The sequence below is a fragment of the Lissotriton helveticus genome, chromosome 10 (genome assembly GCF_964261635.1).
Source record: "Lissotriton helveticus chromosome 10, aLisHel1.1, whole genome shotgun sequence".
NCBI classification, from domain to species: domain Eukaryota; kingdom Metazoa; phylum Chordata; class Amphibia; order Caudata; family Salamandridae; genus Lissotriton; species Lissotriton helveticus.
Window position 1 is genome coordinate 333,418,849 of NC_136071.1, and position 288,358 is coordinate 333,707,206.

General features: G+C 43.0%; 1 pseudogene; it reads left to right on the forward strand.

The window, feature by feature from the left end:
* Positions 1-60,009: 60,009 nt before the first annotated feature.
* Positions 60,010-216,243, forward strand: LOC144784009 (uncharacterized; annotated as a pseudogene).
* The last annotated feature ends 72,115 nt before the right edge of the window (positions 216,244-288,358 follow it).

Below are 288,358 nucleotides of genomic sequence, written 5' to 3' on the forward strand. Positions count from 1 at the left end.
TTTGCCAAGTTTCGTGCAAATCCATTCAGCCGTTCGATTATTATTATTTTTTTTTTTTTTTGCCCCGCGGAGCCCTTTTAAAACCTCCACATCAAACGTAGGGGGTCAGCGAGGATCTACTATTCCCCCTTATGGTCATTTGCCCCTTCGCTTTGGCCTCCTCTTGTCTCTCGATCCTACCGAGAGACAAGATGGCGGCCGCTACGGACTGTTTGGAATGTTGACAGACGCCGGAGAACCAATCAGCTTTGCTTCACAAAGCTCCGTTGCGCGAAAAGTACGCGTAGCGGAGCGCTGCCCGGTCCGCTGTTACAGATATATATCTTTTTTTAAACGTTAATTTCTCAAAATCCACTGTAGCACATATATTGAGACCTACAAAAGGCACATCGGGCTACCAGTCCCTACAATTTTGCCAAGTTTCGTGCAAATCCATTCAGCCGTTCGGGCTAAAAGTGAGGCCAACCGCCCTATGGAAAACTCAATGTTAAAAACACGTTTAGGGACCCCCCTTTTTTCTCAGCCCCCCCTTGACGAACCCCCCCCAAATTTTCAAGGGCTGCTCAGAAACAAAATGTGCCATTTTCCTGAAAATTTCAGCCAATTCCGTCCACAAACGCCAAAGTTATTAGACATAGAATTTTCAAAAAACCCATAGAGAAAAAATCCTAACTATATATACCTACTGGCGACCGCCAGTAGGTAATATATATATATATATATATATATATATATATATATATATATATATATATATATATATATATTTCTCTCAAAGTGCCCAAAGCTGTGAGAGGGCACACTCAATGCTCCGCCATCCAACAGTGCAATGCAACTTGCTTTTCAGCTTCCAACTTTGTATTTAAGATTGCCAACGCGTTTCGCGGCTTCAAGCCGCTTCTTCCTGGGCTGCTCCACACAAACACTGGGACACACACCGGCATTTCATTCTTGATTTTATTGACATGCTCGCCCAAAGGGGCGGGTGTTAAAGAGCTTTTACTTCTGATGCATGATGGACTACATAGTCCTCCAGTGTGCGCAATGAGAGTCCAGCGCCTGTAAATATCAAGCAAATGTTTTTAGTCCTTGTAGTAAGGGTTGGAGCATATTAGCAAGCTAATTTCGCATATTGAGCATTGTACTTCCGCAATCTCGAACAGTTCGAATTTGCAAGCCTCAATCAGCAGAATTCCATTTCGTTTTATGCTGATGATGGTGCTCCTCTCCACGGCAGGACGGCCGTGTTTAGTATTTCTCTCAAAGTGCCCAAAGCTGTGAGAGGGCACACTCAATGCTCCGCCATCCAACAGTGCAATGCAACTTGCTTTTCAGCTTCCAACTTTGTATTTAAGATTGCCAACGCGTTTCGCGGCTTCAAGCCGCTTCTTCCTGGGCTGCTCCACACAAACACTGGGACACACACCGGCATTTCATTCTTGATTTTATTGACATGCTCGCCCAAAGGGGCGGGTGTTAAAGAGCTTTTACTTCTGATGCATGATGGACTACATAGTCCTCCAGTGTGCGCAATGAGAGTCCAGCGCCTGTAAATATCAAGCAAATGTTTTTAGTCCTTGTAGTAAGGGTTGGAGCATATTAGCAAGCTAATTTCGCATATTGAGCATTGTACTTCCGCAATCTCGAACAGTTCGAATTTGCAAGCCTCAATCAGCAGAATTCCATTTCGTTTTATGCTGATGATGGTGCTCCTCTCCACGGCAGGACGGCCGTGTTTAGTATTTCTCTCAAAGTGCCCAAAGCTGTGAGAGGGCACACTCAATGCTCCGCCATCCAACAGTGCAATGCAACTTGCTTTTCAGCTTCCAACTTTGTATTTAAGATTGCCAACGCGTTTCGCGGCTTCAAGCCGCTTCTTTCTGGGCTGCTCCACACAAACACTGGGACACACACCGGCATTTCATTCTTGATTTTATTGACATGCTCGCCCAAAGGGGCGGGTGTTAAAGAGCTTTTACTTCTGATGCATGATGGACTACATAGTCCTCCAGTGTGCGCAATGAGAGTCCAGCGCCTGTAAATATCAAGCAAATGTTTTTAGTCCTTGTAGTAAGGGTTGGAGCATATTAGCAAGCTAATTTCGCATATTGAGCATTGTACTTCCGCAATCTCGAACAGTTCGAATTTGCAAGCCTCAATCAGCAGAATTCCATTTCGTTTTATGCTGATGATGGTGCTCCTCTCCACGGCAGGACGGCCGTGTTTAGTATTTCTCTCAAAGTGCCCAAAGCTGTGAGAGGGCACACTCAATGCTCCGCCATCCAACAGTGCAATGCAACTTGCTTTTCAGCTTCCAACTTTGTATTTAAGATTGCCAACGCGTTTCGCGGCTTCAAGCCGCTTCTTCCTGGGCTGCTCCACACAAACACTGGGACACACACCGGCATTTCATTCTTGATTTTATTGACATGCTCGCCCAAAGGGGCGGGTGTTAAAGAGCTTTTACTTCTGATGCATGATGGACTACATAGTCCTCCAGTGTGCGCAATGAGAGTCCAGCGCCTGTAAATATCAAGCAAATGTTTTTAGTCCTTGTAGTAAGGGTTGGAGCATATTAGCAAGCTAATTTCGCATATTGAGCATTGTACTTCCGCAATCTCGAACAGTTCGAATTTGCAAGCCTCAATCAGCAGAATTCCATTTCGTTTTATGCTGATGATGGTGCTCCTCTCCACGGCAGGACGGCCGTGTTTAGTATTTCTCTCAAAGTGCCCAAAGCTGTGAGAGGGCACACTCAATGCTCCGCCATCCAACAGTGCAATGCAACTTGCTTTTCAGCTTCCAACTTTGTATTTAAGATTGCCAACGCGTTTCGCGGCTTCAAGCCGCTTCTTCCTGGGCTGCTCCACACAAACACTGGGACACACACCGGCATTTCATTCTTGATTTTATTGACATGCTCGCCCAAAGGGGCGGGTGTTAAAGAGCTTTTACTTCTGATGCATGATGGACTACATAGTCCTCCAGTGTGCGCAATGAGAGTCCAGCGCCTGTAAATATCAAGCAAATGTTTTTAGTCCTTGTAGTAAGGGTTGGAGCATATTAGCAAGCTAATTTCGCATATTGAGCATTGTACTTCCGCAATCTCGAACAGTTCGAATTTGCAAGCCTCAATCAGCAGAATTCCATTTCGTTTTATGCTGATGATGGTGCTCCTCTCCACGGCAGGACGGCCGTGTTTAGTATTTCTCTCAAAGTGCCCAAAGCTGTGAGAGGGCACACTCAATGCTCCGCCATCCAACAGTGCAATGCAACTTGCTTTTCAGCTTCCAACTTTGTATTTAAGATTGCCAACGCGTTTCGCGGCTTCAAGCCGCTTCTTCCTGGGCTGCTCCACACAAACACTGGGACACACACCGGCATTTCATTCTTGATTTTATTGACATGCTCGCCCAAAGGGGCGGGTGTTAAAGAGCTTTTACTTCTGATGCATGATGGACTACATAGTCCTCCAGTGTGCGCAATGAGAGTCCAGCGCCTGTAAATATCAAGCAAATGTTTTTAGTCCTTGTAGTAAGGGTTGGAGCATATTAGCAAGCTAATTTCGCATATTGAGCATTGTACTTCCGCAATCTCGAACAGTTCGAATTTGCAAGCCTCAATCAGCAGAATTCCATTTCGTTTTATGCTGATGATGGTGCTCCTCTCCACGGCAGGACGGCCGTGTTTAGTATTTCTCTCAAAGTGCCCAAAGCTGTGAGAGGGCACACTCAATGCTCCGCCATCCAACAGTGCAATGCAACTTGCTTTTCAGCTTCCAACTTTGTATTTAAGATTGCCAACGCGTTTCGCGGCTTCAAGCCGCTTCTTCCTGGGCTGCTCCACACAAACACTGGGACACACACCGGCATTTCATTCTTGATTTTATTGACATGCTCGCCCAAAGGGGCGGGTGTTAAACAGCTTTTACTTCTGATGCATGATGGACTACATAGTCCTCCAGTGTGCGCAATGAGAGTCCAGCGCCTGTAAATATCAAGCAAATGTTTTTAGTCCTTGTAGTAAGGGTTGGAGCATATTAGCAAGCTAATTTCGCATATTGAGCATTGTACTTCCGCAATCTCGAACAGTTCGAATTTGCAAGCCTCAATCAGCAGAATTCCATTTCGTTTTATGCTGATGATGGTGCTCCTCTCCACGGCAGGACGGCCGTGTTTAGTATTTCTCTCAAAGTGCCCAAAGCTGTGAGAGGGCACACTCAATGCTCCGCCATCCAACAGTGCAATGCAACTTGCTTTTCAGCTTCCAACTTTGTATTTAAGATTGCCAACGCGTTTCGCGGCTTCAAGCCGCTTCTTCCTGGGCTGCTCCACACAAACACTGGGACACACACCGGCATTTCATTCTTGATTTTATTGACATGCTCGCCCAAAGGGGCGGGTGTTAAAGAGCTTTTACTTCTGATGCATGATGGACTACATAGGTTGGCTGTTGAAATAAATGCTGATTAACAAGACATGCTGGCCTCAATTGTGCTTTTTTCAGCCCAGGAAGAAGGGGCGTCAAGCCCTGAAACGCGTTGGCAGCAAGTAACACGAACGGAGGTAATCACGAGGCTGCATTTCATTGCCGGATGGTCGAGAGCAGCAGTGTGCGATCCTAAAGCTGGGACGTTTTGAGAGAACATTACAACACGGCAGTCCTGCCGTGGGGGTCAGCACCACCATCAGTTGGGGAAAACAAGACTCCGCAGCTGAGAGAGGCCGCGCTCGGAACTGTGTCTGGGTAATACGGCGCTGCTTTCCATTGCTCAAAAACAAGCCTTGTGAATACCAAACGTGACTCACTCAGAGAAAAATAATTGATAATGGAGAAAAAACACAAATGAACTTACTAAAAGGAGATTACCAGCCGCATGCAGCACTCCACCTCCCAGAATGCACTAGTGGAGATTGGATGTAAACACGCCCTCTGGGGGAGGTTGGCTGTTGAAATAAATGCTGATTAACAAGACATGCTGGCCTCAATTGTGCTTTTTTCAGCCCAGGAAGAAGGGGCGTCAAGCCCTGAAACGCGTTGGCAGCAAGTAACACGAACGGAGGTAATCACGAGGCTGCATTTCATTGCCGGATGGTCGAGAGCAGCAGTGTGCGATCCTAAAGCTGGGACGTTTTGAGAGAACATTACAACACGGCAGTCCTGCCGTGGGGGTCAGCACCACCATCAGTTGGGGAAAACAAGACTCCGCAGCTGAGAGAGGCCGCGCTCGGAACTGTGTCTGGGTAATACGGCGCTGCTTTCCATTGCTCAAAAACAAGCCTTGTGAATACCAAACGTGACTCACTCAGAGAAAAATAATTGATAATGGAGAAAAAACACAAATGAACTTACTAAAAGGAGATTACCAGCCGCATGCAGCACTCCACCTCCCAGAATGCACTAGTGGAGATTGGATGTAAACACGCCCTCTGGGGGAGGTTGGCTGTTGAAATAAATGCTGATTAACAAGACATGCTGGCCTCAATTGTGCTTTTTTCAGCCCAGGAAGAAGGGGCGTCAAGCCCTGAAACGCGTTGGCAGCAAGTAACACGAACGGAGGTAATCACGAGGCTGCATTTCATTGCCGGATGGTCGAGAGCAGCAGTGTGCGATCCTAAAGCTGGGACGTTTTGAGAGAACATATATATATATATATATATATATATATATATTACCTACTGGTGGTCGCCAGTAGGTAGTTATAGTTAGGATTGATTTCCATAGGGAAATCGCAACATTCTATTGGGAATAACTTTGGCGCCGGTTGAGGAATCTGCTTGAATTTTTCAGCAACTTTGCCTCGCGGCGCTCCGCTCCTTCCCTGAAAGTTTGGGGGGGATTCGTCAAGTGGGGGCCGAGGTAAACGGGGGGTCCCCAAACGTGTTTTCCCCATGTTAATTTCCATAGGGCGGTCGGTCGCACTTTTAGCTCGAACGGCTGAATGGATTTTCACCAAACTTGGCAAAATTGTAGGGACTGGTAGCCCGATGTGCCTTTGCTATGTCTCAAGATATGTGCTCCAGAGGATTTTGAGTAATTTAGGTTAAAAAAAAATTATATATCTATGGCAGTGCCCCGGTACGCGCACCGGGGAGCGCTCCGGGCGCGCCACGCGACTTGCGCACGGAAAGCTGATTGGCTCTCGGGTTTCTGTAAACATTCGAAACAGTCGCAGCGGCCGCCATCTTGTGTCTCGGTAGGATCGAGACACAAGAGGTGGCAAAAAACAAAGGGGGAAATGACCAAAAGGGAGCAGGGTACATCCCCCCCTGACCCACTAGGTTTGATGTGGGGGCTATAAAAGGGTCCCGAGGGACAAAACATTTTTTAAATTTTTTTTTCGATTTTCGCGGGGGGAGCGCCCAGTACGCGCACCGGGGAGCGTACCGGGGCGCGTACCATGGGGAAAAACAGTGAACAAAATTATATAATCATAATAATAAATAATAAAATAATCATTTTGAGTGATCAGAGGTAGGGTAGCTCTGAAAAGAGCTTTTGGGTTCTGTGGCTGTTTTAGGTACCTACAAGTATGTTCCACACACACCCACACGCACACAACCCCCCACCCCCACACCCACACACTCCCCTCACACACCTCACACACGCACACTTCCACACACACCCAAACACCCCACACCGACACCTTACACATCCACAACCACACCCACACATCCCACACACACACACTCACACACACACCTCACCCCCCAACACACACACACGCACACACAGATACCTCACAGACACACCTCACACATCCCACACACACACCTCCCCCCACACACACATACACACACGCACACCTCACTGACACACCCACACATCCCACACATACACACACATCCTACACACATACCCCCCACACCCATACACACCCCACACACACCTCACACACCCACACCCCCACCTACACCCAAACACCCCACACACCCACACCCACACACACACCTTACACACCCACATCCCCACCCACACCCACATACCCCACATACCTACACACACCTATACATCTCATCCTCCCTCAGAAATACACACACACACACACCTCACAGACACACCCCACACATCCCCCACACACACCTCCCCGCCCCATACATGGGGAAAACTCAGTGAAACACTAAAATAATAATTTAAAGTGCTTAGAGGTAGGGTAGCTCTGAATAGAGTTGTTGTGTTGTTTGGGTGTTTTAAGTACCAACATGTAGGTACCAATGCAGAGTCTTAAATTCAATGTACACCTTTTTTTCTGTAGATATCTTGCATGTACTGTTTCTTTTACTCTCTTTGTCCTCTCTCTTTGTCACTCCCCCTGTGTTATCCTAATTCAATTTTTCTCCCTCTTTCACCCCTCTTTACTTATACTGCCTGGTCTTTTCTCACTTTCCCTCATCGTTCTTCATTTATCGTGGTTCCGCCACTACCCTTCATTCTCCATTTTTTACTGTCCTTTCTTTTTCTTTTAACAGCCAATCACAGTCTCACACTATCTCTACTTTAGTGTTCCTCCTCTCTCTTCCTTTCTTTCGCTCCTTTAGTTGTTTTACTTTTCTCACTTTCATCCAATTACACCTTCTCTATTTTTTACTATGTAATAAACAATCCCTCTGTGGTCATCTTGTAGCTCTTTTTCTCTTAACATAACTCTCTTTGTGTCCTTCCCTCATGCTAACTGCTTCATTACATTTTTTTTTCTTTTTTTGGGGGCGCGCCCCGGTACGCGTACCCTAAGGACAAAAAATTGACAGAGATCCTTTAAAAATATAGCTTTCATTTTATAAATAAAAGGTAGTTCTAAAAAGAACTCTTTTTTTAATTCTTTTTGTTGTTTTATATTTTTTTTAATGTTTTTTTGAACATTTTGTACTTTTTTTGGCTTTTCAAAACAGTTTTATATATTTTTTTATTTTTTATGGGAAGAAACAAAGAGAAAGGGAATTGAAAATGGCTCGACTGGAGCAAAAAACAAAAAACGGAAAAAATTACTTCTTTTGTTTGGGGCAAATGTGATTCTCACCAGCAAGGACGATCAGCTTTACGCTCTTTTCACCATAGGCGATGAGCTTCCCACATTCAGTACAAGTGACTCTAAAAGTACCAAATCGTTCTTGGATACAAGACATCACCTCTGATGTTTCTGGTCCCGATTGAGTGGATTGCTTTCTTTTGGAGCTGGTCCTTGAACACTGGGGGAGGTGACTGGCCAGTTCCCTGATCTCTGCACGAGAATAGTTAGCAGGATGCTTCCGGGTCATATGCCGAATCATGGTATTATTACCAAATGAATATTTTTCATCTGGATTGCCCCTTGAGAGTTCTGCACCACAGATTCGACATGTTACCTTAGCCGCATTCACTTTTTTCTTGCCCTCTGGAAGTGAAAAAAACTCCCATACAATGTGTCCTTTTGGCTTGTATGGGGTATTTTCTTCAGGCAGCCATCTGCTCCCCTCCTCCTCTTCCTCTTCCTCCTCCTCCTCTTCTCCACCAGCAATGTATTGTTGTGGTGGTCCTCTTGGTGGTTGTGGTGGTGCAGATGCTCCAGCTGTTGCTGCTACAGTAGCCATTTCAAAGTACAAAAGAATTGTCTCTGTAGATGAAACAGGTCTTCCTCAGTCAAAGGACAAAGTCAGAGTGAGGAAGAAAGGTGGGGTTTTTTATCATTTGGAAAAAAAACTGTGCTGAACCAATCAGAAGTGTTATTTTCAGGTCACAAGACCAAGGCTTTACTCATATGGAAACCAAAACTGTTCTGCACCAATAGAAAGTGTTCTTTTCAGGTCACAAGACCCAGGCTGGTCACAAGACCCAGGCATTACTCATTTAGAAACCAAACCTGTTCTGCACCAATAGAAAGTGTTATTTTCAAGTCACATGACCCGACGCGCTTACGCTACGCGCCCCGAGGCGCACCCGTAGTTGCGATCCGGGGCGCGGGCGCGTAGCGTAAGCGCGTCAGGACGTTTCGCGATCGTATGCGATCGCGTGCTTTCGGTTGCGATTACGCTGTGCGTCATATGACGCATCACGCCTGTACGCGATACGTCACAATGTTGTTTTCGTTCGCGGCAATAGCACTCCCGGGACGCTCCCCGGTACGCGCCCCAGGGCGCGCCCCAAGTTAAATATAAAAAATAAAATAATAGAAATTTGACATTATTATACAATATAAAATTCGTTTTAAAATGTATTATTTTTTATACCTATAAAGATTTGCTATTAAAAAACCATTGAAATTCACTGAAAAAACCATAGGTTTCACACCAGTTATAGTTAGGAATTAGCATTTAAAAAACCTATTAAATTCACTGAAAAAAACCATAGGTTTTACTCCAGTTATAGTTAGCTGGAAATTTTATTCGCATAAAACCATTGAAATTCCCACGTTATAGTTAGTTGGACTCACTATAACTTGCGCGTGCAATGCACTGCTGATGACGTCACATATTACATCACTCATGACATGGTCAGTGACATCACTCATGACATCACTGAGGACACCATCCTTGTGACAGAGTGACAGACCTCCTTTCACTGTAATGTAACCCTTGAAACACATATTCAAAAATAGAAACTACAATTTTCAAAAAAATGGAGATACCCATACCAGTTACAACAACCAATTCAGTAATTCCACCATCTATATACACATCCACTCATTCACCAACAGTTCTATGTAGTCACTCATACATATACTCACTCATCATATGTAGTGATGCACCTATACATCCTGTTACACACCGACAGTCATCCAAAAGATACTGTCACACATACTCACACATGCAAATAAACTATTAAACATCCATTTATTTGCATATACAGTTATACACACACTACCACTTTACTTTTAAGGAAACTTACACATACTTACTCTCTTAAACAATCACTTATAGAAACACATACTAATTTAAAAAGGAACTCTTACAATCCCTCACTCTCACATATACTCACTTATATACATCAATATTCACATATACTACATTAAAACATATGTAGTTACTGATAAAGACACTAGTGAGACAGTCATTCACTCACTAACATACACATATACACACTCATCCACCCATACAGTCCTGCACATGTGCTGTATTCAAAACACATACAGAGAGTCAGTCATTCATGCATCTATGTGCTAAGTAATACCCCCACCAAACCATACAAACACTTATACTGATACTAAGAAAAACATCTAATAACCCATATACCTACACATGTAGCTACACACCAACCCATGCAGCCACTTATACACAAAGTGTTACATTAATACATATATTTAAATATTTAAACATTACTCACTATTATTTATTTTTCAGAAAGACACACATTCACTGGATGGTGTCATCAGTGATGTCATGAGTGATGTCACTGACCATGTCATGAGTGATGTAATATGTGACGTCATCAGCAGTGCATTGCACGCGCAAGTTATAGTGAGTCCAACTAACTATAACGTGGGAATTTCAATGGTTTTATGCAAGTAAAATTTCCAGCTAACTATAACTGGTGTAAAACCTATGGTTTTTTCAGTGAATTTAATAGGTTTTTTAAATGCTAATTCCTAACTATAACTGGTGTGAAACCTATGGTTTTTTCAGTGAATATATATATATATATATATATATATATATATATATATAGAGAGAGAGAGAGAGAGAGAGAGAGAGAGAGAGAGAGAGAGAGAGATAAATACATAAAACTATACCCTCCTGTTGGTCGCCAGCAGGTAGTTATAGTTAGGACTTAGGGCCAGATGTACGACCATCTTTCGCAGTCGTAAATGGGAAATCAGCCCATTTGCGACTGCCCAAAAGGGCCCTGGCATGTAAAAAAAGCTATTTTTTGAGTCAGTGATTCGCAAAATAGCGACTCGCTGTTAGGAAGGGGAGTCCCTTCCTAACAGGATTCACAATGGAATGCACCATTGTTTTGCGACCGCATTTGCAGACGCAAAACACTCGCAGTTTACCACCTACTTCAAGTAGGTGGTAAGCCACTGCCTTCTCTTAAAAATGAAACAGAAACGTTTAATTTTTCTTTCTTAAATGCATGCCTTTTTCCTTTCAGGAAAACGGGCGGAATAAAAAAAAAATGCTTTCTTAAAAAGAGCAGTCACAGACATGGTGGTCTGCTGACCCCAGCAGGTCACCATCCCTGGGAGTGCTAGCCATTACAAATGGGGTTCCAAATTGCACCTGCCTCATGAATATTATTAAGGGAGGTGATTTGCGGCCTCATTAGGAATCGCTAACAGTGTCTGAGACACTGTTGTAACTTACATTTTGCAAGTCACAAAGCAACGCAATTCGCGACTCGCAAATTGTAAGGGTTGTACATCCGACCCTTCATTTATATTAAAATGCTGTTTTTCCAGTTGCCTATATTTTTGGCACCAGTTGACGAATCTTCATGAAATTATTTCAAACAAGTTTAAAACTCACTTCAGCTTCTGCTTGGAAAGTTTTGGGGTGGCTCATCAAGCGGGAGCAAAGTAAAAGGGGGATCTCAAAATGCATTTTCCACATGTTGATTCCCATTGGAGTTTTGAACAGGACTACAGCCCAAACTGCTGGAAGGAATTATACTGAATTTGGCAGAAAGGTAGCTTTTGTTCCACAGATCACACGTTTTGTGATTTGGTGTAAATCCATTAAGCAGTTTTAGAGATATTATCTGAAATCCAAATTTGTATCTATAGGGACGTGAATCCAACAGTCCCCGTGCTGTAATCCTATTGGCTGCCAATCAATCAATCAATCAAGGACATTTATAGAGCGCACTACTTACCCGGAGGGTCTCAAGGCGCTAGGGGGGGGGGTTGCTGCTACTTCTCGAACAGCCAGGTCTTGAGCTTCTTCCTGAAGGAGAGGTGGTCTTGGGTCAGGCGCAGGTCGGTCGGGAGGGAGTTCCAGGTCTTGGCTGCCAGGTGGGAGAAGGACCTTCCTCCTGTTGTCGTTCTTCGGATGCGGGGGACGGCGGCGAGGGCGTGACTGGCTGATCGGAGGTGGCGTTTGGGAGCGTAGAAGTTGATGCGGTTGTTGAGGTAGCTCGGGCCTAGATCGTGTAGGGCTTTGTGTGCGTGGGTGAGGAGACGGAAGGTGATTCTCTTGTTGACGGGGAGCCAGTGCAGGTCTCTCAGATGTCCGGAGATGTGGCTGCGTCGGGGGATGTCGAGGATGAGTCTGGCTGAGGCGTTCTGGATCCGCTGGAGTCTCTTCTGGAGCTTGGCGGTGGTTCCGGCGTAGAGGGCGTTGCCGTAGTCCAGTCTGCTGGTGACGAGGGCCTGGGTGACCGTCTTCCTGGTCTCGGTGGGGATCCACCGGAAGATCTTCCGTAGCATGCGCAGGATGTTGAAGCATGACGAGGAGACGGCGTTGACTTGTCTGGTCATGGAGAGGGAGGAGTCCAGGATGAAGCCCAGGTTGCGTGCGTGGTCTGTCGGTTTGGGTGCGGTGCCCAGGGCGGGGGGCCACCAGGAGTTGTCCCAGGCGGAGGGCGAGGAGCCCAGGATGAGGACTTCCGTCTTGTCTGAGTTCAGTTTCAGGCGGCTGGTCGTCATCCACTCGGCTACATCTTTCATCCCTTCGTGAAGGTTGGCTCTGGAAGCGGCGGGGTTGTTGGTCAGGGAGAGGATCAGCTGGGTGTCATCGGCGTAGGAGATGATGTTCAGGTTGTGTTGGCGTGCGATGGGCGCGAGGGGGCTCATGTAGACGTTGAAGAGGGTGGGGCTCAGCGAGGATCCTTGAGGGACGCCGCAGATGACTTCGGTGGCCTCTGACTTGTACGGTGGTAGACGGACTCTCTGTGTTCTTCCGTCGAGGAAGGAGACGATCCATTCCAGTGCCTTCTCCTGAATTCCGACGTTGCTGAGGCGCTGCACTAGGGTGCGGTGGCAGACAGTGTCGAATGCCGCGGAGAGGTCTAGGAGGATGAGGGCCGCTGTTTCTCCGTTGTCCATCAGGGCTCGGATGTCATCGGTGGCAGCGATGAGGGCGGTCTCGGTGCTGTGGTTGGCTCGGAAGCCAGACTGTGAGGGGTCGAGGGATCCATTTGTCTCGAGGAAGGCGGCCAGCTGTTTGTTGACGGTCTTCTCGATGACTTTGGCTGGAAACGGGAGGAGCGAGATGGGGCGGTAGTTCTTGAGTTCCGTGGGGTCCGCTGTTGGTTTCTTTAGTAGAGCGCTGAGTTCGGCGTGCTTCCAGCTCTCCGGGAAGGTGGCGGTGTCGAAGGAGGTGCTGATTATGTCCCGCAGGTGGGGTGCGATGACAGCGTCGGCCTTGTTGAAGACGTGGTGAGGGCAGGGGTCGGTCGGAGATCCGGAGTGGATGGAGTTCATCATGCGGACGGTGTCATCGGTGCTGATCGGAGTCCAGGCGCGGAGGGTGGTGGTGGGCGGCGTTGCAGCGGTCGTTGTGTGCGATGGTTGAATGCTGAAGCTGTTGTGTATGTCCGCGATCTTGTTGTGGAAGTAGGAGGCGAGGGAATTGCAGAGGTCTTGCGATGGGGTGATGTCGTTGTTTCCGGCGTTGGGGTTGGAGAGCTCTTTCACGATGTTAAAGAGTTCCTTGCAGTTGTGTGAGTTGTTGTCCAGTCGGTCCTTGAATGCAGTTTTCTTGGTGGCGCGGATCAGTTGGTGGTGCTTCCGGGTGGCAAGCTTGAGGGTGGTCATGTTGTCCGGTGTTTGTTCCCTTCTCCAGACTTTCTCGAGGGCTCGGCAGTTCTTCTTGGAGCTCTTGAGTTCGTCGGTGAACCATGGGGCTTTCTTGCTGCCGGGTCTGCTGGGCGGGGTCCTCAGAGGGGCGAGTTCGTCCGCGCAGTTGCTGATCCACTTCGTGAGGTTGTCGGCGGCCTGGCTGGGGTTCGCTGAGCTGGCGGGAGGGTGCTGACTCAGGGAAGCGGCGAGCTGGTCGGCTGTGATCTTGTTCCAGCTTCTTCGGGCAACCTGTTGCTGGTGGTGGTGGGTCGTCGTTCTTCTGAAGGTGAAGTGGACGCAGCTGTGGTCCGTCCAGTGGAGTCCTGTGGCGTGGCTGAAGGCGATGTCTATGCTGGCTGAGAAGACGGCGTTGAGTGTGTGTCCGGCGAGGTGGGTGGGGGTGGTCACCAGCTGCTTGAGTCCCAGGTTTGCGAGGTTTTCCAGCAGGGTGGTGGTGTTGCGGTCGTCGTTGTTCTCCAGGTGGAAGTTGAGGTCCCCGAGGAGGATGTAGTCGGCTGAGGGGAGGGCGAGCGGGCTGATGAAGTCGGCGATGTCCTCGCTGAATTGTGTGCGTGGTCCCGGGGGTCTGTAGATGAGGGTGCCTCTGAGGGTGGTCTTGGGGTTGACGTGGATCTGGAAGTGCAGGTGTTCGGCGGGTGCGATGGTGTCGTCGGTGTTGGTCGTGATGCGGATGGTGTTCCTGTGAATGATGGCGATGCCTCCTCCTGTCTGGTTGACGCGGTCTCTCCGGATGATCTTGTAGCCGTCCGGGATGGCGATGGCGATGTCGGGCGCTGAGGAGGCGTTCATCCAGGTTTCCGTGAGGAAGGCGACGTCTGGGGTTGTGGTGTCGAGCAGGTTCCAGAGCTCGACGGCGTGTCTGTGGACGGAGCGGGTGTTGAGTACCAATGCTTCAATCAAGAAGGGCTGGCAGCTATCTTGGGACTCAGCTTTAGCAAAGTCCCATAAAAAACTTTTAAAATTAAAAAAAGGAGGCAGGTAGGACTACCCTGACCCCCTAGAGGTGGTGGTGTCTCCAGTGCTTGATCTGAAATGAACCCCTGAGTGGGCCAGGTTCCTGGGGCAAGAGGAATTATAAGAAGGGGCACACAGGCCCCACTCTTAGGGCTTATAAAAGCCACAAGGACCACCATCTCTCCGGAGCACTGCTTTTAATGTATGCAGATGGTGCCCATGTGGCACCCATGCCTTGGGGACTGCTACTTTCGTAGGGCAAAGCAGTATGCCCCCCACAGCCAATGGACCTCCACCTCCCCGGGGCACTTAAAAGTATGTATTCAGGCAGGCATTCCAACTCATAAACAAAAAATGTGGTTTCACAAGTTATCCATTCCTTGATCTCATAAGTACTTCCATGTTGAGTTAAAATTTCAGTTGTGTTCCAGTCATGGTTGCCCTCCTTACATTTAAAACATCTCCAGAACCCCTATATACATATTCACTGAAACACAGAAAGGTTACAGGGACATTATGGTTAGGAAATTGAATTAAACAAAACTTTAGAGAGTCACTGAAAAATATAGTTTACAGGGATGTTATAGTTAGGCTCAGATTTCACTCATACAAAACCAGTAAAAATTCAGCAGTTGTAGTTAGCTTTAACGTATGCCCCGCAATGCACTGCTTATGCCCTCACATATTACATCACTCATGACATTACTAATGAAATCTCAAATGACATCACAGATGACATCTCAATTGACATCAGTGATGACATCATCCAGTGACTGTGAGTGTTTTCTAATAGTTTATGAGTGTTAAGCATATATACTAAGGTACTATAAAGTTAAAATACTATACTTTGTGTACTACTACTAAATGATACTTTTTCTAACATATATTATGTCAGTGGCTGTGTGACTGTGTTTATCCGTGTGTAAGTGGATGTCTGTGTGGTTGTATAGATGCGTGAGTGGGAGTGTAAATGACAGGGTGAATAAGTGGGTGTGTGAGTACCTGTATGGGTGTATAAGTGGGTGTTTGAGTAACTGTATGGGTGTTGGAGTGGCTGTGTGACTGGCTGTATTGGCGAATGAGTGGGTGTGTGAGTAGCTGTGTGAGTGGCTGCATGAGTGGGTGTGTGAGCAACTCTATTGTTGAGTGAGTGGGTGTGTGAGTATCTGTATTGGTGTGTGAGTATCTGTATTGGTGAGTGAGTGGGTGTATGGGTTTGGGAATGGCTGTATGTGTGGCTGTATGGATCTGTGAGTGGCTGTATTAGTGACTAAGTGGCTGTGTGAGTGGCTGTTTGGGTGAGTGACTATGTGTGTAAGTGGCTGTTTGAGTGGGTGTTTGGTTAACTGACTGGTTGTGTGAGTGGCTGTATTGGAGAGTGAATGTCTATGGGAGTGGCTGTATGGGTGAGTGAGTGAATGTGGAGAGGCTGTATGGGTAAGTGACTGGGTGTTTGAGTGGGTGTATGGGTGAATATGTGGGTGATGGAGCTGTATGGGTAAGTGACCATCTGTGTGAGTGGCTGTATGGGTGAGAGAGAGAGTGGGTGTGTGAGTGGCTCTATAGATCAGTGAGTAGGTATGTGAGTGGGACTATGAGGGGTTGAGTGGGTATGTGAGTGGATGTGTGAGTGGTTCTGTCATGATGATGTCACTGACATGTTATGAGTGAGGTAAAATGGGAGGTCCTAAGCAGTACATTTCAGGGATGTAAGTTATAGTTAGCTCGGGTAACTGTAACTACTGAAATGCACTGGTTTTGTGTGAGTGAATTCTGAGTCTAACTATAACAAACTTAAAACCTGTTTTTTCTTTGAATTTCTAAGGTGTTTTAAATTGGATTTCCTAATTATCATACCCCTGAAATCTTTGGCTTTTTTAGTGAATTTCTAGTTTTTGTTTTAATGGTAATTAAGATGCCCATTGCAATGAATGGTGGGTGGATGGACGTAGAATCTAGCCTGTCATTGTGCTTCCCCCACCCAAGCTTGTTGCTCCTGCCCACCCCCACTTTGCCATCTATTCTCAAAGTCCATGCCCCTGCTCCCTTAGTACAAGCATGTGTGGACATTGTTCTGCCACTGCCCTTCCCATCTGCCCTAAATAGTTTGCTTGCTGCCCCATCTGCCTCTTCCCTACCCTCTATTGTCCAAGTCCATGAACCAACCCCCTCCCTCCTGCCATGCATGATCCAATGTGCTGCCACTGCCCTCCATCATTTAGCTTGATATCCCTGTCCATTCCTCCGGCTCTCTGTTGTCCAATCATATGCCCCATCATTGTCCTCCTGCTAAGCTTCTGTGCTTATCTTGCTGCCCCTACTCTCCTTCACCCTGCTCTCCAATGTTAGGGTGAATGCCCCTGCTCCCTCCTTTTTTCCCCACCATGTTCCATGGACCTGCCACTGCCCCTCCTATGTACTCTTAGTGTTCTTTTGAGCTGCCATGGCCCCTCCCACCTACCTAGCACAGTCAGATGCATGCCACCTATCCCTGTCACTTCCAGCCTGCCCGTCCGATTTCCATGCCCCAATCCCCTCCTTCCTGTCCTCGATGGTCCATTTTGCTGCCACTCCCTTCTGCCCTCCATGGTCTGTTGTGCTGCAACTGCTCCTCCTGCCTGCCCTGCATGGTCTGCTGTGAAGCCCCTTTCCCTGCACCCTCTTGTATGTGTCCAGCCCCTACACATCCCTTCTGTCTTCTATGGTCCTTTATGCATGCCCGTGCCTCTACCTTCTTGCTCACCATGGCCATTATGCTGCCACTAACCCTCCTGCTTGCTATGCATGGACTTCTGTTCAGCCACAGCCTCTCCCACCTGCCCTGTGTGGTCAGCTTGCTGCCCCTGACCCCCTCCCACCTTCTCTCCATTGTCCGTGTGTTTGCCATTACAGTCTTGCTATTGACCACCATGGTGTGTTGTGCTTCCAGTGCCCACCCTGCCTTCCCTCCATGGTCAACTTGCTGCTCCTGCCCCCTGCCCTCGGTTTTCCATGTACAGATCCCTGTCCTCTCCCTCCTGCCTTGTCTAGTTCATTGTGGTGCCCAGCCTCCTCCCTCCTGCCCTTCATGGTCTGTTTTGCTGCAACTGTCCCTCCTGCCTTTTCCGTATGGTCAGCTTGCTTCCCTCTGCTCTCTACGCCTGTCCCCTCCCTATTGCTTTCCGTGGTCTGTTGTGCTGCACTGCCATACAGCTTGCTCTCTGTTTTGTATTGTGCCGCTGCAACCCGTGATGCCTGCCCTGTAAGGGCAGTTTGGTGCCCCTGCTCATCCCCCTCAGCCCTCTGTCTTCTGTGTCCATGTCCCTATCCCATTCCTTGATCCAGTGTAACATACTTGTCAACATTTTGAACTTTGTAAGAGGGAGATTTTGAAAAAAGCCTGGGGAATTGATTTTCTCCATAGACTTACATTGAAAAGGAGGAGATGTTAGGCAGGAGACAGAGAAAGTAAAAGCCCTTTTGGGTGTAAAAACATAAGGAGTCTCCTCCCTGAATTGGGTCTGTTGGCATGCATGGTTGGACTGCCACTGCCTCTTCCTTCTGCTCTCAGTGATCTGTTATATTGCCACAGCCTCTATTGCCTGTCCTGCACTCTTGGTTTGTTGACCCTGCCCCCCTTTCCTCCGCCCTCCATGGTCTGTGGTTCTTCCACTTCCCCTCCTGCCTGCCCAGCATGGTCAACTTGTTGCCTCTGAACCTTTCTCCATGCCCTCAATCATCAGAGTTCGAGCCCCTGAGCTCTGCCTCCCAAAAGTATTCTAATGAACAACTAGATTGCTAACATTCTATATTTATTACAAATGTGTGACACACCTGACGTCATCTTCTTTATGTTTTTCTATCCAGTTTATCACTGGATTATATGTTACACTTATGGGAGAGGATGTGGCATTAAAGCTAGAGCTGCAGACATTTCAACTTGGGAACCAGGTTTGAGTTTCGACGTCAGCTCGATATCCTGTGATTCTGGGCAAATCACTTAATCTCCCTGATGAAATTAATCCAAGATTCAAGTAAGATTTGATTGAAGTTTATTCTCAGCACAGCATTGTAGGTCTCTCACTTGGTAGTCCAGATGCAACTGGCTCCAGTTACCTGACCTAGCTCCAGAACACAGAATCCAATTGGAATCAAAACATTGTCATGCTCAAGCTGGCGGGGAATAATATGATGTAATACAAGGCAGGGGTAATAGACATAAAAGAGGTCTGCAGTAAATGTAACACATCCCCCTTATTAATGATATTTAAGATACAACACTAATGATACTCAAATAAAATCATTGAACTTATTTGGGAACCTGAGTCTACCATTAACAATATTTCCACACCAAAAATTTGAAACACACAATTTGGTGATTTCCTAATGTGACCCAGAACACCATCAATAATTGAAACCACAAAACCCCTGTCCACATTGTCTTGCTCTACCATATTTGAGATGGTTCCCTCATTGCTTGTGATGTAAGACACCGCTCCACATGTATGTGTAGTATTACGTCCAATGTCTCTACATACATTGGTGAAATGCCCAATTCTGCCACAGTTTTTACATTCTTTGTTAATTGCAGGGCAACCTGTAAACGAGGATAAATGGGATCTATTGCTGTTGTATGGCGTTTTAGGATCCGAGCAAATTTTCCCCAATTTATGCTCTTATATAGGTACAATTCACATTGCCCTGATATAGGCATAGAAATCATACCCATATTTAGACATAGCCCATGCAGTCCAAATACAGGCATGGCTACTTCCACCCGTACCAAAACGTCACAACGATTTCTTGGAAAATCGGCTTAAGCAGTCAGGGACCTCCCCTTGCTTAAATATTGATTTGTCCAAGAACTCATGGCGTTTACAAAGAACTACTATTCCCTTGGGGTTCTTAACTGATGTTATCATGCCCCTACTTTAGGTCAAACTAAGCACCTTCAAGGCATAAATATGCCTTCACTTGCTCTAGCAAGAAACAGTGGTTCGGAGCAGTTCGACTATCTACTTGCCCAACGCAGATCGCTACAGCAAGTGCCGAAGGAAGCTGACCCTCCAGCTTACGCACTGATCGAGAAGCTGTCCTTTCTCTCACTGAGAATCCAGCTCCAGTGTTTCCAAGCCCCCCTTGCGGGGTGTTGAGAAATCGAGTCCCGAGACAGAGATACCAGACCTCCTTCATTCCAAACCATGGTATGGAGCTGATTAGACCCTAAGAGAAATCTTGGATAGATTCTTGGCAAAGAAAACCAAACCTATGCTACACAAATACTTACTCCCTCCCGCGTACTAGACTTAGGTTAGGTACATTGGGGTAGGCGTATTGTAGAAGCACCAGTTGAGTACTTTTAGCCATTGTTATTTATGTATGTATTTATATATGGTTTAAAAACCATACAATGCTTTTACAGTATTATTTTATAATTCTATTCTCGCTGTACGCATTACACTTTGCAGCCTGCATTACGATTGTAGCAGTTCACTTTACTTCCATGAGAAAGAAGACTGTTCAATAAATCCTTTTATTGAAAACGCTCATCTCTCACCCTGTTGCACCCCTGATTCAGGCTTGTGTGCCATGTGACACACATACATGCCCTTAGGGCATGTATGTGTGCCACATGGCACAGGGGTACATGCACAGATGTGCATGTACACAGGAATTCGTTATTTACCATCAAATAGTATTTGATGGTAAATACCTAATTCCTAAGGGCCTGTGGCACTGTTTTTAGTGCCACCTACATCCCATATTACCGATTCTGTAAATTTACCGATTCGGTAATTTACAGAATCTGTAAATTTACAGATTCAGTAATTTTCTGGCCCCCTACATCTGAAACTACAAATACCGGTCGGTAACGGCCAAAATCGGCCGCTACCGACCGGTATTTGGCCACCTACATATGGCCCTAAGTTTAGTATATTCGATAGAGACCTAGTCGACATAAGTCCTTCGTCAAATCTATAGGATACAATATTTCAATGCGCTGAGCCTATTGGGAATATAGGAACTACACTACATGGCGCCCAACGTTTGGTAAGGCACTAATGTAACACTAGATACTAGAGTAACTCAGTCGTGCTTTTCACAGAGACCCCTTTTTTCCCATAAAATACTCCAATAGACGTCTGGAGTGGGTAAAAGGATAAAATATCCACCATAACTGAGTAGGACGAACATCCTATGTATTAGTTTTTGGTGTGTTCAACGTTGAAGGGTACAGTGTTCCAAAATATTATGCACCTTATCTTTGTTTCCTTGAAACTTGCTCTGCAAACTTTCATTAAACAATGTCTGATAATGACGGCAATAACGCAACCGGTGGAGCTGCAGCAACTGCAACCCAACCAGGCTTAGACGTTACAGGTTTCCAACAAGACGACCCGGATGCCATAATCCTCTGGGAAAACTTAAGGAAAACCTACACTATAAAGCTTGTAACAAATGGCCTATCACCAAGAGGTGGTAGGGTAATTTTTGGCATGGAGGCACATGAATATCGGCAAACAGAGGTATTCTATTCATGGAGTTTCTTCCCTAAAGCAAATGCAGTATCACATGTGTTTCACTTCTACAAAGCAGAGGAACAATCAACAGAATACACTCCTTTCGAGGATGTTGAAATTCGACTAACATACCAAGAGCATGCGCTCTGGTTTAAAGGCACCCTACAACATCAAAATCACATTACCAGGCTCGGTACACTAGGTAGACCAGGAGCAACATGGCCGGTACTAGCCAGCTATACACCACATCCTGACATTGAAGAAATTATGGATGCGGAACTATTAGTTCAACTAAAACAACTAATCAAAATTCATTGACAATTGGTTCAGTATGTCATGCGGATTCCAACAGTCCAGCCTCCTATAAGGATTCCACAACAAACCCCTTACCAGGTGAACACAAATAAAAACTCCACAGACTATACAATCAGTCATTGGAAAACTGCCCGCAAAAAGGGAACACATTAAATTCTGGATAGCTCAAACAATTACTCAAATAGAGGCAGTATTTCCCGATACTACCCCTCATGAGAAACACAGGATTCTAACAATCTGTTTACCAATGGGGATCGCACCACACCTGGAGGACTGTGATACTTAGGGTACAGTCTTTGCTGCAATCTACACAAAAACACATGGTGCTCCATCTATGGTGGTAATACCAGATGCCCTGAAACAGATTCAAAATGAATAGGGGGCAGAGCCTGCTTTAAATCTGGGTTTGAAACTACTGAGAGATTTCAAACAGGTCTCAGCTATAATATTGGCTAATATTAAAGGTGAGACAGCATCTGTGGCAATCCGTCAAAATTTAAGAGAATTTGATGTAACTGAGCAACCATATGAACTGGCCAGAATAATTGAAAAATCCTATGAAGAACTAGGTAGAGATAGTTTGGGTGGGAAACCAGTTAAACCCCAACTAAGTGAAAGTCCTGAAAAGGTCTTTATTAAAAACACTCTCACTGTTCCTAAAAAACAGTGGGAGAACGCTAAACAAACTTCTAAAGAGAAGCGTTCTCAATCCCGAGGAAGGCTCCTCAAAAGGAGCCCTCTGAAAATAAATATAACCTCAGGAACAGGGATAATTTGAAAAAAATCTGATAGATATCAAGATACTGATACACGTTCCTCTCGTACCTTTCAGACTTCGTCACAGAAATGGGAAAGAAGAGGACGGTCAGAACACAAAGAAGAACGTGTGAAGCCCAAAGACGATGAACACGTTCCAAAAAATAAGAAAAGCCAATTCACCAAAAAGAAGGTAGCAGGTCTAAAAATCAGACATGCCGAGGATCTTGAGGACACAACTCAAGAACGGGGAGTGGGCCCAGACAATGCTGGAGAGTGCAGCAGAAGTCACCATAGCTCACAAGATCTTGAAGGATCATCTGGAGACAGTGAAACAGCTGATACCAGGGTTAGTGTACCCCATAAGTTATATGAAGTAACGCTCCGGATGGAGGGGGACATAACTAGGAAAATAAGAGCACTCTTTTGGGAGAAGCTCTCTAAGGGCTATGATATTCTTCTAGCTGAAAAAGACTGGCCACCAAAATTTGTCAGGGAGTGCTCACATGGCGATGACATCATTATGCCAGCCTTCTCCAATCACATTCAAATTCATATAAAATACACCTATGCCAGAAAATGGGCTGTAGCCCAGGCTCCAGCATTATATAAAAATCATGTAGGATGGGATGAGGATTCTCCTCACCATAAAATCCAGTTAAAAACTCAACCAACTACAAAGAGGCAGTATCCAGTGAAGCACGAAGCTAAAAAACAGGTCAGGGAGATATTAGATCAACTTGAATACCAAGAGGTGATTGAAACATGCACCTCGTCAATGAACAATCCTTTGTTTCCTGTCTCCAAACCAGACAATACATATCGTCTAGTTTTGGATTACAGACATTTAAACTCTTGTTGCAAAACCTTTGCAGTACAAAATGCACAGTGCAGCACTAATGAATAACACTGTACGTAAAAAATATAGAACCACATTAGATATTTCAAACGGTTTCTTCTGTCAAAACATTGCACCTGAAAGCAGGTACTTGACCGCTTTCTCAAGCATGGGGACACAGGGTCAATTTTGTCGTCTCCCCCAGGGTTTCAAGAATAGTCCAGGGTTATTTTCAGCTAGAGTAACAGAGTTACTACAAACGTATGATGATGAGGCATTATCTTATGTTGATGACATCTATCTAAGAGACGATGACTTGGACAGGCACTTGAACAGAGTGAATACCATTATACTTGGATTCACCTCTGAAGGGTATAAATTCAATTGAAAAAAAATCGAGAATTGCCCACCTCAACATCCTTTTTCTAGGATACGAGTTATCAAGTGTAGGTAAAAGCCTGGCAGCCAACTTTTTAGAAAAGTGTGCACTGCTCCAACCTCCAAAAACGCTAAAAAACTTACAGTGAATTCTAGGTTTCCTAAATTTTGGAAGAACATACATTCTAAATTACGCATAAAGGGTTAAACCTCTTTACGAATTAATCACACCTGATTTCAAAACAACAAATTGGACGCAGAAATATACAGAAATTTTGCGTTCCGTGCAAGCAGACAACACATTTATAGACACAATCTGGTAATCCGAATCATCCCAGGAAGATGCGGATTCATGTAATTAACCTTCAGTGAAGGGGAAAAAGTATCAATTGCTTATAAATTACACTTGTACACACAAGCTGAAATGAAATTCACCTCTACAGAAAGAATTCTGACAGTGGTTCAAACTGCAGTAGCAAAAGAGAGAGCCCTCTCACAGGGTAAGCGCATAATGGTTGTTACTCCTGTACCTGCCTTAGAGGCAGTGACTAAAGCAAGCATTCCGCATACAAAGGCTTTACATCCAAGATGGATACAATGGGTTTATTCTCCTGCTGCAACAGACGTTGAATACGTTTTTGACCCTTATTTGAAAACACAAGAATTTCTACAATACGAACAAGAATGTCCTCTGCCCACTGAGATTCTGCCTCTAGAGCAGTAAGAATGTATAATTTATACAGACGGATCAGCACAACCCGCAAATGGGGGTAAACACGCTTATAGTGCTGCATGTACGATCGTTAAAGGTCGCTGGTGCAATGGTAAATTCCGACCTATGGTCACAAAAACTCAATCTCTCGGAGATTGTACAGCTCAGCGAGCTGAACTACAAGCATTCAAGATGGCGCTTGAAAATACTGATCGTGAATTCCCTACACTCATAGTGTGCGATTCCTATTACTGCATTCAATCTTACAATGAATACTTGTAAAACTGGATTCAAAATGGTTTCAAAGATGCAAAATGTGGCACAATCAAGCATAAGTTGCTTTGGGTACAAGTAGTTCAATTACAGACAGAATAACAAAAGACTCACGTGATCCATACACTGAGTCCTCAACGTGATGGCGTTCACGTTGCAGGGAATTCATTGGCTGATGAAGCTGCGAAGGCAGCTGTGCAAACGGCTTCCGTAGCTGCAATCACTCATTCAAAAACGAAAATAGATAGCGAGATAATGCAAGCTGTCACCGCTTCCAACAAAGACAGCGGTAAAACATTACCTAAGACTTTCCACTCAAATACTCGTATATAACTGATGCAAATAATGTTCCTTTTGCTCGAATCCCTGGAGTGGGGGATAGAGTAATTCTAAACATGGAACATAGATTGGGACTAATCTTAGCAGCGCACGAAGGGCTCGCCTCTGCACAAGCAGGTGTTTCCGCCAAAGTATCATTATTAAAACTGAGATACTGGTGGCCGCGCATGAGGACACAGACCAGAAACTATGTTTTGGTATGTGAAATCTGCCAAAAGATGAAGGTATCTACAGTGAAACAACAGGCGCAGACGCCCCTGCTAATTTCAGATAAACCATTAGCTTGCGTTTACCTGGATCACTGCGGTCCCTTACAGAGGGATGGTAACTATAAATATATCATGGCCGCAGCGGATTCATGCTCAAGATTCATTTGGATGTGGCCTTAGCGCTCGGCTGACGCCCGAACTGTTATAAAAGATTTGCAAGTCTTTATCGGCACATACACAGTCTGTACGCTACATTCTGACCAGGGTCCTGCGTTTAGCTCAAAGGCTTACAAGGAGGCCATGGCCAATCTGGGCGTTGCATTGCGGTATTCTAGTCCATTCCATCCTGAGGGAAATTTGGTTTTGGAGAGAAAAAAACGGGACATAAAGCAATCTATAACAGCTAGGGTATTAGGCTCAGGTGACGGGTGGGTCAAACATCTAATAAGTGTCCAACGTTGTCTAAATAATCTGTCAAGAAATTCTCTGGGTGGAATCAATCCATATGAAATCCTTTTTGGCACTAGAATGATTGTCCAGGACCTTGATCATTACACTTCAGTGGTAGAGCAAAAACCTTTTGATATCAAAGACCGTTTGGCTGTTGCAGGACTTAAATGAAACAAGGAGAAGTCAAAGCAACACATTGCAGAAGCCAACGACCACTGAAAGGGAATCACCCATCCAAGCAAGGCCTGTCTGGATTCCAAAGATTGGGGATCTAGTAAGAGAAAAGATTGCGGATAAGAAGGAATTTGGGCCTTCCTACAGACAACCAGTACCTGTGCTAGCAATCCACGGATCAAGAACAGTGTTACTGCCGCCCCTTGCTGTCAGAAAGGAGAACAGGTTCATATCTATCGACGTGGTAAAACCACATCATGTGGCCAATTATAAGTAGTAGGCAAAGTGGACTCCAAAGATGTAGCAGATGACCGAATCTGGCTACTATCCAAGAGGTTCAAACTGAGAGACTCATCACCTTTGAAGAATCTGCAGTGCAAAGAGAAGAACTAAGGAATAAAGCCATGGAACTTGTGCCTCTTGAGACCCAAATAACAGTTCGTCAAGAAACACCTGTCTACAATGATATAGTGTAAAAAAAGGTCACGGCCAACCAATATTTGCCCGGCGGTATCGCCTCTTTAACCCACAAAATATTAATCAATGAAGAGGCAGGCGCTGGAGACTGGAAGGCAGGAAACAAGGTTTATTCTCTCCGGAGGAGAACACATCAGTTCGGACAGCCAGTATCGTCACGAGGTGCTCTAACCGCATCTCCGAGGCCTGGCCTCTTATACACAAGTTTATGATCTTTATTGCAGGTAACACATTCTTGCTATGCTTTGAAGTATGAAAGGACATCCTCGGAGTCCCCCCCTCAGGCCCGTTCCCACACACATTTACAGTTGAAGTCCCCACCCCGGTCACAACAGGTGATGATTATCGCGCAGCTGGACATTCCGCCGATTCACGGAATGTGTGGGGTTGATCGGATCTCATAGGGTGGGGGCTTTGATCAATTCGAGGGTCCTTTAATGGGGGGGGAGCTTCCTACTGTACGGGAGGGGGGGCAATAAACAATATCCGCAGGGCCAGGTGGCGGCCTGGGAACGAGGAAGACAAACGGGCCCACAGGAAAAGAGGGCTTGTATCAAAGGACCTGGGACCATGAAAGGAATGGAGGGAGGTGTCGCGCTGGGAACAGGATGGGATTCTGAGGCAGGGCTGCGCTGAAGAGGGGTTTATGACCCAGGGCATGTGAGAGCAGGGGTGGCCAGTGAGTGGGGGGGTCAGTGGCATGCAGAGGGTGGTTCTGATCGAGGCACCTAAAATGGCGGGTGCGCACGACAAAAAGTGCAGCATCAGGGGAAAAGGCAAGATGGCGCAGATAATGTTCACCAAACCGTACTAATTTTCCACAGTCCTCCCTTTAACATTCCCAAGACATCTTGCTGGTCTATTTCCTATCCATGTCTACTGAAAGTCATAGTAATGCAATATCGGACAAAAACGATTCTGTAGTGAGAGCATTGGGTACATTTCATAGATGCTTATAGTCATTCGGAATATGGACTGATAGGTTATTACATATGTAAGTTCATTTCGTATTCGGTTGGAGCATAATCAATACAATGGTGGCTGGGAGAGAAATAAGACGTAGTAAAAACGATAATTAGGGGTGTCATTGTTCGAGGGGGAAGTCTTATCGTCGTGGACCATCATTAGTGAGTTCTCAGCATTCTTTGTCGTCTTCTGTTGGCACTGTTGAGCACCGGCGGTGGAGCTATGTGTCCAGCTCTATTCTAGGTCCTGCGTTGCAGGGCATGACCTTTTCCTCGTTTTCCTGGTCAAAAAAGGTCCTTTTTCGCCCTGTGTCGAGTCGATTGTCAAAGAGTTCAGGTGGAAGAAGGGGGGTGTGTGAGCAGTCCTTAGGGTAGGTCGGAGGAAAAGGGGATGGAGCAGGGCCAGGTCGGGAACAGACCAGGGGGACGGAAAATTTCAGGTAGGCGGGCCCATGACCGAGTTCAGAGGGCAGGGACTTTTCGGCACATGTTGATCATCGAGCAGGGGCATCAGGTCAGCCCTTTCCTCTCATTTTGTCGAAAACAGTGCCTCGTCCTGTGACTCCTTACTGTTGCGGTCTCGCCTTGGCCAATGTCGCAGATGTTCCACGATCTGCAGTCAGGCCGCGTGCTCCCACATCCGGTCTTTCTCTCCTCCGACAGGGGTACCCTTAAATGAGTTTGAAAAGACAGTCTTTAGAGAATTGACAAAGGAAGGTAATCACATAAGTCTATTTCTCTCCCAACTCCAAGCAACTGGGGAATATTCGTTACATTGAGGTTTACAACCAACATTTAAATAATTGATGATGGGTTTGCTGGATTTCCTATGACTTTCCTTCGTAACTATTTCTTTGGTGTTTGTTGGTATTACATTCATTGTCGTGGTACGAGATCTGATACCTATTCATTGCATTTGTTTATTACAGTCATGTCAGTTCTTCTGACAGAGACCCACTTTCCTAGTGCGAGCCTTACGAAGCTATACCGTTCTACAGGGCTTTGTATTTTATTTAAAAAGTGCAACGTGCTATCACCATGGTCTGATAGGTATCTTTCTGAGGAATGAACATAGGCTAAACAATTTTCCATTATATCAATGCATCTTATCTTTCAGCTAAACATTCTACTTTCAACAGGGTTTACTGCAACAATTTCTTCATTTTGGTCTAATCTTAACTTCGCAAACATCATTCTAATTTCTATATAGTCTCTTATAACCTGACTACTTCATTAAAAAACCGGGGGGCTTGCGATAACTATTCGACTCATCCTTGGGGTGACCGGGGTCTTATGGGAAACAACTAGGAACATAGCAAACTGGGGTGGGGGACTATCGTCTTGCTTGGTGTCATGAGGGCGTTATCTAGCAGAAGGCCACAGTTCAGTTGGTAAGCGTTCAGTGACATTTCTAGAATTCTAAATTCTGTAGTTTGTTCATCAACAAATCATTTTCTAGGAACAACGGCTGGCCTGTGTTAGTTGTAAGTCGACCCATCTCTTACAACTGGGGGTGAGGGACATTTTTTAAAACTCTCGTCCGGGGCTGCTGATACGAAACTGGGGGCGTTCTGGGAAGACGGGGATGCTTCGATCACTTTTACTGTTTGGGCATCGAGACAGTTCGGGGCGGGGAAGGTCGTGTTACCTGAGGCATTTTTATCATAGTAGCCACTGACATGTAGTTCCCTTATTTCGGGTCAGATTAGGGAACCTCAGTCGTCTTACCTGTCCTTTCCTTTTCGGCCAATTTTAGGTTTTATCAATATTTAGTAGAAAGGAGAGGTAGTAACATGGCATCAAAGTGATTTTATCTAAGACAAATTTGTGCAAATACCTGCGGTATTTGGAGCCAATTGGGTGGTGGTTTGCCAATTTGGAGTCAGTCGTTAGGGAGAGTGAGAGTGTGGAGGAGAAAGAGAGTGTGAGAGAGAGAGAGAGAGAGAGAGAGAGAGAGAGAGAGAGAGAGAGAGAGAGAGAGAGAGAGATGTGCAACAATAGGCTAAATAGTACACGTGCGACATAGGGAGTGGTCGTGTATTAAGATAGGCTATTCAGCGCATTAAACAACATGAGACATTACGGGTCTGTGTTAGAACTTTGAAAGCATGCAGTTTGGGACGGATGAGCATTAGGCCGGGTACAAAGGGACATGCATTGAGTAAAAGGCATCATTGTGTCGCACTTCTCGCACTCTCGGTCCTTTGACTAGTTAAGTCAATGCTTTAGTTGCATAAAAACATTTTCTCATCGTTTCAGACATACGTGACATGTGCTCATTCACGCAACACGGATTAGGGGTGATCGTGTTTCATCATGTCATACAACTTATTGGCTCTTTCGTTACAAGAGTAGTTTGTGGGTGTCCTTAGGTGCCACCTCGCAGCGTTAGGTCGTTTCACGTATCAGACATGGCGAGGCTTCAGATCTTCACCATACCTCAGTCGTGATTCCAATGTAACCTGTAGAGGGAGGAAAAGAGGGGAAGGGAGGGGGACAACATTCGAGCATATCAAATGTACGGGCACGAAAATCCTTTACTTACCACATACTCGTCTTATCTCCTCGGGATATAATCCCTGGGGTCTTGGTTTCTGTAGCCGGGGGGGGGTAGTGTGGCAAGGACAGCGAGCGATAGGTTGCTCATGAGGGAGACGGTCCGAGTGTGACATTATAGGCCGTGTGCAGGAAAACGTTAAAGAAAATCAGAAGCGCTTAGTGCGAGGTATCTAGTCTGTAGATGTATCTAGCTATCGGGGTCCTTAAATCTTTTCCAAGGCTGTGATTGTCCTAAGGCATATCAGCTCTTCGGCCAACCCTGTTCCCTAGTACCTTTGAGTACCATACCTTTATAACATTCTATCATTTACACCACTTCACTTTACCCGCCCTCGGAAGTCGAGGTCCTTCTCCATGCATTAGTTCCTGAGCCAGTCGCATATTCGGGGGCAGAGTATCGTGCCTTAGATTCGATCCTCAATCCGGGGCTGAGCAACCGTCTTCTAATAACCTTAAAAAGAGAACAAAGCAGAGCGCACAAAAACTCTCCCGCTGATCCCACATTTTACAAAAGCATGCGATACCTGTTCATAGTTTGGAAAACCTTTATTTGCACAATCGTTCAGCATGCAGATATGAGAGTGCAATCGTATTTGGCCGGACACGGCGATGGCTAAAGTGCGTACAGTAGGGGGGCTATTTTGCAGCATTAAAAACATGTAATAAAAAAGGGTTTATTCATTCATTTGCAGGAAACTAAAAACGTCTATCAATAGTTGAGGGATCAAGGGGCATTCATTTCATAATTGGAAGCACAGTCGGACTAGTTGCAATCAAATTTCCTATATGCATACCGTGGGCGTGTGTCATAAGCGAGGTTACGTATCAGTTACAATAATATCATAATAAATCGTACATTGAAATCAACATTCTAACGGGATCCTTTTACATGTTCGCCAAGTGAAGTGTACAAAAGAGCATATACATATCTCAGAACATCAAGTTTTATTAGCTAAAAACACCACAAGGTGTTCGTAAGTTCCTATTGATACCGGCGCCATTTTGGGCGAGGCCGGGTTAGTCCGGAAGTAGCATCAGGAAAAATGTTTTCCACAACCGGCGGTTGGACCAGAGTCCCTTTCGGCAGTTCAAAAAGACTTGTGCTAACAGAAGGAGTGGCTATGTCATGCTTATTTCGTTAGCGATCAAGGCAGTTGTTCCTCACCGGAAGCCTGTAGGGGCCGAGGGCTCCTGGGACTTTTTGCAGAATCTTCGAGGCTGTGGGGATGCTGTCGGAGGTGGGGGCTCGTGCCCCGGTGGGCAAGTGTCCGAGTTACATCGCTGGTCAAAGTTACTCTAGCGGCCTAGACCCGCCTTCCAGGGGGACCAGACGCCATTTTGAGATTCCGCAGCAGCCGCCCTTCGTCGTGTCTGCAAGAGTGGAAGAGACTTCTTGGGGCGAAAAAATGGAGCACCATGCCGTAGGAGCAGGACATTCGGCTCAAGGCGCTAGGGTGCAACTGTGGCGCCTCCACCTGGGGAGGCGAGGGAGACTCGTTCGCGCCGTCTCCCTCTCCTGGTGCACTCCACGCTGCCCTCTTTCATGGGCATGCATGATGGCCACCCCATATCCCGTACTCCACAAGTGCACTTGAGGGCCATCGTATGTCTTGTGCTGCGCAAGTATGGTCGTCGCCATTGTAAGGCCTGTGCTGCGCAAGTATGGCCGCCGCGGTGCATGTCCTGTGCTGCGGAAGTATGGGCGCCGCTGTTCTATGGCCTGTGCTGCGGAAGTATGGGCGCCGCCCGGCTGGAGGATTTCGGCGCCGGGCCGGGGCTGGGAAACCTCCTACCCGGGGAGGTGGGAGAGGCCCGTCCGCGTCGCCTCTCCTTCCCAGCCCACCCTGCACCAATTCTTCGGCGGAGGTATTTGTGATGGCCGGACCAGGAGATCCGAGGGAGGGGGTCATCTGCATCCGCCCCCTCCCTACTCGTGGCCCGGGGGACGCCGCCCCAGGAAGAAGAGGACGGGAAGGCCATTTCATGCCGGGCCCGTGGTGCCTCCTGGACATCCCACTGGCGATCTTTTCGATCGATGGCTGTCAGCAGGCCCCGCCCCACACGTGCTGTGTGTTTCTCCTTCCGGATGGGCGTGACCAGTGACCTGCGGCATTTCGGGAACTTCCGGAGTGGGGGTAGGTATTTTGTTTGGACAGGCATGTCTGGGTAATGGGGGGTTGTCTATGCAGGCCTGTAATTGCTTTTTCTTTTTACAGAGTGGGGGGGCGGCAGAGAGTAATCAGTCCCATTGCACTCGAAGTTTGAGTTCATTAATGGAATGTATACTAATCTGTCCGAGACTACTCTGTGTATTGTTTCTGTATGTTATCCGAAAAGGGTGGCTTTTTGTGTTAGGGAACAGTAGCGGTAGTACGGGGTTCGTCACCGGGTAACTTAGAGCTAGACTGGGTTTCCCGTCTTAGCGTTGTTCGATCTATGAGGACTCAAACATGTCGCTGAAATCGGTCTGGCGAAATCTGTGCCATCGGGCATAATCAAACGTGGTGGTTCTATCTGGCCTGTCCGTGTCAGTCTGATTCATCTTTGTCTCACGCCTTTTCCCTTTCTGCCGGCCTGTTATTTCTGTCGGCCCTCTGCTCTTACCCTCATTCAGTAGGGTCGGGCATTGGGCTTTCCAGTGCCCGGAAAATTTACAAAAAGCACATTGGTTTTGCCCTAAGTCTGGTCGTCCTACGCGTAGTGTCGGGGGATTACTTTCGGGTCGTTGTGTCTTGGGGTTGTCCTGTTGATATATTTCCTTTACACCGTTCCCTTCCTGCGTTTACTCCTTGGAACCGTGTTGCCGCTATCCCTTCCTTTTGCCTACCAGATGCTTGGAAGGTTGTCTGTCGCGTTTCTTTACCTACTCTGACTTCGTCTCTTTTCTGTCGTTGCATTGCTTCTTTGCGCCACATACCGAGACTGTCGAGCATAATAGGTGTTGTTTTACTATTACAAAGGGCTATTTCTAACGTTTCTATTTTATCAAGATCGAAGGATCCTATCAGTGGCCACTGTTTCTCTTGATTTTCTTTGGTATACTTGTGCCACAGCTTACTATAGGCTATGGTAACTAATCCATACTTTGTGAACATGTCTTTATTAGGGGTGCCTTCTAGCGGAGCTAGATGGCCCACCTCTAATAAACGGTCCGGGCTGAACCAACTATCAATCAGTGGGGAGAAGACATGACGGCTCACAACGAGGACAAAAAGTCAGCACTGCCTATCTTATCACTGCGTGCAAAGACTAGACAGAATATTTCTATTCTACGTTGTTTGCAGGCAGTGAATACCTCATGAACCAATATCGAACAGTCAATACTCGGTCAATCAAAACAATCAGTGGGGAGAATAAGTAGGCCCGCAAAAGGTCTGCGTCCTCTACCCTTTCACTATCTGCAAAGAGGAACCTGTTCTTTTTCCTGTTTGCAGACAGAGAATCTCCAGAAAACAATCCGCGAACAGTAGTTCGGGGTCAAAAACAATTAATCAGTGTGGGTTCAAAACAATCAATCAGTGGGGGAGAAAGATAGGCACGCTGGCTGCGTTACCTATCCTTCACTGCTTGCAAAGAGAGAGAGAGCTTGTCGTTTCTCCGTTTGCAGACAGCGAATCTCCAAACAAATCGACAAAGAGTAATACTAGTATTTTCCAATCAATAAAACAATCATTTCGCAATTCGTCGTGTTTACACGACCTTACCCGGACCGTATGGACAGTTTCTTGTCTTCCGAATCCAGCGCCCGATCGTCCTCTTTTCCTCGTATTCTTCGCGGCACTCCTGATGGTTCCCAGTCAGGACCGTAGATCACTCGAGAGAGGTCTGTTCGGAACCAGTGAAGTTCGGATGATCGGCTGCCAGACGAGGGTCTATTGGGCAGGAGCTCTCCCGATCGTTGCAGTCGTTCACTCTGTCGTCAGGACCTCTCCCACTGGATCCACGAGTCACTGATGGGCCCCACGTATGGGACGCCAATTGTAAAAAAAGGTCACGGCCAACCAATATTTGCCCGGCGGTATCGCCTCTTTAACCCACAAAATATTAATCAATGAAGAGGCAGGCGCTGGAGACTGGAAGGCAGGAAACAAGGTTTATTCTCTCCGGAGGAGAACACATCAGTTCGGACAGCCAGTATCGTCACGAGGTGCTCTAACCGCATCTCCGAGGCCTGGCCTCTTATACACAAGTTTATGATCTTTATTGCAGGTAACACATTCTTGCTATGCTTTGAAGTATGAAAGGACATCCTCGGAATCCCCCCCTCAGGCCCGTTCCCACACACATTTACAGTTGAAGTCCCCACTCCGGTCACAACAGGTGATGATTATCGCGCAGCTGGACATTCCGCCGATTCACGGAATGTGTGGGGTTGATCGGATCTCATAGGGTGGGGGCTTTGATCAATTCGAGGGTCCTTTAATGGGGGGGGAGCTTCCTACTGTACGGGAGGGGGGGCAATAAACAATATCCGCAGGGCCAGGTGGCGGCCTGGGAACGAGGAAGACAAACGGGCCCACAGGAAAAGAGGGCTTGTATCAAAGGACCTGGGACCATGAAAGGAATGGAGGGAGGTGTCGCGCTGGGAACAGGATGGGATTCTGAGGCAGGGCTGCGCTGAAGAGGGGTTTATGACCCAGGGCATGTGAGAGCGGGGGTGGCCAGTGAGTGGGGGGGTCAGTGGCATGCAGAGGGTGGTTCTGATCGAGGCACCTAAAATGGCGGGTGCGCACGACAAAAAGTGTGGCATCAGGGGAAAAGGCAAGATGGCGCAGATAATGTTCACCAAACCGTACTAATTTTCCACAATAGCATCTGACTACACTAATATGACAAGGGATCCAGTAGCTCCAGTGATTTCAAGTAATCCTGATGCAATACCTACAATTGACAGAACTGCATCAGGCTGTTTCATTAACTTTGATACGTTCTCCAAGGATCCCGGTGAGCCTGAAACGACTCCAGTAAATAAAACTTTTAAAGAACAAGCAACAGAACTTTTTCATCAACTTGAAAAAACTTATCTGGTTTCACCATGGGATGAACTTTGGATTTTGCTAGGCGCACTTTTTCTCCTACTTTGGCTAATTCTTGTATTAAGTTTGGGGATGCTGATAAATGGAAAATATAGTAAAATGGACACAGCAAGTAAAAACATCAACTTACTGCTCAAGCCACACAAATCATCTCATCATGAACAAAGAGACTTGACATCAATGAACATCACAGCCGTTCCTATACCTGGTGGTATAGCTTGGGACAGAACTGATTATGACATCTTTGGCCCTGCAGAGCTGTTGAAGATTCTACACCAATTCAAGGTTTCCTTGAGTGACTTTGTTTCACCTAGCACATTTTCTGATGATTGGGACTTTGAGACTGTTAATAATATGATGTCAGACTTAGAGATGTCTTGAAAATTCACAAAACACGAATACTTAGAAGGTTCATCATATTATGAACAAATGTACTGTTATAATCACTATGGTCATCATTATTTGCACACATCTTCAAACCCTAGAAATGTGTATACTTTTAATCAATGGGAACATTGTCCAACACTACCAAAGGGTAGCTCAAAAACATTCTATGAAAAATGTCCATACTTCTCAGGTTTTTATGTCTCAAATCCATCCTGTCTTGGCCTAGCTAAGATAAAAGATTTGTACAAACCGTCCATACCTACACCTAGGCCTGATAGTAAAAACACTACAGAGGGGGTAGTCGACGTAAAAACAACTTTACTTAAAAACAGAACTGATCCTGATTGGAAGAAATGGTTAATCTGGCCCACAGACATGAACAACTGTCAAGATAGATTCCTGAATAAGACACAAGGATTTACATTCACTAGGCCAGATCAAAGATATGTCCAGAGACAACATCCAGGGATAGTAACAACATACAGTGTAGGAAAACTGTGCCTTGATTGGCTATGAAAGTCCACACTAACAGAGGTAAAACAATACTTATCTTTACTTAAAGATGGCGTTGATTTAAGGGACTTCTTACAAGGACCAACTAAACCGCGTCAAAAACGTTTTATATACGCTGGTATATATGCAATTTATAATGAAGCTTGGAAAGCGATACAAGCAGAGACTGCAGAACGAATACGATAAATTGATTGTATTAATTTAGAGAAATCTCTCTCTGTAGTTGACAATGGGTTAACGACTCTGTCATCCAGACTTTATTCTTTGGACAGCATAGTATCCTTTGCCTTAGACATAATGGAACAGGACTTGCTCATGCTACAGCATGGACAGTAACAATTACATTCTATAATGCTTTTAGGCTGGACGTTACATAATCTTCATTCTGGATATGTGCGATGGCGTCTAATCAACACCACGTCATTGTTTTCTGTATTTAACCTTACAGATAAACAAATCACTTTGGCACAAAGAGGAGTAGACTATACGGTGCTGAGCATTGAGAAACTGGAAAGATTACCATTAACTGTTTCAGAAAAACCTGCAACAGAATGGCTAATACACGGGACAAGCACTCTGCCTGTCACAATTTTCCATTTTCAGTATTGTTTGAAACATATACCAGCTGGCGTGTATGAAAGGTTGGGTAAAGAATACATCAAGTCAACCTGGGAATTACCATATACACACAGATGTTGGAGTGGGGGAAAAGAAGTATTTCTTATTGGTACAAACTGCAAAAGCGCACTAAGCGGTACACTTTTATGTCAGGGTATTAACTTACACGGAGCCTGTGACGGTTCTTCGACCAACTTATCCTGCCACCTGCAAGGTTCTCCAGCTGCAGTGATAGATCCAATTTTTAGGCAGCTTTCTAATGGAAGCTATATTATGTTGAATGATCACAGCTACTGTGGAATGTTGTCAGAAATAGCCTATCTCGAAACTGTGTCAGCCTGGGTCACTTGCTGTATGCAAGTATTGGTTCCTAAAACTAAGACAGGCGGGGAGTCGTTATTATGGACTTCACTGAACATCTCTTCTATATGAATTGATACTTTAAGCAGAATGAAAGCCATTCTTTTACAAAAAACTGTGCCACTGTCCTTGTCCAAAGAGACATATGAACTACAAGTTGCAAGGTCCTCTGCGGAGATACATGCCCTTTTATCGACACACTGCCCTATACGTTTCATAGAAATGTTGGGACGTATTTTAAACATGTCTGATACCAGTGGTATTGTACATGTACCGTATTTTCCGGCGTATAAGACGACCCGGCGTATAAGACGACCCCCTACTTTTCTTGATAAAATGTAGGTTTCGTGCTATACTCGCCGTATAAGACTACCCCCACTTCCAACGCGAATTCACTCGGAATAAGTGCATGTACTGGAAAGAGTGTACCATGGAAATGCATAGTGGTGGTTGAAACACCTGTCGGGGAGACCCCACAACCCTTCAGTGGGACCCTCGAGGCCTCCTTGTAAGTATTTCCTCTGTAAGTGTAAGCCCGGTCTGCTTTTGGCAGGAGCAATTGCAAACCCTTACCCCAGTAATGTGCTTACTGAGATACTACGTGCAGTTCTAGATACATGGCTCTGGTACCTATTTCATGCTGATTCATTTAAGTTACCGTATGTGTATTAAAGTTCCCTAAGCTGCACCATTTCCAAATGAGAAGCGGTCTGACACCTTCGGGTGAAGTCTGCGCTATGTAAAAAGGCATGAAAACATACCTTCAACTTTGGCACCCGGCGTATAAGACGACCCCCGACTTTCCAGAACATTTTAAGGGGTTAAAAAGTCGTCTTATACGCCGGAAAATACGGTATTTAAGACAGCTTTTTCGGGACTGTTAGCACCATTTGAAGCAGTCCTCGGCATATTTCCAAACTTCGTGCACTCTGTGTTCGGCGGCCTGCCTCTCATTTTGGGACTCGTAGCAGGAATTCTATTCTTGTTCCTTCTACTCTGATATGGCAAGTCCAGCAGGGCAGGACTGGGAGCTGAAAGCAGCACTGGCAAATTTTTCCAGACCAGCGCCCGGCCAGCGCGTAGCAAGCGAGCGAGCCTGACAGCTATTAGGGGGGTTTGGGGGGGTTCTCCCCCCATGAAAATTTTGGAAAACGACAGACCAAAAGAGTGAATTTTACAGCACATTTTTCATTACATATTCAATTGTATCAACTTTCAAAGCACAATAATAGTAGATGATGACCTTAAAGAGCACCAGGTTACCCACCCAGTCATATGTACCCATAGACATTCTTTCAGAGAAAACCGAAAATAGACACAAGTAGTGCATCAGAGAGAACAAAGTAAAAGTGAGACCAGCCCCCACGTGGTGTGTAGCGAGCAAGCACAGTGAGCAACCACTACTAGGGGGAGTTTGGTGGGTTGATCTTGTCCCCCCCAAAGAAAATTTGGAAGACAGAAAGGCCAAAACAAACCATTTTTCAACAAATTTTACATTACATACTAGATTGTATTCACTTTTAAAGCATAGTAAATGATTAGCTAATTCAGCCTCGACTATACCGGGACACATAAAACTTAAAAGCATATGCCAAACCATTTAAATACTCTGCATACTGCACCCTGCCTTATGGAAAGGGCATGCGCTAGTGTTGAAATCCTGCTGACATATGTAGTAAAAGGGCATATTTTTAGGCCTGGCAAAAGGTTCCTTTTGCCAGGTCAAAATGGAAGTTTTACAACTGCACAGGCAGACTGCAATGACAGGCCCTGGCCTTGACACGTGTTCGAATAGGCTACTTAAATAGGTGGCACAATAAGTGTTGCAGGCCCACTAACAGCATTTAATTTACAGTCCCTGGGTACACGTAGACCACATTTTTAGGGACTTACAAGTAAATCAAATTTGCCAATTTGACCATGTTTAAAAAAGAGCGCAAGCACTTTAGCACTGGTTAGCGGTGGTAAAGTGCACTGAGCCCTAAGAGCTAACAAAAATGGATTTTGATGAAATAAAGCAGAATAAAACCTGCATTTAATTTGGAGAAATCTTAGGCCAACAAGGACTTGTCCAACCATGTCTCAGCAGTCAGTATGAACAATAATATATCTAAAAAACAATTCACAAGGGAGGCCTGTGGAAGACTAGTTCTACAGCTCACCATCCTTGAAGAGTATCTCCCCATGAAGTCCCAGTATCATTTTGAATGTTTAACACAGGAGAGAGTTTACGGATGCATATTCTTTAAAGTTATTTTCAATTATTCTGAATGTTATGTGAAGCTTAGCAGATCCGTATGTCCATTTACTTTGAGGAGTTAATAATGGGCATATCCCACTTCCATTGTATCAGCAGCAAATAGTTACAGACCCCACCAACCATTTAGCTTAACCGTGAACGTGAAGCATAGGTTGTCCTCAAGGGCACGACACTTATGTGACAATTCACTTGTGTGACAACTTGTAGGACACTTTGTGAAAGGCATGTGCTTTACATGTGCATCGCATGTGCGCAGCCTTTTGAGTCTCAAAAGAACCTGGAGGGGACTACGGAGAGTAATCGCACGGCCTATGCACACATTTGTGCCAAGCAAGGAAAATCCTCCATGTTCATCACACCATCAGTGAGCTCATTATCAGACGTGGAAAGGCCGCGCTGTGCTCATTCAGTTCGCACTGTGAGGGTTTCGAGCTGGGGCCATGCAAAACCCCTACTAACCACAGACCATCAAACCAACCAATGGTAGAACAGGTCTGGTTGGCAATAGGGGATTGCTTGTTTTACAGTCTAGGAAAAACCATGTCCTCCGTTGTGCTCCTTGTGAAGATAATGACTGTTGCCAAGGATATCAGAAAAAGCTATGGGCTCGGTAGAAACGTGGACAGGCTTCAAACACCACAGGCCCATCTGTGTTTCTTATTTAAGTCTGGCCTAGAGACAGCTTTAATTGACTCTGTGTTAAGATATGGAAAGGAAAGAGGCACATCAAGGACAGGCAAGAATGCACTTGCACAGGGCAGTAGGCTGAGATGGCCTTGGGTAGCCACAAAGGTCATGTACAACTGTACAGTCAGCAAGCCACGATGCATACTAGTAAGTAGTGGGGTGAACCACCAAACAGCTGGCATGCTGCAGGTCGGAAGGAACTCGTGCTGTATTACAGGTATGATACAGTAGAGACTGCTTCTATTTGGAAGACAGTATGCACAGGCCGTAAGTACCAAGTGAGGTAAATCTGGTGCATGCATGCATTGGGAAGAAAGAGGTATTCTACTAAATGCTGAGCAAGAAAAACACTTCACGAATAAATAAAAGAATAAACCGTCCTAACAAGATACATTGATATTTTTAATTTGGAACACAATATGTGATAAATAGATGGAAAGAGTAACTTTTCCAAATTGAGAGAAAGAGCCCAGAGAAAGCGGTTTTTCACTTTTGCGAAACATGTTTTGGCTGTTGTTTTAAATGTCATGAACTTGTACAATGAGAATTTCATAGTATGAATTTGACATTTTTGAACAATTTCATTACTATTATTCTGATTACCATGCGTTAGAAAGTATACATCTTATTTTCTGTTTGCATTTTAATAAATACACTGGAGGTGGCATCCACTGTCTCAATGAGGAGCACCAGTTAAAACAAGACCACCATTTCCCTCAACTGCAAGTTTAGCTCAGATATAATAGGATGTTCTGACTTCACTACTTTAGCTATTAAACACCTTTCCTATATAGGAGATGCCCCTGGCTTCTTCACATTCACTCCTGTTCAAGTACATTCAGCCAGATTCATTAATCGTTCATCTAGCTGTTTATCATGTTTTTTTAAACGTGTTCTTCCCCAGAAGGAAGGGCATTCTCCCAGTTACCTTTCTTTCCCTTGCTACTCTTTTTCCTAATCCTGCCTTCTACACTTTTTACTCAGATGTCAAATTCTCCATTCTTAAACCTTTTTTGCCATTTGATTTTCCTCTCTTTTACCTCTGCTCTCTTATCCTTTCAGTTCTTATCCTCATTGTCTCTCCTTTTTTCTAAACCATGTTCTAAATATAATCTCCCTTCTCATTCCATTGTGTACCATGCTTTTCCCTACCATTTCTCCATGATCACCTAAGATTATTTACTTCATTCCTATCCTGGTTAATGCTCTCTCATTCCTCCCTCCTTTACCCTTGTTCCTCCTTCCTTTCACTCTATTACTTGATTCCATTCCTTCTCTCACTTATTCCTCTTGTCTCCTCTTCCTTCTACTCTCTTTTCAAATTCCCATCCTTAATGACCCACTGTTGTAGGGTAGACTGCGACACAACTACAGAACATGCAAATGTTCACGGGCGTCAGCGCAAACTTAGCCATCACCCCTCCGAGGCCTAGGCCCTTGCACCTTAGGCCCCTTTTACTTTCCCAGGTTCAGTAATTCAGGAGGATAGGTCATAAAACGAGGAGTGCCACATCCGTGTGAAATGTGTTTCTAGTAAAGGGAATATCTACATGCTAATTCCAATAGTGTTGTTTAATTAGATGGATGCAAAATGGAGGCGGCGATTAAAAACTTTGCTTTGCTGGGCCTGACAAACATGTCCACTCTCTCACAATGGAAGAACTGAAGGCAGAATGCTGAAGCAAATTAATCATGTTTTTGCATTTAATCAGTAAGCTTTAATTCATCTATTTTGTAGATTTATATCTATTTTGGAGATTTTTTTTAATTTAATTTAGATCTATTTTGGAGATTTTTTTAAATGGTAATTTAGGTTTTCCCAGAACTGTCTAAAACAAAGTCCATAGATGTTTAACCACAGTGCACTATATTTTCACAGGCTCGTCTCCCCTCCCCGCCACCAACGCAAATTTTCTGCTGATGCAGGCGGAATCAAGAAGGAACACCCGCACATTAAATACAGATCACCTGTTCGCTGATTAGTATATAAAATTTAGAGTAAAAATAAAGACAATGTGGTACTCTGCTTACATTGTTTCAGCAAAGTCAGCAGCATGACCCAAACCGGATAGTTAAAACATCATCAACTTGGGGCTGTCTTTCAGCCCCAAAACCAGTGGCACAGCTCATATCGCATTTGCAAGTATTCTCAATGTTTTCAATGTTATATACTCCAATAAATTCCAAGTTTTTTCTCTCCATTTTCATTTACACTTTAAACCTTTCTGGTCCACAAGCAGGGACATGCAATTTTCAAAGTTTCTCATGTTTTAAGTGGGCCATCCGAACCTCTTCTTCAAAAAACACGATAAAGGCAAAATTCATCAAGAGCAGTTTATTAGCACCAATGCATTTCGGGCCACTGGGGGCCCTTCGTCAGGGTGTAACTGGAAATAATTAAAAAACATACATTAAAAAACATCCGGTTTGTATACATAATATATGGTACAAATTTCACTCCGCTAAATGTAACATCTCGTTCCTTCTATGATGTTCTGCTTTTGTTACTCCCAATTTTATTGCAACATTGTTCCCTCTTACTTAATAAATAACTGCCCTCCTCTAACCCAATCAACCAAACCTCCCCCCCCTTTATCCTCCCTTACTTCCATCTTATTAGTGCAGGCCCTCCAGTTCCGCTCTTTACTCGTCTCCTCCCCCGCTTAACAACCATCAGTCAAGTCTACTCCTTCCCCCACCATCTACGCATTTACCGCTAAATCTTCAGTTCACACATTTCCTGAGCATGAATTCATACTCCGCTTTAACCACACTAGTTAAAACACCCCTCTCCCTCCAACAATCTATCCGATTTAACTTCCGCGTACCTGCTCAGTTTATATTCATCTTCCTCAATTCCTGCACCAAAACGATTAAGCTTTGTGTTACCCGTCCTTCAACTCTTTATACAATCATTCTCCCCTCCCCCTCTACCACGTGACATTCTACTCCCGACCAATGTTCATCGATGACACCTTGTCAAAACACTACAACTCCCATAATGCTTTAAAAATATAATCGAATATACGAAGTTCAAAACTGATGACTTATGTTACAAATCCGTACCACTTTTACATATAAATAATCAACTATATAATGTCCAAAATTTTCCAGTGTTCGTCTGATTTCCCAGAAACAAATAATAAGCATGCTCAGTGAATTGTGTTGTTCCGCCCTGCTTGGGACAAACGACAATGTTTTTTTCTCTTTTTCAACTCTTCGTTTTTATGATGGGTGCTGACCCGTTAGGGCATAAACCATTGAAACATCATGTATAGATGGGAAGCACACCGTTTTTTAAACCAATTTTCCTCTTGTTTTCAACGTCCAGATCCATTTTTTCCATGTTTTGCGTGCTTTAACACCGGTGACGTGCCTAGCCCAAACGCACGTGTAAACTAAAACATCATCAACTTGGGGCTGTCTTTCAGCCCCAAAACCAGTGGCACAGCTCATATCGCATTTGCAAGTATTCTCAATGTTTTCAATGTTATATACTCCAATAAATTCCAAGTTTTTTCTCTCCATTTTCATTTACACTTTAAACCTTTCTGGTCCACAAGCAGGGACATGCAATTTTCAAAGTTTCTCATGTTTTAAGTGGGCCATCCGAACCTCTTCTTCAAAAAACACGATAAAGGCAAAATTCATCAAGAGCAGTTTATTAGCACCAATGCATTTCGGGCCACTGGGGGCCCTTCGTCAGGGTGTAACTGGAAATAATTAAAAAACATACATTAAAAAACATCCGGTTTGTATACATAATATATGGTACAAATTTCACTCCGCTAAATGTAACATCTCGTTCCTTCTATGATGTTCTGCTTTTGTTACTCCCAATTTTATTGCAACATTGTTCCCTCTTACTTAATAAATAACTGCCCTCCTCTAACCCAATCAACCAAACCTCCCCCACCTTTATCCTCCCTTACTTCCATCTTATTAGTGCAGGCCCTCCAGTTCCGCTCTTTACTCGTCTCCTCCCCCGCTTAACAACCATCAGTCAAGTCTACTCCTTCCCCCACCATCTACGCATTTACCGCTAAATCTTCAGTTCACACATTTCCTGAGCATGAATTCATACTCCGCTTTAACCACACTAGTTAAAACACCCCTCTCCCTCCAACAATCTATCCGATTTAACTTCCGCGTACCTGCTCAGTTTATATTCATCTTCCTCAATTCCTGCACCAAAACGATTAAGCTTTGTGTTACCCGTCCTTCAACTCTTTATACAATCATTCTCCCCTCCCCCTCTACCATGTGACATTCTACTCCCGACCAATGTTCATCGATGACACCTTGTCAAAACACTACAACTCCCATAATGCTTTAAAAATATAATCGAATATACGAAGTTCAAAACTGATGACTTATGTTACAAATCCGTACCACTTTTACATATAAATAATCAACTATATAATGTCCAAAATTTTCCAGTGTTCGTCTGATTTCCCAGAAACAAATAATAAGCATGCTCAGTGAATTGTGTTGTTCCGCCCTGCTTGGGACAAACGACAATGTTTTTTCTCTTTTTCAACTCTTCGTTTTTATGATGGGTGCTGACCCGTTAGGGCATAAACCATTGAAACATCATGTATAGATGGGAAGCACACCGTTTTTTAAACCAATTTTCCTCTTGTTTTCAACGTCCAGATCCATTTTTTCCATGTTTTGCATTTTGTTTAATCTTAACTCTGACCTGCGAGCCTTTCAAAAAGCAGCGTCATTCATGTCTATCTCCACAAATTAACTTTCATCCCAATCTACTCTGGTAACAGTAAATCATGTGCAAATGAGCATCATTAGAGAGAGGTCAAGAGGAACAGCAATTTTCAATGTTAGCGATGTCAAGTGCAAGTGCTGCTGGTATTGAAAGACGGGGTTAATTCTATGTAACGCCGAGGCTGACACCGTGAAGGACACGTACAGCATTACCAGCTCCATACACGGACAACCCAAACTAAGGCTATTACACCAGAATTAGGGGCACTTCAGGCGGTCCTGCCAACAGAACCAACAGGCCTGATAACCCTCCTTTTGCCAAAGCTCCAATCACTCACGTCACAACAATGCCCCTGCACAATGCACCCTTACTTCGACAGGAAAACAGAGCCAGCACGCGGTGTTTCAACATGAAAGCAGCCATGATAATTCAACTTCTGGCCCGCCCACCCCGGTCGCAACAGCTAGTGTCAATGTGGCACCCACTGTCTGTTGAGACTCGCAGCAGCCAGTGCCACAGAACTTGCAACTGGGCCAGGCCCAGTAAGAATAAAAAAAAAGCCTATGGGGCAAGGGCCTAGGCCCGGCATCCATTGATGATCAGGCCAGAAGCAGGAGGATTATTGCATTAAATTTCAACGACTGGACGGCGTCTGGTCCAGTCTCAAATAGACTCACCTGCGGGCGCTAGACAGGGGGAATAAAATTATGGGGTGCCGACTTTCCCAGTCCCTGGCCTGGCCTCTGAGATGCGTAAGATGCTGCATAACGTCCTTTCACCTTGGCTGCTGGATATGCAGCAGTTGTTGTCATGACATCACATCTCTTAAAAGATGACGTCACGAAGACTGCACTTTGGGACAGTGATATTTTAGAACCAAGGCACTATTTTCTGAGAGTATTTGCCAAACCAATTATGGAAAATGATATTGTGGTTTAAAGAAATCGAAGGCAGCCCACCCTACTATCACTTTCCAAGTTAAATGTCTAAACTTCGCTGAAACAGATGCGGAGCTCTGAGCTGTAGGATTCTGAAGACACACCTGCCAACTGATAGTGAAAGTTACTGATTGTCAACTGCATGTAGTTTCATGTATTTCAGCTTCCTTTGATCCGCAGGGATTCCTTTCCTAAGACTAGTGAAAAACACGCTTTCCTTTCAGTATAAGGTGCCATGGCTTAAAGTTTAGTTGCTTGAGCTCTTCACAAATTCAGAATCCGCCGAAAAATGCGTATTTGCCTCGCGGGGTGGGTGCTCAAACACAGCGAAGGTGTAAGATGGGCGGCGAATACCCTCTCTGCCAGACACACATACAAAGACAGACTGACATACATGAACGGCAAGCTTTATTTACCGTGTCGAGTGCAGGGTCCATGGCGAGAGAAAAGCAGCAGGTCCCCTCAGTGACAACTGTCGACTAACTGGGAATAGGTAGAGGGACCGTCAAGCCCCCAGCCGGACATTTACTGCCGGTAAAACAGTTCCTCTGGCTTTTTAATCTGGTCGGTTCCTTCGGCATCTTACTTTCACTTTTTGGGAAGTCTTGGGGTTCAGTCCTAGGCGCTATGCAGCGCTTGGTTTAGAAGCTTGCACAGAGTGAAACAATTTACCATACATGTCAATAATTTAAAATGGAAAGTGAGAAATGTGTAAATAAACTTCAGGGGTATGGACTTTTCACATTAATTTATATTGAATCACAGACATTTTTAGACGGAAGAGATTTAAAATATAACAATATTTCATTTTTAAAAATCGTGAATCTCCCGCCTGAATCAGTATGATTGGCATGTACGTGACTATCACTTTGACTTGGCATGACAAAGTCCACAATTTTGTAAATGTAAACTTGGACAAAGCGATTTGGGTTGTCTGCACTAACACAACTTTATTACTCCCCAAAGGAACTCTTCTTTACAACAATAAGGATCTAAATCCACGACTGCAGGTTGCATGCAGCTCCTCGATGCTGGTTTATAGCTCACTGTGCTATATTAAAAGGCTTGTGTGTGTGTTTACTGGAAGTTACAAACGGATCTGTATCAAAAGCAGTAGCCCACACACATACCTAATTAAACTCCAAATCTGCACAGGCATGTTAAACGATGGGATTTGCAACAGGCGCATTAGCCCACTGTGCTACTTTATGAATCAAACCTATCACTGGACAAAACACAGAACTCTCCCAGAACTGTGTTAACCACTAAAGTTGTTTTAACACTAATGTAATTCATTCAAAACTGCTGTTCAGACAATGATCTCTGCAGCAGGTGTCTAAACCCTGTAGAATATTTTTTTTAAATGCAGCCACTTTGTGACCAATCAAGAACATATTTACTGGACTATATGTCCTTTTTGCCAACTGATATTTAAAAAAATGTATATGTAGTCTGTTAGACTTTACTTTTCAAACTTGGCCCCTTATGACTACACTCCCTTCCCTCTGCCACATCTTCACCCACAATTTATGGGTTTCCGGAGAAAACAGTTTCAAATTCCTTGTATTTTTCGACCCTGATATTTTAGAAACAAAGCACCATTTTTCTGAGGCCATGTGTCAAACCAAAGTTGAAAAATTATATTTTGGTTTAAAGAAATCGAAGGCAGACCACTCTACTATCACTTTCCAAGTTAAATGCCTAAAGGTCGCTGAAAAAGGTGCGGAGCTCTGTGCTGTGTGATTCGGAAGACGCACCTGCCAACCAAAAGTGAAAGTGATCTGGTTGGTTGTCCAATGTCCACTGCAGTATTACTTCTTGTGTCATATATCTGGGTGAATAGACAGAAGCAGCAAAATATCAGTGGGGCAGCACACTACGCTATGCACAGATGTTTAACTTGTGCTTTAAGCCACACCCTTAATCACATCGGCCACGCCCCTATGAGAGACCCTGTAGTTTTTTCACCCCACTTAAAACCCTGCTAAAATCCACAATATTGACATAAGTTCTGAATCAGACACTATTCAGGTTCTCTGCCCGTGGATATAGGATTTGAACCAGGCGCTACCAATGACTTCTGCTGTAAGTACTGGGACTATTAGCAACCTTCTTCTGCAGGCTTAGCCTGAATCAGAATTCCAGACTGTGTACACCATTGGACGACGGGTGCATTCTGGATAAGAACTGCGGACTGTCTAAGGTCTACAGCTGGCATTTATTTTATTTATTTATTTATTTTATTTATAAAGTTTTATATAGCGCGAACAAGATCCCGAGGTATATCAGAGCACTTTAGAATATGATGGAAGGAAGGACATAAATGCAATATCCTCATCAAGTAAGAAAGAAAAGAAAAAAAAAGACACACAAATATTTGCAGATTATTAAAAATTTTCTCAGCTCTTGCTTTAGCAGTAGTACTCAATCAAAGACATCTGGCCCAGCAAGGCTAATGTTCTCAAAGCAACGTAGGATCGCCATCACTGAACCAAAGCACTGCAACTCGTCCTATTACAATCCAATTCTTTGATCAACTTGCCTTCAGAAAAAAAGCTAAAAATGCAGTTGTTCCATCTACACCTCCTTAAAAACTCTGCCTCATAAACACGTCAATTCCATTCCCATCTAGACCCTTTTCCATCAGCTTCAGGACAAAGAAAAACCCTGATACTATACAGTTTCTTTTCTCACCACGCATGATGCAGAACTGTAGGCTTTTGTGGTACCAAGAGTGCACAATACATTCGATGAAATAGTTTCTGGAAGGACATCTTTCTTTACTGTTTGCACAAAATATGTACATGGCAGACTCACTACTGATTTTACACTGCTTTTGGCCACCTTCTACCACGAATATCACTCAGCGTCTCTTTACTGTGGTCCAAAGTATGACCGCTCCAACGCTTTGGCTTAGTCCACCTACCTTCCAGAAGCATTCAAAGCGTGCCTCATCTTATTTTATCATGTCCAAATCCCAAATTTGCAAATACTTGTGTTTTGCAACCTTCATCTGGTTGCAACTAACAGACCATACAATATATTTAACAGCAAATTGGAGCCAACCATGTGACCTATGCATAGCTAGTGAGAACTAAGTTTTGTCCACTGAAGTACAACTGCTTGTATTTATGGATCAGACCTGACCTAAAACAAGTGGGTAATTCTTGCTACCTCAGATAGCCTGTGCACAAGATCTAATACTAGTATATTTTAAAATAAACAGCTACAGAACTATATGCAGCTACAAATAAACGTGGCTCAATAAAACATATTTGCAATATGTGTACTAATATATGTACATTCGGAATCAGAGACAGTCTTTTTCTAAAGTAAATCGAAAGGGCTAACTACCATTCTGTTTAACATCAATGGAAAAAACATACACACAGAACTAGTATTAAAACGCTATGTGTGCAAAAGGCAGGTTCTAGAACATGAGACATAAATCATTCTGGTGTCTATCCAAGATTTCTCTTAGGGTCTAATCAGCTTCATACCTTAGTTTGGAATGAAGGAGGTCTGGTATCTCTGTCTCGGGACTCGATTTCCCAACACCCCACAAGGGGAGCTTGGAAACACTGGAGCTGGATTCTCAGCGAGAGAAAGGACAGCTTCTTGATCAGTGCGTCAGCTGGAGGGTCGGCTTCCTTCGGCACTTGCTGTAGCGAGCTGCGTGGGGCAAGTAGATAGTCAAACTGTTCCGAACCACTGTGTCTTGCTAGTGCAAGTGAAGGCATATTTATACCTTGAAGGTGCCTAGTTTGACGTAAAGTCAGGCATGATAACGTCAGTAAAGAAGCCCAAGGGAATGGTAGTTCTTTGTAAACTCCATGAGTTCTTGGACAAATCAAAGTTTAAGCAAGGGGAGTTCTCTGACTGCTTAAGCCAATTTTCCAAGAGACCGGTGTGACGTTTTGGTACGGGTGGAAGTAGCCATGCCTGTATTTGGACTGCATGAGTTATGTCTAAACATGAGTATGATTTCTATGCCTATATTAGGGCAATGTGAATTGTACCTATATAAGGGCATAAATCGTGGAAAATTTGCTCGGATCCTAAAACGCCATGCAACACCCACTCCACTTTATTATTACTAAATTCTAAGCACATAAAACATATCTAAAGCATGATGTGTTAATAACACCACCCAAATACAATCAAATGCATCCAAAATGGTTGTACACGAAAAGAGTGTTTGTGCTGTACGCATTTTAAAAGCAATGTTTTCATTTAAAGCATATAGTATGACATTGGAAATGCTATCTGAATGAATCAAGACAATACATTTATGAAATGGCTCTTAAATACAGAAGAAAAAAGGTCGAGACCATTCCATGACATAATTTATAATTCGTTTGGTTGTGGACAAGGTCAAATATTGTCTCTTGGAAGTATTCAAAGAATTCTTGTTCTCTAGGAATAGGTCTACTTTAAGCAGAGTACTTTGTGCCAAAAAGTTCAAATTTTGGAAAAAAATCAAATTGTAGAAAAACAGAGTTCTAAAGTTAGAAACTTGTTTAGAAAAGTGAAGGTCGAATACAGAGTCCCATAGAACACTGTGTTCTAACTTCAAAAGTCAGTCTCGTTGTTTGGAGAAAACATCAAATCTTCTAAGCTGGTAAAGAATTCGTCTACCACAGTAGGTGAAAGTTGGACCCCTTCGTTAAGTAGGTCGATTGCACAAAAATGTGAAGCATCGCTGTCAGCGTTTACCGCATTAGCAATGTTCGAAGAAGATGGAGATGGTACCTGTGTGCCTGTCGATCCGCGTATCTCACCATCAGCAGTTTGCATCTGTGAGACCTCAATGAATGCCGTCATCAGGATTGGTAGCCGCTGTGGACAACACAATGCATGATCCATTACCGATCCAAGGAAAGTATTAACATCCGTTGGCACGACTGATGGGAGTGTCAGACAGATGTCCAACACGCATTCTTCTCCACATAGCAGGCATCGTAGAACAGGTAAGATGCTATCTTGCCAGATTGGTAGGAATGATAGAAACCACGTGGTATTCAGATCTATTAATTGAGCCAAGGCCAGAATCTGTATCATGCGCTCATGTCACTTCATTGCCAGGAAAGTGTTCTCTGAGGTAATCTGGGTGTTGCTGGTGACTGGACTTCAGGGCCGGACTGGCATTTCCGGGCACCGGGCAATCCCCCGGCAGGCTGGATGGGGTGGGGCCGGTTTTATGACAGGAGGCCGGTTCTGCTGCTGGGGGCCGATTTGGCCGTGTCGGACCGACCGTGCAATGTAAAGTCAAACATAACATTGCATTAAGCATAACCAGGCCTCGTTGTGCTTAATGCAATGTTATGTTCGACTTTACATTGCATGGTCAGTCAGACACGGCCAAATCGGCCCCCAGCAAGGCCGTCTGAGCACAAGGATTCTCTCCTAATTCTCTCCAGGCCGCATAAAATGCTAGTGCTCGGTAAACGGGTCAGGTGACGTGAGATGATGTCACCTCCTGCGAGTCTGTGCGCATGGTTAGGGGGCCGGAGGGTCGTCTCTGCTGCCTGGTGAAGCTCATGTGCATTTGGCTTGCGCATTAAAAAGTGTGCCTGAAAGATCTCTGAGGCGAGGTCAAGGAGGCGAGGTAGGCATCTGAGGCAATTGAAGTACATGAAACTACGTGACACATTTTTTTTTGATTTTGTGATTTAATATCGAAACTCTTTTAACTTTCAGCACAAGTGCAATTTTTCCAGTAACAGGTTTTCCTGCGGGTTCATTTTTTGTTCCACTTAGTTGATATATACTGAGCAACTTGTGGAGTGGCACACGAAGAGACAGGTACAAACTCTGTGGTTTCATTAACATAATAGAGGCTAATAGTAAGATAAGGGTTATGGTGATAAATGTTATTCATTTCTTTCAGGCTCTCTGGCAGTATCACGTTTTGTTCAGCTTAGTTGATACACATGGACATATTTGACAGATGATATAAGGAACGTTTGGTAAGGGATATTGCAAACATTCGTTTTTTTGCATAATAACTGGGTGAGGCAATACCTGAGCACGAGCACGAGCGGTATATTTCACATATACACCTTATATATTAAATAAGAGGTTGACTCTCGAGTGTGACATTGATCACTTGAGTAAGAAGTGTAGTGTGTCCAGCGCATGACCTTTAATGACTTAATAAATGGTGTAGCTCTTCAAGTCTCTTCCTATGGAACTCAAACATCACACACAAGGTGTTTTCATTCTATCGAGTACTACCAGTTTCTTGTGTACTTTTATTTTCTCTTCTTCTCCTTAAGTTTTTGGTGACAGCAGTGGCATTCCCCAGCTTTAACTGATACTAGCGTAATGCAGGTTAAGTCTGCATGTTAAGAAACGTGAATTGACGATAAACGTTTTGCTGTTTTGCTTGTGTTACAGATCTGAACTGGAATCTACATCATTCTGACAAGAAATTGAGTATTATAATAATTCTGTTGTTACATTTAACCCCTGACGAAGGGTTCGATTCAGAACCCGACATGCATTGGGTATCTCTTTAATTTTTAATGATTCAAATTGCTTCTCAATTGAATGTAATGTAATGAGTGAACAAGAAACTCATTAACTGAATCTACAATTGTGTTTAGATGGATTGAATACTAAGGATATTCAGAGAAATTGTAAATGTATGATTGATTATATTTCACTGTGTTAGAATAAACTAGAATCCGAGAAATGGAATATGTACATCTGAATCTTTGATAAACGAACCTTTGATTTGTGAATAATAGTGAGGCCTTCTGCCCATAGTTGTGCGACAGGTAGCGTAGGGCTCTCCTTACGCTCTTCTAAGATTGATTTGACATTTGAGGGCTTCAGGCACAGGTCCCCACACTTGTCAGCACGCTGAACAAATACATATAGTTGTAAATTTGGATTGAATAATAACAGAACTAGGTGTGCAGGTTCACCACACTATACACTCATGTTTATGCGGTTGTCAGAAACGAATTCCTTTTTGTGAATTCGAGAAAGTTTCTAGTGACCTCTGAGCTATCTGGCACTCACAATTAAGTTTAGTGTATTCAAAAGAAACCTAGTCAACATAAGTTCTACGTCAAATCTATAGGATATATAATTCCAATGCGCAGAGCCTATTGGGAATATAGGAACTACACTACATTGCCACATCTATTACAAGCACCAAAATTGCGAACTTGATTTTGAATAATTCTACTGGTGTTAACTTTATAATTGTGTGGAAAGCGTGTCTGGTTTTGTGTCTGGTGTTGTTCATTTTTTGGTTTAATGTAACATATTTCTTCTTCTACAGTATTTTTATTTGTATTCTGTTTAACTACTTCCATCCATTTTTCAGACTGTTCTAATGCGTTTGCCTCAGAAATGGCTTCAGACAAGCTAGGACCACACAACACCCATAATCTCTCTTGTATCTTCTTATTCTTGACATGTACTATTATCTGGTCTCTTATCATTTCATCAGTCAATAAACCAAAATTGCTATATATGGATAACGTTCTCATACTTGTGAGGAAATCATCAAATGTTTCATCATCTTTCTGTACTCTAGTGTAAAATTTAAATTCTGTTCAAGGCAATACTGATAACAGGCTTAAATCTTTTCTCTATTCTTAATAATGCTTCAGTGTATACATTAATGTTATCTCCACTACCATCACTTGGAGATGTGATCTGTGGTAAAGCTCTAAAAATCACCTGTTCTTCCGAACCGAGACAGTGTAAAAAAATACTCTTTTTTAGGGCTCGGCCTACATCCCACGAAGTGGGTGTGGCTTCAGAGTCCTTTAGAGAGGACTTCGAAAGTCTAACCTACGCATTCCAGAGAAGCGAGTGAATTCTGTTCGTTATTTATGGCAGCTGCATGTCAATTGGCCATCGCATGGCTATGTTTTTACAAGGCAGCACGCAATAGGCCATAGTCTGTAGAGTTTCTCCACTTCCTGCTTATTCCGTGCGGGGACGCGCAGCAGAAGGCTATAATTCATCAATTACCAGCTGTCAGGGGGCGCGGTAATTGAATCCAGATGCTGGGCTCGCGTGCACCATTTTATGCTGTCTGCTCTCGGAAGCCTCAGAACTGTATTTGGCATTCCTGGAGCGTGTGCATTTAGTGTCAGGACTGGATGATGCTGGGCGCGTGCACTCCAGCCTCTCCTCCTGGGCCTCGGCTCGGCAGAGGTGCGTGCCTTGAAGGCTGCTCGGGAGTCTGCCGGGTCAGGCACAATATGTTTTTTGTTGAAACCGTCAAGTTATGCAACAGGTTGCGGTTTGCGTGCAAGTACATTAACGGAATGCGCCACTGGCGTGGAAGCACAAAACAATGATGTGTCCATGAACATAAGTGAAAACAGAGCAGTAAATAATGAGGCAGTGACGTGGTTGCTAGAAAGCAAAATCACTTGTTAGCAGTGCTTAATTTGTGCCATAATAAGTGCCAGGGCCCAAGATATTTCTGAGGCGGCCACTGCTGCTTGCCCTACTTCAGGCCACTGCCAGTGATGCCAAATACGAGAACCAACAGCACCTACTATCCAGTGTAGGACTTAAAAAAACAAGTGTGTATACCCAGTCATGCATCTGCTCAGAGAGTGAGTGCAGAGTGTGAGTGCAGGGTAGTGAGTGCAGAGTAGTGAGTGCAGAGTCGTGAGTGCAGAGTTGTGAGTGCAGAGTCGTGAGTGCAGAGTGTGAGTGCAGAGTAGTGAGTGTGAGTGCAGAGTGTGAGTGCAGAGTGTGAGTGCAGAGTAGTGAGTGCAGAGTGCAGAGTAGTGAGTGCAGAGTGCAGAGTAGTGAGTGCAGAGTGCAGAGTGTGAGTGAAGAGTGTGAGTGCAGAGTAGTGAGTGCAGAGTAGTGAGTGCAGAGTAGTGAGTGCAGAGTAGTGAGTGCAGAGTGCAGTAGTGAGTGCAGAGTGCAGAGTAGTGAGTGCAGAGTAGTGAGTGCAGAGTAGTGAGTGCAGAGTGTGAGTGCAGAGTGTGAGTGCAGAGTGGGAGTGCAGAGTGGGAGTGCAAAGTGCAGAGTAGTGAGTGCAGAGTAGTGAGTGCACAGTAGTGAGTAGAGCAGTGAGTGCAGAGTGAGTGTGCAGAGTGAGTGTGCAGAGTAGTGAGTGCAGAGTAGTGAGTGCAGAGTAGTGAGTGCAGAGTAGTGAGTGCAGAGTGTGAGTGCAGTGTGAGTGCAGAGTGTGAGTGCAGAGTAGTGAGTGCAGAGTAGGGAGTGCAGAGCAGTGAGTGCAGAGTGCAGAGTGCAGAGTGTGAGTGCAGAGTGAGTGTGCAGAGTGCAGAGTTGTGAGTGCAGAGTGCAGAGTGAGTGTGTAGAGTGAGTGTGCAGAGTGCAGAGTGAGTGTGTAGATGAGTGTGCAGAGTGCAGAGTGCAGAGTGAATGTGTACAGTTGCGAGTGCAGAGTTGTGAGTGCAGAGTGGTGAGTGCAGAGTGGTGAGTGCAGAGTTGTGAGTGCAGAGTGGTGAGTGCAGAGTGGTGAGTGCAGAGTGGTGAGTGCAGAGTGGTGAGTGAAGAGTGGTGAGTGCAGAGTGGTGAGTGCGAGTGCCTGTTCCAGAGAGAGCAGAGTATGCTTGTGCGCTTACACGGTGCACTGACACACAGGAGCTAAAACAAAGAACAGCTGAACACGTGGTAGCTTCTATGAGGCAGCCGGCCCTCTGTGAAGGGAGCAGCAAGGAGGGGATGCCTCAACCAATCAAGCGCAGCTACTCACAACCTACTGTACGATTACAACACAGGCCGAAGGGCAGAGCTAGGTCTTTTCGCATTACGCAGGGTGAGCAGTGTGTGAGTGTGTAGGGTGATCAGTGTGTGAGCGTGCAGGTGCACCTCCACAAAACTCACGCTATATACGGCTGAAAAATAGCACTAGGCGAGGATAATGAAATTCAACAGTACTGCGAAAGCATGGCTTACATTACAAACAAAGTCTTGCAGTTGCCCATTGTAAATGACAATGCCATTTATTTAACGATTAAGCTATTGGCAATGTAAATGACAATGCCATTTATTTATGATTTAAAGAAATGTCATGAGCAATGCCAATAGCTCTACCTTTAATGATGCCGAGACCATTGCATTGTAAATGCTTGTTCTTTCTGCCCCCATACGTTCTCCATCTATGGCCTTCATATATGTGATGAATTCTTCCTTCCACCTCGCCCAAGGAATAGGTGGATCCCCCTTTGACTGTAAAAATTTTGCTGGGGGGTCAAATTGCATGTTGTCCCAAGTTTTAACACAAAATGTAAAGTTTGAATTAGAAAATCATGAAACACCATATATTGTTATGATACTTTTCAAATTTTCATGTGGATTATTAGGAAATCAACACATGTATCGAAATGCTTTTAAATAATCATTTGAATATTATGTTAATATAATATAGATTAACAAGCATTCTAACTATATTCATAAGTGATGAACCTTGAAATACGTATATCTTACATATAAGTAAATAACATTACCCTGTAATACTTTCTTGTTGTTTTTGTATAACAAAGTTTCTTCTTTTCTACTTTTCTGTTGAAAATTATTAAAAGTTTGAGGGAAGTTAATAGAGCGTTAGGTATCCTGCAGCGTTTTATAATCATTCGTAATACTCGGTAAATTTTTGTTATTTGGTTACCACAGTAACCAAAATGGTCCCCAATGACGTTGCACGTACGTACGTACGTGGTTTGACGTGCGTGATCGTGAGGAGCTGAAATTAAGACAAGGAACACTCTCAACATAAAATACCTTGCGATCTCAAATGAAGCTGCCGCTGCTGGTGCTCGAAGAGTAAACCGCCATCCTCGTTGCCAAAATTTTTTAATTAATCCAAGATTCAAGTAAGAATTGATAGAAGTTTATTCTCAGCACAGCATTGTAGGTCTCTCACTTGGTAGGCCAGATGCAACTGGCTCCAGTTAGCTGAACTAGCTCCAGAACACAGAATCCAATTGGAATCAAAACATTGTCATGCTCAAGCTGGCAAGGAATAATATGATGTAATACAAGGAAGGGGTAATAGACATAAAAGAGGTCTGTAGTAGATGTAACACTCCCTATGCCTAAAACCAAAATTAATGGGTCCTTGTGTAATGATGATGATGATGAACTGATGATCATGTAAAGCACTTTAATAGCTTTGGGTCAAGTCTGCTTTTATAAACTGCATAAAACACTTCTGTCATTAATCTATACTTAGACTACATTTGGGTGATGTCTGTGATACATTTGGGCTTTTTTTTCCTCTGGTGGCCATCTTGGGAGACTTATTTGTTATGAAGCTCATTCATTTCCTCATTTACTGTTGTGTCCTCGGTAGAAAATGCTTTCAGTTTTTCACTTAGATTCCATTAAGATGGCGCTCAGATGTGGTTTTGCTGGAAGTGATAAAGCAGATTCAAAATGAATATACTGCAGCCCCGGGCCTGGATTTGGGGATGCCATTAATTGGCAATTTTGCTACAGTTCCTTCAATCATATTAAGCAATTTTAAAAGGAAAGCAGCAGCATTTGTGATACACCATCACCTCGTGCTAGTTGCAGTAGCAGACTAGGAGTGCTAATTCCTGAGAATTATTGCTGACACATATCCAACTATAGGTCGCGATGATTTGGGAGCCAGACCATATAAGCCACAGCTTAAAGGTAGTGCAGAAAAGGACAATACCAAACAAGCACCAGAGTCTTCTAAAAAAATGCTGGGACAAACAAAAAAAGAAAAGAAAAAACAAAATCAATGGGTATATCTTCGCAACTTGAGACCTCTGATAGACGTTACAATGTATGTAGCCGTGATACAATAAAACAACCCGCTAGGTATCAGTACACTGGTACTTGTCCTTTTTGTTCCTTTAAGGACTCATCAGACAAACGAGGAAAGAGAGGGGAGTCAATCAGAACGCAGACAAGAAAAGTATGAGAAACCGAAAAGGACTCACAGAGCTCGCCTGATGTCATCATAAAAAAGGAAGAGAAGCCCCCACAGGAAAATCCCCAATTCAAAAAGAAGGTGGCTAGAATTTCAGCTAAATATGCCAAACAAATTGAGAACTCTCCTTCAGAACAAGACGTGGGCAGTGACTCTGGAAAACAGTGTGCAGAGGTCACGATAGTTCGCCAGAATCTTCAAGATTTTCTGGATGCGAAAGCAACTGACGGCTACGTAAAAGTAGAAACCCCATATCAATGTGTCAGCCCTCCAGACAGACTTAATAAACTAAACATATTAATTAAGGGTAACATAATGCAAACCAACTTTGCTGCTGATACCTTGCACAACCACACTGCCTTGCACATTGCTGGAGATTAGCTCCTTTTAATTGTATTTTAATCATATTTTTGCCAGCTAGGAATTTTGTGAATTACTGTTCTAAAATTATATATGTGCTCTTAATTTTGATTGTGTGACCCCTCGCCCCCCCCCCAGCCTCGCACTATTTGCTCTCTCGGACTGTAAGGAAGCATTTCTCACCACTTTGGTGATCCCCTCGCCGCCCGGCCGCCATTTTGGGTGGAGACGCTGACACCACGCTCTGTGGGTTAGCGGTGTAGTCTTTGCTAGTGCCCTCAGGCAAAGACTATTTAGGTAGCCTCTCGGCCAGCGTGCCGGTTAAATTCAGAACACTTTGCTGCTGATACCTTGCACAACCACACTGCCTTGCACATTGCTGGAGATTAGCTCCTTTTTAATTGTATTTCAATCGTATTTTTGCCAGCTAAGAATTTTGTGAATTACTGTTCTAAAATTATATATGTGCTCTTAATTTTGATTGTGTGACCCGTCGCCCCCCCCAGCCTCGCACTATTTGCACTTTCGGACTGTAAGGAAGCATTTCTCACCACTTTGGTGATCCCCTCGCCGCCCGGCCGCCATTTTGGGTGGAGACGCTGACACCACGCTCTGTGGGTTAGCGATGTAGTCTTTGCTAGTGCCCGCAGCCACTTACTACTTTAAGTTCATCACTATGCAAGCGCGCAGTGATCGCGCGCAGCGATCGCGCGCAGCGGCGCGCCGGCGGCGCACCAGAGGAAAGCCCGTCTGTGCCCGTCCGGGCCAGGACGGGCCTAGGGGCCAGACATTCTGCCCAAATACGCACATATTCGCATGAAACCCTCCGGGCATTACAAACTGACACCATTGGTCTTGATGAGGTAACGCGGGCTGTTTTACTGTCTACTGCTCTGTTGCGAAATAAAATTGCTAGCTCCCCGTCTAACCCCTCCTCCTATTCCCGTCAGGCACATGGTCTGAATATCGCCACTTTAAACACACGCTCACTGCAAAAACATCATCTAGATGTCTTTTCCTTACTAGTGGATGGTGAAATTGACATTCTCGCCCTCTCAGAGGCTTGGCTTGGCACGGCATCAATGCCAGACATTCTAGCTGCCCTACCTCGTGAGTACGATGCGTTATGGCATAATCGCCCAAATGACTGTAGGGGTGGGGGTGTGGCGTTGCTGTTTAAAAAGAGCCTGACAGTGAAACAGATCATAGCGGAAAACTGCGCCGGAGCAGAGTTGTTGGGGATTAAAATTTCACTTAAATCCTCCTGCTTTGTAATACTGGTAGCTTATCATCCACCGCAGAGCTCACCAGATTTCAATGACAGTTTCTTTGAACTGCTGACGGATTTGGCTTTGCGTTACAAATCCCTGCTGGTGGTAGGGGATTTTAACTACCACTGGGACAAGCTACCTAGAGACCCCACCGAGTTGGAGTTTGAAGCTAATCTTTCAGCGCTAAACCTCCAACAGCTCGTGGTGGGCCCCACCCACGTGAGGGGCCACACGCTAGACCTGTTATGGTCTTCTATGCCTAATACTGCAATTACCCAGGTCAGCCCCTGCATCTGGTCGGACCATTCTATGATCAGATGCTGGGTTCCGGGTGACCCCGTTCGGGTTGCATTTAATCAGGCACGGAGGAAAGTCCGGCTCTGGAATAAGGTTGAGGCTGACTCTTTAATAGCCGCCCTGTCCTCAGCCGCCCCTCCCACACTGAGTGGCATAAATTTAGATAAAGATGCCACCGCGCTTATGTCCTGGTTGCTCGCCGCTCTTGATCAACTGGCTCCTGAGCAGATAGAGAGGACCAGATCCAAAGAGAAGGGAGCACCATGGTTCGACGCCTCACTGAAAGAGAAAAAGCAAGCTCTCCGGAAGGTTGAGAGAAGGTGGAGACTTAATTACGGTCAAACGGAGGCAGAAACTTTTAAAACTCTGCTGGCGAAATATAAGGCAGACATTCTGGAGAGAAAGTCAGCCTTCTACGAGGGAAGACTTAGAGAAGCAACTAATTTACAGCGAGAAACCTTTGTGATCCTAAGAGAGCTCACGCAACAGAAAGGGATAATCTCTGTGAATGATCAGCCAGACTGTGACTCATTCCAAACTTTTTTCCTCCAGAAAGTACATGATATCATTTCTGATATCAACGCACGCTCAGTCACTCCCACTTTGTCCATGCTAGGGGCTCAGGTGCCGCCCATGATGTTAAGCATCTTTCCTCCTATCGACGACACACACCTTGAGGAACTTGTTGGACAGACTAAATCTGGCTCCACTATAGACCCATGCCCCCCGAGAATTTTTAAAATGGCATTGCCAGGCATCCAGCCCCAGGTGTTGAGTTTACTTAATAACTCACTGGAAACAGGGTATCTTCCTGTCCAGTTGAAGGAAGCTAGGGTCTTCCCACTATTAAAAAAAGTTGGCACTGACCCAAAGGCCTTGAAAAATTAAATGCCCATTTCGCAGCTTCCTTTCCTGAGTAAGCTCTTGGAGAAGCACGTCCTAGGCACTTTGGCCGGCTATCTGGAGGAACACCATCTCCTTCACGCCAGGCAAGCAGGGTTCCGATCCCAACATAGTACGGAACTAATAATGGCCGCGGTCACCGACGAACTGAGAGTCAGGGCAGACAATAAACAGCCGTGCGCCTCGATTCTCCTAGATCTGTCGGCGGCTTTCGATACGGTCAGCCACACAATCCTGCTGGACCGTATCGGGAAGCTGGGGATCACAGGCCAAGTGCTAAAGTGGCTGGAGTCTTTTCTATCAGGTCGTACTCAAAGGGTACAGCTGGGTGATCAGCTATCGGGGATTAGTGATGTAACATGGGGTGTGCCCCAGGGGTCAGCGCTATCCCCCCTGCTGTTCAATATATACCTGCAGCTGCTGGTTGAGGAGCTTATGAGCCGGAACTGCGAAGTTTTTAACTACGCAGATGATACCCAGCTACTGGTTCAGCTGGAATACACCATTGAAGCCCAGGAATCAGTGAGGAATCTGCTTAGCTTCACGGTCAACTGGATGACCAACAATCTGTTGAAAGTGAATGCCGAAAAAACAGAGGTGCTGGTCCTCAGTAACCTAGGGAACCCCTGGAGTGACCTATACTGGCCCCCAGAGCTAGGTTCCACTCCCCCTCCTGGTAGGGTGGTAAAAAGTCTGGGTCTGAGGATTGATGCAGACCTCTTGATGGCTCCCCAAGTCGCAGCCGTGGTTGGCTCTTGCACGGGTGTACTGAGGCAATTGCGGAAATTGGTACCCATCTTATCAGCCTCTACCCTGCAATCGATTGTATCTGCCACAGTCATTTCAAGACTTGATTATGGCAATGCACTATACCTCGGCTTGCCACAGAAGCTGTTGAGGAAGCTGCAGGTAGTACAGAACGATGCCGCAAGGCTGATCCACTCCCTGCCTAGAAACTCTCACGCCACCCCCTGCTCCAAAAGTTGCACTGGCTACCGGTCATGTATAGAGTACAATTCAAATGTCTCTGTGTGGCCCACAAGGCTCTCTTTGGTAAAGCACCAGAGTACATAAAACAATATCTCATGAGATACGTTCCCGGTAGACCTCTGTGCTCAGGGATGACCTCTAATCTGATTCAACCCAGATTCAAGCTAAAAACCAGAGGAGGCAGAGCCCTGTCTGTTCTTCTCCCACAGTTGTGGAATGCACTTCCGACTAATTTGAAGGAAGAATCTCAGTTACTGCCCTTCAGAAAGAAATTAAAAACCCATCTATTTAAAAGGGCGATGACTCCAGCATAGTCGTTGGGTAGCCTGAGGGACTTGGGTTAACAGTGTGTTGTGTTGTTCTGTTTCTAAGCGCTTAGAGACCGGTGGTGATAGGCGCTATACAAATAAGCAATAACATAACATAACAAGGTAATATTCTGGGGAAAAGTAACACTTAGCGGAGGTTAGTTGGCCAGAGTTTGTAAGAACAGCCCCACAAGGAGGAGAAATATTTTTAACATAATTCTCAGTGCTTGTCCCCTAAGAGGTTAAACAAGCTTATGCCGCACAATGGGCTCTTGCACAAGCTCTGGCATTATACCACACCATGAAGGCTGGGATAAAGAGTCACCTTATCACATCAAACCCATAATGTCCAGCCCGTAATTGCAACCTCAATACCCCATTAAACATGAATCAAAATCTCCTGCAAGAGAAATTCTTATATAGTCTTAGACTACAGAATTTTAAACAATAATACACACACATATATAATTCAAAACTCATACAGTACGGCTCTAATGAACAACATTGTCAGTAGGAAATAATAAACAATCTTGGATTTTTACAATTTTTTTAATTATTTCTTTATTTTTTTTTAACACTTACAACGTATGACACGTAACATGTAATCACATCACATTTGTACATATAGGGGTGACAGCCCATGTGGCTTAGCTTCTAGTTGTACAGTTCACTCGTAGCGCCCATAAGCTGGCACGTCCATGCAACTCTACAGTCCCACATATAACGTATAACATATAACCATTGGCGCTTAGTGCTAGGGGTAGCCGTCCGGCTGGAGTGATACAAAATATATATGCATGACTGGCCCCCTGTCCAGCTGTCTACTCTGACAGAAAAAGAGAGAGGGGGGGAAAGCGAGAAGAGTTTAGGGAGGGTGTCCTGCTCTCGTAGTTGGAGTGGAGGTGGGCCCTTTGGTTGTTTCTGGCTAACAATTTCATGGGGGCTCGTAGGGTACTAGGAACTTGTCCAAGGATGCCCACATACCCCTGTTGGGGTATTTCCAAGATGTGTTACGTAAGGCTGTGATGTCAGCTCCTCTCAGGTTAATGCCAAAACATAGCACCAGAAAGCAGAGATTTGACAGCGCTTTCCATGTTTGCCGACTCCCTCAGGGGTATAAAAACAGTTCTGGACTGTTTGCTGCCCAAGTAATGTCAATTCTACCTGGTATTGATCCAAAAGCATTGTGCAATGTTGATGATATATATCTAACGAACGATGACTTAAACACATATTTAGCCAGAGTAGATAGCATTATATTGGGATTTGCTGTACAGGGTGAGAATTTCAATTTCAAGAAACCAAAAATTGCCATTCTCACTGTCCTAATTTTAGGATGTGTGTTATCAAATGAGGGCAAGAACCTGGCACCACATTTCCTTGAGAAACGTGCTCTTTTACAAACACTATTACAATGCTTGTTAGGTTTCTTCAATGTTGCCAGAACATACAAACTAGATCATGCACAAGGCATAAAACCTTCAACCTGATTTTTATCCAGTACACATTGGAAATCAGAACATCCTCATATCACTACAGACTGACATGCTTGTAGGAGAAACCTACACACACGTGTCAACAAAACTAACTTGGTCATTCGTACAATTGTGGGTGCTATTGGCTTCACATATGTCATTTCAATGTGGGTGACACGGTGGCGATTGCATATGAAGTGGATTTATATTCCAATGCTGAAATGCGTTTTGCTTCCACTGAAAAAATACTGCAGTAGCGATGACTGTCATTAAGGAAAGACTACTGGCTCAAGGGAAATGCATAATTGTTGTTTGTTACACTTGTCACAGCCTTAAAGGATATTACAAAGGCCAGCATGCCTAACTGAAAAGCCTTCCATCCTAAATGGATACAATGGCCCACCTCCATGAAGGCTACTGATTTAGACTATGTCTCTGACCCCACTTTGCAAACTCATGAATTCGTCAAATATGAACATGAATTCCCCATGCCCAGTAACATTTTGGGCCAGATGTAGGAAGCCTAATACCGGTCGGTAACGGCCGAAATGACCAAATTTCAGCCGTTACTGACCGGTATTAGGCATTTGACATCTAGGGGCCTAATTTAAGGATTCAGTAATTTACCGAATCGGTAATTTAAGGAATCTGTAAATTACCGAATTCTTAAATACCGATTCGGTAAATTACAGAATCCTTAATGTAGGAAGCACTCAAGTGAGTGTTTTTCTCTTGTAAGGATTCGTTATTTGCCACCAACTATAAGTTGGTGGTAAATAACGAAAAACGTTAAAAAAGCTATTGTGTGCTTTTTTAACAGTGCCATGTGGCAGACATACATGCCCTTAGGGCATGTATGTGTGCCACATGTGCACCCATGCACTATTCAGGGGTGCAACAGGGTGTCAATGTGACACCCTGCCACCCTTGAATGTGTTCCCTGTTTTACCGAATTGGTATTTACCGATTCAGTAATTCCCATCTTACCGATTCGGTAAAAAATACCGAATGGATACCTACATCCCATTTACTGATTCTAAAATACCGAATCGGTAAAATTTGTTATTTTAGAATTGGTAAATCTGGATTACCTACATCTGGCCAGGGCATGGCCAGATGTAGGTAATCCAGATTTAACGATTCTAAAATACCGAATTTTACTGATTCGGTATTTTAGAATCGGTAAATGGGATGTAGGTATCCATTCGGTATTTTTTCCCGAATCGGTAAGATTTAATATTTCCCATTCATCCCTATGGGCCTCCAGGCCCATAGGAATGAATGGGAATTACCGAATCGGTAAATACCGATTCGGTAAAATGGGGAACACATTCAAGGGTGGCAGGGTGTCACATTGACACCCTGTTGCACCCCTGAATAGTGCATGGGTGCACATGTGGCACACGTACATGCCCTAAGGGCCCTAAGGGCATGTATGTCTGCCACATAACACTGTTAAAAAAGCACAAAATTGCTTTTTTAACGGTTTTTGTTATTTACCACCAAATTGTAGTTGGTGGTAAATAAAGAATCCTTACAAGTGAAAAGCACTCACTTGAGTGCTTCCTACATTAAGGATTCGGTAATTTACCGAATCGGTATTTAAAGAATTCGGTAATTTACCGATTCCTTAAATTACCGATTCCGTAAATTACCGAATCCTAAATTAGGCCCCTACATGTCAAATGCCTAATACCGGTCGGTAACGGCCAAAATTCGGTAATTTCGGCCGTTACCGACCGGTATTAGGCTTCCTACATCTGGCCCTTTGTCTCTTGATCAGTATAAACACATCACATATACTGATGGTTCAGCCCAGCCTTCCATAAGCACTAAACACTAAAACTCAGCGGCAAGCGGCTGTGGAACACGGTGTCATGTTGGATGGAAAATTCATCCTTAAAAAACTTTTACGCAGTCCCTCTGTGATTGCATTGCACAACTGGCTGGACTAAAATCATTGATTATGGCACTAGAGGATACAGATCCTGAATTCCTCATACTCATAGTGTGTGATTAGTATTACTGTGTCCAGTCTTTTAATGAGAACTTACATTATTGGTGCCTGAATGGATTTAGAGACTCAAAGGGAAATATCATCAAGCACAAGCTGCTTTGGGAAATGGTGGCACAATTAAAAGACAGTTTGCCATGGGCTTATTTGTTAGACACATTAAGAAATGGGCATGTTGGAATAAACTTTGTGGGGAATTCATTGACAGATGAGGCTGCAAAATCTGCAACTAAGACTGATACAGTAGCTGTGATTACTCGTTCTCACATGAGGGTAGATGAAGATATCATGGTTGCCGCCAATGTTTCGTGCAACTGCACCCCTTTAAATAAAAGTTATCGAGCAAAATATTTCTACCACTTAGGTGCCCAAAATATTCCTTTTGCTACCATGACTGGGGTGAGTGATTGTGTCATTCCCAACCAATACCACATGCTAGAAATTATCATAGCTGCCTATGAGGGTGTAGCATCTGCCCATGCTGCTGTGGGGGCCACAACGTCTTTACTACAGAAGCGCTGTAAGTGACACGGTCTGTACAAGCAGACAAAGCAGTATATCCTTAGTTGTGACATCTACCAACAAATCAAACATCCAATTTTCAGATTCAGCCCAAGGATTTTAACCTCCCCAATTGAAAAAAAAGTTCAGATTCTGCAGGCAGTGGTATATTTTGCTATTCTGTGTTAAGAGACAATAAAGACCTGTTCCTTTTGTCTACAAAAAACCTCAGTAATCATCCTATGTAAAACATTCACATGTCCTAGTTGCTATTCCTGCATTCATAGTATGCATTGTATACCTTGGTGAGTATGGCTCCCTTACACCTTAGATATACCATCCACATGCCGGATAATATAAGTACGTACACAAGCTCAGTTACCATGTATTCACATATCCTTTTAATATTTAGTTTCATTAAAATACCTCCAGAAATTCTATGAAAACCACAGTTAAAATAAAATGATGGCTCAAGTGCAAAACCAAAACAAAACACCTGAAATTTGCCAGTAATGGTATGCTACCTAAATCATAATTTGTGCACATGCTTATGAGATAACTGATGACTTTTTAAATGACAAAATCTATGAGCTCACTAATGACATCTCACATTACATCATTGGCAAGATCCCCGATTAGATCACATGACATCACTGTTGACATCATCAACGTTATCACTGCTCTGCAAAACTTTAATCTTCCGTGCTTATCAACTTTAACCTTTTTTAAGGCGCTGTTTCAGTGAATAAATGTTCTACTTTCAATCACCAGCATTTTCTAAGTTCGTTTTTGGCATAGTACAAAATTGTCCACATTGATAGAGCCATTTGTCAGTCTTTCATGAACTTCCAACTGCATGATATGTTCATAACTGCTTTTGACAATATCTTCAAACTTAAACAGCAAGTTAGTTATAATTAACCCCTTCCATGCTGCCGTCGGCCATGGCAGCACTGCCTCCCCAGTGCTGCCGTCGGCCAATGGCCGACGCGGCCCGCCCGTTTTTCGGAAGTGCCGCACTGCTGCGAAATCGCGGCAGCGGCAAACGGGTTAAATGTATTTATTTATTTATTTGTTTTATTTAATTGCAAAGTTTTATATGTTGGTTAGACCCGGAGGTATCAGAGCGCTCTACATGAGGATCAGCGAGTTACAGGTTACATAATTACATCAATTACAGGAGCCAAGTATACTTGGTAATCTGTTCCCTCAATGTCACTTCTAGGTCTCTCTTGAAATTGACTTTATTAGTTCACAGTAGATATTGTACTCAAAGTGTTTGCTTTTTGACACATTGCAGGCAAATTCAGAAAGGGTTTACTTTGACTTGCTCGTTAAGTACGTTCAGAGCTAATCTAGATTTACAAGAGTAAGTTACAACTACTCATAACAGAATTGTTCTGGATCAGCCCTTTTGTATTTAATTGTTTTGTTGCTGAACCTGAATCCTGAGGAAGGAAGAACAATGGGTAAGAGACAGTTGGAGAAAATAAAGGGAACATTCATAAAGGGAACAACAATGGGAAATAAGCAGGCATGTAAAGTCGCACAGGTAAAATTACAATGGCTAATACCGATAGGGAAAAATATGCACACGATTACTGGTTAAGCCATAAAAAAATCATGTTGCAGTGGACAAAAAAACACAAAAGTATTGCATTTGGCTTTAAATTATACATGGTGAGGAGATCTGGCATAGTGGCTAGAGCTGCCAATTTTACAACCTGGGGACCCAGGCTCGAATCCCTGCCTCGGTGCTACAATCAGCATCACGTGATTCTGGACAAATCATTTAATCCATCAACGCCTAAACAAAAATTGAAATAGAATGTGTCAAAACTTCATTTGTGTATTTCCTACTGTGATGAACATGATCACATAGCTTATCGGCCAACCCCTATGTAAAGTACAGCGCTCCTCTGCTTCAGAACTATGTTTGCACAATATAACATACCTGTACAAACACCCACTACATGGGATAAAGAGTTTAAGGATTGAGGATTATGTGCACTTTACAGGTAAGAAAATAGTTCTTTGTCCATTCCAATGCTTCATGTGAGGCGGAATGATTGACCAAACAGCCAAGAGCTAGAGGTGAGAGAGCACTACTCCTCTGCCTTGAGCAAAGGCACACTCTGAGGGGCTTATTTACTATGGCGAAGCATGTCATTAAGCCAAGAAAGCTAACGACACGCTCCGTCACTTTAGAAACGCAGGGCTTCACCATATTTTCTACACTATGGTGCAGCCTTGCGTTTCCCCCTGCTCTTGCGCTAAATTTAGCTGCCTAGCCTAGCACCAACGCAGGCACCCTTGCACCACAGTGCAAGGGTGTCTGCATTGCAGGGGAAGATTGTTTATGTGCAGGAAGGTGGCCCTTCCTGCACATAAACAAGCTTTAAATAGTTTTTTGTAACTTCTATATGTGCTGCTCAATGCAGCACACATAGAAGTTGTAAAACTTAATTTTTTTTAATGATTGTTTATGTGCAGGAAGGGACATCCTCCTGCACATAAACAATCATTGGAGCTTTGCTGTTTCCATGTGAGCTGCACAATGCAGCACACATGAAAACAGCAGAAACTAGGGGAAATTAAACATTTCTCCTCACTTCGCCAGGGTAAGGCCAGGTTTTTCCTGGTCTTCAGTTTGGTGCTGCACCATATTTACACCACCCTTGTAAATATGGGGCAGCGTCAAAATCATTGGGTGCTGTGGTGGAATGCCCACAGCAACACCCATTGTCCTCCCCTTTCACACTAAGAATTGAGTGAAAGGGTGCCTTATTTACAAGGCAGTGTTAAGCCATGTTAAGTGGCTTAAGGCTGGCTTGTAAATAAGATGAGGCCCCTTTCATCAACACAATTTTGTAAAAAGTGATGTGGTGGTGGCGATAGAGCTTGTAAGTACGCCCCTCTATTTTTAAACAATTGGTTAAAATAGGATAAGCCAGATCTATTTTATAGTGACTGACAGTCAAATTGCTATATTATCACTCTTTTTTCTTCACACATGCAAACTGGCTTAGTGTCTGTTGCTTGCAGAATTTCTACAGATTTACAATGCGATTTACTCTTCGGCACATCTGCTTGTCATGCTACAGATAAAACAGGTAGTGCAAGCCTAACTCTATCATGGCATGCCCAACTTTTAGTACAATGAGGTGCAAATCTTGTATCAGGTACAGCGTAAGTCAAATGTGTACCTATTTCACAGTACAACCATACTAAATCCAGTGAGGATTTAGAAATAAAGGACCTGATTCACAAAGATTGTGTACCTTGTTGTGACGGTAGTACTTCTGGCTTACTCCTGAATTCCATGAGTAAGTTGGAAGTACTACAAGAGTAAGCCACACTCACTCTTAGCACCCTCATTAGTAAATTCCCACAGATTATGCTAGGAGTAAGTGTGAATTACTCTTGTTGTACTCCGGGCTTACTTCTGGATTCCTGGAGTGAGCCAAGAGTTGCCCTGGCTAACGTCACTGATTCTTGGATTTTAGGAGGAACCTAAGTGGTATTTATATGGCTGTGCTGCTGGAAAGTCACTTTTTATGACGTTCCAGTGGCTCAAACTACTAAATCTTATTTTTGAGCTCACATAAAGCCACTTTGCATGGCTTTGAATGGCGTCATAGATATGGAGTAAGGCAAGGCAGCGCAAATCTCTGCATTGCCTTACCGTGCACTAGGAAGGCATTCCATAGGCGTTGCGGTGGATATTCCCACGCAACACCCATGGATTTCTATGCTTCCCAAGATTCACAAAACCATGTAAACCTGGGGATTCACCAAAACCTTATGCCTCCCCAGGGGAGGTACGATGAGGAGAACTAGCTTTGTTTCTACCCTTTTTTCCTCTATCCATGTGTGCTGCATTCTGCAGCATACTTAGAGGAAAAAGCTTCCAAGGATTGTTTTTGTGCAGGAAGGTGCCCCTTCTTGAACAAAAACAATTCTGCCGACAACACAGGCAACCTTGCACCATGGTACACGGGGGTCTGTGTTGGAGCTAGGCTGCCAAAGCAGTGCCAGCGTAGGGTTAAATGACAGGAATGCACAGTATTGAATAAATATGGTGCATTCCTGCCCTTTCCCTTTGACGTAGGGCAGCGCAGCTAGGTGACTTGATGTGCTGCCCTAAACCAAAACCCTTTAAATGAGGCTCCTAGGGGGCCGATTCATTCACTGCTGCAAGTCTTGATATGGCATTAACTTTCCACAACAAAACACTTTGTTAAACTGTAAATGTCCCCTTTTGTAGTGCAAATGGCGCTTTACACTGCTTTGTGGTACTTTGTGCAAAGGGGCATTCCATGGTTGGTACTTGGGCATTCCAGGGCAACCACCGATGTTTTTTGATGCAAAGCCTTATCTCTTAATGTTGTTAGACTAAGCTTTTTGCCAATAAATAATGCCTACTTGAGACAGCCGCAAAGTATGAGAAATATTCTTATTTCTACTTACATTTCATACATGTGTCCGAGCTGCAAAGTACAGCAATCATCTTATGTATGACACTTTTAGAAAATGTCTAGGCCTAGGATTTTGTACTAAAGGGTCGAAAACCTATGCTAGACAGCACCAACGCTCCTTTGCACTAAGAAGCTTATTTGCAAGCCCCTTGCGCCGCTGATGCATCACTTTTAGTGACCACCGGCGGCGTAACCTGCTGCCCCATATTTACAAGGACACTTAAAGTCACCCTGCGTAGCTTTTCATGCCCTTGTAAATATGACCCCTTATCACACAACACTTTGCGTGCCATGGGTGTTGCTGTGGGTGTTCCCATGCAACACCCATAGCTTCTGCCGCATTTCCAGATTTACAAGAAATTGTAAACCTGGAAATGCATCATAATGCTAAGCTTCCCCAGGGGAGATGCAACGAGGAGAAATGTTTTAATTTCTTCTTGTTTTTTCTTCTTTCTATGCGCGCTTCATTGTGCAGCACACATAGGAAGAGGAAATCTCCTCTTGTGATTGTTTTTGTGCAGGAAGGTGTCCATTCCTGCACAAAAAAAAATCATACCTGTGACGCAGGCACCCTTGCACCATGGCACAAGCGTGCCTGCATTGGTGCATGGCAGCTAATTGTGCCCAGCGCATGGGAGAGCAAAGGGACCCATCATATTGTTGTAGAAATGACGCATCCTTTTGCTTCGAAATGAATGCAGAGCGGCGCAGCCAAATGGCTTGCTGCACTGCGCTGCGTTAATTCCTTGTAAATAAGGCCCTATGGGTCTAAGGAATGTGTGTGTGATACTATGCAGCCTTGAAGACTGCCAGCGCAGGGGAGGAGAAGAGTGGCAGGCCATATTTAGTTAATAGGGCTCTGCTTTGCTTCCACGCAGCAACAAATGGTGCTATTTTTTTTGTAAATCGACAAGCAGAAGTCGCTTCAAATTAGTTGTGGAATGAGCTCTTTGTGACCGGGGCCAAGAGAGCCACAGTCGCGCGGGTGAAGCAAATATATACATATATGCATATATAAATATATGTTTATATACATACATTACTCCCTAGAAACTGCGAGCGTCGGAGTAAGATATCCGTCAGCTACGCGCATCGCCAGCCGGGACTCAGTGCCAGCCTGTTGGTCAACTGGCCGGTGTTTAATTACAGGAGAGCGCCTCGCCCGCGCAATTAGGCTGCAGGGGCTGAAATGCAGCCCGATGAAAATGGAGGGGCTGATGAGAGACTCGGACGCGCAGATACCGAGGATCGGTTTCTCTGTGCGCTGCTGCCGAGAGGATTAAAAAAACGCGCATTTCCACATGCAGTTCCGATCACACAATATTCTGGATGCTTAAGGTCAAAGGTGAGGCGAGGCGCACTACGCAAGGGGAATTGTATGCCCTAGTAACCTATCAGAGGCCAGTAAATAAGCCACACACAGTAAATTCAGTCGACCCTTTCCTTTTTCAGGATGCGCTGCCAGCGCGCGCTAGGTTTTAGGTGACTAGCGCACCAACTCTTTCTGCTTCTCAGACGCCAATAAGGAACATTTTAAACTCTTTCCTTGGGTCTGTCCTCTGTTCCAGGGAGTACTTCAGTTTCAGAGCTCGTAGTCCCAGAAGCATTTTGGACAGCAAAGTCTGTCACCCCTTAAGCTGTCTGCACAACTCCTCATTTCACGAACAAGATACACACCGCCCCAGCCAGCCAATAACAGACCGGTCACACAAGTATTATGTTTTCCTATTACTGTCTACTGTTTCACCGCCACAGGAATTACACAGCCAGCACAAGACGAGAAATAATGGCCCCATTCAGTTCCCCTTGGGACTAATTCTTGCAGATGGCAAGCATTGGGCCGGGCAAGTTTACGTCTGATTTTCTTGCTGCCTATGACTGAAGCCATATATGATACATTGGTGGCTCGTTCTCAGAACCACGTGGACATTCTCCAGCCACAACTTTTTTGTTAATCATGCGGCGCACCAAGCTTACGAAACTCTGTTCTCCAGCACGAGGCCATGTTTACCCCGTTAATGTAATCCCAATTAGGTATAATTCTCGCTCAATAAACCTTAAACTTTCCAGCTGCAGGCAATAGCGCAGAATTGAAAAATACCACACAATGGCCCATGAACAGGTGAGTGGCAGCTCAGCCTGATTCATGCTGCAAAACCTGCTGGGAAAGTAATTGAGACACCCATGCACGCTTATTTTGTTTGTACATTCCATGCCTTGATGTCTTCACTAGAACTTCATCAGTGCTAGGGGTAATGGTAAATGGTTGCTGTTACAGATATTATATGACCGACCACACGACCGTGTGGGTTGGTCTTATCTTCAGTTAAGGAAGATTTGGGCAGTTTGCGGAGCTGAAATAATTTGGTGTGGCACTGTGCAATGTATGATTGATCCTTCCTCTACTATCATGAATGAATACAAATAACTTGGTTTGAATAAAGATATAACCAATATTATAGTGTTTAGGAGAAATCGTTTTCAAACTGAATCGTTGATTGGTGAAACGAAATTGGAAGTAGGTGAGTTATATGTTTATTTAGTGATGAGCTTTAGTCGTTAATCCTCTTGGGCAAGACACTGAAAAAGAATATAAAAACATTCAGTATGCTTGGAAGTTTAGTCAAATTAAATGCTTTATATGGTAGTCTTTTGATTGGATCATATGGTAAAAGCTACTGAGGGGAAAGTTTTTCAATGGCCTTGCAGAGCAGCTCCCTCTTGGTTCTTGATGGGGAGTCCATTTTTGGGCTCCTTGAAGGTAGAGTTTATAAAAAGAGGGTCTAGGCCTCCCTTAGTCTTCAATGGTACAGGCATTTATAATTGAATTCAATAAACCATCTTGGGAAGCAGAAGCTAAGATCAGAGCTATGAATTATTTGCTAGCCTGAAGAATACCCCCAAAACATAAACTTTCTCTTTTGGATTTAAGTCCAATTTTTAAGGGATAATCCAGAGGTGCAACTCTTATTTAGTTCCGTCAGCCAATGGCTCTCTTACTGTGTCTCATAGTACATTTGTAAAGCTTACGATGTTTGTCCACAACTATCATCTAGTAGGAGCATGGGGAAGGATCTGTCAACATTTGATTATTTAGTGAAATTCAAATAATTTGAGTATGTAAAAGAATTTCCCAAAAAATATTGCTTGACAAGATAACAAAAATTGGAGTGGGTGTAAATCCTGAATATAGAATTAAAATATTATTAGATGCTAATAAAGAAAGTTAGGGTAGATGTATTTGCTTCCTGTGTAATACATTTTGTAGTTGGTATTGATTGTTGAATTGTCCTCTCTCTCTTTTGGCTAGGAGGCAATTTTTATATCCACTTTTAATAAAGTATTCTATTTGCTCACGGGCGCAGCCAAGCTGCTGACCGCAATGGCCGTGCAGCTTTGAAGCTTCTCTGTAATGCCCGCAGAAACTTAATTTATTAGCACCAAAGACGTCCCCTAGATCATAGGAGACAAATGCAGTAGTGTTGCAAGGCAGTGGTGACTCAGCGAGGCTGGGACAGGCGGCCCGGATGAGGAAACATCGTTGAGACCGGGCCTGATCAACTTCACAGAGCGAAGCTGCGCACTGGAGCCTGTGACCAAATCCAGGCCCCGGCTTTCGGCCTAGCATAAAGCCGTGCTGCGGACTCGCGGAGCGGTAGTGAACCCCCACCAAACAGAACACTGGAGTGAGCGGCGAGGTGAGCAGGGCTATCCTGGCTACTCCCTTTACTCTCCCCAAGATTCAGATTCGCCATTACGGCGGGACCCGCAAGTTGAGTGCATGGGGCCCCCCCCCGGCGGTGATGCCTGAGGCCCTGCGGCAACAGGAGTTGCAGGCGAGCCTGGGATTCGGGCGGGTGTGGAGGGGGGACAACAACACATCAGCCCTCCTCTTCAGTTTGCAGCCATGAGATCGGTGATGGGGAGGAGCCCAACAACATGTGGGCCTGCTAAAAGTCTGTGTGCCATGAACAAAGGCCTGCCGGGGAATCCGAGGTTTAAACAATTAGGGATGAAGCTGCCTAATATCCTGGTCTTCAACAAGACAGCGTTTTGTGTGTGGGCGGTGTGTTGCAGCTGAGCGCCCCAAATTGATATAGTGGATGAGAGGGCCCACTGCATGGAGCTCTTCTCTGGGTCACCTGCTTCACCCCTGCGTCCATCACGGCCTGCCCCTTGCTTCTACACTGGGTTTTGCACCCTAAGGAACCTCTGGCTGGCACATTGAGTGTGCACATTAGCGGATGTGGTCGAGAAGGCATGGGCATAAAGACCCGAAACAATGAATATTGCAGTTCCCCAAGGTGACGGAGAGGGACCCTACTACTGACGCAGATATGGCTGCTGGGGGTTCTGCCACAGTTCCCCCAGTGGATCAACCCACAAGCCCAGACTTTCTGCTGCAGGAGCTCTGCGCGGGATTGAAAGCCTTGGACAGCCGATTTGACATTTTGGACAAATGTTTGGACAATCTAGGCGCCTAGATTGATGTTCATGAGAAGCATCTGGATACTGTTGGGGAGAGGATGTCAGACTTGGAGGATGGGTTGTCTCAGGCTGTGCGCAAGCTTGAATGATTCGAAAAGATTCTCAAGGATGTGACAATTAAAAACGAGGATTTAGAATCCCGCAGTAGATGGAATAACCTGCGCATCCTAGGCGTTCCAGAAACTTCCTATACTGGTCGTTTGGATCAGTTTGTGGAAAACCTATCAGCTGATCTATTTGTCAGAGAAACTTTCACCTCCGTTTTCATTGTTGAGCGTGCCCATCGCTCACTGGGCCATTGCCCTAACCCTAGCTTCCTAACCCTAGCTCCCCCCAGACCTATAATTGCACGCCTGCTAACTTTCTGCGACAGGCACACTGCGCTGTGACTAGCAAGGAAAAAGAGCACACTAAGCTGGCAGGGTTCTCCGCTATCATTTTACCCAGATTTTACTATTATGGTGCAAGAGGAGAGGCATAAATATAACGGTGTGAAGGCGACGGTACGCAATTTGGGCCTGCGTTATGGGCTTTTATACCTGGCATATCTTCGTGTTGATATTGAGGGTCGATCCCGAATATTTCAGTCCCCTTCAGCAGTACAAGAATTTTGCAGAGGCTACAAGGGTGGCGGGCAGCCTGGTAGCAAAGATGCAGCGGAATCCTCCCCCCCACATAGTGGCTCTGCTGCCGGTGTGGAGCTTTTCTCTACAGAATAATACAGGCGCAGGAGTGTGGCCTTCGGTATCTCAGTACAAGATGTAGCTGTGCTATCTTAATTCATGGACTGTCATTGGACTTATTAGCTAATAAATAGTTTGGGTACACGGAGTGGTGTTGTCACCCCCCCTGTGTTTAGCACACTTTTGTGTATGATGTTGATAATTTGTTCGGATACTTATCTCTCTTCAGTGTTGAATGGTTTGTTTGGGGTAGCTAATTGTACGCTTACTGGGGATGTTCCCTGCTTCAGGGTGTGCAGGGATGGGAGGGGGTTTACCATATCCCTGGCTATATTTTCTGCCGGTCCATTTCATTAGCTGTACACTTTGCCACGTTAATACCGCCAACAATTTGAATACAATGTTTAACAGAACAATATGCCTGCTATAGATGATTTACCTACCTCTTCCAACCTTAACGTTATCACTTGGTATGTTAGGGAGTTGAACAATGCAAAGAAAGGAAGGAATGTAGTGCAATAACTACAGAGACATGGGATTGGTGTTGCATTTCTACAAGAGACTCACGTTCCTAGAACAGAGGTTACTTTGTCTGCTTCCACTTGGGGTCCACATAGAAATTTTGGTGGGTTCCGCACCTATGCTCATGATACAGCGTTTTTAATACATAAACGCTTGCCATTTCACCTACATAAAGTACATAATGATACAGAGTGCTGCTACACCATGGTAACAGGACAGAAAATGGGCCACTGTGTAGCCCTAGTGAACATATACAGCCCTAACATAGATTGTCCGGAGTATTTTCATGATGTACATTTCCACATTCTGCAAATGGAGGCAGAGTTTATATGCATGGGGGAGATTTTAATTTACTAATCAAACCAAAACTAGACAGCTCTTCAGTTTCCTCAGATGCTAAGCCAGGAGCGCGCCAAGCTCTGTTTGAGCTTTGTGATTCAATTGGACTGTTAGATATTTGGTGACGATGACATCAGATCACCCCCATCTACGCACATTACGCTGCCCAGTATGATACCTGGACCAGATTAGGTTATTGGTTAATTACTCCAAATTTGTCTACTTGGTACAAAGGTATTAAACTACTCCCCAGAACGTTTTCGGACCATGCCCCGGTGGTTTTGGGGCTGCTGGTCCCTAGACCTGAAGGGGTAGAAAGACAGTGGAGATTCCCTGGACGGGCACTGCTAGAGGGCCTCTTTCGAGCAGAGCTTCAGGTAGCTAGTGAAGAATATTTTGAATTAAACATGGGCTCAGTTGCCTCTTGGGCAACACTCTGGGAGGCTTTTAAGGCCTACCTCCGTGGCTTTTGCATTTCTACACATGCAGGAGTATTAAAAGATCTCAGAGCTATGATTATGAGCATTGTGCACAAATTAGAAGACCTAGATAGGGAGCAGGTTGCCTGACCCGACACCACACAATATGGCACTAGATTCACCCTACTGACTGAATTTAGGGAGGACGCAGAAAGGGAAATTCTTTTTTTAACCAAATAGAGTAACGCCCGGCGATATGGAGAGGGGGATAGGCCAGGGCAGACGTTGGCCAGGCTGTTGAAACCCCACACCGGACGTGCCTATGTCACTGAAATTCGCACCCCCGAAAGACAGTCTCACGAGCACACTGGAAATACGAGATACATTTTTATTATACTACATAAACTTGTACACTTCCCGGAGAGACAATGATGGCTCTGCACAAGCAACCTACCTGGCTGAGATTGTGGTGGTCTGGCTAGAAAAAGTTATGCAGGAGTTCCTTGTGGAACCCTTTTCTAAAGAGGAAATCTCTAGCACGATAGACCCGATCAATGGATCCATGGCCCGCGGACTAGATGGATTTTCTTGAGATTTTTATAAGGATTATGAAGACTTATTGGTACTGCATTTGTTCGAAGTTTATAATGAAGCCTTGGAACAAGTCAAACTGCTCCCCACACTACGGGAAGCAGTAATTATACTACTTCCCAAGCCGGGTAAAGATCTGTCGTCATGTGGAGCATATTGGCCTCTCTTGCTCCTGAACTTAGATTATAAAATCTTGGCCAAAATGATTGTATTGCGTCTAGCCCTGTTATTAGACTGGATAATTTCCCCAGCTCAATCTGGTTTCATTACCCATAGATCGACCGCCCTGAATCTGAGGACGCTAGTTGCTGTCCTGCATAGAATTTCCCTGGAGGTGCCGGCTGCCGCGATATTACTTGACTCCATAAAGGCCTTTGATTCTCTGAAATGGCCTTTTTTCCTGGCAGTGATGCACAAAATGGGCATGCCAAAGGGTTTTAAAGCTCTCTCTGCCCTCCTATACCAGAACCCCACTGCTACTCTGCTCTTGAACGGTACATTGTCGCGACCTTTCTGCCTTTTTCGGGGAACCAGACAGGGGTGCCCGCTTTCCCCGTTACTTTTTATTTTCACAATGGACACTCTGGTTAGGCACTTTCAAGAATGTCATCTTCATAGAGGGCTACAGTTCAAGACTGGCCCTTTGCTTGTGTCTCGCTACGCGGATGATATTATACTTTATGTACACACCCCAGAGAAGAACATTGAACCATTCATCAGGGAGATCATTCGTTTTGGGTTGCATTATGGCTTGGAGATCAATTTAGAGAAATCTGTGATTTTTCCGATCGATCCCCATCACCAAGAGATGGGATTGTGGGTTCCCTCTTGACTGGTGCTCCGACTCGATGCAGTATCTAGGGATACATATCCATCGAGATACAGAGCAGATAATTAGACTAAACCATGGTCCCACGATGCATACTCTGGAAGAGCAAGTTGAAAGATGGCTTTGCCTCCCTCTCTCACTGGCAGTTTGAGTCGCCTTGATCAAAATGATCATCCTCCCTCAGTTTTTATACTTGTTCAATAATATTCCGATTCAGCTTTCCAACAGCTTTTTTCTTAAACTTCGGTCCCATTTGATTCGCTTAACTTGGGGTGGCAGGAATCCCAGCAACAGCTGGGTCACTATGACATTGTTTTATGCCAGGGGAGGTTTTGGGGTTTTGAACTTTCACATATATTACCTGGTAGTGCTGTTCAGCTTTGCGCACTCCTGGTACCATCCGGATGCTAGATTGCCCTACTCAAGACCTGAGGCTGATCTGGTGTTGCCTGTGAAACTTCACACAGTATTACCTCACGAACTTCCAAGAGACCCTAGAGACATTCAAACCATTTCCACGACCAGCTGGGCCTGACGGAAATTGGTTAGAATCACACCCGCGAATACACTAAATTCCTCTGAAATTCCGGTTTTGAATAATGCATGGATCCCCATCATGACTAAAAAATAGTGCAGCGCTCTCTAACTAAATTTACAATCAGCAAGATCGGCGACCTATTTCCAGAAGGCCATGTCTTTGACAGAGACGAGGAGGATAGATTTAGTCAAGCTACGTTTATGGACAAATTCATCCTTCAACAGGTGTGAAGCGCACTTAGGGCTACATTTACAGAACCTCCCTTGGCAGCAGCCGACTTCGGCCCGTTAACCACTGTAATTTCTTCCTCAGTTAGTGCCCGACTGATTTAAAAAATGTATAGTTCATGCATAACAATAGTTCCTGGAAAATACACCAAGATCAGGGAGGCTTGGGAAAAGGTTTTGGAGCATCCCATTCCAGACACGTACTGGGACTTTAGCTGTGCAAAAATTAAAGACATTTCCTTAAACAGCAGACACCGTTATTACACTTTAAATTCTTTTGGAGGGTCTACATGTCCGCAGAAAAAATACACACTATTGACTCTAGCAGGCCACACACATTTTTAAAGTGTGATGCAACACACGGAGACTTTGCATACTTAGTTTGGAACTGCGCAAAGATTGGGACATATTGGCCTTCATTTTACGCTGTAATAGTTAAGATGATTGATGGGGAAATGGCTCTCTCACCGAAGTCTGCATTATTGGGCTGTGTACTAAGCTTCCCTAAGCCCGTTCGTAAATTTACTGCAATAGCCTTCCTGCTTGCCAAGCGGGAGATTGCCCTTAAATGGGGCTGCAAGGCCCCTCCCACAACAAAGGCCTGGCTACAGAGTTTAGACCACTATAACACAAATAGTGATTTGTATGCAGTCACCATACCTGGAGCGTCGCATCCAAAGGATATTTGGGGCCCCTTCAAAGCCTATTTAGTGGACATGAACACCACCCCCACTTCACAACCCCCAGACGGGCTGGTCCCCACAGGAGTGGGGTGACACACTACAGGGTGGGCATACACCTTTCAGATGCATCCATTGTTATGTATATTTCATCCTGGGGGGGACTCAACCGTCTCAGATTACAGATGATTATTGTGGGGTTAGAAAGCATCGTCTGGGTGTTCTGGTTACATAGATAGGCAGTTACTGATGCAAAGCCGGTTGGAGGGTGGGAGAGACAATCTCTGCAAATGATTTCAATATTCATTGTATGATTCAACGTGGAGTTACCTACTATGATGCAGCAGTGTAGTACATATGTGAATGCTGTGACTTTTTGTATTACGGAAATGGAAAATAAAGTTTTAAAAAAGTGTTCTATTTGCTCTGACAATGAATGAATCCAACATTGTTTTAATTCACAATGAGGAACAATATAGAGAATATATTAACATTTTCTCTATGCATAAAGTAGGTTGAACAGTGCCCTGGAGGGGAGGGGGGAAGGTGATGTGAGGATGGTGTGGTAAAGGTATTGTGACAATAAAACCAAGTGAATATCAAAAAGTTTCATTTGTGTTTACATTACACTACACATAGGATGATTCGCTATACCAATGTATACAATTGTCATACTCCAATAGTGCAATCAATGTCGAATGTAGGTAGGGAGTTGACTAAAGGGAGACGTTGTCGACGTTTCGACCCTCTGATTATCGCAGGGTTAGTTGAGCCCTTGCAGTGGGGTCTTCTTCAGGACAGGGAAACGGGCAGGCAACCTAATAAATACGTATATATAGAGGATTATTTACTAAGGTGGCGGAATATATCCATTTTAGAAAAACAACAACAATTGGATTGGATTACTGTAGCACACATCAAAGAGCATACCGTTAAACTTGGCACTCTGTCTTATCACTGCTTAAGTCGTCAGGGTTAATTATCATAACTGAAGTTAAAGAAAATGAAATATAAATAAAATTGAGAATTTTATGGGGGGCATTTAGCACGACAAAGGAATCATAATAGATAGCAAATATTCTCACCGAAAATTAGTCAGTCCATACTTCGATGGAAATAAATAAGGGAGAGTCGGAGAAAGAGGCCAGCCGTGGGGCGGCGGCACAGACAATTTCTGAAAAATAACGATAGTTGGATTATAGGGTGTGTCATGGATATACTGCATCCAATAGAATAATATAGGCATTTAAGGGAAGACGTCAGCTTACCAGCGTCGTCCGAATGGATCAGCGATGATTGATACGTCGCCTCGTGCCAGTAATTATCTAGAAAACCGGTAATAATCTAACTTAGAGACTTGCATAAAGTTAACTGCCAAATCATAATGGCATTACAAGATCATTCAGGCTTACCGAGTTAGTCCGGCAGGATCAATGATAACGTGGTATAGGGTTCAACCTCGTTTGGTTAGTTGACCTGTAAATCATATAGCGCAATAAGTTGCCTTGGCCATTAAACACAGAGTCATACTGCTTGGTTCAATAGATAGTAGTGGGATTCAACCTGACACAGAGTCAGCCAGAGCTTACCGTTTACCGATTAGATCAGGTCACACAAAGCGCTGGCATCTAGCGTAGCGAGGCAGACTTCCTGGTTGGAAATGTAACCATGGAAACGGGGCACGTGATCACCGCGCTGATAATAGAGCGCGAAGACAGACCAAGGTTGACGATAAAGTTAAATTAAAATTTAAAAACCGGCGATATGGAGGGAATTAAATTCAAGGAGCAAGTAACTGCACCCTAATAATATTCCATTAATTTAAGTTGTGGCTTAATATGTGGTATCAAACTGTTGCCAATATATGGAGAATCGAAGTAACCATGGTGACTGGAAGCCGAGCAATGGAAGGCTTATTCTAAAAATCGAAAAATCGAATAGCAGAGACCTAGCCTGTACAAAGGGGGCGTTGTAGCTGGATTAACCCCGTAATGAATACAGATTCATTTAATACAAAATTAAAAAACGATACACATATGGAATTGCATTAATTACAATGTGGATAACTCATGTCTGGATTGGACCCACGAACCAATCACGAACAGGTATTACTATTGGGTAGGGCATTAGCACTTCACGGGAGCATTACTATATGAGCAATGTTACTGTTTGGGGAGTACCTCTCACATGAGGGTAAAGTCCCACTCAATACCTCACATTAGGAGTACAGTGGACTAATGCAGACTAACCGAAAGAAAACTTAAGGGTAGCTGGAAAGTCATCATAATCGTTGTGACCATCGGTGTGTGATCACTTTGCAGTCAAACATAGAGAGTACACATAGTTGGAAGGCGTACCTCTCACATGAGGGTAAAGGCCAATTGCAATAATTCGGATCATAACCGTGTGTGTTAACAATAAGTCAATACCTATCATGGCAATATTGCTAACTGTGAAAAGGAACTGTCATACTCAATAAGCCCATTCTGAATAGAATCAAAGCGAAACATCCATTTAATTTCGCGGATATTCAGAATATTAGTGATGTTGCCCCCCCCCGTGGTCCCAGCACTGCCTTTTCCAATATCACCCATCTTAGGCTATCAGGGGAATGGGCTGCGGATTTGAAGTGATCCACTAGAGGTGCCCCCTGGACGTCACACCTTATCCTACTCATGTGCTGGAGGATCCGTACTTTGGCCCTTTGTTGTGTTTGGCCTATGTATATTAGTCCACATGGACAGACAATGGCGTAGATTATGTTTGATGTATTGCAATTACTATGGAATTTCAGCGGAATTTTTTGTTGAAGATGTACAAATTCCTTGGTTTGGATCGTTGTGTCGCACGCCTTGCAGTTCCCACATCTGAAGTGGCCCAGAACCGGTGGAAGATTCCATAAAGAAGTGATTGTGGGATCATCAGGGACAGATAAAAAGGAACGCACCACATGGTCTTTAACACTCTTAGCTCGTTTGAATGCATGTAGGGGAGATCCTCTTTGATTGATGTCATCAGATATCAATTGCCAATGCTTGGTAATTATGCGTTTGATTTGGTTACTTTTTGTGGAAAATGTTGTTACACACACTATCCTTTGATCCTCAACAGGTTTTCTGTCTTTTGGAGTGAGTAACTCGTCTCTTGGATAATACCAGGCACGCTTCCTCGATTTCTTCACCAATCTTTTTGGATAACCTCGCTGGTGAAGACGGTTGGTCAATTGTTCAGATTCTAGCAAGTAGTGTTCTTTGTTGGAACAATTGCGTCGGATCCGAAGAAACTGTCCGAATGGTAAATTGTCGCTTAGGGCACGGGGGTGATGGCTACTGTATTGTAACAATGAGTTACGCTCTGCTGGTTTGCGGTACAATGTGGTCTGTTGAATACCTGACTCTTCGTAAATGGTACTGTCTAGGAAGTTAATTTGTTTGTTGTCTGATTGACTGGTGAACTTCAGATGTGGTGATTGCTGATTGAGCCACAAAAAGAAAGCTGCTAGTTCGTCCGAGTTGCCATTCCAGATAAGGAGAATGTCGTCTATGTATAGCATCCTTAGGCTGAGTTGGTCTTTGAATGGATTCAAATCATTGAGCACAGTGTTGTTCTCAAAAGCCGCCATATACAAAATTGCTACGTCCGGGGCAAATGGAGCCCCCATTGCCACTCCGGAGAACTGCAGGTAGAATTTGTTTTTAAAGATGAAGAAGTTTTTAGTCATGGCTATCGTCAATAGTGCTACGATAAATTCCGTGGGTACTTGTGCCGGTGCTGGTCGTTTGTTTAAACATCTAGTGATCACTGCTAATGCTTCCTGTTGAGGAATGCAGGTATAGAGGGATACTACATCACACGTGGCCAGTATTTCATGTTGGGGATCAAATTGTCGATTTTCGACGATCGTGATTGTGTGCATAGTGTCTCGTAGATATGATTGACACGACTCAGCCAGTGGTTATCCAAAAAGATTGGTGAAGAAATCGAGGAAGCGTGCCTGGTATTATCCAAGGGACGAGTTACTCACTCCAAAAGACAGAAAACCTGTTGAGGATCAAAGGATAGTGTGTGTAACAACATTTTCCACAAAAAGTAACCAAATCAAACGCATAATTAACAAGCATTGGCAATTGATATCTGATGACATCAATCAAAGAGGATCTCCCCTACATGCATTCAAACGAGCTAAGAGTGTTAAAGACCATGTGGTGCATTCCTTTTTATCTGTCCCTGATGATCCCACAATCACTTCTTTATGGAATCTTCCACCGGTTCTGGGCCACTTCAGATGTGGGAACTGCAAGGCGTGCGACACAACGATCCAAACCAAGGAATTTGTACATCTTCAACAAAAAATTCCGCTGAAATTCCATAGTAATTGCAATACATCAAACATAATCTACGCCATTGTCTGTCCATGTGGACTAATATACATAGGCCAAACACAACAAAGGGCCAAAGTACGGATCCTCCAGCACATGAGTAGGATAAGGTGTGACGTCCAGGGGGCACCTCTAGTTGATCACTTCAAATCCGCAGCCCATTCCCCTGATAGCCTAAGATGGGTGATATTGGAAAAGGCAGTGCTGGGACCACGGGGGGGCAACATCACTAATATTCTGAATATCCGTGAAATTAAATGGATGTTTCGCTTTGATTCTATTCAGAATGGGCTTAATGAGTATGACAGTTCCTTTTCACAGTTAGCAATATTGCCATGATAGGTATTGACTTATTGTTAACACACACGGTTATGATCCGAATTATTGCAATTGGCCTTTACCCTCATGTGAGAGGTACGCCTTCCAACTATGTGTACTCTCTATGTTTGACTGCAAAGTGATCACACACCGATGGTCACAACGATTATGATGACTTTCCAGCTACCCTTAAGTTTTCTTTCGGTTAGTCTGCATTAGTCCACTGTACTCCTAATGTGAGGTATTGAGTGGGACTTTACCCTCATGTGAGAGGTACTCCCCAAACAGTAACATTGCTCATATAGTAATGCTCCCGTGAAGTGCTAATGCCCTACCCAATAGTAATACCTGTTCGTGATTGGTTCGTGGGTCCAATCCAGACATGAGTTATCCACATTGTAATTAATGCAATTCCATATGTGTATCGTTTTTTAATTTTGTATTAAATGAATCTGTATTCATTACGGGGTTAATCCAGCTACAACGCCCCCTTTGTACAGGCTAGGTCTCTGCTATTCGATTTTTCGATTTTTAGAATAAGCCTTCCATTGCTCGGCTTCCAGTCACCATGGTTACTTCGATTCTCCATATATTGGCAACAGTTTGATACCACATATTAAGCCACAACTTAAATTAATGGAATATTATTAGGGTGCAGTTACTTGCTCCTTGAATTTAATTCCCTCCATATCGCCGGTTTTTAAATTTAAATTTAACTTTATCGTCAACCTTGGTCTGTCTTGGCGCTCTATTATCAGCGCGGTGATCACGTGCCCCGTTTCCATGGTTACATTTCCAACCAGGAAGTCTGCCTCGCTACGCTAGATGCCAGCGCTTTGTGTGACCTGATCTAATCGGTAAACGGTAAGCTCTGGCTGACTCTGTGTCAGGTTGAATCCCACTACTATCTATTGAACCAAGCAGTATGACTCTGTGTTTAATGGCCAAGGCAACTTATTGCGCTATATGATTTACAGGTCAACTAACCAAACGAGGTTGAACCCTATACCACGTTATCATTGATCCTGCCGGACTAACTCGGTAAGCCTGAATGATCTTGTAATGCCATTATGATTTGGCAGTTTACTTTTTGCAAGTCTCTAAGTTAGATTATTACCGTTTTTCTAGATAATTACTGGCACGAGGCGACGTATCAATCATCGCTGATCCATTCGGACGACGCTGGTAAGCTGACGTCTTCCCTTAAATGCCTATATTATTCTATTGGATGCAGTATATCCATGACACACCCTATAATCCAACTATCGTTACTTTTCAGAAATTGTCTGTGCCGCCGCCCCACGGCTGGCCTCTTTCTCCGACTCTCCCTTATTTATTTCCATCGAAGTATGGACTGACTAATTTTCGGTGAGAATATTTGCTATCTATTATGATTCCTTTGTCGTGCTAAATGCCCCCCATAAAATTCTCAATTTTAATTATATTTCATTTTCTTTAACTTCAGTTATGATAATTAACCCTGACGACTTAAGCAGTGATAAGACAGAGTGCCAAGTTTAACGGTATGCTCTTTGATGTGTGCTACAGTAATCCAATCCAATTGTTGTTGTTTTTCTAAAATGGATATATTCCGCCACCTTAGTAAATAATCCTCTATATATACGTATTTATTAGGTTGCCTGCCCGTTTCCCTGTCCTGAAGAAGACCCCACTGCAAGGGCTCAACTAACCCTGCGATAATCAGAGGGTCGAAACGTCGACAACGTCTCCCTTTAGTCAACTCCCTACCTACATTCGACATTGATTGCACTATTGGAGTATGACAATTGTATACATTGGTATAGCGAATCATCCTATGTGTAGTGTAATGTTAACACAAATGTAACTTTTTGATATTCACTTGGTTTTATTGTCACAATACCTTTACCACACCATCCTCACATCACCTTCCCCCCTCCCCTCCAGGGCACTGTTCAACCTACTTTATGCATTGAGAAAATGTTAATATATTCTCTATATTGTTCCTCATTGTGAATTAAAACAATGTTGGATTCATTCATTGTCGTTTAATTTTTCTTACAATTTATTAGTATAACTATTGCTCTCACACTGAGACCCCTTCCTTTCAGTACTTAGATTACCCAGGTCTCAGTGACTTGCTTTGGGTTAACCCTGTTCATATACCCTATTTGCTCTGAGGCAGTGTTGCAGGTGGAAGAAATATATAGATGTTGCCATAGTGTTAAGGCGTTTCTTATTGATTCTAAAAGTGAGAACTTTTTATCTAAAAATAACCACTGTTAACAATATGTATAGATTTCATGGATTTCCTAATGAATTCAGTATATCTGTTTGACTAATTTAATTTTAGATTTTATGGCCCAACTGCTAACATCAGTTCAAGTATCTCAAACATGTGCCAGAGTGTGTGAGCGGATCTGCTGGGCAACCGGGATCTTAGGGAGACACATTCCTGACCATCAATGAATACATTCCTTTCTGCCTGTCTAATAAAAAATGACTCAAATTGTTCCCTTCAGACCTAATAACACCCTCAAGATACTCTGAAGATGTGAAACTTCATTTTCACTGTTGTTGCACTGTGATCCATTCTTCTGCTAGTGGTACATACCTGACCAATTGACCATGTTTTCTTCATGGTGTGGTGCGACTTATATTCTTATAGCTATGTGTTTCATTTTTAATTGGCTCTACTGTAGCAGTCTATGCAAAAACACAAAACATTGATGAGCTTTGAGTATTTAACACCAAACACAATGTTTTGACAATAGACCAAACACCCTACCTGATGCAGCAGGTATTAAAATATTGAAATACATCAACTGGAGTCTTACAAAATATATTTATGATACTGGGTGATCTGTTTTTAGGCGTGTTTATTACTGTAAAACATTCTCGGTGTAATGGCAGGTTCTCTAAGTAATCATTTGAATGTTTTATTTGTATTTTTTGCTGCAGTTTCTCTTTAGCCCTCTAATAAGAGTTGATTCGAACTGCAAAGCATAGCACATACATAGAGCACCGATCCTGTTTGTGACGTTGCCTCCTTGTGATATTCAGAATTTAGGAGTGACTAAAGTAGAAAGGTATTGTTGTCTTGGTTAGGAACATTATTGGTATAGCACAAAACTACACGCATATCTCTCAACCACAGCATAACTGCTAATCTCCATGCTGCACATCCTTCATGGATAGCTCTATCAATAAGCACTTCTCGCTCTCGTCATATGTCTCACCCAGCTCACCTCACACTACATTTTTCCAGGTCACTCCTGGACCCATGTGAATTTACCACTGGATAAATCTCATCTACCACAGATATTTCAGGATGAATTGTCTCCTGCATATCTCTTTACTCCCTGAATACATTACACATGCATTTCTATTGTCTTGAATAGCTTTCTTCCAAGGGCACTGTTCCCCACTGTGAATTTCACTTTCATTGAATACCTCAACCTAGTAACTTTCTTTCTACCAAGCCCAATGCCACATTAGCTGATCTCCTCTCCTACGAATTAAGTAGGACTGTGTGTTCTGGACATCCTTCATGGATAGCTCTATCAATAAGCACTTCTCGCTCTCGTCATATGTCTCACCTAGCTCACCTCACACTACATTTTGTCAGGTCACTCCTGGGCCAATGTGAATTTACCACTGGATAAATCTCATCTACCACAGATATTTCAGGATTAATTGTCTCCTGCATATCTCTTTACTCCCTGAATACATTACACATGCATTTCTATTGTCTTGAATAGCTTTCTTCCAAGGGCACTGTTCCCCACTGTTAATTTCACTTTAATTGAATACCTCAACCTAGCAACTTTCTTTCTACCAAGCCCAATGCCACATTAGCTGATCTCCTCTCCTACGAATTAAGTAGGACTGTGTGTTCTGGACAACATAAACTTCAGAACATGGGAATTTGGTTCACACGTATCATCTGTAAATGTTGGTCTGGTTCCTAGCTATCTCACAGTGCCCCATGTGAACCCCTAACCTTACCAGGGTACCAGATGTTATCAGAAAACTCGAACCTGACCACTCTTTATTTCCCAAGGAAATAGTGGAAACAGATCTACCCTTTCGTCATTTACTTTTGCTTTTGGAGAAGTGTGGCTCAGGGGTTAGAGGCAGCAGACCCGGAAGCTGAGATCACTCCTGGACCAGGGTTCAATTCCCCGCCTCGGCGGGGTCTTGGGCTAAAAATTCCACGGACTCGATAATTCTCGCCACGGTGCCTCCTCGACTCACGGGTTTACACTCTGCGACTCTGGGCAATAGCTTGCTTAATCTCCACAACGGCCCCTCGCGGCGGGATGCCTGACTTTCACCTTGTGGATACCCTGCTATCTCACAGGGGAATACCAGGAAGGGTTCCCTAAGCAAGCGCCGGGAAACCCACTGCGGGTAGCTGTGCGCTATATAAGCTTAACTACATTTACATTTACATGTCCAAGGTAAACTCAAGTAAGAAACAAATTAGCTTTTCAAATATTTACTGAAATAACTGTATTCATAGATGGAAAGAGTGTACTGTGAAGATTCGGCAGAAAAAACAAAGCACTGTAACCAGCATTACAACAATGGTGAAAAAGATAAACAGTTCAACCAGTATAACATTACTATATGATTATATTCATACCTAACACCACCTATACTATCAAGAGCATAGTGGGAGTACCCTCTGCCCGATCCATTGGGGTAGCCTAACCCTCCACACCTGAGTATAATGTGTCAGGAATCAGGCCTGTGTAGAAAAGGCTAAAGTCCTTTGTAGGATAGAGGTCAGAGTCAGCAGGACTGCATTGCGGTCACAGTGCATCACATTTCAGGAGAATCCCAGCAGAAGTGATCCTCTGGTGAATGTAACACAGAGGCCATTTATATAATAAAAGCACTTTTCCAATCAGACTGTGAAAAAGGTGCAAAGTTGATGTGGTGGTTTGTCTGGAGCCTTAGAGCTTTCTCCAACCAGACAACAAAATACAAGGCATCACATTCTATATGCTTAGAATTGGACAGAGTCTACCATTAACATTTTAATAATGTTGGCTAAGAAAAAACTGCATGTATAATAGTTTCCTAGTACAGTATCATGTATGTATAAATCCTGTAAAAGGTCACCATTAGAAAACAGTGTCAAGCTAAAAAGTGAAACTAAAATGAGACTCAGAGCAGGTCATGTTGTACCTCACAACACTTGCAGATCTCACTTCTAGGGTAAATCTCTTTTACACCTCTCTCTCAGAGAGCGATCACCCCCAGAAACTATCATTCACAAGGCACATTAGCCCTAAAGATCTCTATCACATGACTCATTGTATAACCTTAGATCTCTCAATCATGGAACTTCTCAACATTTCATATTTCTGTTAACAGCCAGGTTCATGCAGGCAATATCACTCCCAGGGCACATCTCACCCCATTTTCATCTTTCTTTCCAAGAGCACATCACTTATGCAGATCTGTCTTCTTTCACACTAGCATCTTCGACTCTCTATCTCTCTGGACACATCACCTCTCCAGATCTCCAAACCAAGGCATGCATTCACTCCTGCAGATATCTAAGCCATGGTACCTCTCAGAACCATGTATCTCGCCACTGTACCACTCAACTGTACACATAGCTCATCCAGGATATATCTCACCTTGTGGCTGCCTCTTCCTGTAACACATTCTTCCTGCACATCTTTCTGTAAGGGCACATAACCTCCTACACACCTCTCCCAGGATGTGTTATCCCTTGCTTCTCTCTCTCTTAGTCCCCATCACCAATGCATAGTTCTTCCTTGGGGAACATCTCATTCTTCCATATCCTTCGCATGGACTACTACTACCTCTACAAGGGTCTCCCAGGCACATCTCAGCCCCTTCATATACCTGTCCCAGGATATATCACTTTAAGTGTATATCTTGGGCTAACATCACCCCTCTAGGTGTGCCAGTTCATGTCAATATTGCAGCTTCCTGGCCTAAGCCACATCTTATCCCTGTATTGAAAAACCTTCGGGTAAACTTTCCACAGCATTTTTCTCTATCAGTGCATAATCTCCAGCAGATCCATCACCCAACACAAATATCACCCCCTATGTCTCTCTCTACCATAGTATATCACATACTATAGTGCTACTACCTTGTGCTTTCCACACTTGAAAACCTCAGTCCAAAGCAACCTCCTCGTCAGATCTCATCGATAGAGTATTATACATCACCAAGCTCATCCACATTGCATACTACACCTTAAATTCCTTTACTCAGAATAAATCACCCCTTGTTGATTTCTCCCACGTAACATAATCATATGCAGCTCTATTACCCAAGGTGTAGTGTAGTTCCTATTATCCCAATAGGCTCTGCGCATTGGAATAATACCTTCAATAGTATAGGCCTAGACCAGACGTTAACTAGGTCTTCTACTGTCGATATTAGACTTAAAGTTTTGGGTTTGCCAGCTAGCTCAGAGTTCACTAGAAACTTTCTCGAATAGGCAAGGAGGAGTTGAACCTCCCTGGATAGACAAGAAGGGATTTAGTTTCTGACAACCATAGAACATGTCAACTTTGCTCTCCCCTAATCAAGAGTGTATCTCTAGAGTCGTGTGAAAACAAAAGACAACTTATTTTACTCAGTCAGTACGTGCATTCTTAGTCTCACCAGATTGTAGAGAAAAGGAAGAGACGGGCGTGTTCAATAAAAGATGTTATTTATTGATCAGTCTCTTTTCTCGTACAAGAGAAATGGATCGATATTATCGCAATACTTATGGTTAAGTAAAGTGCATACAATAAAAGCAGAAGTATAAAATAATACTGTAAAAACATTTATATGGTTTCTAAGCCATATGCAGGTTTAAAATGGATAAAATATATATATACATATACATTTGACTAATCGTACTCAACTGGTGTTTCTAACTACGCCTACCCCGGTGTACCTGACCTAAGCCTAATACGTGGGCGGGAATAGAAAGTAGCAGTTTAAGTAAAGTTTGTTTTGCCAAGTGACTGACTCAAGAAGTCTCTGCAAGGGGTTATTCAGTTCTGTACCTGGAATTTAGGATGAATGAGGGATGGTATCTCTCGTCTCTGGTCTCGATATTCCAGGCTGCCTGCGAGGGCTACCCGGAAGCGCCGGAGCTGGATTTCTCGGCAGGAGAAAGCAGCGTCTCGTTCTCAGCGCGTCAGGAAGGCGGGGCTGCGCCAGCGGGGTCTGCTCTGCTCTGGGCTTCGGCAAGTCTGGCTGCTCCGATCTCGTCACCACCGCGTGTGTTTGCTTAAGGCAATACCGGTAATATTTATACCTGTAAGGTGCCGAGATTGACGTAAGGATGGACATAGATACGTCAATAAGGATGTCATACGACTTGGTCGTTAGCACATTCTTTTGCTGAAGTTCTCGATGAAATCAAAACAATGGCCGCAGGGTTTTTCCCAGGTTGTCATAGGTTTGATTTGTTTTGAGAACTCCGTATGCCTTATCAGGGGCTGGAGGAATATTGCTTGTCTAATTAGATGGCAAGCGTTATGACCTAATCAGATAACACGTTCCTGTGCCGTGGTGTGGCTTAATCAGATAACGGTTTCTGCATCATGGGATTGCTGCTAGTTAACTTGTTAACCAGAACAGGGTCAGGAATAGGGGGATCGATACAGAACCTATAGGAATACATCACACCCACTCCACGCTAACTATGGCCATATTTACGAATCTAGGCATAGTAAAACATACTGTAGAGTATTGTGTATACCTTACCACCCCAAAATACATATAATGCATTTCGAATTTATCTAATATACGAAAAAATAGTCACATGTATTATATGCACTCAAGCTGTAGAATAATGCCAAAGTAATCAAGCATATGTATACATTATTACTAATCGAATATGAGAATTACACATGAAATGGCTCTTAATACAGAAGAAAAAGTTCGAGACCATTCCATCACAGAATAAAATAATTATGAACATACCAGCGGGCAGCTAATGTCTATAAAGTATCTAAAAATAGAAATTTCAGTTCTCTAAGAATAGTTCTTACTTTAAGCAGAAGATAAGTGTCCCGAAAAATCGTAAAAATATTTTGGGGCTGCTGAAAACATTGCTGTCCGTGAACTGGAGGGAAAATTGTTCATGGTATTTTGTTATTAAAGTTGAAGGCCAAATTCAGGGAACGCCGTGTGCTAGCTTGCTCAAAAGTCTCTATTTCTGCTCTGGAGAGAACATCATATCATTTAGACTGTCGAAAAAGCTGTCAACAGCTTCCTGTGAGAGTTCCACTAACTCGGAAAAGGATGTAACCATGCATTCATGTGCATGATTGTCTCCACTGACGTTTTGATTAGTATTGCTGACAGAAGGTCGTACCTGATCGATGCTGCTTTCATCTTGAACTTCACTACCCCTTAATCGTAGCGGTGAAGTCTCCACGAATGCCGTCATCAGGATTGGCAGCCGTTGAGGGCAGCACAAAGCATGAGCCTTTATTGGGCTCAACAATGTTTCTGCATCCATTGGCGCATCCGATTGTAGCGTCAGACAGGTGTCCAACACGCATTCTTCTCCGCACAGCATGCACCTTAATACAGGTAAAACACATCGATGCCACATTGGTCGAAATGAAAGAAACCAAGTCATGTTCAGGTCTCTAAGCCGGGTTAGTCCCAGGATTTTTGATATCCGGTCCCGGTATCCAATGGCTCGGATTGTTTCTTCCCTTGTCGCAGGTGTTTTGTCTGTGACACGGTTTGCCATAACGAAATATAAGGGCTAAGAATAGAATTCCTGCAATTAGTCCCAAAATGAGGGGAAGTCCGCCAAAAATCGAAAGGACGAAGTCTGGAAAAATACCCAGTATGGCTTTGAATGGTGTTAATGCCATTGAGAATACTGTCTTAAATACTTTTGAGACTCCACTGGTATCAGAAATATTTAAGATTTCATTCAGGATTTCTGCGAAATGTATGGGGGAATTAGTTGATAACAATGAGTGAATCTCTGCAGTCGTCCTTGCGACTAGGAGATCATACGTTTCTTTTGATGACGTGAGCCTGGTTGGCGTCTGAAGAAGCACTGTTTTCATTCTGCTTAAAGTGTCTATTCGAATAGAAGTAATTTTCAAGTTGGGCCATGCCCTTGCCTCCCTGTCTGGAAAGGAGCTGGGGAACAGTAAGCGTCCACAGCACTTGACCTTCGCAGTCGTAGTTATGAGATAAGGAGTCCCGGGCATAAGACTACAGCATCTGCGGTCCACAATTAGAATGTAACTCCCATTATAGAGTCTTTGAAAAAATGGTTCTATCTCTGTTGCAGGTGTGCCTAGCTGGTGACATGAAAGGTTATTCGAGTTCCCTTCACAGGCTCCATGCAAACTAATTCCATTACACAGAAGTGTACCGCTTAGTGACATCGCACAATTATTGCCACTAAGAAACACTTTCTGTCCTTTATTACTGACACATGCATGTGAATAGGGCAAGTTCCATGTTGTCTTAATGTACCCTTTTCCCAATTTTTCGTACATGCCAGCCTGTATATATTTTTGGCAGTATTGAAACCTGAAGGTTGATATTGGAATATTAATTATCCCATGTATTATCCATTCACTGACAGGTCGTTCTGACATTGTCACTGGTAATCTCTCGAGTTTCTCAATGCTCAGGATTGTATAATCAGCACCCTTCTGTGCCATACTGATTTGTTTATCAGTAAGGTTAAAGATATTGAATAGTGACGTTGTGTTGATTAAACGCTAAGGCACATAGCCTGAACGCAGATTTTGTAACGTCCAGCCAAGCTGTACAATAGAACGCAATTGAGACTGACCGTGTTGTAACAACAGTAAGTCTTGCGATAAAATGTCGATTGCTGAAGACACAATGCTGTCCAAAGAAAAAATTCTGGAGGACAGAGTCATTAACCCATTGTCCACTACAGAAAGTGATTTTTCCAAATTAATACGGTCAATTTCCCGTATACTTTCTGCTGTCTCAATTTGAGTCCCCTTCCAGGCCTCGTTGTAAGCTGCATATACAGAGGCTGCTATGAAACGTTTCTGACGCTGTTTGCGCGGTCCCATAATGAAATCACGCAAGTCCGCACCATCAGTAAGTAAAGTTAGGTGTTGCTTAATTTCTGTCAGTGTGGAAGTTTGTAGCCATTGAAGGCATAATTTGCCCACACTGTAGGTGGTTATTATCCCTGGGTGTTGTCTTTGGTAATATCTAGGGTCTGGCCTGGTCAATGTGAACCCCTGTGTTTTGTTCAGGAATCTATCTTGACAGTTATTAGTATCTGTGGGCCAGATCAACCATTGTTTCCAATCAGGATGTGTTCTGTTTTGGTTTAATACATAGTTTACGTCTATCTCTTCATATGTAGAGCTATTGCTGTTCATTGTTGGCTTTGGAATAGACGGTTTATTTAAGTCTTTTATTTTGGCTAAGCCAAGACAGGTGGTTTGTTGAACAGTGTCATTTAAAAATATAATTTGTTCTGGGATCATGCAGGCTCTAAACAATGATTCTATACCTTGTACTTGCCATTCTTTTGTACCCCAAACACTTTTTACTTCAACATTTTTGTCCCAATAATCAAAACCAAAAGTATTCATTTGTTCAAAAAATGAGTCTGAATATATCAATTTCGTGTTTGTTAGCATGATCTTTGTCCCTGTCTTATTTGACAATCTGAAATAAAATGTTTCAGCATTACTTGTGTTGAACCCTGAAAAGTATGAATATTTGTCGTAAAAGGTTCTTGAGCTTCCTTTTGGAGGGGTCGCACAATGTTCCCATTGATTATAATTTAAAACATTTCTAGGTTGTGCCGATTTATGTAGAAAATGGTTACCATAGTGGTTGTAACAGTACATACTATCATAATTAGTCGAACCCTGCAAATAATCATGTTTGGTAAATTTAGCAGACATCACTAAGTCAGACATCATATCATTTATGTTTTCAAAGTCCCAAATATCAGCAAATTAGCTTGGTTTTACAAAGTCACTTAACGAGATCTTGATTTGGTGTGGATATTTCAGGATTTCTACCGGACCATAAATTTCATAGTCAGTATTGTCCCATGCTACCCCACCTGGTATAGGATTGGCTGTGAAGTTGACTGAAGAAAGTTCTCTTTTCTCGACGTGTGAAGATGTGTGTGGCTTGAGGATCAAGTTGATTTTCTGACTTGCTGTGTCCATTTTAGCAAATTTTCCCTCAATGAAGCGTCCCAAAGTTAGTATCATGATGAGCCAAAGTATGAGGATAAATGCACCAAAGCCCACCCAAAATTCAATCCATGGAGAAATTAGATATGTTTCTTTCAGTTGTTTCAAAAGTTCTGTAGCTTTATCTTTAAAGGTTTTTGATGATGGCTGTGTTTTTGATTCACTTAGGTCTTCAGAGGAATCATCGAAGTTTATGAAGTAGCCGGATGCAGTTCTGTCAATTGTTCTAATTGCTTCAGGATTACTGTTTCTTGCAGCTTCAGCATATTCATTTGTTACTTCATTGTAGGTTGGTGTGTCTCTACTAAATGTTTTTATTTGGGTTTTTAGAGGTCTGAGTTCCAATGCATTGTTGCATAGTCCTTGTTGTTGTTCTGTAGGCGTTTCGAATGTGATTAGCCTCTTAGTTTGGACCTCTGTATTTGTAGCAAACCTTGGTGTTCTGCTACTTATCGGGAGTCCACTTGGCCTACTGTTTGTTATCGGCCACATGATTGTGGTTTTACCAGGTCGATGGATACAACTCGGTTCTCCTTTTTACCAGCAAGCGGCGGTAGTACAACTGATCTTGTCCCGTTGATAGACAAGACAGGAACTGCTTTTCTGTAAGAAGGCCCAAATTCCTTCTTTACAGCGATCTTTTCTCTGACTAGATCCCCGACTTTTGGAATCCAGACAGGTCTTGCTGGGACAGGTGGTGTTTCTTCAGTGGTTGTTGGCTGCTGTTTCATCTTTATGTTGCTCAGGTCTTTTCTTGTTTTGTTTAAGTCCTGTAAAATAGCCAAACGATCTTTGATATCACAGCTTTTTTCCTTCACCACTGAAGTCTGACTGTCAAGATCTAAGACTAACATCCTAGTTCCAAACAATAATTCGTACGGACTGAATCCCTTCAGAGAATTTCTTGGCAAGTTATTTAGACTACGTTGGACACTTATTAGATGTTTGACCCACCCAGCTCCCGAACCTAATACCTTTGCTGTTATAGATTGCTTTATGTCACGGTTTTTTCTTTCTACAATTCCGTTCCCCTCAGGGTGAAATGGACAAGAGTACCGCAATGCAATGCCCATGCTGGTCATGGCCTCCTTATAAGCTCGAGAGCTAAAAGCAGGACCCTGATCAGAATGCAGCATGCCAATTGCGTATGTGCCGATAAAGACTCTCAAATCTTTTATAACAGTTCTGGCGTCAGCCGATCGCTGGGGCCACATCCATATGAATCTCGTGCATGAATCCACTGCGACCAGGATATATTTATAGTTACCATCCCTTTGTAAGGGACCACAGTGGTCCAGATAAACACAGGCTAATGGTTTATCTGAGATTAGAAGGGGCGTCTGCGCTGGTCGTCTCACCGTTGATACTTTCATTCTTTGACATATTTCACATTCTAAAACATAGTTCCTTGTTTGTCTTCTCATTTGTGGCCACCAGTATCTCTGTTTTAACAATGATACTGTGGCTGAGACGCCAGCATGTACAGAAGCGAGCCCTTCGTGTGCCGCTATTATTAGTCCTAACCTATGTTCCATGTTTGGAATTGCCCTATCCCCCACTCCAGGGATTCGAGCAAAAGGAACATTATTTGCATCAGTTATGTATGAGTATTTTACTGGAAAGCCTTTCGGGAGTGTTTCTATCGAATCCTTTTCTGTAGCGCTGACAGCCTGTAATATTTCGCGGTCTATTTTTGTTTTTGACCGTGTGATGGCAGCTACGGAAGCCGTTTGCACAGCTGCCTTCGCTGCCTCATCAGCCAATGAATTCCCTGCAACGTGAACGCCATCACGTTGATGACTCAGTGTATGTATCACGTGAGTCTGTGGTAGTTCTTTCTGTAAAAGAACTACTTGTTCCCAGAGCATTTTATGCTTGATTGTGCCTCCTTTTGCATCCTTAAAACCATTCTGAAGCCAGATCTGCAAGTATTCATTGTAAGACTGAACGCAATAATACGAATCGCACACTATGAGTGTGGGGAATTCTCGATCGGTATTTTCAAGCGCCATCTTGAATGCCAGTAGTTCAGCTCGCTGAGCTGTACAATCTCCCAGAGATTGTGTTTTGGTGATAGCTGGTTTAAATTTCCCTTCGTGCCAGCGACCTTTAACAATCGCGCACGCAGCACTGTAAGCTTGTTTACCCCCCACTGCGGGTTGTGCTGATCCGTCTGTATATATTATACAGCCGTAATGATCTAGAGGCAGAATTTCGGTCGGCGGAGGACATTCGAATTCGTATTGGAGAAATTCTTGTGTTTTTAAATTGGGATCAAATTCATATACCACGTCTGTTGCAGCAAGAGAATTAGCCCACTGTATCCACCTTGGATGTAGTGCTTTAGCATTCGGAATGCTTGCCTTTGTTACCGCCTCCAGGGCTGGTATCGGTGTCACGATTATTATTCGTTTACCTTGTGCCAGGGCTCGTTCTTTTGCTATAGCTGTCTGTGTTGCAGTAAGAATTTTTTCCGTTGGGCTAAATTTCATTTCAGCTTTAGTGTATAAGTGTGATTTGAATGCAATTGGTACCTTTTCTCCCTCGTTAGAGGTCAGGTATGTGAATCCGCATCTTCCTGGGATGACTCGAATCACAAGATTGCGTGTGTTATCACGTGTTTCTAATTTTGTTTTAATTAACATATCTGTTTGTAAGGATCTCAGAATTTCTGTGTGTATTTGAGTCCAATTGGTTCTTTTAAAATCTGGTTTTATTAGGGGTTTGACCCTTTCTGCGTAATTTGCAATGTATGTTCTTCCGAAATTTAGGAAGCCTAGAATTGACTGTAGGTTTTTTAGTGTTCTCGGTGCTTGGAGTACGGCACATTTCTCTAGGAAATTGTCAGCCAGGCATTTGCCTTCACTTGATAATTCATATCCTAAGAACAGGACAGTTAGATGGGCAATTCTGGATTTTTTAAAGTTGAATTTGTAACCCTCTGCTGCGAACCCAAGTATTATGGTGTTCACTCTCTTCAAGTGAGTATCCAAGTCATCATCTGTTAGGTATATGTCGTCGACATAAGATAATGCCTCTTCGTCATATGTTTGTAATAATTCTGTTACTCTCGCTGAGAATAATCCTGGGCTGTTCTTGAACCCTTGGGGTAACCGACAGAATTGTTTTTGAGCGCCATTTATTGAGAACGCAGACAAGTATCTGCTCTCTGGTGCTATATTTTGACAGAAGAATCCATTAGAGATGTCTAATGTTGTTTTGTATTTTTTGCGCACTATGTTATTCATTAGTGCTGCACTATGCGAGTTTTGTACTGCAAAAGTTTTGCAACATGAGTTAAGGTGTCTGTAATCCAAAACTAGACGATATGAATTGTCTGGTTTGGAGACAGGAAACAAAGGGTTGTTCATTTGTGAGGTGCAAGTTTCAATCACCCCCTGGTATTCTAATTGGTCTAGGATTTCTTTTACCTGTTTTTTAGTTTCTTGCTTAATTGGGTACTGTCTTTGTGCAGTAGGTTGTGATTTTAACTGGATTTTGTGAGGAGGAGAGTCCTCATCCCATCCTACATGATTTTTATATAAAGCAGGAGCTTGAGCTACTGCCCACTTTCTTGCAAGTGTATATTTTTTATGAATTGGGATATGATTTGAGAAGGCAGGCATAATTATTTCTTCGCCATAAGGGCAGTCCCTGACAAACTCTGGTGGCCAGTCTTTTTCAGCTAGAAGGATGTCATAGCCCTTGGAGAGATTATCCCAAAATAGTCCCCTTATTTTTCTAGTCTTATCCCCCTCTATACGTAATGTTATTTCATATATTGTGTGAGGTTTGCTAACTCTGGTGTCTGCAGTTTCCACTTGAAGGTATTCATTCGTGTCCACTGTCTCCAGATGATTCATAAGGACTTTGCGAGCTATGCTCACTTCTGCTGCGCTGTCTAGCATTGTCTGAGCCCACTCTCCGTTTTTCAGCTGTGTCCTCAGTATTCTCGGCATTGTTGAATACTTTAATACTGGCTACCTTCTTTTTGGGAAATTGTAATTTCTTATTTGGATGAGCAGGTTCCTTGTCTTTGGACTTGACGTGCCCTTCCCTGGGTTCCGATCGTCCTCTTCTTTCCGATTTCTGCGAGGAAGTCTGAAAAGATTGAGAGGGACGTGTATCAAAATCTTGATATCTATCCGGTTTCTTTATATTATCCCTATTTCTAAGGTTGTATTTTTTCACAGAGGGCTCACTTTGGGGAGACCTGTGTCCTTGGTTTGGAGATTTTTCTCTCCGCCGAGGAGACCTTCCTCTGGACTGGAATCTCTTTTCTTTCGGATTGGATTGTTTGTTTCCATCCCAGTTCTTCTTTTGTGATGTTAAATTATTTTTAATAAATATTTTTTCAGGACTTTCAATCAGTTGGGGTTTTACTGGTATTTCACCTAAACTATCTCTACCTAGTTCCTCATAGGATTTTTCTATGATTCTGGCTATTTCAGCTGGTTGGTCTGCTATATCTGTTTCTTTTAACCTCTGGCGGATCGCCACGTTTGCTGCTTCTCCCTTTATATTGGCTAGTAATATAGCCGAGACCTGCTTGAAGTCTTTCAGTAATTTCATACCAAGAGTTAAAGCGGGTTCTGGACCGTATTCGTCTTGAATTTGTTTTAGCACATCTGGTATTACCGAGATGGATGGAACACCATGCGTTTTTGTGTAGATGGAAGCAAAGACTGTACCCCAAGTGTCACAGTCCTCCACGTGTGGTGCGATTCCCATTGGAAGACAGATAGTCAGAATCCTGCGTTTATCCACAGGAGTGGTGTCTGGAAACACCGCCTCTATTTGGGTGATTTTTTGTGCTAACCAGAATGGTATTTGTTCCCTTTTAGCTGGTACCTTACCTAGGCAGGACTGTATGTTCTGTGGTGTAATTTTATTTGTGTTCCCCTGATGAGGGGTCAGCTGTGGAATTTTAATTGCTGGTTGGATTGTTGAAGTCCGCATTACATATTGGACTAATTGTCTATGTATTTTTATTAATTGCTTTACTTGTATTAAAAGATTTGCTGCAGACATCCCATCGATGTCTGGATGTGGTGTGTATCCGGCTAGGACCGGCCACATTGCTCCTGGTCTACCTAATGGACCGAGCCTGGTGATGTGATTGTTGTGTTTTAGGGCGCCATTAAACAAGAGCAGGTGCTCTTGAAATTTAAGTGGTACTTCCACCTCCTCGAAAGGAGTGTACTCATCAGGAGGTTCCTCTGTTTTGTAATGGTGGAAGACCTTTGTTACAGCGTTTGCTGCTGGAAATTTTATCCATGAATAGAATACCTCTGTCTGCCGATATTCGTGTGCCTCTATTACGAATATGACTGTGCCACCTCTAGGTGTCAGTCCATTTTCTATAAGTTTTAAAGTTATAGATTTCCTTATGTTGACCGCGATGAGTATTAAATCCGGGTCTGCTTCTTGCATAGTATTATCAGCTGCTACGAGTTCAGCTGCTACTCTAGCTATCTCTCTTTCTTCTTCAGTATCTGACATTCTACTGTCAGGAAGGTTATTTTGTTTGTTTGCAGATCAGGTTTCTTATGGAAACAAAGATTTAGATGCACAATATTTTGGAACAGTGTACCCTTCAACGTTGACTAAACCAAGAACCATACATAGGAGTTTCCTCCTGCGAGGTTTGGCGGATATGACCTTTCACCCACTCCAGACGTCTTTGGAGTATTATGGGAAAAAAGGGGTCTGTGTGAAAAAGCACGACTGAGTTACTCTAATGTCTTGCGTTAGTTTTATCGCCTTTCCAAACGTTTGGGCGCCATGTAGTGTAGTTCCTATTATCCCAATAGGCTCTGCGCATTGGAATAATACCTACAATAGTATAGGCCTAGACCAGACGTTAACTAGGTCTTCTACTGTCGATATTAGACTTAAAGTTTTGGGTTTGCCAGCTAGCTCAGAGTTCACTAGAAACTTTCTCGAATAGGCAAGGAGGAGTTGAACCTCCCTGGATAGACAAGAAGGGATTTAGTTTCTGACAACCATAGAACATGACAACTTTGCTCTCCCCTAATCAAGAGTGTATCTCTAGAGTCGTGTGAAAACAAAAGACAACTTATTTTACTCAGTCAGTACGTGCATTCTTAGTCTCACCAGATTGTAGAGAAAAGGAAGAGACGGGCGTGTTAAATAAAAGATGTTATTTATTGATCAGTCTCTTTTCTCGTACAAGAGAAATGGATCGATATTATCGCAATACTTATGGTTAAGTAAAGTGCATACAATAAAAGCAGAACTATAAAATAATACTGTAAAAACATTTATATGGTTTCTAAGCCATATGCAGGTTTAAAATGGATAAAATATATATATACATATACATTTGACTAATCGTACTCAACTGGTGTTTCTAACTACGCCTACCCCGGTGTACCTGACCTAAGCCTAATACGTGGGTGGGAATAGAAAGTAGCAGTTTAAGTTAAGTTTGTTTTGCCAAGTGACTGACTCAAGAAGTCTCTGCAAGGGGTTATTCAGTTCTGTACCTGGAATTTAGGATGAATGAGGGATGGTATCTCTCGTCTCTGGTCTCGATATTCAAGGCTGCCTGCGAGGGCTACCCGGAAGCGCCGGAGCTGGATTTCTCGGCAGGAGAAAGCAGCGTCTCGTTCTCAGCGCATCAGGAAGGCGGGGCTGCGCCAGCGGGGTCTGCTCTGCTCTGGGCTTCGGCAAGTCTGGCTGCTCCGATCTCGTCACCACCGCGTGTGTTTGCTTAAGGCAATACCGGTAATATTTATACCTGTAAGGTGCCGAGATTGACGTAAGGATGGACATAGATACGTCAATAAGGATGTCATACGACTTGGTCGTTAGCACATTCTTTTGCTGAAGTTCTCGATGAAATCAAAACAATGGCCGCAGGGTTTTTCCCAGGTTGTCATAGGTTTGATTTGTTTTGAGAACTCCGTATGCCTTATCAGGGGCTGGAGGAATATCGCTTGTCTAATTAGATGGCAAGCGTTATGACCTAATCAGATAACACGTTCCTGTGCCGTGGTGTGGCTTAATCAGATAACGGTTTCTGCATCATGGGATGGCTGCTAGTTAACTTGTTAACCAGAACAGGGTCAGGAATAGGGGGATCGATACAGAACCTATAGGAATACATCACAAAGGCATTCCTACAGCAGATCCATTTGTGAAGGTTCTTCTGCAGATTTCCTTCTCTCAGTGATCACCAGCTCCACCGTTCTCTCTAAAAAGCTCATCTCACATCTGTAGAACTCTTTCTAAAGGTCCATCACACCACTGTATATCTCTCTTCATATGCAAAACTCCACACGCAACTCATTACTTTGTATGTCATCCAATGCACACAATACCCACAGCTCAAAACGCAATTTGGAGATCACTCACCTAGGGCATATCACTCTTTGCTGATTGGCCTGATTGCCCACCAGCACCTTCAGATCTCTTCTCCATGGCTTATCTTCTCTGGTAGATGTCTCTCCCAGGTTGTGTCACTCATGAGTAGCTTTCTCCTATGACATATCCCCCAGCTAATTTACCTTTTGTTGGGCTCAACATCCCCACCAGAACTCTTCCCTGGAGTTCATCTTACTCCTGACAATCGCTCTCTTCGGACACAAACTATATACAGATGTCTTCATAAGAACATTTGATTTTATGGGTCTCACTGTGACTCAGAGAAGCCTCTTGCATCAGTGATTTAATGTATATTAACAACAATGTAATGGACCACTTCATCTGCCAATCCTTACCTGTAAAGGTTTGCCCTTTGTTGTTAAAATGTGTTATATGGGATTTTAAGAGCCACTCAGCATAGGACATATAGTTACCTTTTTTCTATATTTTAATTGATCTCTTCTAAGCACTCCAGTGAGACTAAAGGTAACCATAAAACTGATTTCATGTTGGGGGTTTGAGGTAATGGCAGTATCATGAAGAGTTATCAAACCACAAACAAATAATCTCACAGAAATACATCTAGGTATTCATAGGCTAGAGTTTTTTATTTTCTGTAGTTGTTTGTTAACTTCATTTGTACAAGTCAGCTGTTTCTACCTTTTAATTTACCATTGTTCTCATATAACACCGCATTATCTTCAGAATATAGTTTTCATAAGGTTCTTCCAAGTGGACAGGCAAATCTTTAGAAACATTACTAAGTAGGAGATGTCAAAGCGAGAAAAATCCCTGAGGGAATATATCTGGCATATAAATATGTTTTCCCCTCATTGGCCATATTTTCATCCCAGTAGGAACTTAGCTTTTGAAAAATGTTTTTAGTAGTCCACATATCCCTATATCTGCAAGATCAGGCCACTACTATATATGCTTTCCATCCCTCGGCCTGCTGCATACTTTTGCTGGCTCACGCCACGCCAGTCAAGACCAGAATCCTGGTTTCTGGCTGCACCCAGTTATAATCATAGGACTGATCATTAGATTGCTGTTGTAGCCCTCATGTCACCCCATGTTTGAAAATCAGCCCAGATCTTGCTCTGATTAGCCCCACGGGGTCTACAATCAGTACCCATTGGGCAATTATATCTTACAACTTGAAGCCAATCCACTGCTCTCCGAGGTGACGGATCCGCCCAAAGCTTACAGATCTCCTTCCTAGCTAAAAGCATAAGGTAAAACAACAAAGCTTGCTGTGATCTGTTCTGGGGTTGGCTGGGAGAGGTTTCCACTCCTATTAAAACTAGGGTTAGACTTAACGTTATACCCATCTCAAAAATTTTGTTGACCAGATCCTTGACATCCTGCCAGTAAGCCTTTATCTCTGGACACTTAAAGAAGATGTGTTGGCCATCAGCTCTTAAGAGGCCACACCTACAATATCTGGTGGTAGTACAAACTTCTCTATTTTTGAGGGGTCCAATATAATCTATTAAAAGTGAAGAAGTGGTTACGCTTAAAATTGGCTCGTTTTACAGCTGAATAGAGTAATTTTAGGGAGGTTTGCCATACTGTTTGAAGCTCAGTCCTGTGAATGCCTCCTTCTCAGATTCCTATCCTCTGCATCATGCAGCTACCAATATCACAGCGCAACCTCTTTATCCTTGGGAGATCCATTCTGCAATCCTGACTCAAATTCCCACACACCCCAGTAGAAAGTTAGCAGAGAGAATATCTACTGACAATCCTTCATTCACTCAACCCAGAACTGGACCAATGACAATATTGTTTACATCAGGTGACAAATTTAGCTTCATAATGGTAAACTCAATTAGAGTATATTGTTCAGTAATATGCTCCATGGCCTCTGATTGATGGCAAACATGTTTATGACTTTAGTTTGGGCTCCTTCTGGTGCTGCATAAATCAATGGAAAAGGCTCTAGGTGAGAGTAAGCATGTTGCATCGTCTTAAGCAGAACCACCAACTATTTACTGATCCATCCATCCCACTCCATCAGTTTTCTGGAGAGAAACTTGGGTTGTTACCTTTACCCAAAGCCCTAGCCACGTCTGGCAAGAAGTGACTCTAATAACAGCAACTGCCTCCTGGAAAAACTGTAATACATAGCACATCCAAGGGAAATCTGGCAGAGGTCATGGCTGAGAATCTGGGAATGTAAGCCATATAAATAGCTTAAGGTGACCACAAGCAACACTGTGTGCATTTTCAGCCTTAGGAGGCCTCATCTGTAAAGTGCATTTTGAGTCTGATGGCACAGCAAACTCTAGAATTGGTTCCATTTCCAGGTATCTTTATGCCGCTCACAGAGAACCACTTAGCCAGCAACAGATAGAGAGGCATGCAAACTTAAATTGGTCTGAACCAGTAACATTAATTTGGCTGCATGCCATACTATTGTTTTTTGCTAATTAGTGCCATTGCAAAAAGAGATGCATCCAGAATAATTACCAGTGGTTCGATATATTCAACCATTGAAATCTATCAATTTTTTTCTCTTCATAAAGTAATGTTTTGGAGGCTTTAATATGGCATTTTTTAGATGAGCACAGGAACACACAAATAAGCCTTAACATGAGTACTTGCATGGTATATTTAAATATACCACAGCCTAATTTCTAGCTGCGATATAACGAGGCCCGGGCAAAATTCAAGTAATTTCCTTTGCGTAAATTATTAGGCTTGGTCGGAACCTTGTAACGCAGAATTACTGCTAAATTCAGCCACACTGCCTACGGAATTTACCTTAATCTGCAGTGGTTTCTAAACATAGAGCTATTGCTTCCTATTTCTCCTGTGTTTAGAAACTACTGTATCAATGTTGGGGAGAGGGAGCAGACCCTCTATGTTTAGAAACTACTGCATATCACTTGGCATCCTTACCTACTCTGCAGTGATTGAAAGGCTTAATCACTGCAGAGTATGTAAGGGTGCCGGGAGGCCACGCTATTTTCATTTGCGGCCGGCATGACTCGCGGGCGGGGGGCGGCGGGGGTAATTTTAAATATAAAAAAATATAACTTCCCTTAGCCAGCCCGATCCAGTTCTGTGTAGTCTCTGCTTCTCTGTTCCTCGCAGGAAGCAGACAGATTCCCTCCCCTCCACTCCCCTAAACAAATCACAATGCTGCAATGGCAGCATTGTGATTGTTGGGGACGGCGTCCAGCCAGGCGCCCTTGGGGAGGCCATTTTCTCCATGTAGGCTGCATACAGCCTACATGGAGAAAATGGCAGAGTGCAAATGACTGGTTTGGTCGGCCCCAGAGGGCCGACCAAACAGTCAGGGCCCACAAAAATGGGCTAGCCACTCCTCCCCTGCCCTGTTGCAGGACATCCCACTAACCCAGCCCCAACTAAACCCTTCTGCTTTCTCGCAGTGCAAGCAGCAGCAACATAAAATGGTATTTATACCATTTTATATAACTGCTTCTCGCACTGCGAGACAGCAGTGGGGCGAAGCTCCTCCGCCCACATGGAGGAGCCACCTCTGGCTATCTTCTTAGGCAACATACATCCTTGTTGGATGTAAGCATCCATTTTGCGCTAAGAAAGTAGCACCAAATGCCCACTCCAGCCTGTCGCGGAATTCATTTGAATCTGGCAGAATTTTATTGTAATTCCATGTGATTCTGCAGAATCAAACTCTGCAAATTCTTCCCACCCCTAGAAATTATATGAAATGTCCCAAAAATGGGACAAAACAATGAGTAATTATGCAAATTGTCAGTCTAGCATTTTTCTCTATTTTTTAAAGCACAACATACATACGGGAATAAGACTTGTGGACAGGAGAAAAAAAAGAAAATTCCAATGTGTCAGGGTGAGAAACTCTCCATGAGTCAATAAGGCCTCTAGATGAAATTGCTTTGTGAAAAGATTTTTGCAGTTTGTTAGGGATATATTTGGTTTGTGATTTGCGATCCAGGAAAGAATCCATCAGTTGATTACAGTCACCACCCAAGATCAAATCATCCACAGCATGTGAAGAAAGAAAGGTAGAAAAATCATTCCAGAATTGAAGGTCAATACCATTCGGACCATAGATATTACAAAAAGAAAGTTTAGTATTGTTAACATTAGCATTTAGAAACAACCATCTACCATTGTCATCATGAAACTATTTTTTGTAACAAAACACTTAAAGATTCATGAAATAATATATCCCCACCATTTTTGTTGTTCAATGCAGGAGAGCAAAAGACTTCTCCTACCCATTGTTTATGTAATAAAGACAATTCTAGTGACTTAAGGTGTGTCTCTTCTAACAATGCAACATGACATTTTAGACTTTCTAAATGAGACAAGACACGTTGCTTCTTAACAGGGTTACGAGCACCTTTAATATTCCAGGATACAACATGAAAACCTTTCATCTATAAAGTTCAACTGTTGATAGGCTAGAAAATACAAACCAGCCAGAGCAAATAAGAAGAAGAGTACAAGAGAAAAGGAGTAGATTAAAGATTGAGATGATACAAGGAGCATAGAAGGAGGAGAAACTTATGTAGACTGGCCAAAAAAGAAGAAGGAAAAGAAAACAGTAAAGTACCGTACATTGAGAATAAAAGGGAGAAATTATAGAAAGAGAAGGGACAAGAGAAAGATGCGAGAAAGAAGGGAATTATAGAGAAGAGACAGAACGAAGAGCACAGTAAAAGTGGGGAGCATAATCTTCCGAAACAATTAGGAGAGAAAGGATGACAGAAAGCCAGAAAGCTTTAGTCATGTTGATCAAAGAAGAAAAAACAAGTAAAATTATTGAGGGAGGGGGACGGCAAAAAAAAGAAAAAAAACAGCCACACCACTGGGTGGAGCACCGAGAGCAAAAATCGACTAAACAACATCAGATGAAAAGGAAGGGATGAAATACTCTAAAAAGAACATAATAAATGAATGAGAGAAGAAGAAAGGGAGCTTACCAGACATAAGGTAACAAATCAACAGGCTACGGCAAACAAAATAGACAAACAGTTGATGTAGGCAGGAGTCTTCAACCACAGCACAAGAAGATCCTGAAAACGTACAAAAGAACAATAAATTATTATTATTATTTCTTACTTATATAGCGCCTGAATCACCCCCGTAGGGGTATCACTGCGGTTGTGGGCGAGTAGGAAAAAAGCTAATACTGTGTGAAACATCTAGAATAGAAATGTTTTCAAGGACTTTCTGAAATGGAAATGGTCCGTGGTCTGCCTCAGTGATAGTGGGAGTGAATTCCAGATTTGTGGGGCAGGGTAGGAGAAAGCCTTCCCCTCAGTCCTGGCCTTATTAATGCGTGGGACTTTGAGAAGGGATTTAGAACTGGATCGCAGGTCTCTAAGGGGGGTGTATTGACTAAGCTTCTCACCAAATATGATGGCCCATTGCCATGCACTGCCTTATGGGTGATGCAGCAGATCTTAAATTTTATTCGTTTGCACACCGGAAGCGAGTGCAGCTGTCGCAATAGCGGGTACGACGGAGATCTATAACGGGCGTTCAGTACCAACTGCGCTGCTGTATTTTGCACCACCCACAAACGATCCAGCAAGGCCTCAATAGCTGATAGCAGTAGGGCATTGCAATGATCAAAGCCGCTAAGGACTAGTGACTGGATAAGAGTCTTCCATGTACGGTCTGGAAGAAATGGAAATACTCGCCTCAGCAGACTTAGTACATGGAAGCATGAACTAACTGTTTGAGACACCTGTTCTTTCATGTTTAGACTGCTCAATGCGCACCTCTAGATTTACAATGACATACAACAATTGCAAGACCTAAGAAATAAATCAGAAGATTGCAACAAGACGATCAATGTTTACCAAGTTCCATGTGTTCTTCCCGATGAGTATGAATAAACTTTCGGAGATCAGCTGGATCATCGAATGAAAATGTTCTGTCTTTTTAAGTCACTTTGAATAAACAGGGGTGTTTAAGGCCATAGCGGGCGTTCATGAATTTAAAGGCTGGTCTTAGATCTACAAATTATTTGCGTCTACTGGCATTTGATTTGGATACATCGTGACTGAAAAAAACCTTGTGGCCTGACCAGAACATCTGTTTGTGTTGTTTGGCAGCAGTGAGGATTGCTATAAGATTATAGCAAAAAATAGGCTATAATACCTCATGGTTTGGTAGCAGAGGATGCACTTTGAGACCGTAATCTATGCACTCTTTGAATATTAAAGTCAAGTGATTTTGGGAGGCCAACAATCTGCAAAACCTGGGATTTCAAGAAGGAGATCATGTCGGAGCCTTCGGAGCCCTCTGGGATTCCATAAATGCGTAAGTTATTAAGCCGATTGAGATTTTCTAAATCCTCTGTCAATTTTTTAAGTTGGTTAACTTTCTTAGTGAGATTCTCAACTTTGGCAATGACATCCTGTGCATCGCTGACCTTCTGTTTAACATCAGATAATCTCATATCAAGGCCGGACCATTTTTCCTCATTTCTTTGGAGGGTGGTGGTGGTATCCGACATGAATGGGCGAAAGAGACGCAATTCATCCATAATGTCCTCTAGCGTTATGGGGAGAGGAGACTTGGTTGGAGAGTGTCAGGCGCAGTCTTCCTCAGGGTCTGTCGTGAAGTAATAAGGACCCACCTCTCGATACCTCCAATTCCGAATGTAATAATTACACAGAATCTTGGAGTGATCAAGCGGGGGGGAAAAGGGAATTAGGAAGGGAACAGCATGGAAGGAGATCTGAAAAGGAAAAGTTAGTAACAAATACTTCTAAGCTAAAAGTTTGTCTATTGACCTTTAAACCCAATCTGGGAATCTTCATAAACACAAGCCTCTAAACATATTACTCAAAGATTCCAAGAGGCTTCTTGTAATTCAAAATCATTACCCACATTCCTATTCACTAATTTGTTTATTCTTAATTGTTGTGAATAGCGACTGATTCTTTCCTTTACTGAAATAGAAACACACTTTAGTAAATTGACTCCTTTACCAAAGGTTGAACCGAACACTCAAAACATCACAAAGTTATGTTTACATAAACTCCAGAAAATCACCTTTTCGCAAAAAATCTCAATACTGAATTGCGTCAAAATATTCAGTGATTAACATAGTAATTACGCGCCACTTTTAGCATTGTGCGCCACATTAAACATTGAACAACCATTGCCAGCAATGAGGAGCTTTTCAAAGTGCAAAACAGAACATGAAGAGATTTAGATCTTTTGTGCATTCTAGTAATCAAATAATAATTAGATTAATTGCCCCTTCTAAAATCAGGAATTTAACCTTAAAGCTATTTGCGCAATGAACACTGAATTCTTCTCCCCTACCTGTAGAGTACGACCTACTCTACTTTCACTGAAGGTCAAAACGTTCCCTCTGGACACACGAAATGACTCTTCTTGTCAGGAATCTGCCAAACGGAGGAAGCTGGAAGCTGCCACGCCCTCTGGACTCTTCACCGAAAGCCTCCGGTGAATTCTTCTTCCCAAAAGCCAAGATCTGCAAAAAACTCAAAGCGGAGCAGAGAAACCCACTGCTACCTCCTCGAATCGACTGGAATAGTGAGCACAGGAGACTGGGCGCGGTCGCGTAAGTTAACGTGACAACGCCGCTCACGCATGCGACCAGACAGCGAAAGCTCACGCATTAGGCGGACGCTTTCCAAGTGCCAAACCTCACGCATTAGGCGGAACAACAATAAACAGTGTTTTGAAGAATGACAACTTACACAGACAGTCTAACAAAGTCTCAGAGCAGATGCACAAGCAGTTTTAAAACAAGTCAGCCACCAACGCCCCCCCAAGGATGACTGATGCATTTTGCCACACAGGAACCCCTGATTGCAGAGTGGGGCGGGCCCTAGACCGCAAGCCACCCTAGCCCTGACAGTATTCCCCCCTCCCAAGAGCAGTCTAGGGCCCGGCTTCAAAGGGTGGAGGAGGTGGAAACGTCGCAACAATCGAGGGGCATGAACGTTTTCAGCCGGCTCCCATGAATCATTCTCAGCTCCGTATCCCTTCCAAGAAACAAGATACCACAACTTGGAGCCCCGACGTTTAGAATCCAATATGTTCTGTACCTCATACTCCCAACTGCCATGAACCAAAATCGGCGCCGGTCGGGGAGCCAAGTCCTGATCAGCAGGTTTCAGAAGGGAAGTATGAAACACCGGATGAATACGTAGGGTCTTGGGCAACAACAATTTGAATGTCACAGGATTCACCTGACGCAGCACCGGGTAAGGACCAATGAACTTAGGTTGGAACATACTCTTGTGTTTAAAGTTCAAGTTCTTTGTGGATAGCCAAACCTTATCTCCAGGGGCATACTTTGGACCTGAACGATGTCTTTTATCATACTGTTCCTTATACTTTCCTTTGCTTTGTAATAGGCGATTGTGAATTTGGCGATGAATTGTTTGCATAAGCTGTACAGAGTCTCTCACTGCCGGCGCACCAATCACATCGGTGGGTAGAGTCAACGGAATGGTGTTAGGTACATAACCGAAAAGAGCCTCAAACGGAGAAGATCCAGTTGACGAATGAGGCGAAGTATTGTATGCTGATTCAGCAATCCAAAGTAAATCCAACCAAGATCTTTTAGAGTCCGAAACATAACATCTCAAGTATTGCTTCAAAGTTTGGTTCAATCTTTCAGTTTGCCCATCAGTTTGAGGATGATAACTGGTGGACATATTGGAAACAATCTGTAAACTTTGACACCATTGTTGCCAAAATTTGGAAGAGAATTGAGAACCACGGTCTGATAGTAAGACAGAAGGCAAACCATGCAAACGCACTACATTCTGCAGAAACAGCTGTGCTAATTGTCCAGCAGTAGGTAACTGTTTACAAGCAATGAAATGTGCATATTTTGTTAAACTGTCAACAACTACTAAAATCACTGTATGCTGATTGACTGGTGGTAAATCAGTAATGAAGTCCAATGAAATATGTTTCCATGGTTCAGTTGGTGTTGGCAATACCTGTAAAAAACCTTTTGGTTTAGTGTGATCAGATTTAAACCTAGCGCAGATTTCACAATCTTTAGCCATTTTAATTACATCTTTTTGCAGCGTTGGCCACCAAAACATCTTTTGTATTTTCTCCACAGTCTTTCTGGAACCTGGATCCCTGCCATAGGATGTGAATGTAACTAGTTGAACACAGTTTCTTGTAATTTCACGGATGGCAGATAAACTTGTTTTCCATGAAAAGGTATTCCTTCTTTGATAGTTTGATTACTTTTTGGATTCAACCATAGTTTCCACTGAGAAGGAGGAAAACTTTCATGAATGTTCTCCAGGAATTGGTCTGCAGAGAGTACACTGATTACTTTGCCAGGATCAATTATAGATTGTGGTGTTCCTTCAAAGCGATGCAAAGAAGAGTCTTTTCTGGACAAGGCATCAGCTTTCTTATTGTCTTGACCTGGACGAAAAGTTACTATAAAATCATACTCGGCAAAAAACATCATCCATCTCAATTGTCGCGGGGTTAACATCCTAGCTGAACTCATGAACTGTAAATTTCTATGATCTGTATAAACTGTCACAGTAAATTTTGCACCCATTACATAATGTCTCCATTCTTTAAAGGCTTCAAGTATGGCTAGTAGTTCTTTTTCCGCTATAACATAATTTTGTTCTGCTGGATTCAATTTTCGAGACATGTATGCAACTGGATGCATTTGACCGGAAGTGCGATGCCTTTGAGATAGAATGGCTGCAATAGCTACATCAGAAGCATCAGCCTCAACAATAAAAGGTTCTTCTACATTGGGATGCATGAGAATTGGTGCTTCAGTAAAGGCTTTCTTTAACTTTTGGAATGCATTTTCAGCTTCTGAAGTCCATTCAAATTTCACCTTCTTCCTCAACAAACGTGTGATGGGGGCTACTACTGCAGAGAAGTGATCAATGAAGCGACGATAAAAATTTGCAAATCCCAAGAAACATTGTATGTCTCGAACTGATGTTGGAGTAGGCCATTCAGCAACTGCTTTAATCTTTCTATCAGTCATTTTCATTCCAGTTGGTGTAAGAAGAACTCCCAAAAATTCAACTTCTCTTACATGAAAATCACATTTAGATAGTTTACAATACAAGTTGTGTGACTGAAGAGTGCTTAATACCTTTTTGACATGTCCTTCATGTTCAGCTACAGAATTGGAATAAATCAAAATATCGTCTATATAGACGATAACGAAAAGATCCAAAAATTCTTTTAAGGCATCATTCAAGAAGAACTGAAAGGCTGCTGGGGCATTGCACAGACCAAATGGCATTACCATGTATTCAAATAATCCGTACCGAGTCTTGAAAGCAGTCTTCCACTCATCTCCTTGTCTAATACGAACCAAATGGTAGGCCCCTCTAAGGTCCAGTTTAGTGTAAATTTCGGCCTTTTTAACTTGGTCCAACAGAACAGGAATGAGTGGTAAAGGATATTTATTTTTGACTGTGATCTTATCCAATGCCCTATAGTCGATGCAAGTTCTTAATTCCCCATTTGCCTTTGGAATGAAGAATAACGGAGATGCTGCCGGGGACTTGGAAGGGCGGATGAAGCCATTCTCTAAGTATTGATCAAGATACTGTCTTAAATGCTGATTCTCTTTTTCTGACAAGGCATAGATGCGACAATTTGGGACACTGGAACCTGGCACGAGATCAATTTGACAGTCGTAGCTACGATGAGGAGGAAGGAGGGCTGCTTTTACTTCACTGAAAACCTCTGCGTATTCCTTGTAAATTTTAGGTAAGACTGTCTCTTTCTCTTCAGCGGTGGCCAATTGACTTAGAGTTGGTTTTGAAGTGTTTAGACAAGATGAATGGCAAAAATCACATTGGAAAACTGTAGTGTAGTTCCTATTTTCCCAATAGGCTCTGCGCATTGGAATAATACCTACAGCAGTAAAGGCCTAGACCAGACGTTAACTAGGTCTACTACTGTCGATACTAGACTTAATTTTTGGGTTTGCCAGCTAAGCTCAGAGTTCGCTAGAAACTTTCTCGAATGTTCAGGAAAGAATTACCTCCCCTGATTAGACAAGAAGGGATTTAGTTTCTGACAACCATAGAACATGACAACTTTGCTCTCCCCTAATCAAGAGTCAATCTCAAGAGTCGTGTGAGCACAAGGCAATTATTTTACTCAGTCAGTACGTGCATTCTTAGTCTCATCAGAATGTAGAGAAAAGGAAGAGACGGGCGTGTTCAATAAAAAGGTGTTATTTATTGATCAGTCTCTTTTCTCATACATGAGAAATGGATCGATATTATTGCAATACTTATAGTTAAGTAAAGTGCATACATCAAAAGCAATAGTATAAAATAATACTGTAAAAACATTGATATGGTTTCTGAGCCATATGATGTTTAAAATGATTAAAATATATTTACATACACATATACATTTGACTAAACGTACTCAACTGGTGTTTCTAAATACGCCTACCCCGTGTACCTGACCTAAGTCTAATGCGTGGGCGGGAATAGAAAGTTACAGTTTAAGTTAAGTTTGTTTTTGCCAAGTGAATAACTAAAGAATTCTCTGTGAGGGGTTATTCAGTTCTGTACCTGGAAGTTAGGATGAATGAGGAATGGTATCTCTTTCTCTGCTCTCGATATTCCAGGCTGCCTGCGAGGGCTGCCCAGAAGCACCAGTGCTGGGTCTCTCGGCTTGAGATAGCAGCGCGTCTCTCAGCGCGTCAGGAAGGCGGGGCTGCTGCCAGCGGGGTCTGCTTCTGCTCTCAGCTTCGGCAAGTATGGCTGCTCCGTCTTGTCACCACGCGTGTGTTTGCATAGGGCAAGATCGGCAATATTTATACCTTAAAGGTGCCGAGATTGACGTAAGGATGGACATAGATACGTCAATAAAGATGTCATACGACTTGCTCGTTAGCACATTCTTTACTAAAGTTCTCTGTGAAATCAAAACAATGGCCGCACGGATTTTCCAGGTTGTCATAGGTTTGATTTGTTATGAGAACGTCGTATGCCTTATCAGGGGCTGGAGGAATGTCGCTTGTCTAATTAGATCTCAAGCGTTATGACCTAATCAGATAACACGTTCCTGTGCCGTAGTGTGACTGCGTCAGATAACGGTATCTGCATCATGGGGGCTGTTCTTGCCTCATGGGCTGACTGCTAGTTAACTTGATAGTTAGTTTAACCTGAATAGGGTCAGGAATAGGGGGATCGATTCAGAACCTATAGGAATACACGACACCCACTCCACGCTAACTATGGTCATAATCTACTAATCTATGCATAGTATAACATAGTACAACATACTATAGAGTATAGTGTATACCTTACCACCCCAAAATACATAAATGCATTTCGAAATTTTCAAATATACTGAAAATTGCAGTCATATATATTGTATGCACTTAAGCTATGAATTAAATGCAAAAGTAAACACGCATTTTTATGCATTATTGCGTATTGGTATATGAGAAATACACATGAAATGGCTCTTAATATGGCTATACAGAAAGGAAGGTCGAGACCATTTCATCACATAATAAAATATTTGTGAACATACCAGCGGGCAGCTAAAGTCTATATAAAGTATCTAAAAATAGAAATCTTAGTTCTCTAGGAATAGTTTCTTACTTTAAGCAGATCAGTGTCCCGGAAAAAATATAGGAAGAAAAATATTTTAGGGGCTTGCTGAAAAAATTGCTGTCCGTGAACTGGATTGTAATTGTTCATGTGACTTTATTTTTAAAGTTGAAGGCCGAATTCAGGGAACGCCGTGTGCGAGTTTACTCAAAAGTCTCTATTTCTGTTCTGGAGAGAACATCATAACATTCAGGCTTTCGAAAAAACTGTCAACAGCTTCATGGGAAAGTTCCACTAAGTCGGAAATAGGGGTAACCATGCATTCGTGCGCATGATTGTCTGCATTGACATTCTGATTTGCATCACTGACAGAAGGTCGTACCTGTTCGATGCTGCTTTCATCTTGAACTTCACTACTCTTCAATCGTAGTGGTGAAGATTCCAGGAATGCCGTCATCAGGATTGTCAGCCTTTGAGGGCAGCACAATGCGTGAACCTTGGTAGGAACCAACAGTGTATCTGCATCCACTGGCGCATCCGATTGTAGCGTCAGACAGGTGTCTAACACGCATTCTTCTCCGCATAGCAGACACCTTAGTACAGGTAAAACACACCTTTGCCACATTGGTCGAAATGATAGAAACCAAGTCATGTTCAGGTCTCTAAGCCGGGAGAGTCCCAGGATTTTTGATATCCGGTCCCGGTATCCAATGGCTAGGATCGTATCTTCCATTGTCGCGAGAGTTTGATCTGTGACATGGGTTGCCATAACGAAAAATAAGGACTAGGAATAGGATTCCTGCAATTAGTCCCAGGATCAAGGGAAGTCCGCCAAAAATCGAATGGACGAAATCTGGAAAAATACCCAGTATGGCTTTGAATGGTGTTAATGCCATCGAAAATACTGTCTTAAATACCCCTGAGATCCCATTGGTATCAGAAATATTTAAGATTTCGCTCAGGATTTCCGCGAAATGTACGGGGGAATTAGTTGATAATAATGTATGTATCTCTGCAGTCGTCCTTGCGACTTGTAGATCATACGTTTCTTTTGATGACGTGAGCCTTGTAGGCGTCTGAAGAAGCACTGTTTTCATTCTGCTTAAAGTATCTATTCGAATAGAAGTAATTTTCAAATTGGGCCATGCCCTTGTCTCCCTGTCTGGGAAGGAGCTGGGGAACAAAGAACGTCCACAGCACTTGACCTTCGCCGTCGTAGTGACTAGATAAGGAGTCCCGGGCATAAGACTACAACATCTGCGGTCTACAATAAGAATGTAACTCCCATTATAGAGTCTTTGAAAGAATGGTTCTATTTCAGTTGCAGGTGCGCCTTGCTGGTGACATGAAAGGTTGTATGAATTCCCTTCACAGGCTCCGTGCAAACTAATACCGTTACACAGAAGCGTGCCGCTTAGTGACATAGCACAATTGTTGCCACTAAGAAACACTTTCTGTCCTTTATTACTGACACATGCATGTGAATAGGGCAGGTTCCATGTTGTTTTAAGGTACCCCTTTCCCAATTTCTCGTACATGCCAGCCTGTATATATTTTTGGCAGTATTGAAACCTGAAGGTTGAGATTGGAATATTTATGATTCCGTGGATTATCCATTCACTGACAGGTCGTTCTGACATTGTCATTGGTAATCTTTCTAGTTTTTCAATGCTCAAGATTGTATAATCAGCACCCTTTTGCGCCATACCGATTTGTCTATCAGTAAGGTTAAAGATTTGGAATAGTGACGTTGTGTTGATTAAACGCCAAGGCACATAACCTGAATGCAGATTTTGTAACGTCCAGCCAAGCTGTACAATAGAACGCAATTGTGACTGACCATGTTGTAATAACAGTAAGTCTTGCGATAATATATCGATTGCTGAAGACACAATGCTGTCCAATGAAAAAATTCTGGAGGACAGAGTCATTAACCCATTGTCCACTACAGAAAGTGATTTTTCCAAATTAATACGGTCAATTTCCCGTATTCTCTCTGCTGTTTCAATTTGAGTAACCTTCCAGGCCTCATTATATGCTGCATATACAGAGGCTGCTATGAAACGCTTTTGACGCTGTTTGCGTGGTCCCATTATGAAATCACGCAAGTCAGCACCATCAGTAAGTAAAGTTAGGTGTTGCTTAATTTCAGGCAGTGTGGAAGTTTGTAGCCATTGAAGGCATAATTTACCCACACTGTAGGTGGTTATTATCCCTGGGTGATGTCTTTGGGGATATCTAGGGTCTGGCCTGGTCATTTTGAACCCCTGTGTTTTATTCAGGAATCTGTCTTGACAGTTATTTGTATCTGTTGGCCAGATCAACCACTGTTTCCAATCAGGATGTGTTCTGTTTTGATTTAATATATGGTGTACGTCTATCTCTTCATCTGTATCAGAGCTATTGCTAAACATTGTTGGCTTTGGAATAGACGGTTTATTTAAATCTTTGATTTTGGCTAAGCCAAGACAGGTGGTTTGTTGAACAGTGTCATTTAAAAATATCATTTGTTCTGGGATCATGCAGGCTCTAAACAAAGCTTCTAAACCCTGTACTTGCCATTCTTTTGTACCCCAAACACTTTTCAAATCAACATTTTTGTCCCAATAATCAAATCCAAAAGTATTCATGTTTTCAAAGAACGAGTCAGAATAAATCAATTTTGTGTTGGTTATCATGGTTTTCATCCCTGTCTTGTTTGACAATTTAAAATAAAATGTTTCAGCATTACTTGTGTTAAAACCTGAAAAATATGAATATTTGTCATAAACTGTTCTTGAGTTCCCTTTTGGAGGTGTAGCACAATGTTCCCATTGATTATAATTTAAAACATTTCTAGGTTGTGCAGATTTATGTAAAAAATGGTTACCATAATGGTTATAGCAATACATACTATCATAATTTGTAGAACCTTGCAAATAATCATGTTTTGTAAATTTAGCAGACATTACTAAGTCAGACATCATGTTATTAATGCTTTCGAAGTCCCAATCATCAGCAAATGAGTTTGGTTTTGCAAAGTCACTCAAGGAGATCTTGATTTGGTGTGGATATTTCAGGATCTCGACCGGACCATAAATTTCATAGTCAGTGTTGTCCCAGGCTACCCCACCAGGTATCGGATTGGCTGTGAAGTTGGCTGAAGAAAGTTCTGGAGAAAGTTCTCTTTTCTCGACGTGTGAAGATGTGTGTGGTTTGAGGACCAAGTTGATGTTCTGACTTGCTGTGTCCATTTTAGCATATTTTCCCTCAATGAAGCGTCCCAAAGTTAATACCATGATGAGCCAAAGTATGAGGATAAATGCACCAAAACCCACCCAAAATTCAATCCATGGTGAAATCAGATATGTTTCTTTCAGTTCTTTCAAAAGTTCCTTCGCTTTGTCTTTAAAGGATTTGGATGATGGCTGTGTCTTTGGTTCACTGAAGCCTTCAGAGGAATCATCGAAGTTGATGAAGTAACCGGATGCAGTTCTGTCAATTGTTCTAATTGGTTCAGGATTTTTGTTTCTTGCATTTTCACTTGGTACTTCAGTATAGATTGGTGTGTCTCTGCTAAATGTCTTTATTTGGGTTTTCAGAGGTCTGAGTTCTATTGCATTGTTGCATAGTCCTTGTTGTTCTTCTGTAGGCGTTTCGAATGTGATGAGCCTCTTTGTTAGGACCTCTGTACTGGTAGCAAACCTTGGTGTTCTGCTACTTATTGGGAGTCCACTTGGCCTACTGTTTGTTATCGGCCACATGTTGTGGTTTTACCAGGTCGATGGATACAACTCGGTTCTCCTTTTTTCCAGCAAGTGGCGGTAGTATAACTGATCTTGTCCCGTTGACAGACAAGACAGGAACTGCTTTTCTGTAAGAAGGCCCAAATTCCTTCTTTACCGCGATCTTCTCCCTGACTAGATCCCCGACTTTTGGAATCCAGACAGGTCTTGCTGGGACAGGTGGTGATTCTTCAGTGGTTGTTGGCTGTTGTTTCAACTGTATGTTGCTCTGGTCTTTTCTTGTTTTGTTTAAGTCCTGCAAAATAGCCAAACGGTCTTTGACATCAAAGCTTTTTTCTTTCACCACTGAAGTCTGACTATCAAGGTCAGAGATAATCATTCTAGTTCCAAATAATAATTCGTACGGACTGAATCCCTTCAGAGAATTTCTTGGCAAGTTATTTAGACTACGTTGGACACTTATTAGATGTTTGACCCACCCAGCTCCCGAACCTAATACCTTTGCTGTTATAGATTGCTTTATGTCACGGTTTTTTCTTTCAACAATTCCGTTCCCCTCAGGGTGAAATGGACAAGAGTACCGTAATTGCACGCCCATGCTGACCATGGCCTCCTTATAAGCCCGAGAGCTAAAAGCAGGACCATTGTCCGAATGCAGCATGCCAATTGCGTATGTGCCGATAAAGACTCGCAAATCTTTTATAACAGTTCTGGCGTCAGCCGTTCGCTGGGGCCACATCCATATGAATCTCGTGCATGAGTCCACTGCGACCAAGATATATTTATAGTTACCATCCCTTTGTAAGGGACCGCAGTGGTCTAGATAAATGCAGGATAATGGTTTATCCGAGATTAGAAGGGGTGTCTGAGCTGGACGTCTCACTGTTGATACTTTCATTCTTTGACATATTTCACATTCTAGAACATAGTTCCTTGTTTGTCTTCTCATTTGTGGCCACCAGTATCTCTGTTTTAATAATGATACTGTGGCTGAGACGCCAGCATGGATAGAAGCAAGCCCTTCGTGTGCCGCTATTATTAGTCCTAACCTATGTTCCATGTTTGGAATTGCCCTATCCCCCACTCCAGGGATTCGAGCAAAAGGAACATTGTTTGCATCAGTTATGTATGAGTATTTTACTGGAAAGCCTTTAGGGAGTGGTTCTATCGAATCCTTTTCTGAAGCACTGACAGCTTGTAATATTTCGCTGTCTATTTTTGTTTTTGACCGGGTGACGGCGGCTACGGAAGCCGTTTGCACAGCTGCCTTCGCGGCCTCATCAGCCAATGAATTCCCTACAACGTGAACGCCATCACGTTGATGACTCAGTGTATGTATCACGTGAGTCTTTGGTAGTTCTTTTTGTAAAAGAGCTACTTGTTCCCAGAGCATTTTATGCTTGATTGTGCCACCTTTAGCATCTTTGAAACCGTTCTGAAGCCAGATCTGCAAATATTCATTATATGATTGAACACAATAATACGAATCGCACACTATGAGTGTGGGGAATTCTCGATCGGTATTTTCAAGCGCCATCTTGAATGCTAGTAGTTCAGCTCGCTGAGCTGTACAATCTCCTAGGGATTGTGTTTTAGTGAGGGTTGGTTTAAATTTCCCTTCGTGCCAACGACCTTTAACAATCGCGCACGCAGCACTGTAAGCTTGTTTACCCCCTACTGCGGGTTGTGCTGATCCGTCTGTATATATTATACAGCCGTATTGATCTAGAGGCAGAATTTCGGTTGGCGGAGGACATTCAAATTCATATTGGAGAAATTCTTGTGTTTTTAAGTAAGGATCAAATTCGTACACCACGTCTGTTGCAGCAAGAGAGTTAGCCCATTGTATCCATCTCGGATGGAGTGCTTTAGCAGTTGGAATGCTTGCCTTTGTTACCGCCTCTAAGGCTGGTATTGGTGTCACGATTACTATTCGTTTACCTTGTGCCAGGGCTCGTTCTTTTGCTATAGCTGTCTGTGTTGCTGTAAGAATTTTTTCCGTTGGGCTAAATTTCATTTCAGCCTTAGTGTACAAGTGTGATTTGAATGCAATTGGTACCTTATCTCCCTCATTAGAGGTTAGGTTTGTGAATCCGCATCTCCCTGGGATGACTCGGATCACAAGGTTGCGTGTATTATCACGGGTTTCTAATTTTGTTTTAATTAGCATGTCTGTTTGTAAGGATCTCAAAATTTCTGTGTGTGTTTGAGTCCAACTGGATCTTTTAAAGTCTGGTTTAATTAGATCATAAAGGGGTTTGACCCTTTCTGCGTAATTTGCAATGTAAGTTCTTCCGAAATTTAGGAAGCCTAGAATTGACTGTAGGTTTTTTAGTGTTTTAGGAGCTTGGATTACGGCACATTTCTCTAGGAAATTGTCTGCCAGGCTTTTGCCTTCACTTGATAACTCATATCCTAAGAATAGGACTGTCAGATGGGCAATTCTGGATTTTTTGAAGTTGAATTTGTAACCCTCTGCAGCGAACCCAAGTATTATGGTGTTCACCCTTTTCAAGTGAGTCTCCAAGTCATCTTCTGTTAAGTTAATGTCATCGACATAATATAATGCTTCATCATCATATAGTTGTAGTAATTCTGTTACTCTCGCTGAGAATACCCCCGGGCTGTTCTTGTACCCCTGGGCTAACCGACAGAATTGTTTTTGAGTGCCATTTACTGAGAATGCAGTTAAATATCTGCTCTCTGGTGCTATGTTTTGACAAAAGAATCCATTGGAGATGTCCAAGGTTGTTTTGTATTTTTTGCGCACTTTCTTATTCATTAGTGCAGCACTGTGTGAGTTTTGCACTGCAAAAGTTTTGCAACATGTGTTAAGGTGTCGGTAATCCAAAACTAGACGGTATGAATTGTCTGGTTTGGAGACCGGAAACAAAGGATTGTTCATTTGTGAGGTGCAAGTTTCAATCACCCCCTGGTATTCTAGCTGATCTAGTATTTCATTTACCTGTTTTTTAGCTTCTTGCTTAATTGGGTACTGCCTTTGTGCAGTTGGTTGTGATTTTAACTGGATTTTGTGAGGAGGAGAATCCTCATCCCATCCTACATGATTTTTATATAAAGCAGGTGCTAAGGCCACTGCCCACTTTCTAGCAAGTGTATATTTTTTATGAATCGGGATTTGATTCGAGAAGGCAGGCATAATTACTTCTTCGCCATGAGGGCACTCCCTGACAAACTCTGGTGGCCAGTCTTTTTCAGCTAGAAGGATGTCATAGCCCTTGGAGAGGTTATCCCAAAATAGTCCCCTTATTTTCCTAGTCTTATCTCCCTCTATACGTAATGTTATCTCGTATATCTTGTGGGGCTTGCTAACTCTGGTATCTGCAGTTTCCACTTGAAGATATTCATTCGTGTCCACTGTCTCCAGATGATTCATAAGGACTTTGCGAGCTATGCTCACCTCTGCTGCGCTGTCTAGCATTGTCTGAGCCCACTCTCCGTTTTTCAGTTGTGTCCTCAGTATTCTCGGCATTGTTAACTACCTTGATACTGGCTACCTTCTTTTTTGGAAATTGTAATTTCTTTTTTTGTTGAGCAGGTTCCTTGTCTTTGGACTTGGCGTGCTCTTCTCTTTGTTCTGATCGTCCTCTTCTTTCCGATTTCTGCGAGGAAGTCTGAAAAGATTGAGAGGGACGTGTATCAATGTCTTGATATCTATCAGGTTTTTTAATATTATCCCTATTTCTAAGGTTATATCTATTCCCAGAGGGGTCACTCTGCGGTGACCTCTGTCTTCTGTTTGGAGATTTTTCTCTTCGCCTAGGAGACCTTCCTCTGGACTGGAATTTCTTTTCTTTAGGATTGGATTGTTTGTTTCCATCCCAGTTCTTTTTTGGTGAATTATTATTAAAAAATATTTTTTCTGGACTTTCAGTCAGTTGCGGTTTTACTGGTATTCCACCTAAACTATCTCTGCCTAGTTCCTCATAGGATTTTTCTATGATTCTGGCTATTTCAGCTGGTTGGTCTGCTATATCTGTCTCTTTTAACCTTTGGCGGATCGCCACGTTTGCTGCTTCACCTTTTATGTTGGCTAATAATATAGCCGAGACCTGCTTGAAGTCTTTTAGTAATTTCATACCAAGAGTTAAAGCAGGTTCTGGACCGTATTCATCTTGAATTTGTTTTAGCACATCTGGTATTACCGAAATGGATGGAACACCGTGCGTTTTTGTGTAGATAGAAGCAAAGACTGTACCCCAAGTGTCACAGTCCTCAATGTGTGGTGCGATTCCCATTGGGAGACATATAGTCAGAATCCTGTGTTTTTCTAGCGGGGTGGTGTCAGGAAACACCGCCTCTATTTGGGTGATTTTCTGTGCCAACCAGAATGGTATTTGTTCCCGTTTAGCCGGAACTTTCCCTAGGCAGGATTGGATGTTCTGTGGTGTAATTTTGTTTGTGTTCCCCTGGTGAGGGGTAAGCTGGCTGAATTGTAGAAGTCCGCATCACATACTGTACTAATTGTCTGTGAATTTTTAGTAATTGTTTTAGCTGTATTAACAGCTGTGGTGCAGGCATCTCGTCGATGTCTGGATGTGGTGTGTATCCGGGTAGGACCGGCCACGTTGCTCCTGGTCTACCTAAAGGACCGAGCCTGGTTATGTGATTATTATGTTTTAGGGCGCCATCAAATAAGAGCAAATGCACATTTCTGGTGGAACCTCTATTTTGTAATAGTGGAAGTACTTTGTTACAGCATTTGCTGCTGGAAAATGTATCCATGTATAGTATACCTCTGTCTGCCGATATTCGTGTGCCTCAATTACGAATATGACTGTTCCACCTCTAGGTGTCAGTCCATTTTCTATAAGTTTTAGGGTTATAGATTTCCTTTTGGCGACCGGGATGAGTATTATATCCCCGTCCGCATCTAGTGCAGGATTATCAGCTGCTGCTATTTCAGCTGCTAATCTAACTGCTTCTCTTTCATCATCACTTTCAGTCATTTTACTGACCGGATGGTATTATAGCTGTTTGCAGATCAGGTTTCTTTATGGAAACAGAGATTAGATGCACAATATTTTGGAACAGTGTATTCTTCAACGTTGACTATACCAAGAACCATACATAGGAGTTCCCTCCTGCGAGGTTTTGGAGGATATTACCTTTCACCCACTCCAGACGTCTTTGGAGTATAATGGGAAAAGGGGTCTGAGTGAGAAAGCACGACTGAGTTACTCTAAATGTCCTACGTTAGTTTTATCGCCCTTTCCAAACGCGTTGGGCGCCATGTAGTGTAGTTCCTATTTTCACAATAGGCTCTGCGCATTGGAATAATACCTACAGCAGTAAAGGCCTAGACCAGACGTTAACTAGGTCTACTACTGTCGATACTAGACTTAATTTTTGGGTTTGCCAGCTAAGCTCAGAGTTCGCTAGAAACTTTCTCGAATGTTCAGGAAAGAATTACCTCCCCTGATTAGACAAGAAGGGATTTAGTTTCTGACAACCATAGAACATGACAACTTTGCTCTCCCCTAATCAAGAGTCAATCTCAAGAGTCGTGTGAGCACAAGGCAATTATTTTACTCAGTCAGTACGTGCATTCTTAGTCTCATCAGAATGTAGAGAAAAGGAAGAGACGGGCGTGTTCAATAAAAAGGTGTTATTTATTGATCAGTCTCTTTTCTCATACATGAGAAATGGATCGATATTATTGCAATACTTATAGTTAAGTAAAGTGCATACATCAAAAGCAATAGTATAAAATAATACTGTAAAAACATTGATATGGTTTCTGAGCCATATGATGTTTAAAATGATTAAAATATATTTACATACACATATACATTTGACTAAACGTACTCAACTGGTGTTTCTAAATACGCCTACCCCGTGTACCTGACCTAAGTCTAATGCGTGGGCGGGAATAGAAAGTTACAGTTTAAGTTAAGTTTGTTTTTGCCAAGTGAATAACTAAAGAATTCTCTGTGAGGGGTTATTCAGTTCTGTACCTGGAAGTTAGGATGAATGAGGGATGGTATCTCTTTCTCTGCTCTCGATATTCCAGGCTGCCTGCGAGGGCTGCCCAGAAGCGCCAGTGCTGGGTCTCTCGGCTTGAGATAGCAGCGCGTCTCTCAGCGCGTCAGGAAGGCGGGGCTGCTGCCAGCGGGGTCTGCTTCTGCTCTCAGCTTCGGCAAGTATGGCTGCTCCGTCTTGTCACCACGCGTGTGTTTGCATAGGGCAAGATCGGCAATATTTATACCTTAAAGGTGCCGAGATTGACGTAAGGATGGACATAGATACGTCAATAAAGATGTCATACGACTTGCTCGTTAGCACATTCTTTACTAAAGTTCTCTGTGAAATCAAAACAATGGCCGCACGGATTTTCCAGGTTGTCATAGGTTTGATTTGTTATGAGAACGTCGTATGCCTTATCAGGGGCTGGAGGAATGTCGCTTGTCTAATTAGATCTCAAGCGTTATGACCTAATCAGATAACACGTTCCTGTGCCGTAGTGTGACTGCGTCAGATAACGGTATCTGCATCATGGGGGCTGTTCTTGCCTCATGGGCTGACTGCTAGTTAACTTGATAGTTAGTTTAACCAGAATAGGGTCAGGAATAGGGGGATCGATTCAGAACCTATAGGAATACACGACAAAACCAGTTATCTCTTCTGCCAATCGATAAACGGATTGTGTAAACAAAGCCAAGGCATTCCAAGAATAAAACCGTATTGAGGTGCTTGGATGACGTCAAACTGAACCTCTTCCTTATGTAATTGTTGCTTAGCATCTTCACAGAACATAGTGACTTTAGAAGTTTGCATGGTTACTGGACCTCCAGCTAATATTTTCCCATCCACTGCTTGAACAATTTCTGGAGTTTCTTTTTGTTCACAGATGATTCGTAAGCGTTGGGCAGTTTCTAAATCCACAAAATTACCTGTTGCTCCAGAATCAACTAAAACTTCCATTTGACATGTTTCACGAGTTAGATTAATCAATTCAGAACAGACTGTTGGTTGTGGGTCAATTTGCGCCAAAACATCTTTTAGATCATCTTTTAAACCTTGATAAAAAAGAGCTGCTCTCTTTTCCTCTGGCCAAGAAGTTTCAGCGATTAATCTGTTAAAATGTGACAAATAAGTAACAAGATCTCTGTTTCCTTGTTTTAACTGAAGTAGCTCTCGATCTGCAGATAAAGTCACAGTACGTCGATCGAACACTTTTTCAAATTCTTCTACAAAGCGTTTCCAGTTATATAACAAGGTATCATCTTGTCTGACCAAAGGAACTGCCCAGTTTGCGGCATCTCCAGTTAAATAGGAAATCAAAAACGCTATTTTAGACTGAGGAGTTGGAAACGCAGCTGGTCTACAAGCAAAGTGCAGTTCAATTTGAGTCAAAAAGATTTGCACCTTGGAGGAATCCCCAGAAAAACGTTCAGGAGCTGCTAGAGGAATCTGGGGAGGAACAGTAACTGCTATGTTCGTAGCTGCCCTACCAGCACCGGTTTCTTGAACATCTTCTGGAAGAGGAGTACTCTGCAGTTGAATATTGTCTACCTTAGCAGCTAACAGAGCGGTTACATTCATGGTTTCTTTTAAGTCTGCTTGCATACGCACAATTGCCGACATTAAATCATTGATGGTAGTCATTATGACTTCACGTACAGACCGGGAGGAAAATAATTCGTGGGCTCACTATTCTGTCAGGCGCAGTCTTCCTCAGGGTCTGTCGTGAAGTAATAAGGACCCACCTCTCGATACCTCCAATTCCGAATGTAATAATTACACAGAATCTTGGAGTGATCAAGCGGGGGTAAAAGGGAATTAGGAAGGGAACAGCAGGGAAGGAGATCTGAAAAGGAAAAGTTAGTAACAAATACTTCTAAGCTAAAAGTTTGTCTATTGACCTTTAAACCCAATCTGGGAATCTTCATAAACACAAGCCTCTAAACATATTACTCAAAGATTCCAAGAGGCTTCTTGTAATTCAAAATCATTACCCACATTCCTATTCACTAATTTGTTTATTCTTAATTGTTGTGAATAGCGACTGATTCTTTCCTTTACTGAAATAGAAACACACTTTAGTAAATTGACTCCTTTACCAAAGGTTGAACCGAACACTCAAAACATCACAAAGTTATGTTTACATAAACTCCAGAAAATCACCTTTTCGCAAAAAATCTCAATACTGAATTGCGTCAAAATATTCAGTGATTAACATAGTAATTACGCGCCACTTTTAGCATTGTGCGCCACATTAAACATTGAACAACCATTGCCAGCAATGAGGAGCTTTTCAAAGTGCAAAACAGAACATGAAGAGATTTAGATCTTTTGTGCATTCTAGTAATCAAATAATAATTAGATTAATTGCCCCTTCTAAAATCAGGAATTTAACCTTAAAGCTATTTGCGCAATGAACACTGAATTCTTCTCCCCTACCTGTAGAGTACGACCTACTCTACTTTCAATGAAGGTCAAAACGTTCCCTCTGGACACACAAAATGACTCTTCTTGTCAGGAATCTGCCAAACGGAGGAAGCTGGAAGCTGCCACGCCCTCTGGACTCTTCACCGAAAGCCTCCGGTGAATTCTTCTTCCCAAAAGCCAAGATCTGCAAAAAACTCAAAGCGGAGCAGAGAAACCCACTGCTACCTCCTCGAATCGACTGGAATAGTGAGCACAGGAGACTGGGCGCGGTCGCGTAAGTTAACGTGACAACGCCGCTCACGCATGCGACCAGACAGCGAAAGCTCACGCATTAGGCGGACGCTTTCCAAGTGCCAAACCTCACGCATTAGGCGGAACAACAATAAACAGTGTTTTGAAGAATGACAACTTACACAGACAGTCTAACAAAGTCTCAGAGCAGATGCACAAGCAGTTTTAAAACAAGTCAGCCACCAACGCCCCCCCAAGGATGACTGATGCATTTTGCCACACAGGAACCCCTGATTGCAGAGTGGGGCGGGCCCTAGACCGCAAGCCACCCTAGCTCTGACAGAGAGGAAGTGTCCTTCTTGAGGCGTTTGCTGTTGTTGACTGTAGAGTCTTTACTACTTCCAGAAGAAGTCCCTGCAGTTCAATGAGTTTTATTAGATTGTGTAAGATCCATGTTGAGACGATAAAGAAGATGGTAAGATAAAGTCAAAAACACAAATCGAAAAAAACAGGATAGGGCTACAGAATCTCAAGGAATAAAGTAGTTGAAGAGCAAAATCTGGATAGCACAGAGCCAGTAAACCAAGTTGACGCAATATAGACAGAGGCGTTAGAAAACAGCCAGTATAGTGGTAGATATAGCCATATGTAATTTTAGAATAAAGTAATTTGCAATAAGAATCTACCCAGGAGTAAATGGTGTTACAAAAACAAACACAAACAAGTTCCAACTGTTATCAGGAGAAGGACTGGTAAAGAGAGAGTTTCGGCCATCATAGCGAGAAATCAGGTTCTAAAATCCAGATGAAGAGCAAAGTAACAAATTAGTACGTGCCTAAAAGCTGTAATTTATCTAAACATAAAGTGCATAAGAGCTGTTTTAGAAGGATCGGCGCTTAGGCGGTGAAGTGAACTGCATAACAGCAAAAAAAGCAGGTTGATGTGAGCACACCAGCAATGATGACAGCTGCAATGCTGTTTGAATTAATGCCGATGTAGTTGTGCTATTACAAATGTGCATACAGTGGTACCCGCAATGTTGTTTGAACTAATATAGAGTTGATAGTGCAATTACAAGTGCACAAACAGTATCAGCCGCAATGCCAGTTGAGCTGTGGTGAGTTAAATAGCGCTGCTACAGGCCAACACTTACTGGCAGCTGAGTTACTGAATAAGACTGAGGATGAGTGAATTGCGTGGTTTCAAGCGCATTTACAGTGATAAACCGCTGTGCTGGGTGGATTTATGTAGATTTGTTGGCGCTGTCACAAGCGCACACAGTAGCGGTCGTGATGTAGGTTGTGCTGAAGTAAAGTAAATTGTATTACGCCGTTCCAAGCACACACATACTGGTGACCGCGTTGCTGAATAAAACTAAGGTAGAGTGACATGCGTGGTTTGAAGCGCATTTGCAGTGAAAAACCACTGTGTGGGTTAAATTTATATAGATGTGTTGGCGCTGTCACAAGCGCACACAGAAGTGGTTATGATGTAGGTTATCCTGAAGTAAATTGTGTTTCCTCGCTCCAAGCGCACACAAAATGGCGGCCGCAATGCCGGATATTTAGAGCATATCTCACATATCTTTGTGAGCGGGTGCGTTACAGGAGAGAGGTCAATTCGCATTGAAGTGTGTCTCGACGATGCTGAGCCTCCTCAGAGTGCCGCCATCTTGCGGCCGCCGCAAGTTCGATCCTTCCTGCTCCTATTACAATAGGATTTCCACATTCATGTGACATGGACGCCACTATATTTAATGATTGTTTTCGCACAATGACCATTTTTTCAACCATATCTTTTTGCTTTAGAGATTGGAGGTTTACCATGGATTTAACTTCGCGTTTTGGTCCCCACACCGACGCAGCAACATAATTTGCAAACCAGATGCTCAGTGCCTTCAGCACATCAATTTTATACACCAAAAGGAGTTAGACCCGTTTGGGGCAAGGAGTAGGCTTGGCCTTATTTTAGCAAAATACACAAAAATTGCCTACACCACCCTTATTTTTAAACAAAATTAATTCTAAAGGTCAAACAAGAGATTCTTTGGTTAGAACCGGTAATTTTATTTTACCATCATACTTTATTTTTTCTTTTGCAAAACTATTTAGTTAATTTAAATATGAAAAAAGGATACAGAGTTCATTGGTTGCGAACCATTGAAAGTAGAAGCTAGCTATTCCTTTCTCCTCCGCGGAGTAGAAAGGACATATGATTGGCTGAAGTGTTCCAAGGAGGACTTTCCCAAGCTTAATGTTGATTGGCTGTAAACCATTGAAAGTAGAAGTGTTGTCAGGGATTTGTTCCCCCTCCGAGGAGTATTAGGGACTTCTCATTGGGTAATGTGTTCCAAGGAGGACCTTCCCAAGCTTAATGTTCATTGGCTGTGAAGCATTAAAAGTAGAGGTGTTGGCAGCCATTCCCTCCCCCTCTGCGGAACAACATGGACATTTTATTGGCTAAAGAGTTCCGAGTACAAGTTTGCTCTTTATTAGGTCGGAGCGGTTCACTGTTGTCAGCCATTTTGTGACGCACTTCAAAGGACTACGGGGAAACAAAGTAGTAGAGGGGAGGGTAGGAACATTATTAACTGTAGTCACAAGGTGGTGGACAGGGATTGTGAAGGTAGAAATTGTTTTATACATTTTAAGGACCATTTATATAATTGCAGTGGGGTGTACAAATCACGGCGTAAAAATAACAGAGTGTCTTACGGTCTTCTTTTTATCAAGTTTGCAGGTGGGATACTTCCCAGGAGCACTATTTACATTTAATCTGGTGTTTACTTTTCTGACGGGAAGGTGTAGTTGTTGAGGAGTCCTGCGAGACTCTTCTGACGTTTCCTCTCGAGCTGCGAACTCCCAACTCCCTCAAGGATCTACCAACCCAATCAGGACTTTGACACTGACTGGATTGACTTCTCCCCCAGGGAAAGGGGAAGTGGACAGAGAGACTCACAACAAATTATACAAGATTTAATCTTCGGTTGAGTCTCTCTCTAGGAAGTGCTCCGGGCCGAGGACCTTCTCTTAAGAATGTTCTGCGCTGCCTTCACGCTACGCTGTGGTGCAACATTAACAGCAATTACTCAGCTGACAACTTCTTAACTAACTTCAATATTCAATTAAACATAGTGCTTACTGACCATTAATCCATCTGACCCTTGTTCGCACTTTTACTGAAGTTTTAGCACTGGCTCAGAGTCTTGACACCTTCAAGTAAACATAACATGTCAGAATAACTTAACACTTTTACTAAGGAGACAGGCTAATTAGATTAGTTGGGTTAGTTTTAACTGAACTCAGAAACTTCATGCAAGGTCATACCTGAGTCTTTAGTTACTTCTTCCATTAGGAGATTCTGCAGTAGGAAGACAGGAAATAACAGCCTATCTAGTTCACTCTACTATCTAAAATTATTATCCTGACCCAACTTGTAAATATGCTAACCTTTTATATATAACTCTGTATTAAATCCACATATCTCAAAATTGTACACATAAATTCAGTTTGCCTATTTTACACATTTGCCTTTATCAAGGCTTATTTATCTCCACAGTCTGCTTTTTGAGCGCTTAAATCAATTCACTGTTTGGCTCACTTCAAAAGCAGACATTAATCTCCTTCAGGACTTATTTGGAATCTCTCCGTGTAACAAGCGCTAAACTATTGAATATTTAATTCCAGCTCACTGCACAGAGTCATTTGCCTTTGACAAGGTTTGTTTATAGCTCTGCTTTACTCGACGTGCTTAATCCTTTTTAGCGTCTCGAGCTGAGTCTTTTTCCTTAAATAAACCCTTGCCACTTTTACTTCATGTAAAATTGTTCGTGGCCACTTAAAAGTATTATTAAATCTCTTACTGTCCTTCTTTGCGGGATGCTGCAATGTGCGCGCTGACAGGAGGCTTGAACAGCCAACCGGCAGAGGAGAGCGAGTAAACAAACCTCCCGGCTGCCTCGAAGAAGTACCGGAGCTCAGCCGCGTCTTCTCGTCTGAAGCTGAAATCAGCGCCGCTGGCAGCCAGGGTTTCCAGAACCTCGCCGAACAGATTTACAAGAAGGGAATTTAGGGACTTAGATGGATCAAAAGGAAACAGGAGGTTTCAAGTTCTGAGGAATTACTACACGGGGACGGAAGCTCTCGCTAGGAACAACGAGAGACGAAGCGTTTGGCAGTTGGCTGAAGCATGTATTTATAGCTTCAGCCACGAGACCAGCGCGAGCCTCTAACATCACAACACAAAGCGCGAGGGCTGACACGAGCCTGTCTCTAATGAGCGCACAGTCTAAGAATGTACACATATCTAAATAAAATATCAAACAAGCATTGCTAAAGGCAATTATTACCTGCAACATTACAAAAAGGATTCTAATTTAAACTTTACATAAAAAACAATAAACTAAATGTACCCACTAACTAAATTAACCCTTTTGATCCACAAGATGTACACTGAATCAATTCTGGGTCAAAATCTAATTAAGACGACCGGTAACACCCCTAACAGTAGTTGTACAGTAAAAATTTCAGTCTAGGTTTCAAACTGTTTTCATTAAGCAATTACAAATAAACTTTTTACGGAAACTGACGCTGTATACATCAAAGGAGTGACAAATAAAAATGGAATTTCATCAAATATCACTTTGTGGTGTATTTACTATGGGTACTGTATCGATCCCCCTGTTTCTGACCCTTGTCTGGTTAATAATTAACTAGCAGCCATTCAACTGCACAGAAATCCGTTATCTGATTAGCCACACAACGGCACAGAAGCCCGTTATCTGATTAGGTCATAGCGCAGGCCCTCTCATTAGGCAAGCACTATTCCTCCAGCCCCCTAATAGGCATACGGTGTTCTCAAAACAAATCAAACCTACCACGACCTGGGAAATCCCCACAGCAATTGTTTTGATTTAGCCGAGAACTTCAGTAAAGAATGTGCGAACGACCAGTTCGTATGACATCCTTATTGACGTATTTATGTCCATCCTTACGTCAATCCAGGCACCTTTCAGGTATAAATAATACCGACATTGCCTTAAGCAAACACACGAGGTGGTGACAAGATTGGAGCAGCGAGACTTGCCGAGGAGCCCAGCTGACAGCGAAGCCCACAGACGCTGCCCCTCCTTTCTGACGCGCTGAGAGAGAGAGACGCTGCCTTTTCTCCTGCCGAGAAATCCAGCTCCGGCGCTTCCAAGCAGCCCTCGCAGGCAGCTGGAATATCAAGACCTGAGATACAGATACCAGCCCTCCAGCCTTCTAAACTCCCAGGTACTAAACTGAATCATCCTTTGTAGAGAATTCTTGAAGCAGACTCTTGGCAAAGCAAACTTAACTTAAACTGCTACTTATCTACTCCCGCCACGTATTAGGCTTAGGTCAGGTACATTGGGGTAGGCGTAGTTAGAAGCACCAGTTGAGTACGATTAGTCAATGTATATATGTATGTATCTATTTTATCCATTTTAAGTACCATATGGCTAAGAAACCATATCGATGCTTTTACAGTATTATTTTATAATTCTGTTATTGCTGTATGCACTTTACTTAACAATAAGTATTGCAATAATAGCGATTCATTTCTCTTGTATGAGAAAAGAGACTGATCAATAAATAACATCTTTTATTGAACACGCCCGTCTCTTCCTTTTCTCTACAATCTGGTGAAACTAAGAATGCACTGAACTGACTGAGTAAAATAAGTTGTCTTTTGTTTTCACACGACTCTAGAGATACACTCTTGATTAGGGGAGAGCAAAGTTGTCATGTTCTATGGTTGTCAGAAACTAAATCCCTTCTTGTCTATCCAGAGAGGTTAAACTCCTCCTTGTCTATTCGAGAAAGTTTCTAGTGAACTCTGAGCTAGCTGGCACACACATAACTTTAAGTCTAATATCGACAGTAGAAGACCTAGTTAACCTCTGTCCTACGTCTATACTATTGAAGATATTATTCCAATGCGCAGAGCCTATTGGGATGATAGGAACTACACTACATGGCGCCCAACGTTTTTGGATGGGCGATAAATCTAACGTAAGACATTAGAGTAACTCAGTCGTGCTTTTTCACACAGACCCCTTTTCCCCATAATACTCCAAAGACGTCTGGAGTGGGTGAAAGGTTAAATCCGCCAAACCTAGTAGGAGGAGACTTCTATGTATGGTTCTTGGTTTATTCAACGTTGAAGGATACACTGTTCCAAAATATTGTGCATCTAATCTTTGTTTCCATAGAAACCTGATCTGCAAATAAATAAAATAACCTTCTTGACATTAGAATGTCACTAGAAGAAGAAGAAAGGGAGCCAGTTAGAATAGCAGCTGAACTCCTAGCAGCTGACAATACTCCGCTACAGCAAGACCCGGAGGCAATACTCATCCCGGTCAACATAAGAAAATCTATAACTTTAAAACTTATAGGAAATGGGCTGACACCGAGAGGTGGTACAGTCATATTCGTAATCGAGGCACACGAATATCGGCAGACAGAGGTATTCTATTCATGGATAAACTTTCCAGCAGCAAACGCTGTAACAAAGGACTTCCACTATTACAAAATAGAGGAACCTCTGAATGAGTACACTCCTTTAGAGGAGGTGGAAATACCACTCAAATACCAAGAGCACCTGCTCTGGTTTAATGGTGCCCTAAAACATAATAATCACATCACCAGGCTCGGTCCACTAGGTAGACCAGGAGCAACGTGGCCGGTCCTATCCGGATACACACCACATCCAGACATTGAAGAAATGTCTGCACCAGAACTTTTAGCACAGCTAAAACAACTAATTAAAATACACAGACAATTAGTCCAATATGTAATGCGGACTTCAACAGTCCAACCAGCTATTAAAATTCCACAGCTGATCCCTCACCAGGGGAACACAAATAAAATTACACCACAGAACATACAGTCCTGTCTAGGTAAAGTACCCGCAAAACGGGAACAGATTCCATTCTGGTTAGCACAAAAAATCACTCAAATAGAGGCAGTATTTCCAGATACCACCCCGGTTGAGAAACACAGGATTCTGACTATCTGTCTTCCAATGGGAATCGCACCACATGTGGAGGACTGTGACACTTGGGGTACAGTCTTTGCTTCCATTTACACAAAAACACATGGTGTTCCATCCATGTCAGTAATACCAGATGTGCTAAAACAAATTCAAGATGAATACGGTCCAGAACCTGCTTTAACTCTTGGTATGAAACTACTAAAAGACTTCAAACAGGTCTCGGCAATATTATTAGCCAATATAAAGGGAGAAGCAGCAAATGTGGCGATCCGCCAGAGGTTGAAAGAGACAGATATAGCAGACCAACCATTTGAAATTGCCAGAATCATAGAAAAATCTTATGAAGAACTAGGAAGAGATAGTTTGGGTGGAAAACCGGTGAAACCCCAACTTATTGAAAAACCTGAAAAGGTATGTATTAAAAATAATCTAAACACTCAAAAAAAGAGCTGGGATAGAAATAAACAATCCACTCCTAAAGAAAAAAGATTCCAGTCCAGAGGAAGGTCTCCTCGGTGGAGAGAAAGATCTCCGGACCAAGGACACAAGTCTCCCCAAAGGGAGCCCTCTGAGAAAAAATACAACCTTAGAAATAGGGATAATCTGAAAAAACCTGATAGATATCAAGATATTGATACACGTCCATCTCAATCTTTACAGACTTCCTCGCAGAAATCGGAAAGAAGAGGACGATCAGAACACAGGGAAGAGCACGTCAAGTCCAAAGACAAGGAACCTGCTCATCAAAATAAAAAATTACAGTTTCCAAAAAAGAAGTTAGCCGGTATTAAAGTAATCAACCATGCCGAGAATACTGAGGACACAGCTGAAAAACGGAGAATGGGCTCAGACAATGCTAGACAGCGCAGCAGAAGTGAGCATAGCTCGCAAGATCCTTATGAATCATCTGGAGACAGTGGACACAAATGAATACATTCAGGTGGAAACTGCAGATACCAGAGTTAGCAAACCTAATAAAATATATGAAATAACATTGCGTATAGAGGGGGATAAGACTAGGAAAATAAGGGGTCTCTTTTGGGATAATCTCTCCAAGGGCTATGACATCCTTCTAGCTGAAAGAGACTGGCCACCAGAGTTTGTCAGGGAGTGCCCTCATGGTGAAGAAATAATTATGCCTGCCTTCTCAAATCATATTCCAATTCATAAAAAATATACACTTGCAAGAAAGTGGGCAGTAGCCCAGGCTCCTGCATTATATAAAAACCATGTGGGATGGGATGAGGACTCTCCTCCTCACAAAATCCAGTTAAAATCACAACCTACTGCACAACGGCAGTACCCAATTAAGCAAGAAGCTAAAAAACTGGTAAAAGAGATCCTAGATCAACTTGAATACCAGGGGGTGATTGAAACTTGCACCTCACAAATGAATAATCCTTTGTTTCCTGTTTCCAAACCAGACAATTCATATCGTCTTGTTTTGGACTACAGACACCTTAACTCATGTTGCAAAACATTTGCAGTACAAAACTCGCATAATGAATAACATAGTGCGCAAAAAATACAAAACAACATTAGACATCTCTAATGGATTCTTCTGTAAAAATATAGCACCAGAGAGCAGATATTTAACCGCGTTCTCAATAAATGGCGCGCAAAAAAAATTCTGTTGTTTGCCCCAGGGGTTCAAGAACAGCCCAGGATTATTCTCAGCAAGAGTAACAGAGTTACTACAAATATATGATGACGAGGCATTATCTTATGTCGATGACATCTATCTAACAGATGATGACTTGCATACTCACTTGAAGAGAGTGAACACCATAATACTTGGGTTCGCAGCAGAGGGTTACAAATTCAACTTTAAAAAGTCAAGAATTGCCCATCTAACTGTCCTGTTTTTAGGATATGAACTATCAAGTGAAGGCAAAAGCCTGGCTGACAATTTCCTAGAGAAATGTGCTGTAATCCAAGCACCTAGAACACTAAAAAACTTACAATCAATTCTAGGTTTCCTAAATTTCGGAAGAACTTACATTATAAATTATGCAGAGAGAGTTAAACCTCTCTATGATCTTATAAAACCAGATTTTAAAAGAATCAATTGGACTCAAAAACACACAGAAATGTTGAGATCTTTACAAACAGATATGTTAGTTAAAACAAAATTACAAACACGTGACAACACACGCAACCTTGTGATTCGAGTCATCCCAGGAAGATGCGGATTCACATACCTGACCTCTAATGAGGGAGAGAAGGTACCAATTGCATACAAATCACATTTGTACACAAAAGCTGAAATGAAATTTAGCCCAACGGAAAGAATTCTAACCGCGGTACAGACTGCAGTAGCAAAAGAACGAGCCCTAGCACAAGGTAAACGAATAATCATCGCGACACCGATACCAGCCCTGGAGGCGGTAACAAAGGCAAGCATTCCGAATGCTAAAGCACTCCATCCGAGATGGATACAATGGGCTAATTCTCTTGCTGCAACAGACGTGGCATACAAATTTGATCCCAACTTAAAAACACAAGAGTTTCTCCAATATGAATTCGAATGTCCTCCGCCGACCGAGATTCTTCCTCTAGAACATTACGGCTGTATAATATATACAGACGGATCAGCACAACCCGCAGTGGGGGGTGAGCAAGCTTACAGTGCTGCATGCGCGATTGTAAAAGGTCGCTGGTACGAAGGAAATTTAAACCAGTGGTCACCAAAACGCAATCACTAGGAGATTGTACAGCTCAGCGAGCTGAACTACTAGCATTCAAGATGGCGCTTGAAAATACCGATCGAGAATTCCCCAAACTCATAGTGTGCGATTCATATTATTGCGTCCAATCTTACAATGAATACTTGCAGATCTGGGTTCAGAACGGTTTTAAAGATGCAAAAGGTGGCACAATCAAGCATAAAATGCTTTGGGAACAAGTAGTTCTTTTGGAAAAGGAACTACAAAAGACTCACGTGATACATACACTGAGTCATCAGCGTGATGGCGTTCACGTTGCAGGGAATTCATTGGCTGATGAGGCCGCGAAGACAGCTGTGCAAACGGCTTCCGTAGCTGCCATCACTCGGTCAAAAACAAAAATAGACAGCGAAATATTACAAGCTGTCAGCGCTACAGTAAAAGATGCGATAGAAACACTCCCAAAAGGCTTTCCAGTAAAGTACTCATACATAACTGATGCAAATAATGTTCCGTTTGCTCGAATCCCTGGAGTGGGGGATAGGGCAACTCCAAACATGGAACATAGGTTAGGACTCATCGTAGCGGCACACGAAGGGCTTGCTTCTGTACATGCTGGTGTTTCAGCCACAGTATCATTATTAAAACAGAGATACTGGTGGCCACAAATGCGACGACAAACAAGGAACTATGTTCTTGAATGTGAAATATGTCAAAGAATGAAAGTATCAACTGTGAAACGACCAGCACAGACGCACCTTCTAATCTCAGATAAACCATTAGCCTGTGTTTACCTGGACCACTGTGGTCCCTTACAAAGGGATGGTAACTATAAATATATCTTGGTTGCAGTGGATTCATGCACGAGATTCATATGGATGTGGCCCCAGCGATCGGCTGACGCCAGAACTGTTATAAAAGATTTGCGAGTCTTTATCGGCACATACGCAATTGGCATGCTACATTCTGATCAAGGTCCTGCTTTTAGCTCTCGAGCTTATAAGGAGGCCATGACCAGCATGGGCATTGCATTGCGGTATTCTTGTCCATTTCATCCTGAGGGAAACGGAATCGTAGAAAGAAAAAACCGTGACATAAAGCAATCTATAACAGCAAAGGTATTAGGTTCGGGAGCTGGGTGGGTCAAACATTTAATAAGTGTCCAACGTAGTCTAAATAACCTGCCAAGAAATTCTCTGAAAGGACTCAGTCCGTACGAACTATTGTTTGGGACTAGAATGTTAATCCAGGACTTAGATAGTCAGACTTCAGTGGTTAAAGAAAAATGCTTTGATATCAAAGATCGCTTGGCTATTTTACAGGACTTAAATGAAACAAGAAAAGACCTGAGCAACATAAAGTTGAAACAGCAGCCAGCAACCACTGAAGAAAAACCACCTGTCCCAGCAAGGCCTGTCTGGATTCCAAAAGTCGGGGATCTGGTCAGAGAAAAGATCGCGGTAAAGAAGGAATTTGGGCCTTCTTACAGAAAAGCAGTACCTGTCTTGTCTATCAACGGGACAAGATCAGTAGTACTACCGCCCCTTGCTGGTAAAAAGGAGAACCGAGTCATATCCATCGACCTGGTTAAACCACAATCATGTGGCCGATAACAAATAGTAGGCCAAGTGGACTCCCAAGAAGTAGCAGAACACCAAAGTTTGCTACATCCACAGAGGTTCAATCTGAAAGACTGATCACATTTGGAAAATCTACAGTGAAACAACAAGGACTATGCAACAAAGCAATGGAACTTGAACCTCTTAAAACCCAAATCAAAGCTTTTCATGAAGAAACAACAACCTACGATGATGTAACTACAGAGTCTTCTAATGAAACAAAGCAAAAGCCAAAAGCAAAAATTAATCCAGAAGCAATTGGAACAATTGACAGAACGGCATCCGGCTACTTCATCAACTTCGATGATTCTTCAGAAGAACAAAGCGAACCAGAAGTACAGCCATCAACAAAAACTTTTAAAGACAAAGCAAAGGAACTTTTTCATCAACTAAAGAGAACCTATCTGACTTCTCCATGGATTGAAATTTGGGTGACATTAGGTGCATTTATCCTCATACTTTGGCTCATCATGGTACTATGCTTGGGACATTTCATTGAGGGAAAATATGCTAAAATGGACACAGCAAGCCAGAAAATCAACTTGGTCCTTAAACCACACACATCTTCACACGTCAAGAAAAGAGAACTTTCTTCAGTGAACTTCACAGCCAATCCTATACCAGGCGGTGTCGCATGGGACAATACTGATTATAAAAAATATATCCCCCGCTGGAAATCCTGAAGTATCCACACCAATTTAAGATCTCGTTAAGTGATTTTGTAAAACCAAGCACATTTGCTGATGATTGGGACTTTGAAAGTATTAATGATATGATGTCTGACCTAGTAATGTCTGCTAAGTTTACAGAACATGATTATTTGCAGGGTTCGTCTAATTATGATCAAATGTTCTGCTATAACCATTATGGTAACCATTATCTCCATAAATCTGCACAACCTAGAAATGTTTTAAATTATAACCAATGGGAACATTGTGCTACTCCACCAAAGGGTAGTTCCAAAACTTTTTTTGATAAATATTCATACTTTTCAGGGTTTAATACAAGTAATGCAGAAACATTTTATTTCAAATTGTCAAATAAGACAGGTATGAAGACCATGCTTACAAACACAAAAATGATATATTCAGATTCATTTTTTGAGCAAATGAATACATTTGGTTTTGATTTCTGGAACAGTAACATTGAAACAAAAACTGTTTGGGGTACAAAAGATTGGCATGTACAAGGTATAGAATCATTGTTCAAAGCCTGCATGATCCCAGAACAAATCATATTTTTGAATGACTCCATTCAACAAACTACCTGTCTTGGCTTAGCCAAAATCAAAGACTTAAACAAACCGTCTATTCCAAAGCCAACAACGAACAGTAATAACTCTATAGATGTTGAGATAGACGTGAACCATATTTTAAACCAAACCAGAACACATCCTGATTGGAAACAATGGTTGATCTGGCCCACAGACACAAATAACTGTCAAGACAGATTCCTGAACAAAATACAGGGGTTCAAATTGACCAGGCCAGACCCTAGATATTCCCAAAGACAACATCCAGGGATAGTAACTACTTACAGTGTGGGCAAGCTCTGCCTTCAATGGCTACAAACATCCACACTGGCAGAAATTAAGCAACACCTAACTTTACTTCAAGAAGGTGCTGACTTGCGTGATTTCATTATGGGACCACGCAAACAGCGCCAAAAACGTTTCATAGCGGCCTCTATATATGCAGCTTACAATGAAGTTTGGAAAGTAACTCAAATTGAGAAAGCAGAAAAAATACGGGAAATTGGCCGTATTAATTTGGAAAAATCACTTTCTGTTGTGGACAATGGGTTAATGACTCTGTCCTCCAGAATATATTCACTGGACAGTATTGTGTCTTCAGCAATCGATATAATATCGCAAGACTTACTGATGTTACAACACGGTCAGTCCCAATTGCGTTCTATTGTACAACTTGGCTGGACGTTACAAAATCTGCGTTCAGGCTATGTGCCTTGGCGTTTAATCAACACAACGTCACTATTTAATATCTTTAACCTTACTGATAAACAAATCAGTTTGGCACAGAAGGGTGCTGACTATACAATTCTGAGCATTGAAAAACTTGAGAGATTACCATTGACAATGTCAGAACGACCTGTCATTGAATGGATAATACATGGGATAAAAATATTCCGATAACAACTTTCCAGTTTCAATACTGCCAAAAATATATACAGGCAGGCCAGTATGAAAGGTTGGGTAAAGGATACATTAAGTCAACATGGAACTTGCCCTATACACACGCTTGTGTTAGTAATAAAGGACAAAGTGTGTTCCTTAGTGGCAATAATTGTGAAAGGTCACGAAGCGGTACACTTCTGTGTCAGGGTATTAGTTTGCATGGAGCATGTGAAGGGAACTCAAATAACCTTTCATGTCACCAGCTAGGCACACCTGCAACACAAATAGAACCATTCTTTAAGAGACTCTCGAACGGGAGTTACATTCTAATTGTAGATCGCAGATGTTGCAGTCTGCTGCCCGGAAAACCTTATCTCATAACCGTGACTACGAAGGTCATGTGCTGTGAACGAGTATTGTTCCCGAACGATGCCCGAGACAGGGAGGCAAGGTTGTGGCCCAGTTTGAAAATTTCTTCTATTCGAATTGATACTTTAAGCAGAATGAAGACAGTGCTCCTACAGACGCCAACCATGTTAACGTCATCAAAAGAAACGTATGATCTCCAAGTTGCAAGGACAACGGCTGAGATTCATTCACTGTTATCAACCAATTCCCCCATACATTTCGCAGAAATACTGAGCGAAATCTTAAATATTTGTGATACGAGCGGAATCGCGAGTATATTTAAGAAAGTGTTTTCGGGAGCTTTAACCCCATTCAAAGCCATCCTGGGTATTTTTCCTGATTTTGTCCATTCCATCTTTGGCGGACTTCCTCTCCTTTTGGGACTAGTGGCAGGCATCCTATTTTTGATCCTGTTACTTCGCTATGGCAAACCACGTCACAGACAAGACACCAGCGATAATGGAAGAAACAATCCGAGCTATTGGCTACCGGGACCGCATAACTAAAGTCCTTGGACTAGCACGGCTACGAGATTTGAACATGACTTGGTTCCTTTCATTCCGACCGATGTGGCAAAGTTGTGTTATGCCTGTATTAAGGTGCTTGCTATGCGGCGAAGAATGCGTGTTAGACACCTGTCTGACACTACAATCGGATGTGCCAATGGACGCAGAGACTTTGTTGGGTCCGGTAACGGCTCATGCATTGTGCTGTCCCCAGCGGCTACCAATCCTGATGACGGCATTCGTGGAGACTTCACCACTACGATTAAAGAGTTGTGAAGTACAAGATGAAAGCAGCATCGATCAGGTACAACCTTCTGTCAGCTATGCTGATCGAAACATCTATGAAGGCAATCATGCTCATGAATGCATGTTACAAAATGTATCCGAGTTAGTGGAACTTTCACAAGAAGCAGTTGCCAGTTTTTTCGAAAGTCTCAACAATATGATGTTTTCACCAGAGCAGAAAGAATGACTTTGAACAAACTAGCACACGGCGTTCCCTACACCCTGTATTTGGCCTTCAACTTTGAAAATAAAGCAAAAAGAAATTTTCTCACCAGTTTTTACAGAGAGCGAGACATTTTTTCCCCTTCTATTCCAAAATATTTACGATTTTTTTGGGACACTTATCTTCTGCTTAAAGTAAAACTATTCTTAGAGAACAAAATTTCTATCTTTAGCTACTCAAGAGACATTAGCTACCCTCTAGCATGTTCACGAGTATTATGATTTTTGTGATGAGATGGTCTCGACTTTTTCTTCTGTATTAAGAGCCATTTCATGTGTAATTTACGCATTTCATTCATGCTGATTTCAAAATATGCGTTTAGATTTAGCATTATTATACTGCTTGAAGTGCATATAGTAACTATACTCATCTTTTCGTGTATTTCCCATTTGCAATTACAAAATGCATTTGATTGTATTTTGGGGTGGTTCGGTATACACATGCACTACTAGTATGTTTACTATGCCTAGACTTGTAAATATGGACATAGATTACGTGGAGTGGGTGTGGTGTATTTACTATGGGTACTGTATCGATCCCCCTGTTTCTGACCCTTGTCTGGTTAATAATTAACTAGCAGCCATTCAACTGCACAGAAATCCGTTATCTGATTAGCCACACAATGGCACAGAAGCCCGTTATCTGATTAGGTCATAGCGCATGCCATCTCATTAGGCAATCACTATTCCTCCAGGCCCCTAATAGGCATACGGTGTTCTCAAAACAAATCAAACCTACCACGACCTGGGAAATCCCCACAGCAATTGTTTTGATTTAGCCGAGAACTTCAGTAAAGAATGTGCGAACGACCAGTTCGTATGACATCCTTATTGACGTATTTATGTCCATCCTTACGTCAATCCCGGCACCTTTCAGGTATAAATAATACCGACATTGCCTTAAGCAAACACACGAGGTGGTGACAAGATTGGAGCAGCGAGACTTGCCGAGGAGCCCAGCTGACAGCGAAGCCCACAGACGCTGCCCCTCCTTTCTGACGCGCTGAGAGAGAGAGACGCTGCCTTTTCTCCTGCCGAGAAATCCAGCTCCGGCGCTTCCAAGCAGCCCTCGCAGGCAGCTGGAATATCAAGACCTGAGATAGAGATACCAGCCCTCCAGCCTTCTAAACTCCCAGGTACTAAACTGAATCATCCTTTGTAGAGAATTCTTGAAGCAGACTCTTGGCAAAGCAAACTTAACCTAAACTGCTACTTATCTACTCCCGCCACGTATTAGGCTTAGGTCAGGTACATTGGGGTAGGCGTAGTTAGAAGCACCAGTTGAGTACGATTAGTCAATGTATATATGTATGTATCTATTTTATTCATTTTAAGTACCATATGGCTAAGAAACCATATCAATGCTTTTACAGTATTATTTTATAATTCTGTTATTACTGTATGCACTTTACTTAACAATAAGTATTGCAATAATAGCGATTCATTTCTCTTGTATGAGAAAAGAGACTGATCAATAAATAACATCTTTTATTGAACACGCCTGTCTCTTCCTTTTCTCTACAATCTGGTGAAACTAAGAATGCACTGAACTGACTGAGTAAAATAAGTTGTCTTTTGTTTTCACACGACTCTAGAGATACACTCTTGATTAGGGGAGAGCAAAGTTGTCATGTTCTATGGTTGTCAGAAACTAAATCCCTTCTTGTCTATCCAGAGAGGTTAAACTCCTCCTTGTCTATTCGAGAAAGTTTCTAGTGAAATCTGAGCTAGCTGGCACACACATAACTTTAAGTCTAATATCGACAGTAGAAGACCTAGTTAACCTCTGTCCTATGTCTATACTATTGAAGATATTATTCCAATGCGCAGAGCCTATTGGGATGATAGGAACTACACTACAACTTAAGCGTGGCCACACCCTCCTTTTTTCTGCTATAGATTGTAAAAGTGTTGCCCCATATTCTAGAAAATATAAGAGGGCATGTGTTACTTTTAGATAACGTTGAAAAGTAGTGCTACAAGAAACACTCCCGCACTACATCATCTGAGGTCAGAAGAACAAGTAAAAAACAGTTAAACACAAATGACTTCATATTACAAAGAAATGTACACATTATCATTTTTTGAAATATGTATTCTGCAGAATTCGGGAACGTTCTGTCGTAGTGCTTAGAGGTCGCACACTGTTCCGCTTACAAATCATATACTCTTTAAAGAATATATAGGACAGTACTATTATAATATACAGCTATGAATTATACAAGGTGCAAAGGAAGAGAGAGGACTGCAGAGGACAGTGCAGGAGCTGCAGCTATGGCACTGAGAGCGAGTGGCAGGGTAGTTTCCGGGGAATGCGCTCATCGCTGCGAGGTCCGGCGAGACAAAGCCGTAACCAGCCGCTAGGGCCAGTGCTGAAACCCCATCCAAACCGCCACGACCTGCACTCTGGGGATCTCCCTGCGAGCAGCGCAGGCCAGCACTACATGCCCCACAGGTACAGAGACTACTCTGCAGCAAATCAGCCCCATGCTGGCCTTGACCACTACGATCTGCTTGGGAGGCACACACACCATCACCGGTTTATGATTCACCGCTTTATTCTACTCACTTGCCCTCATTACCTCTGAGTTACCGTTGTGGCTGGCGGTGGAGTGGCGTACTCTCCCCCTTTTTTAAAACACGCAAGCAAGGGCCCTGTCCTCTTGCCGCACCACTGTATAGATCACACCCCTTTTGCATTTCGAGTTATTGAGAATACTGGGGACCGACTGATTTTATACATCATGGACCTCAAGATGGCAGCCTCAGTGGGTCGCTCCATGATGCTCTACTACTCCTGGACAATAAAACTGGCCTTCAAACTTGATCTTGATCACAGCCCTCACCTGACCTTGCTCCTGCTCACCCTTCTGGATTTTTACTCTCGGATCTTTCCTGTGACCGTAGAGACTTAGCTATTTGACCGATGCCCTGTCGAGCTACCGGATAGCTTAAGAGGAGATGGGCTATGGACACCCCCTCAGCCGTCACCTACCCAGCCGGACTTTGGGCAGACTGTCCTTAGTCTCTCCTTCATATCCCCCTCCCACCCCATCAAGATATGGAATCTGTGAACGTACCTCTGACCGTGAAGACCTAGCCTTTTGACCGATGCCCGGTGGAGCTACTTGATAGCTAAAGAGGAGATGGGCTGTGGACTACCCTTTCAGCCGTCACCTACCCAGCCAGTCTTCGGACAGAACTTACTTAATCTCTCTGTTGTATTCTCCCTCCTACCGCTTTACTCCATCCCGTTCTTCCTTACGCTCCATTTTTCCCTCTTCTGCTCTTTAATTGTTTTCCCATTGAGACCTAGCTGTTTGGCTGATGCCTGGTGGAGCTACTTAATAGCTAAAGAGGAGATGGGCCTGTGGACTTCCCCCTCGGCTGTCACCTACTCAGCCAGACTTTGGGCAGACTCTCCTTTCGTCTCTCCATCTTATCTATCTCCTACCCCTTTACCCCACCCCCTTATCCTTCTAAGCTCCATTTATTTTGTCTTCTACACTCTTTAATTGTTCTTCTAGTAACTGATGTAACGTGTAACTGATGTAATTTTGTAATTTCTTTGGAACCTTGTGAAAAGCGCTCTGATACCCCGGGGTCTAGCCAGCGCTATATAAAACTCACAAAATAAAATAAAAGATACAGTACTGGTAATATATATTCTATAGGGAGAAGGTGTATAGTAACCGCAACTGAGAAAAATAGAAATTAGAAAATAACATTTAGAAATGTATGGTTTATCAAATGTTTAACGTAAGAAAGTATGCATGAAAGCTATATTTTTTTAGACTGCAATTTTGTAAAAATGCTCACTGAAAAAATATCTGATCAAGTAAGTTAGAAAGGTTAGTAAGCTGTATTTCAGATGGTGCCGTGAAATCTCCAATTCCTCTTCTGTGACAATGTGACACTCTATCACAATAGAAAGAGTGACACCACTGTTGCAGTAAAAAGAAAAGGAAAGTAAAGTTATGAATACAACAGAAGATCAATAACAAAATACTTTCGAGTGGTGAATATTTTAGAGCTTGTTTTCTCTGGGACTTCGAAATGAATAATTTTCGTGGCGACTGGTCATAAACTCATCTGAAATCACAATGACTGTGAAAATTATAATATACATATTCACAGCATATCATCCCAAGGGGGTAGCAGACTAACAACCAGAAGCTGGTGACTTTGCTTATATATCTTTACTCTTTGCACCGATGGGTCATGAATTCCTCTGCGAATACAATGACTGACAATATTATAATATACATATTGACAGTATATGATTCCCAGAGGAAAACAGACTAACAACTGGAAGCTGGTGAGGTTAATTATAAATATTTAGGGTTTGCACCGACGGGTCACCAACACCTCCGAAGTGAAGTACAGTGTAAATATTATAATATACAAAGTCACAATATATAAGCTCAATGGAGCCAGAAAAGGAGCAATGTTTGCTGTAATCTGTCTGTTTCTGAAAACAAGCTGCTGACGTTACAGAATAAAAGGCAAAAACAAGCAAGAACACTTTTTACTAAATATAAATGTTTAAATATTGACAAATAGCTACGTAAAATAAATAACTACTATGTCATAATCCAAAACGTACACCTCCGGAATATGTTTTGTTGCCGCAAAACAAGAATCCGAAACATGTTTGGCAATTCAGATGGTGGGATTTATGCAATGTGCCTGTTGCCCACATTAAACGAAGGCTGTTGTTATCACCTTAGTGGCATTTCCTTGCATGGCGATTCGTTTCATGATGTGAAATTGCGGCGCAGCCACGCCGTGGAGATGCCCTGCCACGATTCTTGTGGACCTGAGGCGCCGGTCATTGGGGCGCCTGGAGGAGTTGGTAATTGCCGATTTTTGTGGGGCTCCTAATGCAGCAGACTTTGTTTTATTTCCTCACCCTGGGACCCACTTGGGTTTTACTTTTTAAGCACAAAGCCATGTACAGCACCTATTGGAGGATGACTAGGACTACATACCCCAGAATGCCATCGGGCATGGAAATATCCTATTTGGGCGGGGTTACCAGTGCGAGTCCACACAGCTGCCGGGACTTTGATGTTTTAGCCAGTGAACAAGGGCGCAACGCTCGAAACATGTTTGGCAATTCAGATGGTGGTATTTATGCAATGTGCCTGTTGCCCACATTAAACGAAGGCTGTTGTTATCACCTTAGTGGCATTTCCTTGCATGGCGATTCGTTTCATGATATATATATATATATACATATATTTTGCTGCACAGAGTCCTTCACCGCCGTCGCTCCTCCAACAGGAGGGTTAAAATGGCACACGTTGTTTCCACAAACTAACACTGACGAAGCTGAAAAGTGAAACGCGTCTGTCGGAGGTGAGGGGTTTGTAATAAACATCAAGATAATCGGAGACCTGTGTGCTTGTCCTTTTTGATTCAACGGAGTCAAACGTGTTGGTATATATACATATATATATATATAAAACATATTTAAACTTTACAGAAACACAAAGTCACTTGATGTTGTCATCAGTGATGTCACTGACCATGCCATGAATGATGTAATATGTGACGTCATGAGCAGCGCATTGCGGGGGCACCAGTTATAGTTAGCTGAAATAACTATAATGTGAAATGTCCAACTAACCATAACACCCTTGAAACCTATGTTTTTTCAGTGAATTTCTAAGGTTTTTTAAATGCAAATTTCTAACTATAACTTCTGTAAAACCTATGGTTTTATCAGTGAATATATATATATATATATATATATATATATATATATATATATATATATATATATATATATACACACACACACGTTTTGGAGGGCTTGACCGAAGCTGCAGGTTGCTAGTCAGCCGCTACTTCCTCTAAAAAGTGCTTTTGTATGCTTTTTGGGGGGATTTACTGCTGCTGCAAGATTGGTGTCTGTGGTCATGAAAGGATAAATTAAAAGTACAAAAAATGCTGCCGTAGCTCCATCAATGTTGCATACATACTCATATACACATATATACCAAAGGCTGGAGATGGGCATTTTTGTTTTTGTCGGTGATTTTCATCATCAGCAACAACCTTGTTTTTCTTTTTCCTACTGATGTTCAGCAACTCCAATGAGTACTGGCAAAGCCAAAAGTTCAATTAATTTCTTTCAAAGGCAAAATCTATTGACTTTGCCAATGGCTGTGAGGTAAATGTTATTAAAGTGGATACACCTTTTACTTGGACAGTACAGAGAGAGTAAAGAGGAATAGCGTACGACTGACTTCTGCTATATGAATATTTATCCCAGTGCTAAATGGAGAGAGTCTGATGAAGCATGCCACACTACGTGGGTGAGTGTTTAAATCACGGAATGGTGCCATGAGACCATGGCTACTCTCATTTAAATAGCTGTGATAGAACCTGGTGAATCATTAATTTATCTTTAATGTAGCATTATCTATTAGTAGGGAGGGTAAGGAACATTCCATCTAATTGTTAGCATTCTCTCATGCCTCTCATATAGTGTGAATAAACCTGACAATGCAGTATGAAAGCAAGGATCCTGAAATGTTGCCCAATGGCTGCATTGCCTGGATTTATTCAGCATACTGGTGTCCCTTGGGCTCATACTAGACTGGAGCTGTTGAGCTTTTATATGTACAGCTCTCTGCTCCTTAACCAGTGACTTGTGCAGAGATAGAAACAAATTAAAAAGAAGTCCAACTAGTAGAAACAGTGAGGCTGGGATTCAAAGCTGTTAGTAACAATGTCAGCCCTTCTGATCTGGTGTACTCAGTAAAGTTTGGTAAACAAAACAGCTAATTGGGTTTATTAAGGTGAGGAAAAGTATTGCAAAAAGCATCTAGTTGTGGAACAAGCCAGTAGTTTCCCTTATTATCTTCGAACTGTTGGTGATACGCAGGGTCCTTTTGTATTTGACAGGAGTCGACAACTATGGAAATCTGTCGTTTTTCCCACCCCACCAAATTGACAGTTCCTCAACCCTACTTAAAGCGGGTGAACTGCTGAGGATTGGCTGTCCTCCACTGGGTCAATGCCTTTCATGCCTCAGAGCACTACCTTATTTAGAGGAACCCGCCCAATGCAAATCCGAGACCCAGGCAGGTAAAATTAACAATGGGCCCACATGTATGGATAACACTGGCTAAGCAGGGCTATTGTTCTTTTTTCTTCTTTAGAAGCAACCATTCACTTCAGCATTTTGCTTCTGCAAAATGAAAAAAGAAAGTCATGCAGGCCAAAAAACACAGTGCTCCATTCAGAATTCATCTTTACCAGAAGTGAATCCTCTACACTGGTGAATGCCTTTTTAACATAGAAATCCATTTCAATATGTTGGCTGGTCCTCTGCTTGGAAAAGCAGCAAAGTCAAAGGAGACCTACTAAGCTGGTGGGAATCCTGCCAGGATTTAAATAAAAACTTATGTCCTGATAAGACAGCCCCTTAATTTTACACCACTGTTTAATTCTTGCCCATCACTAATTTGCAATCACATCTCGGGTTGTAATGGGCAGCTGGGGCACTGGGGGTTTCAGGTTAATGAATGATAAACTGTCCCGGCTGTTCCAAGTTTGGTCTGAGTAGTATGTGTCCTTTCTAGTCACAATTGAATTGCCATCTAATCTAGGCACAGGAAAACAAGTATTAATCTCTTTAGTTTGGATAGAAACCTTGCTAAGCATGAAGTAACCATTTTAAGACCTGGCATCCATGCTGTGGTTCCACCTAACCTTTTGCTTTCAGACCCACCCCCATTTTTGTTGACTTTGTTTTTGCACCCCTTGGGAATCTGCACATTTTACCACTGCTAACCAGTGCTATAGTGCGTGTGCTCTCTCCATAAACCATGTTAGATTTACTTATACCCAACTGGCATATTAAATGTACTTGTAAGTCCATAGTAAAGTGGCACTACTGTGCCCACAGCCTGTAAATTAAATGCTACTAGTGGGCCTTCAGCACTGATTGTGTCACCCACATAAGTAGCACTTTAAACATGTCTCATGCCTGCCACTGCATGCTGTGTGTGTTCAGTTTTGAACTGCTGTTTTGACCTGGCAAAGTAAACCTTTTTCTAGCCCAATTCTTCCTTTTTAATACACCCAGGTCACCCCAAGGGTAAGCCCCGGACAGCTCAGAGGGCAGTGTGCAATGTATTGAAAAAGTAGGACATGTACTGTTAAGTTTTGGATGCCCTGGTAGCGAAAAGCTCTATTTGTTCTCACTACTGCAAGGACTTCCTCTCCCCTCCCATAGGATAACATTGGAGTTTCCTTCTTACTTTGTATAAGTGTAATTTCAAAATGTGAACAGATCATCTGTTCATGTTTGGTGTCTCTGGAATTGAAAAGAAAAATCCTAAGTTATGGTGAAGTCGGAATTTCAGTTACAATTTTTTGAAAATGGAACCTTTAGAAAGTTAAAAGAACAAATGATGGACGAAACGTTGAACAAGGGAAAGATGGAAACATTCACCCCTGTCACAGACTTGGGTTTAACACAGTGTAAAAAACAACCTAGGCGGAGACAATGAATTGCCCACGCAATGGTGGTAAGACAGAGACTAAGACTGAACAGCTTCCAATTATGAGCTAAGTTTTATTAAACAATTTATTTTAAAAATTCATAAAACGTAAACAGGTATATCACATCAATTTTTCTGTTTAAAATTAAGCCAAATTGTGGTTTATAACAGAGGCCTCCATCCTACCCCTTATCAAATAGGGTACTTGATTGTTTAAAATATAGGACTTAGCTATTCTGCACAGCTTCCTTTTTGATATTGGTATATAAAGAAATTAATCTTTTTAAAGATAACATTCAATGATGCATTTTTTGTTAAATCTGATATGTTGAATAATTTGTCTAAAATGAATTATGTTTAATGTTTAATGGTTAATTTTTCTTTTGTCAAAAGAAATAGAATTTTTTTTAAATCTGTATACTAAACTATACTCTTAATTTACAGAAAATTGAATTCTGTCTTGAGAAAGGCGCTGGTCGCCGAAACGCGCGTCGACACACAACTTATATCTCACTGTTAAAGAATCTGTAATTGTCATTATTTACTCTTGTCTAATTTGTAATTTTCAATGTTTTTTAAAAAAAATGGTTTTATAATATAATTTTATAAATGGTTCTTCTTTTTTTGTATGTGCCTTTTGTGATATACCTGTTTACGTTTTATGAATTTTTAAAATAAATTGTTTAATAAAACTTAGCTCATAATTGGAAGCTGTTCAGTCTTAGTCTCTGTCTTACCACCATTGCGTGGGCAATTCATTGTCTCCGCCTAGGTTGTTTTTTACTCTGTGTTTTTCCCTGACCTAGGGGTTTACTTTTAATAAAGTTCAAACAGGGAACCCTTGTTTGATACAAGACAGACTTGGGTTTAATCCATCATTTATTTTGCTCACCATGCCACCCCAGTTTGGACCCAACTAAATACAAATCAGTCTTGACCCTGCTCCTCCTGGGAACGGTCCTGCCCGAAATGCCAAGCCAGATCCTCCCAGACTGGAAACAAGAATCCTGGGACCAGTTTTGGGGTACCACCCCCTCATCAGCTAGGCTACCTTAAATCCAGTGGTACAGTGAGCGCCGGACCCATGTCTGGGCATACCTTTCCCACTTCGGGTGACAAAAACAAAAAGAACAAATGAGGGACAGAATGCTGACCAATGTATAAGCTCACCCCATGTCAGGGATCTGGGTTTAATCCATCATTTTTCAGCTCACCACGCCATCCCAGTTTGGACCCAGCCATATGCAAATCGGTCTCACCCTGCTCCTCATGGGAACAGTCTAACCCGAATGCCAGGCCAGGTACTCTGGCTCAGAAACAACCATCCTGGGACCGGTTTCAGGGTATCATCCCTCATCAGCCAGGCTAGCTTGAATCCAGTGGCACAGTGAGTACAGGTTCAGCATTGATGTTCAGTATTCCATACTTGAATTGTTCTTTTTGCATTTGTCACCTCAAGTGGGAAGGGTATGCCCAGACATTGGTCCTGTGATTGCAACACCACTGGAGTCAGGCTAGCCTGGCTGTTGAGGGGTGATACTCTGAAATGAGTCCCAGGATTCTTTTTTCCAGTCCAGGGAGGACCTGGCCTGACAGTTTGAGCTGGAGTGTTTCCATTTAGAGAAGGGTCAAGACTGATTTGCATATGGCTGGTTCGAAAACTGGAATGGCATAGTGAGCAAAATAACAATTGCTTTAGGCCCAGATACCTGTACTCGAGGTGAATGTTTGATATTGTTCAGCATTCGGTCAATCAATTGTTCTTTTCACTTTTAGAAAGTTGGCATTGTCTTGCCTTAGCCATTTTACACTTGCAGCCTGAGTCTGACTGAGTGTAGTTGACAGTTGGGCTTTGTGTATTTCTCCTACACAGCCACAAACAAAAGGGAGCTTAGGTGTGACTGGATAAACTCTTTCCTAAGTAACTGTCCTAAATAGTGCTCTGTTTAAAGGTCCAGCAGAAGGTGTGCTTATTTCTTATGCTATCAGCATCAGGATACCAGCATGGTGACAGTTTGCGCTTAAAACATTTTATTATTAATATTATTGTTATTAATAATAATAATAATAATAATAATGAGCCATCACTGGCAGGATGGAAGGGAGAAGCAGGGCCCAGCCCCAGTTACACTTGACTAGGCTGTTCTGTCTCCACACAAAGGGCTGCATACCCTGTGTGGTTGTTCTGGAGCCAGGAAGGCAGGTTGCCTGTGCATTTTTTAATGTATGCTTCTAAAAGCTTCTCCCCGCTTCAAAGGTACAACTGAGTATAAATACTGGACCTGAACACCAACTCTTCGGTACACTTCTGGACTTGTGGAAACTCTGTCAGGAAGAAGGATTGTTGTGCTGCTGAAAGGACTACCACTCTGCTGGACTGCTGCTCTGAAGGACAGCTGCTCTGCTTGCGGTCCTGCTGCTTCTTGCCTGGGTGAGAAGGACTGGACCTACATCTCTTGAACCCAGAGTGACTTCAAGGACTTTTAGGCGGGCCTCCTGATCTAAAGCCTCAGGGAACCAACCATCTTGCACCTGGACTCTGCTGTGCTGACCTGCTGCTTCTTGCCTAGCTGAGGAGGGTCGGACCTACATCTCTTGACCCAGAACCCAGAGTGACTTCAAGGGTTAGTTGTCTGGACCCCTGATCTAAAGACTCAGGGACACAACAGGCTTCCGACCACTTTGCCCCTTCACCTAGCCTCTGCCATCTGTGAGTCTACCCAGCCAAGTGGTGACATCCCAGTCTTGGACCCTTGGAATTGGGCATGGGGTGCTTTGTCAGCCAATGTGGATCCTGAGGAACCGATGCATCTCCTCTGCTGCACAACGCAAACCTGAGCAAATCTGCCACACCGCCACTGCTGGATGGATTGGACCCATCGCAAAGACCAGCATCACATCCCATCGGAACCACTGCTGTGCGATGCATCCTCAGCGCAGGCCCTCGCAACCATCGTCAACTGCAGCCTCGATGCCGACCTCACATCATAAGCCCCATCGATGGGATCCTCAACGACAAAACAGGTTCTCGCATCACAGCCTCGACACATCTCGTACCCGATGCATTGCTTTGTCTGTGTGACACATCTTCGACATGGATCCTTGCAATGCTCCACAAGCTGGAATTAAGGTACTTTATTCAGCAGGCCTAACTGGGTCCCTGTAGTCTGCCAGCGCTCCATCGCAGTTGGCCTGAACTTGTCACTTTGTCCTGGTCTGGCACGACCAGATATCCACAGTTGGCCCTTTGTGCTTTTTGGCGCTATTTTCACTAAAATATTTAAAAGTGCATAGCTCCAATTCTACTGATTGGATATTTGTCATTTTGATCTTGTTTTAATTATTACAGTAATTCTATTGTTCTAACTTTGTGTGGGATCCTTTTTGAATGGTGTTCTCACGTTATTACTGTTTGAAGTGTTGCGCTAATTCTATACACATCGACTCTAAGTTAAGCCTTACTTTTCTGTGCCAAGCTACCAGAGGGTTGAGCACAGGCTAATTTATGGTTGGCTTGTGCCTCACCCTGATAAGGATTGTGGTTGCTATTTGGCCAGGGCTAGCACTCCAGTCAATCAACAACCCAATTTTTCATAACTATGATTCCTTTTGTATGCGACCTCTGAAAAAGGACAAGGAAAATATCTGTTTGCCCCATATGTTTAATTAATAGTACTTTCAATTTAGATTGAGTGTTAAGAGTGTAAGCATTCATCAGATACCCACCAGACAACAAAAGCATTGCAAGTAAGAGCATTTCCTCTCGAATAAACTAAAGAATGGCGCCAGTATCTGCCAACGTGCCTGATTTCCCAACAGCTTTAGGCTGGCATTGCAAGGCTTTGCACACATCATAAGTGCCACTTCAAGGTTCTGTTCTGATTTCATACAGCCCATGAAAACAGGGAAGCATGTTTTGATCTTAACCTCTAAATATGCAAGCCTATTCCTTCCTTCTGGTTCCTCACTCCAGTCTAATATCCACCAGCAATGACATGAAACCTATGCAGCTATATTGCAGCCCTGTTACTGAATATTTCAAACATTGCAGAGTCCATCAATTTTAGGTAGGGACAGAGATTCACATGAACAATTTAGAGTAGTAGATTTGCCATGCATCACTGATGCCTAACTTTGATCTGACCCCCCAACAGTGCACTAGCTACAATGTAGCAGTGTTGAACACCATGGCCCTTTATCATCTGTGGTGCTGAGACATTGCTAGAGAAACATCAGTGCAATGAACTTTTTTTTAACATGCTGTTGAAAGTAACAAACAAAATCTTATGTTCAAAAACTCAAGCAAGATTTGACATAGGGCAAGGTGGAGAGGAAACAATGCAACATTTCAGAATTCACACTAAACATTACAGCACTCTAGTTATTACTTACTCATCCTCTGTTATTCCTGAAACAATCCAGTGAATATAGAGGAAGGAAACAATGAAGAGCAAGTTGTGAAAAGATACAAAAGTAAATCGATGCTTGCTAGATTTTCAAATGCAAATATAATTCTAGGCATAAGATGTAAGAGCAGTTTTGGATGTGTTTGCAAACCTACCGCAATAGATAAATGCATTTGTGGTAACTGAAGACATAGTTAAAGATAGGAGAGGTAAGAATTTCAATAAAAGCCTTAATGTGTTTTAATGTGATTTCACAGAATGCCTGGTTCCTCCTTTTCATTAGATAAGAGCCTCATGTAGGCCTAATTCCAAGTCTACACATGTATTTTCAACAAGCAAGATCAAATAGTGGAGTGGGAGAGAGAAAATGTACCGATCAATAATAGTATTGCTGTATGATTTATTTTATTACACATCAGTAAATCATCTCCCAGGAGTAGGAGGTGGTGCACACTCCCTGGAAGATTTGGAAACGCTCACAATATTTACATTTTTTCATAAGCCACCCATCCCCACCCTGACAATAGTTAGAGGTGAACTACTGTCATAGGAAGGAGGATACCTGTTCCCAGAGTGAGAATGAGAATGGAACCCTCACAGAGTTGGTGGTCATGTATGGAAGACGTTTCACAATGGACAAAATAAATGTTCTAAAATGAAAAACACCATAAAAGTAGAATTGCTATCCTATAAAGGCATTCTCGCATGCACAATTGTACGCTATGGGGCCTATTTACAAGCCCCTTGCGCCACTTTTGCGTTATTTTTAACATGGGAAAAGTGACGCAAAAGTGGCGCAAGGGGCTTGTAAATAAGCCCCTATGTATAATTATGCAACTGCAGCTGACGTCATGCATGCCCAACGTGGAATTCCCTAAACATTTCCAAGAGGACTTATGGAAATCTTTGTGATTTAAATCTTCATCAATGTAAACCTGCAGGTCATTTTTGTTCAGAAATCAGGCTATAGATGTTTGGGCAAAGTCTGGCTTCGAGCTTGGCAGCTCACACATGGAAACAATGTTTGGTTTGCTGTGTGTGTAGCTTGGGAGGCGGTGCCTAAGTTGAAATAACTGTTCAAAAATAATATCTCCGAGGATCAAGAATTCTGTGTAAAATGTAACCCGCTCTTTTGTTTCAATAACAAAGGGCGTGTGTTACGCTTTCAAATTGTCACTCATCCATTGTTATTGGAAAGCCCTGTAACCGCAGTCGTATGTCAGACGACTGGAAAAGGACCAGGTATGCGTGAAGGCTAATCCGTTACATTAGCCCTTCCATTAGCTATTGTGTTTGGAGAACCAGGCCGCCTGACACAGTTCCTCCTAGCCATGATTTCCTCCATCTGACATCTTGATAGAAGGTAATCTGTAATGGATAGTCCTTTGCGGTGCGCTGTTGACACTAGGAGAAAGAATACAGGGCTCTAGTGCCACTCGCGTTACCGATGAGCTGAGAGACCTGCCCAGCACTGTAGGCGATGACAGCCCGGTACACTAACTCCAGCTGCCTGCCCATGATGCCTTCATAGCATGGGCCTGAGGTCCAACCACAGTCGACAGGTGTGGCCGAGACAAGATCCAACAAAATGAGCTACTTAGCAGGCTGATGGCTGTATGGCGAGAGATCAAGGGTCGGGTTCCACTATGGTGCAAGGGTGCCTAGGTTGGTGCTAGGCAGCCAATTGTGTGCCAGTGCAGAGAAAAGTACAGGGATGCGTTGGGTTTTTGTAAATACAACGCATCCTCCACTTTCCTGGTGATGCAGATCGGCGCAGTAAAATGACTTGCAGTGTCGCTCTGCGTAGTTTTCTAGTAAATATGCCCCAAAGCCAGGAAATCATGAGGGAATATTTACAAGGAGTTAGCACCGCTGCAGCATCATTTTGTTTGTTGGGAAACATCTATTACAGCGTAGTGCTTTTACAACGCTGTCAGTACCGCGACGGCAACGTTGTCTCGAGTTCCATTACAATGCAAGTCATTACAATTACTTGCTTTAGAGAATGTGGTGTTGGACTGGTGCTGGATTTTAAGTCCAACATCTTCCCGACTGATACACTGACTCAAGTGGAATAGTGATTTAAACTATTCCAACGTCCATTGCTTCCCTAAAGCAAGCCGTTGTAATGATGTGCGTTGTAATGGAACTCGTGGTAACAACACAGTTGTTGTATTGACTGCATTGTTAATCCATGTGTAGTTTTGGCACGCACAGTAACAGATGCTATTCGGTGCAATCAGTGCTCCACACTGTGCCATATTTACAAACTTACGTATTGGGCCAAATGTGTCAGGTTACATAGGCCTGCATCACATTACACCTACACCAGGTATAATGTATGCAGGGTAGGCATTCCCACGTTAAATGTCATGTACAACTGTGAAATTTGCAGGTTTTCACTGCTTCACTCTACAACTTGATAGCGACAAAACCCCTATGCCTTCTCAAACCAGGTATAAGAATTGATTCAGGGCACTTTACATGAGACTCGCCTCTGTGTTCTGACACATTGTTAGAGTTGCGTCAGTCTTACGACCAACTACCGCAATGCGTCACTTTAGCGCCAAAAGACAAGTCATAATTTTTGACGAATAAATGAATCCTTGCGCCATGGAGCACTCTATTGTAAATACAGCACATCCACAGCGTCGTTAGGGCATACACGACAGGCGCAAGAAATCTCACCCATTGATGCTGATGCAACAGTTCTTGTAAATATGTTGCACTGTTTATCTTTCGATCTATCTGTGTTACCACAATTTAGGATTGTAAATTACTTTGCCCTCTAAATCACAACTTTTCCATCCCTGAACAATTTGTTGTTGAACATTTTATTTTTTGCAGGTTTGACCACCTTGTATTTTATAATTATTGTATACAGATAATGCAAGATGTAGATGAGGCAGCTAGAAATATGTCAACAGAACACAATTCGTTCTTTGTACCTTATTTACCTCTTCTAATTATTACCACCTTTATACTTAAAACACCTCAGACAGCCAGTAAAATTTGTGCCACTGAAGCAGTGGCAAAACTAACTTGTCAAACGTCCTCTCTCTGGATTTGCAACTCTATTTTATGTCATGATCACGTAGATACACGCATCCGGGTACATACACATGTACATACATGTCCACACATGCAGAAGTACCTATGAACCTGTACACACACTGCAATAATTGCACAAATGCACCACATGTAAACGCTACATCTTTTCTGAGTTTGGTGACAAATGAACCACCACCTGTAAACATTGTACTATTATGGGTTTAATAATGAAGGAACACAGGCACAGAAAGGAGCTTTACACATGCATCCTCCTGGTTATCCAAAATGTTGCCTTGAATGACTTACGTGCACGTGCCAGTTCTCTAGATACCCTTAAAACTTTACAATAAGGTGGTCTGAAGAAGTTAATTCACCTCCTAGTCAGGCACAAATACAAGTTTTGTTGCACGAGAAAATAAAAATCGAAAGTTAGGGGGAAATTCAGTAATTATCTCCGCGTTTAATATGTGTAATTGTCTTAGATTACTGGATATTTTGCAAATTACGTCTTGAAGTATGCCTTTAGCTAGAAAAGGTATCACTTAGGGGTCAATTCCGATTCGGGAAAACCTGCTCCGAATAGCCGTACGGAGTGTTTTTCCCATACGAATCGTACCCTGCAACGTCCCCCGTACATATGACGAAGTACGATTCGTACCAGGAGCTGGACTCCGTACGAATCGTACAGAGAGGGCTCCGGATACGAATCATACGGACGTTTTTTTCCAGGATTGGAATCGACCCCTTAATGTTTATGAAATCAGAAGGAGATCATTGATTGTGCACCAGAGGTTGCAGCTGTGCACAGCCAGTTCCACAAGTAATTTTGGGCTCAAATCAGGTCTCCCATGAGCAAAAGGTAGGTGATCAGCATAAGACAAATGAAAACCAAGATTGTGTAATAAAAGTGGGGGCATATTTACAAGCCTCTTTCGCCACTAGAGCGTCACTTTTTTTGACGCTCCAGTGGCGTTGCACCATTACCCTAATTACAAGGTAGCACTAAGCTACGTTAAGTGGCATAACGCCATCTTGTAAATATGCCCCTTACTGTCTCAGTCCGCTACAGCAAGGGGGCGTGCAATGGGTGTTGCTGTGGGCATTCTACCGCAACACACATTGCTTTTTGACACTGCCCCAGATTTACAAGGCTGGGGCAGCGCCAAAAACTAAGGCCAGGTAATACCTGGTCTTAGAATGGCAATGCGAGGAGAATTCATTAATTTCTGGGGTTTTTTGCTCTTTCTATGTGTGCTGTGTTCTACAACACACATATGAAAGAGAAAATTGCCATTATTGATTGTTTATGTGTAGGAAGGTGTCCCTTCCTGCACATGAACTTTCACCCCTGCAGCGCAGGCATCCTTGTAACATTGCAGCAGGGCGTCTGCGCTGGCACTAGGCAGATTTATTTTGCACCAGCACTAGGGGAAACCAAGGGGTGCGCCATATTTTTGTAAATATGGCACATCCCTGTGTTTTTAAAAATGTGGGTGCATGACGGAGCCAAATTTGGGTAAGCACCACGCTTTGACATTTTGCTTGTAAATATGCCTGAGGTTCGTGCAAGATTATTTTCAAGTACAAAGTATTACTGAACTGTAGCATCTAGTTCCATCACTAGCCTCACTCGCTTGTATTTCTCAATTCTGCATACATGCTCTGAAAAGGATCTAAGTGAAAAAGTGAACTGTAAATTGATAAAAAGATATAGTGACTGGGAACAAAACAACAATATCTACCTTGTTTGCAAATTTCAATGGCTGAAGCACCACTAAATTAATTTGTGCATACATAACATGTGTATCACAAAGCACACATTCACCCGTAAGCATCTTGGTGCTGCATAACAGATGTTTATTGTTACCCAACTCAATTGTACTCATTTTATTGACCTCAGATAGATGAAAGGCTGAGTGGACCCACCAGGATTTGAACCTGTGACCAGGAGGTTGAACACAAGCCACTTCAGTGAATGCATTAGTACAACTTAGCTACCAAATCCAATACATTACAATGGGAAAAGAATATAAATATCATCGATGTGCAACAATTTTGTTTGTGAACTCTACGGGGAATGGCAGAACACAGGGTCAAGATCAGAAAGGAGGTTAATCTCACGTATTTCAGCAAGTGGGCACCAATATGGAATGCCCCAAGATCACCTGAATGGACAAAGGATTCGCTTGTTATCTACTCAGGGAGGTAGGGATCGTAAGATGGGGAGATGTGGTGGAAGAGGGAGAATTCATAGACTGGGAGAAACTCACTAAGATCGCAAAGAATAAAGGGGCAGATTTATGAAGGCCTTGCACCGCCGGTGCGTCATTTTTAACATGGGAAAAAGTGACGCACCGGCGGCGCAAGGCCTTCATAAATCTGCCCCAAAGTCTCTACATTTAAATACTTGCAAATGAGGGGCTGGTTTCAGTCATCAAAAAAGAAGATAGGTGCATCTAACGATTTGGAAGCTGAATTAATGAAAGAAGCTCCAAAGAAGAAAGAAATGACGAGATGGTATTGGCTACTGGTGGATTTGTCAGATGGTGTCTTCAATCTGCCTACTGACCTGTGAGGGAAGAGCTTGCCGGGGAGACAGCTGGAAGACTTATGGCAAGTATCTTTTAAATTGTTATACTCTACAGTATATCCTGCCAATTTAAGAAGGAACCACATCTTCTCTCTTCATAGAGTATATTGGACGCCATATAGAATATCGAAATTTGGGAAGGGAAGAACACCAACATGAATGAAATGTACCCACAAAAAAGCAGACGACAGCCAATGTTCCTGGAGTGTCCTGTGATCCAGAATTTTTGGGAGGATGTAAGTAGAGATATATTAGCTATACTGGACACTGAACTCCAAGTAAGCCTATCACTTGTTCTTTTTGGTGTGGCTTCTGTATATGTTGATTTTACCAATGAGGAAAAGAAACTGGTGTTTTATTTGATTTTCTTGGCACGAAGAGAGATATGTAAGAAATGGATGAGTAACGTGTTGCCTACCGAAACAGAAAAGAAGACGAATAGATTTTGGGCTCCTGCTCTAAAATGGTTGGAAAGAGAAGTTTAGGGAAGGGCTTGATCCAATGATTACACCTTCTATTTATCTTCAAAACTCTCCGATATGATCTTTATGCCGGTTGGTCTCTCCAGTCTGGCAGAGGAAGTTCGGGAGAACTATAGAAGACATTAAAATCCTCAGTGTAAAGAAATAGCTCTGGAAGGTGCTGCACCAGGGCAGCCTTAGATTTTCTGTTTCCAAGGCAAATGAGGACTAAAAATAAAATAACTCTGTTTGTAACCAAGTCACTATCAACAAAGATGTGTCCCACTCATTCAACTGTGCTCTGCCAAGCCATCTCTTCATTCCCATGGGAGGAGAAGAACCTCCAAGCACCAGACCCTTGGTGGAAAAGTGGTGATGCTGATACATAACACCCAGCATTGGACAGTGACAGTGAAAACCACGAGAACATCACTAAGCGCATCTCTCATATCCCTGATGAAGGTGGCAGTTACCCATTCAAGTATTGAGAGCAAACACATAATTAAAAACCCAACACAAAAGGCCTAAAGCAGAATATGTTTAGGCCTTGGTGTAAATGTAATCACTCTCAGGAAAAACGTACATCTTGTTAACATAATTTCTAATTATGCAAATTTGTGTAATTTTTGCCCATAGGTGATTGATTCGTGCTGAAGATATTTTGCTGATATGCATTTCCTGTTTGAAATGTGTACTGCCAGTACCTAGTGGAATTTGTTTATACCATGTGCGTGGTTGCATAGAAGAGTCAGTAAGATACTGGCGAATCACATTTCTCCTGGAAGTGTACTTCACAAAAAGTGCATGGAATTTTGTGAAAAATGTACTTTTTTTCCATATCCTCCAATGCGTTCTGTATTCAGAAGTTTCACACTGAGTTCGAGAAATCTATATAAATTGTGAACTAGTTCATGAATAATGTGAAAATGGGACACATTGAAGGCTATTCCCTCTTTGCTTCTGGAGATAGCATATTCAATCATTTATATTATTCATCAGCATTTGATGACCCACCCACTCATTTAAAACCAGCCCGTGAGTACAATCTCTGCACAAGTACAAAATGTTCACTTAATTAACCTCAATAAAAAGACACCAGTACAACTCCATTCTACTCATGAGCTGTATACTCCAGCCTTGGGAGTTCTTAAAAAATGTGAAAATTCTACGGTGGTCATGGTTTGCTGGATCCCTCAGATGTAGGGTCAGAGTTAAAGCAAGAGAAGGTCTCCCCCTTGTGCAAGAGTTTTTAAAGTGAATTGGAAGGTTCGAGAATTCAGGCACCCCTCTTCAATCCCAGGGTGCCATGTCACCTCTCCACCTATTGCAACAACACATCATCAGTAGGGTAAAACTAACCTGTCTCACGACGGTCCAACCCTCCTGCTGAGAATGCTGGGACAGTTCAAAATACCATCATCCAGGAGGAGTCTCTAGTTACATCTCCTCTGGGGGCCTTAGCACTGCCACTGGTTGACATCACTGCCAGGTATTTATTTGCACCAAATCTTCTACGGCGGAGTTCCCCCTTCTGTATTTGTTCTGGAGGTCTGTGATCCCCCCTTTTTTCAGTGGGCTTGAGCAGGACGATTCCTGGTACAGTGTGACAGCTGATTGATTGAGGCAGATCTTTCAGCCTCACAACTTTCCTCTTTTTGGAACTTGCCGATTAGATTTTTCCGCACAGGTTACACCTCATTTCGAAATGTCACTAGTCTCTGCAGGCAAAATGGAAGTGAAACTGCACTCTGAGGTAGTTTCCCCCGTATGTGTTTAATAATGATTTACTGCAGAAAAAACTGTAAATTACACTTACTTGTCCTATTAGTGTACACTAACATTATAAGGCCTACCACAGGTTTTTATCTAATCCTGCAGAACGCCTCTGTGCCAGGCTACCTGTGTCCAGTTACCGGGTTGTACACAACAGTAGTCTCCCACATGCAACCCTCACATGTGTGCGCAGGCGTGTACATGCATATTCACTTGTAACCATTCAAGGGCCCATTCCCCTTGCTACGTTGCAGCCGCCTCATCTTAAAAGGCAGACACTGTCGGAAAACATGCACAGTCAATTTGCCATGTGATTACCGTGGTTGAGACACATTTATTGACACTCACCCACAGTAAAAAGTCCAAAACGGGGTGATCCAAAAAGCAGAAAATCTTGACATACTGAATGAGTGGAACCCAATTGCAACACATATCATGAGGCAAATGTTTAAAACACATAATAACTCCTTCTTAACAATGATAAATGAAACCATGCTGTTGGCTTCATGCCATAGGCATGGGGGAACATCGCTGTCAACCAATTGCTTGACATGAAATTTAAAAAGGAAAGAGTGAGAAATCATGATTGTTAAACTATGGTAAGGATGCCTCGGTCTTGATATAAGCTTATGTCAAAACATTCAAGTCTGTATTAAGTAAAGAGTATTCATTGAGGCTTTTCAAACTTACCATATTTAGATTAGCATAAGCAGCAAGGCATTACTAATTGAAGATTGCATGTTCTACATGAACAACAGCACCAAAACAAATTTACAGTTAATAAAAAAACAATAACATTCCAAAAATATAACCTTTGTTATCTAAAATAGCACCAAAATGAAGTGCATTTGATGTAGATGGTCAGTAGTTATAAAAATAAATAATTGGGGATGTTTTTTAAATCATAATCAGTCTTTGCAAGTGATAAGGTTTACACATCAATGAACTAGCTGTGAGTCTCAACAGCATCTGCTAGGTGCCATCAGTGCATTCATTTTTGCCATTGGAAGGAAGCAATTCCCTCCAAGGAATGATTTTTTGAAAATGTTGCATATTTATTAATTTGTGGCGAATGAAATAAAATGTCTATTGTGTGTGATGGATAACTTGTGTGCAGCCTCCCTTATAATTCACACATGTGAAGATGAGCATTACTTGAAAAGGCACGATCACAACTAGTCCATGCAGTGCTAAATCTAGAAGTCTATGTGTAAAAGCAGTAAACCTCAAGGCATGCCTGGAGTGATAAATTTCTGTTCACAGCCCATATCATAGGGTTTGCTTCTAATGTAAGGGGAACCGGCTTCCTGCGTAATCACCTTTGTAATTTGGCTTTTAGGCCACATGCAGCTTTTGTGAATATTGTACAGTCAACCTAAAAAATTTGAACTATACCAATTAATTAGTAAAAATGGCTTCTATGTTCCAGGGAAAGGCATATGCAGTGAGTTACTTTGGCATACCCAAAGTGCCCAGAAATCGAAATGCCAGTTATCTGAAGTCCATGAAAATCAAATTATCGAGAGTAAATATTGAGATAGAGTGAGCTTACTTACAAAGGGCAACACATCCTGCCATGTCCAGTGTTTCTCATGTCCTAGTAACAACAGGGCCATGGGCACTAGTACAATATGAAAACAATCCAATGGCTATGATGCCTACAAACAGTATTCAGGTCAGTTCTCAGCCCTCCAAAAGTTCAATGTCTATTGTGTCAAGAAACCCAAGTTCGAAATTGTAAATATTTAGGGGCAGATTTACAAGCCCCTTGTGCCACTTTTATATCACTTTTCCCATATTAAAAGTGTAGCAAAAGTGGTGCAAGGGGCTTGTAAATCTGCCCTTTAATTCGAAAAGAGGCGTGGTCAACAATTCACCAAAATGCATGGGGTAGTGGAAGTGACTTCACACGCCCCTTGAACTTCACTTCCACTGTCACTCAGAAATACATATGCTTATACATACAAGTGCATTCACACTTACACAAACACAGTCTATCTTACATAAACACATGCAAGCTCTAGGCAGGCACACAGCATATGCATTTAAAAGCATTTTTTTACTTACATTAGCTGCCAAGGAATGTCATATTACAACTATTTGGACTCCATTTTTTTATTAAACTAATAGCGAATAATGTAATATTATTCATTATTAGTGTAACGAAAAAAAACCCACTGACATCCGTAAGGACGAGCTTGTAACAGCCAATGTCTAGAGTGATAGAGCTAGAGTACGTGAAGACCCAATTGTACTCAGTTGGAAGCCAAGATCTCTTTGACAATCCACAGAATCTAGAAATGTCTTCTAAAGTACTTGTCGAAAACGAACTGATGGCCCGTATGGCAACAAAAAGATCTAAGGTGAAGCGTTGCAAAATGATGGAGAACTATGTATTATTAACAACGACTAATCGTATGGAACCATATCTACATATTACTTCCAGCACACAGAGGTATTATCTGGTAATATTTTGCCTTAACATGGCTCATCTGTTGGTCTCGTACCCATCACAGGTATACTGCAATAAAGATCTTGCGGCCCTCCCATGTGACTCAACATCTACACAATCACAGATGCACTTTCTATTTGTTTCCTATGTAGGGTCCCTAGAAAAAATATTGTAGCCCCTTTGGTCAGCATTGAGTCTTGCAGAGCAGATCTGCTCCACCTGCAATTGCTACAAACAGAAATGGTATGCTATACAGTAGATAGGTTTTTCACAGCTTCTGTAAAACTGTGCAAGGTCGTAAAATAATTGTACTGTAATAAAAGCACCTCACACTTTTGTTGCTAGTATTTTGTTACTGTCTCTGTGTAAGGCGCTTGGCAGTGTCTCCCGAAAGAACGCGTTCATCTTGTTTGGTAATGATCCCAACTTTTGGACCTAAGGTGGTGGCCTGAAGGTATGGGGACACTTCCTACTCCTTTTAGGAAGGTAAAAAACCTTGGAGTCATCATTGACCAAAAACGTAACTTCGGTGACCAAATCAATGCAGTAGCATCCTCCGTTTACGTTTTAATCAGAATGATTAAGAAAATACTATCCTTTCTGCCCACTACCTGTCAGCAAACTGTAGTCACCGCTCTTATTATGTCCAGACTCTACTACTGCAATAGCCTGTACTTAAATATACAGCAACGCTTTGCGAACAAATTACAGCTACTGCAAAATACAGCTTCAAGCCTGATTATGGGCACTCCCAAATACGCCCCCATTTTTAAGGAACTGTGGAAACTACACTGGCTGCCAGTTAAGAACCGAGTGCTCTTCAAATCTCTCAATACCGTGTTCAAGACACTCCACAGAATAGGTCCAGACTTCCTGAAAGGGAAACTGCAATGGTATATACCCGGTAGAACCCTGCGCTCCGGAGGAGCCAAGCTGGTGACTGTGCCATCTGTCAAAAAATCCACATGGGGAGGGAAAAATGTCATGGTTTGTGCAGCTAAGGCTTGGACCGAGCTCCCCCTAGTTTGAGAAAGGCCCCGGACCTACTCACCTTCTGTAGAGGTCTGAAAACCTGGCTTTTCTCCCGCTAGTCCGCGTCCCCTGGCTTTTCTCCCGCTAGTCCGGGTCCCCTGTTACTGTTCTCTGTGAATTAGTGGTTCAGCGCCAGGACACCTCTGGGTAAGTGTCGTGCTTTATAAGTAACGATAACATAACATAATATAACATGCCCGGATTTACAAGTGAATGTAAACGCACACGAAATCGGAATATGGACAGTGATGAATTGATCTTTTAATATGCAAATATGTTTTTTACTTCTTGCCTCATTGGCAGAGATTTTATGGAATGTGATTTTATACTGTATACAATGAATTGTATTGTGTGCTTTCATGTTGTTTGTATAACAGAATACTACAACTCTCCTAGTAAATGCATTTCTTTTCTCATGACATATCTTATTACCTCATATATACTCTATATAATGTAACATAACATAACATAACATGACATGACACATGATAACAAATAACATAGGATATAGAGCCTCTAATTGCTATTGGTAACTAACTACCTCATATGTTGTAAGCCCATAAGATCTAACAATATTAAGGGGCAAAATAGGGCACTTTCTTGCATAGAACTGTACATGTGTCACTTAACAGCATTTACTGTTTCCATTACTGTGTTGTAAAGTGCAATATTAACAGAACTTTTTGGCGTTAAAGAGCACAAGATGGAAGAAAGATCATTATTATGTTTTGAAGAATTCTCTGAAATTGAAGGAGGTTTGGCTTGGCCCAAAGATGAATTGGTAGAGAGTTCCACTTTTTCGCTACTGCCACAGAAAAAGTTTTGTCTCTGAACCTAACTGTTCAGGTTTTAGGGACTGGTCCCCAAAATCAATGCTTTGACTCCGGAACTCGTCTACTAAAGTACCATTATACATTTTTTTGTAAGATTGTTGATAGAGTGCTCTATGAACTATTTTCAAAGATTTAAAGATAATCCTATTATTTCAGGAAACCAATGGAGTGGCGTGGTATCTGAGAAATGTGAGTATCTCTATGCATCTTTGCAATAAGTCATGCTGCCGCATTTTGAATTAGTTGCAGCTGATGGCTAGTTGATTTATTAGAATATGAAATTGATCATTTATAAAAATGAAGATGTGACCTCAGAGTTTTTAGCTACCAGTAACATGTCTTGGTGAGTTTTGTTGCTTGAGCTTTCAGAGAAATATCATTGTTTATATGAATTTCCATATTATGAACATTTTAGTGGGCAGTGGACATGGGCCCAGATCTAAAGACAACTTAAGGAGTTGGATAAAAACGACTCATCTGAAGTTTGCAAGAACTTTGTTTTAGATTGACTTACTTTCAGGAAGGTTTTGACATGCACCATAGAGTCTTTCACAGAGGAGCCAGAAGATTTAATGAAATGGTCCTAAGATAAAAATAAGCTAAGTGGCACATACATGTAGAAGCGCATTTGAATCTGATGCAGTATCATAGCTAGAAGGTGCATATAAATATGAAATAGTATTGGTGATTAATATTGGTGATAAAATATATCCACGAGGAAACCATTATATTAAAGTTCCAAGATCAGCACGAAAAAAAGGAAGGACCTCTGATTTGCTGTCTGTCTTTAAGAAAGGAGATCAGCCACTTTTGAGGCATTCCTGCAATACCACCATCTTTTTGTCTGGACAGCATTCATTACAGAGTTGTTAATGATGCTAAAGACCAAAGTGGGGTCTTTTACATCTCTGGAGACTCTAAGGTATTTTGCTTGTCTTAAACTCTTGCCTTGTAATTGGTCACTAAGTGACTAGGACAAAAATCAGATTACTGTGGGGCATATTCTCAAGAATGTGTGATAATCATGGCAAAAGTAACTTAACGCAACTTTGCATATCGCAGTCTATCGCAAGAAAATATCACCATCTTAACGTCCAATTCCCAACCCAGTGGTACCATGCAATAGTAGCATGATAACACGCCAAATGACTGCACAAAATCAAACGCAGCTAACAAAAAATGCGAAACACAAACGCCAAAACAGTTGCGATGCCCCAAAGCACAATACCAAAATCAACGATAACCAGCGACTGCCTTGCAATACCCACGTGTCATAGGGGAAAACGCACTATAAAAGCCAAAACAAAAAAACACACCAAAACCAATTCAAACAGCATAGCACCATGGATGCATCCGGACCAAGTTCAAAGGAGAATCCTAAACCCACAAGCCCCACGGAGGACCAACATGGAACCCCGTGTTCGGGGAAGAACACTGAGAAGAGGAAGAGGAAGAGGAAGAGGAAGATGGGGTTCAGTCCGCAGGAAGACCGGATCATCGTCAAGGAGGTGATAGGACACTACCAACAACTGTTCATCACCTCCACTGCGAATAAACAAACGGAAATATGGCAGATTATCGTCACCAAAGTCAATACAGTGGGCGTGGTGAGGAGGTCCATGGAGGAGGTCAAGAGGTGCCGGCCTAATGTGCAAAGGCAGACCAAACAGAAACTCGCCAACAACAGGAAAGTAGCAACGGCGACTGGAGGTGGGAGTCCTGAGCCACAGGGCGAGCTGGATGAGCTGGAGGAAATGTGGAGATGGTGGCAGGAGTCGGGGTCTGGACACAGCACGTTACGACCTGACCCAACAGCAACAGGGTGAGTGACAACCAGGGACTGGGGGGATGGGGGAAGATGGGCACAATGGCACACATGCCCAATCATGTGAAGCAAACGCACATGCACAATGACAGTGAAACATGTCCCTGATACCCTTGGCACAAAGCAGCACACATAAAAACACCAAGTAGGCCCCTGTCCACCATGTGCACATATGGGCCCCCTCCGAATAACTAACGACACTACCAATCCATGCACATGTGATGAAACCAGAAAAGCAGCCGCTTTGTGAGCCACGCTGATAAAGCAAGTGACACTGCATGACCGATAGCATGACAGCAGTCTAAATAAATGACATTTTGCACGAATCGACATGGAGGTGGCCCAGTGTGGATCGCATCCGTAAATGAGCAGGTCACACTCTGACACAACCACGTACACCTACAACCCATGCAGTCCAATACACACCTCAGACATACAATCCACAAGGCCACAAAATCTGTGCAAGAGCACAAATGACCTAAGTCGCAAACATCCCAGCTCCCGAAAAGCACACATTTCAAAGGCACACCACCTCAAAGGGTCAAGGATTCACGAAATCAGAGCTGCAGGGGCGACTCCCCCACAATGCAGCAAACACACATAGCAACCACAGAACGTCACTAATGACGGCAATGATGGACAAAGAGCAATACCTACACCACAGGACAGAGGACACAACAAGTTCCGCTTGTGCGTAGTAACTGGCAATTCACATCTAGCATTGCCTGACCATGTGTGATGACAATGTACGTGTACTGCCACACATCCATCATGTACTCGGAAAACACACTGTCTACCATAAAATAGCCAGCTCCACCTAAACAGTCACAGGGTACATTGTCAGGCAGTCTGCATGTACACATCTGCAAAGCCGCAACATACATGGGAACCTCTGTTAACATGCATCTCGACATAACATTCAAGGGGGACAAACAACACTTACTGCAGAGCAGACCACAAATCCCATCAGTGATGATGAAGAGGACAACCTTCACATCTATTCAGACACCCTCCAACGGCTAATGGACAGCCTCCACACCCCACCCCCAGGAGCAGGGCAGCCCAGCTGCCTCGAGGTGACCTCATCATCTGCACAGACCACACAGCAGGAAGCACACACCACCACAGCTGTCTCCCAGGACCCCCACAAACAACATATGGAATTCCAACGCCGTGTTTTGGGTTGCCAGGTGGAGTTGGCTGATTAGCTGTGGGTGGGTTTTGAGCTCATGGCAGCCAAACTCAATACCATTCATGGAGGTCTGAGACCCATCAGGGGCCACTTACAGTCCCTAACACACACACACTGTCTGCACCATGCTCCACAACAATCCTTGGCTGACATCGCTGGGGCCATCTCTCAGATACAAGAACTGTCTAGTCAGACAGACACCAGCGATGACAGCACAGAGTTGGCTCAGATGCGCAGTACAATTGAGACCATGGAGCAGATGCAGGCTCAAAGTATGGCTGCCACGGCTGAACACCAGCAAGATGTAGCTGGGATCTTCCACGCCTTTCAGTTCATCATCCTGCAATTGCTGCCACTGAGCCGGGCCCAGATGACTGCAGTGGGAACTGGGATACACACCTCTCCGACCCCTGATCTGTCAGTGGCACACAGTGATGCAGCCATTACCCTGCCCCGCCTAAGACTGGTTTTGGGCTGGACTCTTGACTGGGGGTGAATGTCTTGATTTGTTCTGCATTCCGTCCATCAATTGTGTGTCTTTTGCCTTCTTGCCCTAAGTGCGCCAGGTATGTCTATATGTGGGTACTGGGCTCACTGTGTCACTGGTATCAAGCTATCCTGGCTGAAGAGGGATGAAACCCCGAAGCCGGTCCTAGGATGCTTGTTTCCGGTCCATGGAGGACCTGGCTTGTCAGTGCGGGCTGGACTGTTCCCATGAGGCACAGGGTCAAGGCTGATTTGCATATGGCCAGGTCTAAACTGAGGTGGCATGGTGAGCAAAAGAATGATAGATTTAACCCAGATCTCTTGACTGGGGGTGAATGTTTTGATTTGTTCTGCATTCCGTCCATCAATTGTGCGTCTTTTGTACGTTCACTTGCAGCATGTCTACTGTGTCTATCTTAACCTCCAGAGAGGTTTTAGTGTCAATGATCACTTGAAGGATCTTGTCAAATTGGTCGGAGTGCTTTTCCAGCGCAGTCTCAAGTTGTCTCAGGGGTCCCCCTGCATGCAATGACGGGGTTAAATATTCCATGATGTCCGTAGTGGAAAGGGGCTAAATCATCTCTGGTTTGACCATCACGAGTTCATATATGATCTTGCAGCAGAGTCCTTAGCTTTTTGCTTCTCTGGACTCTGTAATGTCACCTTAGGCTCAGAGGCACAGCTCACCCAGGTAGCTCCACTGGTGGTTGAAAAGCACGGCTCCAAAATTCTGGATCTCAATGTGTGTATGCACCTCAGCAATACCTCCTGTGTTTTCCAGGAAATGGCAACAGCTGGGACCCTTAGCTGATCAGGGGGCCAATGAGGTGTATGACGCATGTTTCACCCAGAGCCTCCCAGGAATGAGCATCCTGGCAGAGTCACTCACTGTCTACACAGCCGGGTCCCACCAAAGCTGTAAGCTTCCTCTCAGTGGAACACACATTGGGCCTCCTCTCCTAGCTGCACTCACTGCCGCAGATTCATGCCCTGCACTCCCTCCTGTTGTACCCATGCAATGTTTCAGGAAATGACAACAGTTGTGCCCCTTAGCTGGTCAAGGGAACGATGAGGGGTATGTCGGAGTTGCACCCAGAGCCACTCTCCACCCAGGACTGAGCGTCCTGGCCACTATCAACGCCACTGGGGCCCTCCAAAGTTGTAAGTTCCCTCTCAATGGAGCATGCTTCGGGTCTCCACACCCAGCCAAACTTACTTCCGCTGATGCATGCCCAGAACTCCATCATGTTGTCCTGATGCAGTGAGAGAACTCCTCTGTCCCCACAAGAGATGGCACCACACTCACCAGCTTCATCCAGTGGCTGGTCCGTGGGGGCCTGTCCATCCATGCTCCACCCCTCTAGGCAACGAGGAGATCTGATATCACTCTCCAGATCCAAAGCAACCATTGAAGACATCCAGGCATGGCCTCCGTCACCACCAGGTGTCTGCTTATCATGCTCGGCTTCTCAGGTAGGCCGTGGTAGTGCCCTCCAGCCAATGCAGCACCCAGCAGGGGCAGCCCACACTGCAACCACTACACCTCCAGCGTGGCCAGTCCCCCGCTGCAAAGCGCCTCACTTGGGCCATATGAGTTTGGATCCATCCAGCTGGTTTAGTGCTCCCACGCTGGCTACCACCACACTCTGACAGCAAGGGGGGTAGGGTCGAGAGGGAGCACGTCTCCAGCAGGGTGAGCACAGATGCGCTGGATTACAGAGATGTACAAAGGATTTCACCAGGGCCCAGCCAGAGATCAAAACCATCTGCCCTGGAGGCTATCTTGGCCACACCTGTTACAGAGCATGAACTGATGTCACAGCCCTCTCACATCTAGTCTTCATTTGCAATGCTACTATCTGGTCAAACCTACATGGTGGAAAGGTGTTTCACAGTTTTGTCTGCAATTTATGTCTCAGTGATGGTGCAAATCCTTTCACTATCTGCCTACCCCATATGAGTTGTGCCAGCTAGGCTCTCTGATTGGGATCTCAGAAGAGCTTATGCTGTATGTGTGTTGTATTTTCCTATGTGTGAGAGTATTATTTGTGTGAGCATGTGTGTGAGCTGTGTGGGACTGATTGCACTACCGATAGGGTTAGAGTGATTCTAGCATCAGGTTGCTGGGCTGGTAATATGTCTAAACATAATCTAAGGGATTTAATTAGGTGTCTAAATCAGTTACGGTAAGCAAGTCTCCCTAGTTGTTAGTGGCTAAAGGTAGAACTAAAAGGCTTATGTGGCTCAAAAGGCTTCTCTGTTCCCATGTTTCACTGTACCTATGTCTCCATTTTATTATTACGTGACTCCCTTTTCCAAGAGCACATGGGATTCCTAAATTATTGGGGGATTTGTATAGTTTAGCAATCGCCAATTGATTTGCCTCTTGGTAAGCTACAGTTTAATGGGAAAATGTATGCTTCCAATTGTGGATTTATCCAAGGGAAATTTTCCTTTTGAGGTAGCAGTAAGAGAGGAGGAATTGCAACCTCTCATAGTCAAGTAGTATGAGTGGTGCAGTTGTAAGATACTCCTACAATTGTGTTTTGTGACTTCAGCACAGATCTTGCGACCCTTGAGCCTTTCCTGAGGCTTATGTCAGGGATGTATATCAGGGGCAGGGCAGGTTGTAAGGTCTAAGAATTCTCCACCTTACTTGTGTGAAGTGTGGCATTGTTGGAGTATAGTAGTCGCTGGAGCTGTAGGCTAGATGAATGGTTTGATGTATATGGACAAACAGACAGGTACAATAGAATGATAAGTCTATACATACTTAAAACTAGACCAGCAGATGCAAGGCAAAAGGTGCTGCTTCAATCTGGTGTGGCAAACTCCCTCATCAGCATCAAATCAGCATCTAGTAAGGGATAGCTTTGTTGACCATTACAAGTATGAGTCGGCTTTGCTGTCTACTATGAGCAAGAGATCAGTCAGCTGAGAAAATCCAAAATGAAAAACCACAGCCTGAACCATCATTTTAATGAATTTCCGAGATAAGGAGGCAGTTTTCCTTAAAAATAAAAGACATTTGTCAAACAAAAAGCAAATGGAAAAAGAAAAAGGAGGCCAAGAAAATGGCATAGTGAAACAGGCAAAGAGAAAAGCGTGCAGGATTATCAGAAAGGGGAAATGGAACTGTATTAGGGTATGGCAAGAATTGGGGTATTGATAGAATTTTATCTCTTGTGTATAGGTCAGATTAGAGGTGTTATGTTATCGGTAATATTACATGTAACAGGGTATAGTTAGGACAGAGGTATGATGTAAGATGCTCTTGGATAAGGCCCTTGCCGCAAACAAAATCCTGCTTGAAAAGATATGATGCAGGCATTGCCAAATAGTACATTGCTGAGGTAAGCATCTTCAACAAGGATCTGATGTGTGGGGAAAGCAGAGATTGCAATAGACTATTTATTTATTTATTTATACGATTTTATATACCGCGAACTTTACCCGAAGGTGTCAGAGCGCTTTACATAAGAACCAGTTGCAAAACATGAGGACTTAGGATTACATGCGTTACAAAAAGGATACACAAGGAGGAGATACAAGTGGATATACTCTAAGAGTCACATAGGAATGGTAGATAATACAAAGGTCTACTGCATATACTAGTGATTAGAGTTATCTCTATATACATAGGGAAGGGATACACATGGATATACTCTAAGCGTCACATATGAATGGTAGAGAGCACAGCGGACTACTGCCTATACTAGTGAATAGAGTTATCTCTATATACATAGGGAAGGGATACGACTGGATATACTCTAAGAGTCACAGAGAAGGGCAGGAACGTGAGATAAACGAGAGAGGGAAGCAGATAGTAGTGAATAAGACAGTGAGGAGTGTGTCAGAGGCAACAGGAGAGACAATAGGAAAGTCGAAAGGACAGAGGGGAGGTCAGAGATCGCTAAAATGGCGGAGGAGAAAGGTAGAAGAAGAGGCGAGTCATACAAAGAAAATGGCGGGGAGCACAAAGGTCCAAGTCCGAAAGTCCAGGAAGAGGGCTGACATAGCCAGCAGGTCCAGGGGGAGAAGGGCAGACCGCAGCAAAGTCGCAGCCTCATCGTTCATGAGGAGCTGGCGCAGAGGAGTTCAATCCGGAGACCAGAGGGTCAGGGGAGAAAGACCACAGGTGCCCGGGCAGAGATGGGAGGCAGCAAACTTTGAAACAAGGTTTGAAGGGAAGGAGGGGCCTCTCACCAGAGCCCAGTTAAACACAATGTGGGTGGTGGCGTTGAGCGTGTGGGGTGAAGGCCGTGTTGACGCTACTGATGCAGTCGCGCTGGCTCCCGGTGAGTTGTGTGTGGTTTCATCCGCCCTGGCATGCGTTGGTGACCCTGGAGCCTGTGGCTGCCGGTCGTAGGAAGCGTGTCCCCAAGGGCGCCATCTTGGAGTCAGGCCACCGTTGGCGCGAAGCAGCGCGGCCAGCAAGGGGGGGGCACATCTCTGCCCTCGGGCCCAGGCCCGTCTGTCGCGGAGAGCGGAGGTATGCCCCCCGGAGTTGGTGAGTAAAGATGGTCTCGAGGCAGCGCCGTCGTCAGCAGAGGGCGCCGCCGTCAATCACCGGCCCTTTCTGGAGAGTCCCTGGCATACAGCAGACTAAGTGGAGCCCCTTCAACTACTATCAACCAGATAGTGGAGGTCCTGAAGTGAATGACTACAGGCTGTGGCAGTGAGATGGTGGAGCCATTGGTGATCTGTTAGAAGGGGGTGCTGTTGGATCGGGCCGTTGGGGGTTCTTTGTGAAATTGGAGGGTTCGTTAGACAGAGATAAATAAATAATCTTTATTCGGTTTCAAAAAACCCCATAAAAGACGCAAGCTCATACATCTTATACATGTCAGATAAAAATCGAATGTGCATACACTCCCACACGTATCAACATTTTGTGTATCAATTCAATTAATTGTGCTTGTCATATAATCTATTGGAGGGTTATATACGTGACTCTGAGTCCTGGGCCTGACTCCATGAGCGATCTTCAAATACTGGATGGGAGAAGAAGCAGGCATTGTGGCATGTAGGGGGACACAGGTTGTAACTATACAACTGACATAAGTAAGGTCCCTCTCGCTTGTAAAACCTTGCTATGATCAGGCCTGTGGGCATTGGTGCCACTGTATAATACGAGGTGTGGAGGGGATTTGGCCTCTGTATATCCTAAGCTGCATTCCTCGAGAAAGCTGGTAAAATGCCACCAGCACATCTATTTTGCTCTGTCCTGACCAGAAGTTGGGAATATCAGGCGATGACTCGTGTGGATGGGGCATGGTCCCAGAAGAGTTACCCGCAAGGGGCTATGCCAGACTGTAGTGAACTAATGATCGAGAGATGTACCAATGTGCTCAAAGATTAACCTGACAAGTGTGGACACCTATAATTCCAAAATGTGCAAAACAAGGAGGTGACATGGTATAGCCTGAGTGTTGGGTTGACGCTGTTCTGGTGTGCTGATATTTGGTGGAGAACTGCATTGAGGACTGTGGGCCATGCTAGGGGTGTGTGGGAGGTGGCAGTCTGGGTACTCTTATGACAAGATGGCCAAAGCGAAAGGCACCATGCAATATTGTTACTAGCAGTAGGTGGCATGGGTAAGGCTAACCTGCTAAAGAATATGAAAACAACTCTTGTGAGGCATACAGAAGCTTCAATCAGATCCTACAAGCCAGCCTGGACATAGAAATGACACTAGAAACAAAAATAGATATGGTGGCAATTTATGTAGGACAGTTGAGAGTGGATTACATAAGACTGGCTGAAATATTCAGAGAGACAGAATCCACATTGGTATGAGGCCATCGGTAACAGAGTGGTACAATCACGTGAAGGAGCTTGAGCATCTGTGCAGCTGCTGCAAGAAAGGCCAGAGGATGCTGATGGTCACTCATGTTGTAATAATCTCTGTATTGTAATTGTAATTGTAATTGTAATTTATATTTATATAGCGCATTATCACCAACGGTCTCTAAGCGCTTGCTTTGGGAACCCGTCCTGGTTTTTCCCTGTGAGATAACCCGTACTGGGCACCCCCAAGGTGAAAGCCAGGCATCCCGCCGCGGGGGGCCATAGTGGAGATTAAGCAAGCTATTGCCCGGAGTTGCAGAGTGTGAACCCGTGATTCGAGCAGGCACCAAAGTGAGAATTATCAAGTCCGTGGACATTTTGGGCTCAAGACCCTGCCGCGTCGGGAATTGAACAGTGGTCCCGGGTCTGACCTCTGCTTCATGGTCTGCCTCTTCTAACCATTGAGCCACACTTCATTGTAGGATTTGCGTAAAGAACTAAGGGTGAAAATGCTATTTATTGAAAAGTGGCTAACGGAAAACAGATATGCCAGCCCTTTTTAGGTCTCGCCGGCGAGATATTATGTTTCTCAGTGTGGGACTTGAACCCGCCCCTCTTCTCCATTGGCTGGCTTCCTAAACGGAGGCCAGCCATTGGAGGAGAGTGGTGTCTGTCCATTTAAGCCCCGTCTTTTTGGGATTCGGGGGGGTGTTATTTAGTTTCTTTCTCTCCTCTTCCCATTGGCTGGAATTTTATATTCCAGCCAATGGGAAGAGGAGAGAAAGAAAAAGACGGCCCGAACTCTTGCCTTCCGGAGTCAGAGGTTGGCCTGCTGCTGGCGTCCATTTTGGCTCCCGACTCAGGTCAGAGCTGCCTTTCATTCCTCGTGTTTCCCTTGTGTTTTTTTTTCTTCCTCCTCCTGTTGGCTCGGCTGTGATTGGGGTGGGAGGGGGAGGATCTGCTCCTAATGGCTCTAAAATGGACTTTTGGCTCCCGACCCAGGTCGGAGCTGCCTTTCTTGGCATCCTCTGAGCCCCTCTGTTACCACCGCCGCCGCCATGTCAGTACATCCCCGAGAACCTCTATTTGCTGTGCAAACTGGAATATACATATATTTTAGGTTTCTTCTGTAGGAATCTTTAGCACCCGACATTAAAGATCCTTTGCTAAAATAATGATGGGAGGCGTCTGTCCCAGGCACGTCAGACACCTTTTGATGTGCCTGCGTCATAGGGATGTGCACTTTAAAGAGAAAATGACCTCAAAACCGCACAGGCTGCAGCTGTGAACAAGCCTCATGCATACCTTAGGCTTGAACTCTGTTTACAGAGACCATGGGGCACCCCTGGCAAGGGCCTGCTCTTTTGTGCAACAGTTACGGAAGGGTATGCCATCACAGATGCATACTGATGACGCTGTCCCCCGTCTCCCTCCCGGTGCCCACACATGCACACACATACCAACCCATGCCGAGGGAAACTAATAACTGTTAGTGCATGACTCACTACCGTCCGTATACACAACACATCTCTGTGCTCTGCTCATAAAATCTGTAAAATCTAGATATACCGACGAACACACACACAAGTGCTGGGGATGGCATACCTGCCAACTCAAAGGGTGACGTTGTGGGTTATACAGTTTCAGCTCCAGTCACATGGTCACCCGATGAGGAGCCGAAATCACAGGGTGCCACGGAGAAGACCTGAAAACTGCAAAACAAGCAGATGTGGTGTAACAGCCAGAGCCACTGCACACAGAGCTGTGGATCCAGCGTAGAATCTAGCACCGGCTCAACATCCCATGATTCTGGGCAAATAGTGATTTGCCCAGTGCCTGTACATTCATTTCTAGGCATCTCCTGGTGCCTAGAAATGAACGTGTCCTAGTGCATGTAACTGGTATGTGAAGAGCTCCAATACCTTCGGGTCGAGGTCGCGCCATATAAAACTGTGCACGCAAAAATAACAATTCTGCCTCTTTTTATTGATGGATGGGTTGCACTGATTTTTTTATTTGTAAGAAGCTGCCTGTTCACATTGGTCTTTGATTTGTGTGAGTTATACTTTTGGCAGACCTGAACTATTTTCATTGTTGCTTTGTTGAAAGAGGTTTGTTTTGCAAACCTTGATGCTTGGAGCAGGCTTTATATGTATTCATTGTTCGTGGGCGTAGTATGTTTTTTGGCATACTTTGTTCACAGGATCCAATTAAAAGAGCTAGCGTTTTTTAAGTGAAGCACACGCAGGGAATGGACAAAAGAAAACGCTCTGGTGCTACTGCGCCCTACTGTACTTTTGTTAGCCACGCCCCAACCTCTTTGATCCGTGGCCTGCCCTCTTTTCATCGTTGCTGTCTTGTCCATCGCCCCATAGGCTCTCCATCAGCTCCTATTAATCAGAGCAGTAAGGAGGCATATAACGGCGGGGATTGAAAATAGCTCAGAGGGGTAATTAATAGCACCCGGCGGACTCTGGCAGCTGGTGCCGCTGAACCAAGCCCGGGCATCTGGGTAATAAAACCTAAGAGGACCGGTCAGGCAGTGCCGGGAACCCCGCGGCTCCTCTCCACTTGTTTGTCACGAGGTGTTGATGCACGCGTTTGTTCAAATACCTGGGAAACCTCATCTCGCCCTCCCGCTCCGCCCCTCCCCTCTTTACCGGACTTGTGGTAATAATGACTCATCTTTACACTGGTGCGTGCACCAGAATCGGGATCACAAGTGGTGGGCAACAGAACACAGAAACATTTATTCAGGTAAAACTCAGAGGGATTTGCACAGTGAAAAACTGCCTCCAACTCCACCCTCCAACTCCAACTCCACCCTCCACCCTCCAACTCCACCCTCCAACTCCACCCTCCAACTCCACCCCCCAATTCCAACTCCACCCTCCAACTCCAACTCCACCCTCCAACTCCACCCTTCAACTCCACCCTCCAACTCCAACTACCCACCCTCCAACTTCACCCTCCAACTCCAACTCCACCCTCCAACTCCACCCTCCAACTCCACCCTCCAACTCCAACCTCCAACTCCACCCTCCAACTCCACCCTCCAACTCCACCCTCCAACTCTACCCTCCAACTCCACCCTCCAACTCTGCCCTCCAACTCCCCACCCTCCAACTCCACCCTCCAACTCCAACCACCAACTCCACCCTCCAACTCCAGCTCCACCCTCCAACTCCAACTCCACCCTCCAACTCCTACTCCACCCTCCACCTCCACCCTCCAACTCAAACTCCACCCTCCAACTCCATCCTCCAACTCAAACTCCACCCTCCAACTCAAACTCCACCCTCCAACTCCAGCTCCACCCTCCAACTCCAACTCCACCCTCCAACTCCTACTCCACCCTCCAACTCCACCCTCCAACTCAAACTCCACCCTCCAACTCAAACTCTAGCCTCCAACTCAAACTCCAACCTCCATCCACCCTCCAACTCCACCCTCCAACCCCACCCTCCAACTTCACCCTCCAACTCCAACTCCACCCTCCAACTCCTACTCCCCACCCTCCAACTCCACCCTCCAACTCCACCCTCCAACTCCACCCTCCAACTCCAACTCCACCCTCCAGCTCCACCCTCCAACTCCACCCTCCAACTACACCTCCACCCTCCAACCTAAACTCCACCCTCCAACTCAAACTCCAACTCCACCCTCCAACTCCACCCTCCACTCTACTACTCACTATTACTCACTCTACTATTCACTCTCTACTCACACTCCACTAATCACTCTCTACTATCTACTACTCACTATCTACAACTCTACTAACGCTATACTACTCGCTCTACTACTCTCTACTACTCTACTCACCACTACTCTCTACTTCTCTACTACTCATTCTCTACTACTCACTCTCTACTACTCTCTACTCTCAAATCACTATACTACTCGCTCTGTCAACTACTAACTCTACTACAACTATTCACTACTCACATTTGCAAGAGATTAAGCTATTGTCATTGTAAATGGCAACGCCATTTATGTATCTGTTTTTAAAAACACATAGAGAAAAAATTGTCATTTACAATGCCAACAGCTCTAACTTTTGCAAAGGCGAGACCGTTGCATTGTAAATGCTTGTTTTCAGTTGAAAGAGCATAGACGGTCCCAGGATGACTGTTCCCTGCTGGAGCTCCTCCCAGACCTATGGTAGCCAGGGTCCTTCAATTTCAGGGGCAGCGACAATGTTTTACAGCAGGCCAGAATGCATGGCCGTGTCAGCTGGAAGGAATACGATCCATATATTTCTGGGCAACACCTCTGCAGTGCAGAAACAACAAGGATCATTCCTAGAGGTCAAGTAAAAGTTGAGCAAACTTGGTCTAAAGTATGCTCTAATGGTCCCAGTTACCTTGAGAATTGCCACTGATAAGTTCACACACTTTTTCCCAACCCAAACAGACACATGGAATTGGATGGAGTAATTCAGGATATGTACTAGTGAGTGCCCAGCTAGTCAACCCACAAAATGAAAGGCATGCAGGAATAACATGCTCTAGAGAAATAAGAAAGCAACAAAAGAACAAGCAGATCTAGAAAGGAATCCCGTGGTCAAGAAGGTGACTAAATAGAGACACTCTCATCAGACACTCTAATGAGCCGAACTCTGTTGCCGGTCCAGATTCCAATGGAAAAAGAGAGGGCTCTGGTCAGGGGGTCATATTGATGACTCTGTTAACAGCCCAGTAGTCACACTGTAGACTACAGATGACCTTGCCTGTGGGAATGAGTGCATCCTCCACCTGGTATTGTTTGTATGTGTCTGAACAGCTGGTAGTGATGAATATGTAATTAAGGACTATTGTCTGGGCTTAGACAGGGTTTTTAATGGCGGACACTCTAGAGCATTATGTTAAATGTGTGAACAAGGTGGAGCCACTTTGGGAGACTGTGATTGACAGATGCTCCCCCTTGAGTCAGCTGACTCTGGCATCCAGATGGCCAGCTTGTTCATTTGTTTAGTTGTGTAGTTAGTTCTGGGTGGGGGGCAATCCCTGTTGGCTCCTTCCGGGAAGCTGGGAAAGGAAACCCTCACAGCTGCAATGAGTAGGATACTATTGAAAACAGATTTGGAAATTAGTGGGGCATTGTTCGGCTAATGAGCGGAAACTGGCTGGTGAGGACCTGACTAGTGAAGGAATGGGAGCCAAGGTGGCCTCCAACAGCAGGCATGTACATGTAACTGTATAACCTGGAATATAAGGGGTATAGGTACAGCTATTAAACCTTACAGAGTGCTGAAGTGCTGGAAGGCACACAGAGTTTGTTTGCAGGAACCCTATATGACCAAAACAAGAGCCGTTTAAACTAGGCAAGAAAAGGGGACAGATAGTGGGCACCACCTATTTGACCTTCTCAAGGAGCGCCCTCATAAAGATAGCCCCTGGGATACCACTCAAAATCAAGTTAAGATATCTCGATGAAGGTGGCAGACATGCCAAGTTGGAGAGATATTTGAATATAGAGGAAGTGATAGTGAGATTTATATATGCTCCTAATGTGAATCAATTTAAAAAAAAAAAATGTTTACAGGTATTCATACAGTTTAATCACTATCCTTTTTTTAATTTATTTTTGTTATTCATCATCAGGTATTAAACTTTACCACTACGATATTACACAGAATATATACAATGAAACAGATGTACTCCTTTTGCAGTCACGAATACAAGAAAATAACATAATGTAAACACACATGCGGAAATACTAAAACGAAAAGAGAGAAGAAGAAAAAGCAGAGTGACGAATACAAGAAAAAAATAATAATACTAGTTATGCCTTTAGAGAGGTCATGATGCCCAGCTTATATAGGAAATACCTCAGGTTTACCCCTTCTAATATTCATCCATCCTTAATTTCCATTCTACAACCGGTGCCCAGACCCTTTTCCCCAATTGCTTTGCCTTCCACCCTTTTTTGTCATACAGAGCTTTCTCTAACGTATATATGGCTAGCAACCGTGACAACCACTGTTGGAATGTTGGTGGATTTGGGTCTTTCCATAGAGTTGCTATACACAACCGACTTAAGGTCATTGCCAGAAATATAAATTCTTGATGAGGTACTTCATTGGTTAAGCTAATGGATATCCCTAATACACTATCCAAGAATTGTTCTAATGAGCGTTTAAATGGATCTAAATTGGGACATGAGGCGAACATGTATATTGTATCTGCCTGCAAGCTTTGACACCTCAGGCATGTTATCCCACTTATTTCCGCCCCACCGAGCTATTCTATGCGGTGTGTAATAGAGTTCAAACAACGTCTTATAAGACTGTGCTTGCAAATTCGCTACTTTTAGTATTGTATTTGCTAAAATAAGCAATTTTTCACCCTCATTCCCTGTTACATTTAGCTTCGTTCTCCATTTTAAAAATACTTTCAACCGATCATCCTCTTTATACTGGCATATTTCATCATATAATTGTGAAATCGAACAACCCTCCTCATCTCTCAATTGCTCCATAACATCCTCCCTTTTAAAGTTCATATTACCCGCCTGTTTTTTTAATAAAGCTGACCTAATCTGCAGATATTTATAGAAGTCTCCGCGCTCAAGATTATATAATTGCTGTGCTTCAAAAGCGATTAAGCCTGTGTGATCGATGAGGTCTCCTATGATATTAACCCCGAGGATATCCCACCGTTTCATCACCTGGTCGTGGAACACCTCTGGTAATAAACGGTTCTTATACAGAGGGGTATAAAAAGTTCATCCTCCCAAGTTTAATATTTTGTTCCGAACCAGGGACCATACTGAAGATGCGGCCCCAGGTATCTTGAATTTTGTTTTTTTATAGTAATTCGGTTCATTAAATGTAAGCAGTCCCTTGTTAGAATCCACTATTAATAGTTCAAATATATCTGGAATGCCATCATTGCCCCTCCACCTATCATTCGTATTCACACCTAGTAATCCTCTGATATATTGCAGGGCTGTCGCCAAATAATAGGCCTTGAAATCTGGTACCGCCAGGCCACCCCGATCCCTAGATAATGACAGGAATTTTATAGCTCTTCGTGTTTTTCTTTTGCCCATATAAAACGATTGGTAAGTCCCTCAATTTCCTTAAACCAGCTATTATTAGATTTTAGCGGGATAGTTTGGAATACGTATAAGACCTTAGGCAGAAATAGCTTTTTTATTACATTACATCGGCCTATAGTTGTTAGGTTCAGGTTATTCATCCTGTCGAAATCTTCTTTAGCCTTTTTGATCACTGGGCCCAGGTTTTTTTCCACGACCTTCGTTAATTCAGATGTTATGGTTATTCCAAGATAAACTGCGGCTTCTGTAACTCTCTGATCTGCAATTGTAACCTGTTGGTTTACAACAATTTGTGTTTTTCCATGATTCAATTTATATCCAGATAAGGTCCCATAGGCAATAGCTTCCTTTTCTATTTCAACTAATGCAGAGGCAGGGTCAGGCGATGTGACGGCTAGGTCATCTGCATACCCTAATATTTTAGTCTCATACCCGTTCACAGTAATTGGCAAGATGTTCCTATTTAGCTCGATTCTTCTTATGAAAGGATCGATATAAAAGGCAAAGAGTAGCAGGGAGCAGGGGCACCCTTGTCTAGTTCCACGCTCGATGTTAATTGTTTCGCTCTGCTCCCCCATTACTCTGAGCCTGATCCTAGGGTTCTTATATAGAGCTTTCAGGGACCCTTTGCACACTTTCCCGATATTTACTTTACTCAATGCAGCCCATAGGAAACTCCACGACACCCTATAATACGCTTTCTCAGCGTCCAGCAGTATTAAAGCCATAGGATCTCGTGAGGCTGCCGTCCCATCAAATAGTGTACAAACCCTTCTTATCTGGTCTGCGGTACCCCTCCCGCGGATGAACCCATGTTGGCGAGGGGAGATGACCTTGCCAATTATCAAACTCAGGCAGTTAGCCAAAATCTTAGAATATATCTTGGTGTCACTATTCATAAGACTTATAGGTCTGTACGACCCTGGATCAGTAGGGGCTTTAATTTTTTTTAAGACAAACCACCAATAAAGCTTTGCCTCAAGACCTAGGCGGTGCCGCTCCCCTTTGTGTTGAAACCATAAGTTTGTTAATATCTACTTCTAGAATTGGGAGAAATTTCTTATAGAACTCTAAAGTCAGGCCCCACAGCTTTCCCCGAGGGGAGGTCTTTAATTGCTCCCTGTATTTCTTCTAGAGTGAAGCTGGCTTCCAAAGCATTTTTATCTTCTAATGTTAGCCTCTCTATTAATGCAGCCTCTAGATAATGTTCTATTTCTTTTTCTATTTCCTTTCTGCCTGCCCCCTTATCCTGGTTATATAATTTTTGATAGAAATCCTGAAATATCAAGCAGATCTCCTTTGGTGTGGTAGCTGTTGTGCCTGCCTTCGATACGAGTTCTGATATTCCTCCCTTAGTAGCGGCCTGCCGAGTTCTTATAGCTAGGATACACCCAATTTGCTCGCTATACTCATACTGGTCTTGCTTCCAAGCTAAGTATTTTCCAGCTGCCTTCGAAGCAAATACTTCCCCTACTGCTGCCTTAGCTATAGCCAGGTTCTGTACAGCTCTTGTCAAATCCCCTTTGGCACTTATTACTTTAACCAGCTCTTCTTCTAATATGGCGACTGACCTTATCTTCTCCTCAATAGCCTCCTTCTCCAGCTTATTCCGCTTGAAAGAGAAGCTGGTGGTTTCCCCCTAATACCAGCCTTCAAAGCATCCCATACTACTGCTGGTGAGGCCGACCCCCTATTAATCTCCAGAAATTCCCTAAGCCAACCTTCCATATGAGCGACATACTTAACATCTTGCAGTAGAGCTCTCTCAAATGTCCAGCTAGTTGTTACTTTTGGAGAGTTTGGAGTTAAGATTTCAAGAACTAGCGGGTTATGGTCTGACATCACCCTCGGCAGCCTTTTAATCTTGGCCATAGGTATTAGCAAAGGTGATATCAGAAAGTAATCTAAGCGTGCTACGATCTTATGAGGTGCAGAATAGTATGTGCTACCCCCCGCTGGCGTTTTCCTGCTCCCATATATCGATCAACCCATTATCCTGCATTAGCTGTATCAGAGCTCTGTGGCTTCTCTTCTTCCTACCAGTGAACCTGGCGGGGTAATTTTTCCATAGGCCATTTAGGCCGTTTATATTCAAGTCTCCGCACATTATTATTGGCAGAGGCCAGTTGGACAATTGCGTGTTAATATGATTTAAAATCTCTGGGTCGTCCTCTGTTGGAGCGTATACGGAGCATAGTGTGAAATTAAATCCCTGCATTTGACATTCAGCTATGACCCATCGGCCATACTTATCTGCCCTCTGTTTTTTCAATATAACCATCTTTGCTCGTACCAATATCGCCACCCCACGTTTTCTAGTCCCTTGTGTCGTGCAAGTTAGCAGCTGGTATCCCAATTGTTCTAATAAAAAATGTTGAGAGATCTCTACGTGCGTTTCCTGCATACATATAATGTCTGCATGCACAGACTTAAAGTATTATTTCAGGTCCCTGCGTTTCTTGGCATCATTTAAGCTGCAAATATCAATTGTAACTATCCGCATGAATTTTCTTTAGCTTCCCAATTCCTTCTCCTGTGTATCTGTGCATCTCTGCCTCTGGCCTCTGGCCTCTGGCCTGGTCGCCCCCTCTGCCTACCTGCTGCCCGCTGCCTTCCTGGTTTCTCTGCCGCTGCCCCAGACGCCGCAGGGCCGCCCTCCAAGCCTCTGCCTCCTGGTTTTCCCGCCGCTGCCCCAGTCGCCGCAGGGCCGCCCACCAAGCCCGACTTCATTTTCCCGCCGCTGCCAGCCCGTGGCCCCGCCCCCCCCGCCAGCCGATTGGTCGACCCGCTCCCGCCTCCCCGCAGACCCTCCCTACCGGCTCCCTTCTTAAGGGGACCCAGACCCTTCCAAGGGAACGACCACTGCGCCTCTGGCCTGGTCGCCCCCTCTGCCTACCTGCTGCCCGCTGCCTTCCTGGTTTCTCTGCCGCTGCCCCAGATGCCGCAGGGCCGCCCTCCAAGCCTCTGCCTCCTTGTTTTCCCGCCGCTGCCCCAGTCGCCGCAGGGCCGCCCACCAAGCCCGACTTCATTTTCCCGCCGCTGCCAGCCCGCGGCCCCGCCAGCCGATTGGTCGGCCCGCTCCCGCCTCCCCGCAGACCCTCCCTACCGGCTCCCTTCTTAAGGGGACCCAGACCCTTCCAAGGGAGCGACCACTGCGCCTCTGGCCTGGTCGCCCCCTCTGCCTACCTGCTGCCCGCTGCCTTCCTGGTTTCTCTGCCGATGCCCCAGACGCCGCAGGGCCGCCCTCCAAGCCTCTGCCTGCTGGTTTTCCCGCCGCTGCCCCAGTTGCCGCAGGGCCGCCCACCAAGCCCGACTTCATTTTCCCACCGCTGCCAGCCCGCAGCCCCGCCCCCCCGCCAGCCGATTGGTCGGCCCGCTCCCCGCAGACCCTCCCTACCGGCTCCCTTCTTATGACGCCCCCGGAGCGACCGCGCAGCGGACGCGCGCAGCGGGAGCACCGAATGAGTGCCGAAGGTGCGCCAAAGGTAAGCCCGTCTGCGCCCGTCCGTGCCTGGACCGCGCCCAGTGCCAGGACCCCTGGGTCCCGCAGACACCAGCCCACCCGCCGGACCTACGCCGCCGCCACCCTCAACGCACTCAACACCGACCGAATCCCGGGATGCTACCGAGCCACCCCGAGACGAACCCACGGACCCTTCAGCTGCCACGCCTGCAAGTTCACCTGCATCCGGACCTGGCCCGCACCAACACCCACCAAGCCGAACACCAGCAGCAACCACCTGCAGTGCATCCTCCTCAACACCCGCTCCGTCCACAGACACGCCATCGAACTCTGGAACCTCCTCGACACCACATCCCCTGACGTCGCCTTCCTCACGGAAACCTGGATGAACGACTCCTCAGCGCCCGACATCGCCATCGCCATCCTAGAGGGCTACAAGATCACCCGAAGAGACCGCGACAACCAGACTGGAGGAGGCCTCGCCATCATCTACAGGGACACCAACCGCATCAAGACCAACACCGACGACACCCTGACAACCGCCGAACACCTGCACTTCCAGATCCACACGGACCCCAAAACCACCCTCAGAGGCACCCTGATCTACCGACTACCGGGACCACGCACACAATTCAGCGAGGACATCGCCGACTTCATCAGCCCGCATGCCCTCCCCTCCGCCGACTACATCCTCCTGGGGGACATCAACTTCCACCTGGAGAACAACAACGACCGCAACACCATCACCCTGCTCGACAACCTCGCCATCCTCGGTCTCAAGCAGCTGGTGTCCACCCCCACCCACCTCGCCGGACACACACTCGACGCCGTCTTCTCATCCAGCAAAGACATCACCTTCAGCCACACCACCGGACTCCACTGGACGGACCACAGCTGCGTCCACTTCACCTTCAAAAGAACGATGATCCACCACCACCAGCAACAGGTTGCTCGAAGAAGCTGGAACAAGATCACAGCCGACCAGCTCGCCGCTTCCCTGAGCCAGCACCCTCCCGCAAGCTCAGTGAACCCCAGCCAGGCCGCCGACAACCTCACGAAGTGGATCAGCAACTGCGCGGACGAACTCGCCCCACTGAGGACCCCGCCCAACAGACCCGGCAGCAAGAAGGCCCCATGGTTCACCGACGAACTCATGAGCTCCAAGAAGAACTGCCGAGTCCTAGCGAAAGCTTGGAGAAGGGAACCAACTCCGGACAACATGACCACCCTCAAGCTTGCCACCCGGAAGCACCACCAACTGATCCGCGCCACCAAGAAAACTGCATTCAAGGACGGCTGGACAACAACGCACACAACTGCAAGGAACTGTTCAACATCGTGAAAGAGCTCTCCAACCCCAACGCCGGAAACAACGACATCACCCCTTTGCAAGACCTCTGCAACTCCCTCGCCTCCTACTTCCACAACAAGATCGCGGACATACACAACAGCTTCAGCACTCAACCGACGCACGCCACGACCGAACCACCGCCCCCCACCACCACCCTCCGCGCCTGGACCCCGATCAGCACCGAAGACACCATCCGCACGATGAACTCCATCCACTCCGGATCTCCGACAGACCCCTGCCCTCACCACGTCTTCAACAAGGCCGACACTCTCATCGCACCCCACCTGCGGGACATCATCAACACCTCCTTCGACACCGCCACCTTCCCGGAGAGCTGGAAGCACGCCGAACTCAGCGCCCTACTCAAGAAACCTACAGCGGACCCCACCGAACTCAAGAATTACCGCCCCATCTCGCTCCTCCCGTTTCCAGCCAAAGTCATCGAGAAGAACGTCAACAAACAGCTGGCCGCCTTCCTCGAGACGAATGGATCCCTCGACCCCTCACAGTCTGGCTTCCGAGCCAACCACAGCACCGAGACCGCCCTCATCGCTGCCACCGATGACATCCGAACCCTGATGGACAACGGAGAAACAGCGGCCCTCATCCTCCTAGACCTCTCCGCGGCATTCGACACTGTCTGCCACCGCACCCTAGTGCAGCGCCTCAGCAACGTCGGAATCCAGGAGAAGGCACTGGAATGGATCATCTCCTTCCTCGACGGAAGAACACAGAGAGTCCGTCTACCACCGTACAAGTCAGAGGCCACCGGAGTCATCTGCGGCGTCCCTCAAGGATCCTCGCTGAGCCCCACCCTCTTCAACGTCTACATGAGCCCCCTCGCGGCCATCGCTCGCCAACACAACCTCAACATCATCTCCTACGCTGACGACACCCAGCTGATTCTCTCCCTCACCAACGACCCCGCCACCGCCAGAGCCAACCTTCACGAAGGGATGAAAGACGTAGCCGAGTGGATGACAACCAGCCGCCTGAAACTGAACTCAGACAAGACGGAAGTCCTCATCCTGGGCTCCTCGCCCTCCGCCTGGGACGACTCCTGGTGGCCCCCCGCCCTGGGCACCACACCCAAACCGACGGACCACGCACGCAACCTGGGCTTCATCCTGGACTCCTCCCTCTCCATGACCAGACAAGTCAACGCCGTCTCCGCATCCTGTTTTCACATCCTGCGCATGCTACGGAATATCTTCCGGTGGATCCCCACTGAGACCAGGAAGACGGTCACCCAGGCCCTCGTTACCAGCCGACTGGACTACGGCGACGCCCTCTACGCCGGAACCACCGCCAAGCTCCAGAAGAGACTCCAGCGGATCCAGAACGCCTCAGCCAGACTCATCCTCGACATCCCCCGTCGCAGCCACATCTCCGGACATCTAAGAGACCTGCACTGGCTCCCCGTCAACAAGAGAATCACCTTCCGTCTCCTCACCCATGCACACAAAGCCCTACACGACCAAGGCCCGAGCTACCTCAACAACCGCCTCAACTTCTACGCTCCCAAACGCCACCTCCGATCGACCAACCACGCCCTCGCCGCCGTCCGCCGCATCCGAAGAGCGACAACAGGAGGAAGGTCCTTCTCCTACCTGCCCGCCAAGACCTGGAACTCCCTCCCATCCGACCTGCGCCTGACCCAAGACCACCTCTCCTTCAGGAAGAAGCTCAAGACCTGGCTGTTCGAGCAGTAGCAGCACCCCCCCCCCCCCCCCCCCAAGCACCTTGAGACCCTCCGGGTAAGTAGTGCGCTCTATAAATGTCTTTGATTGATTGTTTGATTGATTGATTGATATCCTTTCCTTCCTGATGATGATTTTTTTAACCCCATTTTTACCCCTGTTCCCCCCCTGTCCCACCCCCCCTCTGCAAGGCCTCGCGACCCTTGCCCCCTCCCTCCCCCATCCTGATGAAGCAAGCAGGCTTAAGGCCTCTGTGATGGAGTCTGGCCGTCAGCCTCCCTCTGTCGTTCTTTGTTTAGTTTGTGCATTTTACCCACTAATGTGCTTATATATGACATGATACTACCCTCCATATTTGCCCATGCGCATTTTTACTCTGACACCCCCATCCCAACCCGCCATCCCAGCCCGCCCCCATGACTCCAACCCACTCCAACCCAAAAAGATTACACCGAAAAAAATTCTACAGTTAAGAGAGTCACGGGGCGGCGAGATCCACATTTCCTGGCTTTAGCGAGTCCATATACGCTTTTGCTTATATTTCGGAGGTAAAGACTCATTAAATAAGCCTGTAATCCCATCTGATGACATGGGTACACCAGCTCTCACAATCTCCACCTTTTTTCAACAGTCGAATGGCAGTAGTCTGGGGTAGTGAAGAAGGACTGGGACTCCAATGAGCGTTTGGAGTTAGGCCGGGCTTTAGAGTATACCTCCTCCCTTAACAAGAAATTGCCAAAAAATATCAATATTGCTCTCGGCCTTGGGGTTCATCCTTGTACTCTAGGCTGGTTCTTCTTCATCACCATTGGGAAGCGATGTACCCTTTGAATTTCCCTTTCCCACTCCCAGTGGCTTAACTCTGGGAATGGTCCTTTCATCAATATTAGGACATAGGCCTTTATATCGTCCCCTTCAGCACCTTCCTCGATGCCCAGGACCCTAAAATTATTTCGCCGCTGGTGATTTTCTAAGTGTTCCAGCTTCCACTGGACCTCAGTAAGCTGTTTCTCATAGCCATTTATCCTTGCTCAGTCTTTGACTTGGCAGTCTTCGAGAAAACTTGTGCGATCCTCAAGTTGCGTCATCCTCGTGTTTGTGTCCATGCATATTTTTACAACTTTTCTGATTGCGCCTTGCAAGTTCTTACTTACCAGCCTATTTTTTTCCCCCTCAATCTTTATCTCATCTTGTACTTGCTTTATTGAGTCCAATATCAGCTGTAGCGAGGAGGTTTCAGCAGTAGCCCCCCCCCCTGTGAGGTTTGCTCTTGATAAGTATTGCGAGTAGCTGAATAATCCCATTCCAGAGCAGGTTCTGAGTTGGTCCCACTTGCATGCCTTTGTCCGCTAGTAGCTTTTTCCTGAGAGTGTGAGTCTCTTTGTCTCCGAGATAGCCTTTTCCTCCTTATGACTGTTTCTTTCTCCTTTGAGGATGCTCTGTTATCCCCTTCAGACCTAGAGACCAGGCTGAGATCGGAGGCATTTTCCCTTTCACTTTCTTCTATGTCAGAAGGAGTTCCTTCTGACCCATCCATGACCCAAAAAAAACTTATCAGCTAAATCCTGGGTATCCTCGGGGCCACTGGGGCCACTGCTTGCTGTGATCTCTTGAACTAGCATATCTGTTGTCAGCAGCTCCATGCCTGCCGCATTTACCAAGTTTACTGCTCCAGTTTCCACTTGTGCCATCTCCCGCTGATCTGTGGGACCTTCTAGCTGTTCGTTAGGTAAAGTTGCTGAGTCCGGTGCTCCATGACTTTACTGTTAGGTAGAACTAAAGCTTCGCTGGCCTTCCCAGCTTCCATTATCTCCCCCCATTGGGATTCGAGGGCGGCCGGAGCTATCTGGGACGCAGAAACCTCTTGTGACCCTTGCTGTGTTGTTTTCTTTACTTTTGAGAGACCTGCGGCATTGTCAGTGAATAGTGTGCTCTTCTTAAAAGAATCTGCCTGACTGGCAGGGGGGAAAAAAGCCAGTAATACTTTTATGACCCCCAGCATTCGCAGCCCCTATTTTTTCACCCCTGGTATTACTCCAAGTCCCTGTGTCATTATTGTTTTTTTTTGTATTCCGCCATTCTCACCTGGGGGATTATCCGCGTCCTTCCTGGTATCTTTCATGATGCCTTTCCCCAGATCCTTTAGTTGTGCTGGGGGTTTTAGGGGTGTGATCGCTTGTTGCTCTGTCTCCGGAGTTTTTCTTCTTCCACCCCTTGCATTCTTCGGGGCCATTCTTGACGCCAGTAGATTACTCTCAAACTCTCTCTTGCTGGGAGAGATCGCCGGGGATACTCTACTTTCGGCGTTCAGTGCACCGCTCAATGCTCCGCTCCGCTCGGAACTCCGCTCAGAACTCGGCTCAGTACTCCGCCAGTCAGGCAGCCTCTGCATCCACATCCGCATCCACTTCACGCCGCTCCGCTAGCTCCCCTAACTCCACTTGCCTCGCCTGTGATCCACTCAGACCACCGCACCGCAGCTCTGCTGCTGCGGCCGCCGCTGCTGACAGAAGCTCGAAGATCAGCTTCTCAACCGCCCACAGACAATCGCCACCGCTACGTGTTATTTCCATTGATGGTACGTGGCTTAATGCACCCTATATTCTATTTTCGATAACACCGACATCCGCAGCGTTCTCGGCCGCTGCTATCCAGACGCCATCTTGCTTCCCCCTAATGTGAATCAAATGTAGTTTCTTGATACCTTGACTCCTGCCATAGTTAAAACCTAAAGCAAACTGCAGCTGTTGGTTGGAGCCTTTAATGCAGTCCTGGATTGTGACAGAGATGTGTCTATTAACCCATCACTTGGATTTAATAAATATACCATGACACAGGTTCAAGGAGTGGATTAAGCAATGGAATTTAGTAGATATCTGGAGTATGTTTAATCCCCAAAACATTACAGCACTCATGTTAGTCTGCTGTACATAAGCATAATACTACACTTGAGATACTCTTTGGGAGGGGGAGTAGAGAGCACGACTGGCAGGGTTATACCTGGCCTGCACAGAACCAGCTTATAACTCTTGTTTTAGTAGAGTTGGCACAGGGAAGGGTAATGGCTGTAGTGTTTACCTGCAGATTGAGGGTGGAGGTGATGCATTATTGGTTATTTATGAAAGAAATCTTAGTCTAGATAGATCACTAATTTAATGAGAACACTAAGACAGCCATCAGTCAAGCTTTGGATGAGACATGTTTAAGGTAGTTATCTGATGGAGCTTCAATAAAGCAATATATGGGGTAAAGCTGACATTTAATAGACAGCTTTGGGGATGAGAGAACAACATAAAAAAAAATCTTCAGCCACTAGCAAGGATGCAAACGGAGTTGATAATTTCAATACAGTGGACAGGGGGTACAAGACAGGTTTGATCACTCTCCGCACTACTTTTCGCAGTAGCTATAGACCCACTAGCAGGTGCTATGAGAAGGCTCTGTAGAAACTGGGGTATCGGTATATGCAGATTACATGCTTTTGTTTCTAAGGGACCCTGCCATTGACTGTCCTATCAGCAGGGAGGAAGAGGCTGAGTTTGGAGGTGTTTCTGGTCTCCAGTTCAACTCGGACACATCTTGTCTGTTACCTCCTAGGCTCATGGCTGTACTGGAGCAGGTCCAGGATGTGTTTGAACATATAAAGTCGGAACCAGAGACCTTCAAGTATTTGGGGGTATAACTATATAACACAGATCCAATATTATTGGCAGGAATGCTGGATAAGAAGGTTATGGCAAAGCAGCAGTCATCCTGTTTTGGTGTCAGCTTCCCCTCTTAGGTCAGGAGGCAATAGCGAAAATGTTGATAGTACCTCAATTGCTGTTTTTCCTTCTAGCACTGCCTTTCGTACTCAAGAGATAATTTTTTCAAGGAAATCAACACACATTTATCAGAGATGATATGGGGTGGTGCTCTTATCATGTCTTGATATAGGAAACCATGATCCCCTAGATGGAGGGGAATGGGTGATTCGAAATATGAAATATACTACATAGCTGTTCAGCGTCAGTGTGCAATGAGGTGATTGGGTGACCAAGGTGTGCACGAGGTTGTCTGCAGCTAGGGGAAGCTCGATATGGAGAATAAATATAACAGCCTGCAAATAACATACAACAAAGATAACCAGTTGACAACATTTATATAATACATATCAATCACAGAATTAAATAAACTGTATTAAATAATTCATAATTTATAATTACCGTATTAACTTCCCAACCTATCTCCCTACAAACCCAACAACCTGCTAAAACTCTATAAATTACTAGTAAATATTAAATAAACATTTTAATTCACTTAAAATTACATGCTATATTTACAAAAAATAGTAACATTTATAAAACTATAGTGAGACATAACATTATTATATATAATAAAACACCTTAAAATTATTCATCAACAATATTTGTAACCATTATATTGCTGAAATCGATATTAAAAAAATATGTTTGACCTAAAACGGTATTACTTACCTCAAAAAACGATTCTCATATCAAGTATATTCTTGGCAAACACAAGGAGATGATGGACAGAGCACTGAAACTTTTCTGACACTCGCCCCCAGGCACAGACCTGGGTTGAATCCATCATCGTTCTTTAGTTCACTTCACCACCCCAGGGCAGACCCAGCTATGTGCAAATCAGTCTTGACCCTGTGCCTCATGGGAACAGTCCAGCCCAAACTGCAAACCCAGGTCTTCCCTGGACCCGAAACAAGCATCTTTGGACCGGTTTCGGGGTAAAACCCCTCATCAGCCAGGCTAGCTTGAACCTAGTGGCAAAGTGAACAAGGGGCCCATGTCTGGGCATACCCTGCCAACTTAGGGCAAACAAAGCAAACACAAGAAGGTGATGGACAGAGTGCAAAAACTTTTCTGACACTCACCCCAAGTCACAGATCTGGGTTGAATCCATCATCGTTCTTTAGCTCATTTCGCCACCACAGTTCAAACCCAGCTATATGCAAATCAGTTGTGACCCTGTACATCATGGGAATAATCCAACCCAGGATGCTTGTTTCCAGTCCGGTGAGGATCCTGCCTGGCAGTTAGGGCTAGACTGTTCCCATGTGGAACAGGGTCAAGATTGATTTGCATATGGCTGGGTCTAAACTAAAATGGCATGGGGAGCAAAAAACTATGGATTTAGGCCCAGATCTCTGTACAGGGGTGAATGTTTGACATTGATCAGCATTCTGTCCATTAATTGTTCTTTTTGCAAGAATATTCTTGGATCACAATATTTATGTGTCACAATGTTTAAGGTCTGATATTTCTGCTTCCTGATAATTACAGCTCAATATTTAGTCCAAAAACTGTATCTGGACGTTGGTCGTTATTGCATGTTATTTGATGTTGTCTCATTGAATCTGTTTTCTGTAACCCATAACCACTTCTTAAAAAAATAAGCTTTTACTGTACAACGAAAAAAGCACAAAACGTCGGGACGAGCTCAGGTGCTATGAATTTCTAGATCCCAGACACCATTTTACAACTCACTTTCCCCTAGCAACAATAGGATTTTTCGGCAACCTGGTGCAAACTGGCGCCCTCTTTTGGCCATTTATGTTGATGTTGTAATGCAGCTGGTTAAAGGGTCTAGCACCGACCCTTGTTTTAAACATCAGTGGTAATTGACAGATACTCACGAGAGAACTGGCCAGGAACCACTGACATTCGTGAGAGATGGATCCATCCTGATATTCATTTTTAATCTTTGCAGCTTTTTTTGTTATGTTTGTGTTACACAATGATTTGCATTGGTATGTGCAAAAGTAGTCACATAACACCATTTGAACATATTTTTAATAGACGCTCAATGTTCTAAATTTAGCCATTCTCAACAGGAAGTAATCTTGCCACACAACACATCTCTTAATTCTTGGCCACTTTTTCTGCATTTTTAGCCCATCTTTTGTAGGACATCTTCATCAAGAGCATCAAAGTCATTGTTTGAATATTGTATTTTTATACAATCCCAAGTCGAGAGATTTATCCATCATCACCACTACTAACAACCCATGGTACCTTGGGTCATTTAATTCAATCTGGCCATTAGTGTGTCTCACGTGGCTGTAAAGCATATCAATAAATCTTGGGTGCATAAGTGCTGGTAGTAGAGAGCACCACCAAAATAAACATGCTGGAATTCAGAAGGTGAATGAGCAATAAAGATGCCTTTAAATGTAGGGAGAGCTTTATCAATGTTTTGAATCACCCTTGGGCCACACAAAACAACATAGCAGGATGCAAAACCTAGAATGAGATTTATCAAGCCATGCAAGGGCAACCTACATGGCCGGGTAATTCTGGTGAAATGCAAGGGAGTACAAGTTGCAGCCTTGCATTACACTTCCTGGTGGAGGTGTTCCAAGGTGGAGCATGGGTGTTCATAAGCATCCATCCATGCATTCTGACACATTCTCTTATATACCAACACTGGCTCAGTAAAGTCAATAAGCTCAAGGTAAATATACAAACAAGTATATAAAACACAGGTGAAGGACAGGATAGAACAGGCACAATTTCATTTCTAAAAGAAGCAGCATTTTTAATGATAATATGTGCAAAACACAAGATAGTTTAGACCTAGGAATCTGTCATAATTGTACACCTTCCCACCGACGCCTAATGAGGAGAAATATCTTTATTTTTCTTTATTAATTCCTCTTTACAAATTGTCCTTTCTGCACAAATGCAATTCTGTCTATAATGCAGGCACCCTTGCACCAGGGTGCAAGGGTCCCTATGTTGGCAGTAGGCTGCACTGAGTGTGCCAGCACAAGGAGAGTACATGAAAGCGACATATCTTGATAGAAATTGCTCATTCCTGCCCTTTCACGCAGTGCAACAAGGTGTTTTGCTGCTTTGCATTGCATGAAAAAACGATACATCTGCCCCTGATAAAACTGCATGTCTGTTCAATTTTTGTTGCCATTTCAATGGAAAATGTGTTGTCTGTAAATAACTGAGTGCAAACTTTAATATTATATTTGCGATTATGTGCTCCAAAATGCACCTATATACTACACCTTTACCGCTCTTCTGCTGAATTGTAATCGCTCATTTGATATACTTGATGTTTGTGTGGCGGTTGAACTTTTAACAGTCCCTATGACTTAAGTGATGTGCAGTTGATGACAGTCCCCTCACTCGGAAAATTGTTTTAGCACCACTGCCCAGGAGCGTCTCAAAGGGCCATAAAGATCACTGTTCATTCTCCGGCTCAGAAGTACTTGAAGTGAATTTGTAGTTTCACATAGAGTTAATGTGGTTTAAAAATACTTGGAACCATTGTAATGACTGAAAGTGGAGATCCTTTTTCATAGAATGGGCGTGGCAGGGAAATAATTTCTGAGACCCCTGTCCACCGTTCCAACAGGCTGTATAGTCAAAGTTTATAAGGTAGCAAAGAATGGTTGCATCAACTTACTGTAGAGGTTACATAGAGGTGTTTGAGGCCAATATGAACTCTAACAGAAGGGAAAGCAGTGAGGTACTTACCCTAAATAAATCACAAAAATCTTAGCACTAACTTGTGTGCTATGACTGGTTTCCCGTATGGAACATACTTTGATTTATACTTTCCTCATCCATAGGCTTTCATCTCCTTCTTCCCTACACCTATCCTGATGGAGACCCACCTTGACTTCTTAATTAAGCATTAATTGGGTTGAAACGTCGACAATCTCTTATGGTCCAGATTTATCAAGGCCCTGGGTGCAAATGATTGAATTGTTTGTACAAGCACCAGAGTCATTGTGTTTGTTGTAATATTGTGGCCCTCACCATTCTCTTCCCTTGTCTATACTGTGGTTTTAATCACCCTGTACATAATATATGCACTATGTCCTACCACTGAGCACAAATGTCATTTTAGTACACATCACCGCAAATTTTCACCTTTTTTGACAGCCTTGTTTACAAACTCGTGAGTATATATAAATGATTTAATTTATATAAAATACCAGAATACTCATCAATTTGCATCAGTGTTCTATGCTATGTATTTCATTGTTTCTGAATATTTTGGATAACATTAGTGAACGTTGTATAATAATACATAAAGAAATAATTCTTCCAAAAATAAAGAGTGTGTATGCCCGACAGAACCATTGTTTTTGTTTGTATATCCATACCCAGGTTCTGAGAGACACAGGGTCACCCCATTGTTGTTTAACATCATCACAGGTTAGACAGAGCCCATGCTCCCCCAATACCCTTAATGATTAAAAGAAATCTGCTCTGGCTTCCTCTCACTTCATACCTATCCAGAACTGTTGTCCCTTTTAGACATGTGGGCACCGCTTTGGATCCCCTTTGAGGTAGCCACTATTTTGTTTGGTTACTTGGTATCGATGAGATGATTGCTAATTATGTTATATTAACCCTGTACTTAATTTTCTTCTTTTTCTCCTTCTCCTTTTCTTCTTTTCTTCTTCTCTCTTTTTTCTTCCCTCATCGCCATTCTTACATTTTTTTAAATGCTACAGTTCTATATTAGTTTTGTTTCATTGACTCTAGGCATTATGTTCCTATGGCCATTTATACTAAATTGCCAATCCTTTTTAGGTATAATATTTCACTGTCTTATATATTATGTTTTACGTAATGCTTGAGCCGATGTATATCATTATACCCTGTATTGTTTCACAAATCTCTTCAATAAAGCATCTTTAACTAAAAATAAAAGTTGGACCATGAGTACAGCCCCGGATCCCATCCTTTCTGGGGCCTCCACTGGACTGGCAGGAGTCAGAGACAGCAAGCACCTTTATCCTTTGCATACATCTTCATCAATCAAACAAAGGGTGGGGAGGGCAATTACAAGAGCCTTGCGGAGGACAGAGGGAGCGGTATAAGAACAACTGGTGTGAGCATCCCTTTTACCGAGAGGTGGCGCTAGGCAGCACCTTCTTGAAAAGGATCGCCCATCTTTAGGCGGAATCTGTCAGCAAGACCACGAGAGAGAAAATTGTCTGGAATGGGTAGACTCTTATGACAGGCTAAATGTGATGGCAGACTTAACTTACAAACTTGTAGGTTCTAGTCATTAGGCTGTATATACCTTCTTCCCTGTTATATGAAATTATGCTTGGAAACACACAAATTCCACAGAGGGACATTCTCATTGGAGTTTTGCTGATTGTGTCAGTATCACTTAATAAATACACAAAGACTTTCATAGAAATCCTGCTGTAGTGAATTTTTATTCACCATACCTTAATAATCAACTCTTGTCGAAAAACAACACATTTAGGGGGAGATTTGCATAGATTTTATGCCTTGTTTGCATCACAAAAGTGACTGAAATCGGGTCAATATCGTTTATTCCAATTTACTTTCCAGCTCTTAAACTTGCTTAGCACTGGAAATAACGTGAAAGTAATGCATAGCGATGCTTTGCATTACTTAGCATCAAGGGGGGTACCATGGCTGGAGAATGGGCATTCTCATGCAACCACCCAAGGTTTCTGATGCTAAACCCTATTTTCTAAATAAAGTAGACAGGGTTTAGCATCAGAAAATTGCGCCCGTTTGAAGTAGGAGCAAGGAAGGAGAAATGCTTTCATTTCTCCTTCCATTTCCAACTTTGACAAAGAGGGAAAAGGAATAAAGTTAGTCTAAGCATGGTATTTTACCCTTCCAGTACAAAATCGATGCTAGACTCACAGAGACACCCTTGCACTATGGCGCAAAGGTGTCTCCGTGGCACCCAGCAGCTGATTTCAGTGCCGGCACTAGGAATAGGGGAGGAGAGTGCCATATTATAGTAAATTTGGTGCTCTCCTGCTCTTTCCACACACAGCGCAGCATTTGCAGCTGCTGCACAGCACTGCGTGAATTAATGTTAAATGCCCCAGCAAAACTGCACATGGATAGGAAAGTTTGGGACCAATGTACCATTTAGTCACGCAGCACAGTGCAGCAGATGCAAGTGCTGTGCTGCTTTGCGTTACTTTCACATTATTTCGAGCGCTAAACAAGTTTAGCGCTGGCAAGTAAATCGGAAAAAAAAGATTTTACGCCGATTTTCATCACTTTTGTGACGCAAACACAGCGTAAAATTTCAGTAAATCTCTCCCCTTATATGCAAAATATATGTTCCCTTCCATTTCCCCTTGCCACTGAGGGCTGTACGACAAAGTGCATAATTGCAAGGCTCAAGCCTGTCAGCTTTCTTTAGAATTTTCGAATCTTGAAGTTGCTACAACGATTTTTGTATTCGAGTAGGATATGGCCATGTTTTTTCAACCTTTGCTAAGCAGTATTGAAATTGGGTGTATAATTTCTATTTCTTTCTGTGGTTGAGCATGTTTAAAGAATACATATCTTTTTTTACTGGTAATAGATGCTATATGCTCTAAATTTAACCATTCTCAACAGGAAGTAATCTTACTGCACAAAGTGTCTCTTAATTCTTACCCACTTTGTTCTGAAATGTAAGTCCTTATCCGCTGCTGCTTCATGTTGCAAGACAGCATTGGCATATTCAAGAGGGCTGATGATATTTTTGATCTAAAAACCTCAGTAGGAAATAATTTTGGCAAATCATGAAGGCACATATATTGCATTAGGAAAGAGTATAGCTTTGCTATGGGGAAAAGGGAACTTTTGGCTAGCTGCAATGATTTGAAAATTTTGGGTTTTTAAACGCAGTACTTAGAGCAATTATGCTGTTTTCAACCCTAGGAATCAAATACTTAGGTTTTTATCCTTATCTAAATTTAAAATTCAGTTTTAGGGTTGGTCTGTGAAATTCCCCTAAAAACAGATTTTCATATTAGGTTTTCATGTCACTGACAAAATGCATGTATTATTTTTACGCACGGTGATTTATACAGTGTGGTCCAAGCAACAAAATATTGAAATGTAAATACATTCTTTCTAGGTGCATAGATATAGGTGTACACTCTGCCTGGTTCTTTGCCTCTTGTGGCACTGTGTATACTATTTAGGCCCTCATTATGAGTGGCAACAGTCATGAACACCAAGAAATTAGCAGAAATCAGTGCAGTAACACCATGGTGTATATTTACAAGTAAAGTGGCGAAGCGTATCGTTAAGCCAAGAAGGCTAATGATATGCTCCGTCACTTTGGAAACGCAGGGTTGCACCGTATGTACAATAATATGGTGCAGCCCAGCGTTTCCCCCTGCATTGCCGCTAAATTTAGCTGCCTAGCGCCAATGCAGGCACCCTTGCACCATAGTGCAAGGGTGTCTGCGTTGCAGGGGGAAGATTGTTTGTGTGCAGGAAGGTGTCCCTTCCTGCACATAAACAATCTTTAAATGCTGTTTTATAACTTCTATGTGTGCTGCTTGAAGCAGCACAAATAGAAGTTACAAAACATATATATTTTTTTAAATAATTGTTTATGTGCAGGAAGGACCACCTTTCTGCACATACACAATCATTGGCGTTTTGCTGTTTCCATGTGTGGTGCACAACGCAGCACACATGAAAACAGCAAAAACAAGGAAAATTTAAACATTTCTCCACATTTCACCAGGGAAAGACCAGGTTTTCACTGATCTTAATTTTGGTGCTGCCCTATGTTTACGCCACCCTTGTAAATATGGGGCAGCATCAAAATCAATGCCCATTGCCCTCTCTTTTCACACTGAATATAATGAAATGAAATGAAAAATTGCATTTGTATAGCGCATAACTGCCCTAGGGCCTCGCAGCGCTTGAAGATAAAATGGTTTAGCGCAGGCTCGGGGCAGATCAGCAGGATTTAGCAAACAAATGCGTTTTCAAGGCCTTTCTGAATGAGAGGAGGTTGCTATTTCCTCGGATGGCAAAGGGGAGGGCATTCCAAAGTCTGGTCGCCGAATGGGAAAAAGAGCGGCCACCCCAACGGGCTTTGTTAATTTTAGAGGAGGTGGCCAGCTGCAAGGTACCAGACCGAAGGGGGCGTGCTGGGACATAAGGCGTGACCAAAGGGTGCAGAATCGCTGGGCCTACACGGTGAAAGGATTTGTGCATAATGCACAAAGCTTTAAACTGCACTCTGGCAGCCATTGGGAGCCAGTGGAGGTCTTTCAGAGCCTTCCTCGCCGACTGCCGACGGGAGAGATTGAACAGTAGGCGGGCCGCACTGTTTTGTGTGACCTGAAGCCTCTGCAGTACCGAAGCCGGTGCTCCTAGGTAGAGAGCATTCCCATAATCCAGGCGAGAGAGAATCAGGGCCTGGACCATGGTCCTCCTCGCCTGGAAAGGGAGCAAAGGGAGCACCCGCCGGAGCATCCTCATTAGTCCAAAGCAAGTGGCGGCAGTCTTAGTAGCCTGGACCGAGAAATCAAGGGCGGTGTCAAGCCAGATCCCGAGGCTCTTTATCTGGGACTTGGGGGCAGGAGGAGCGCCAAGACATGGTGGCCAGACGGGTGCAAGAGCAGACGGGGAGGGATTTCCGAGTAGAATGATGTCTGTCTTCTCCCCGTTAAGCTTCAAACAGGAGGCTTGCATCCATCTGGCAACAGCCTCTAGACAGGGGCCTAAGGTGTCGGATGATCCATCTGCGTGGTCTAACGAGACCACAAGCTGCGTGTCATCCGCGTAGGTGACTATACGCACACCAAAGGGATGGACTATCCTGTCCAGAGGTTCCATGTAGGCGTTAAAGAGGGTCGGGCTCAGGGAGGAGCCCTGAGGGACCCCACACCTGAGAGGGTGTTTGGGAGAGACTATCTCACCCTCGAAGACCTGGAAAAAGCGCTCACTCAGAAAGGAGGTAAGCCAGTCTAGAGCCGCGCCCGACACGCCCATGCCCGCCAGTCGGTGTAATAGCGTGGCATGGTTCACCGTGTCGAACGCGGCGCTAAGGTCTAACAGGATAATGGCCACCTTTCCTCCCCGATCCAAAGTCGTTCTTGCTTCCTCTGTAACCGCTAACATAGCGGTTTCTGTGCCATGTTGAGGGCGAAAACCTGTCTGGGAGGCACGCAACAGACAGTTGGACTCCAAATAGTCTGTTAAGATATTGTTGGCGTGCCTCTCCAGCAGTTTACTCAGCCAGGGGAGCAACGAAATGGGGCGATAGTTGGACAAGTTGCTCTGGTCCAGGGAGGGCTTCTTGAGAAGCGCCCTCACCATGGCGCACTTCCAGGGGAGTGGGACCGACCTGGCCACGATGGAGGTGTTTAAGGCTTCCAGGATGACAGGACGAATAACGTCCAGTGCCTTGACAAGGATCCGGGGGGGTGCCGGGTCATTGGGAGACCCGGAAGAAACTTTAGAAATTAATCTATCCAGGCTGCCGGCATCAAGAAGCGGAATTATATCCAGTTTGCAGAGAGCCGGAGAATCAGCTGGCTTAGATGGGACGGAGGGGGCGTTGACCGTAGGATTACTAAAAGAAGAGTATATGGTCGAAATTTTCTTGGAGAAGAAGGCAGCTAGCTCATTACAGCGGTCTTGTGCCCCTTCAGCAGTAGGACGCTCAGCCGGGGGTGAAATAAGGGACTTGGCTATCCTAAAGATTTCCCTAGGCGCGTTGGCTGCAGCACTAATTTTCCCTTCGTAGAAGGAGGTTTGCGCCAATTTAATCTCTGATTTATAGAGCCTTATTGCGGACCTATAATCATCTTTCCTAGACAGAGAATGGTCCTTCCTCCACGCTCTCTCTAGTTTGCGGCAGTCAAGCTTTAATAACCTCAGAGCAGGAGTGTACCAGGGTGCAACTTTAGGTCTTCTGATGAGTTTACAGGGGCGTTTGGGAAGAACTCGGTCTAGGGTGCTGGAGATCCAGTGATCAAAGTTGCTAGAAGCAGAGGCAGGGGTCAAGGCCCTTCTCGGGGGGTCTTGAGTGAGAGCCAATGTCCAGTCGGTGAGGGGAAGTGAGGACCATTTCCTGCCCATGTACTTGGTAGAGGCCTCACGGGGGGAACAGGAGTTAGAAAGCCAGGTGAACGGTATCAAAAAATGATCAGTCCAAGGCAGTGGAACAGGGGACTCTACATTAAGGTTGGTATTACTGTATATGTGATCAAGGAGATGTCCCTTCTTGTGGGTCGCCTGATGGCCTCTCTGGCAGAGGTCTAACGCTTGCATGTTGGCACGCAAGTTATTAGCTGCCATATCCTGGGGGTCATCTGAATGGATGTTAAAATCCCCAAGCAGGGTGAGGTTAGATGAGGTCAAGACTGCGTTGGCAGTGAGATCAGTAATTTGAGTGATAAAATTATTCAGGGAACCGGGTGGGCGGTAGAGTAAAATACCAGAAAAAGTGGTGGTAGGGGAGAGATCAAGTGCAAAGTGTAAGCTCTCGCAAGTCAGCAGGGAATTAGGAGTGACCCGACACTTAAAGCTGTCCCTGTATATAATTGCTAGGCCTCCGCCTCTCCCCGATTGGCGGTCGAGGCGCTTAAGTGTGTAGCCTGGAGGTGTGGCCCATATTAAGGACGGGTCGTTGTCAATCTGAAGCCAAGTTTCCGTTAAAAATAGGGCGTCAGGATTAAGCTCATCGATCAACAGATGCAGCTCTGTGAAATGTTTGGGTAGCGACCGGCAATTAAGGAGATACATTCTCCAAGTCTCTCCCAAAGGGAGGGAGTCGCTATATGGGCGGGAGGTGCTCCATGTACAATGTTTACAGTGATGGTCGATATTAGCTGGGGAGACAGAATGGCAACAGGAAAGACTGACGGGGGGACGTAAGGAGTGTAACCTCGTGGAGTTATAGGCAATTCGAGTACCCACCATGGTGCCGGTCACCACCCCAGACCCGGGCCAGCGAGAAGCGTCTGGACGCGGACTGGCGCAGACTGGCTTCTCTTTGGCGCCTCTTCGGCGCGTATACGGCGCTACCGCTGCGCGTCACCGCTGCGCGGGGTGGGAAGAGGTCATATAGATTAGGCGAGGGTGGAGACTAGCCCGTCAACCTCCCCAAGATGGCTGCCCAGGATGGGACAACCAGGAAGTGGTGTCGCTTAAGCCTCCCTCCACACAATCAGCACAGGCTGTGGTGGACCGGGGAGTAGCGACCAGAAAACAAGTAAGAGCACAGAAATGTAATTTTAAAAACACATATTCTCACAGCAATAGGTTTTTAAAATTGTTAAAACGAAATAGCAGCTTGCAGAAGTGTAATTTTAAAAACACATATTCTCACATCAATAGGTTTTTTAAATTGTTAAAAACGAAATAGCAGCTTGCAGAAATCCTGGTCACATTCAAGCGCTAGCGCTATGATCTTCGTTTGGTAGGTGATCGTGCGCGCAATATTCCCGCCCTAAAATAGTGAGGGCGAGGGGGGAGACTAGCCCGTCAACCTCCCCAAGATGGCTGCCCAGGATGGGACAACCAGGAAGTGGTGTCGCTTAAGCCTCCCTCCACACAATCAGCACAGGCTGTGGTGGACCGGGGAGTAGCGACCAGAAAACAAGTAAGAGCACAGAAATGTAATTTTAAAAACACATATTCTCACAGCAATAGGTTTTTAAAATTGTTAAAACGAAATAGCAGCTTGCAGAAGTGTAATTTTAAAAACACATATTCTCACATCAATAGGTTTTTTAAATTGTTAAAAACGAAATAGCAGCTTGCAGAAATCCTGGTCACATTCAAGCGCTAGCGCTATGATCTTCGTTTGGTAGGTGATCGTGCGCGCAATATTCCCGCCCTAAAATAGTGAGGGCGAGGGGGGAGACTAGCCCGTCAACCTCCCCAAGATGGCTGCCCAGGATGGGACAACCAGGAAGTGGTGTCGCTTAAGCCTCCCTCCACACAATCAGCACAGGCTGTGGTGGACCGGGGAGTAGCGACCAGAAAACAAGTAAGAGCACAGAAATGTAATTTTAAAAACACATATTCTCACAGCAATAGGTTTTTAAAATTGTTAAAACGAAATAGCAGCTTGCAGAAGTGTAATTTTAAAAACACATATTCTCACATCAATAGGTTTTTTAAATTGTTAAAAACGAAATAGCAGCTTGCAGAAATCCTGGTCACATTCAAGCGCTAGCGCTATGATCTTCGTTTGGTAGGTGATCGTGCGCGCAATATTCCCGCCCTAAAATAGTGAGGGCGAGGGGGGAGACTAGCCCGTCAACCTCCCCAAGATGGCTGCCCAGGATGGGACAACCAGGAAGTGGTGTCGCTTAAGCCTCCCTCCACACAATCAGCACAGGCTGTGGTGGACCGGGGAGTAGCGACCAGAAAACAAGTAAGAGCACAGAAATGTAATTTTAAAAACACATATTCTCACAGCAATAGGTTTTTAAAATTGTTAAAACGAAATAGCAGCTTGCAGAAGTGTAATTTTAAAAACACATATTCTCACATCAATAGGTTTTTAAAATTGTTAAAAACGAAATAGCAGCTTGCAGAAATCCTGGTCACATTCAAGCGCTAGCGCTATGATCTTCGTTTGGTAGGTCGAAAGCATGAAAGCGTGCCTTATTTAAGTGGCTTAACGCTTCTTTGTAAATAAGACGAAGCCCCTATTGCCACCACAACGTCAGAAATAGTGACGTTGTGGTGTCAATAGGGACTTGTAAATATGCCCCTAAATGTGGTGATTACTACCTGTTACAAGCACTGCAAATTGTAATAGAGAGGAATTGCTGGACCCCAAAAATGCCAATACCTGCCATTACACTAATCTCAGGTGTAGGATGTTGAGTCCAATTTCTGGACTACTTGAATTTAGGCACTTATGGGCACATTTACAAAACGTAGCAGTGTGCAGCAACCAGTTGCTGTACTGATTTGTGTAAAAAGGAGAAAGCAGAACCACTCCATATGTACTATGATATGGTGTTGCTTCTCTCTCTTCTTGTGCTGTGGTAGGTTTAGCTGCTTTGCACTACTCACACACCCTTGCACCATAGTCCAAGGGTGAATGTGTGATGTCTGGTATAGTTTTTATACTGAAAGGGCCTACTTTCACTGCGAAACACTATTCCTACACCTAGTTTAATTATTTTACCAGTTTGTATGTATGCTGTACAGTTTAGCACCAATGCAAAGTTGGAAAAGTTAGGAGAAAATACAACTTTTCTCCAATGTCATGGCTACTTTGAAGGGGTGTAAGATTTTGACACAAATATGTCAACCAATTTTAGTAGATAGGGATTTGCATCAATATCCATGTGTGGTTGTAAGGCCCATATACCCCACATGCTATTTCCCTGACAAAAAGTAGGACATAGTAGCGCATAGTACAAATTTGTGTGTATTTAGAGTTAATTTCCAGCTCAAAACAAGCGGAATGTAAATCCTAATGTAACACTGTAATTTTTGTGATGCGCACCTGGCAAAAATTGATAGTAAATCTGGGCCTTATTCTTCAGCTGTATTTTTGGTCCTTCACTGTAAAACTATTACCATCTGCCTTAGGCCATCTTTAATTACTGCAAATATGGAACCACAGATTCTCTATAAAAACTTTAGAGAAAATAAATTAAAACAATGCAAAAATATGAATACATATGCATCCTTTTTTATTTTATTTTATATATTGTTCTTTTGAAGTACAGACACTGTTTTTCAGCTACTTCAGAGAGCTTTGAAGGGAAAACTGGGATTATATCAGTTAACTTTCAAAAGGACGGAGGCTCACAGATGTGATTTAACAGAGGCAAGGTCACATGCTTCATTGAATGCAGGATTTTGCATTTGGATTGGATTAAATGTACATTCGCAATTCCACTGGTCCACCTTGTTACAAATGTGACATAGAACAGTTTTTTTAACATATTTATGTCCAACCCTGAATTCTAATCAACTACCATACCTAGATCACTGACTTCTGGAAGAAAGTTACTCATCTGAGTCATCTGCCAACCACCTTGATACCAACTCCCTGCACTCCTGCACCAACACGAAGATCAGCGCTATATCCCGAATTCACCACAAATGGGCATTCTGACATCCTTTCTGTGACCGCTAAGTGTGTGCCAACTTGTATTTCGCCTTAATCTTTTTCAGCTTCACTTTTGAATCATCATTGCAACACTTTGCATGTCTGAAACTCTCATCCATAGATTTCAATTGCCAACGAACCACGTTTTGCTGCATATGGGCACTCATTTCTTGGTGATAGAAGGTAGAATTAATTAATCAGCCTTTGTTTTATTCTTTCAAGTCCTATTCCAGGACAAGGAGCAAATGAACTGGGTTCCATGGGAGGAGCCTCTTGAGTGAATTATCTCAGAACATATAGACTGTACCTTGTTTAGTAAATTTTGTGAGGTCATCTTTAGGCGTCTAGTCTGGTGTAAAGGAGGCTTCAGTTTGGTCATATAGTCCAAATGGCCACCTGGATTCTAGGTGGCCAAATGTAACAGCCACCACAAGGCACACTGGGATCACAAACCCAATGCACATAAGAAACACCTTTTGCCAGGCTCAAACCTGCCTTTTTAATACATATAGTTCGCCTTAAGGGTAGGTCCTAAACAGCTCACAGGGCAGGATGCAAAAAGTAGAACATCTAGATTTATGATTTGCATGTCGAGGCACTGGAAAAAACTCTTAAAATAATTTTTCACTACTGCAAGGCGCACCTCTCCTGTAGGATAACATTTGAACTATTTTATTACATTCAATAAGCTGTAACTTCCAAATGGAAACAGGTAACCAGTGCATGTTTGGTATCTTTGGAGTAGTAATGAAAACTCCTCTCATGGTAAAGTTGGATTCTAAATTACAATTTTGAAAATTGCACTTTTAGAAAGTTGGTAATCTCCTGCCTTAGCTACTTAGTTCATGCAGCCTGTTACCAGCACACACATCTAGTTGAAGCCAGCTCTTTACCCCAAGTGGTACCCCTTAGGTTCTGGACTCGGGGTGTGGCCTCACTGGAGCTGAGTTGAAGTTTGTGTGCTCTTTTCGACCATTAATGAGCCCATTGGTGCCAAAACCTTGTTGCTCGCGCTGCCAGCAAATGCAAAGTTCTGTTAAACTGGCTCATCACGCTACAGCATCACCCACGAATGGGGAGAGTCACCATGAAGCTCCGGCCTGACTGTTTGTGGCAACATCAGGATCTTTGTGCTACAGCGACGACTGTCTGCAATGCCAGGCCTGTTTGTACTACATCAACAACGATCCACAATGCTTTAAAGATCCTTGTGTCCCCCTCCACCATAAATGAGACTCTTTGCACTGGACTAAGAAGGTAACTTTTCAGCTGGACTAACCCGGTCCCTGTTTCTGACCCACACACCATTACAGTCGGCCTAAACATGTGACCTTCTCCTGGTCTTGCACTAGCAGATAGCTGCGAGTGGTGCTTTGGGCTTTTTGGTCCTGTTTTCACTTAAAACTATGAAACTGCCTACCTCCAGTTCTAATGATTTGATTTCCATTGGTTGGTGTCTAATTATTTATTACATTTTGCTCTATTTCTTTACTTTGGTGTGTGATTTTCCCTGTGTTGTGTATTAACCTTATTACTGTTTGAAGTGTTGCATAAATACTTTGGAGATTGCCTCTAAGTTAAGACTGACTGCTCTGTTCCAAGCTATCAGAAGGTTAAGCACAGGCTAATTTGGGGTTTACTTGTCTCTCACCCTGCCAAGGATTGTGGTTGCTACTTGATTAGCCCCCCCCCAACCAGTAACCCACTTTCTTCCAATTAAATAATTCTTTCAACAAATAATGAATAACTGTGGGCGGAGAGCTCCGCTCTGCCCGCGGAGTGTGCAGAGTTGTGCCTACTCCTGTTCCACGGCGAATGCGGAGTAGGCATAACTCGGCACACTCCGGGGCGGAGCGGGGTTGCTCAGCCCCCACCTCCACCCCGAGGAGAATGACATTAAATATACTCTAAAGGTTAAAAAAAGTAACACTTACCATAACTGTGGCGTCCCCAGGCTGCCGTCCTCCTCCTCCTTGGTTTCATGATGATCTACCCATGCGCGCATGCTCCCGTGCATTTTTTGTAATTCTCCTAGGGGGGTGGAGGCGGGCAGTGGAGCGGAGTTTCCACGGAGTAGGTCCTCAACTCCGTGGACCTCCGCATAGTGCCGCTCCACCAGCACCGCCCAGGCTTAATAATGAGTATGAATAGCAATGTCCATTCACTTCCATTGAGATTCCTGAAGAAAACGTATCAATCACAATTAAAACACCTGGGGCCGTATTGCACAAAGTGCCCCGGGGGTGCAAAGGGTGTGTGCGCCCGTTTTGCAGATCCCCAGGGCATTTTGGTATTACAGAAGGAGTCACAGATGCTTGGGCAGCCGATTCTGTAATACAGTTAGCTCTGACGCACATAAGGCGCCAGCACTATCTTCAGGGGGCATTCCCTCATTTTCATGGGGGTGAGCCCCATGCAAATGAAGGAATCTCTTTGCCTCTGCGCCTGTGCCATATTACAGACGCCGACACAGAGGTTAAGAAGCTCTCAGGAGGCGCACTGTTGATGTACCCTCTGAGGGCAGCTCTTTGGAGGGGGGGGGGAAGGAGGTTCTATGGACCCACAGACATCCCCTTGCAGATGTATGCAGTCCCTGACTTCACCTGCCTGCAAGCTGATCTGTAAACCCCCTTAAAAGTGCAGGCAGATTGCCGCCTGCACTGTGAAAATATGGAGTGGCTGCTTCAAATGCACTGAGAGCAGCACATTCATCATAATATGCCATATTTTCCTTGATTGCACTGGGCGCACCTTTGAATAGGTGCTCCCAGCGCAATGAAGTAGAATGCACCGCATGTATAATGCGGACCCTGATGATTCCTGATGGCATTGTTGTTCAGCTTATATATAGCTAGCTTGACTGCTCTTGTTGAAGGGCTATCTAGATGTCCCTTGAAAATCGGGAGGGCTGCAGTTCCCATTCTGTAATAGTCAGATGTTCTAATTTTGCTTGGTTCTAATGCTAGTGGTTTCGTAATGCCCCTTAAACACTACCCAATTACATTGTGGCCAACAAGCTTGCAATGAATGACTCATTACACCAAATTATTGATGTTTGGCATATGAAAAATGATTCACCGTTCAAAATTAGATCAAGTGACAGTACAAGTACCATAGTTTACGTTAGTTCCTACCCTAAACAGGGAGCTGAGCTTAACTCGGGGGACTTCTCAGAGTTGTGTAGGCTGAAAAATTGTTTCTTTGGACATAGGAAGGTAGTACATGTACCTCGTGGCTAACAAGATTCTATGCAAACACAAGGAGATGATGGACGGAGTGCTGAAACTGTTCAGAAACTCACCCCAGTCACAGATCTGGGTTGAATCCATCATCGTTCTTTAGCTCACTTCACCACACCATTTCAGAACCAGCTATATGCAAATCAGTCTTGACTGTGCCTCATGGGAACAGTCCAGCCCCAACTGCCAAGCAAGGTCTTCCTTGGACCAGAAACAAGCATCCTGGGACTGGTTTCGGGGTAACACCCCTCATCAGCCAGGCTAGCTTGAATCCATTGGCAAAGTGAGCAATGGCCCTACTTCTGGGCATACCCTGCCAACTTAGATTGAACAACCCAAATACAAGAAGATGATGGACGGAGCACTGAAACTTTTCAGTTCTTTTTGCATTTGTCACCCCGGGTGGGACGGGTTTGCCCAGATGTGGGTTCCTTGCTCTCCATGCCACTGGAGTCAAGCTAGTCCGGCAGATGAGGTGTAAATCCCCAAAACCGGTCTTAGGATGCTTGTTTTCAGTCCGGGGAGGAACTAGCCTGGCAAATCTAGCTTGACTGTTCCCATAGGGAGCAGGGTCAAGACTGATTTGCATATGGCTGCGTTCACACTCGAATGGCAGGGGGAGCAATGAAACTATGGATTTAGGCCCATATTTCTGTACTGGGGTGAATGTATGACATTCTTCTCCATATTGTCCATCAATTGTTCATTTTGCATTTGTCACCCTGAGTGTAACAGGTTTGCCCAGACAGCATCATCAATAATCCCTTAGCCGTAAATAAAACTGTACTTGCAGTCTGGCTACCAATATTTATTTTATAGAATAATAGCTATAAATTTTACGCACCATCCAGCATATTGCTTATGTCTTGCTTCCATGTCAAGCCAAACCTTTAGTATCAGGAGTTACACCTCAATTAAAAGACCATGCCAATTTACACATTCTATTGCTGAGTCCTAATATACCAGTCATCAGCCAGAATGCAAATCAAAATGTAAGGGTCAAAAGTCAATCAAGCATTATGGGGTTTTACAATGGCAGATGAATCCCTAGTCCCTTTTATTCTATATTGAGGTCACTAGAATATTAGGGTGCTCAATTTCTCATATGAATATCTTCGACCCTACCCTATTTGCAGGGTCACGCCAGGTTTTTGCCTTCCTATGCCCTCCTTTGCTGAACTCGTTTTTGTTGACTTTTAGCACCTTTTCCATGCTAACTAGTGGTAAAGTGCTTGTGATTTCTCCTTTAAACATGGTAGAATTAGGCTACACCTGATTGGTATATTTAATTTACTTAGGGGCATATGTATTGAGACTTTTTCCTATTCGCAAATGGGCCGATTCTCAGAATCGACCCATTTGTGAACAGGAAAAAGCCTTTTGGGATGTATCATTCCAAAAGGCCATCGCAAAATAGGGAATCGCAAAATTAGCGATTCCCTATTTTGCGAATGCATTTAAGGAATCACAAATTGCAATTCCTGAAGTGAAATTCTGAAAGCACCCAAGTTGTGCGAATTTGCCTTAAGAAATTGCAAATTACCACCAACTTCAAGTTGGTGGTAATTTGCGATTTCCTAGAAAAGTTAACTTTTTGCATTTTTCAAAGTGCCATGCGCTGCCCATACCACATGTGCACACATGCATATTTCAGGGGTGCAACAGGGTGTCCTTTTGACACCCTTGCACCCTTGAAATTGCATTTGCAATTTGCAAGTACCTAATGGGTACTCGCAACTTGCGAATGTCTTCCGATTCATTCCTATGGACCTCTAGGCCCAGAGAAATTATTGGGAAGGTATTCCTTAATTGCGAATCGCAATTTGCGATTCGCAATTAAGGAATACTTAGGAATTCGCAATTAATATTGCGACCCCTACATACATTTCATTTTGCGAGTCCTTAATAGCGATTCGCTAAAAATCGCAATTAAGGACTTGCAAAACATTTGTTTGATACATATGCCCCTAAGACCATATTATAGGGGACTATATGTGCCACCCAGGGCCTGCAAATTAAACTCTACCAGTAGGCCGCATCACTCATTGTGCCACCCACAAAAGAGGCATTTTAGGGCATGTCTAAAATCTGCCATTGCAGCTCCTAGTACAGTTTTAAATTGGCATTTTGACCTGGCAAAATATACCTTTTGCCAGGCCAAAGGCTTCCTTTTTAAAATGTATAAGTCACTCCTGAAGTAGGCAAATAACTCTCATAGGGCAAGGCACATGGTATTTAAAAAGTAGGACATGTGGGCTTACTTTTTACATGTTCTGCACTTAAAAACCCCTAAAGTTGTGTTTCTCTGTTGTAAGGCATGTCCCTCCCTTAGAGTAACACTGGGTTACTTACCTTATTACCTTTAATAGGCTGTTACTTCAGTTTGGGACCAGATATCGATATACTATTTGCACTCAAATGAATTGTGATTCAAAATCCTCTTAAATGGTAAAGTCGTATTTTAAGTTACTATTCTCAAAATTTGACTTTAGAAAGTTGACATTTTCCTGACCAAACCAACTGTCCCTTGCTGCCAGTGTTCTGGGTCACATGACTGTGAATGGCTCTGCTGTTGTGTTTTGCTTCCAATGAGAAAAAAGGAACAAAACAAAAACCAAGCCCCTGTGTCACATACCTCCCACAGAAAACTCCTATAAACTGAATGCCATAGGGTCGGGTCCCTGCGGTAAAACTAGTTTAGGGCGCCAACCTGCTCTGGTAAAACTCAGGGTCAGGTGAGCTACAAGGGTGTACATAAATAAAAGAGGATCTAGTGCCAACAGATCCAACACCTCCTAATAAGGGGTATTTTGTGAAAAAATAGAAATTGCCTCACAATAGCAACCAATGGGAACATGTTGGTCAATGCTTACTAACTAGCTCATTCTATTAACATTGGCACTTATCTATTGTAGGGATCAACAACAATTGTACAGAGTTCCCCAGATTATCTATTGTGGCAGGAAAACCTTATATAGTGTGTCTATCCATATCTATACCGAATGTATGTATTAGATCCATCTAACTCTCACAGGCTAGAATTAATAGTAGGTTTCATGAAGTGTTGGCATCTGCCCATGCAAGTGTTATGGCCACAGTTTCTCTGATACAGAAACGCAACCAGTGGCATGGTTTGTACAGAATGACTAAGCAATATATCCTTAGCTGTAACATTTGCCAGCAAATTAACAGTTCCACCATGACTCACCCACTCAGACACCTCTTCTCACCTCATCAAAGCCGTTAGCTTGTGTGTATTTGGATCACTGTGGACCTCTAAATTCAGACTGTTCATTTAAATTGATTCTTTTGGCTGTTGATTTATGTTCCAGATTCCTATGAATGTGGCCACAATAATCGGCTGACGCTCAAACTATTATTAAGCACTTACAAGCATTTATTGGCACATATGCAGTAGCAGTATTCTACTTGGACCAGGGACCTGCGTTCACCTCCAGGGCTCACCATGGGCACCGTGAGTATTGATGTTCATTATTCCCCCCTATCATCCTAAGGAAAATGTGATAGTGGAAAGGAAAAAGAGTGACTTAAGGCAGTCTTTCACAGCTAGACTATTAGGTTAAGGTCATAGTTGGGTCCACCACTTGTATGACGTCCAGAGAGCTTGTAATACTCTGCCTAGAAGATCCCTGGGTGGTCGGACTTCCTATGAGTGCCTCTTTGGGTTTCAGATGTATGTCCCAGATCTCGACAATCCTGGTGCAGTGGTGGCAGACACAGCTTTTGACATCAATACACATTTCAGTGTCTTAAAAGAACTACAAATCTTCTGAGATGAGCAATCAAATGAAATTTCTAAATGTTCTGCCACTGATGAAGTGAAGGTGCAACCTGCAACTGCCAGCTGGAGTCTTAAAATTGTGAGTCTATTGTATGAGAAGATCACCGACCAAAAAGAGTTTGGACCATCATACAGAGAACCAGTGCCAGTAATTGGCATTCAAGGTACCAGAACTGTAATATTGCCGCTGTTTACTGGTTGTAGAATTAAATGGTTTGCCTAAATAGACCAACTCAAACCGCACAATGTGGCCAGTCCTACACAGAGGACTCCTTGGTACCTACCTATCTATCTCCTCGCGCCACCATACAGGAACTTCTTCTACACTCAATAAACAGTACAAATGTTGTTTCACCAGGACTGGGGTCTACAGAAACTGAAGTTTTACTGTTACCTGTTACAACTAATAATACAGAATGCACACCAACTGTGAGTTTACAGTGCTCTGCTGCTACTCCTAACAACAAAGTTGTTTACTATAACCACCTTTGGAGGTGTCTACCAATTCTCCTTTACCACGTGAGGTCCCTGTTTTTTCACAGACTGCTTCTGGCTACTTTGCTGACATAGATGATTTTTCTTCTGACTCTTCACACACTTCAATATATGGTGTACACGCTTTTCTTATTTGGCTGAATCAGGCTTATCTGATTCATCCATGGATCTACATTTAGATTACATTTTCACTGCTTTACTCCTCATTTGGATTGGCTTTGTGACAGTTTTTTTCTTTTTTTTTTAAATGGACATTACCTTCCAGAATGTTCTGCTGTTGAACTGGTAGCTGAGTTATTGAGGCCTCATTCTTCTTCATATAAAGTACGAAGAGACCTTTCTCTTGTGTACATTTCTGCTTTTCCTTTCTCTGATAGAATTGTGCGGGATAAGGTTCACTTTGATATTTTTGGTCCTATAGAAGCATTGCAGATTCTCTATGTTTTCAGGGTTGCTATGGATAACATCATTACTCCTGGCTCCATCTCTGATGAGTGGAACGTGGACATTGTAAAAATTATGCTATCTGAACTGGAATATTAGAATGTATTAAAAAATGAGGACTTATATCTGAATTCTGCTAATTATGGTAAAAAGTTTTGCTATAATTACTATGCCCATCACTATTTACACAGAGCTAGTACTCCACGTACAGCTTATAAATACACACAATGGGAACATTGCTTGACACCACCAGAGTGCAGTTCAAACACCTATTTGAGAAAGTACACCTATTTCTCTGGTTATAACATTTTAGACCCGTACTTAAATTACTTCAAGCTTGCCCCGTGCCCAAAGAAGAACAATATGTGACCAACACTAAATTAATCAGATTCATTCATCTGGCCATACAAGGCTATGACTGTTAGAAAGAAAACATTGCATTGAAATCAATTTGGGGAACAAAACACTGGCAAGTGCAGGGTCTTTACACCTTATTTAGAGCTTGTTTAATCCCTAAATAGATGATCGTTGTTAATAAAACAGTGCAGCAAACTTCCTGCCTATGTTTGGCAAAAATGAAAGAGCTGAACACACCTAGTTTTTCTTGCTATTGCACGTTTTGAAAATTGGCAGCAATTTGCAAATTTCACAGAAGAACAATTAAATAGTATGGTGCAGAATGGTACATATAATTCTTCAATTTCAAGTTCAGGCCTGTAGTTAGTGTGGCCAATGGACACTCATGGTTGTTATGCTTGTTTTCTAAACTCTTCCATCGATTTTAAAGCTAGTCGACTAGATCCCTGATACATGTAGACACAACACTCAGGACTAGTTACCACTTTTAGTGTAGGAAAGTTATGCCATCAATTGTTACAGCATTCCACTCATTCTGAAGTAGAGAACATTTTTCTCTCCTTTCTGAAAACCTGGATTTACAAGATTTCTTGTGGGATCCTAGGCCTCCACATTTGAAATCCTTAATTTATGTCACTTACGATGAGCTGTGGAACATTTCTAAGCAGGAAGCTGCTAAACGCTTAGGATGAATTGACAGGATCCATTTGGAAAAGATTCTGGCTGTTGTAGATAACGGCATGACTACATTGTTTACTTGGATTTATTCTTTGAAAATTTTTATTTCATCAGCATTCAATTTTATACATAATGAACTGTCTCTAGTACAGCTTAGGTGTGTTATGCAATTGAGTTAGACATTGTAGGTTTTAAAATCATACTGCATGCCTTGGAAATACCTAAATGCAGCAAACTTGTTTTTGTCATTTAATTTAACACGCGCACAGAAATTGGTGGCAAAAGAAGATGCCACATACACAATTCTTTACATTGAGTGTTTAGGGAAATTGCCTTTCACGGTAACCGAGACACCATCTGCGATATGGCTCATTCAAGGATTTATCACACTGCCGATATCCACATTTCAGTTTACATCTTGTCTGAAACATTTTCAAGTGGAAAGATATTATGAGTTAGGGGTGAGTTTTGTTCATGAAACATGGCTTTTTCCTTTCAACTACAAGTGTCTGAGTGGAGGTTTTCATTAGCGGAAACAAATTTGAAACTTCTGTTGGCCATTCATTACTTTGCAAAGGGTGACACTTCATGGGGCATTCAATACCACTATGGCAAATCTGGTGTGTTATCTGAGGGGGAGTCCACGTATCACAATTTCAGCCTGATTTTCAATTACTTACCAATGGAAATTACTTGATACTAAATTACCAGAGTTGTTGTGAAATTAAACCAGGAATGTTATATGTGGTGACAGTTTCCACAGTCGTTATGTGCTGTAACAATGTGCTATTTCCTCCAATGCACAAGATTGGAGAAGTTACAGTATGGCCTTCTATTCAATTTTTTACTTCAACTTTGATAAGTGTAGCAGACAAAATTCCTTCATGTTTCAAAGGGACGTTCCCCTAACATCTGCTCAAGAAACATTTGATCTCCAAGTAGCAAGGTCTTCTTCTGAAATGAAATTGCTCCTACGCACAAACCTGCGGCCGCATGTTTATAAAATTGTGCACGGAATATTTATGCTTCAATACTGCGGGTGTGGTACACTTTTTCAAAGTGATTGGGTCTTTGTTTGTTACCACCTTCCATTCCATATTCACCATGATTCTGTCTTTTCACACTCATTGGTTTCCAGTATATTTGGAGGCATACACCTGGTGTTATTCCTTCTCAATGTGATTGTTTTAATAAATGCTTTAACACCTAATTTGTATATTTCTTGCGTTTACCATGTGTATGAAAAAGTAAACAAATCAAAGGGTAGATCTATTTCCATGATTCCTTGGTGAATATAGAGTGGTCATGTTCGAGGTTGCTGATACCATCTGCCACCCTGGTAAGCGTAGGGGTCCTGATGGGGCACTGTGAGCTAGCTAGGAACCAGGCCAACATTCTCTGATGAATACTAGTAAAAAAAGTTCCAGTATCCGGAAGTCTATGCTGTCCAGATACACAGTCCTACTGAATTCATCAAAACATCTGATTCTACTGATTGGATTTTGAATGTTTTGGAGTTATTGTATTTATTAAAGTTTGCTCTATTTTTTTTATTTTGTTTGGGATTTTTGTGGCATTTTGTTTTCACTTTATTACTGTAAGTGTGCTGCATAAATACTTTACACATTGCCTCTAAGTTGAGGCTGACATCCTTTGTGTCAAGTTGCCAGAGGGTTATGCACAGGTATTTTTTCCCCCTCATATCACCAAAGAGCATCTGCAATAATAGAAAAAAACTAGCATCGGCTAACTATCCACCCATCGTCACTGCATTTGCTCGGGTCCATTTCCAACCTGGACCATCACCTTTGCCAGTTAGTCAGTGTAATAATAAGGACGGATAACAAACATCCAAGGAGCGACACCAGATTAAGAAGTCAGACAATATAGTCAAATTAGGGCTCTTTGCTGTTCCCTGGGCTAAACAACACATCCTGACAGCGACCCTGACCCAATTTTCCACTCTCGGAGGCAAGGGGTCCCTCCATTTCAAACAGATTGCCCTCCTGGCGATAAGAATCAGATAGAAGAGCAACCTTCTGTGGGACTGCCTCAACAACATAATTAGTGTTCCATCTTCCCCTAGGAGGATAAGCGGTGCCTTCAGTTTGATCTCCAGATCAAAGATACCTTTTAGCGCAAGTTCTAAGCATGTGAGGTGTGGTTGCGTAGGAGCTAACGATGTCCACATTTTTGTCGAATGTTCGTGCTTGCGAGACTTTTGGGGCAGTATGCACAGGTATTTTGAATGACTTTCGTGGTTATCCTGACAAGAATTGAGTTCATTATTTATTATTTGTATTGGGCATCCACTCCTCTCATCTAATACCACAATTCCTTCCAGAATATTTTAGGGAGTGTAGCAGAGGAGACCATTACGCCAAAGAAGTGGGGGTAATACTGGCAGAACAGAATAGAGAGCGCTATAGAAGTCAACACATTTTTTTGTTTATACCCCATTGGTCATAATTTATCATGTGGACTGCCTTAGTTTACTTAACACAGCTTAAAACCTTGGACTTGGTACTTGCATTTAAGCAAAAATGCTAAATCCTCAAAAATGCCTTTTCATTTTTTTAAATTAATTACTTTCATTTAAAAAAAAATGTCTCTGAGCTACCCAGCATAACACCCTTAAGATGTTCAAATCCTCTACTTACTTTGAAAGTTCTGCAAGGATATTCTTCAAGAACTCAATTTCAAGCTATGACCTTAGTCATTACATTTATTATGTGGTGTGCTCAATCATACACTGAAATGGGGAGAAAGGTACAGAACCATCTTAGAGATTAACTGTTCGGAACGTTTCAAAACCCACACCTAGAAGTACTGCAATATATTAATTTTAAAATATGATTTTCATTAAAACCCTGTTTCATAGTTATTATTGAAAACAGTGCAAAGGCAAGCAATGTCCTCCGACTAAGGACTCCACAGTCATACATACAACAGGAGAGTCAAATGTCAATAAATGGGCATAATAGACCAATGGATTATTACAATAGACCAAATGATTATTACATGTCTAAAGGATTAGCCTGCACTGTACTTTTGCCTCAATGGATGGGTTCTTGCCCCAAGAAAGAGAGCTGATATAATGTGTTTTGAAGCATAGTGACTGATGAGCATTGGAGCCCAAAGTTTCATGTTAAGCTAAGGTTTTAAGCTGCTGAATGAATGGATTCTGAAGAGTTTAAACAGATGTTATTTAGTACGTTGCACAATCTCCCCTCTTTAGCAATGAATTATATACATCACATTGTATGACTGAGGTTACCAACAGAAATATCATTGGAATATGACCACACACGACGACGGGGCAAGATGGCCGCGGGCGGATTGTGCTGAGAGGTCGCACCAACTCCTCTCTCCCATCATCATCACCAGAACTAACCTGCGTATGGATTGATTGCTAACCCCCAATGGCCCCTGAACTCTGGCGGCAATCCCGAGTTGCGCTCTCCGTCGGTGCTGTATTAAAAGTCCGGTTACTAGCAGAGTATTTCTGGCTGAAGGGGAAGTTACGGGATCTGGTGAGTAGATTAGCTCTAAAAGATCTGTACAGCACCAGCGGCAGCCGCAGCCACAGCCGATCAAAATGCCCTTGCGCTCCGCTAAGAATGATAAAAAAGATAAGGATAAGACTAAAGAGCAGCCGGATTCAGCAAAGAAGGTTTCGACTGATGAGGCCACGCTGCCAGCAAAGAATCCAGGCGCGATAAGAAAAACAGTGATCCCGCTGCAGAAAACGAAGATTGAGCAGCGGGTGAAATCTAGCGCGATCCCAATGTGTGTAGCCCTGCCGATACGCTTTCAAGGATTGTAGGCAAAGCCGTGGATAAAAAGCACAAGGAAACACCATTTAGACAATCCACATTGTCGGAGGTTTTTACCGCTCGGTCAGCAGGGCGAAGCGGTGGTCACAGTTGCAGTAATCCTGGAGGGCTGAGTAATGGTGGAGCCGGCCTCGAGGACGCCGCGGACGCACTGAAAGCGTCGCTGGTTGTTGCTAAGCAACAGCCCGATCAGAGTATGCTGAACAAAGAGATCGTCGATTCTGGGACCCAGGATACAGGAAGGGCTCAGGAGCAGGAGCAGAAAGAAGCAGCGCCTGATTCTATCTCGGGGGGGCACGATGGCAGCGTTGGCAGAGACTACACACAAAGGTGAGGTTGGAACTGGGAGCGCTGATATGATGAGCGCTATCATTTCACTTGAGAAGGAGTTAGGTGTCTCAAAAAATACCAAGGCCACATGGGGGAGCACAGTCAGTCTCGTGAATAATGATCTATCTTCTGGAGGGGGATCAGGAGCTCAGGAACCGGCGAAAATAGGAGATGTCGGCTCAGTTGAAGGGGAGCACTTCTACTCTGTAAATGAGGATTCTGATTCAGTGCTGCCTAGTGAAGAGTCATCTGAGGAGCGGGTTGACGCTGATGAGGGGTGATCTGTCCGGCCCTAGCTCCAGCTCCTCAGACACGGATATGGGTAATGATACTACCCAGAAGAAAAGACAGGTAAAATCAAGTAGAGGGATGAAAGGCTCCCCAGGGGGTACAGAGAAGAGGCTCCTCTGGGATTATTCAGCAACCTCTCAGACTTATCAGGAAGAGGATCCAGCCGGCTCCTCTAAACATAGTGCCCCATTTGATCTCTTATTTATTATGCTGAAGCAAATGCAGACTGAGGCCAGATCTGTAAGCCGGAAAGCAAGACAGGACTCTAAAAAAATTCAATTGGCATTGAAGAAAACAAATAAGCTCTATGATGATCTGGTAGGGAGGGTTACAGAGGTGGAAGAGAGAACTGGCAAATTGGAAGATGATCTTGGGAACTGGCAATCCTTTAAAACAACGCAGGAAAAGCTCTCAGAAGACCTCCAGTGGAAGATGGAAGATTTCGAAAATCGCCAAGGACGCAACAATGTTAGACTTTTGGGTGTGGCAGAAGGGTTGGAGGCCCAAGACACTAGGCGCTTTGTGATAAATCTACTTGAGGGGGCATTCCCGGAGTCCCAGTGGCAGAGGACAGGGAAATTCAGAGGGCGCACAGGTTCCCTTTTAAGCAGAAAAAGTCGTATGGCGCAGAAGGAGGAGGCCAGGCTTCCCTTCCTAGAGCTATCCTAGTATATATTGGGAATTTTTAGTTACGGCAAGAAATTATTGACAAGGCAAGACCTGACAGTAAGAGATCTTTTGAGGGTACCACATTTTTTTCCAGACCTGATTTTTGCCATGTGACAGTTGAGAGAAGGTGGAGGTTGAGGCAGTTGATTTCGCAATTTCAGGCTCTGGGATCAGAGGCCTATCTGCTATTTCCCGCCAAACTGAAAGTGGTTACGAAAGGGGGAGTCAGAATGTTCTTTTCAGAAATTAAGGCACAGCAATACATGGTAGAGCTAAAGAGATGCAAGGAATAGATTGAAGTAAAGTGTGGATCGGGATGTGTAGTGTAGCGGTAGTAGCAGGGGACACATGGGTGCTAATAGGATTATTGGTTGAGGGTTTTCTTAAGGGGGCTTCATCAGCTGGTGGGAGGTGATGGGGGAGGGGTGCGACTGTCACAATTCAGAAACGGCCATACATTGGTCATTCATGACCTATTTGCCTGTAAAGGGGGGAGATAGAGGGGGTGGGCAAGGCAAGGGAGGGTTGGGGGGGTGGGGGGTTTTAAATATGGTTAAAATTGTTGTTTTTTGATTGTAATAACACATTTTCATTGAAGGTCAGCTGCAGTATAAACAGTACAGATTATACACGAAGAAGGTAGAATATGTATATATTTTGTATAACTCCTATGTTGAAGGATGGCTTATGATAAGAAGGATATTTGATATGCTTTAATGTCTTGTAAAATTGCTTCAATTAATATATGTGGCCTCAACGATTCCAATAAGAGACTGAAAGTCGCAGGATTATTGAGAACTCTCCATTTAGATCTGGTATGCCTCCAGGAGACCCATATTGAGACCACACAGGTGTACCTTCTGGATCAGCTGGGGTTCACGGTATTAGCAGACAGTAAACAAGGATCTAGGACCAGAGGGGTGGCAATTCTGGGGAGAAACAGAGATGCTGTGGTTCATAGGAAGAAGGAGGATCTTTGGGGTAGGTGGGCTATAGCGGAAATTAGTTTTAAAGGGGTAAAATTTACATTGGCTACAATTTATGGTTCTACTGATGACGACCCTGATGTATGGCAGTTTATGGATACTGAACTTGCCCAGTGGCCAGAGCCTATTGTATGTTGCGGGGATTTTAACATTCACGACCCAGAAAGCTCGTTTTTGGTACCGGGGGGTAGATACACAGGGAGGAAGAAAAGACACACAGGGCATTAGCCGACATGGTACAGCACAACTCTTTAGCTAACCCTTGGATGGAGCAACATCCTCATTTGGATAGTAGCACTTTCTTTTCAGCCCCTCACAAAATTTTGGTCAGATTGGATTACTTTTTAGTTTCTAATTCGTTAATGACTGGTGCTCAAGTGGAAAAACATCCTAGGATTGTCTCAGATCATAGTCCTCTGGTGCTAACATTTAATATGCCTATGGCTGAGAGTAAAAAAACACGGTGGACCTTTGAACGTATCCTCCTAAAAGATGGGGCATATCAGAAACATATGGAAGCCTGGATAAAGTTTTATTGGGATATAAATAGAGGCTCAGCATCCCCAGGGGTGGTTTGGGACTGCTTTAAAGCTGGCATAAGAGGGGAGACAATGAGCTATGTATTGGCCAAACGAAAGAGGGAAAGAATCAGAATTGAAGAAATTCGACAAAGGTTGATTGCAGAGGAAGAAAAATTAGATACAGCCATAAGTCAGAATATCGCAGTGGAGTCTTTCTTACTTAAAATCTTAGCCCTCAAATGAGAGGCCATAGAAGGTTTCAGCAGGAAAGCAGTTGAGAACTATATGGTTAAAAAGCAGGATACATACGAACTGAGTGAGAGGGTTGGCCGCGTCTTGGCGGTGCGAATTAGGCAGCGTACTGCTGCAGCCGATATAAAAGAGATTCTTGATTCACAGGGGGTCTCCGTTATAGATCCAGACTCGATAAGGGAAGTTTTTAGGAAATTTTATGATGATCTATACTCCTTGGATGAAGTAATAAGCCAGAATGAGATAGACAGTTATCTCTGTGATATTCCTCCCCCCTGTTTGTCTCCTGAAGAAAAAGAGATGTTAGATGCCCCCCTTTGTTTGGACGAGTTTACTTGGGCTTTGGGTAGCCTCCCCTCAGGGAAAGCAGCTGGGCCAGACCAAATCCCGATTGAATTTTATGAAGTATTTCAAAATGTTCTTTTGGTCGACATGTTTGAGATTATGGATCACACACAACGGGGTGGGATACCTCCTGAGTCCTGGGGTGGGGCAGATATTATTGTCATTGCAAAAAAGGGAAACCTACAACACTTCCCGGTTCATACAGACCTATTACTCTGATGAATTCAGATGTCAAAATCTTTTCAAAGATGTTGGCAAAAAGACTAGCAGGGAGTATCGAACATCTGGTAAGCACATCACAACACGGTTTTATACCTGGGAAGAGCACGACCCAGCATGTTAGAATGGTAATCACAATGTTCGATGCTGCCGGGGGTCTGGGCGACCCTATCGCGGCACTCTTTTAGATGCCGAGAAGGCCTTTGATAGGGTCGCCTGGAAATTCTTATGGGCAGTTTTGAGGTGGAGTGGTATTGGTGAAGGCTTTTTAAAAGCCATACAAGTCTTATATAATAACCCTACTGCAAATATCAGAGTAAATAGGGGGTATTCAGATGTAGTAAAAATTTTAAGGGGGACAAGGCAAGGGTGCCCGGCATCCCCACTACTGTTTGCATTATATTTAGAGCCATTTCTACGAAAACTAGAAAGAAATGAAGGGATTCCACCAATGAAATTGAATGGCTCCACAGTTAAATCTCTAGCCTACGCAGACGATGTGGCTATACTATCCCCAAATCCAGATATTGCTATCAGGGGGGTGGAAATGGAAGCCCAAAGATTTGGTCAAGTTTCAGGATATAGGTTAAACAAATCTAAGACGCAAATTGTCATAAATCATTTCACGAGGAGTTTTGATAGTAGGGTGGTTAGCTCAGCAACATATCTGGGGAATATAATTTCCGCAAATTTGGACACTGTGGTTGAGATTAATATGGCTCCTATACTGGCTAAAGTTAGGAAGGACTTGGACAGGCTGAATAATTTGCATTTTTCTTTGGTGGGTTGTACAAATGTGTTAAAAATGTTGATTTTACCTAAGTTTCTTTATTTATTCTGATCGATTCCCCTCTTTTTTGAGGCTAAATGGTTTAACACGCTGGAAGGCACTTTAAATAGGTTTTTATGGGCTCATGGAAAAACTCGGAGGGCTTATAGATTTATGTCATTACCAAGAGAAAGAGGGGGCTGGGGCGCGCCAGATCTCAGGCTGTATTATCTGCCGGCGGCATTGCAATATATGCAGGGATTGATTTGAGGGGGTGGTCAGCTACAGAAAATAACAAATATGTCTACAGAAATATATGCAGTAGTGTTAGGGCAGGAGGCAGAAAACTGTTTCTTATATCATACTGAGTTAGGTTATCTGAGAAGGAAACAATCAAAGACTGTAAATGCGGCCCTTAAAATTTGGAATATTTTTTTGAAGAAGTCGGGCATGGGCAGATATAATAGATATATTAAAGTTTATAAAAATAAATCATTTCCCCCTGAAATTTTTTCTGATTCTGTAATGGCTGCTTGGGAGGATAAAGGAATTAGACAGATAGGCGACTTAAGGAATCAGGAGGGAATAGTGCAGTTTGAGGACCTTGTAAGTAAATATAGTATAGACAGAAGAGATTTCTTTAAGTTTCTACAAGTCAGGAGTTTTCTGGGTAATAAACAGGGGGGCCCAGCAGGGTATAATGGTAATGATTTTATGGAGAATATATCTAGTGGTGGTGAATCAACTATCAGGTTAGGGTATTCGTTCTTGGTGAGTGGTAAACCGGATGATATGGCTAAGCATAGCAGTAAATGGATAGAGAAAATAGGTGTGGATCCTGAAGCCTTTAAGGAGTCATTGGACCTGGGTTGTACCATTCTGTGTTCAGCTCCCCTACAATGCCAGCATTATAAGACTCTATATTCGCTGTACCATACACCAGCTAGAATTGCTAAATGGGGGGGTTCTGAGGGGACCACTTGCCCCAGGTGTAATTCCCCTAATGCAGACATTGTACATATGTTTGCCATCTGTCCTCAGTTACACACTTTAATTAAAGATATTGAGGGTTTCCTGGATATGTCATTAGGGATACAGATAACTTTAACCCCCACTTGGATTCTGTTGGGAATCGGACCAGAAGGGAGTAATCTTGGGCAGGCCGATTTCTTGTTTTTGGCTATGGCAGTTTTTAGATTAATGATAGCGAGGGCTTGGTTGGACAAGACTCCCCCGTTGATACAAGTCTGGTTGGCGAATTTAATAGCGGAGCATTACCTGGAGAAACCTATATATGCCAGGAAGGGAAGGATCAGGAGAGCACGAGGAGGTAGAATTCGGGAGCCCTTAGCTCACTGGAGGGATGGGATAGGGTAACATGCTTATGATTGGGACTTAGTTTATCATTGGATTTTGACTTATAATAGAGGGACCTATGATTCATGTAAACCATCATGATATGGTTTTTATTTCATTCTGTTTTACTTTGCTGTTGTTTACCTTCTTATTGCAAATTGTTTATGCTTCTGCTTATTACTTATGTTGTAATACTATAAGACAACCTTTGTTTGTTGTGTAAACAAACTGTTGAAAGTATAATGTGTGTGATCAGAAGTATAATAAAAAATATAATAAAAAAAAAGGAATATGACCACACACATGCCGCAACATACTTCCTGCACTTGTGGCCTAAACATCAGTATCTAAGTCACAGCGGGGATAAATAGTGTCATGCTTCTCAGTTTTTCTGTGAAGCGGTATGAGGTATATCAGGGCAGTGGTGTCAGCTATGACCTATGACACTATTGTGGTTGCATAAATCTGTATTTGCACTATTTATGCAATCACACCGTATTATTTCACAAGTCTAGAAAAGGAAAAAAAACAAGGAATATATATATATATATATATATAGATATATATATATATATATATATAATATATATATATATATATATATATATATATATATATATATATATATATATATATTCACTGAAAAAAACATAGGTTTCACACCAGTTATAGTTAGGAATTAGCATTTAAAAAACCTATTAAAACCAGTTATAGTTAGCTGGAAATTTTACTCGCATAAAACCATTGAAATTCCCACGTTATAGTTAGTTGGACTCACTATAACTTGCGCGTGCAATGCACTGCTGATGACGTCACATATTACATCACTCATGACATGGTCAGTGACATCACTCATGACATCACTGATGACACCATCCAGTGAATGTGTGTCTTTCTGAAAAATAAATATGTGTTATATATGTATATGTAAAAGTTGATGGAAGAATAAATGTTTAAATAAGTGTTTACATGGATGTTTTGTTTAAAAACAAATTGATTGGTTAACTGGTTTATTAAGTGTATCTTAGTGAATACATGTATTAGTGAGTAATGTTTAAATATTTAAATATATGTATTAGTGTTTCACTTTGTGTATAAGTGACTGCATGTGTTGGTGAGTAGCTACATGTGTATGTATATGGGTTATTAGATGTTTTTTTTAGTATCAGTATGAGTGTCTGTATGGTTTGGTGGGGATATTACTTAGCACATAGATGCATGAATGACTGACTGTCTGTATGTGTTTTGAAGACAGCATATGTGCAGGACTGTATGGGTGGATGAGTGTGTATATGTGTGTGTTAGTGAGTGAATGACTGTCTCACTAGTGTCTTTATCAGTAACTACATATGTTTTAATCTTGTATACATGAATATTGATGTATATAAGTGAATATATGTGAGAGTGAGGAATTGTAAGAGTTCCTGTTTAAATTAGTATGTGTTTCTATAAGTGATTCTTTAAGAGAGTAAGTATGTGTAAGTTTCCTTAGAAGTAAAGTGGTAGTGTGTGTATAGCTGTATATGCAAATAAATGGATGTTCAATAGTTTATTTGCATGTGTGAGTATGTGTGAGAGTATCTTTTGGATGACTGTCGGTGTGTAACACAATGTATAGGTGTATCACTACATATGATGAGTGAGTATACGTATGAGTGATTATATAGAACTGTTGGTGAATGAGTGGATGTGTATATAGATGGTGGAATTATTGAATTGGTTGTTGTAACTGGTATGGGTATCTCCATTTTTTTGAAAATTTTAGTTTCTATTTTTGAATATGTGTTTTAAGGGTTACATTACAGTGAAAGGAGGTCTGTCACTGTATCACAAGGATGGTGTCATCAGTGATGTCATGAGTGATGTCACTGACCATGTCATGAGTGATGTAATATGTGACGTCATCAGCAGTGCATTGCACGCGCAAGTTATAATGAGTCCAACTAACTATAACGTTGTAATTTTAATGGTTTTATGCGAGTAAAATTTCCAGCTAACTATAACTGGTGTGAAACCTATGGTTTTTTTCAGTGAATTTAATAGGTTTTTTAAATACTAATTCCTAACTATAACTGGTGTGAAACCTATGGTGAGTGATTATATAGAACTGTTGGTGAATGAGTGGATGTGTATATAGATGGTGGAATTATTGAATTGGTTGTTGTAACTGGTATGGGTATCTCCATTTTTTTGAAAATTTTAGTTTCTATTTTTGAATATGTGTTTTAAGGGTTACATTACAGTGAAAGGAGGTCTGTCACTGTATCACAAGGATGGTGTCATCAGTGATGTCATGAGTGATGTAATATGTGACGTCATCAGCAGTGCATTGCACGCGCAAGTTATAGTGAGTCCAACTAACTATAACGTTGTAATTTCAATTGTTTTATGCGAGTAAAAGTTCCAGCTAAATATAACTGGTGTGAAACCTATGGTTTTTTCAGTGAATTTATTAGGTTTTTTAAATGCTAATTCCTAACTATAACTGGTGTGAAACCTATGGTTTTTTCTGTGAATTTCATAGTTTTTTTAATAGCAAATCTCTATAGGTATGAAATGTAATATTTTTATAACGAATTTTATATTGTATAATTATGTAATATATATATATATATTTTTTTGTTGCCCCGGAGCGCTCCCGGGGCGCGTACCGATGCGCTCACCGGTAAGCGCGGTGCTTCGGCGCGCCCCGGGACGCGTACCGGTGAGCGTCCCGTTAATGCTATTCCCGCGAACGAAAACAACATCGTGACGTATCGCGTAGCCGCGTGATGCGTCATATGACGCACTGCGTAAGCGCACCCGGAAGCACCCGAGCGCATACGATCGCGCAACGTAAGCGCCGCCGGGCACGCACCGGGGCACGTAGCGTAAGCGCGTCGGGTCATGTGACCTGAAAATAACACTTTTGATTGGTTCAGAACACTTTTGGTTTCCAAATGATGAGAAAGCCCAGGTCATGAGACCTGAAAATAACACTTTTGATTGGTTCCCAACAGTTTTGTTTTCCAAATGATGAAAGACCCCACCTTTTTTCCTCATTCTCACTTTGTTGTTTGAGTGAAGAAGACCTGCATTCATTCTGTGAGAAATGGCTTCACTGGTAGCAGCTGCAGGTGCATCTGCACCACCACCACCTCCACCACCACCACAAGGACCACCACAAGACCACACTGGTGGTCAAGAAGAAGAGGAGGACGAAGAGGAGGTGGAGGAGAGGAGGAACACATTCCTGCCTGAGGACAATCCCCATACAGACCCAAGGAACATTTTATTTGGAATTTTTTCAAGATGCCAAGGGGTGCAAAAAAAGTGAATGCAGCTAAGGTGACTTGCCTCATCTGTAGCGAACAACTGTCAAGAGGGAACCCAAAAAAGAAGTATTCTTTTGGGAACAACACTATGATTGGACATATGCAGAGGAAGCACCCGAACAATTATTCAGCAGCAGAGGTCAGGGAACTGACCAAGAACCCTCCCCGTCCTTTTTCTTCAAGCGCCTCCAATCAACCCACTCTATCGGATGCAGAGGCTAGGGAGATGGTCCCTAATGTACAAACCAAGTTTGCAAATTTTAAATTTGTTTGCAAATATTGCAACAAAGCAATTTCATATGGTGAGCAAAGCATCACTTTACTCAATTGAGCTGCAGACAACCATCACTGCAGCAAGCAACTTTAATTTTTTTCTATTTTTTTTTGCTCCAGTTGAGCTGTTTGCAATTCCCTGTGTTTTGTTTGACCCCAGAAAAACTACAAAAAAATATAAAATTGTTCAGAAAAGCCAAAAAAAGTAAAAAATGTTAAAAAAAAAAACAACAAAAAGAATAAAAAAACAGTTCTTTTCAGAACTACCTCCAATTTATAAAAAAGGTTACATTTTTAAAAAAAACTCTGTCTTTCTTTTTTTCTCCAGGGTACGCGTACCGGTACGCTCCCCGGTGCGCGTACCGGGCGCTCCCCCCGCGAAAATCGGAATCTTTTTTTTGCCCCGCGGGGCCCTTTTATGGCCCCCACATCAAACCTAGGGGGTCAGGGGGGTCTACCCTGCCCCCTTATGGTCATTTCCCCCTTTGTTTTTGCCACCTCTTGTGTCTCGATCCTACCGAGACATAAGATGGCGGCCGCTCCGAACTGTTTGGAATGTTGACAGACACCCGAGAGCCAATCAGCTTTCCGCGCGCGAACTCGCGTTACGCGCCGGGTGCGCTCCCTGGTGCGCGTACCGGGGCGCGCTTACAGATATATATATATTTTTTTTACCTAAATTACTCAAAATCCACTGGAGCACATATCTTGAGACATAGCAAAGGCACATCGGGCTACCAGTCCCTACAATTTTGTCAAGTTTGGTGGAAATCCATTCAGCCGTTCGGGGTAAAAGTGAGTCCAACCGCCCTATGGAAATTAACATGGGGAAAACACGTTTTGGGACCCTCTTTTATCTCGGCACCCGCTTAACGAATCCCCCCCAAACCTTCAGGGAAGGACCGTAGCGCCGCGAGGCAAGTTTGAGGAAAATTTCAGGCAGATTCCTCAACCGGCGCCAAAGTTATTCCCAATAGAATGTTGCGATTTCCCTATGGAAAACAATCTTAACTATAACTACCTACTGGCGACCGCCAGTAGGTAATATATATATATACAAATTTTAATTAAAGCATCATCTGAATGTACATCGCATAATTTTCAATAATAATAAAAATTGATAATATATCAAACAATGATACAAAATATTAAAAAACATTAAAAAACAATCAACAATGAGAGATAGAAATTTCAGATATGAGAATTTGTCATTGGCAATGGTTATTCCCAAAAAATCAATGACAGTATTGGCAACATTTAATTTTTTACAGTCAATACTGTTTTGTTCCTTGGATGTTACCCCACAAAGACAAGCATCAACGTGTTTTGGTGGTACCCCAGAAGTATAAGACCGCCTTCTTCAGGACAATGTGTATACTACCCCTCTTTCTTTAGAACAAACTGTTTGGAAATATAAATCAAGTGTCAAATTCACTATACTTTTTTATATTTAAAATACAAGTGTTTTTTCCTATTTTTACAAACACTATAATTAAAAACACAGGTGATTCTGGTGTTGGTTTAATAACGTAACCACATACCCTGTGTTGTCCCATTCTAGACTGTGAAAACATTTATCATTCATACATTCAATCATCTCCTCGTGTGCTAACTTTTGTTACTATCCAACTCACCTCTAACCTCGAGGTGACATTCACTTAGATGAGCTGTTCATGCTAGGATAATTGACGAATTGGCCATTATAATAATATAGACACCTACAAAATGATGATGATAGATAAGAATTAGGGGACCATCCCTATGTTTAAAAATGTGATCTCCTCTTGATTAAAGTTGGTATAACCAACACTTGATGATATAAGGTCAGCAAAATATTTCTTAGATATCCTTTTCTCAATTTGGGAATGGTAGACCAATCATCAACCTAGATCTAGTTGAAAAATGTTAAATTAAAACAAAATATAATTTACCAATTGGAAATGCGTAATATTGACCCTATTGGGATTAACCTACTTTTAGTTTATTAAATCATGCCCAACTCCAGCCAAAGAGGCATGAGGGGAAAGGTAATTAGCGTCAAAAAGGTACCGCTGAATAGTCGGTCCTAAAAATGGTGAATACCTATAAGAAAACACAGCAAACGAACTAAGAAAAGAACATGATGGCGTTTCCTATGTTTATAGTGCCACAATATGTTAGGAGATCCAGATTTCCAACGCTCGCATTAAACATGCTCACAATAGTCTTAATTAAAAAGACCAACTTTCTATTTGGTGATTCAATGTACAGGTTTGGCATTCCAAATACGTTTCCTCTTAGGACCGGAGCTCAAGGCGCCCACTGTATAAAAGAAGATGGTGTTGGTATATGACTAATATAACCATCTGTTCAGTCATTCTAACTTATATTTGCTGACTAGTTCCCTACTTTCTGGACCGACCTTAATGAATATTTCCCCCATGGAGGTGGACTATCCCTTGTGTAGATACAGAGGATTAGAATGATCTACATCATGTGTCCAAATGACACTCGATATCAACGATGTTAAACACTATATTTCAGAGAGGTATCCAATAACCCCCAAGTGTTCTATGAATATTACGGACCCTCTCCTTACCGTTAAGCACTCGTGTGATGTGACAATAGTGTCCGCATACCAATTAGCACTGGAAAGTTAGAAGACTCTGGGCGTCCCCTCTAATTCGGGTGTCGAAGAGTTACGTAGCATGATGACGTCATTCATACGTGCCACTGTTTGTCCCTCATAGTTTATCATTGCAAAAGCAGCTCCATTTTGGAGAGGAACCAGTGTATTCCTATTTCCTATCCCTAAATTATTGAGATGGGTCCCCAATTTAGATGCATTGTCCTCATGGCTCTATAGTAAAAGTTATACGTACTAAAAAAATCCCCAGTTACTGGGAGGAAAAATACGTAGCTACACTCTCTTTTATGTAACACTACATGGCGCAGTACAATCATATTCCCCGTAATTAGTATTCTATTGATGCCATCTTGGAAAAGTAAACAGACTCATTGTTACTTGTATTTCACTGTCTTTTTAAAGTGGGAATATAATTTAATCCTGATCCTAGTTTTAAAATATAAAAATGTAAGAAAGGCAAAGGGAATTCATCTGATGAGCTTCATCCAGTCCTCTTTGCTGTTCAACCCATACCGTACTGTATTTAATGTGGAAATGTACCACTGTTCTCTATTTCGTCTTTTTAATTCAAGATCTCCCCCTCTCTTACTTCCATGAATTCGCTCTAAAATGAACCATCTGATGTCCGTATAGTTATGCTCGGCAGATCTAAAGTTTTTTACCAATGGTGCATTTTCTTTATTGTTTTTTATGGCTAATTTGTGCTTACTCACCCGAACTCTAAGTTCTCTCACGGTCTCCCCAACGAATATATGACGTTACAACGAATTCCGTTGCAGCGCATGCCTTTACCACGCATGCGTTACAACGGAATTCGTTTTCTACGCATAACCTTTACCACTAATATTCCTTTACCACGCATAGATTAACAACGTTTTTCGTTGTTAATTTATGCATGGTGAGGGCATATTCTTGTTAAAGGTTACACCTGTCCTCTTTCACGTCCCCAGCCTCTACTCCTTTTCATTACCCCTGCCATTAACCCTTATTTTTAAAATAAAAAATCATTTTCCCTTACCTTTTCAACTCGTCTCCTGTCCATCTTCTTTGTTACGTCTTTCTTCTTGGTTACGTCGGCCGTACGTCCTAAAGAGGAAGCGGAAGTTTAATTCCGTTTCCTCTTTTACGACGCTGATCGCTTGATGTTCGTCACTTCAGGTATTTATTTATTTTTGGGGGGGAAGCCCCCCCAACCCCCCCTTTTTTTATCCCTCGATTTTTTCATTTTTGGGGGGAGACCCCCCAAACCCCCCCTTTTTTTTCATTTACCACACATACCTTTACTACGTATTTCGTAGTAAAGATATGCGTGGTAAATCCTCTCGTTGTTACCACGCATGCGTTGTAATGCATGTGTGGTAAAGGTTTTCGTGGAAACGGCTTCGTTGTAGAGGCCGTTTCCCCTCCCCAACATCTCCTCATGTGCTAACTTTTGTTACTATCCAACTCATCTCTATTGTCGAGGTGACACTCACTTAGATGAGCTGTTCATGCTAGGGTAATGGACGAATCAGCCATTGTGATAAAATAGACCCCTAAAAAATGATGATGATAGATAAGAAATAGGGGACCATCAGAGAGTAGTAGCTTATCCTGACAAAAATGTAATGTTTGACTTATTGAGTGTGTGAAACGCTGGGATATTTTCAGTTTAGAGTTTAGGTTTTGTGAGGTGCCTCATACCCCAGTCAAGTAAGAGCTCAAAACCTCCAGCAGCTTTATTTGTGATTAGTACATGGAGAGTAGTGTTAAATGATAACAAGTATCCTATGTCAATATGGGAAAAGGACATAACTTTTAAAAAATGAACAGAAGGGAAACTTGATGTTATCATCGAAAGAAATAGAGCTATATATTTGCAGATAGTTGTTTTGTGGGACTGAGTTAGTTCTTGGTGAAAGTAGAGAGTAATGTCCCCCTACTTAGGCTGTTGTCCATCCATCACCTTTATTTGCAAATGTAGGACTGCCTACTGAGTTCTTTATCACTGGTAAGGTCATCAATACCTCATCTCCCATTGACCATTTCGAAAGCAGGCAATGCACCTACCACCAGAGTTAAAGATAGGTGTTGAGAATTGTTGGTAGGATAAGTTGTACCATCTCTATGTCTAGACTGGTAGTAGATCCCACCACCATTTTGCTGTGTCTACTCAGTGGAAAACGTGTATACACACACTTCTGCCACCTCCCCACTATTTGTGTCGTATTTATTTTATAATTTTCAAATTGTATATCCTTGGAGTATGCCTGTTGTTGTGTGAGAGTGGTAAACGAATGAACTACAGATGGAGATACAGGAAAATGAAGCTGTCACTGTGTTTGCAGTTAGAGTGCTTACACATTTGCACCCCTTGTGATCATTATAGCTGCAAAACATTCTATTACTAAGGTGACTATTGTTATAGTGTTTTTAAAAAGCTTGTATTTTAGTGTAAAAAAATAATACTAAGTATTAACAATTTTACGTTGGATCCAATATATAAATGCTGAATTAATATGATTACAGTTTAAACAAGTTTAATACAACGTATAGTAGTGTGTTTATTAACATGATTTAGTTATGCCACATATTGGTGAAAAACTCAATTTTTTATAAAATGGATGCTTCTGCTGTTTCTGTTTTCACTCCTATATTCAGTGCTTCTATTGATGTTCTTTCCCCGCAGCTTTGCAGAACGAAGACAAGTTGATGTTTCCTACAGTGCTCTGAATTAACTTTCTAGTGGTCCTAAATATAGCATTTTTCCAAGGCCCTTCTGCTACATTATTGTGGCTCAGTTCAGTCTTATTCATTTGTGAATCCCTTTTGTTAAATTTTGCATATTTTGTTCGAACATCTCTGGGTGACAGTGACATGGAGAAGCAGGATTCTTTCTAAGAAATGGGACAGTGTTAACGTATAATGTTATTGACATGAATTATTTTGATTTTCTAAAAATTGTTACATCATAGCATGCCATGGTGAGCTGTGGTTTTAGCTAATTTTCTATACAAGAAATGTGAATAAGAACCCCTTGATTCTGGCGTGTGACAGAATTTAGAATTTATATTTTCAGAGGACTTTCCCTTACAAGTAAAGATGCTGTCTGATTTCCGTGTAAATCTGATATAGAGATTGACAGACTTGAGATTTTCTTTCGAGGGATTCTGCCAGTTTCCTTCTGATTTTTATAATTACTTGGGACTAATAATAATCTCAGAATTTTGACTACTATGCATAACTGCATTTGAGCCTTTGTGGCATTATTGTTTCTGTATTGCTTGATTCGGCGATTTCTGTAATAAAACCCTTTATCGTTTTCTTTTGATCTAGAACTCAGTTATTGAATGATCCCAGTTAATAATTATTTTACCACTCTGCTAAATTGATTTTGGGAAGGGGGCATTTTTTACTCAGGTTCAGCCTAGAGCAGAATCACCTGCTGTCGATTTTGGGATGATCTCGATTTTATGGTGTCCTAAATATTGGAGTCCGCGATTCTGCTTATAATCTATGAACTCTTCTAAAACAACATTTACAGCAAAATCATTTAAAATGTGTAAAAACATTTTGAAAGATTCCTAGATAATCAATGGTGTGAAGCACTGACAGCCCTTCAAAAATATGGGCAGAAGAAAAGACAGGTAAAATCAAGTAGAGGGATGAAAGGCTCCCCAGGGGGTACAGAGAAGAGGCTCCTCTGGGATTATTCAGCAACCTCTCAGACTTATCAGGAAGAGGATCCAGCCGGCTCCTCTAAACATAGTGCCCCATTTGATCTCTTATTTAATATGCTGAAGCAAATGCAGACTGAGGCCCGATCTGTAAGCCGGAAAGCAAGACAGGACTCTAAAAAAATTCAATTGGCATTGAAGAAAACAAATAAGCTCTATGATAATCTGGTAGGGAGGGTTACAGAGGTGGAAGAGAGAACTGGCAAATTGGAAGATGATCTTGGGAACTGGCAATCCTTTAAAACAACGCAGGAAAAGCTCTCAGAAGACCTCCAGTGGAAGATGGAAGATTTCGAAAATCGCCAAAGACGCAACAATGTTAGACTTTTGGGTGTGGCAGAAGGGCTGGAGGCCCAAGACACTAGGCGCTTTGTGATAAATCTACTTGAGGGGGCATTCCCGGAGTCCCAGTGGCAGAGGACAGGGAAATTCAGAGGGCGCACAGGTTCCCTTTTAAGCAGAAAAAGTCGTATGGCGCAGAAGGAGGAGGCCAGGCTTCCCTTCCTAGAGCTATCCTAGTATATATTGGGAATTTTTTGTTACGGCATGAAATTATTGACAAGGCAAGACCTGACAGTAAGAGATCTTTTGAGGGTACCACATTTTTTTCCAGACCTGATTTTTGCCATGTGACAGTTGAGGGAAGGTGGAGGTTGAGGCAGTTGATTTCGCAATTTCAGGCTCTGGGATCAGAGGCCTATCTGCTATTTCCCGCCAAACTGAAAGTGGTTACGAAAGGGGGAGTCAGAATGTTCTTTTCAGAAATTAAGGCACAGCAATACATGGTAGAGCTAAAGAGATGCAAGGAATAGATTGAAGTAAAGTGTGGATCGGGATGTGTAGTGTAGCGGTAGTAGCAGGGGACACATGGGTGCTAATAGGATTATTGGTTGAGGGTTTTCTTAAGGGGGCTTTATCAGCTGGTGGGAGGTGATGGGGGAGGGGTGCAACTGTCACAATTCAGAAACGGCCATACATTGGTCATTCATGACCTATTTGCCTGTAAAGGGGGGAGATAGAGGGGGTGGGCAAGGCAAGGGAGGGTTGGGGGGGTGGGGGGTTTTAAATATGGTTAAAATTGTTGTTTTTTGATTGGAATAACACATTTTCATTGAAGGTCAGCTGCAGTATAAACAGTACAGATTATACACGAAGAAGGTAGAATATGTATATATTTTGTATAACTCCTATGTTGAAGGATGTCTTATGATAAGAAGGATATTTGATATGCTTTAATGTCTTGTAAAATTGCTTCAATTAATATATGTGGCCTCAACGATTCCAATAAGAGACTGAAAGTCGCAGGATTATTGAGAACTCTCCATTTAGATCTGGTATGCCTCCAGGAGACCCATATTGAGACCACACAGGTGTACCTTCTGGATCAGCTGGGGTTCACGGTATTAGCAGCCAGTAAACAAGGAACTAGGACCAGAGGGGTGGCAATTCTGGGGAGAAACAGAGATGCTGTGGTTCATAGGAAGAAGGAGGATCTTTGGGGTAGGTGGGCTATAGCGGAAATTAGTTTTAAAGGGGTAAAATTTACATTGGCTACAATTTATGGTTCTACTGATGACGACCCTGATGTATGGCAGTTTATGGATACTGAACTTGCCCAGTGGCCAGAGCCCGTTGTATGTTGCGGGGATTTTAACATTCACGACCCAGAAAGCTCGTTTTTGGTACCGGGGGGTAGATACACAGGGAGGAAGAAAAAGACACACAGGGCATTAGCCGACATGGTACAGCACAACTCTTTAGCTAACCCTTGGATGGAGCAACATCCTCATTTGGATAGTAGCACTTTCTTTTCGGCCCCTCACAAAATTTTGGTCAGATTGGATTACTTTTTAGTTTCTAATTCGTTAATGGCTGGTGCTCAAGTGGAAAAACATCCTAGGATTGTCTCAGATCATAGTCCTCTGGTGCTAACATTTAATATGCCTATGGCTGAGAGTAAAAAAACACGGTGGACCTTTGAACGTATCCTCCTAAAAGATGGGGCATATCAGAAACATATGGAAGCCTGGATAAAGTTTTATTGGGATATAAATAGAGGCTCAGCATCCCCAGGGGTGGTTTGGGACTGCTTTAAAGCTGGCATAAGAGGGGAGACAATGAGCTATGTATTGGCCAAACGAAAGAGGGAAAGAATCAGAATTGAAGAAATTCGACAAAGGTTGATTGCAGAGGAAGAAAAATTAGTTACAGCCATAAGTCAGAATATCGCAGTGTAGTCTTTCTTACTTAAAATCGTAGCCCTCAAAGGAGAGGCCATAGAAGGTTTCAGCAGGAAAGCAGTTGAGAACTATATGGTTAAAAAGCAGGATACATACGAACTGAGTGAGAGGGTTGGCCGCGTCTTGGCGGTGCGAATTAGGCAGCGTACTGCTGCAGCCGATATAAAAGAGATTCTTGATTCACAGGGGGTCTCCGTTATAGATCCAGACTCGATAAGGGAAGTTTTTAGGAAATTTTATGATGATCTATACTCCTTGGATGAAGTAATAAGCCAGAATGAGATAGACAGTTATCTCTGTGATATTCCTCCCCCCTGTTTGTCTCCTGAAGAAAAAGAGATGTTAGATGCCCCCCTTTGTTTGGACGAGTTTACTTGGGCTTTGGGTAGCCTCCCCTCAGGGAAAGCAGCTGGGCCAGACCAAATCCCGATTGAATTTTATGAAGTATTTCAAAATGTTCTTTTGGTCGACATGTTTGAGATTATGGATCACACACAACGGGGTGGGATACCTCCTGAGTCCTGGGATGGGGCAGATATTATTGTCATTGCAAAAAAGGGAAACCTACAACACTTCCCGGTTCATATAGACCTATTACTCTGATGAATTCAGATGTCAAAATCTATTCAAAGATGTTGGCAAAAAGACTAGCAGGGAGTATCGAACATCTGGTAAGCACATCACAACACGGTTTTATACCTGGGAAGAGCACGACCCAGCATGTTAGAATGGTAATCACAATGTTCGATGCGGCCGGGGGTCTGGGCGACCCTATCGCGGCACTCTTTTAGATGCCGAGAAGGCCTTTGATAGGGTCGCCTGGAAATTCTTATGGGCAGTTTTGAGGTGGAGTGGTATTGGTGAAGGCTTTTTAAAAGCTATACAAGTCTTATATAATAACCCTACTGCAAATATCAGAGTAAATAGGGGGTATTCAGATGTAGTAAAAATTTTAAGGGGGACAAGGCAAGGGTGCCCGGCATCCCCACTACTGTTTGCATTATATTTAGAGGCATTTCTACGAAAACTAGAAAGAAATGAAGGGATTCCACCAATGAAATTGAATGGCTCCACAGTTAAATCTCTAGCCTACGCAGACGATGTGGCTATACTATCCCCAAACCCAGATATTGCTATCAGGGGGGTGGAAATGGAAGCCAAAATATTTGGTCAAGTTTCAGGATATAGGATAAACAAATCTAAGACGCAAATTGTCATAAATCATTTCACAAGGAGTTTTGATAGTAGGGTGGTTAGCTCAGCAACATATCTGGGGAATATAATTTCTGCAAATTTGGACACTGTGGTTGAGATTATTATGGCTCCTATACTGGCTAAAGTTAGGAAGGACTTGGACAGACTGAATAATTTGCATTTTTCTTTGGTGGGTTGTACAAATGTGTTAAAAATTTTGATTTTACCTAAGTTTCTTTATTTATTCTGATCGATTCCCCTCTTTTTTGAGGCTAAATGGTTTAACACGCTGGAAGGCACTTTAAATAGGTTTTTATGGGCTCATGGAAAAACTCGGAGGGCTTATAGATTTATGTCGTTACCAAGAGAAAGAGGGGGCTGGGGCGCGCCAGATTTCAGGCTGTATTATCTGGCGGCGGCATTGCAATATATGCAGGGATTGATTTGAGGGGGTGGTCAGCTACAGAAAATAACAAATATGTCTACAGAAATATATGCAGTAGTGTTAGGGCAGGAGGCAGAAAACTGTTTCTTATATCATACTGAGTTAGGTTATCTGAGAAGGAAACAATCAAAGACTGTAAATGCGGCCCTTAAAATTTGGAATATTTTTTTGAAGAAGTCGGGCATGGGCAGATATAATAGATATATTAAAGTTTATAATAATAAATCATTTCCCCCTGAAATTTTTTCTGATTCTGTAATGGCTGCTTGGGAGGATAAAGGAATTAGACAGATAGGCGACTTAAGGAATCAGGAGGGAATAGTGCAGTTTGAGGACCTTGTAAGTAAATATAGTATAGACAGAAGAGATTTCTTTAAGTTTCTACAAGTCAGGAGTTTTCTGGGTAATAAACAGGGGGGCCCAGCAGGGTATAATGGTAATGATTTTATGGAGAATATATCTAGTGGTGGTGAATCAACTATCAGGTTAGGGTATTCGTTCTTGGTGAGTGGTAAACCGGATGATATGGCTAAGCATAGCAGTAAATGGATAGAGAAAATAGGTGTGGATCCTGAAGCCTTTAAGGAGTCATTGGACCTGGGTTGTACCATTCTGTGTTCAGCTCCCCTTCAATCCCAGCATTATAAGACTCTATATTCGCTGTACCATACACCAGCTAGAATTGCTAAATGGGGGGGTTCTGAGGGGACCACTTGCCCCAGGTGTAATTCCCCTAATGCAGACATTGTACATATGTTTGCCATCTGTCCTCAGTTACACACTTTAATTAAAGATATTGAGGGTTTCCTGGATATGTCATTAGGGATACAGATAACTTTAACCCCCACTTGGATTCTGTTGGGAATCGGACCAGAAGGGAGTAATCTTGGGCAGGCCGATTTCTTGTTTTTGGCTATGGCAGTTTTTAGATTAATGATAGCGAGGGCTTGGTTGGACAAGACTCCCCCGTTGATACAAGTCTGGTTGGCGAATTTAATAGCGGCGCATAACCTGGAGAAACCTATATATGCCAGGAAGGGAAGGATCAGGAGAGCACGAGGAGGTAGAATTCGGGAGCCCTTAGCTCGCTGGAGGGATGGGATAGGGTAACATGCTTATGATTGGGACTTAGTTTATCATTGGATTTTGACTTATAATAGAGGGACCTATGATTCATGTAAAGCATCATGATATGGTTTTTATTTCATTCTGTTTTACTTTGCTGTTGTTTACCTTCTTTTTTTTTTTTTATATTATTTTTTTTTTCCCCAAAATTTTTCCACATATTCCTGTATATGTTACAGCACAAAACAGTTTACAAATTATATTGTAAATTACATTACATCATTATTATAGCACATTATGACTTGAAAAGTTCAACAATTCTGCATATGGCTATATATTGCCTGTATATTGCCTATTTTAATTCAATAAAACAGAGATATGTATCTATTGAATATTTTGACAACCTTCTGATCACTATCCTAGGTTTAACCTGCTGTTTTTCCACCTAGTGATAGGTTGCCATATTCTGTTACCTAGTAACTTAGCTCTCCTACCTTTCCTCTCATAGATTGCTTTTTCTAAATTGTACGTAGATAGGAGGCTTGCAATCCAGACCTGAAATGAAGGGGGAGCCTTGTCCAACCAATTTCTTGCTATGCAAATACGATAAACTGCAAGTGAAACAAAAGTAAACTCTACTGAGATAGCAGCTGCCGTGTCCCCCACCCCCAAAATAATTAATTCATCGTCATTTTAATCTTAATCCTAAGTGTTTTAACAAAGAACTCTTCAATAGCCATTTTCAAAGTAAACAATTGTGGACACTGAGAAAACATATGCACAATATCTGCTTCAGCTGAATTACATCGGGGGCATGTTATCCCAGTTGTGCCGCCCCACTGGGCGATTCTAGCCGGGGTATGGTATAATGAGAATATTGTCTTAAAGTTTTGTGATTGCAGGGTAGCAGAGCATAACACTGTTCTGCCGAGATCCAATGATAACTGAAAAGTTTCAAGCCCTGACCCCAGTTTTCCCATCCATTTTTGGGCATATTTCGCTCTTTCATCCGTTTTGCTGTCTTTCAGCTCTGCGTACAACTGTCTTATCGTACAGATGCTAGCTGTTTCTATATAATCCATGACTTTACATTGCCCCAACCCTGCCGGGCCACCTTGTTTTTGCATTAAAAAACTTCTGGTTTGTAGATATTTGTAGAAGTTGTTGTGTTCTATCCCAAATTTTGTTTGTAGCGCCCCAAACTGTAACATATTCCCCTGATTATCAAGCAAATTCCCTATTTTCACTATGCCCTTATCGTGCCAGTCCCTCATAGTAATATCCCTGAAGATGTCCCTCGGTAGTGAGCAGTTTGTGTACAATCTCGTATAGTTATTGAATCTGCCTAATCCAAATTTTTTTGTCAGTCCTTTCCAAAGATATTGAGGGTTTCCTGGATATGTCATTAGGGATACAGATAACTTTAACCCCCACTTGCATTCTGTTGGGAATCGGACCAGAAGGGAGTAATCTTGGGCAGGCCGATTCCTTGTTTTTGGCTATGGCAGTTTTTAGATTAATGATAGCGAGGGCTTGGTTGGACAAGACTCCCCCGTTGATACAAGTCTGGTTGGCGAATTTAATAGCGGCGCATAACCTGGAGAAACCTATATATGCCAGGAAGGGAAGGATCAGGAGAGCACGAGGAGGTAGAATTCGGGAGCCCTTAGCTCGCTGGAGGGATGGGATAGGGTAACATGCTTATGATTGGGACTTAGTTTATCATTGGATTTTGACTTATAATAGAGGGACCTATGATTCATGTAAAGCATCATGATATGGTTTTTATTTCATTCTGTTTTAATTTGCTGTTGTTTACCTTCTTATTGCAAATTGTTTATGCCTATGCTTATTACTTATGTTGTAATACTATAAGACAACCTTTGTTTGTTGTGTAAACAAACTGTTGAAAGTATAATGTGTGTGATCAGAAGTATAATAAAAAATATAATTAAAAAAAAAGGAATATGACCACACACATGCCGCAACATACTTCCTGCACTTGTGGCCTAAACATCAGTATCTAAGTCACAGCGGGGATAAATAGTGTCATGCTTCTCAGTTTTTCTGTGAAGCGGTATGAGGTATATCAGGGCAGTGGTGTCAGCTATGACCTATGACACTATTGTAGTTGCATAAAACAATTACTCTTGGTGATAAAATAACCAATCTGTATTTGCACTATTTATGCAATCACACCGTATTATTTCACAAGTCTAGAAAAGGAAAAAAAACAAGGAATATATATATATATATATATATATATATATATATATATATATATATATATATATATCAGCAGTGCATTGCACGCGCAAGTTATAGTGAGTCCAACTAACTATAACGTTGTAATTTCAATTGTTTTATGCGAGTAAATGTTTTTTAAATGCTAATTCCTAACTATAACTGGTGTGAAACCTATGTTTTTTTCAGTGAATTTCATAGTTTTTTTAATAGCAAATCTCTATAGGTATGAAATGTAATATTTTTATGACGAATTTTATATTGTATAATTATGTAATATATATATATATATTTTTTTTTGTTGCCCCGGAGCGCTCCCGGGGGCGCGTACCGATGCGCTCACCGGTAAGCGCGGTGCTTCGGCGCGCCCCGGGACGCGTACCGGTGAGCGTCCCGTTAATGCTATTCCCGCGAACGAAAACAACATCGTGACGTATCGCGTAGCCGCGTGATGCGTCATATGACGCACTGCGTAAGCGCACCCGGAAGCACCCGAGCGCATACGATCGCGCAACGTAAGCGCCGCCGGGCACGCACCGGGGCGCGTAGCGTAAGCGCGTCGGGTCATGTGACCTGAAAATAACACTTTTGATTGGTTCAGAACACTTTTGGTTTCCAAATGATGAGAAAGCCCAGGTCATGAGACCTGAAAATAACACTTTTGATTGGTTCCCAACAGTTTTGTTTTCCAAATGATGAAAGACCCCACCTTTTTTCCTCATTCTCACTTTGTTGTTTGAGTGAAGAAGACCTGCATTCATTCTGTGAGAAATGGCTTCACTAGTAGCAGCTGCAGGTGCATCTGCACCACCACCACCTCCACCACCACCACAAGGACCACCACAAGACCACATTGGTGGTCAAGAAGAAGAGGAGGACGAAGAGGAGGTGGAGGAGAGGAGGAACACATTCCTGCCTGAGGACAATCCCCATACAGACCCAAGGAACATTTTATTTGGAACTTTTTCAAGATGCCAAGGGGTGCAAAAAAAGTGAATGCAGCTAAGGTGACTTGCCTCATCTGTAGCGAACAACTGTCAAGAGGGAACCCAAAAAAGAAGTATTCTTTTTGGAACCACACTATGATTGGACATATGCAGAGGAAGCACCCGAACAATTATTCAGCAGCAGAGGTCAGGGAACTGACCAAGAACCCTCCCCGTCCTTTTTCTTCAAGCGCCTCCAATCAACCCACTCTATCGGATGCAGAGGCTAGGGAGATGGTCCCTAATGTACAAACCAAGTTTGCAAATTTTAAATTTGTTTGCAAATATTGCAACAAAGCAATTTCATATGGTGAGCAAAGCATCACTTTACTCAATTGAGCTGCAGACAACCATCACTGCAGCAAGCAACTTTAATTTTTTTCTATTTTTTTTTGCTCCAGTTGAGCTGTTTGCAATTCCCTGTGTTTTGTTTGACCCCAGAAAAACTACAAAAAAAATATAAAATTGTTCAGAAAAGCCAAAAAAAGTAAAAAATGTTCCAAAAAAAAATAAAAAATATAAAACAACAAAAAGAATAAAAAAACAGTTCTTTTCAGAACTACCTCCAATTTATAAAAAAGGTTACATTTTTTAAAAAACTCTGTCTTTCTTTTTTTCTCCAGGGTACGCGTACCGGTACGCTCCCCGGTGCGCGTACCGGGCGCTCCCCCCGCGAAAATCGGAATCTTTTTTTTTTTTGCCCCGCGGGGCCCTTTTATGGCCCCCACATCAAACCTAAAGGGTCAGGGGGGTCTACCCTGCCCCCTTATGGTCATTTCCCCCTTTGTTTTTGCCACCTCTTGTGTCTCGATCCTACCGAGACATAAGATGGCGGCCGCTCCGAACTGTTTGGAATGTTGACAGACACCCGAGAGCCAATCAGCTTTCCGCGCGCGAACTCGCGTTATGCGCCGGGTGCGCTCCCTGGTGCGCGTACTGGGGCGCACTTACAGATATATATATTTTTTTTTACCTAAATTACTCAAAATCCACTGGAGCACATATCTTGAGACATAGCAAAGGCACATCGGGCTACCAGTCCCTACAATTTTGCCAAGTTTGGTGGAAATCCATTCAGCCGTTCGGGGTAAAAGTGAGTCCAACCGCCCTATGGAAATTAACATGGGGAAAACACGTTTTGGGACCCCCTTTTATCTCGGCACCCGCTTAACGAATCCCCCCCAAACTTTCAGGGAAGGACCGGAGCGCCGCGAGGCAAGTTTGAGGAAAATGTCAGGCAGATTCCTCAACCGGCGCCAAAGTTATTCCCAATAGAATGTTGCGATTTCCCTATGGAAAACAATCTTAACTATAACTACCTACTGGCGACCGCCAGTAGGTAATATATATATATACAAATTTTAATTAAAGCATCATCTGAATGTACATCGCATAATTTTCAATAATAATAAAAATTGATAATATATCAAACAATGATACAAAATATTAAAAAACATTAAAAAACAATCAACGATGAGAGATAGAAATTTCAGATATGAGAATTTGTCATTGGCAATGGTTATTCCCAAAAAATCAATGAGAGTATTGGCAACATTTAATTTTTTACAGTCAATACTGTTTTGTTCCTTGGATGTTACCCCACAAAGACAAGCATCAACGTGTTTCGGTGGTACCCCAGAAGTATAAGACCGCCTTCTTCAGGACAATGTGTATACTACCCCTCTTTCTTTAGAACAAACTGTTTGGAAATATAAATCAAGTGTCAAATTCACTATACTTTTTTATATTTAAAATAGAAGTGTTTTCTCCTATTTTTACAAACACTATAATTAAAAACACAGGTGATTCTGGTGTTGGTTTAATAACGTAACCACATACCCTGTGTTGTCCCATTCTAGACTGTGAAAACATTTATCATTCATACATTCAATCATCTCCTCGTGTGCTAACTTTTGTTACTATCCAACTCACCTCTAACCTCGAGGTGACATTCACTTAGATGAGCTGTTCATGCTAGGATAATTGACGAATTGGCCATTATAATAATATAGACACCTACAAAATGATGATGATAGATACGAATTAGGGGACCATCCCTATGTTTAAAAATGTGATCTCCTCTTGATTAAAGTTGGTATAACCAACACTTGATGATATAAGGTCAGCAAAATATTTCTTAGATATCCTTTTCTCAATTTGGGAATGGTAGACCAATCATCAACCTAGATCTAGTTGAAAAATGTTAAATTAAAACAAAATATAATTTACCAATTGGAAATGCGTAATATTGACCCTATAGGGATTAACCTACTTTTAGTTTATTAAATCATGCCAAACTCCAGCCAAAGAGGCATGAGGGGAAAGGTAATTAGCGTCAAAAAGGTACCGCTGAATAGTCGGTCCTAAAAATGGTGAATACCTATAAGAAAACATAGCAAACGAACTAAGAAAAGAACATGATGGCGTTTCCTATGTTTATAGTGCCACAATATGTTAGGAGATCCAGATTTCCAACGCTCGCTTTAAACATGCTCACAATAGTCTTAATTAAAAAGACCAACTTTCTATTTGGTGATTCAATGTACAGGTTTGGCATTCCAAATACTTTTCCTCTTAGGACCGGAGCTCAAGGCGCCCACTGTATAAAAGAAGATGGTGTTGGTATATGACTAATATAACCATCTGTTCAGTCATTCTAACTTATATTTGCTGACTAGTTCCCTACTTTCTGGACCGACCTTAATGAATATTTCCCCCATGGAGGTGGACTATCCCTTGTGTAGATACAGAGGATTAGAATGATCTACATCATGTGTCCAAATGACACTCAATATCAACGATGTTAAACACTATATTTCAGAGAGGTATCCAATAACCCCCAAGTGTTCTATGAATATTACGGACCCTCTCCTTACCGTTAAGCACTCGTGTGATGTGACAATAGTGTCCGCGTACCAATTAGCACTGGAAAGTTAGAAGACTCTGGGCGTCCCCTCTAATTCGGGTGTCGAAGAGTTACGTAGCATGATGACGTCATTCATACGTGCCACTATTTGTCCCTCATAGTTTATCATTGCAAAAGCAGCTCCATTTTGGAGAGGAACCAGTGTATTCCTATTTCCTATCCCTAAATTATTGAGATGGGTCCCCAATTTAGATGCATTGTCCTCATGGCTCTATAGTAAAAGTTATACGTACTAAAAAAATCCCCAGTTACTGGGAGGAAAAATACGTAGCTACACTCTCTTTTATGTAACACTACATGGCGCAGTACAATCATATTCCCCGTAATTAGTATTCTATTGATGCCATCTTGGAAAAGTAAACAGACTCATTGTTACTTGTATTTCACTGTCTTTTTAGTGAGCCCTATGTTTAAAGTGGGAATATAATTTAGTCCTGATCCTAGTTTTAAAATATAAAAATGTAAGAAAGGCAAAGGGAATTCATCTGATGAGCTTCATCCAGTCCTCTTTGCTGTTCAACCCATACCGTACTGTATTTAATGTGGAAATGCACCACTGTTCTCTATTTCGTCTTTTTAATTCAAGATCTCCCCCTCTCTTACTTCCATGAATTCGCTCTAAAATGAACCATCTGATGTCCGTATAGTTATGCTCGGCAGATCTAAAGTTTTCTACCAATGGTGCATTTTCTTTATTGTTTTTTATGGCTAATTTGTGCTTACTCACCCGAACTCTAAGTTCACTCACGGTCTCCCCAACGAATATATGACGTTACAACGAATTCCGTTGCAGCGCATGCCTTTACCACGCATGCGTTACAACGGAATTCGTTTTCTACGCATAACCTTTACCACTAATATTCCTTTACCACGCATAGATTAACAACGTTTTTCGTTGTTAATTTATGCATGGTGAGGGCATATTCTTGTTAAAGGTTACACCTGTCCTCTTTCACGTCCCCAGCCTCTACTCCTTTTCATTACCCCTGCCATTAACCCTTATTTTTAAAATAAAAAATCATTTTCCCTTACCTTTTCAACTCGTCTCCTGTCCATCTTCTTTGTTACGTCTTTCTTCTTGGTTACGTCGGCCGTACGTCCTAAAGAGGAAGCGGAAGTTTAATTCCGTTTCCTCTTTTACGACGCTGATCGCTTGATGTTCGTCACTTCAGGTATTTATTTATTTTTGGGGGGGAAGCCCCCCCAAGCCCCCCTTTTTTTATCCCTCGATTGTTTCATTTTTGGGGGGAGACCCCCCAAACCCCCCCTTTTTTTTCATTTACCACACATACCTTTACTACGTATTTCGTAGTAAAGATATGCGTGGAAAATCCTCTCGTTGTTACCACGCATGCGTTGTAATGCATGTGTGGTAAAGGTTTTCATGGAAACGGCTTCGTTGTAGAGGCCGTTTCCCCTCCCCAACATCTCCTCATGTGCTAACTTTTGTTACTATCCAACTCATCTCTATTGTCGAGGTGACACTCACTTAGATGAGCTGTTCATGCTAGGGTAATGGACGAATCAGCCATTGTGATAAAATAGACCCCTAAAAAATGATGATGATAGATAAGAATTAGGGGACCATCAGAGAGTAGTAGCTTATCCTGACAAAAATATAATGTTTGACTTATTGAGTGTGTGAAACGCTGGGATATTTTCAGTTTAGAGTTAAGGTTTTGTGAGGTGCCTCATACCCCAGTCAAGTAAGAGCTCAAAACCTCCAGCAGCTTTATTTGTGATTAGTACATGGAGAGTAGTGTTAAATGATAACAAGTATCCTATGTCAATATGGGAAAAGGACATAACTTTTAAAAAATGAACAGAAGGGAAACTTGATGTTATCATCGAAATAAATAGAGCTATATATTTGCAGATAGTTGTTTTGTGGGACTGAGTTAGTTCTTGGTGAAAGTAGAGAGTAATGTCCCCCTACTTAGGCTGTTGTCCATCCATCACCTTTATTTGCAAATGTAGGACTGCCTACTGAGTTCTTTATCACTGGTAAGGTCATCAATACCTCATCTCCCATTGACCATTTCGAAAGCAGGCAATGCACCTACCACCAGAGTTAAAGATAGGTGTTGAGAATTGTTGGTAGGATAGGTTGTACCATCTCTATGTCTAGACTGGTAGTAGATCCCACCACCATTTTGCTGTGTCTACTCAGTGGAAAACGTGTATACACACACTTCTGCCACCTCCCCACTATTTGTGTCGTATTTATTTTATAATTTTCCAATTGTATATCCTTGGAGTATGCCTGTTGGATCACTGACATAATATCGACGACACAAATATCGAGATACACAAATATCGAGTCAAAAATATCGATTGACAAAATATCGACTCCCTATCTTCAAACAGGTAAGTACCAAAATATCGACTCCAAAATATCGACTTACAAAAATATAGACTGTCAAAATATCGATTTTTTAAATGTCTTAAAATTAAGTTAAAACTAATATAGTAATAAATATATTTAATATAAACTTAGAAATAATTAATAAAAAAATGTAATTTTAATAAATAATTTATATAATTAAAAAAATTATATCACCAAAAATTACACACATATATATATATATATATATATATATATATATATTACCTACTGGCGGTCGCCAGTAGGTATATATAGTTAGGATTTTTTCTCTATGGGTTTTTTGAAAATTCTATGTCTAATAACTTTGGCGTTTGTGGACGGAATTGGCTGAAATTTTCAGGAAAATGGCACATTTTGTTTCTGAGCAGCCCTTAAAAATTTGGGGGGGGTTCGTCCAGTGGGGGCCGAGAAAAAAGGGGGGTCCCAAAACGTGTTTTTAACATTGAGTTTTCCATAGGGCGGTTGGCCTCACTTTTAGCCCGAACGGCTGAATGGATTTGCACGAAACTTGGCAAAATTGTAGGGACTGGTAGCCCGATGTGCCTTTTGTAGGTCTCAATATATGTGCTCCAGTGGATTTTGAGAAATTAACGTTTAAAAAAAGATATATATCTGTAACAGCGGACCGGGCAGCGCTCTGGTTCGCGGACTTTTCGCGCAACGGAGCTTTGTGAAGCGAAGCTGATTGGTTCTCCGGCGTCTGTCAACATTCCAAACAGTCCGTAGTGGCCGCCATCTTGTCTCTCGGTAGGATCGAGAGACAAGAGGAGGCCGAAGCGAAGGGGCAAATGACCATAAGGGGGCATAGTACATTGTCGCTCACCCCCTAGGTTTGATGTGGAGGTTTTAAAAGGGCCCCGAGGGGCAAAAAAAAATAAAAATAATAATAATCGAACAGCTGAATGGATTTGCACGAAACTTGGCAAAATTGTAGGGACTGGTAGCCCGATGTGCCTTTGCTAGATCTCAATATATGTGCTCCAGTGGATTTTGAGAAATTAACGTTCAAAAAAAGGTATATATCTGTAACAGCGCACCGCTTCGCGTACTTTTCGCGTTACGGAGCTTTGCGAAGCGAAGCTGATTGGCTCTCCGGTGTCTGTAAACATTCCAAACAGTCCGTAGCGGCCGCCATCTTGTCTCTCGGTAGGATCGAACAGCTGAATGGATTTGCACGAAACTTGGCAAAATTGTAGGGACTGGTAGCCCGATGTGCCTTTGCTAGGTCTCAATATATGTGCTTCAGTGCATTTTGAGAAATTAACGTTCAGAAACAAGATATATATCTGTAACAGCGCTCCGCTTCGCGGAGATAAAATTATATGTGTATTACCTAGCTGTTGCTAACACCAGTTAGCGACGGCTAGTAGAAGATAGCGACCATCTTGGGCCCCACTTTGCATGTGAGTGATATTTATCACTAATGACATGCAAAGTGGGCATGCCAAGATGTTAGCGACTGGAAACAGTCGCTAACATCGCTATCTCCTATTATCAACTTTTGGAAATATTCGAGATAAGGGCGAATATCTCTAAAAGCTACCACCTGCCCTGAGCAGTTCTTAGCCATGTTATCCAATGGGAGGTGGATAACATGGCTAAGAGCATTAGCTCGGTAATGCATGAATATCGCTGAGTTTTCAGCGATATTAATGCATTGCGGTCGTTTTTTATCGTATTTCCGATAAACCTTGATAATAGCAAGGTTTATCTGCGATAATTTCTGACGGTAAAAAAATCGTTGCTAAGCATCGTTAGGGATAAATATCGCTTAACTTTGGTAATATGCCCCAACGTCTGTTAACGTTCGATTCGAAGGAAATCAGGAAGTGTTGAAAAACATTGTCTGCGCCATCTTGTCTTTTTTCAAATGCCACACTTTTGTCGTGCACGGCAGCCATTTTAGATGCCTTGACCAGACCCACTCTGTGCACGCTGTCGATCCTTAGCATGGCTCCCCACCCTCGCAAACATCTCCCCCAGGCAGTGGTCACCCCCGCTCTCTGTCTTATGCATGGGTAATAAACCTCCCCCAACTGCGCTGCTGTTCCCTGAGAATCACACCCTGTGCCCGCCCGACACCTCCCTTTCGCCCTATTCACTACCGCACCCTCTGACACTCCTTTTCCTCTGTGTCCGATTGTCCAGGCTGGTCCTAGGGTATCAGCTAGCCCCGCAGATGTAGTTTATGGCCACAGCTGTAAAGAATCACCCCTCTTCAAAGGAGTTATAGTAGATCAAGGCCCACACTCGATGAGATTCGTCACAGCAGAAGCGTTGCTATTATCTGAAAACCATCCTGTATTGTGATTGGGGAGGGGACCGAGCCTGAAGCGGAAGATTCCAGGGATGACTGTTTGTACATCAAAGTTTTTACAATTATGTGTCACATTAAAAATATATAGCACTCCGACAAAGTAGTAAGATTATAAAACTTTAATAATTTATAAATATATACAAGAAAACAAAAATAGTAATAACATATAAACATTTTTAGGGAAAAACAACGAAGTAGCGGTCGGCTGTGCGAATAGTCCCAACGCAGCACAACGTCAAGATTTCCGGCGTGGGGCGTCGCGGGGGGTGGGTCATCAGTAGCAAACTGTTGTGCGAATAGTTCCAAGGCAGCAGAACGCGTTGAAATCTAGATGACACGAAAGTGATGTCTAGTAAGTTGCCACCCAGCAAATAACGGCATGGGGCGTCGCGGGGGGTGGGTCATCAGTAGCAAACTGTTGCGCGAATAGTTCCAAGGCAGCAGAACGATGGCACCAAGGTGATGTCCAGTAAGTTGCCGCACTGGTTTTGGTATCCTACAATGCTGCTCCGAATAACGGCGTGGAGCGCCCCGGGGGAGGCGGCGTGAACGGGCCTCTCCAGGTGGAGTGTCATCTGTTGTAGTGGGGCGCCCCTTTACCGTTTCAGTTGCCATTCCGTCCGTTTTTGGTCCACTGTGTCAAAAGCCGCAATTCAGCTGAGTTGCGCCCACTCTTGCGGTGCAGCGATAGGCGGCTGTCACAGGACTCTCAAAATGGCGGCAGGCTGTTTCCTTTTTGGGCCTGGTCCACTGAAATGGCCCTGGGACACCTTGGAAATCGGACGCTTGTCTGCTAGGTCTTGGACCTCATTCTCGAAAGCGTCCCCTCCGCCTTGAGAATTCATCAAAAGTTTTGGGGGCTCCGACTCCTGCAGGCTTCTGGTGGGGAGCGGCTGCCATGATTGCTCGCGGAATGACCACGACTGAGCTACGAGATGGTGGTGCTTTCATGCTGACACCAGCTTCAGTCTGAAACATCCAGAAACAAGGTGGGGCTTTCATCGTTTGGGGAAAAAAAAAAGTTTTCATCCTATGAAAAGTGTTGTTTTTAGGTCACATGATCAAGCCTTCCATCATTAGGAAACCAAAAGTAAAATGAACCAATGAAAAGTTTTATAAACAAGTCACATGACCTGTTATGCGGCATAGGGTGTAAAATTAGGAGAAAATACGTTGGCACGTGAGGCGGCGTCAGTAGCGGACCGATGTGCGAATAGGCCGAAGGCAACACAACGCGCCAAGATCTGGATGGCACCGAGGTGGTGTCCAGCAAGTTGCAGCACTGGTGTGGCCATCCTACAATGCTGAAAGTCGGCGTGGGGCGCCCCGTTGGCCTGTGAGTTTGCGTCAGTAGCGGACCGATGTGCCAATAGGCCGAAGGCAGCACAACGCGCCAAGATCCGGATGGCACCGAGGTGGTGTCTAGTAAGTTGTCGCACTGGTGTGGCCATCCAACAATGCTGAAAGTTGGCGTGGGGCGCCCCGTTGGCCTGTGAGTTTGCGTCAGTAGCGGACCGATGTGCGAATAGGCCGAAGGCAGCACAACGCGCCAAGATCCGGATGGCACCGAGGTGGTGTCTAGTAAGTTGCCGCACTGGTGTGGCCATCCTACAATGCTGAAAGTCAGCGTGGGGCGCCCCGTTGGCCTGTGAGTTTGCGTCAGTAGCGGACCGATGTGCGAATAGGTCGAAGGCAGCACAACGCGCCAAGATCCGGATGGCACCGAGGTGGTGTCTAGTAAGTTGTCGCACTTCTGTGGCCATCCTACAATGTTGAAAGTCGGCGTGGGGCGCCCCGTTGGCCTGTGAGATGGCGTCAGTAGCGGACCGATGTGCGAATGGGGCCAAAGGCAGCGCAACAATATTTTCTGATTTGAAGACACCACAAGGCGCTGAGATGCCAAGATCCGGATGGCACCGAGGTGGTGTCTAGCAAGTTGTGGCACTGGTGTGGCCATCGTACAATGGTAAAAGTCGGCGTGGGGCGCCCTGTTGGCCTGTGAGATGGTGTCAGTAGCGGACTGATGTGTGAATGGGGCCAAAGGCAGCGCAACAATATTTTCTACTATATTTTCGGAGTAGAAGACACCACAAGGCGCTGAGATGCCAAGATCCGGATGGCACCGAGGTGATGTGTAAGTTGCGGACGGATGTGCGAATGGGGCCAAAGGCAGCTCAACAATATTTTCTGAAGAGAATACACCACAAGGCGCTGAGATGCCAAGATCCGGATGGCACCGAGGTGATGTCTAAGTTGCGGACCGATGTGCGAATGGGGCCAAAGGTAGCGTAACAAGATTTTCTGTATGGAAGATACCACTAGGCGTTGAGATGCCAAGATTCGGATGGCACCGAGGTGATGTCTAGGAAGTTGTGCCACTGGTGTGGCCATCGTACAATGGTAAAAGTCGGCGTGGGGCGCCCTATTGGCCTGTGAGATGGTGTCAGTAGCGGACTGATGTGCGAATGGGGCCAAAGGCAGCGCAACAATATTTTCTGACTGACACCACAAGGCGCTGAGATGCCAAGATCCGGATGGCATCGAGGTGATGTCTAAGTTGCGGACTGATGTGCGAATGGGGCCAAAGGCAGCGTAACAATATTTTCTGTATGGAAGATACCACTAGGCGTTGAGATGCCAAGATTCGGATGGCACCGAGGTGATGTCTAGCAAGTTGGTGTGGTCATCCTACAATGCTGAAACTCGGCGTGGGTCACCCCATTAGCCTGTGAGATGGCGTCAGTAGCGGACCGATGTGCGAATAGGCCGAAGGCAGCACAACGCGCCAAGATCCGGATGTCACCGTGGTGGTTTCATAGTTGAGAGGCACTTCATCTGCAGTGGGGCGCCGAGATCCGGATGGCACCGAGGTGATGTCTAGCAAGTTGCTGTACTTGTGTGGTCATCCTACAATGCTGAAACTCGGCGTGGGTCGCCCCATTAGCCTGTGAGATAGCTGTTCTTTGGATTTGGGCCTGGTCCACTAAAATGGCCCTGGGACACCTAAGAACTCGAACGCTCGATTTTTTTTTCCTTTCCTGTACATGCAAAAAAAGGTAAATGCCCGGTATGTTACACGCTTCATCTGCCACGATGAACTCTCCAGAGGAACCGAAAAAATATATAGTTGTGGTAACTATACCATGCATCGTCATATGGAGAGGTGGCACCAATTAATTATAGTGCTGCATAAAAGAGAGATTTGGAGGAGAACCCCTGACCTGCTAGTACATTCATCAAAGAAGTGGCACTGAGAGCTTCAGAGGCAAGGGAAACGGTCCCAAATATTTAGAAGAACTTTGGAAAGATTAAAATGACATGTTTAGATTGTGGTAAATTAATTTCATGTGGGCAGATGAGTGTTACTCTAATAAATACAGCATATGAACATCATCATAGTCGATGGTTGGTAGAGACATTTTGACTATATCCTGGACCTGCCCGTCCTCGCCCAAAATGGCGCCGGAATAAATGGGACTCGTAACTCCTTGTTGTGTACTGGTTGCAGAACCTTGAAATCACGAGATACGTATGCAGTTTTGAAGCACATGGCGGGCGGGGACGAGAATTGATTGAATATTTCGACATCCCTATTGATATTAAGTTCTGATGTGTTATTGATTACTGTACTGTTGAAAATTCGAATTAACGTCACCCATGGTACTTGCCCGCAAATGTATATCTAGATAATTTTATTGTAACTGGCCCTGTCGTATTTTAATTATAAAATGTACGTCCACCGATTCCGTAACTGTTAGACACCTTAGTTTTTGCAACCTAATGGCCCGCCCGTTACGTTCCTCTACAGTGTAAATGTCTATTCATCATATACGATTACAGTTTGCTCCGTGGCAGGCCCACGTGGTTATAGGCTCGTATTTGTATAATGAAATTTTCACAATAAAGGTTTTTAAAAGAAAACATGGTAGTAGTGTATACATTGGTAAAGTTTTTAATAATAGTCACTGTTTTAGAATCATTAAAAGGCAAGTGAAATAAAGCAGACCAATTACATGAAGGGTAAAAGGTATAATACGAAGGAACGCAGTAAAGATAAATGGTCAAGGGCTGTTGTGTTTTCTATTCCTGCAACATAAAGTGATCGATAAGAATCTCATATTCAGGCGTATCGGCGACTAAGACAGCAGGTCGACCCTCTTTTGCTCAACGGCTCCGTCATGGGACGAAGAAACGCTCTTTTTCTCGAAAAAAGAATATATTTTACTTGCAGGACAGTTGTAAAATTTCCGGGAAAGTACATTAGCCTGGAACATTATAACATATATTTAAGAGAAAATAATGTTCGGAAGTAATTAAAAGCGTAATTTTTAGGTGATATGACCAAGGCTTTCATCATTAGAATAAGAAAAGTAAAATGAACCAATGAAAAGTTTTATTAACAAGTCACATGACTTGTTATGCTTACGTTATGCGCTGCGCGCCCCGGATGACTTCCGGATGCGCTAACGCGGCGCGTCATATGACGCATTACGCGACAACGCAGGTCCAGAATATAGTCAAAATGTCTCCACCAACCAGCGGTCGAAACACAACCCCTTTCAGCAGGCTAAATAGTTCTGTTAAATGACAACAGAAAGGACAGGCAACAAGAACCATCAGTCAAAGAGGGGAGGGCTAGTTCTTCTCTACCGGGTTACATTGGGGCGCTACCGGAACTGATCGAATTGGTAGTCTACAGTGTTTCTGGATGTTTCAGACCGAAGCTGGGGTTAGCATGAGAGCAGCACCATTTCGTAGCTCCGTTGTGGCCATTCCGCAACCAATCATGGCAGCCGCTCTTTATCGTTATTTTGGGCGGGGTGGGTGGCGGAGCCGAGCTGTTTTGCAGCCATCATTGTGTGGAGTTCAGTTCATCTCACTAGTTTTGTATTTGTCATGAGGGGTTGTTCCTAATGTTTCTATTTTAGCGAGGTCAAAAAGAGATCCCATTAGTGGCCTACTGATTTTGCTCGATTCCTTTTCTTTTTTTTTACACGATTTTTCGTTATCTGCAAAGACTAAACAGAGTATTGCGACTCTGTGTTTGTTTGTAAATAGAGAATGAACCAAAGAGAACTAATTCTAAAACAGTAAATACTTGGATAACAATCAATCAAATGGAGAGAGAAGCAGGCACGACGGATTACAACGGGGGCAAAGGCCTGCGTTAACTACCTTTCACTATCTGCAAAGAGAGAGTACTCCTAATAGAAATGAGGGGGGGGGGCACCATTCAAAGCAGATCAGTGTGCATAAACACGAAAATGTTTTCACTTACCACGTACTTGACATTCGACAGCTTATGATATTTGCTATTAAAAAACCATTGAAATTCACTGAAAAAACCATAGGTTATAGACCATATATAGTTAGGAATTAGCATTTACAAAACCTTGAAAATTCACTGAAAAAACCATAGGTTATACACCATATATAGTTAGGAATTAGCATTTAAAAAACCTTATTTTACTCACACAAAACCATTGGAATTCCATATATAGTTAGTTGCACTAACTATATATCGCGCACCCGCAATCCACTGCTGATCATGTCACATATTACATCATTCATGACATGGTCAGTGACATCACTGATGACATCACTGATGACATCTCAAATGACATCACTGATGAGATCACTGATGACATCTCATTTGACATCAATGACCACATGACTGATGATATCATTCATGTGACAATACAATGCATCTCCTCACGTTTTAATATAACCTCTGTTTCACCCAGTGTTAAATACAGAGTATAATTTTTGAAACCATTGACACACCAATACTAGTTACTACATACGTACTCACTGATTCCTATGTCTACACACACATTCACTCATTCACCCATACAATCATTCATACATACAATCACTCATCTTTACAACACTATCATATGCACTCATACACCTATACAGACACTTACACTCTGCCACTCATCCATGGAGTTACTCACACACCTAGTCAGTCCTGTAAAGAATCAATCACACTTCCATTTTCTTGTCTATACAGTTAAACATAGAGCACCTTACATTTTCAAACATATACTAACACATACTTACTTTCTTATACAATCATTGATACAAGTACACATTGATCTGCACAGAGTCACACACCTCCCAGCCAGCCACACACACACTCAGTCTCCTATACAAATACTTGGACAATCAATCAATAACCCATATAGTTAATCATATAGCTACTGATCAACACATGCAGCAGTTTACAGAACAACAGACATAATGATGCACAAATTAAGACAGTTTACTCACTAACCCATGCACTCAGTGAGACACATTTAATCACTCACTCATACATTCAGTCATGCACCTACTAAATCCTTCGTCCAGACACTTATACATCTACTCATTCTTCAATATGTAAAACATATTTAAACTTTACAGAAACACACAGTCACTGGATGATGTCATCAGTGATCTCATCAGTGATGTCATTTGAGATGTCATCAGTGATGTCATCAGTGATGTCATTTGAGATGTCATCAGTGATGTCATTTGAGATGTCATCAGTGATGTCATCAGTGATGTCACTGACCATGTCATGAATGATGTAATATGTGACATGATCAGCAGTGGATTGCGGGTGCGCGATATATAGTTAGTGCAACTAACTATATATGGAATTTCAATGGTTTTGTGTGAGTAAAATAAGGTTTTTTAAATGCTAATTCCTAACTATATATGGTGTATAACCTATGGTTTTTTCAGTGAATTTTCAAGGTTTTGTAAATGCTAATTCCTAACTATATATGGTCTATAACCTATGGTTTTTTCAGTGAATATATATATAAACATATTATTAAATAAACATATATAACATTTTAGAAAAGGTTTAAAATTTATTGTTACAACTATAGTGAGTTCAACATTAGCAAAAGTGTTGGATAGCGTAGAGGTAAAATTTACTATTCCCACTCCAGTGGATGCAACAGTAGGGAAAGCGCTGGATAGCGTAGGGGTTAAAATTACTATTCCCACTCCAGGGATGTATGACGTTACAACGCATACTTTTCAACGCCTACCATTACAACAAAACTTTTACAACGCAAAAACTTTTACAACGCATACATTTACAACGCAAGATTTTACAACGCATATACCTTTACAACGCATACCATTACAACGTAAGTATTGGTAAGTATATAATAATTTTTTGAATATAAATTAATAAAAAATATTATAATATAATTTAATTTTATTTAATTTTATTAAATAAATTTAATTTAAATGTAATTTTACTTTATTTTTACAAAGTACCCCTGTACCCCAAAAACCCAAAACTGACCCTGAACCCTAAAAATACCCCTTTACCCATAAACTGAAAACTGACCCTGAATCCTAAAAATACCCCTTTACCCGAAAACTGACCCTCAACCCTAAAAATACCCCTTTACCCCAAAAACTGAAAACTGACCCTGAACCCTAAAAATACCCCTTTACCCAAAAACTGAAAACTGACCCTGAACCCTAAAAATACCCCTTTACCCCAAAAACTAAAAACTGACCCTGAACCCTAAAAATACCCCTTTACCCAAAACTGAAAACTGACCCTGAACCCTAAAAATACCCCTTCACCCCAAAAACTGAAAACTGACCCTGAACCCTAAAAATACCCCTTTACCCCAAAAACTAAAAACTGACCCTGAACCCTAAAAATACCCCTTTACCCCAAAAACTGAAAACTGACCCTGATCCCTAAAAATACCCCTTTACCCCAAAAACTGAAAACTGAAAACTGACCCTGAACCCTAAAAATACCCCTTTACCCAAAAACTGAAAACTGACCCTGAACCCTAAAAATACCCCTTTACCCCAAAAACTGAAAACTGACCCTGAACCCTAAAAATACCCCTTTACCCCAAAAACTGAAAACTGACCCTGATCCCTAAAAATACCCCTTTACCCCAAAAACTGAAAACTGACCCTGAACCCTAAAAATACCCCTTTACCCAAAAACTGAAAACTGACCCTGAACCCTAAAAATACCCCTTTACCCAAAAACTGAAAACTGACCCTGAACCCTAAAAATACCCCTTTACCCCAGAAACTGAAAACTGACCCTGAACCCTAAAAATACCCCTTTACCCAAAAACTGAAAACTGACCCTGAACCCTAAAAATACCCCTTTACCCAAAATCCCAAACATATAAACTTTTAAAAATAATTATATACTTACTAATACTTACATTGTAATGGTATGCGTTGTAAAGGTATCTGCGTTTTAAAAACATGCTTTGTAAATGTATGCGTTGTAAAAGTTTTTGCGATGTAAAAGTTTTGTTGTAATGGTAGTGCATAGTAAAAGTAGCGTTGTAAACGTTGCATACCCACTCCAGTGGGTGCAACAGTAGGGAAAGTGTTGGATAGCGTAGGGGTTAAAATTACTATTCCAACTTCAGAGAGTGCAATAGTAGGGAAAGTAAATACTTCACAAATAGATATAAATAACATAAATAGTAATACCAATTACAAATAATTAAAATATTAAAAAAGTGTATAAAAATAATAAAATATTTATTTATAAATACAAAATAAAATAATTTAATTATAAAAATTGCCTACTCATACTAATTAATTACCTATTAACAATAAATTAATTTACAATTTAAAAATTAATAAATTAATTTTAATTACCAATTATATTTTAATTAATTACCTATTAAAAATTAATAAACAATTAATTCAAAATACATACCAATAATTTAAATGACATATTTAATTAATGAGAATTAAATTATTTCCCACCCTATTCCCCTATAAACCCACAACCCACTACAGAAATTAAATGAATGAAATTAACATATTTATCAATTAATCAATTAAAATTATTTACCAATCATATTTTTATTAATTACCAATTATTATTTAATTAACAATGTATTCCAAATAAATAAGAATAAATAAATTAACTTATTTAATTAATTATAATTAAATTACTTCCCACCCTATTCCCCTATAAACCCACAACCTGCTACAGAAAATAAATTACTAAAATTAAAATATTTATCAATTAATCGATTATAATTAATTACCAATTATATTTTAATTAATTACCAATTAATAATTAAATAACAATTAATTCTAAATAAATATCAATAAATAAATTAACATATTTAATAAATTATAATTAAATTACTTCCCACCCTATTCCCCTATAAACCCACAACCCGCTACAGAAAATAAATTACTAAAATTAAAATATTTATCAATTAATCAATTATAATTAATTACCAATTATATTTTAATTAATTACCAATTAATAATTAATTAACAATTAATTCTAAATAAATATCAATACATAAATTAACATATTTAATTAATTATAATTAAATTACTTCCCACCCTATTCCCCTATAAACCCACAACCCGCTACAGAAAATAAATTACTAAAATTAAAATATTTATCAATTAATCAATTATAATTAATTACCAATTAATAATTAATTAACAATTAATTCTAAATAAATATCAATAAATAAATTAACATATTTAATTAATTAGAATTAAATTACTTCCCACCCTATACCCCTATAAACCCACAACCCGCTACAGACTTATATTACACAAAAAATAAAAATTATTATTAACTTACCTGAAATTCGATATTTTTGTTGTCTATATTATGTCTAGTCGATATTATGTCCATTCTATATTTTTGAGTCGATATTATGTCCATTCTATTCGATATTAATTTTCTCTAGTCGATATTTTTGTTGTCTATATTATGTCTAGTCGATATTATGTCCATTCTATATTTTTTACTCGATATTTTGTCCAGTCGAAATAAAAGACTCGATATTATGACTGCACACCATGCCTGTTGTTGTGTGAGAGTGGTAAACGAATGAACTACAGATGGAGATACAGGAAAATGAAGCTGTCACTGTGTTTGCAGTTAGAGTGCGTACACATTTGCACCCCTTGTGATCATTATAGCTGCAAAACATTCTATTACTAAGGTGACTATTGTTATAGTGTTTTTAAAAAGCTTGTATTTTAGTGTAAAAAAATAATACTAATTATTAACAATTTTACGTTGGATCCAATATATAAATGCTGAATTAATATGATTACAGTTTAAACAAGTTTAATACAACGTATAGTAGTGTGTTTATTAACATGATTTAGTTATGCCACATTTTGGTGAAAAACTCAATTTTTGATAAAATGGATGCTTCTGCTGTTTCTGTTTTCACTCCTATATTCAGTGCTTCTATTGATGTTCTTTCCTCGCAGCTTTGCAGAACGAAGACAAGTTGATGTTTCCTACAGTGCTCTGAATTAACTTTCTAGTGGTCCTAAATATAGCATTTTTCCAAGGCCCTTCTGCTACATTATTGTGGCTCAGTTCAGTCTTATTCATTTGTGAATCCCTTTTGTTAAATTTTGCATATTTTGTTCGAACCACTCTGGGTGACAGTGACATGGAGAAGCAGGATTCTTTCTAAGAAATGGGACAGTGTTAACGTATAATGTTATTGACATGAATTATTTTGATTTTCTAAAAATTGTTACATCATAGCATGCCATGGTGAGCTGTGGTTTTAGCTAATTTTCTATACAAGAAATGTGAATAAGAACCCCTTGATTCTGGCGTGTGACAGAATTTAGAATTTATATTTTCAGAGGACTTTCCCTTACAAGTAAAGATGCTGTCTGATTTCCGTGTAAATCTGATATAGAGATTGACAGACTTGAGATTTTCTTTCGAGGGATTCTGCCAGTTTCCTTCTGATTTTTATAATTACTTGGGACTAATAATAATCTCAGAATTTTGACTACTATGCATAACTGCATTTGAGCCTTTGTGGCATTATTGTTTCTGTATTGCTTGATTCGGCGATTTCTGTAATAAAACCCTTTATCGTTTTCTTTTGATCTAGAACTCAGTTATTGAATGGTCCCAGTTAATAATTATTTTACCACTCTGCTAAATTGATTTTGGGAAGGGGGCATTTTTTACTCAGGTTCAGCCTAGAGCAGAATCACCTGCTGTCGATTTTGGGATGATCTCGATTTTATGGTGTCCTAAATATTGGAGTCCGCGATTCTGCTTATAATCTATGAACTCTTCTAAAACAACATTTACAGCAAAATCATTTAAAATGTGTAAAAACATTTTGAAAGATTCCTAGATAATCAATGGTGTGAAGCACTGACAGCCCTTCAAAAATATGGGCAGTGGAAAGTGTTTGGGCAGAACTGGGATATGGGAGGGATGATGAAAATCAAAAGTGCAGGGAACTAGACACTAAGGGGCAGATTTGCCACTTTATTTGAAGCAGCGCAGTACAGCAACCACAAATGCTGTGCTGCGTGAAAAGGAGAGAGGGGGAGAGTGCCATATAAAGAGAAATATGGCACTCCCATCCCCTTTCCCAAGCACTGGCGCTGAAATCAGCTGCTGTGCGCCACAGAGACACCTGTGCGTCATGGTGCAAGGGTGTGTCTGTGAGCCTAGCATAAGTTTTGTACTCGAAGGGTACCCTTCCAGTACAAAATACTATGCATAGACTGACTTAAACCATTTTCCCTCTTTGTATGTATGCTGTACAGTGCAGGACATGCACAAGGTTGAAAAAGGAAGAACTGATCGAAGCATTTCTCCTTCCTTGCGCCTACTTCAAAAGAGCACAGTATTCTGATGCTAAATCCTGTCTACTTTATTTAGTAAACTGGGTTAAGCATCAGAAACCTTGGATGGTTGGGTGGGCGTGGTTTGGATAGATGGCGGCTCTGTAAGTCTCTCTGCCCGTGCGGAGGCCGTTAAATGAGCTGGGAGCAAGTATTAACATCCTAACACGGTCGCACACCGAAGAATCTGCAACCGGAACACGAGAGGAATAGATAGAGGGTTCGCCCGACGATTTGTGTGAAAGGAAAGTGGTGTTTTGGCTGCTCTGAAGATTACGCTCCGGTGGCTGAAGCGAGCCAGGGCGGACGAAAGACCGCGTGGTTACCCAGGGCGTCGGCGGACGTCATGTGAGGACCCTGCACGGAATCTGGACAGTCCGCTGAGGACTCCGGTGGAAGACCGAGTCTATGACGGCTTCACAAAGGGAAGCGTGAGTACTGTACCCGCTCTCGGGAAATAAGATCTGTACAGTAAAGTAAACGCTGCTCGCGCCTACACAAGATGGCGGCTTCAGTTATTTATACGGCGACTCACCATGCCCGATAGCAAGACAACGGCTCAGGCGCTATAGTTACCAGCGCGCATTAAGAAGGGAAGGAAAGGAAGACAATCTGCCCTTCGGATCGGCAGCGACCCGAGCATGTGGGTTTTCGGCGAGTTTTGGCGACCTTTAAGTATTTGACATACAGATAGGTTTGGAGGGAAAACAGAAATATGGTCCCAAAACAGGAATGACTCTGCTGGAAAAACTGTGACCGCTGTGGCTTGTATTCTTCAGGGTATATGTGCTGGATGTCTGACTATGGAGCAACTGTTTTGAATTTTACGGCCTGCGAATGAGCACTGAACTATTTCATGTGGCTGCTAAGGGAATCTCAGTGAATATCAGTGAATGCCTATATCAGTGAATGCTTAAATCTAAGTACTGGGGCTAGCGCCTATCACACGGATGCAAAATTGTCTAAGCAGTTAACCCTCTCAGATCTCTATTGAGGGTGTAAGCAGCATCTAGATTTACGATTGTCCCTACCAGTGCAAAGCGTTACATACACGTGATGAATCCTAAAATGGCGATGCAGACTTCCAGCCCCATTTGAAATGCGCACACTTCCTCACGGTGCCTGAACAAGGGCAAGAAGCAAACGGATAGAACGACTGCCGTATCGACTCCTAGGTGGCCCTAGAAGGCTATTGTGCGGTTACTGGTGTCAGGCTAGAAAGAGGATTAGGAAGGCCGGCAACTAAGTGAGCTCCATAAAGGACGTCTATAACGCTTGAGAAGTCTGCGCCATAATCAGCCATGGCAGAGAATAAAGAACTAATGAAAAGCCTGAAGAGGCTCAAATATGACCAATCGAATCCGAATTCGCCCAACAAAGGGGGGAAAAGCAATCCTGATCCGATCGATCTGATACTTAGTAGATTGGATGAAGTAAGGGATCTGGCGAAGGCGACCAAAGAAGAAGTGGCTGCGATCAGGCAGGATAACCGCGATACCAATGCAAAACTGCTGGAAGCAGAGTCAAGGATCAGCAAACTCGAGGACATGGAGGTCAAGTCGTGTGATGCCATCAAGCGCCTGTGTATAGCTGCGGATCAAACGACTCGTAAACTCGCGGAATTGGAGGACAGGAACAGAAGGGGGAATCTACGTATTTTTGGGGTTCCGGAAGGTTCGGAAGATCAACATGGGAACTGCGTGGCCTTCTTAGAGTCCTGGTTCACCCAAGCTACCAACTTGACCTTCCATCATCCGTTAGAATTTGACAGGGCGCACAGAGTGCCGGGCAAGATCAATAAGAATCAAAAAGGCCCTAGAGCTATTGTATGCAAGCCGCTACGCTACCAACATGTTGAACAAATTCTAGACTTCATGCGGAAAAATAACCATATCCTGTGGAAATCTGCTAAAATCTACATCTCGCAGGATTTCAGCAAAGAGACGGTAGATGTAAGAAAAGCGTTCTTGGCACTCCGCCCACTGTTGAAGAAAAGGGGATTTCAGTATGGTTTTATGGGCCCTGCAAAGTACCGCGTGGTTATCCAAGGTTCTCCACACGTCTTTTCGGATCCCCTGAAATTGAAACGCATGTTGGACGGCCCTGAAGACCTGGAAAATGGAAACGAGCAAACCTGAAGGTTCAGGAGACCAGGCTTCGGCCTCAGGCTATAAGTGACCGATCTTTGCTGTCGCTTTCCTAGCAGCTTTCAAATGTGTTCCCTTCCCTTAGTTTGGAGGGGTATCGATAATACTGAACTCTGTCTAAAGTTCGCCTACATCTGAGTGATCTTTCTCCGATGTCTGCAATCACTTTTGTGTTATTAGACAATGAATATGTCTTTATTATCGCCTACTAGTGTAACGAATGTTAGGTAATGAACACCTGATTACATGTTGAGAGGCTTACCAATTAGTACTTAGAAGGGCTAAGACAGTTGATGTTGTTGTTGTTGCCTTTGTAAATTCGCTCTATGCCCAGCAGGTACTTCGATATTCTCACTGCGTGTTCACTTCTTGTTCAGGGAGCTTATAAATGTTGGTCCCGATAACGTGCTTTCCCATAGTCGCCCTAGTTAACAGTAAACAATTGACCTATTGTGATAATTCACTTGTTCCAAAATTATCTGAAAAGTTTACGCACGGGGAGGTTACATAGTAGTCTCTCTTTAGTCACCATGCCTACTACATACAGGTGGGGTGGGTCGGGTGGGGGGTTGAGGGGTTTAGGGGTTGGGATGTGTGTTCTGTGTTTTTTGCTTTTGCTTCTTTGTGCTTGCATTTTCCTTATTGTTTTAATGCTTGGTGGTGAGGAAGGTTGGAGGCTCTATTGTCATATCACCGTACACACGGGCCTTTTAGACCTTGGAGAAATGTCAATACCATGTGAGATATATATTAGCGCTATGAGGGTAAGACCTATTGATGTCGCATAATACAATTAATACTCCGTTGGGGGTATGCAATGTGGACAAGTTGAAGATATTATCCCTTAATGTTAAAGGGCTGAATCAACCTATTAAGAGACAAAAGGTTTTAGATTATGTACGAAGATTGAGAGGTGACATTGTTTTACTTCAGGAGACGAAATTGGAAACTAAACAATTCTACCACCTGAGAAATAAGTACTATAATGAGGTTGTGGGGGCAGAGGCTGTGAACAAAAAGAATGGTGTCTTGATACTTGTGGCAAAGAAATCTAAGGTAGAACTCTTGTCCTTCGAAGCGAGTAAGGATGGGAGATGGGTCACGGCCAAACTAAGTAGGGATAACACAGAGTTTTATGTCACGAACGTATATGCTCCGAATACTAACGACCTTAAATTTTGGGAGAATCTGAATAAACACATTGAAAATATCCCGGATACTTCTGTTCACGTATTGGCAGGGGACTTCAACCTTCCAATGGATGTAATATTGGACAGAAATTCCCATTGTCCCTTCAAAACAAACAAGTCACATAAAGCCTTTCTTAATTTATGCCGACGCTTCCACTTAGTAGATGCGTGGAGGCTTCAAAATCCCACAGGGAGAGATTACACCTTTTACTCCGCACCACATGACTCATACTCTAGAATAGATTACATCCTCATAACGCAGAATTGAGTCCCCAGAGTAGAGTCTACTACCATAGAACCCCGAGTAATGTCTGACCACTCTTGCATCTATTTATCCATAGCTAACGCCAAACCCTCCTCTCGTCAAACGTCTTGGCGCCTAAATGATGAGGTTTTAAACAATGACCAACATAGGGCCACAATACAAGCTGCGATCTCCTCCTATCTGCAGGACAACAAGAGGGGGGACACGTCTGACCTCACTAGATGGGAGGCATTGAAAAGTACTATAAGGGGGGTGTGCATTAAAATCAGGTCAGCAATGAATAAAAATTATAATGCGAATCTGGAGTCCTTAGAGAGTGAAATTGCAAGCCTAGAGAGTAAACATCTGAAAGATAGAGATGATATGTCTTTGCATGCCTTGGCAAATAAAAAATACGAATACAATAAGCTAGTCAGTGAGAGGGCGGGAGTTCGGCTTGACAAAACAAGGAGATTTAAAATGTGTGAATCTAATAAAGCTGGCAAGAGTCTAGCCTCGTATTTGAAGTTTAAAGTCCAAAAGAATTCGATCAATGTCATTAAAGACGCCTTAGGATCCTCGCACTCGGATCCGGATAAAATAACGGAGGTGTTCTGAGGAAAATTGAATTTTGCCCTGTCATGTGTCCCTACGTGTTCCCCATCGTATGTTATATGTGCATGATTAATATGCATATTTACCCCCTTGACCGAATAAAAACGCAATTATAGTTGTGTCCAACGATAGTATGTCAGTTATCCAAACCCTCCTGAAAGCAACGTGAATTAGGCTTTTAGGCCTATGTTGCCAACGTCTTTTACATTGTGCACGTTAAATCATCCAGTTGTCCCCGTTTCTAGGCCTCACAGGGCCCGGACACCAGATTCAAGTCTCAAGTCTCCTGAAACCACTCCGAGGAGCGATGCAGCCCCTCCCGCATCCCTGACCCTTCACTTACTTTCTGCCAAGCAGCGCGGTGCCCGGCCTGGCCTGCCTGCCTGTCTGCCAAGAATATGTTATGCCTACAGTTATCAGTTCAGCTCCCCGGCTTCGCATTCCTAGCTAACGAACCGCATAAACATCTTCATCTATAGTCTAGTCTTCCTGTCTCCATGCAAGAGAATTACTGAATTAGTATCCATAGAAGATTCATAGCACACGCAATACATTAGGAAATATATGCATGCACCAGCCTTAGTGACAAGTAGCCTTTGCCCTGATGACTTTTAGATTCAATCAACATGTACTCCAAACACGAGATATCAGATATGCTATAGGTACAGGTCGTTCTGACATCCCAGACTTCAGTCTCCTCTTCTAGTGCTAGAAGTCAGAGCCCCCAGCTCTCCCCAGTTACACGTCATGGCCCGTTTGCGCGCACCAGTAGGTTAAAGGTTCCAGCTGCCCAGGTAGCCCCCTCCATGTATCCACCCACTTATGACACTTCTGTGACGTTTACATCACATGTCTCCGTGCACGCCCTGTGCACGCCTTCTTTTCACGCTCATGTGTTCTTATCTTCCGTTTGTCACTTGTTACGCCTACTGTATTCAATGCAATTGTACTGTTTTACTATATATACTGTATGATGTTAATATGACATTAGGCTATCATTCCTGTCCCTTCCTGAACCTTAGCAGGTGATGGAACCCGATGGTCCATTGACTCGAGCCATCTGATTAAAGCCCGTATGACTCAGATACCACGGATTCTGCCTCTTATTTATTGAGCTATCCTTTTCAGTTAATGCATAGAAAAAATAGTACCGGTAATTATTTATTTATTTACCACATAATGGCGCCCGAACAGGGACGAGCCCCTTCCCCACGCGCCGGCGATGTAACGCAGGCCCCCTGACCCTTCTACAGCCGTGACGGACCCCTACTGTGCACGTGCAGATATTTCTGCTTCAAGTCTCCCTCAGGCCCACGGAGGAGACGGAGACTGCGGTCCGGCATCCAGACGAGGCGGTGAGGAAGGCGGATCGTCCCGACCAGAGCCCAAGCCGAGAGAGCAAGGTCCGAGGTATCCGGAGGCCCACCTGTTTCCGAAGCCCGAGGCGCATGCGTAGTGCGTAGCAGTTACCAGACGTCGTAACAGTCCAGTCCAGTCCGAGGCCTTCAGTTTTGCTTCCCGGTGAGTACCGTTGCTGGGAACGTATCTAGACGGGTTCATTAATTTGTGCCCGGTCCGACGGGTTTGGGTACACAGATCCGGTCCGACGTGTTCACCTAGGTGGATACGGTATGACGTGTCTCTTTAGGAGACCGGTATGTTCTGTACTGTTTTAGCAGTGCATCCAGTAATTCTAGTAAGTCTGTTCTCTGGTATAGTTTCTCGAGAAGTTCCAGTATTATGTTTTCGAAGTATTGTGTTTCCAATGTATTAGGTAGCACCTGTTCGAACTGTTATTAATGTGTTTTTGATGTCGTGGTATGAGTGATTGTTTGCTATTTATTACTGTGTTCATTGTGTATTGTGTTCAAGTTCAAGTACGGTTCAAATATGCCACTGTTTTCTAAGTTACGTCAGATAAAAACCAGAAAAGGGTTACTCGAAGAATCAGTTCCTGTCCCTCCCAGGGACAGTCCTGGACATTTCATGTATCATAAGCATGGCTTAGATGCCATACTGTATCTAGATTTATGGGTGGACTACACCAAAGATCTCGAAGAGAAATATAAATGGCCTGTTTCAGGAACATGGGATGCCGAGTGCATCATGAGAGTAGAAGAAGCATTATGGAAAAAGAAAGCCAGACAATCCTAGAAAGATGCCATAGAATTATGGCGTAAAGAATCACATAAAAGAACTGAAAAGGAATTCAGAAAAGCAGAACTAAGTAGAGAATCCTCCGAAAAAGCCCAAGAAAGGGAATTACTAGAAGAAGGTGAACGAGTTAGAGCAGAACAGTCAGACAGACAAAGAAATGCCCTTATTAAAGGTATGTATCCCCTTCTCGCCGAGGGTTTGCCGAAGGCAACCCCGGAAACACTCTGTAATTTACCGCCACCATTGGTCCCGACTAAGCTACGTCATAAACCGACCGCCGCCGAAATTTTCCTTTCTTCCTATTTAGACGACACTGTCCCAGAATATGCTAATACGAATCCTACTCCGCCTGTTCAACTTCCACCTCCCGTTAATAACGTAATTACTGTGCCTCCAGCCGTGGGTCCCGGGAATCCTGTTAATGTGCCAGTACCCCAGGACCAACCCACATTACGTACTCCTACTTTACCAGTCACGGTACCAGCAGCCGCACATTCAGTATTAATTGACGATTCTAGTTCAGGAGGAGCAGGGGGAGGTATTCCTATCACCCCGCCTCAAACAAAGCGCCTGACACTGAGAGACGCAGCATTACAGCGTACGCCAAAAGTGGCTACGTACGAAGCACTCAAACGGTTCCTTAATGATTGTAGATATGACCCAGTGCCAGGTGAAGATCACATGATATTATATTCCGTACGTTTACGGCGAGTTGCAAACTTTTTAATTACCATATCAGATATGAAAGAACATTTAGACAGAATATATCATTTCATCCGAACAGGGGAGAAACCAGAAAGTATTCACGAAGCCGTGGCATACAGGAAAGTCGAGACTCAAAGCATGATTTTGCAATTTCTAATAAATTGTTTAATAAGAGAACAGGATCGTCCTGATAAAAATCCAGAAGAGATGAAAGTCCTGATAAGATGGAGTGACAATATAGCGGACGGAAAACATAAGACACAGAATAGTATAGAAAGCATGTACAGAAAGATTCGTAAAGAAATTATAGGCATACACGAGAGGGAGAAAGCAAGAATAATAGCAGAGAAAGAGAATGACTCTTCAGACGAAGATGTAGACAACGAGAATCCCACCAGAATAGCGTATGTAGGTAGGACGAGACCTTCTGATAGACACACACGCACAGACTACAAGAAAGCTTTTCCTCCTCCCGTACCAGAACAGTGTTCTCTTGAACAAGTATTCCAGGCTACCGATAAAGTTCTGAAACTACGAATAGGTTACAGTGAGCTTAGTACCATGCATGAACAGGAACTAGCCCGATCAGCAGTTCGATGGACTAGTGATTCTGCCACGTTTTCAGACGAAGTAGTGGCTCAAATGTTTCTAAAACTGCCCCCAGCCGAACAGCGACTGGTGGGTATGTACATGATCCAGCACCTCATTACACTGTATGAGAGTCAGCATTCTGATCCAGGTCCCTTATATAATGTACTGAACGAGTTACTCCTAAACCGATGGAAAGGTCTAGGTACCGATCTGATTAGTGTCATTTTAGAACAACGCCACAAATACAGAACTTTCCTGATTCCACATTTTGTTCCTGTTTCACCCCCATTCTACATAGACAGACAGAATCCGTTGCGAGAAGTGCATCCTGTTAAGGGAACGGGGGGTGAGCTCGAACGAGTATTTGTTTACACCCGTATAACGAAAATAGAACTACTAGAAATGAAGAAGTTAGTGCCCTGTCACGATAAAGATCCAGCAGGGTTTCACCGAGAATTAAAAGACATGCTCCGTATGGGAGAATACACGTATCCCGATATCATCAAAATGTTAAAGGTTCTGTTGCCTGCGGGCATATATGAAAAACTCAAAGAAAAAGAATGGGAGGTGGGAGAGAAAAAGATTGACTGGACCGCATTAGAGAACAAAGATAACACACGAGTCCCAGGTACTGGTCTTGGGGATAAAACCAAAGAATTACCCGAATTGTTAATACAAGTCTTGCCAAGATTACTAGCCACGAAAAAGGAAGACTGGGATGCCATCTCAGCCTGTAAACAGAAACAAGACGAAGACACTAGTGATTTTTATTCCAGATTTGAGAAATGTTTCATTATTAATAGCGGTTTGTAAACAAGTAGTGAGTCGTATCCACATCTTTTTGTTACCAAACTAGTTGAGAATTCTTTACCACAAGTTAAAAATCGAGTATTAAAAGTCGAGAGTACATGGCAAGCTAATACCCCGTCCCAAATGCTACAGATGTTACAGTACCACCAGAACAGAATCAGGGAAGAGCAAGAACACGAAAGGAGACGTATGAAAGATACGAAAATGAAAGTACTAGTGGCACAGTCTGTTCCAGCAGATAGTCAGAAGAGGGGTACGAATCAGACTAGTCATTCTACAGCTCCCGTTAAAGGGACATGCAATTACTGTAAACAGCCAGGTCATTATATAAACGAATGTGCCGTTCTGAAACACAACATAGCTACAGGTAAGACGAAAGAGAGACCGCGTCCTCCTAGACAGGAACATGTTCCGCAGAATTCGCAGCCACCGCAGAATGCACAACCGACAGTTACAGTACCGCAGCCTATAGCTGCCACACAACACGTTACACAACAGATGTACCAGTACGCACAGTCAGATTATCCAGAATATCAGCAGTATTCATGAAACAGCCTAGAGAGGGAGGTTGGCTTGCCTCTCATCGAGGTTCCTGTAGATCAAGAGGGTCCCTATGTACACAGTCAAGTATTAGGGAAAGACAGAAAGTTTCTGATTGATACAGGGGCAAGTAGGACTACCATCAGTCATGACGAGGTTCCAGGGGCTCCACTCTCAGGCTCAAGAAATGTTTCCCTGGGATTTTCAGGAAAGCCTATTGTTAATGAAATATCGAAACCAGTTTCCCTAGAAGTTGGTCCATTGTCCCGAACTACTGACTTGTTACTTACGAAATCATGTCCTGAAAATTTACTTGGTATTAAAACATTGAAAGAATTAGGAGCTGTAATTTGCTGTTCTCCGGAAGGAGTGAGATTGTTTTTACGTGATTTTAAAGGTCATTATGTGTTACGTGATTTTGATCCAAGATTACTGAATGTACCACAGCATTTATGGGTGCACGGTCCAACTGATGTAGGTTGTATGCACATTACCCCATATTGTGTCACTCTGAAACAAGGTGTTGTATTACCACGAATCCGACAGTACAAATTGCCACCTGAGGCTGTAGCAGCCTTATCGAAAATCATTGACGAGCTCATTGCTCAAGGAGTAGTTGTAGAAACTGACTCCAATGTATGTAATTCCCCAATCATTCCGATTCTTAAACGTACTGACCCAAATGCACCTCCAGTTTATCGATTAGTGATTGACCTTCGAGAACTTAATAAATGTATCATACCCCAGTACCCAGTGGTTCCAGATATCTCTTCCCTATTGACTGCCATTGATTCTGAAGCTACGTTCTTTACTGTTATTGATCTCAAGAACGCATTCTTTAGTGACCCCATTCATCCAGACAGCCAGTTTCTTTTCGGATTCTGTTTAAATGGAAGAAGCTATAAATTCACACGTGCACCTCAAGGTTTCACAGAAAGTCCTAGTATTTACAGTCAAGCACTTAAAAGACAACTAGACAGTATTCACATGCCAACTGACACTGCCCTGCTCCAGTATGTCGATGATCTATTGATCACAGCCCGTACAGAACGTGACTGTGGGTGTGCGTCACTGACCGTCTTGTATTTTCTGGCAGAAATGGGGCACAAGGTGTCCCCTTCGAAACTGCAATTCTGTGTCCAGCAAGTGGTATACCTAGGACACTTGCTGTCCAAGAGGGGTAGACAGTTGACACCTGACCGTATCCAGTTAATAGCACATCTTCCACAGCCCAAGACACAGAAGGAGGTACGAGCTTTTATCGGCCTCACTTCTTACTGCAGACAATGGATTCCTCAGTATGCATATCTAGCCAAACCACTGATACAGTTGACAACACAGGAGGCAGCCACATCGACTGTCCTCCCTTGGACCCAGGAACATACACTTGTTTTCAATGAGTTAAAGAAAGCTTTATGTAATGCACCTGTATTAGCGACACCGAACTACAGTAAGCCTTTTACACTTTTTGTTACTGAACGTGATGGTACATCATTATCTGTTCTCACACAAGATCAAGCAGGACAACACAAGCCTTGTGCTTATTTTTCTAGCACATTAGATCCAGTAGCCCAGGCTCTGCCTGCGTGCCTCAAGTCAGTTGCAGCCACAGCTCTAGCTATCAGACAAAGTGATTCCATAGTGTTAGGACACTCCCTGACAGTACAAGTTCCACACTCTGTGGAAGTTCTTTTAAACCGAACACAGACTCAGCATTTGACAATTGCACGTTTAACAGGATATGAACTGACACTGTTTCAGCCACACATAGAAATCAGACGCTGCAACATATTAAATCCTGCTACACTGTTGCCCTCGATTACATCGAATCCTGCCACACATGACTGTGTGGAAGTTATTAACACCATGACAAAGCCAAGACAAGACTTGACGGATATTGCATTACCTGATCCAGACCTGACACTTTACGTGGATGGTTCATGTATGAGAACAAGTACAGGAGAGTTAGTAGCTGCGTATGCAGTGACTACTGAAACTGAAGTTGTAGAAACACATCGTATTGACACCCTGTCTGCTCAAGCAGCAGAGCTCATCGCTCTGACCCAAGCCTGCATACGAGCTAAGAACCTGAAAGTAAACATATACACAGATTCACGTTATGCATTCGGAGTCGTTCACGACTTTGGAGTCCTCTGGCAAGAAAGAGGTTTCATGACCTCTGATGGAGCCAAGATTCAGCATGGCCCCCTCATTCAAGCTCTGTTAGAAGCAATACATTTACCGACAGCCATTGCCATTATGAAGTGCAAAGCACATACGAAAGCCACTGACACCATTTCCCAAGGTAACGATCTAGCCGATCGAACAGCCAAGCTTACAGCTCAGACTCCAGACATTCCAGTTAACACGACAAAGACAGACGTTCCAGTCCAGACGATTTGTATGACAGTTAAGGACCCTACACAAGACGTACTAGACATACAGACACATGCTACCCCAGACGAAATCAAGAAATGGTCCGAACAAGGAGGGGTCCAGACAGATCAGGGATGGTTGACGAAGGGAAAAGCCACATGGTTTCTCCCCGACTCTATGGTTCAAGTCATTATTAATACAGCACATAGTCCAGCACATCTAGGAGAAAAAGCCATGTTAGACAGCATCCAGAATCTTTGGTTTAACAAGCATTTACGAGCAGCAGCGAAGCAGAAAGTGCGTACCTGCATGATCTGTTGTCAGTTCAATCCAGGTAAAGGTGTTCCGGTGGAACAAGGTGGATTCCATCCTCCTGACCACCCTTTTGAAGTCCTCCAGATGGATTATATCCAGATGGATCGATGTCAAGGTTTCAAGTATGTCCTCGTAGTTGTATGCGCTTTGTCCAGATGGACAGAAGCATATCCAGTTCCAGATTACACTGCCGCGACCACTGCCAGGCAGTTGGTTCGTGAGTTTTTCCCACGCTATGGTTTGCCCAGGGTCGTGTATTCAGACAACGGACAGCCATTCTCATCCGAACTCATGAAACAAGTATCACTTCTGTTAGGGTACCAGTGGAAGTTCCACTGCGTACGACACCCCGAGGCAGCTGGCCTCGTCGAGAGACACAATCAAACTCTGAAAATACGTATAGCGAAGGTATGTGCCGAGAAAGGTGTAGATTGGTTGATAGCCCTACCAGTTGCCCTTTTCTACATGAGAATGGTCGCCCACTCCCGTTCTGGTCTGTCACCTTTTGAAGTTGTATTTGGCCGTCCCCCAAACATGTGGGGTACACCTATGCCACGTAAAATTACCGATGTTGACAGTAATATGCTGACAGATTACCTAGCTTCCTTGATGTCTGCACTACTCTCTTGTCGTTCACAGGTCGCGGCTGCCTTTCCAGACAACACCCAGGTGAAACCGCACAAGGTCATTCCAGGCGACCTCGTCCTCGTCAGGAATTTTGATCGTTCAAGCCCGCTGGAGCCCCGCTGGAAGGAGCCGAAACTTGTTCTGATGACCACAAGGACCGCCGTGAAGCTGGAAGGCCGGAAGGGCTGGCTACACTCCAGCCACATCAAGCGTTTTCATGGACTCCGTCCAAAGACTTTTCTCAAGGACTGCCCTGATACTGACTCTAAACTTCCCCTGTTAGAGAAAACTCCGCAGCAGGAGTATAAACTCAAATTAAGGTCTAGCAAGTCAGACAGTTTAATTGTTTAAGTCCCTCTCGGGTGAAGCGGTTAGACAGGTTCCTGACATGTATGAGATAGACCCCCATAGTGAGAGAGTTAGACGAAACTCCAAGAAAATACGTTACTGTAAAAATCTGCGCAGCCGATGTGTTGTTACACTATTGTTTATGTTATTTCTGAGTCTTACGATTACATGTATAAGTTATGTTTTACATGTATTTTTTCCTCCTATTGATTCGCATGTACATCTTTCTTCTAATAATACAGTAGAGCACACTTTTAGTGAACTACCCCCTCACGAGTTATCCTATCGACTTGCAATGCGCAACAATACTTTTATCAGTATGTTACACTATTCACACCAGACCAGCAATGCCACTAATTGTTGGGTGTGTGGTCGGCTCCCCCCTTACCAGACACCGAAGGGAGTTCTGCCACTTTTTCCCTATCCGTTTTCACACAATGGTTCGTGTGGAGCATGGTTTACGATAACATCATCCTTAGACGATAAGTCCCTTTTGAATAGAACATGTTTCCCAGACAAGGAAGGTCTTTCCCATAGGACAGGGTTAGATCTATAAAATGAAGTATATGATCTAGGTAATTTCTCCTCGAATTTCATGGTTTTGAATGTTCAGTCCGAGACTACTCCAGACTTGCCTGTTATAACAGTTCTACCAGTGAAAGGCGAATTATGTGTTAGAAGGAATGGTTCAGTACATCTAGGACACAGTGATTGTAATACTGTGGTCGAGTATAGTGACAGTGGCAAATCTACTTTCAAAGCCTCACGTCATTCATATTTTATATGTGGTCAGACCGCATATGTACGACTGCCCCTCGATTGGGATGGAACATGTTACATTGCCTTCCTACTGCCACCAGTTTTTCTAGCCCCATCCGATTATCACAGAAATACACATCTAGTACACGTCAGACATAGAAGGGAGATCGAGTCCCCAATTGTCGATCAAACTGAAACTGCATTAGAACAGTATACAGACTTCAATAAAGGTTTCTTTTTCTTTATAGGACCTATCCAGAATAGTAAATTAATACGTAGGTTAACCAGAAACCTCGAAGCAGTAGTGAATGAGACTACTTCCGCTCTAGGTAACTTAACAGAAGAGCAATCTGCTATGAGATTTGTCGTTCTTCAGAACCGCCTTGTTCTTGACGTCATACTGGCCGATAGGGGCGGAGCTTGTAGAGTCATCGGATCTAGTTGTTGCGTTTTCATTCCTAATAACGCACCGTCTGTATATTCAGCAATAACAAGACTTCATAAAATAGCCCATCAGCTACACCAGAATCCAGGCACCTGGACATGGTCCGGTTGGCTCTGGAGTATAATATCTGCCTGGGGATGGAAGGTACTGTCATTCCTAGGTGTAGTAGTAATGATCATATTCAGTTGTTGTCTCTGTTTACAATGTGGCCCTGCGATTTGCGGCTTGTTCGCTACCTCTTGTATTCCAAGTCCAAAGTCCTATTCCCAGAAGATAAGAGACGAGCAAATGATGCTGTATGAACAGATAGATGGTATCATGAATATTGATGTTTCCTGATGGAAACGTAGGGAACAAGGAGGGAATGAGGAAAATTGAATTTTGCCCTGTCATGTGTCCCTACGTGTTCCCCATCGTATGTTATATGTGCATGATTAATATGCATATTTACCCCCTTGACCGAATAAAAACGCAATTATAGTTGTGTCCAACGATAGTATGTCAGTTATCCAGACCCTCCTGAAAGCAACGTGAATTAGGCTTTTAGGCCTATGTTGCCAACGTCTTTTACATTGTGCACGTTAAATCATCGAGTTGTCCCCGTTTCTAGGCCTCACAGGGCCCGGACACCAGATTCAAGTCTCAAGTCTCCTGAAACCACTCCGATGAGCGATGCAGCCCCTCCCGCATCCCTGACCCTTCACTTACTTTCTGCCAAGCAGCGCGGTGCCCGGCCTGGCCTGCCTGCCTGTCTGCCAAGAATATGTTATGCCTACAGTTATCAGTTCAGCTCCCCGGCTTCGCATTCCTAGCTAACGAACCGCATAAACATCTTCATCTATAGTCTAGTCTTCCTGTCTCCATGCAAGAGAATTACTGAATTAGTATCCATAGAAGATTCATAGCACACGCAATACATTAGGAAATATATGCATGCACCAGCCTTATTGACAAGTAGCCTTTGCCCTGATGACTTTTAGATTCAATCAACATGTACTCCAACACGAGATATCAGATATGCTATAGGTACAGGTCGTTCTGACATCCCAGACTTCAGTCTCCTCTTCTAGTGCTAGAAGTCAGAGCCCCCAGCTCTCCCCAGTTACACGTCATGGCCCGTTTGCGCGCACCAGTAGGTTAAAGGTTCCAGCTGCCCAGGTAGCCCCCTCCATGTATCCACCCACTTATGACACTTCTGTGACGTTTACATCACATGTCTCCGTGCACGCCCTGTGCACGCCTTCTTTTCACGCCCATGTGTTCTTATCTTCCGTTTGTCACTTGTTACGCCTACTGTATTCAATGCAATTGTACTGTTTTACTATATATACTGTATGATGTTAATATGACATTAGGCTATCATTCCTGTCCCTTCCTGAACCTTAGCAGGTGATGGAACCCGATGGTCCATTGGCTCGAGCCATCTGATTAAAGCCCGTATGACTCAGATACCACGGATTCTGCCTCTTATTTATTGAGCTATCCTTTTCAGTTAATGCATAGAAAAAATAGTACCGGTAATTATTTATTTATTTACCACAGTTCAAAGATTTTTATGAAGATCTTTATGCAAAGAACAAAACGGTGGAGGAGGACAAGATTAAAAGTTATTTAGACGAATGTGATCTTCCGCGACTCTCTGCTGAAGACCAAGTAAGTCTTAATGACCCGATTAGTGCTCTAGAAATAGGGACTGCAGTTAAAAATCTGAAATCAGGGAAAGCACCAGGCCCAGATGGCTTCACGGCTAAATTTTACAAAACCTTCCCCTCCCTGCTAGTAGAGCCCCTCCTACATCTATTTCATGAAATAAATAAGTCAGGCAAGGTAGAGGCACATTGGCAGAAGCGATAATTGCAGTACTCCCCAAAGATGGGAAGGACCCGTCGCTCCCAAAAAATTATAGACCAATTTCATTGATTAATATAGACTGCAAGATCCTGGCTATGATACTGTCCGCCCGCCTCCAGAAGGTCCTTCCTCAGTTAGTCCATCCCTCTCAAGCAGGCTTCCTTAAAAACAGGTTGTCCAGCGACAACACGAGGACTCTGGCACATGTTCTAGAAAAGGCAAAATTGCTAGGCACATCCACAGCGGCAATAACATTGGATGCTGAGAAAGCCTTTGACAAAGTTGATTGGTCCTTCCTTAAAGCAGTCCTTCACAAATTTAACTTAGGGGAAACTTTCACAAGACTAGTAATGTCCCTATACTGTTGCCCCTCAGCGAGAGTTAGAGCTGGTGGTTCTTTCTCTTCCGCCTTCTGTCTAAAGCAGGGAACAAGGCAGGGATGTCCCCTATCTCCCTCACTTTTCTTACTGGCAATCAAACCATTTTTATATCATATAAGAGAGGATCCCAAAATCGTAGGCATTCCATTTGGGGATTGCACGGTTAAATTAACTGCATATGCAGATGATGTACTGGTTCTGTCTGAGAGAGCTGAAGAGGCTATACCTGCGCTCATGGCCGACATTGTGGAGTTTTCCAAAGTATCTGGATACAAACTTAATAAGGACAAAACAGAGGTTAAACTCCTGAACAATATTGGCGATAAAGGAATCATTGGGGACTCCGGCCTTATATGGCAACCTAAGTGTTATAAATACCTGGGTTTAGATTTTGCTAAAGATTTGATCACCACCCTGAAAATAAATGAGGACCTGATTCTTAAAAAGATATCTACACTACTCGAAGGGTGGTCACCAAAATTCCTCTCCTGGTGGGGCAGAGCGGAGACGCTCAAAATGATGTCTACTCCGTTGGTTAACTATCTGGCCAGCATGCTCCCAATGACGTTCTCGAACAACTTTGTTACTAAGGTAGATCAACTGTTTGGTACTTTCCTGTCGCGAGGTAAAAAAGCCAGAATTTCGTTAAAAAACTGCAATTAGCCAAAGACAGGGGAGGCTTGGGTCTGCCTTCATTCAGGAATTATCAGACAGCCTTTCTTTGCAAACAAGGAGCTCAATGGCTGACGAAATCACCACTATACACACCAGTTTGGATTAATATTGAGGAATCTCTAGTGAACCATGCCCCTCTTGAAACCCTACTCACTATGGACCTATCGCACTTGCCACACTCCAAATACATAATGTTAAATACTAGGCGAGCTCTGCTTAGGCTTGATCAGACACATAAAACTAAGTTGGTCTTCTCTAAGTCATCTTTCATGTCCCTATGGAGGAATCCATATCTCAAACATGAGGGCAATACACTCTCTTGGGACTCATGGTCCAGAAAGGGTATTAATTTGGTGGGTGATCTATACGATGGGAAGACACCACTCCCGTTCTCGACCTTGCAGCAAAAGCATGATCTTACTCCAATGGACTTCTATGATTTCATGAAAATTAAAGCGATGCTAACTGCACGTATTTTCTCTCCCTATACACCATGGCTAATGGTCCATATCCCGCGTCTCATGTATGCGGGCCACTTCTTTTCTAGGGTGTATAAACTATTATTGCCCTTACCTAGGAAAACTCATAGAAAGGTAGAACTGAAGTGGGAAGCTGAACCGAGTTTAACAGGCATAGATTTTGACTGGGATTTGATTCACAAGACGGCTCTTGCCCACAAAGTCTCACCCATTCTATTCCAAACAAAGTACATGCTAATAAATAGGGCATTTTGGACTCCGGATAGGCTCTTTAAATGTAAGCTACGGGATTCGCCTACATGCTGGAACTGCCACTCAGGGACGGGGGATCTTGCACACATGCTATTCAACTGTCCTTCTTTAAGTATATACTGGGAGAAAATATTTGAATGCATTCACCACGTATTCAAGATAAGACCTGTACAGGACTTTGCTTATGTCATTCTGGGGGCATTGGATCCACAGCTGCCAAATGACCAAGACCGCCTCTTTTGGACTTAATGTTAACATTGGCATGTAAGGTGGTACTATGTAAGTGGAAAAGTGCGAAAGAGGTAAACTTTAAAATTTGGCAGGAGTGGTTGTCATTCCTGAGAGGTGCCAATAACCCGGCACTACAGGCAGCTACATGGAAACCGTCTAATAGAAAGCTATGGAAATCGCTAGATGCAGCCTCATTTCACTACGAGCTGCCTTGATGAGTCATATGTAATTCTGTTAATTGTCCCGTGGTACTGAAGAGCACATCTGCTGTAATCCACTAGAGCCACACCGCTACCTCTACCTACTGAGTGTTATGTATGTATCTGTGCCATGAAGATGCAAGCCGAGTTGATTTATTTTATATTACTGTCATTTTATTCTCCTTTCTGTGATTGTCCAACAATAACTGATTTGATAATGTCTGTAACGGAAGAATTATTGTAATGTCTTTTCTTTGTTTACTACTTCAATAAAAATGACTTGAAAAAAAAAAAAAAAAAAGAAACCTTGGATGGTTGCATGGGAACTCTGATGCTCCAACCATGGTACGTCCCCTTGGCTCTAAGTAATGCTAAGCAGCGCTATGCTCTGCTTTGTGTTACTTTCACACCATTTCCAGTGATAAACAACTTTAGAGCTGGAAAGTAAATTGGAAAAAAGATTTTGCACCAATTTGCATCGCTTTTGTGACACAAACACAGTGTAAACTCTTAGTAAATCTCCCCAGGAGACCCATGATCAAAGTTAGGGCATAATCCATGTTAATAGGTATGCGGTCACCAAGAAAACTCCAGCATTTTCAGCCAGAACTACCTTCAGGGTGTGACAGTTGAGTTACTGGACTATATTAAAACAATGAGTAGAAATGAGGAATGAGGCAGAGATGGAATCCAAGCTCGAGGGAAAGACAATTCACTGACTCATGTGAGCAGTTAAACCATTTCACTTGTGCAAGTCCTGAGAGGGGGTATTAGAACACTGTACAAGGTAGCAGTTAGGTCACAAGTATTTGTGGTGAGCAGGAGGGAGGTAGAATCATTCAGCAGGTGATGCTTCCACTTAATTGTAACCCTTTGCTACAGACTGACTTTTCCTCTTGGTTGAAACAATGCAGAGGTGGCAAGAAGACATCAGCTTGAGTGGTTTGCATGGAAATGCAAGTTTGTTAAATCAATAGGCATTTGAGGTACCAGAGTGACATCTGTTAATAACTCCTAAGTAGTAACAGAAAATTAGGCATATCAGGAGATGCCAACAAGGAAATGAACACAGCGGTTAGATAAATAAATTGCTCCCCAATGCAGGGAGCTGCATATTTAGCAGCTCCCTGTGTGTGGGAGAAATGATACCTCCCACAGGAGGCGATGAGCCGGCTGAGACCATGAGGCAAAAAGGCATTAAGGCTCCTCCCGCGGTCCCTATCAAAGCACCCAAGTAGATATGGCCAGGTTGAGACAAAATCAGCCTCGGTAGAGGGGCTGCATGGTCCCCCTTTAATTTTTGGCCAGGACCGAACGAATGGGGTTCCCGGGGCCAGGTTAGGGCCAGGGAGGGGGCCCTCCTCCCCCATTATGTTTTGCAGACTTTTCTGGCACTGGTGCTCATTTCACAGAAATTAAACTTCAACAGGAAGCACTTACATATATAAACATAGCATGTGCCTACTCAGCAATTCCACATTGAAAGACGATCTGAAATACTTTGTGGAGATGAAGGCATCATTGATATATCTATAGTGACTGTGATGAGAGGGTTCTTTCTTGTCCTTACCTGGTAGAGCAGAGTCCATGGTTCTCTCTTTAAATGACTATGAGTATATAAATGTGCAAAATCACCTGAAGCTCTGCACGTTTGATTCTACCCCATTCACCTAAGTAGTATGCACTGGTCTTCCGGCCTTTGCCAGGATGATGGGCAGCATACCAAAAGGCCAACAGCGCATCTCCCACCGATTTTGGTGATGCGTTCTTGATGCCAAGGAATATGAGGGCATCTCGACCAAACAAAGAAGCACTTACTTCATTAAATGAAGAGGAAGGACCTTTGTTTGGTGAAGCTTTACCTCTTTGTAGTCTTGTTGTGTACTCTATGGAAGGATTCATTTTTATCACAGATTTCAAGGTGAAGACGGATGAGAAACAATCACATTGCCAAAATGCACACAAGGTCACTGGAGACATTTTCCCAGAGCCATTACGCAGCTGTAGTGCAGAATGTGCAGCAGGTATTTACTCAATGAGGTATCACTTACTAATTAACCAGTAGAAAATACTCCAGCTGAGTAGACATTTTGTGCAAAGCTGTTGACTCTTTTTGGAAAAAGGGGTAGGTGAGGTTCCTTTCTGATGCAGTCACTCACACAGCTATTGATATATCCATACTGATACTCAGACACACCCTCACACAACCATTATGCTACTCTCACATCTATTCACATAGCCATGCAGCCACTCACACACCCACATTCCTACTCACTGACCCATAAAGCCACTCACACACCCACATTCCTGCTCACTGACCCATACAGCCACTCACACACCCACTCCCAGATCATACAGCCACTCACACACCCACTCAATGACCTATACAGCCACTCACACACCCACTCTCAAAGATTACAGGTTACAGTTACGATTTTTTTTTAAAAGGCTACAGGGACATTATAGTTAGGAAATAGAATTAACCAAAACCTTAAAAATGAACTGAAAACAAATAAAGGTTACAGGGATGTAATAATTTTGAAATAAAATTTAAAAACCGTTAGCAATTCACTGAACAAAACAAAGGTATATTGACATTGCAGTTAGGCTCAGATTTCACACTAACAAAACCAGTGAAATTCAGCAGTTATAGTTACCCGAGCTAACTAAAACGTATGCCCCTGCAATGCACTGCTTATGACCGCACATATTAGGTCACTCATGACATGGTCAGTGACATCATTGATGACATCTCACATTACACCACTGATGACATCATTCACAGAACCACTCACAGCCTCTCGAACACTCACTCACACACCCTCAGAACCACTCACATACCCATACCATACCCATTCACAGACCCATTAAACCACTCATACACCCACTCACTCAACCATAGAGCCACTTACACACCCACTCAATCACCCATGCAGGCACTAACAAACCCACTCACCCATACAGCTACTCAAACAACCACACACCCACCCATATAACAACTCAAAAAGTCACACACTCACCCATGCAGCTGCTCACACACCCATTTATTCAACCATACAATCACTTACACGCCTATTCACTCATGCATACCTCTGAACACAGCAATACATTCACCCTTGCAGATACTCACAAACACATCACTCTCCAGTACTTCCACTTACACAGCAACTCACTTAGGCAATCGATCACTCAAACAGCCAAACACTCACCCATACTGCCAGTCATATACCCACTCACTCACCCATATAGCCACTCAGTTACTGATTCAGAAACTCAGGCACCAACTCACCCACCCATAGAGCCACCCACACAGCCACTCGCTCACCTATACAACCACTCACACACCCACTCATTCACTAATACAGCAGCTCACTGACCCATACAGCTACTCACACATGCAGCTACTCACACACCAACTTATTCAACCATACAGCTTCTAACACACCCACGTATTCACCAAAACAGGCACTCACACACCCTCTCACATAGCCATACACCCACTCTCAAAGGGATGCAAATAGTCACACAGCCACTCACATAATATAGAAATAGTATCACTCATTAGTAGTACACAAAGTATACTCATTTTTTTAACACTCATAAACTTTTTAAAAAAACACTCACAATCACTGCACGATGTCATCAGTTATGTCATTAGTGATGTAATTTGACATGTCATTAGTGATGTCACTGACCATGTCATGAGTGAGGTAATATGTGAGTTCATAAGCAGTGCATTGCGGGGGCCATGAGTTATAGTTAGCTCAGGTAACTACATCTGCTGAATTTCACTAGTTTTGTATGAGTGAAATCTGAGCCTAACTGTAACATCCCTGTAACCTTTGCTTTTGATTTTTTCTGTGACTTTCTAAGTTTGAAAAAAATTCTATTTTCTAACTATAATGTGCCTGTAACCTTAGGTTTTTTGAGGGAAAAAAATATATATATGTATAATAAATCAAATCGGGTAGGCTGTGTTCTATTTGGTCATGAGGCAATGTGGAGTATGCAATGAAGCATTATTAACATGTGCAGCATGTTCTGTATTAAGAAGCAGTTTTAAGTTTTGCAATTTGATAATTTGATTTTCCATCAGCAGGGCAGCATGCTATGAGAGAATTGGCGCCATATTTCTGATAAACATCAAAGCACCTCAGCTTGTCATTGAGACATGTAAATACCTACGGCAGATGACATACATGTTTTTCTGTGCATATATCAGGAAACTGATCTCGTTTTATATCAGGGATTACATGCAGATTATTCATTAGGCTGTGATTTGTATTTATTAGTTTTGCACTTTGCACTTTATATAGATGTCGTAATTAGCATATGTTACCAGTGACATTCTCGATTGCACAGTCTATTTTCTATGTCTATTGATGCCTAAGGAGGGAGGAGGGCTATATATTTGTGAAATTTTGTGGCGCCAATCAGATTTATAAAGCCAAAATGCGTCTCTCTTCCAATGCGGGGTCATGGAAGACCTGACTTTTAATAAATGAGCCCTTTTCCTACTTACCTGATGTATGTGCATCTTCTTTGTTGGAGCAGGATTCTTCTTTGAGATTGAGATTATATATATATATATATAAAAATATATTCCAGCAGCTCCGGTAATAGGATTCCGTCAAGCCTGCTCGTGGGCGGTCCGAGGTGGGGCTACCGGTTGCCCTATAAATCCAAAACAAACCCCCAGTTCGTACGAACAGACGTACTCTGACACTTCCAGTTGCTAGTGCGTGAAAGTTTATTAGGCAAGGAAACAACGCGTTTCACCTTACGGCTTGTTCACGTTTCAGCCGTTGTAATGTTGTGCGCCCATATTTATCCCATAACAACAATAGAAATGGGACTTACACCCCATACGTGCAATAACAGCATGCGAACATGGTGGCCATTTTGACAAATTTATACAGTCATTGTGTCCTGCGGCAATATAACTTAATATAAAGTAATATAAGGTTACACATCTATTTCCCACATTGTTGTAAAAAATAAACCTTTTAACCATTCTTTCAAAATTTATCGTAGCTGTGTTAACTCACTCAAATTTGGGAGTTTCATGCTTATTAAAATACGCATACGATCAACATAATTAAATGCAAACAATTCGTCAACAAATGTGCTCCACAATGTCATGTTTGTGATTCTTAGCAATGATATTCCTGTTCGTCATTGTTAATCAATTCAATAAAGTTGTAAATTATTGAACATCGTAGCGGCCACCATGTTTGCATGCTGTTATTGTACGTATGGGGTGTAAGTCCCATTTCTAATGTTGTTATGGGAAAAATATGGGTGCACAACATTACAACGGCTTAAACGTGAATAAGCCTTAAGGTAAAACGCGTTTTCTGCCTAATAAACTTTCGCGCACTAGCAACTGGAAGTGTCCGAGTACGTCTGTTCGTACGAACTGGGTGTTTGTCACACACACACACACAGGAAGCTTTAGGCCATGATATATATTGTTGCAGAATAAACTGTGCACTGTCGGGCACATGCATCAACCTATTTAGGAAGTGCAAACGGTGCGAATCTGTAAATTCGGCCGTTTGCGCTTCCTAAATACGTTTTTGGTATGCATCAAACACTATTTCAAAATTCGCATTTTTTTGCATTTCTTAAAAATGCGAATGCATTTAAGGAATCGCATTTGTGCGATTCCTTAGATGCAATGCATCAATTTAAAAAAAATGCGAATTATGAAATAGGAAGTGCGAATTAACACGAGGTTGACCCTCATGTTAATTTGCGAAAATCTTCAAAAAAGTTAAAAAATGCATTTTTAAAACTGTCATGTTAATGACACACATGTCCTTAGGACATGTGTGTGTGAAACATCCACTTTAAAATATATTTCAGGGGTGCAGGGGGGGTCCTTTGGACCCCCCCTGCACCCATGGAATGCATTAACATTATGCGAATTCTAATTTGTGAATTCGCAATTGCCATTGATTCCTATGGGCCTTTTGGCCCATAGGAATCAATGGGAAATGCGAATTCGCAAATTAGAATTCGCATAATATTTGCGATTCGATTTTAACAGAATCGCTAATATTATGCGAAAATATACATGCATCCCATTTTGCGAATTCCAAATTGCGATTCGCTATTTTTCGCAAGTTCTTACGTGTAAGTTCTTACGTTGGCGTACCAGCTGCTCACACAAGACAAGGTAGTACTTTGCATCCAGGCCCTCACAATGTTAAGTAAATAGACATTATCCTTGTAGCTGGCGATTGTAAATGTGAACACAAGTGAGCTGCACCTACAAAAATGTATTCCCAATCATGGCGACCCTCGGCCTTTGTTCTAACAGCTTTGTTCCACTCCAGCATTGCTGTGTCTCTAACCTCTTAATTTTTGGACACTGCATTACGATTTTTATTGGCACACGGTCCAATTGGACCTCTCCAACTATTTGTTAAAGATCTCAGAACTTTCCACGGTAAAATCGTCAAAGCAATAATGAGCGGCAAGCAGCGTTTTCAAGCTTTTCCACATGCGTCCAAGGCCTGGTTTATTTAAAGGGCTGCTTGCGATCC